General features: G+C 44.2%; 2 protein-coding genes across 6 annotated transcripts; one reads left to right on the forward strand and one right to left on the reverse strand.

Annotated features, from left to right (window-relative positions):
- The first annotated feature begins 20284 nt into the window (after positions 1-20284).
- Positions 20285-179100, forward strand: LOC141087758 (chloride anion exchanger-like). Of its 3 annotated transcripts, none has more exons than XM_073573550.1 (21): positions 20285-20398; positions 32703-32859; positions 83653-83792; positions 83955-84065; positions 86262-86398; positions 86490-86654; positions 88661-88813; positions 111534-111616; positions 112349-112496; positions 120066-120179; positions 132200-132277; positions 132374-132469; positions 156787-156893; positions 158992-159061; positions 160852-160944; positions 161030-161125; positions 161673-161906; positions 162105-162159; positions 163758-163903; positions 168572-168646; positions 178342-179100. In XM_073573550.1, the coding sequence occupies exons 2-21, from the start codon at positions 32729-32731 to the stop codon at positions 178357-178359; spliced, it is 2250 nt and encodes a 749-aa protein (XP_073429651.1). In that variant the 5' UTR covers positions 20285-20398; positions 32703-32728; the 3' UTR covers positions 178360-179100. The 3 variants fall into 3 exon arrangements, with proteins under 3 accessions (XP_073429651.1, XP_073429653.1, XP_073429652.1); XM_073573552.1 differs by having other exon boundaries at positions 20344-20398; positions 32706-32859; XM_073573551.1 differs by lacking the exon at positions 20285-20398 and adding an exon at positions 30571-30737.
- Positions 179101-220800: 41700 nt separating this feature from the next.
- On the reverse strand, positions 220801-249479 carry CBLL1 (Cbl proto-oncogene like 1). Of its 3 annotated transcripts, none has more exons than XM_073573555.1 (7): positions 249302-249479; positions 239799-239957; positions 233964-234061; positions 233382-233465; positions 231084-231157; positions 230715-230756; positions 220801-222271 (listed from the first exon to the last, which is right to left on the reverse strand). In XM_073573555.1, exons 1-7 carry the CDS (start codon positions 249402-249404, stop codon positions 221239-221241), a joined length of 1593 nt encoding a protein of 530 aa, XP_073429656.1. In that variant the 5' UTR covers positions 249405-249479; the 3' UTR covers positions 220801-221238. The 3 variants fall into 3 exon arrangements, with proteins under 3 accessions (XP_073429656.1, XP_073429655.1, XP_073429657.1); XM_073573554.1 differs by having other exon boundaries at positions 239790-239957; XM_073573556.1 differs by lacking the exon at positions 249302-249479 and adding an exon at positions 242834-243241 and having other exon boundaries at positions 239790-239957.
- Positions 249480-278740: the final 29261 nt, after the last annotated feature.

Genomic DNA, 278740 nt, shown 5'->3' on the forward strand with positions numbered 1-278740 from the left:
ATGCTACTCCTTTGGCTAAAAATAAACCTCAGTTTTGGACCCAGGTGGTCATGCGGGTCGCCCCAGACCATCAAGAAAATTGCACATTTTTGGTGTTGCATGGTCTGCATGATGCCGTTGTTCTGGGGTTTCCCTGGTTGCAAATTCATAATCCAGTTTTGGATTGGAAATCTGTGTCTGTGGTGAGTTGGGGTTGTCGGTGTGCCTTTAGTGAGGCTCCGGTTTTTTCCAACTCTCCTCAGTCGCATGATGTTCCTGACTATTTGGCGGACTTTTATGATGTATTTAGTGAGAATGAGTCTGCGTCCTTGCCTCCTCATAGGAGTTATGACTGTGCAATTGAACTAAGCCCGGGGTGTAAATTTCCCAAGGGTCGGCTCTTCAATTTATCTGTACCCGAGCACGAGGCTATGCGGTCCTATATTAAGGAGGCGTTGGAGAAGGATCTTATTAGACCATCCTCTTCACCCTTAGGTGCTGGGGTTTTTTTTGTGGCCAAAAAGGATGGTTCTTTAAGGCCTTGTATTGATTATCGTGCCCTCAATAAAATTACTATTAAATATCAGTATCCGTTACCCCTGATTTCGGATCTATTCTCTAGAGTTAGAGGTGCTTGCTGGTTTACCAAGCTTGACCTCAGGGGGGCGTATAATCTTATCCGCATTAAGCAGGGGGATGAATGGCGTTTAATACTCCGGAGGGACATTTTGAGTACCTGGTGATGCCTTTTGGGCTCACTAATGCCCCTTCTGTCTTCCAGTGCTTCATGAACGATATTTTCCGAGACTTTGTCGATAATTTTTTGATTATCTATCTGGATGATATTTTGATCTTCTCCAAGGATTGGGATTCTCATGTGGAACATATTCGGACTGTGTTCCGGATCTTGAGGGAGAATTCCCTGTATGTCAAAGGATCGAAATGCCTTTTTGGAGTACAGAGGATTTCATTTTTGGGATTTATTTTGTCTCCGTCAACTATTGAAATGGACCCGGCCAAGGTACAGGCCATTTATGATTGGGTTCAGCCCACTTCTTTGAAGGCCCTCCAGAAGTTTTTGGGTTTTGCTAATTTTTATCGGAAATTTATAGCAAAATTTTCTAGTATTGCCAAGCCATTGACTGATCTGACTAAGAAGGGTGCTGATGTGTTGAATTGGTCTCCGCAGGCTGTTGCTTCCTTTCAGGAGCTGAAGCGAAGATTTACCTCTGCCCTGGTTTTGCGGCAACCTGATGTCTCACTCCCATTCCAGGTAGAGGTGGATGCTTCTGAGATTGGTGCAGGAGCTGTTTTATCCCAAAAGGATCCTGTAACATCTAAAATGAATCCCTGTGCTTTCTTTTCCCGAAAATTCTCTCCATCTGAACGTAACTATGATGTGGGGAATCGGGAACTGTTGGCCATGAAATGGGCATTTGAGGAGTGGAGACATTGGTTGGAGGGAGCTAAACATCAAGTTGTGGTCCTCACTGACCACAAGAATTTGATTTACCTAGAGTCGGCTAAACGCTTGAACCCTAGACAGGCTAGGTGGGCCTTGTTTTTTACACGTTTTGCTTTTGTGGTCTCTTTTCTTCCTGGAACTAAGAATGTCAAGGCAGACGCCCTCTCTAGGAGTTTCTTTGCTGATTCTCCTGTGGTGACCAAGCCTGCTACCATCTTAGGCGAAGGGGTAGTTCTTTCTGCCATCTCGCCCGATTTGAGACTTGCTCTGCAAGAGTTCCAGGAGGACAAACCTGAGCGTTGTCCCAGTGGAAAGTTGTATGTTCCTGAAGAAGAGAGGAATGTCTGAAGTTCATTGCTCTGCATTGGCTGGTCATCCAGGTATTTTTGGTACTAGAGATCTGGTGAGTCGCTCTTTTTGGTGGCCCACCTTGTCTCATGATGTCAGGAATTTTGTGCAGTCCTGTGGGACTTGCTCCCGGTCTAAATCTTGTTCTCGCTCTAGTGGGTTGTTGATGCCTTTGCCGGTCCCCAGGAGGCCATGGACCCATATTTCAATGGATTTCATCTCTGATATGCCGGTCTCTCAAAGAATGACTGTTATTTGGGTGATTTGTGATAGGTTCTCTAAGATGGTTCATCTTGTACCACTCCCTAAGTTGCCATCTTCCTCTGAGTTGGTGCCCCTCTTTTTGCAACAGGTGGTTCGCTTACACGGGATTCCTGAGAACATTGTATCTGACAGAGGAGTTCAGTTTGTGTCTAGATTTTGGAGGACCTTCTGTTCCAAGCTGGGAATTCAGTTGTCCTTCTCCTCTGCTTTTCACCCTCAGACCAATGGGCAGACAGAGAGAACAAACCAGACCTTGGAGTCGTATTTGAGATGTTTTATTTCCGCTGATCAGGATGATTGGGTTTCATTTTTGCCCTTTGCCGAATTTGCTTTAAATAATAGAGCTAGTTCTGCCACTTTGATATCACCTTTTTTTGTAACTTTGGGTTTCATCCTCAATTTTCTTCAGGGCAGGTGGAGCCTTCTGCCTGCCCAGGTGTTGACACTGTGGTGGAGAGAATGCACCAGATCTGGGACCAAGTGGTGGATAAGTTATCTCTCTCCCAGGAAAAGGCCCAGCGGTTTTCCAATCGACATAGGACCATTGGTCCCCAGTTTAAGATTGGTGATATGGTGTGGTTACCATCAAAAAATATTGCTATGAAGGTGGCTTCTCCTAAGTTTAAGCCTAGATTTATTGGACCTTACAAGATTTTATTGGACCTTACAAGATTTTGGAGATTATTAATCCGGTCTCTTTTCGTTTGGCTCTTCCTGTCACATTTAAAATCCATAATGTGTTCCATAAGTCCTTGTTGAAGAGGTTTGTTGAACCAGTTGTTCCTGGGGTGGCACCTCCAGACCCTGTATTGGTTGAAGGTAACATGGAATATGAGGTAGAGAAAATACTGGATTCCCATCTGGCTAGACGGAGACTCCAGTATTTGGTTAAGTGGAAGGGTTATGGTCAGGAGGATAATTCCTGGGTCTCTGCCTCTGATATTCATGCCAAAAGATTGGTTCGTGCCTTTCATCGGGCTCACCCTGATCGCTCTGGTGGCATGGTTGAGGGTTCGGTGACCCCTCCTCAAGGGGGAGGTACTGTTGTGAGTTCATTTTCCCCTTCGTCACTGAGGTCTGGTGAACTCCCTATTCTGGTAAAGGAAGGTAATGAGCCTGATTATCAGGCACCTGAGCCTAATGAGGATGACTGGCTGAGTGGAGTCACGGACTGGATATAAGGCTGCCGACGCCCTTCTGCCCTGCGGGTGATTTCTCTGTGGACTTCTAGGACACCAGTCTGATTCCTGCTCCTCTAAAGCTAAGTTTTCTGCTTTGCCTGTTAGCATTTGTGTTTTGTTTTTGTTTTCCTTGCTTTTCTGGATTCTGCCATTCCCTGCTGGGATGAGCTGAATCTCCTTTTGCCGGTTGCTCTGTCTTCAGAATATTCCTGAGTACTGACATAGCTTTTTTGAAGCCTAGCGTCTTCAGGGCCTTTTTCACTGTCAGTCTGTTGGCTCTTATTTTCATAGGGTTTTTCACGGATTGCAGACAGCAGCCTTCCTGTCCTTTCCTATCTAGTTAGCTTGGGCCCCGTCTTTGCTCAGTCTATCTTTCTGTCTGTGTTAGTGTTTTCATCTTGCTTCACTGTCATTATATGTTGGGGGCTGCCTATTGCTTTGGGGTCTGCTCTGGGGCAGTTTAGATTTCCCCTTTCTTTCTTTAGGCCTATTTAATTCTCCGGCTGTGATCGAGGGGTCTAGGGCATCGTAGGAACCCCCCACGGCTACTGTTAGTTGTTGTGGATAGGATCAGGGGTCTGCAATCCGATAGCTGCCAACCTCTCTGGTTTTCTGGACTTAGCTAGCATTTCTGTTTTTGCCTCCTACGGTGACTCAATCATAACAGAATCACCCGCCATACCGCAGATCCTAGGGTACTCAATAGCAGGAAAGAATTGTGTTTAAAAAAAAAAAAAAAGTGTGTGTATATTCTTTCCTCTATATCTCTGAGGCTGTAGGGGGAATTTTTTTTTCTCTCAATGGAGATAAAGCAATTGTCTGATCATGTGGAGCAGCTCGCTACGGAAGTGCGGGGAATTTCCGCCTACCTTGCTCGTTCGCATGCTGTTGAACCAAAGATCCATACACCTGATGTATTTTTTGGGGATCGATCTACTGTAAATTTTTGAGTTTCAAAAATAATTGTAAATTATTTTTTGCCTTGAAGCCTAACTCATCAGGGAGCTCCGCGCAGCAGGTTAAAATTGTCATCTCTTTGCTGCGTGGCGATCCCCAGGATTGGGCGTTTTCTTTGAAACCAGATGATCCTATTCTGACTAATGTGAACGCATTCTTTCAAGCTTTGGGGTTGTTGTATGACGAACTTAATGCTATTGATCAGGCTGAAAAGACCCTGTTGGCAATGAACCAGGGTCGAGATTCTGCAGAGTTGTACTGTCAAAAGTTCCAAAAGTGGGCGGTCCTTACTACCTGGAATGATAATGCCTTGGCTGCTCTCTTTCGGAAGGGTTTGTCAGAAGCCGTAAAAGATACTATGGTGGGATTTCCTGTTCCCTCTGGTCTGGACGATTCTGTCATTAGCCATTCAGGTTGATCAGCGTTTACGTGAACGCAGGATTGCACGAGAGGTGTTGCCACCGGTTGAACAGACGTCTGAATCTATGCAATGTGATAGAGTTTTGTCTAAGGCGCAACGTCAGGAGTTCAGAAGGCGTAATAAGCTGTGTTTTTTCTGTGGAGATGCCTCGCATATTATTTCTGTTTGTCCTAAACGAGAGAAACGCTTTGCACACACGTTTTCTGTTGGTGGTGTTCAACCTAAGTTTCTTCTGGCAATTACTCTGATCTGCTCCCTGTCCACATTTTCCGCCAAGGCTTTTGTGGATTCGGGAGCAGCGCTAAACCTAATGGACTTGGATTTTGCTAAACGTTGTGGATTTCCGATGACACCTCTGCAGACGCCTATCCCTTTGAGGGGGATTGATGCTACTCCTTTGGCTAAAAATAAACCTCAGTTTTGGACCCAGGTGGTCATGCGGGTCGCCCCAGACCATCAAGAAAATTGCAGATTTTTGGTGTTGCATGGTCTGCATGATGCCGTTGTTCTGGGGTTTCCCTGGTTGCAAATTCATAATCCAGTTTTGGATTGGAAATCTGTGTCTGTGGTGAGTTGGGGTTGTCGGTGTGCCTTTAGTGAGGCTCCGGTTTTTTCCACCTCTCCTCAGTCGCATGATGTTCCTGACTATTTGGCGGACTTTTATGATGTATTTAGTGAGAATGAGTCTGCGTCCTTGCCTCCTCATAGGAGTTATGACTGTGCAATTGAACTAAGCCCGGGGTGTAAATTTCCCAAGGGTCGGCTCTTCAATTTATCTGTACCCGAGCACGAGGCTATGCGGTCCTATATTAAGGAGGCGTTGGAGAAGGATCTTATTAGACCATCCTCTTCACCCTTAGGTGCTGGGTTTTTTTTTGTGGCCAAAAAGGATGGTTCTTTAAGGCCTTGTATTGATTATCGTGCCCTCAATAAAATTACTATTAAATATCAGTATCCGTTACCCCTGATTTCGGATCTATTCTCTAGAGTTAGAGGTGCTTGCTGGTTTACCAAGCTTGACCTCAGGGGGGCGTATAATCTTATCCGCATTAAGCAGGGGGATGAATGGCGTTTAATACTCCGGAGGGACATTTTGAGTACCTGGTGATGCCTTTTGGGCTCACTAATGCCCCTTCTGTCTTCCAGTGCTTCATGAACGATATTTTCCGAGACTTTGTCGATAAATTTTTGATTATCTATCTGGATGATATTTTGATCTTCTCCAAGGATTGGGATTCTCATGTGGAACATATTCGGACTGTGTTCCGGATCTTGAGGGAGAATTCCCTGTATGTCAAAGGATCGAAATGCCTTTTTGGAGTACAGAGGATTTCATTTTTGGGATTTATTTTGTCTCCGTCAACTATTGAAATGGACCCGGCCAAGGTACAGGCCATTTATGATTGGGTTCAGCCCACTTCTTTGAAGGCCCTCCAGAAGTTTTTGGGTTTTGCTAATTTTTATCGGAAATTTATAGCAAAATTTTCTAGTATTGCCAAGCCATTGACTGATCTGACTAAGAAGGGTGCTGATGTGTTGAATTGGTCTCCGCAGGCTGTTGCTTCCTTTCAGGAGCTGAAGCGAAGATTTACCTCTGCCCTGGTTTTGCGGCAACCTGATGTCTCACTCCCATTCCAGGTAGAGGTGGATGCTTCTGAGATTGGTGCAGGAGCTGTTTTATCCCAAAAGGATCCTGTAACATCTAAAATGAATCCCTGTGCTTTCTTTTCCCGAAAGTTCTCTCCATCTGAACGTAACTATGATGTGGGGAATCGGGAACTGTTGGCCATGAAATGGGCATTTGAGGAGTGGAGACATTGGTTGGAGGGAGCTAAACATCAAGTTGTGGTCCTCACTGACCACAAGAATTTGATTTACCTAGAGTCGGCTAAACGCTTGAACCCTAGACAGGCTAGGTGGGCCTTGTTTTTTACACGTTTTGATTTTGTGGTCTCTTTTCTTCCTGGAACTAAGAATGTCAAGGCAGACGCCCTCTCTAGGAGTTTCTTTGCTGATTCTCCTGTGGTGACCAAGCCTGCTACCATCTTAGGCGAAGGGGTAGTTCTTTCTGCCATCTCGCCCGATTTGAGACTTGCTCTGCAAGAGTTCCAGGAGGACAAACCTGAGCGTTGTCCCAGTGGAAAGTTGTATGTTCCTGAAGAAGAGAGTAATGTCTGAAGTTCATTGCTCTGCATTGGCTGGTCATCCAGGTATTTTTGGTACTAGAGATCTGGTGAGTCGCTCTTTTTGGTGGCCCACCTTGTCTCATGATGTCAGGAATTTTGTGCAGTCCTGTGGGACTTGCTCCCGGTCTAAATCTTGTTCTCGCTCTAGTGGGTTGTTGATGCCTTTGCCGGTCCCCAGGAGGCCATGGACCCATATTTCAATGGATTTCATCTCTGATATGCCGGTCTCTCAAAGAATGACTGTTATTTGGGTGATTTGTGATAGGTTCTCTAAGATGGTTCATCTTGTACCACTCCCTAAGTTGCCATCTTCCTCTGAGTTGGTGCCCCTCTTTTTGCAACAGGTGGTTCGCTTACACGGGATTCCTGAGAACATTGTATCTGACAGAGGAGTTCAGTTTGTGTCTAGATTTTGGAGGACCTTCTGTTCCAAGCTGGGAATTCAGTTGTCCTTCTCCTCTGCTTTTCACCCTCAGACCAATGGGCAGACAGAGAGAACAAACCAGACCTTGGAGTCGTATTTGAGATGTTTTATTTCCGCTGATCAGGATGATTGGGTTTCATTTTTGCCCTTGGCCGAATTTGCTTTAAATAATAGAGCTAGTTCTGCCACTTTGATGTCACCTTTTTTTGTAACTTTGGGTTTCATCCTCAATTTTCTTCAGGGCAGGTGGAGCCTTCTGCCTGCCCAGGTGTTGACACTGTGGTGGAGAGAATGCACCAGATCTGGGACCAAGTGGTGGATAAGTTATCTCTCTCCCAGGAAAAGGCCCAGCGGTTTTCCAATCGACATAGGACCATTGGTCCCCAGTTTAAGATTGGTGATATGGTGTGGTTATCATCAAAAAATATTGCTATGAAGGTGGCTTCTCCTAAGTTTAAGCCTAGATTTATTGGACCTTACAAGATTTTGGAGATTATTAATCCGGTCTCTTTTCGTTTGGCTCTTCCTGTCACATTTAAAATCCATAATGTGTTCCATAAGTCCTTGTTGAAGAGGTTTGTTGAACCAGTTGTTCCTGGGGTGGCACCTCCAGACCCTGTATTGGTTGAAGGTAACATGGAATATGAGGTAGAGAAAATACTGGATTCCCGTCTGGCTAGACGGAGACTCCAGTATTTGGTTAAGTGGAAGGGTTATGGTCAGGAGGATAATTCCTGGGTCTCTGCCTCTGATATTCATGCCAAAAGATTGGTTCGTGCCTTTCATCGGGCTCACCCTGATCGCTCTGGTGGCGTGGTTGAGGGTTCGGTGACCCCTCCTCAAGGGGGAGGTACTGTTGTGAGTTCATTTTCCCCTTCGTCACTGAGGTCTGGTGAACTCCCTATTCTGGTAAAGGAAGGTAATGAGCCTGATTATCAGGCACCTGAGCCTAATGAGGATGACTGGCTGAGTGGAGTCACGGACTGGATATAAGGCTGCCGACGCCCTTCTGCCCTGCGGGTGATTTCTCTGTGGACTTCTAGGACACCAGTCTGATTCCTGCTCCTCTAAAGCTAAGTTTTCTGCTTTGCCTGTTAGCATTTGTGTTTTGTTTTTGTTTTCCTTGCTTTTCTGGATTCTGCCTTTCCCTGCTGGGGTGAGCTGAATCTCCTTTTGCCGGTTGCTCTGTCTTCAGAATATTCATGAGTACTGACATAGCTTTTTTGAAGCCTAGCGTCTTCAGGGCCTTTTTCACTGTCAGTATGTTGGCTCTTATTTTCATAGGGTTTTTCACGGATTGCAGACAGCAGCCTTCCTGTCCTTTCCTATCTAGTTAGCTTGGGCCCCGTCTTTGCTCAGTCTATCTTTCTGTCTGTGTTAGTGTTTTCATCTTGCTTCACCGTCATTATATGTTGGGGGCTGCCTATTGCTTTGGGGTCTGCTCTGGGGCAGTTTAGATTTCCCCTTTCTTTCTTTAGGCCTATTTAATTCTCCGGCTGTGATCGAGGGGTCTAGGGCATCGTAGGAACCCCCCACGGCTACTGTTAGTTGTTGTGGATAGGATCGGGGTCTGCAATCCGATAGCTGCCAACCTCTCTGGTTTTCTGGACTTAGCTAGCATTTCTGTTTTTGCCTCCTACGGTGACTCAATCATAACAGACCCCTCAAAGTGACTTCAAATGTGATGTGGTCTGTTATGAATGGGTCACTGAGGAGGAGAGCGCAATAGGCTATGCCACCAGAACACCAGAGAGGTTGGTCGCTCAGCGGATTGCAGACCCCTGATCTTAACAACACAACTAGTAGTAGCCGTGGAGCGTTCCTACGTTGCCCTAGGCGCCTCATCACAGCCGGAGGACTAACTAAGCCTAAAGACAGAAAGGTGAAATCTAAACTGCCCCGGAGCAGATCCCCAAAGGAATAGACAGCCCCCAAACATATATTGTTGGTGAGACAAGATGAAGCACAAACACAGACAGAAAATAGACTGAGCAAATGATGGGGTCCACACTGACTAGATAGGACAGGACAGAAAAGGCACTGTCTGCAATCATGCAAAAACCCTAATAATTCCAACACGACTGATGTACAAAAATACTGAGGTTTGAACCACCTCGCCCCCACTATATCAGCACTCGGGTGTGAACTTGGGGCTAGCAACAGGCTAATACAGCAGGGGACTGAGCAAACAAACACAAGATACAAAAATACAGGGCAGGAGCCAGCAGCCCCAAGGGGAGCAAGCTGACCCCTGACAGCAAGGCAAAAACAGATGCAAAGGGTTTAGCAAATAACACTTAGCTAAAAAATGCAGGATCAGGCAGCAGACAGAAATCCTCAGTAAGCAATGAAAGGAGTGTCACTGGCAGTCACTGAGAGAAGTCTGCTCGCTTACGTAGTCCCAATCAGTACCACCACTCCTCCAATTATCTTCTGCAGCTGTTGGGTTAACATCATGTTGACCAGCACCACTACCAGCAGTATCCACCAGAGGGAGCCTTGCCTCAAAAGTCGGATCAAGAGAGCTCACAATAGTGGTCCCTAAAAAATAAAATGGTTTTGTAAAAATGAGAAATTGCTGATTAACTTTTAACCCTTATAGCTTCATAACAAAAAAAAATTTTGGTTCCAAAATTGTATTAATGTAATGTAGACATGTGGGAAATGTTATTTATTAAGTATTTTGTGTGCCATACCCCTGTGATTTAAGGGCATGAAAATTCAAATTTGGAAAATTTCAAAATTTTCTACATTTTTGCCAAATTTCCATTTTTTTCACAAACGCAAGTAATATCAAATAAATTTTACCAGTATCATGAAGTACAATATGTCATGAGAAAACAATGTCAGAATCACTGGGATCCATGAAAGCGTTCCAGAGTTATTACCTCATAATGGGACAGTGGTCAGAATTGTAAAAATTGGCCTGGTCATTAACATGCAAAGCACCCTTGGGGTAAAGGGGTTAAAGAATGACACACCAAATAGAGTAAAAAATGCTATTAAAAACTCATGTTAAAAAAGCACATAAAAATGCAAGTAAACTAATCTAAGTAATAGGTGTAGAACTGGTGCAGAACTTCTGCAACTTTAAAAATGTACCAAAAGCTTATTGTGGGAACATAGTCTAAGATTGGATGGAGAGCATCTGTAAAAAGGAGGACAGTGAATCCTGTTTTCCCCCAGAAGACGTTGAGGCAAGATGCTAATGGTTATTGCTGTGTAAAATGTTTTCTTGTGGTAACAAGTGTTAATTTCATTGTGGGCTGCAGTACTAACCAACGGTCACAAGAAGATGTCACTGTCTTCATTTTCATTCTTGTATAGAACCAGGTGAAAGGTTAAGTATTGCCCAGCAACAGTGGAACAAAGACAGTTATGTGAGCGTTAGCGAAGTGTAAGGACAGCCCAATTGGGTGGGAGCTTTGGGAATCTCTGAGTAGTTAGAGATTTTGCAGTTCAGGGAGTCTGTGTAAAGCGAACCTGTCAGCAGGATTTTGCTAAGTAAGCTACAGAAACTGTAAGCTTGGCGCCGTTATAATGATTAAAATGATACCTTGGTTGATGAAATCCATTGTGTGTTTGTTTTTTTAATCCTTATTTGCAGTTTTCAGTTCATAAGATTCTTGTGCTCCAGGGCATGATTGTGGTTGGGTGTCTTTACGTGGTGCTCTGTTTTCATATTCATCCTTTGGAAATATGACAGGTCACTGATCTTTCAGTGACCTGCCTCCTGTTTTACATGTTGAATATATGTGTGGTGTCTTTGGGGAAAAAATGTAACTGTAACAACCCTGCCGGCATCACTGCATGGCCTCCCATCCCCCACTTGCCTTACACACCAACTAACTCACTACTCTGGGCCATGCGGTGAATTCTGTCTGCTGCCAGCTCCATGCTGTGTGCCTCTTGCCTCCTGCCTGCTCTCTGCATAGTTCCTGGCTGTGGGGGGCGGTGCCAGAACTCTCTGGCTCTTATTGAGTCAGTGTGCACCTGCCTAATGTGTCCTCGGCCAATTGTCAAGAGGTCTCCAGTACTTAAGGCATCCTTGAACATAGGAGGATGCCTGAGCAATGCTTTTACTCACTCAGTGTCTTGCTACTGCCAGGTCTTGTCTTGTATTTCACCTTCTCTGGAGGCTTAATTCCCAGACCTGTATCTGTACCTGTCTGTTCTGCCATCCAGAAGGCAGTATATCCTGGTCTCTGTGTCCTTGTTCCTAGCCTTGTCTCATACCTGTCCTCTCTGCCCTCCAGTAGGCAGTATATTCGGGTCTCTGTGGCTTTGTTCCTGTACCTTGTCTCGTACCTTTACCTTGTCTGAACTCAGTCCTACCTCTGTCTGTTAGTCTCCTTGTCTGTGGCTCCTTTCCCTGCTGTGTCTATCCTTATGTCCTCTCCATCTGCCTGTGCTCTGCACTCTTGCGTTTCTGCCTGTGCTCCGTACTCTTACAGTTCTGCCTGTGGTCTGCACTCTTGCAGTTCTGCCTGTGCTCCGCACTCTTGCGGTTCTGCCTGTGCTCCACACTCTTGCAGTTCTGCCTGTGCTCCGCACTCTTGCGGCTCTGCCTGTGCTCCGCACTCTTGCAGTTCTGCCTGTGCTCCGCACTCTTGCAGTTCTACCTGTGCTCCACACTCCTGCGGCTCTGCCTTTGCTCCACACTCCTGTGGCTCTGCCTGTGCTCCTCACTCCTGCTGCTGCAGAACCTCTCGCTGCAGCTCCTCTCTGCATACCTTGCCATTCCGCTTGTTCAACTCCTGCTGCTGCAAAACCCTGTCTATATTTCCATCCTTCCTGAACCAGTTCCTGCACCTGCGATGTGAACAGGTCTCTACCTATTCCATACAACACTCTTTCCTGTCCGTGTCCCTGTGTCTTCCCAGTCAGTTCCTGCCCCTTGTGTCTCAGCTGTGCCCGCCTGCCAGTGTCTCAGCCATGCCCGCCTGCCTGTGTCTCAGCCGTGCCCGCCTGCCTGTGTACCAGCCCCAGCCATGCCTGCCTACTCATCCGAGTATCAGCTGTGCTCACCTGCCTGTCTGTCTGTCGTGCCTGTTGCCCGCACCTGTCCTAGCGTTCTATCCCCCCAGTGGGATCAGTAGCCACAGCCAGACACCACCCTGGAGTGGCACCTGGCAGCTACCTGCCACACAAGCCTGATCTCACCATCAGAGGCTCCAGTGAACACCAAGGTATTGTAGCTGCTTAGTTATGTCCCTTCCAGGGTAGTCTGGTTTGTGACACAGTGGGCCCACAACCCCCTCACTGGCGCCAACTAGTCAGGGCATGAGCATGACAGTAACCTCAGCAAAATGGCGCTGGTGCAAGAGCAGTAGCATCTATTGCTTGCCAATAGATGCTATTGCGCATGCGGCGGTGACATTTTGCTGTAGCCAAATTTTTTCCCTCCAGCAAAATGTCATGCACAGTAGCGTCTATTGCTTGCCAATAGATGTTACTGTGCAAGTGCAGCCAACAGCATCATTTTGCTGCAGGAAAAAAAATTGGCTGCAGCGAAAGGCACCAGTGGCGGCGCTTGCACAGTAGCATCTATCGCCAAGCGATAGATGGTGTTGCGCATATGCTGCAGCCGGTGCCATTTTGCTGTACTTACATTTTTATTTCAAAGCCACCACTCATATGCAGGATGTAAAACAGGAGTCAGGTCACTGAAGGATCAGTGACCTGTGATAGGCCCAGGATGAATATGAAAACAGGGCAAAAAATAAAGATCCACCCACAAGCCCACAGCAAAGCACGAGAATCTCACTAAACGAAAACTGCAAATACAGATTAAACGACAACCACAAGACAGATTTCATCAACCAAGGTATCATTTTAATCAGTGTAATGGCGCCAACCTGACAGTGTCTGTAGTTTACTTAGCAAAATCCTTCTAACAGGTTCGTTTTAAGTTAAGAAGAGAGTCTGCAGCGGAACAGAGCGAGTGTGGAGCTGAGAGGCACAAGGCAACAAGAACTATTTCAGAACTTTAGAGGCGACTGAGGTCTAGTTCACCAGGCAAGTGAAAACCATTAGTTGGAGAATTAAAGGAAGAAATGAATCCAGTGTTGGCCAGACATGGGGGGCCCTGTGAAGGAAGGTGCTGCCCAGCTGAGGACAAAGAGGGAAGCGGCTCTAGGAGTGGCCCTCGTAAGGGATCACAGGCTGCTGTTTAGGTGCATGGTTCACAGCATAACATATCAACCCTTGTGTCCTTGAACCGGGAAGATGGAGATTTATCTCATTTGCGTTGCTAGTTTACCATACACATGTAAAATGCTGTTGTCAGAAAAACAATAAGAACGTACCTCTGTAAGACACAGAAGAAGTTGTAAAGTTTACTGCCTGCTGCCTTTTGTGCTTAAGTGTGTTGCCAAGCATAGAGTTGGGGATATATGTAATCATGCCGTATGTTATAATGCCATTCGCCTTTCCCCGGAGACTCCCCTGAAGAGTAAAACACGTTGGGGAAGGGAAACCACAGGGGAATTGAGTCCACTGACGATCTATGGGAGGGGACTGACCAAAACTCTCAGCAATCGGGTGAGACCGTTCCTTTGCTTCTTATAAAAAATGCCTCATTAATTTGCCAAACACATGATTGAATATAAAGGGTTTGTTTGGATAGAAAGAGTTTATGCACATAATTGCAATGTTGTAAACGCTGCCACAACTCTAATCATTTGCCATGTGCTACTTTATGATCAAGTGAATATGGGGCTATGATCCTCAACTTATGGGCAACCTGATCACTTCGTCTTATCTATGTGCAATATTCAATATGGCTTAAACACCACTAAATGCTAATATTACTTAAGGCTACTTTAGGCACCAATGCTTTTTACACTGCTAATGCATAACCATGAATTAACATTATCACAAGATTGGATGTGCAGTGGCCGTGGTTTTCTGTTTTTGCATTTGTGCTTATGTGGACAAATATTTAGAATTGAGAGTCCTCAGTGGTTGATACCTTTTAGTGACTAACTGAAAAGATGGTAAGATATTGCAAGCTTTCGAGACTACTCAGGTCTCTTCATCAGGCTAGACTAATACAACATCTGAAGAATCACATATTTATACACAAAACAGCACAGAAATAATGCAATGGATAAGACAAGTGATATGAAGAATTGTCATTATGGGAGAGGGATAAACAAAAATATTGGAACAGTTCATAGGAGTGTGAAAGTTATATTGTCCTCTGATTGGTGTCTAGTTCTGTGTTGTGTGATGCCCCCAGAAGGTCTGAAGAGCAATTTCCTTAATTGATGTAAAAAGACATAAATCCATGCGACACATTCATTCCTGCACTGAGTGTGTCAAAGGTCGTCATAAATTTATACTCCCAGACTCTTCTGTCTCTCTGAGACTTGAAGTTGCCTTTTAATACAAGTAATTTAAGGTCCATCATGCTATGACCGGGAATACGTCATTTCATCGTGTCAGTTGTGTACCGCCGGAGAGTCAGCGCATCGGAGACAGCAGCAGAAGCAGAAGGAGGGCACCTGGGAACGGGACCGAGGTGAGTATGTGGTTTTTTTTTTCATCAGTATGAACATGTGGTTTCTATGGGGGTGAACATGGGGATTCTGAGGGGGTGAACATGGAGATTCTGTGGGGGTGAACATGGAGATTCTGTGGGGGTGAACATGGAGATTCTGTGGGGGTGAACATGGAGATTCTATGGGGATGAACATGGAGATTCTATGGGGTGAACATGGGGATTCTATGGGGGTGATATGCAGCCCATGGGGATTCTATGGGAGTGACATGCAGCACATGGGGATTCTAAGGGAGTGACATGCAGCACATGGGGAGGCTATGGGGGTGACATGCAGCACATGGGGATTCTATGGGAATGACATGCAGCACATGGGGATTCTATGGGGGTGACATGCAGCACATGGGGATTCTATGGGGGTGTCATGCAGTATATGGGAAGGCTGTGTGGGGCTCATTCTGTACATGGGGAGGCTGCGTGGGGTTCATGCTGCACATAGGGAGGCTGTGTGGGGCTCAATCAGTATATGGGGAGGCTGTGGGGGCCTCATGCAGTATATGGGAGGCTGTGTGGGGCCTCATTCAGTTTGTGGAGAGACTGTAGGGCTCATGCTGTATATAAGAAGGCTGTGTGGGGCTCATGCAGTATATGGGGAGGCTGTGTGGGGCTTCATGCAGTATATGGGGAAACTGGGGTTCATGCAGTACATGGGGAGGCTGTGTGGGGCTCATGCTGTACATGCGGAGGCCGTGTGGGGCTCATGTTGTACATTGGGAGGCTGTGTGGGGCTCCTGCTGTACATTGGGAGGCTGTGTGGGGATCATGCTGTACATTGGGAGGCTGTGTAGGGCTCATGCTGTACATGGGGAGGCTGTGTTGGGCTCATTCTGTACATGGGGAGGCTGTGTGGGGCTCAATCAGTATATGGGGAGGCTGTGGGGCCTCAAGCAGTATATGGGAGGCTGTGTGGGGCCTCATTCAGTTTGTGGAGAGACTGTAGGGTTCATGCTGTATATAAGAAGGCTGTGGGGGGCTCATGCAGTATATGGGGAGGCTGTGTGGGACTTCATGCATTATATGGGAGGCTGATTGGGGCCTCATGCAGTATATGGGGAAACTGGGGTTCATGCTGTACATGGGGAGGCTGTGTGGGGCTCATGCTGTACATGGGGAGGCTGTGTGGGGCTCATGCTGTACATGGGGAGGCTGTGTGGGGCTCATGCTGTACATTGGGAGGCTGTGTGGGGCTCATGCTGTAGACAGGGAGGCTGTGTGGGGCTCATGCTGTACATGGGGATGCTGTCTGGGGCTCATGCTGTACATGGGGAGGCTGTGTGGGGCTCAATCAGTATATGGTGTGGCTGTTGGGGCCTCATGCAGTATATGGGAGGCTGTGTGGGGCCTCATTCAGCTTGTGGAGAGACTGTAGGGCTCATGCTGTATATAAGAAGGCTGTGTGGGGCTCATGCAGTATATGGGGAGGCTGTGTGGGACCTCATGCATTATATGGGGTGGCTGAGTGGGGCCTCATGCAGTATTTGGGGAAACTGGGGTTCATGCAGTATTTGGGGAAACTGGGGTTCATGCTGTATATGGGGAGGCTGTGTGGGACTCATGCTGTACATGGGGAGGCTGTGTGGGGGCTCATGCTGTACATGGGGAGGCTGTGTGGGGCTCATGCCATATATAGGGAGGCTGTGTGGGGCTCATACCGCATATTTAGTAGGCTGTGTAAGGCTCATGCTGTATGTAAGGGGCTGTGGGGGGTTCAAAGATATATAGGGGTGTCAGCATACTTAATTCTGCTCAATATTAAGTGATACAAATAATTTTAATAAATTAATATTGAGTAAAATTAATTTCACGCTATTAGTTCGGCCCTCCACAACAGTCATGGTCTCTCTTGTGGCCCCTCGGGAAAATTAATTGCCCACCCCTGCCCTAAAAGGTTTCTGGATGGCTACTTTTGAGTGATGTGTAGCACCACTGGTATCTATTTGTTTGTCTTTGTCTTTTATTGTCCTGTTTTTTTAAGTAATCTAAATAAAGTACATTAGTTTTATAGACACTCCAATACACTAGTTCCCAGCTTTTTTTTTCTGCAGTAAAAACTGCTGTGTTGCAATTTAGAGTACCAACAAAGGGAATGACTTCTTAGAAACCTCATGCACAAGTTTGTTTGTTTTTTCCTTTTCAGGCGCTTGGCATTTTTTAAAATCTGCAGCATGTCAATTCTTTTAGCATTTTTTCACCATTTTTCACCCATTCTCATGAAAAAACCATGAGCAAACATCCAACAAAAATGCTTAAAAATGCTGCAAAAATACATGTATTTTACAGTGTTTTTCCTGCCAACAGTATAGTTTTTGCTGTAGAAAAAATCACCCAAATTCCATGTACAGTATGAACTTACCCTTAGGCCGTCATTGCCAGACAATCATTCCTTATTAAAGAACTGCTTGATAATACTGTATGTAGCCTGATGTAATGTGTTAATCACATCCTGTATTCACTTACAATTAATTTTTACAATTATTATGGCTATGAAGCAATGGGTCAAGACCTCATAAAGCACAGCATGCATTTATTGCTCTTCGACACAGATACAACCTTTTGTTTTTAAATATGAAATGATGTCAGGAAAAAAGTAAGTACACCACTTTCATAAGAGAGAAATATTGCCTGATAGTGCTGAAAAGAAATTTCCATTGATAGTTCACTGAGGATAATTTGTTACTAAATGCATTGATACAAACTTTAATTGTGTTAAAGGAATATTATATGTACTCAAAACAATTTTTTCCATATTTTAATCCTCTGTAAACTATTTTTCCATTAACTTCCAGGAAGCAGAGATCTTGAAAATGGCAAGGATTCAAAGCAAGGCATGTTGGAAAGTTGCATAACTGTTGTTTTAGGAGCAACAATATAGTCTGCAGTTACCAGTTCAAGTATGATTCTATTTTAAGACAAAAATGCAATTGATGAGGAATGTGGTGGTTCAGAATCTACGCTGCCAAAGATCCAAAAGTACGATCACAGGCAAGGATGAAGCATGAATACGGTTTATTTTGTCAACGCATTTCAAAGTTTTCAAACCTCTTCATCAGGACAACACCACACTTCATTGTGTTTTTTTTCCTAATGAAGAGATTTGAAAACCTTGAAACATGAAGACAAAGTAAACGGCATTCATGCTTCATCCTTCTTTGTGCTCGTACTGTTGGACCTTTGGCAGCGCAGATTATGAACCACCACATTCCTCATCAATTGCATTACATCCATTAGGTGGTCCTGCTGCAGCCTTTACAAGCTTTATTTAGGAGTTGTAACTGTCACAACCCTACCATGTGAGGGCACCTTTAATTTTCTATACCCCTTGGTTATCCGATAAGACCCTACATTCTGCTCTTTGTCTCTCCAGTTATTCTATCTGATTTGTCTATTTTAAGATAGAAACAATGGAATCCAAAGATGAAGATTTTGATTCCAGTTGAACATCTTTCATCGGTGTTCATCTTTATACAGGACACAAAAGCATAGATTGATTCAAGTTTTTGGGCATCAAGACGTAACCCTTTCAATGGAGAGCTCAATGCAGAGAACGTTCCTAGTGTTAATGCAGCCTCACCAGTATTAATAATAATAATAATCTTTATTTTTATATAGCGCCAACATATTCCACAGTGCTTTACAGACATTATCATCGCTATCCGCCAATGGGGCTCATAATCTAAATGTAACGATCCATGATTGGATTTGTAGCAGCTCTGGTTCCTCTCAGTTTAAAACTTTTTCATTTCAGGCCATCGGGGGTTAATGTCAGTTTTTCCCCTGCTGGCCTGCTGGTGTAATTGCATTGCTGCTGGGTTTGCTGATGTTTGGTGACCACTCCCACATCCTTTAAAAGGTCACCTGATTCATCAGCTGACTGTTGGTGATACAGGTCCTTTCTGGAGACCAACCTAGCAGGAGCAGCACTCTGATGCCTGCCATGTTTGATGTTAAGAGTCCTGTTGCTGGTGATATCTGCAGTGTGGAGGTTTGCAGCGGTGCATGTAAGCTAAGTGCTGTATTTTTGTTACCTCATCCCTTCTGTGTTTGTTCCTCTCCCCCTCTGTTTCCTATAAGTAGTGGCTAGGATAGTGTCCTATGCCAGCCAGTGCCCAAGCTAGGGCAGTTTAAGGTGGCAGTTTAGGGACGAGGTATCCTGATGTCGGCAGGGAGAAGGACCTGCATAGGGTGTTAGTTGAGATGAGGGACAGACTCAAGTTTGCACTCAGGAGGTGACCATCCCTGATTCCCTATTGTCAGGCCCTCCCTCTCCCCTATTCCATCATGTTATTGTGTTGCTGTGTTGTTTGGTAACCGACCAATCGTTGGGTCGTGTCACACTGGGCCAGTCACTCCATGACATTAAATCTATCGGTATGTCTTTGAAATGTGGGAGGAAACCAGGGGAAACCCAAGCAAACACGGGGAGAACGTGCAAACTCCTTGCAAATCCTTGTCCTTGGTGGACACTGAGCCACCATGCTGTCCACAGTATTGACATAAAATTGAGCTAAGAAAATCTTTTTTAAAGAGAACCTGTCAGCAGGATTGTTCACAGTATCCTACAGACAGTGTCAGGTCGCTGACATTAAACTGATTAAAATGATACCTTGGTTGATGAAATCCAACTTGTGGTTGTTGTGTAAACTTTATTTTTATTTTTTAGTTAATGATATACTCCTGTCCTAAGGCTGTTCATAATGCAGACTGCTGACAAGTCACTGATCCCTCACTGACCCGCCCCCTAGTTTGCATAATGAATATCTGTACATACTTTAAAAAAAACTTCTGCAGGCCGTGGCACCTGCTCTGCAGCATAATTGCATGTTTCAATTGCCAATAATACATGTTCTTCATATTATTCAGCTAGAAAAAAAAATATATATATATATCAATTTGAAAATGCCGCTACTACGCATGCGCTGGCGGCGCCATCTTACTGGACAAGGCAAAAAATGCCTCCTCCAAGATGGCGCTTTCAGCTATCTTCGAATTGCTACAGTCCTCTGTCACACTCATTACAAGCAATGTTAGCTATTGACCGTGGCATGTAGAAAGTTTATTGAGTGCTGCAAATTCTGACAGCACTCAATTTCCTCAGCTACATCTTTGTTGGTAGGGGAAATTGAATGCAGTTTGGAAACAGTAGCCTTGGGGCCACGATCATGGGGTAAATAGTCACTGCTTTTTCCTGATGTAATGGAAAGTGGCACATTTATTTGAATGTAAAAAAACAGCAAGGAGACAGGATTTGGTTATTCAGTATCAGTTTGTTGAATATAAGGACTACATGTTGGAACATAATTTTATATTTTTCAGATAATAAAAAAGTATTACACTTCACAGCGCCAAGACACATATAATCTTAAGATACCTTCAAGACATTTCTCCACACCTTTAATTTCCTATCAATTCCACTATCAATGGTCAAGGCCATTTGGGATCTAAAAGATATTGTAAAAGTTAATACATGTTAATTATTACAAAGTGGTGATAAGACATTCTACTGAAGGATCTTCTGTAAATAAATGTCATAGATTTCAGTTTAAGCACTTAAAGACTAAGATACCACCAACACTTAGAGGGAAACTCCAAACAAATCATTTAATACATGGGTAAGTTTTCGAGTGATCAGTTGATACTTAGGAATGTATTATGTTGAAAGAATCTTTATAATATAGTTACTTAATAGCAGCAAAAGATTTACGACATGTAAAATAAGATGTATTTTATTACATTAATGTACGGTATGTGGTTTATCAGTGCACGTTACAGCAAAACACGAAATTAAAGCATTTACGTATGTGAATCTAACCGTCTATATTGTTTAATAGTAAAATCCAAGCTTACACCTGATCCCATAGCTATAAGAAATGTAATAAAGCTGCACATTATACTATTATGCTTACACTATAATTTCTAAATTGTACAAGACTAGTAAATTAGAAAATTTGAAGTGTAAGTTGTTTCAGCAATTTTGAGATGTTTATTTTATTTAAAGAAAATGATTTGTAAAGATTTCTCTTTTTTTCCTTCTCAATGTTTAATTCTCTACCTCTTTTAACCTCTTCCCATTGGAGTGAATTATTGTTTTCATATTTTTCTAACCTTCTTCCAAGGGCCATAACTTTTTTATTTTTCCATCAATATAGCCATATAAGGATTTGTTTTTTTTTTAAGGGACAAGTTGTAAGTTTCAATGATACAATTCATTTTACTTTTTAAAATGCTGAAAAAGGGGAACAAAATTCCACCATTGGTTTTTGAGTTTTTGAACTTCTTTTAAAGCATTCAATGTGTGATAAAATTGGCACCATGATTCTTAAGGACAGTATGATTGCAGCAGTATCAGTCTTGTATAGTTATTTTTGCTTTGTTCTTAAAGTGATAAAAATATTTTGGAACTTTGTAAAAAAAAAAAGTGTTTTGTGTTTTCTGAGGCATGTAACCTTTTTTTAAAAATTTTTCATCGATTATACAGTGCTAGAGTTTGCACGTTTTTATGCATGGCGGGCTGTAATTTTTATTGGTACCATTTTGCACTATATAAAATGTTTTGAGAGTTTTTTTATTACATTTTTGGAGGGAGCTGCAGGTACCAAGTAATGGCATTTTGATTTTTTTTCTTTGTGACGTTTAAACTTACAGGTTAAACAATTCAATATTTTAATATGGGGCAATAACATCTTTGTTTAGTTATTCACGTACTTTCTTATTAAAATAAAGAAGGTAAATTGATTCAATCTATCATGTTTATGCTTTTTTTAAACTGCAAATTTTTATCAAAGTTTTACAAAATTTTAACAAATGAACATAAATCAGGACAAACAGTTACATTCAAAGACATTTGAAATAAAAGAAAATACTTTGGCAAGGCAGTGTGGAGAACAATAAAGGGAGGAACTCCCTAGGGTAATAGAATGCTCAGATGTAAGATATAAAATGGGTCAATAAATACCTGTTATATCAAGCAAAGCAAAAACAAAGAATTCTCCAACCTTCCCTTGTTAGAAATATCTGGCAATAATCAAACAATGATAAAAAAAAAGAAGTTTGTCATGGACATAACCTCGTATAGACAAACAATGACAGAATACACACATCAAGGAAGGGAAGCAGAGGGGAGAATACAATTTCTGAGAAGAGGGGAGACCAAGAGTTTAAAGGTTGACCTAATTATTTCTTTGAGCCCAGAAGTAATCCCACGGGGCCCAAACGGTATCAAAATTTTCCACTCTCGCATTCAAAAGAGCCGTCATATATTCCATCCTCCGAATGTCATTGATTCTATATAATAAGTGATGTGAAGGATGAGAGGACCGCTTCCAGTTAAGGGTGATCAGACACCTAGCTGCTGTAAGAATGTGTAGTAACTTCTTAGCTGAATTTTTCCCCATCCTCTTGGGAGTAACATTTAACAGATATATAATCGGATCTAGCTCTACCTCAGCATAAAGAACCCTGGAGATCAGCAGTTTCACCTACTTCCAGACACCCATGATCCCAAGACAAGACCAAAAAACATGATACTGTGTGCCCACATCAGAGCCACAGCACCAACACACATTTAAAATTGAAGTGTTTAGTCTGTGAAGGAGGTCACAAGTGTTATACCAGAACATTAGTATTTTATACTGATTTTCCTTGTAAAGAGTGCAAATAGAGGACTTAGATGCTTTTTCCCAAATAATATGCCAGCATTGAGATGATAACTAGTGTTGAGCATTCCGATACTGCAAATATCGGGTATCGGCTGATATTCGCTTTATTGGAATTCCGATACCGAGTACCGATATTTTTACAATATCGGACACCGGAAGTTCCCATAATGCAATGAGCCAGTGTTTTGGCTGTGATTGGCTGCTGAAATTATGTCATCATAATGCACAGTCTGTGCGCATCATGATGCGCGGTCTGTGCGGGCTGCCGGGGGTCTGTGCGGGCCTGCCGGGGGTCTGTGTGGCCTGCCGGGGGTCTGTGTGGGCCTGCCGGGGGTCTGTACGGGCCTGCCGGGGGTCTGTGCGGGCCTGCCGGGGGTTGTGTGTGTGTGCAGGCATCGTCCGATGGGACTACAAGTCCCATCGGGCTATGCCTGCTACAATGACAGTGATTGACACATTAGCCATTGATGGGACAGTAGTAGTCCCATCATCCGGCTAATGTGTTGAATGTAAAAAAGAAAAAAAAATGCTAATTATGCAAATTGTCTCTTCAGAGAGGAAGAGGACTAGAACTCTAGTGCCACCTATTGGAGGTAGCAATCCTAAAGGTACTGTCACACTTAGCGATGTACCAGCGATCCCGACCAGCGATATGACGCGGTCAGGATTGCTGGTACATCGCTAAGTGGTCGCTAGTGAGCTGCCACACAGGCAGATCTCACTAGCGACATCGCTGGGGACGGGGGTCGCTACTTACCTGTCACACCAGGCGATCCTGCGTCCTCCCGCCCGGCTCCACCCGTGGCTCGTCTTCACAGCAGGAAGCGCCGCAGGAAACTGACAACGAGAAACAGTCCAGGACGTTCTCGCGCGATCATCGATAACCAGCGGGGGAGCGGGTCGTAGGTAAGTATCAGACACAGCGATATCGCTAGCAATATCGCTATAACGTCACTAGTTATAGCGATATTGCTAGCGATATCTCTTAGTGTGACATGCCCTTAAAAGTCAATGTTGACCCTTTAACGAGCCTAGTTACATGACTTAGGATAAAAGCCAAGCCAAAATGGAAGTGTTTAGTCTGTGAAGGAGGTCACAAGTGTGATACCAGAACATTAGTATTTTATACTGATTTTCCTTGTAAAGAGTGCAAATAGAGGACTTAGATGCTTTTTCCCAAATAATATGCCAGCATTGAGGTGATAACTAGTGTTGAGCATTCCGATACTGCAAATATCGGGTATCGGCTGATATTCGTTGTATTGGAATTCCGATACCGAGTACCGATATTTTTACAATATCGGATACCGGAAGTTCCCATAATGCAATGAGCCAGTGTTATGGCTGTGATTGTGGCTGTGATTGGCTGCTGAAATGATGTCATCATGATGCGCAGTCTGTGCGCATCATGATGTAACTAGGCTGGTTAAAGGGTCAACATTGACTTTTAGGATTGCTACCTTCAATAGGTGGCACTAGAGTTCTAGTCCTCTTCCTCTCTGAAGAGACAATTTGCATTATTAGCATATTTCCCAGAGGAGCATTGCGGCTTTAAGTCTCCTCACCTCGACATGCTTAGCATGTCATTCTCTGCAAGGAGAAATGATACTTCTTGGATATAAAAAAAAACATACATACTACATACGACATACATACTACATACATACTACATATATACAACATTCATTCAACATACATACATACCTACTACTTACATACTACATATATACTACATTCATACAACATACATACATACTACATACATGCATACATACTACATACATACTACATATATACTGCATTCATACAACATACATACATACAACATATATACTACATTCATACAACATACATACATACATACTGTACATACTGTACATACTACATATATAGTACATTCATACAACATACATACATACATACTACATATATACTACATTCATACAACATACATACATACATACATACTACATATATACTACACTCATACAACATACATACATACTACATATATACTACATTCATACAACATACATACATGCATACTACATATATACTACATTCATACAACATACATACTACATATATACTACATTCATACAACATACATACATAGTACATACTACATACATACTACATACATACAACATACATAAAACATGCTACAGACATACAACATACATACTACATACAATACATTCATACAATACATACATATAGACATACAGTACATATAACATAGAGTACATACTCACCATCACTTGTCACTTTGATCCCCGAAGCCAGTGTCATCTTTAAAAAATATTAAAATAACAAACAAGCGATATACTCCACAAGTGTCCCACGATGATCTCCTGCACTGCATCACTGAGAGGTTCCTATAGTTCACTGTTCTCACTTTATGGCAAAAGCTGCGTGGGAACTTTCTCACACAGCAATGCCAAAAGATCCTTAAACTGAGAAATAGATTCCTGTATGGCTAAGTTGGAACCATCACTAAAATTGCCCGTGCTATCCTGGAGCACTTCATTTATTTGAGCACGCCATGTATTGTCACGTGCGCGGAAGTCCATATTGACACTGAGAAAAACTGTGAAAGACACAGAAAACAGCATTAAGAACAAGACCAGTGTGCATGAGAATGCACGGGATGACATCACCACCTGGTGAGCCTCCCAGCAAGCTAATTCACCAACTCCAATAAATTATGCCAAAACAGAGAAACAGGAGTACGCGGTGACAACAAGAGAAATACTTTTGTTATATAAATATGAATGTCGGGGGTGGACATCTAGCCCTGGGGCTCCCTCTCTGGCTTCTCTGATCCCGGTAAGCTGCATCGTTAATTTGTTTACTTTGGCTGTTTAAGATATATTACGTTACTATTGCGATCCATGATGGGAACTCTCTGACCAGCCTTTCATATATATTTTTTCTTCTGGTCATTTGATCAGAGTACTTACTTACATGGGATTGTGTTGCCAAAGGGGTGGCCCTTGTGTTTTGCCCGTATGTTCCTTGGTGCACTACTATTATCTTATCATGCATTACTATCTATATATTTTGTATGTATAATAAACATTTATATTTATATAACAAAAGTATTTCTCTTGTTGTCACCGCGTACTCCTGTTTCTCTGTTTTGGCATAATTTATTGGAGTTGGTGAATTTGCTTGCTGGGAGGCTCACCAGGTGGTGATGTCATCCCGTGCATTCTCATGCACACTGGTCTTGTTCTTTATGTATGTAGTATGTATGTTTTTTTCTTTTACATTCAACACATTAGCCGGATGATGGGATTACTACTGTCCCATCATTGGCTAATGTGTCAATCACTGTCATTGTAGCAGGCATAGCCCGATGGGACTTGTAGTCCCATCGGACGATGCCTGCACACACACACAACCCCCGGCAGGTCCGCACAGACCCCTGGCAGCCCGCACAGACCCCTGGCAGGCCCATACAGACCCCCGGCAGGCCCGCACAGACCCCTGACAGCCCACACAGAACCCCGGCATCCCGCACAGACTCCCGGCAGGCCCGTACAGACCCCCGGCAGGCTTGCACAGACCCCCGGCAGCCCGCATAGACCCCCGGCAGCCCGCATAGACCCCCGGCAGGCCCACACAGACCCCCGACAGCATGCACAAACACCCGGCAGGCCCGCACAGACCCCCGGCAGGCCCGCACAGACCCTCGACAGGCCCGCACAGACCCCCGGCAGGCCTGCACAGACCCCCGACAGCCCGCATACCCCTGTCAGGCCCGCACAGACCCCCGACAGCATGCACAGACACCCGGCAGGCCCGCACAGACCCACGGCAGGCCCGCACAGACCCCTGACAGGCCCGCAAAGACCCCCGGCAGGCCCGCACAGACCCCCGAGAGGCCCGTACAGACCCCGCCCGCACACACAGACACGTACAGTGTCCACTCACGCACCGCCCACACTCTTCCCCCCTCCTGACCTGGATGTACAAGTAAAGAAAGGGGTTTTTTTAATTCCGATATTTCTGTCCCATTGATTTGAATGGGACTTCCAGTATCGGAATCGGCGATACCCGATACTTTTTGGGTATCGGCCGATCCAATCCAGTCCAATATTTCTCAATATCGGATGGTATCGCTCAACACTAGTGATAACCCCCTTCCTAAAATAGACTCCCATTTGCACATGTGTAGCAAAGAGAAAAAAAAAAGGAGCAACTAGGTGGATATAATAAAATAATGTCACTTTATTAAACAATTAAGTACCAAAACATACAATATATAGAATAACCATTAATAAACATCATGAGACAATAGCAGGATAGTCCAGATACCACAGGGAAGAAAACAGTGCCCTATCATGCATGTGAGCAGCATAAGAAAATATCATTGAATAAGGGTGCTAGTGCCTAGCTTGCTTCATGCATGTATGAGAGCTCCCAACAGAAGTCCATAGTAAATATAAAATGCAGACAGAGTTGTCCAGTAAAAGATATATACGACCAAATAGTGGGGAACTCACCAAGATGTAAGGGGACACTGCAAACAACCCCGGATCGGGTATAAAATGTCCCGACACACTTTTCGTGTGCTTAAATGCACCACTTGTCTTCTATGAGCGGGTGTTCTTTTTACCTGGCGTGGGACTGTTGGTATTTTACCAATTGGCGTTGTTAACGCCACTGGAGGTTTTTGTGTATCCCATTTGCACATGTAGGAATGTTTTAATTGTTGGCCTTCTTGGGGACAACTCAATATTTTATATTTTTCTGATATTAGTCCTTTAGTCGACAGTCCTCTCCTGCAGATCCTCTCAAAGTCAGTCCGTAGAGAGACTCCAGAAGAACCATAAAATGAAAAACGAAGTGTTTAGTTGGTAAATACTGGTTGAACTCTTTATTAATAATAGCAAACTTTGACTTGACAGCATCAAATGAGAGAAGCTCCAACGTGTCCCCGTCTACCAAATTTGCAAACCTAAACAAACCCGCAGAAGGCTAAGGATGGGCCATTGCATGTTCCATACTACTTGGCAGCAAGAAATATTCCGTCCGTTACACAAAAAAACAAATAAGGAGTGAGCAGAAAAGCACAACTTCAAAAGAATAAATAAAATAACATTTTATTAATATTAAAGTCAATAATTAAAAAAATAAGCAAAAAAAAGTAACCTCAGATGTGAGAGACACACACAGGCCCCTTTAAACACATCCAACATGTAAAAGGAGTGTAAACTCAAACTAAATTACAAGGAACAGTCTATTTGAAATTAATGAGGGATATTCTAAATCCAAGGCAATTAGACGAACTGAAAAATCAGGTGCACCTATATCACATATAAAAATATGGCCTGGTAAAACGATAGCTCAATGCAATATACATGCTAGTGCTGCTAATATTATGCTCTGTGAAACAAGTGCTGCAACAATAATTTAGACAAAAGATCTCATACATGTAAGAAGTGTTAACGAAACGCGCATTGGGGTGGAGGGACACGGCACATGCTCCACACATATTGTGAGTATAACCGCAAGGTTTTTTCAGGCTTATTATTTTAACAGCACTTGTTGTTTCAGTGCATAAATATTGGCAACACTAGCATATAGGATGCATTATAGATTGGGGATATTAATAAGCCATGTATGAGGTCTTTTGTGTAACATATTGCTGCAGCACTTGTTTCACAGTGCACAATATTAGTAGCCCTAGCATGTATATTGCATTGAGCTATGGTTTTACCAGGCTATATTTTATGTGATAAAGGTGCACCTGATTTTTCAGTTCAGCCTTGGATTTATAATATCCCTCATTCATTTCAAATAGACTGTTCCTTGCAATTTAGTTTGAGTTTAGGTTCCATTACATGTTGGATATGTTTAAAGGGGCCTGTAGCCTGTGTGTATCTCTCACATCTGAGGTTACTTTTTTGTTTATTTTTTGTATTTTTTTATTTATTGATTTTAATATTAATAAAATGTTATTTTGTTTATTATTTTTAAGTTGTGCTTTTCTGTTCACTCATTATTTGGATTTTTGGTGTAACGGACAGAATATTTATTGCTTATGTAGCACATCATTGATTTTGGATCATATGTTGATAATAATATTTGGCAGCAAGGTTTGCAATATGAATGAAATCAAAGGCGAATTAGGGGAGGCTAAACCAAACTTCCCCATACAAGAAAGCCATATCTCCCTCGTGAACTGAATAAGGCCCAATAGTCACTCCGGGGTTTCAGTGGTCCTATTTGACCATAATAGTGAATTTGGATGATTTGGTGCTAACCATAGTTTCTCTATTTCTGCCCACTTGTTACAGTATATGTCGAAAACGAAGCCCACGAGGGAATTCTATGTAAGTGAGTGGCTCAATTGTATTTAATAATGTCAGGGACCGACAGACCCCCTTGTGATTTATGAGAGATGAGGACACGCTTAGAGATCTGATGACGTTTATCGTTCCAAATGAACCTCATCATGGCTGCCTGAAGGGATTTAAGTTCACTCATTGGGAACCTGACCGATAAGGTCTCAAAAAAATAAAGTAACTTAGGAAGGAGGGACATCTTAAGAGAAGTATTACGGCCAATTAGTGAGAGCGAGAGCAGTTTCCATTTATCCATTGGTTTCTTTAGGTCACTTAAAAGTGGTGCTTTATAGGTTACAGTAAGAAGAAGACAGGTTAACCCCCAGATATTTAATTGCCTGAGATTTCCATCTGAATTTGGAATTTAGGCTTAAATGATCCAGAACATCAGGAGGGATGATTAGTGGGAGTGCTTGTGTTTTTTAAGTATTTAGTTTATTTTCTGACAATTCCTCATATTTTTTAAGATTATCCATCAGGTTAGGCAGTGTAATATGAAGGTTGGTTAGGGTTAGAAGGACATCATCCACAAATAAGGAAATTTTAAACACTTCGTCACGAACCTCAACTCCCGATATGTTTAGATTTTGCCTAATCATTTCCGCAAGAGGTTCTATGCATAAAACATATAATAGAGGCACCATTTGATATTTTGAATGAGGGAGAAGTGTTGAAGGGAAGCTTAATAGAGGCTGAAGGGGAACAATAGAGTGCTCCAATAGCTGTTAGGAATGGGCTCGCAATGCCAAAAACCTTCAATGTCTCAAACAGGAAGGACCAATTAAGGCAATCAAATGCCTTTTATGCATCTAGACTTAATATTAGAGACTGTAATTTTCTTTTATTAGCAACGTCTATTAGGTCTATTGCCCATCTAGTATTTTCTCCCCCCCTGATGATTAGGAACAAAACACACTTGATCCTTATTGATAAGTTGAGGTAGCCAGCAATTTAACCTATTAGCCAATACACGAGTGAATATTTATAAATCAGAATATAGCAATGCAAGTGGACGATAGATTGAGCAATCCAATGGATCCTTCCTCGATTTTGGCATAAGAATTAAATAAGAATGTGATAGTGTTTCCAGTATGGAGGAATCCTCAATAAATGAGTTAGATAATTTGACCATACGAGGAGAGAGCTCCACCGCAAATGTTTTGTAATATAGATACGTCAGCCCATCTGGACCCAGAGATTTACCCAAGGGGAGGTCCTTCAAGATGTCCACCACCTCCTCCTGTGTCACACGCTGATTGAGAGATGATAAGGCCTCGGAGGGGAGAAATGGGAGATTTAATTTTAATAAAAAATGATTCAATGCTTTAATTCTATCAGGCATAATTATGGGAGGAGTATCCTGTAAATTATACAATTTGCTCTAGAAATTATAAAATATTTCCGAGATTACAGTTGAGTTATAGTGGATCGTGCTGTCAACTCCTCTCAGAGCCTGGGGATGCTAAAGCTCAGGGTTCTATCCTTCAATAACCTAGCCAAAAGTGTGTGGGCTTTATTTCCTTTTTCATAATATTTTTGTTTAGTGTAGAGAAGAAGTTTTTCAACTTTACTCATTGAAAGGTCTTTAAATTTATTACTAATCGCCACAACCTTATTTTGGATCCTCACTGAAGTCGAGACCGCCAATCTATGCTTCTCTCTCTTCAGTTGAGAAGTTAATTTATCAAATTCACATTTAGCATTTCTTTTTAATCTGGAGTCCTCCTAAATGCAATACCCCCTCATGATGGCTTTGTGAGCATCCCACAGGAAAGAAGGGGAAGAAGCCAAGTCCTTATTCAAATGGAAGAAGTCAGTGAGATGGTTCAATAAGGTTTTCCGAATTATCGGGTCTTTAATTAGAAACTCATTCAACTGCCAGTCGCACACCCTGGAGAACGGTTGAGGGGATTTAAGATCTAACATGATCAGACCAGGTAATGTGTACCATTTCAGCCTTCGCCATCATCCTAAGGGTCGAAATATTTGAGAAAAAATAATCAATTCTATAGTGGGTGTGATGAGGGGGTGACTAAAAGGAGAAGGTCTTATCCCTATGATGATCTGTTCTACACAAATCAAATAAGGAGTTATACCTAATTAATTTTCTAAAGTCTCTCGCCATTCTAATCAGATTTTGTGATGGAGGTTTATTATTAATAGAGTGCCTATCAAATTGTTCTGAGAAAAGGATATTAAAAGCACCGCCCACCAGTAAAGCTGCCGGTAAAAGTTTTTGAATCAGGGAAAAGACCTTTCCCACAAATTTGACTTGACCTGAGTTTGAAGCATAAAAATAACATTGAATGATGCTCTTCAAAGAAGCTTCTAAAATGACATATCTACCCCCAGGATCATTGAGTGTTTTGTTCACTTGTAAGAGGCAACCTGATGATATTAAGATAGCTACTCCCCCTCTCTTATTATTGGAATTGAAGGCAAACCTAAAAGTATTATTGTCCAAGTCCTCTAGTGGAACTTGCAGGTCTCTGACCATTTTCTGCTGCATAGTAGATGTCTGATGCAATTCTGCAGTATGAGATCTGATTACATCATGCTCACCCTCCAAAGAGTCCATGCTGCCTGACAAAAGCTGCAAGTCCTGTCACACATAGGCAATTTGAGACTTTCATGCGTCTTTAACCTCCGCTATTAATGCTTTGAAATCCTCCTTTCATGGGAAACATGAGAAAAACTTCAGCCACTGAGGGGGAAGATGCTCATCCGGGTGCTCTCTCTCCTCATATGAGGACCCTTACTGAGCCCCTCCATATGGATCACTGTGTGGCTTTGCTGCAGTGCAGACTTTGCAACCTGTGCCTGACCAGAGGGGGGGATGACCTCCCTCCACTGCTTGCTGCAAACCGCCATTATCAGCAGCATGTTGGTCAGGGGAGAGCAGCATCTGCTTTAATCCAGAAGCAACTTTGCGACATTAGTTAGAAATATACAGTAAATCTGATGGCGGGACCCAAGAGCAGAAAAGTGTTAATAAACAGTGGTGTGGCAGATTAAATTCTGCCATGCGTTACATGAATGGCTATGCACTTCAATGGCCGGGATCTCATACTGCAGGATAAACTTCACTCGTATGCCTAGGGTGTGAGAAGGAAGTACAGTGGTGATATGTAATGTGGTTGTTTTCTGTTTAGACAAAGCCTCCAAAGATGACCTGTTATGTGTCCCAAAAATGAGTTTATTGCCTTGCCAAAATCCTGTGTGCTGCCCTGAATCTGCTGCTCCTTTTCATTTCAACTTTGTTCCTCCATTGTGGAGATATGCACCTTTTTCTTTTTTGAATGCATGTGGTCCAAGGTGGCATTCCAAATGTTTTTTTGTTTCTTGGAGCATATAGTCCTCCCAGTGTAAATTCTCAGGATCTCCCTGTTCTCAATGTGGCTTGCCTGTGACATGTGCTCAGGTTAGTCTTCTTACAGGGTGGTCTCACAAGAACATGGAGCTCTTGCAAAATTACGCTGTTCAACCTGTGTAAGATGCTGCCGAGTGGCAATTGGGCAGCATCATAGAAGGGGAGGACTACATGCCCCAAGAAAAAAAAACTTGCAGAACCCTCTTGGACACCAAGCATACTTGGTGCCAGAATTGCAAAAAAAAAAAAAAATGTCTCCACAATGGAGAGACAAAATAGAAAACGGAAAGCAGCAGCAAATTCAGGGCAGAAAACATATTTTGGCAAGGTAAAAAAGTCATTTTCGGGGACACATGACAGGTTCTCTGTAAGTGACTTAAATATACACAATTACAGTTTTTTTAATCTCTTAATTTACCTTTGTAAACATTCTATAATTAAGTAAAAATGTTATACTAACCGTTGTGGGCTTGTTCTTGTTTAATTCGTGTTTATTGCTTTGTATTTTTTATACTATTCACAAACTCCTTAGAAGCTCAAGATCAATAACTCAAAACAATGTATGAGCCAGTGGGAAACCAGTATGTGGTGTCTAGACCTATATACTCTGAAAACACCTTCCAGACTGAGAATGAAAAGTTGGATAGATACCATAAAACATTTCTGGATCATCTCCGTGTATTTTTTGGGTATGTACCCTTTACTTATTTTACTGTGCAACTGGATGTGTAGTATAATGCATATATGTGTATAGATACTGAGTTCTGATATAGTTGCTTTGAAATTAATTATTGTGCATTCACATGGGGGTTTGTGATTATATTGGAAACCACAAGGTAATGTTGGATCCTTCATATGGCGAACATAAGTGGCATTTATTGCACCCTATTGACTTATAACAGGGTTCATGGAGTCGGCTGAGATGTCTGCCATGTTACCGCATGCTGCATTATTCTTTTCATGAAAAGATTCTGCAATGGGGGCGCCTGATGAAATCTCAAGGCGTAGGGTAACGCCTATTTGTCAGTTTCTTCATACATTTCCAAAAGGCATAACAAAGGTACAGCACGACACAGACTTTAAATGGAAGCTGCCATGTAGAAAAATGCTATAAAACTGCAGATATGAGGTTAAACTGCAGGTTAGTATTGTGCTAAAGCTGTGTCGCCATCGCACTAAAAGCACAGCTACCAGGAGGAAATGAACTTTATTCCTCCCAGTAGTCTCCACTTTCAGCCATAGAGGCAAGTCCAGTATGGCTTAAAGTGAACCTGTAAGCAGGATTGTGCTCAGTAACCTACAGACAGTGTAAGGTCGGCACCGTTATACTGATTTACATGATACTTGGGTTGATGAAATCCGTCTTGTGGTTGTTGTTTAATCTTTATTTGCAGTTTCAGTTAATGATATGCTCGTGCTCCGGGGTGGCCTTTGGGGGGTCTTTATGTGATGCTCTGCTTACATATTCATCCTTATGGCTTATGACAGGTCACTCATTCTTCAGTGACATGCACCCTATTTTACATGCTGCGTATCTTATTGTTTGTGCTGCAACATAATACGATCCACAATATCTATATTTTCATTTGATTTTATTTTATAAATTTCTTGAGAAAAAAAATATCTTAATCAAAATAGCGCCGGCGATGGAGCTAAATTTTTTTCTCTAGAAAAATGGCATCGGCGTCGCCTGCGCAATAGCATCTATCGCCTTCCAAATGATGCTACTGCACAGGCGCAGCCTCCAGTGCCATTTTAATTAAGATAATTTAAAAAAAAGAAATTCTCAAGATATTTGTATAACATAATCAAATAAAAATATGGATATTATAGATCGTATCATGCTACAGCTCTGGCGCCGCTGCCGGAGCCTGCATGATGAATGTAGTTTTTTTTTCCAAACAATAAAATATGCAGTATGTAAAATATGTCTTAAGCCATAAGGATGCATATGCATGCGTAGCACCACAAAAAGATCCCCCCACAGGCCCGCCTCTAAGCACATGGATCTCATTAACTGAAAACTGCAAATAAAAATGAAAGGGATCCTGTCATCAGTTTTGTGAAATAGCAGCTAAAAATATCACCTTATTCAGCATCTGCTATGCATTCCCTAAATCCTTTGTGGTGTAGTGACCACTGTGTCTGCTAGGGGGCGCTGTGTAGGTGTCCCAGGAGAGAGGATGAGTGGCAGGATGCTGAATGATCGTTATGTATCCCAAAGTAGGTGGCCTTGGGATGGAAACTTGAATATGTGTGTTGATCAGCAGAGGTACTGCTGAGCTTTCGTTACACCGGGTTAGGGAGAGCTTTCCAGGTAGCTGGTGAGACGGGCATGACAAGCTACCTACAAATCCACCCAGGGGTGTGTGTTTAAAAACGCCTATAATAAAGACTATGTGAGTGTGTTTGTAGGACCTGTGATGAGGTCATAGCCATGTGATCCGGTGGGGGTGGCTACGGACCATATAAGGTGGCCAGGGTAGGTCACATGAGTGAATGCTTGGACCCGGTTGGTCCGTATGAAAGGTCTTGTCTGGGCTGACGTGAGACCGAATGAGGAAGATGTGGCTGCCTTCCTAACAGCATGTGTGGACGCTGTGTTTAATGGCTGCAAGTGCCTGAGAGTTCACAGGGGAGGGAATGGACATCTCCAGTGTGGTGAAGCAACCATGAGGTAACCCGGCCACGGGGTGAGGCTAGGGAGCCTGCGTATTGGACATTGCCTAAACTGTGTGACTACAGAGTTAACAGAGTGGTTCCAACAGCACATGTTGTAGTGCTGGCAACGCTCAGCCAGGAGGGCTGACGATCTTGAAAGCCGTGTGATATGCTGACTGGGGTCAGTGGAAAAGATTTATAGGACACCTCTGCGGTAGAGGGGTCCGAGAACCTGCATGGCCGGCAGGTGACGGTCGTGAAAACCGTGTAATGTGCTGACTGGGGTCAGAGAAAGAGACTGTGGATTGCTATAGGGTGCCTCTATGGATAAGAGGTACCCGAGAACCTGTGTGGCCGACACAGGTAATGGACAGGTGTCTGTGCTGTACTGACCGGGGTCAGTGAGAAAGACTGTGTACCTGGAGGGTTCAGTGTGCAAAGGTCCTGGGGGGGTCAGTGTTGGGAGGTTCTGTTAGAAGAATCGGATCCCTGGAGCACGTGCTGTGACCTTGCACCTGGTGAAGCGTAAGTGTTGGACAGTCTCAGGCAGAGGCAGATGTCCTGAATAGCACCCGCCGAGCCCCGGGACCTGGTGAGGCCAGTGTGTTGGGAATCCCTGAGAGGAGGGTCGGCTCCCTGAATAGCACCCGGTGCGCCCTGTGTGTTGGACGGTCTCAGGAGGAGACAGATGTCCTGAATAGCACACAGACAGGACACGTGAGTTTTGTGTTGTGTGTGTTTTTTTTCTTTTCCCTCTCAAGCCAGCTTGCGGTGGCTCAGTGGGGTCAAGAAGGTGACAAGCGGCTTGATGTAACTCGGCGGAGTTACGAAGGTGACAAGCGGCTTGCTGTAACTCGGCAGGGTTACGAAGGTGACAAGCGGCTTGCTGTAACTCGGCGGGGTTACGAAGGTGACAAGCGGGTTGCTGTAACTCGGCGGGGTTATGAAGGTGACACCAGCAGCTGTGTGTGAACGGCAGCCGGAGGTGTCAGAGATCAGTGACAGCGGGAACTGTGGTGGTGCCAACAAGAACTTGTGTGGTATCGTTAAAGACATAAACTGTTTTGGAGTGAACTGTGGTCTAAGGAGACCTGTAGAAAGGACATGGGGAAATCCCGAAAGGGGGCGGTGACCCAAATCGGGGTGGTAACCCAAAAAGGGGTGGAGTCTCAGAGGGAGGCGATGACCCAACTGGGGGTGGTAACCCAAAAAGGGGTGGAGTCCCAAAAGGGGATAGTCACCCAAAAGGAGGTGGGGTCCCGGGGAATGGGGGCGGAGCATCCCGATGTGATAAAGCTGGTACAGATTAACTGTTTCCAGGAGCAAATGTCCTATTTCTGTCCTATCTGCCTGGTGATCTACCCAGCTGGCACGATGCCAAGGGGGTGTGGCCTCCAGATAGATAATGAAGATATAGTTGGTCTGGTCGACCCTGGGAGCCCGGTGACTCTAGTGCAGGTTGCTCCTGAGATACCCGGCAGAAAGGTGGGAGTTACTTGCAACCATGGGTGCACTAAGAGTTGCCTGGTCACCAGGGTAGTCTTTGAGACAGGTTGGGACATCAAGGGACAGGATGTAGCGATAGTCCCGAATCTGTCCTTTCCAGTGGTTATAGGCCACGACTCTAGACTGTTCTCTGGCTTGTGGTAGAGGGGAGTTCCTCTACAGCAAGGGGTTGGAGACGTTTCAACTGTTGGGCTAGCAGTGACATGGTGACGCTTGCTAAGTGGACAAGTCAGTTGTAGGAGTGACCGGAAGAAGGGGTACATATGCCCAACTTACGGATCTGACATCTTGTGACATGATGGATGGTGGGCTGGGAGATGAGATGACTGTAGCGGACACATGGTCAGAGGGTAACTGGAGGGTTCACTCGGATGATCGGGGTGAAAGATTCTGGGGATGACTGTGGCTCTGAGTGAGAAAGGGAGCACAGACTAGAAGAGCTAGAGAAGGAAGTCTCTGAGTTCAAAGGTCACCTGGCAATGTGGCAAGGTCTGAATAAGTCCCTCAGAGAAGAAGTACGAGTACTAACAGAAACGGTAAGAGGTCTTCTGTGGGAGAAGAACTGGGACAAAGGCTTACAGAGGCCAGGCCCAAGTGGTGAACAGAGTAGATAAGAAGAAACTGAAAAGTATGGAAGCAGAGATGATCCATATGCAGGAGGAGCTTGCTGCTGCAGATCATGCTAAGAGGCAAGCACAGCAGGAAAGAGATGAACTGGCTGATGTGATTGCCAACAACAGTGGTAAAGGTGCTCTGGCTTTGGAAGAAAAGAGGCGGTTAGAGTCTCGCATTGTTCAGCTGGAAGAAGTGGAGGAAGAACAAGGCAACATTGAATTAGCCAATGACAGGCTGAGAAAGGCCACACTTCAGGTTGACCAGATGAATGCTGATCTAAAGGCGGAACGTAGTAATGCTCAGCAGAACGAGAATGCCCGTCAGCAGTTAGATCACCAGAATAAGGAGTTAAAAGCAAAGGTTGCACAACTGGAGGAACAGCTGGAGGCTGAAACTAAAGAGCGACTGTATATCATGCAGAGAAAGAACTGAAGGATGTACTAATGCAAATGAATGATGAAAGGCATAATTCTGAGCAGTACAAAGGCCAGGCGGAGAAAAATAATGTTCAGCTGAAACAGCTGAAGCGCCAGGTGGAAGAAGCGGAGAAAGAGGCTCAACGTGCCAATGCGTTGCACCGTAGATTAGAGCGTGAACTGGAGGATGCTACAGAAACAGCAGATGCAATGAACCATGAGGTTAATGCACTGAAAAGCGAACTTAGACGTAGTGATGTGCCATTTGTTACCAGACGCTTAGACAGAAAAGGAGGTGACGGAGCGCACTGGAGGAGTGTGATGACTAAACAGTGTCTGATGACGCACACAGACTGTGACTGGAGGGCCAAAGATCAAGGCCGATATTCTGACCGCTGGGGACGGGGAGAGGCCTAACGTAGAGATGAGGCCATTGACAGGCAAAACAGACGGAGATGGTTCTCTCGACCTGTTGGGCAAGGTGACATGGGTGCCCGGTCTCGAGATCCTGGGGTAATGTTGTGTGTTCAACCCCACAAGTTTGAAAAGAGGGGGGAGGTATGTGGTGTAGTGACCACTGTGTCCGCTAGGGGGCGCTGTGTGGGTGTCCCAGGAGAGAGGATGGGTGGCAGGATGCTGAATGATCGTTATTAGAGATGAACAACCTTGCCTTTTTTTCGTGTCGAGTCGGGTTTCATGAAACCCGACTTTCTCAAAAGTCGGGTCGAACAAAATTGGCCGATTATCGTGAAAAGTCGAAGGTCGACTGAAACACGAAACCCAATGCAAGTCACCAAGGTCGGCAGGGAGTGGAGGACAGGAAACACACCTACAGTGTCCATTTTAATGCCCAAAACATCAATTCTTATTACTTAAACTTGTCAACCTTAATTTACTTTATAATAATATTTAGGCATTGAAAACTGGGGGTTATTTGGCTAAAGTTGTGGGGGGGTAGGGCTGGCTTCAGATTTTAGTGGGCACTGGGCCAAAGAGTGTCACTGGGCTCTTTTAACATATGCCACAAGATGACACTTTTGCGTACTATGAGGGGCCCTGTGCCAGTGCCGTCACCCATGAGTATGCCCCCCCACCTGCTCAAGGAACCTGCACTTTCATCTGCACCTTCCTCTTTGTCACCGTGTAAGGTGGTATAGTATGCGGGAAGGGGAACCTGAGTTTCATCAGGGTCAGATTCTGGCTGTGTAGAGTGCGAGGGGAATGTAGTGGTCTGGGTCAATGTACCAGCAGAATTATCTAGCAGTGGCTGGGCATCAGTGCACTTGTGGTGCCCCCAGGAGTACGGTCGCCACAGTGGCATTACCTTCCTCCTAGGGAGTGTGATATCATGCTTGGGCGCAACGAAGGATCTCTCTAGCAGTTAAACCAACAAACAACACAGCTCCCACTCCAGGCCAGCAGGGAGACCTCTGAACCTGACTGCTGAGGAGCTGCTCTCTGTGGTCGGGAGGAGGTAACTTAGGGCAGTCTGTGAAGTGAAGGGGAAGTGTGTGGATGTGAGAAGGGGAGCTGGAGGATGAGCAGAGTTAAGGCTCACTGCTAGCTGGAGCGCATGGTCGGGATTCCGGTCTCTGAGTTTGTAGGGACACTGACGGTCCTGCAGCAGAAACCGGAGGAAGTAGCAGCTGTAAATGCTCTGTTCCCAACTAAGGCTTGGAGGCCCCAGCAGTGACGTGTGTGAGCCAGAAGGAAAAGGCTATGGCTGCCTGCTGTGCGAGAAAGTTCCAAAACAGAATCAACAGGGGGAACTTCAGTGAACTCAGTACTGCATTACCTCAGATAAGTGCTAGAACGAAGGCCACACTACCTATCTGGAGAGAGAGAATTCCAAATTTGCTTCCAGGCTGACCAACTCCTTCTCCATCTGTACTCTGGGTCCTGGACGGCACTTACCAATACCAAGTACAGTTAAAGGAACTGCACGACTGTGTCTGTCATCTTTCTCCTGCGCCTGGAGCACGGCTCTGCTACATCCTGCACTGCACACCATCATCTGCCCTGCGACTACGGCCCTACCTGTGCAGGGCTTCTACATCTTAGCTGCACCACAAAATCTGTCCCAGAGAAGCGACACTGCAGCGCGGGTCAATCTGATCAGAAACCACAGGTGGCATCACGTATCATTCAAGTGTCTGTATGTATTGTGTATGTCCGGGATTGGCATCCGCACCGTCGCAGCTACAGCCACAAAATTTGGCACAGTCACACGTCTGGACCCCGAGAGCATCCTAGGCTATGTTGTGAGGCGAAATTTAAACCCCGTGCGTTCCAATTCACCAAACAATTTAGCCCCTATCTACATAATGGGGAAAAAGTGTGTGTGTATCAAGCCCCGCCCCTCATTATGATGTCATAATGGTTGCCACGGCGACGCTGATGTCATCATAGGTTGCAAGCCCCGCCGCTCATTATGATGTCATAATGGTTGACTATGGGATGGACTATGTGTGATGGGTATATGGGCACTGGACTATGGGATGGTGGATATGTATGATGGGTATATGGGCACGGGACTATGGGATGGAGGACATGTATGAAGGGTATATGGGCATGGGACTATGAGATGAAGGATGTGTGATGGGTATATGGGCACTCGACTATGGGATGGCGAATATGTATGATGGGTATATGGGCATGGGACTATGGGATGGAGGATGTGTGATGGGTATATGGGCATGGAACTATGGGATGGAGGATGAGTGATGGGTATATGGGCACTCGACTATGGGATGGAGGATATGTATGATGGGTATATGGGCACGGGCCTATGGAATCATGGGAATCATGGATATGTATGATGGGTATATGGGCACGGTACTATGGGATGGAGGATAATTATAATTTGCTATAACTAACCACAGTTAGTTACTATGCCCGGGCAGCGCCAGGCTCTTCAGCTAGTTCACCTATAAACGTTATTCACCCCTTTGCATGGATGCCCAGGGCCACAGAACGGGTCATCATCACCACCAACGTAACACATCCCTCTGAGACACCGGCCCGGTACAGATTAACCCCACTGCCCTGGCTGGCCACCCACACTCCATGTCAGATTCATCTTGGACTGGGGAATTCACAATTTGACTTGATAAACCAGGCATGGTATGATGGAAAGAGCTACATGGACTAATGTGAAGTGTGGCCTGCTGCATCATTCACTTTTGGTGGTGGTGAAGGACACAAGGAAAGGGGTTCTTCCAGACCAGGAGCCAGCACTTGATGACTCAGTGCTTGCATTTTTTGAAACTTCAGAAGGGGAGAGCAAATTTGCTGGAGTCTGTTTCGGCAATGTAAGCCAAAACCAGTTCCTGATGCTCCGGCTTTAAAAGCGGTTAACCTACTCCCAGAAAAGGTAGCCTTCCAGGCGTTCCGGAGCCAGACCATGATGCAGGCTCAGCACCTCCTGCCTTAGCTGCTATTGTGCTTTTGCCACTACCAGCAGATGCACCACCACCATCAGCACCAGCTGGCCCCCCCACGCCCACGTCTGTGGCCTCTTCCACCAAACTTCAAAATGTTGCAGAAAATGAACCCAAAATAACATCAGATATATGGTACTGTAAGCGTATAGCTCTATACAGTCAATGGATGATTGTCAATCTCCCTATATATTCCATCAGTCACACAGAGACACTCACAGGCTCAGTATGGATTAGACAAGAATATAAAAAGTAGAAAAAGTGTACAGTATCATCAGATAGCAGGTATATATAGTATAGTTTAAACATTCTAAATCTCCGTATATATTTCAGGAGGCAGACACAGACGCTCTCAGGCTCAGTGTGGATTACAACACAATATAAAAAGCCGTAAAATGGTAATGGATCTGAAGAGTACAGCTGTACACAGTGTAGGGGTCATTGTTGTCAATCTCAGTATTTATTTTCACAGTCAGAAAATAACTCTCACTTGGTCAGTTTGGATTAGACCAGAATATAAAAAGCAGTAAATGGGTAATGTATCACAAGCGTAGAGCTGTATGCACTAGTGTTGGGATAATTTTTAAATGTACATCTAAATTGCAGGAGTAACCCACAGACTGTCACACACTCAGGATGGATCACACCACAATATAACAAAAAGATCCGCAAGAAATAATCACACATGTGGGACAATGTTCCAGGTGTCAATGATACACTTAGAGTGGTGGGTGGAGGAGGACTTCCTGGCAGAAAGGGTACAGTATCACCAGATACCAGGTATATATAGCATAGTTTAAACATTAAAAATGTTCGACTATATATTCAGGAGTAGTGTTGAGCCACCCCGCTAGTGTTCCAGTTCATTTTGGTTCGTCGAACACGAGGCAAGTTCGTCGAATGTTTGTCGAACGTTCGACGAACAACGTCGAACACCATTGAAAACAATGGCAGGCAAACACAAACACATAGAAAACAATTGCAAAATACCTTAAAAGGTGTCCCAAAGCAGACAAAATGCTCAGAATACAAAAGTAACATATGGAAAACGGCAACTACATATAGAAAATTGGTGGAGGAGTAAAAGGAGGAGGAGGAAACACAGATATAGGCAAGTCATGCCCTTATGAAGTCAAGAAAGGCTGGAATAAAAATGTAAAATACCAAAAAACAGTAAAAATCTGAAATCGAAGACGATCATATACCGTTGGACTTACCACCATAAATTAGGCCAACTGCCGATCGGGCGGCGTTATTCCCACGAACCCCCGAACAGCGTCCATGAAGGCAAAGTGTTTGGTTTCCGGGGGCAGTATGGTTGCAAAGCTGAACCTTAAAGGAATGTCCAGAAGGGCACCACCAGGAGTGGAGCCTGCGGCTTATTTCCACCCGGGAAACCTCAACCATGCCAGCTACAGAAAAGATTGACAGATTGCAAGCTTTGTCGATTCTGTGGGTGGTGGTGGATGTCCATTTTTAGTTGTGCTAGCGATTTGTCAGCTTAATACCGTTAACGAACGAAACTCCAGCATGCCCCCGCGGTACGCGTCAAGCTTACTAGAGAGACACGCGAGGCTCTGGCATGCGAGATCGATCAATAACAGGTCTGTCATGCCCTTACATGTCCGGGGCTGCATGCGCGCTACACTGAAAGGTCCAGCGTGTGTCGCTTACAGGTGCAGATAACCCGCTGAACCCCGTTAGTGATGGGGATCTGGGATTCCAATTCTTCCCCGCGAACGAGGATTTCCCAGTAAGTGCAGGTCAACCGGAATTACGGAATTAGGCCTTACCGGCATTCCAGAAAAAATGAAAAAATTAAGTGTCCAAACCATAGGTGCTGTAGCTTGCTTAACAGCTGGGCTCCTATGCTGAGTAGCACGCAGTTCTTACATAAACAGGCGGCATAGCTTGGTTCACGGGTGGGCAACTCTGCTGAGCAGTAGATACCGGTACTAGTCCCAAAGTATTCACTGGGCTAAATGGAGTTAAAAAATGGTTCTTGCATAAACAGGCGGCACAGCTTGGTTCACTGGTGGGCTCCTCTGCTGAGTAGCAGACAGTGCTACAAGGCCCAAAAGGATTTTCTGGACAAGATGTGGTAAAAAATAATTAGAAACACACACGGTGTAGCTCCTTGACAGGTGTACTACACCGCTTGCTACCACACACCGCTACTATGCCATGAAACAGTCTATTAACATTGAAAACCATTATTAATGTGAAAATGAAGTTACGCTTTTGGTGAACGAACCGTTTTCGAACGGAACCTCAAACAGCCGAATTTTAAGCAAAGTGTTCGAGTTCGACGAACGGCTCGAACACCGCCCAAAACAGCTGGAATTTTAACTTGGCGAACAGGTTTACTCGAACACCACTCATCTCTAATCAGGAGGCAGACTCAGACGTTCTCAGGCCCAGTATGGATTCGACAAGATTGTAGAAAGTTGAGAAAGGGTACAGTATCACCGGATAACAGTTACAGTTGTGGCCAAAAGTATTGACGCCCCTGCAATTTTGTCAGATAATACTCAGTTTCTTCCTGAAAATGATTGCAAACACAAACTATTTGGTATTATTATCTTCATTTAATTTGTCTTAAATGAAAAAACACAAAAGAGAATGAAGCAAAAAGCAAAACATTGATCATTTCACACAAAACTCCAAAAATGGGCCAGACAAAAGTATTGGCACCCTCAACTTAATACTTGGTTGCACAACCTTTAGCCAAAATAACTGCGACCAACCGCTTCCGGTAACCATCAATGAGTTTCTTACAATGCTCTGCTGGAATTTTAGACCATTCTTCTTTGGCAAACTGCTCCAGGTCCCTGATATTAGAAGGGTGCCTTCTCCAAACTGCCATTTTTAGATCTCTCCACAGGTGTTCTGTGGGATTCAGGTCTGGACTCATTGCTGGCCACTAGAGTTGAGCGACTTTTGTTTTTTTAGGGTCGCGTTTCGTTTCGTGAAACCCGACTTTTCCAAAAGTCGGGTCGAGCAAGATCGTCCGATTATAGGGAAAAGTCGGTGCCGTCCCGAAACACGAAACCCAATGTAAGTCAATGGGGAATAAAAGTCGGCAGTGAGAGGAGGACAGGAAACACACCTACAGTGCCCATTTGAATGCCAAAAGCATCAATTCTTCTTACTTAAGCTTGTCAACCTTAATTAACTTCATAATACAAGTTACGCACTGAAAAATGGGGGTTATTTGGCTAAATTTGTGGGGGGGGAGGGCTGGCTGCAGGTTTTCATGTGCCCTGGGTGAAAGAGCGCCCCTTTAACACATACCACAACTCATCATGCTCCGATACGGCAGAGAAATAGCGGTATAGTACAATGAAAAATACCTCACTTTTTACATCTCATGACGAGGCCCATCTATTTCTCCATACAAAATCATTGGTCCCATATAATGTTTGAAACAGTATATGATGAGCTCCACATAATGCTACAGTATATGTTGGTCCCCATGGATGAAGCTCCACTGTCTTATGGGCCCAAATAATGCTCCAAACATAATGGGCCCCATTTCTAATGCTCTAGTGTATAATGGGCCCTGTAAATGCTGCTCCAGTGTCTGATGTCCACCTTTGGAATGTTCCAGTGTATGGTGGGCCCCATCTATCATTCTCCAGAGTATAGTGCTCCCCAAAAATTGCTGTCCCAACATAGAAAACAATCAAATAAGTCTCCTCGCTAGGGAATCCCTGTACTTGTCTGGACAGATGCTGTAGCTTGCTTAACAGCTCGCCAGCCGTTCTCACGCCCAGTATGGATTGCACGTGATTGCACAAAGGTTAGAAAGGGTACCGTATCCCTGGATAACATGTATGGATAGCGTACACATTCAAAATATATGTCTATACAGCATGAGGCAGGCTCAGACGGTGTTAGGCCCAGTATGGATTGCACGTCATTGCACAAAGGTTAGAAGGGGTACCGTATCCCCGGATAACATGTATGGATAGCGTACACATTCAAAATATATGTCTATACAGCATGAGGCAGGCTCAGACGGTGTTAGGCCCAGTATGGATTGCACGTCATTGCACAAAGGTTAGAAAGGGTACCGTATCCCCGGATAACATGTATGGATAGCGTACACATTCAAAATATATGTCTATACAGCATGAGGCAGGCTCAGACGGTGTTAGGCCCAGTATGGATTGCACGTCATTGCACAAAGGTTAGAAGGGGTACCGTATCCCCGGATAACATGTATGGATAGCGTACACATTCAAAATATATGTCTATACAGCATGAGGCAGGCTCAGACGGTGTTAGGCCCAGTATGGATTGCACGTCATTGCACAAAGGTTAGAAGGGGTACCGTATCCCCGGATAACATGTATGGATAGCGTACACATTCAAAATATATGTCTATACAGCATGAGGCAGGCTCAGACGGTGTTAGGCCCAGTATGGATTGCACGTCATTGCACAAAGGTTAGAAGGGGTACCGTATCCCCGGATAACATGTATGGATAGCGTACACATTCAAAATATATGTCTATACAGCATGAGGCAGGCTCAGACGGTGTTAGGCCCAGTATGGATTGCACGTCATTGCACAAAGGTTAGAAAGGGTACCGTATCCCTGGATAACATGTATGGATAGCGTACACATTCAAAATATATGTCTCAGGAGGCAGGCTCAGACGGTGTCAGGCACAGTATGGATTTGACGGCCCAGATTACACAGCGGAGGAGCAGGGAGAGGTAAAGATTGCAAATGCTGGGGCCCTGGCCAAGCAAGGGGGGCCCACTCGTGGGCGTCGGTACTGGCACTGGGCCCCTCATAGTACAGCGGTGTGTCTGATGGCGGGTGTGCACCACCACCGTCAGAGACACTTGATTGCACTATGAGGGACCCTGTGCCAGTGCCCGCGTCCAAGAGTCGGCCTACCCACCTGTCCAGGGCAACGGCACTCGCACGGTGTCGTGCGCTAGGTGGTGACCCCGGCCATGGGGGGGGAGGCAGCACAGTTAGGGAGTTTTAGAAAGTGGCATATGTTGATGTTGGACATTCAACTGATGCAAAAGGCGAAATAGGTGAAGTACCAGGAAGAGGTGGACCAAAGCAAGCCATTTTTCTGTCACCCTATGTGTCATCAGGGGAAGGTGGGACAAAATCCTTGGAAACCCATGCGTGGTTCATTTTAATGAAGGTTAGATCATCCACATTTTGGGTTGACAGACGGGTCCTTTTTTCTGTCAGGATTGATCCAGCTGCACTGAAGACTCTTTCCGATAGCACACTTGCAGCTGGGCAAGCGAGCTCCTGCAAGGCATATTGTGCCAATTCAGGCCAGGTGTCCAGTTTAGCGGCCCAATAGTCAAAGGGGAATGACCTGTGTGGGAGAACATCGATATGGGAGGAAAAGTAGTTTGTAACCATAGTTGACAACTGCTGTCTCCTGTCACTTTCCATCGATGCAGTATTACCAGTTGTGTGAGCGGTATTTGAAAAATCAGTCCACAACATTGTCATGAAACCCCTGTCTCCAACGCCACTTCTGCTGTGTGCACCACGAACACCTCTGCCAAGCTGCCCCCGGCCCGTACGGCTCGTGTGAGAACCATCACCGCTGCTGTGTGCTGGGAATGCCTCAAGCAACCGATTTACCAGAGTTGCTTGTTTATTAGCCAATATTAGGTCAAGGTTCTCCTGTGGCATGATGTTTTGTAATTTGCCTTTATAGCGTGGATCCAGGATGCTGGCCAACCAGTAGTCGTCATCGTTCATCATTTTGGCAATGCGGGGGTCCCTTTTTAGGATCCGCAAGGCATAATCTGACATGTGGGCCAATGTTCCCGGTGTCAATGATGCACTGCGAGTGCTGGGTGGAGGAGCACTTTCTGGCAAATCCACATCCCTCCAGTCACGCACAAACCCTGTACCAGACCTTGCCACGCCAACATTTTCACTTGCCCCACGAGATGCATCCTCCTCCCCTAAGTAATCATCCCCATCATCCTCCTCCTCTTCTTCCTCCACCTCGTCCAGGAGAGGTCCCTGAGCAGACAATGGCTGAATGTCATCAAGGATTCCCTCCTCCTCTTCCTCCTCATCAACATTGGCTGCAGACGCCTGCTCCTTAAGGTGCGTCAAAGTTTGCATGAGCAGACGCATAAGTGGGATGCTCATGCTTAGGATGGCGTCGTCTGCGCTTACCAGCCGTGTGCATTCCTCAAAACACTGAAGGACTTTACAAAGGTCTTTCAGCTTCGACCACTGCACGCCTGTCAACTCCATGTCTGCTCTCAAAGTGCCTGGCCGTGTATCCTCCCACAAATGCATTATGGCCTGCCTCTGCTCGCACAGCCGCTCCACCATGTGCAGGGTGGAGTTCCACCTTGTTGCAATGTCGATAATGAGGCGGTGGTTGGGAAGGTGGAGCAATCACTGCAGCTTCTGCATACGAACGGAGTGTACAGGCGACCGGCGGATGTGCGCGCACAGTCTTCGCACCTTCTGGAGCAGGGCTGTTAACTCCGGATAATTTTTGAGGAAGCACTGCACCACCAGGTTCAAGGTATGAGCCAAGCAAGGTATGTGGCTGAGTTTTGAAAGGGCTATGGCTGCCACAAAATTACGGCCATTATCACTAACTACCTTGCCTGCCTCAAGATGTACACTGCCCAGCCATGACTCAGTTTGTCGCTTCAAGTACTCGGCCAGCACCTCGGCGGTGTGTCTGTCGCCCAAACACATCATCTGCAACACAGCCTGCTGACGCTTTCCACTAGCTGCTCGATAGGGGGACACATCGTGTGCAACAGTGGCAGCTGCAGATGGAGTGCTCGTACGACTGCGCTCTGTGGACGAGCTGTCGCTTCTGGAGGAGGAGGAGGAGGAGGAGGGTCGAACGCCTACAGCCAACTGTTTCCTATACCGTGGGCTAGGCAGCACTGTCCCACCACCGCTGTCCCCTGTGGACCCTGCATCCACTACATTAACCCAGTGCGCAGTGATGGACACGTAACGGCCCTGGCCATGCCGACTGGACCATGCATCAGTTGTGAGGTGCACCTTTCCGCTCACTGACTGCTTGAGTGCATGGACAATGCGGTCTTTCACATGATGGTGGAGGGCTGGGATGGCTTTGCGAGAGAAGAAGTGGCGACTGGGTAGGTCATAGCGTGGTACTGCATAGGCCATGAGCTCGCGGAAAGCTGTGCTTTCCACCAACCGAAAGGGCATCATCTCAAACGAGATTAGTTTGGCAATGTGGGCGTTCAAACCCAGTGTACGCGGATGAGAGACTGAGTACTTTCTTGACCTACTCATAGTGTCTGGGAGGGTGAGCTGGACTTGAGAGCTGCATATGGTGGAAGTAGCGGTGGACAGGGCGGACTGAGAGAGGGTTGATGATGGTGATGGAGTTGGTGTTCTTTCTGATGGCCTAGAATCAGTCTTTCGTTGATATAACAGTGGGATTCCCTGACTGCTGTGGCCTTGCAACGACACCTCAACATTTGCTGCTGTGCTAACCGGTGGGCTTACAGTGGGGGAAACAATGTAGCGTTGCTGACTACCTTCGTTGTGATCAGTTGCACATGTGGCACTTGAGGTTTGGTGTTGTGTCCACGCTTGCAAGTGCATGCTGGTTAAATGTCTAAGCATGCAACTGGTATTCAAATTTTTCAGATTTTTCCCTCAGCTAAAGGTCTTTGCGCACTTCTTACAGATAACCTTGGCCTGATCATGAGGATTTTGTTCAAAAAACTGCCACACTGCACTCTTCCTACTTTGGCAGACATTTTGCGGCCTAGCACGCTGTGATCTTTTGACCCTCTGGACAAGCTGTCCAGCAACTCTTTTGATGTTTGGAACCTGTCTTTGGAGTGCTCCGGGCCTGCCAGATAACAGCTGTTGCGATGTCGATGTCTGCTGTGGATGCTCCTCATCTGAGCTATTGGAAGCAGCACCCTCTTCCCCCAATGGATGCCAATCTGGGTCAACAACTGGGTCATCCATCACCTCCTCTTCTATGTCATGTGCACCTTTCTCTGTGTCACCGTGTATGGTGGTATAGTGTGCGGGAAGGGGCACCTGAGTCTCATCAGGGTCAAAATCTGGCTCTGTACACTGCGAGGACAATGTAGTGCTCTGAGTGAATGTACCAGCAGAATCATCCATCAGCGGCTGTGCATCAGTGCACTCCATGTCAGATTCATCTTGGCCTGGGTAATTCACCATTTGACTTGATAATCCAGGCATGGTATGTGAAAACAGCTCCATGGAGTAATCAGTAGTATGGCCTGCGTCATCCTTCAATCTTGGTTGGGGTGAAGGACACAAGGAAAGGTGTGGTTCATGAACATGAGCCTCCAATGACGACTCAGTGCTTTTACTTTTTACAACTGAAGAAGAGGAGGCGATAGAGCTGGAGGCTGAGTCAGCAATGTAAGACAAAACTTTTTCCTGATGCTCTGCCTTTAAAAGCGGTTTGCCAACTCCTAGAAAACTAAGCGTTCGAGTCCTTATGTAGCCAGACGATGACGCAGGGTCAGCACCTCCTGCATTCGGTCCTATTTTGCTCTTGCCACTACCATCAGATCCACCACCAACACCATCATTACCAGCTGCCAACCCCCGCCCAATTCCACGGCCTCTTCCACCAGCCTTCCTCATTTTTGGTAGAAATGTAGACAAAATCCAACAAACTATATAGTAATGTAAAACAAGGTACAAGGTGTCTATAGGACAGGGGAGTTTTAGAATTTCTGCACACACTTGTGGACAGTGGACACTTGTGGATTGTGTGCGGCCCACTGATATCTGAGCGCTATGTGACACGCTCGATGGCACAGCTGCCTGTGACCAAAGTGACGAGAGGATAATGGAGATTTTAAATCTCTGCGTACACTTGTGGACAGTGGACACTTGTGGATTGTGTGCGGCCCACTGATATCTGAGCGCTATGTGACACGCTCGATGGCACAGCTGCCTGTGACCAAAGTGACGAGAGGATAATGGAGATTTTGAATCTCTGCGTACACTTTTGGACACTGGACACTTGTGGATTGTGTGCGGCCCACTGATATCTGAGCGCTATGTGACACGCTCGATGGCACAGCTGCCTGTGACCAAAGTGACGAGAGGATAATGGAGATTTTGAATCTCTGCGTACACTTGTGGACAGTGGACACTTGTGGATTGTGTGCGGCCCACTGATATCTGAGCGCTATGTGACACGCTCGATGGCACAGCTGCCTGTGACCAAAGTGACGAGAGGATAATGGAGATTTTGAATCTCTGCGTACACTTTTGGACACTGGACACTTGTGGATTGTGTGCGGCCCACTGATATCTGAGCGCTATGTGACACGCTCAATGGCACAGCTGCCTGTGACCAAAGTGACGAGAGGATAATGGAGATTTTGAATCTCTGCGTACACTTTTGGACACTGGACACTTGTGGATTGTGTGCGGCCCACTGATATCTGAGCGCTATGTGACACGCTCGATGGCACAGCTGCCTGTGACCAAAGTGACGAGAGGATAATGGAGATTTTGAATCTCTGCGTACACTTTTGGACACTGGACACTTGTGGATTGTGTGCGGCCCACTGATATCTGAGCGCTATGTGACACGCTCGATGGCACAGCTGCCTGTGACCAAAGTGACGAGAGGATAATGGAGATTTTGAATCTCTGCGTACACTTTTGGACACTGGACACTTGTGGATTGTGTGCGGCCCACTGATATCTGAGCGCTATGTGACACGCTCGATGGCACAGCTGCCTGTGACCAAAGTGACGAGAGGATAATGGAGATTTTGAATCTCTGCGTACACTTTTGGACACTGGACACTTGTGGATTGTGTGCGGCCCACTGATATCTGAGCGCTATGTGACACGCTCGATGGCACAGCTGCCTGTGACCAAAGTGACAAGAGGATAATGGAGATTTTGAATCTCTGCGTACACTCTTGGACACTGGACACTTGTGGATTGTGTGCGGCCCACTGATATCTGAGCGCTATGTGACACGCTCGATGGCACAGCTGCCTGTGACCAAAGTGACGAGAGGATAATGGAGATTTTGAATCTCTGCGTACACTTTTGGACACTGGACACTTGTGGATTGTGTGCGGCCCACTGATATCTGAGCGCTATGTGACACGCTCGATGGCACAGCTGCCTGTGACCAAAGTGACGAGAGGATAAGGGAGATTGGATTGCATTTAAAAAAGCAGTTTGCGGAGCAGTGGGTAAACAGCAATGCCAGCGTGTCAGGAAGCCTTAAAAGGCAGCCCAACAACCAACACCACTGATACACCACAATATAGCCTCCCCTTGCACTGCACACACAGTGACTTGTGTGTTGTGCAGGCCAAATCGCTAGCAGCAGAAGCAGTTTTTTTGTCTTCTTCCCTGCCTAACGCTTTCCCTACAGAATCAGCAGCAACCTCTCCCTATACTAAGATCGGCAGAAGTAAGATGGCGGTCGGCGTGCACGCCCTTTTATACCCCCTGTGACGCCCACCAAAGCAAGCCAATCACTTGCATGCCCTTCTGAAAGATGGTGGTGACCCGTGCCTATGTCATCACGTTGCCCACAGTGTCCGTGGATCCTGATTGGCTGAAAAAGAGCGCAAAACAAACTTTTGAAACGCGACTTTGGCGCGTAAGTCGCCGACCTCGTGGCCGACCTCATCCTAGGGTCGGGTTTCGTTTCATGAAACCCGACTTTGCCAAAAGTCGGCGACTTTTGAATTTTTTCGACCCGTTTCGCTCAACTCTACTGGCCACCTTAGAAGTCTCCAGTGCTTTCTCTCAAACCATTTTCTAGTGCTTTTTGAAGTGTGTTTTGGGTCATTGTCCTGCTGGAAGACCCATGACCTCTGAGGGAGACCCAGCTTTCTCACACTGGGCCCTACATTATGCTGCTAAATTTGTTGGTAGACTTCAGACTTCATAATGCCATGCACACGGTCAAGCAGTCCAGTGCCAGAGGCAGCAAAGCAACCCCAGAACATCAGGGAACCTCCGCCATGTTTGACTGTAGGGACTGTGTTCTTTTCTTTGAATGCCTCTTTTTTTCTCCTGTAAACTCTATGTTGATGCCTTTGCCCAAAAAGCTCTACTTTTGTCTCATCTGACCAGAGAACATTCTTCCAAAATGTTTTAGGCTTTTTCAGGTATGTTTTGGCAAACTCCAGCCTGGCTTTTTTATGTCTCGGGGTAAGAAGTGGGGTCTTCCTGGGTCTCCTACCATACAGTCCCTTTTCATTCAGACGCCGACGGATAGTACGGGTTGACACTATTGTACCCTCGGACTGCAGGGCAGCTTGAACTTGTTTGGATGTTAGTCGAGGTTCTTTATCCAACATCCGCACAATCTTGCGTTGAAATCTCTTGTCAATTTTTCTTTTCCGTCCACATCTAGGGAGGTTAGCCACAGTGCCATGGGCTTTACACTTCTTGATGACACTGCGCACGGTAGACACAGGAACATTCAGGTCTTTGGAGATGGACTTGTAGCCTTGAGATTGCTCATGCTTCCTCACAAGTTGGTTTCTCAAGTCCTCAGACAGTTCTTTGGTCTTCTTTCTTTTCTCCATGCTCAATGTGGTACACACAAGGACACAGGACAGAGGGTGAGTCAACTTTAATCCATGTCAACTGGCTGTAAGTGTGATTTACTTATTGCCAACACCTGTTAGGTGCCACAGGTAAGTTACAGGTGCTGTTAATTACACAAATTAGAGAAGCATCACATGATTTTTCGAACAGTGCCAATACTTTTGTCCACCCTCTTTTTTATGTTTGGTGTGGAATTATACCTAATTTGGCTTTAGGACAATTCTTTTTGTGTTTTTTCATTTAAGACAAATTAAATGAAGATAATAATAACAAAGAATTTGTGTTTGCAATCATTTTCAGGAAGAAACTGAGTATTATCTGACAGGATTGCAGGGGTGTCGATAGTTTTGGCCAGAACTGTATATATGTGGCATAGTTTGCACATGAAAAACCTATGTCTATATATCAGGAAGCAGACTCAGAGGGTCTCAGGCCCAGTATGGATTTGACGTGACTGTACAAAGTTGAGAAAGGGTACAGTATCACCAGATAACAGGTATATATATAGCATAGTGTACTCATGAAAAACCTATGTCTATATATCCGGAGGCAGACTCAGAGGGTCTCAGGCCCAGTATGGATTTGACGTGATTGTACAAAGTTGAGAAAGGGTACAGTATCACCGGATAACAGCTATATATAGCATAGTTTAAACATTAAAAACCTATGTCTATATATCAGGAGGCAGACTCAGACGGTCTCAGGCCCAGTATGGATTCGACGTGATTGTAGAAAGTTGAGAAAGGGTACAGTATCACTGGATAGAAGGTATATATAGCATAGTTTAAACATTAAAAATCTGCGTGTATATTTCCAGAGTCTGACAAAGACACTCACAGCCTCATTATGGATTAGACAAGAATCGAAAAAGTAGAAAAAGGGTTATGTATTCAAAGCGTACACCAGTATACACTGTTGGGGTATTTTTCAATCTTCATATATATTTCAGTCTCAGTAAGACAGTCCAGACTCTCCGCAAGAGGAAACGAGAGGGATACAAGTACAGACGGAAAGTCGACTGTTTGCAGAAATTTTGGAATTACTAATCACGGTAAAAACTCCCGGGAGAATTCTCAGAGGCGATGCTGACCCTCAATTACTTTGTCTGTGGAGACAGCGAAAACAGTTCTTGTGAAGAAAGGTTTGCTGTATCGCAGTACTGTGGAACCCATCACCGTTACTCATCTCCATCAAATTGTGATCACAGGGACAGAGGTAGACATTGTCCTCACTGCCTATCATGATCTGTCAGGTAACTTTGGAGTGCAAAAGACACAAGCCACAGGCTGTAGGAGATTCTATTGGATTGGCATGAGAGGACACATTTAAAAATGTGGGCAGGAATGTCACACGTCTGTGAGTCGGAAAACCGTGAAAGCTGATGAGAAACCACCCTGCATCTCATTGTGAGTCGACGTCCATAACAAATGGAAGCCATTGATCATCTGAAGATAGACCCCAGCAGGACAGGGCATAGCGACGTCTTAACCATCATCTATCATTTCACCAAATTTGTATTGGCAGTCCCAGTGAAGTATTTAACAGGCCAGACTACACAGTGGTGGAGCAGGGAGAGGTAAGTATTGCAAGTGCTGGTGCCCTGAGCAAGCAGGGGGGGCCCACTCATGGGCGGAGGTACTGGCACAGGGCCCCTCATAGTACGCCGGTGTGTCTGACGGCTGGTGTGCACCCCCACCGTCAGAGACACTTGATTCTCCAATGAGGGACCTTGTGGCAGTGCCGTTGCCAAAGAGTGTGCCCACCCACCTGTCCAGGGCAACGGCACTCGCACGGGTGCGTGCGCCAGGTGGTGACCCCGGCCCTGTGGGGGGAGGCAGCCCAGTTTGGGAGGTGGAAAAAATGGCATATGTTGATGTTGTACATTCAGCAGCTGCAAATGGAGGAATTGGAGAAGTCCGCGGAAGAGGAGGACAAAAGCAAGCCCTTTTTCTGGCAACCTACGTGTCAGCAGGGGAGGGTGGGACAAAATCCTTTGAAACCCATGCATGGTTCATTTTAATGAAGGTTAGATCATCAACATTTTGGGTCGACAGACGGGTCCTTTTTTCTGTCAGGATTGATCCAGCAGCACTGAAGACTCATTCAGATAACACACTAGCAGCAGGGCAAGCGAGCTCCTGTAAGGCATAGTGTGCCAATTCAGGCCAGGTGTCAAGTTTACTGGCCCAATAGTCAAAGGGGTATGACAGGTGAGGGAGAACATCGATATGGGAGGAGAAGTAGTTTGTTACCATCGTTGACAACTGCTGTCTCCTGTCACTTTCGATCGATGCAGTATTACCAGTCGTGTGAGCGGTACTTGAAAAATCAGTCCACAACATGGTTGTGAAACCCCTGTCTCCAACGCCACTTCGGATGTGTGCACCACGAACACCTCTTCCATGTTGTCCCCTACGGCTCGATGAAAAAACATCACTGCCGCTGTGTGCTGGGAATGCCTCAAACAAACGGTTTACCAGAGTTGCTTGTTTGTTAGCCAATATTAGCTCTAGGTTCTCCTGTGGCATGATGTTTTGGAATTTGCCTTTATAGCGTGGATCCAGGATGCTGGCCAACCAGTAGTCGTCATCGTTCGTCGTTTTGGCAATGCGGGGGTCCCTTTTTAGGATCTGCAAGGCATAAATAGACATGTAGGCCAATGTTTCAGGTATCAATGATGCACTGCGAGTGCTGGGTGGAGGAGCACTTTATGGCAAATCAACATCCCTCCAGTCACGCATAAACCCTGTACCTGACCTTGCCACGCCAACATTTTCTCTTGCCCCCTGAGAAGCATCCTCCTCCCTAATATAATCATCCCCATCATCCTCCTCCTCCTCTTCCTTTTCTTTCTCCACCTCATCCACGAGACTTCCCTGAGCAGACAATGGCTGACTGTCATCAAGGCTTCCCTCCGCCTCTTCCTCCTCAGCTGCAGACGCCTGCTCCTTAATGTGCATCAAAGTTTGCATGAGCAGACGCATAAGTGGGATGCTCATGCTTATGATGGCGTCGTCTGTGCTTACCAGCCGTGTGCATTCCTCAAAACACTGAAGGACTTTACAGAGGTCTTTCAGCTTCGACCACTGCACACCAGACAACTTCATGTCTGCCTGCAAACTGCCTGCCCGTGTATCCTCCCACAAATGAATTACAGCCTGCCTCTGTTTGCACAGCCTCTGAAGCATGTGCAGGGTGGAGTTCCACCTTGTTGCAACATCGATAATTAGGCGGTGCTTGGGAAGGTGGAGCAATCTCTGCAGCTTCTGCATACGACTGGAGTGTACGGGCGACCGACAGATGTGCGAGCACAGTCTTCGCACCTTATGGAGCAGGGGTGTTAACTCCGGATAATTATTGAGGTAGCACTGCACCACCAGGTTAAAGGTGTGAGCCAGGCAAGGTATGTGTCTGAGTTTTGAAAGGGCTATGGCTGCCACAAAATTCCGGCCGTTATCAATAACTACCTTGCCTGCCTCAAGATGTAGACTGCCCAGCCATGACTCAGTTTGTCGCTGCAAGTAGTCGGCCAGTACCTCCGCGCTGTGTCTGTTGTCACCCAAACACATCTTCTTCAACAAAGCCTGCTGACGCTTACCACTAGCTGTTCGATAGTGGGACACCTCGTGTGCAACACTGGCAGTTGCGGATGGAGTGCTCGTGCAACTGCGCTCTGTGGACGAGCTTTCGCTTCTGGAGGAGGGTCGAACGCCTACAGCCAACTGTTTCCTATACCGTGGGCTAGGCAGCACTGTCCCACTGCCGCTGTCCCCTGTGGACCCTGCATCCACCACATTAACCCAGTGCGCAGTGATGGACACGTAACGGCCCTGGCCATGCCTACTGGACCATGCATCTGTTGTGACGTGCACCTTTCCACTCACTGATTGCTTGAGTGCATGGACAATGCGGTCTTTCACATGCACGTGGAGGGCTGGGATGGCTTTTCACGAAAAGAAGTGCCGACTGGGTAGGTCATAGCGTCGTACTGCGTAGGCCATGAGCTCGCGGAAAGTTTTGCTTTCAACCAACCGGTAGGGCATCATCTCTAACGAGATTAGTTTGGCAATGTGGGCGTTCAAAGCCAGTGTACACGGATGAGAGGATGAGTACTTTCTTGTCCTGCTCAGAGTCTCTGGTAGGGTGAGCTGGACTTGAGAGCTGCATATGGTGGAACTAGCGGTGGACATGGTGGACTGAGAGAGGGTTGGTGATGGTGATGGTGTTGGTGGTGTTGCTGATGGCCTAGATTCAGTCTTTCGTAGCAATAACATTGTGATTCCATGACTGCTTTGCCCTTGCAACGTCACCTCGACATTTGCTGCTGGTGGTGTGCTAACCGGTGGGCTTACAGTGGGGGAAGCAATGTAGCATTGCTGACTACCTTCATTCGGAGCAGGTGCACATGTGGTACGTGAGGTTTGGTAGTCCGTCCACGCTTGCAAGTGCATGGTGGTTAAATGTCTAAGCATGCAACTGGTATTCAAATTTCTCAGATTTTTCCCTCGGCTAAAGGTCTTTGCGCACTTCTTACAGATAACTTTTGCCTGATCATTAGGATTTTGTTCAAAAAAGTGCCACACTGCACTCCTCCTACTATGGAAGACATTTTGAGACCTTGCACGCTGTGCTAATTTGACCGTCTGGCCAAGCTGTCCTGCAACTCTTTTGGTTTTTGTAACACGTTTTGGACTGCTACGGTCCTGCCAGATAACAGCTGTTGCAATGTCGTTGCCTGCTGCGGATCCTCCTCCTCCTCTTCTGAGCTATTGGCAGCGGCACCCTCTTCCCCCAATGGATGCCAATCTGGATCAACAACTGGGTCATCCATCACCTCCTCTTCAATTTCATGCGCACCTTCCTCTGTGTCACCGTGTAAGGTGGTATAGTATGTGGGAAGGGGCACCTGAGTTTCATCAGGGTCAGATTCTGGCTCAGTACACTGCGAGGACAATGTAGTGCTCTGAGTAAATGTACCAGCAGAATCATCTATCAGTGGCTGTGCATCAGTGCACTCCATGTCAGATTCATCTTGGACTGGGGAATTCATGATTTGACTTGATAACTCAGGCATGGTATGTGAAAAGAGCTCCATGGAGTAATCGGTAGTGTGGCCTGCCACATCCTTCACTTTTGGTAGGGGCGAAGGACACAAGGAAAGGTGTTGTTCCTGATCAGGAGCCTCCACTGATGACTCAGTGCTTTTATTTTTTGAAACTTCAGAAAAGGAGGCGAGAGAGCTGGAGGCTGTGTCAGCAATGTAAGCCAAAACTTGTTCCTGATACTCCAGCTTTAAAAGTGGTTTACCTACTCCCAGAAAAGAGAGCCTTTGAGGCATTTTGGAGCCAGACGATGATGCAGGCTCAACACCTCCTGCCTTAAGTGCTATTGTGCTTTTGCCACTACCAACAGATGCAACACCACCACCACCATCGGGACCAGCTGGCAACCCTCACCCACTTCCATGGTGTCTTCCACCGTGCTTCCTCATTTTTGTGAAAATGTACCCAAAATACCACCAGCTATATGGTACTGTAAAACAAGGCAGAAGGTGTATCTACTATTGGTGAGATTTGAATCTCACTATAGATTTGAGGATGCTGAACTATTGTCTCAGGCCCAGTAGAGATTACACCTCAATGTAACAGGCTGAAATTGGATGGTGTATGACAAGGTGGAGGGTGTCTAAAGGATTGGTGAGAATTTGGATCTCACTAGAGATTTGAGGACGCTGAACTATTGTCTCAGGCACAGGAGAGATTACACCTCAATGTAAAAGGCTGAAATTGGATGGTGTATGACAAGGTGGAGGGTGTCTATAGGATTGGTGAGAATTTGGATCTCACTAGAGATTTGAGGACGCTGACAATGATGCTCTCAGTCCAAGTATGGACGCAGGCAGCCTAATAAGCAGGACTGCTGCACACACAAAAGGGTGGAAAAATGAACACTTGGTAACTGTACAGAAAAGAGGACGAAAAGTATTTTTGCTTTTAAAAAAGCAGTTTGCACAGCAGGTGCAAACAGCAATGCAGCTATCAGGGAGCCTTATAAGGCAGCCTAATAACCAACAGAGCTGATGCACAAAAATAGAGCCTCCCCTGTCACTGCACATGAAGTGTTGTGTTGCAAGTGGGTTTCGGGTTTCGTTTCATGAAACCCGACTTCAGCGAAAGTCGCTGACTTTTGAATATGACTGATCTGTTTTGCTTAACTCTAATCGCTATGTATCCCAAGGTAGGTGGCCTTGGGATGGAAGCTTAAATATGTGTGTTGATCAGCAGAGATACTGCTGAGCTTTCATTACACTGTGTCAGGGAGAGCTTTCCAGGTAGCTGGTGAGACGGGCGTGACAAGCTACCTACAAATCCACCCAGGGGTATTTGTTTAAAAACGCCTATAGTAAAGACTATGTGAGTGTGCTTGTAGGACCTGTGATGAGGTCATAGCCATGTGATCTGGTGGGCGTGGCTTCATATAAGGTGTCCAGGTAGGTCACATGAGTGAATGCTTGGACCCAGTTGGTCCATATGAAAGTTCTCGTCTGGGCTGACGTGAGACCGAATGAGGAAGATGTGGCTGCCTTCCTAACAGCATGTGTGGGCGCTGTGTTTAATGGCTACTAGTGCCTGAGAGTTCCCAGGGGAGGGAATGGACATCTGCAGTGTGGTGAAGCAACCATGAGGTAACCCGGCCATGGGGTGAGGCTAGGGACATTGGACATTGGACATTGCCTAAACTGTGTGACTACAGGGTTAACAGAGTGGAGCTCTGTAATGGACGCTATGCTATTGATATGAACTTTCTGTTGCTGATTCATGCTTTATGATGCTTAATAAACCTGGTTATTTGGCTGCCTATCGAGTGTCCCCTACCTTAATAACAAGCGCTACCTTGCATCTTATTTACCGTAATCCCCTGACTCACCTTGTATACTCCCGAAAACCTTTTTTAATTTCTCCATTTCTGTATGGTAATCATTTCAGTCCGGTCCGATTGGCATGATTTTGAGACACTGGATCCCTCCTCCTGGGTTCTGCTTGCTGTCCGCCTGACGTGGATAACAATCCACATCGCCATGCGACATATTGTGCCTGCCCAGATATATTGCGTTTTGCTCCTGTGCAGTATGCTTTGCCCAGCTGTGGGAAAAGCCGAAAAACAGAAGTGTGCATGTGCTGGGAAACATTATGGTACATGAGCTGAAAGTGCGTGTGTTGGCCCATGACACATCTGTTTTTTGGCTTTGCCCGCAGTTGGACAAAGCATACTGCGCAGGTGTGAAGCGCAATATTTCTGAGCAGGAGCGAGATGTCGTAAGGCGATGTGGATGACGCAAGAGGCGTCATCCATGAAGTAGGACAGCGAGCAACAGCCGATGAGAGTGATTAAGAAGTCCGAAACCACGCCCATTGTATCAGATTGAGACGATTACAATACAGCACGTGAGAAATTAAAAGGGTTTTTTGGGAGTGTGTAAGGAGGTACAGAGGACCTGTGCACATGCTCCTATGTCTCTGTCAGTGCTGGTGTATTTGATGTGTTGGTATGTGTTGGATGTGTTGGTATGTCCTACAATATATTCTGTATATACGTTTTACCTCATATGCCTGACAATGCTGCTATATATGTACATATGTTACTATGCAGGGTAAATGTTGGAATCAGATTAGTCACTCGAGGGGGCATGATAGATTTAGTTAGGAACTAGTTAGATAGGAGGGGCCAACTGGTATAAGTTAGAGAGAGCTTCCTGGGTTCAGGCAGTAGGGGCTAGGAGCCCAGCAAGGGCAATTGTGCCCCACAACATTAAAGAAGAAGAGCCCAGCTCATCCAGGGGCTAGAATCTAATGATCACTTGACAGGTGGAGGAATACAGGGCAGCATCAACATGGTGACACTAAATTACGTGGGATTAACCCCAAAGGTCCGGGGCAAAATGAACAGGGAACTCCTGAAGTGAATTAGGCTGACCAGCCAGAGGGCTGCGGTACGACCCTGCAATATTCCTAGAGGTGTAAGGGACAGCACAGGGAAAGGAAAGGTTATGTTGTGTAAAGAATCCTGTGTTGTATTGATGACTAATCTGGACGAGCTGAGAAAAGAACTGAGTGAAGTTGTTTGTTTAAAACTGGATCTGGACTTTGCCTGTCTTTGCATGGTACTTAAAGGAAGAAACCCTCAGCAGACCGGAGAAGAATCTGATGTGCAAGTAAGTGAACCACCAAGTGCACAACACAGGAGACAATTTATTTATGTGGCGGAGGGCCAGGGTGTGCCAGAACCACAAATGCCTGCCATGACTGCAGCCCTTGCCCCATTACACTTGGCGTAGTCGGCAGGATCTGGTAACCTTTCAATGTGAGGATTCCTTTAATGTGATAAAGAAGCGTGCCTTGAATGTGACAGATACCCAGAAATGTGAAGATGCCCAGAATGTGACAATTACCTTGAATGTGACAAAGCAATATGCCTTGACTGTAACAAAGATGGCGACTCTGAATATGGCAGAAAATGGTGCAGAGACTGAGGACAACTCCAATCCCACCCCTCGTGGGCATCCTGACCTGAAAATGGTGCGCAATTCCCTCTGGCAGAGTCAGCGGTCTAAGCAGGAGACCCATACCCCGGTGAGCAGTGCCCGCCCATGGTGGGCACGAAGGAGAAGAAAGCCTCACCCCTTGCAACAGATCCCAGAAGAACGGGCGGGGTACAATGCAGAATGGGTGGATCAGCCAGAAGGGTCTCCACCCTGGAATGGGTGGGGTCCAGAAGAAGACCCCGTGTGCAGCTGCGCAACGCCATTGTGAGGCACGGCACCGGCAGAGATGGACCACTCCTGCACATGTTGCTGCAGTGGGTAGACCGCATTGAATGGAAGTGGCGGCAGACAGAGTAGAAGACCTGGCCTGGAAGTTGGAGTGGAATGGCCGATGAATATTGACCCACCGGGTTCCCCATACCTGCAGAAGAGCAGTGCTGGCAGCTGCCAGAATCAGAGTGTCCTCATCGGGAGCTGGAGAGGGCTGGTGAACTGGAAGGAGAGTCGGCCTCGGAGGAGCCCATGCCGGAAGTGGATGAGTCTGAGCCGGAGGGTGCAGCCACTGTGCGGAAGGATCTGACAGTCGCAGACCGATCGCAGCCGGGATGCTGGAGCAGATGGCAGTGAGTGAGCTTCAGTCCCAGGCCCCAGAACCCAGATCGGTGCTCGGTGGCACCCCATCCCTTGGCCCGCCATGTTATCAGGAACCAGGAGGTCCCTTCCCATCCCAAGGGCAGGCCACATGGATCATGGGGGTAATTGAAAAGAAAAAGCAGCAAGAGAAGGAGCTGCGCCGACCAGGAGGGGGCGCTATGGCTGGACGGCATACCAGCGGGCAGCTGGTCTATACAGACTCATATCACGGATATGGTTTCATCCATGAGGTAGACACTAGCGCCAAAGTCTATGTTAACTCCAGTTCGGACAGATATGGAAGGCCCCTGAAGGAAGGAGATTGGGTCTCCTTTTTCAAAGAATATGGTCCTCGGGGGTATTTTGCCTTGGCCGTTAGCCTGTGCCAGGAGGTGATCTGAAGCTCTATGTGGGCCCGGAGCAGGCACAGTTGGCCCCCAGTTCCCTGGTCACTGAACGACCATGTCCTTCCCCTCTCCTGTCATTGCGGCAGGAGCACACGACACCTTCGGCTGCAGAGCTGTTGTCGGAGCCCGATATAGAATAGAGTGGCACGGGATATGTGTCACTGAAAAGTTGATGACCTTTAAAGGAGGAGTGATGCTCATTGCACTAGAGTGAAAAAGAGATCAGACTGTTCGGCATTCGTGTGGGCACAGGAGCACTATAGCACCAAAGTCGGGTGCAGTGTGGCCGGTACAAGCCACGGTGGAACGTTGTTGTTTTTCCCCATCCTAGTTCTTTTGCACATGTTGCGCTTCCCCTACTGGATTGCAGGACTTTTACCCTGCAGACTTGCGGGCCCCTGAGCTGAAAACGGACTGTGTGTGGCTGCTGCAAAGGACTGTATTTTAACGTTGATATGTGTAACAAATTCCTAGTAGAACGCAGCACACATTTGTTTAATGGGCCGTACTCTGTGCAAAGGAGGGAGGGGGAAGACCCCCAAAAGACTGAGGGCCTGATGAGCAGGTCAGAATGATCCGAGCTGATTAAACTATGTTTGAATGTTATAAACGGACTCTTATGTGGAGTCAAAAAAGACTTTCTCCGGGTGTAAAAAGTTTTACAGGAATTAAATGCGTACTTTACAGACTCTCTTGCGTTGAGCCGAAATACTTCCTACTACATTTAATTGTTTACCTCCCTGTGTGGAGTATTTTTATTGTAAAGATTAAAGTTGCATTCTACCAGCACTACATGGTTGGGGATGACCATATTTAAAGGAGAGAGGTGTGTAAGCGGGACAAAGTATTTATGTGGCGGAGGGCCAGGGTGTAACAGAACCACAAATACCTGCCACAACTACAGCCCTGGTCCCCGTTACAAGTACACAAGGGGAGTCAGGGGGTAATATGCTGTAAGTTTAGATTTAGGGAATGCAGCTCAGACGCTAAATACGGTGATATTTTTAGCTGCTATGTCACAAAACTGGTGACAGGTTCCCTTTAAACAAAAAAATCACAAAACGGATTTCATCAACCAAAGTAATGTTAGGAATCTGGGTTCTATGATGCCTATGCGAGAATGCAGATTCTCACATTTGTTTCCAGAGGCAAAGTCCTTTTTTACAGCTTCTGAGCATGCCCACGGGACGAGCTCCCATTGGAGTTCAGGAGTCAGGTGCTCAGGTCCTGCTCCTGATTCCATTGGTTTAGCTCAGGGCTCTGGAGATTTCCGGCAGGTCCCGTACGCTATAAAAAGTGCGCATGGCCGTTATGCCATGCGCTAGTATTTTCATACTGCTGCTGTGTGTATGACGACGGATGCTTGGACTGTGACTGACTCATTAAGAAACCTCTTCCCTCTGATAATACGACTGTGTGAGTGAGTGGTATTCAGTCAGTACGGGTGCTAGCGCCAGCGCGCACAAGCTCCACCTTTACCAGCAGCTTAGCGTCCTGCATCGCGCTTGCGATATTGCGGTTGCAGTCTTTCCAGGCGTGCGCAGTTGCGGCGCCGAGCACACGTTTGTTTACGGTAAGTCCGCTCAGTTGTAGTGCCGTTATTTAACTACTCCGTTTCCGGCTACCGCACGTGTGCCGCTGAGACCCTGTGCTGTTAACAGGCTCAGCGTTACTATTTTCCTTATTTACCTGTACAGCTCTGTGTCCCATTAACAGGGATTGCCTATTTTGCACCTGGGTGAGTTAGAACCCTGTGCACATTACTGCTTTAGTGCTCTGCCTCTCCCAGCTGCGGTTTTTCCAACCACCGCACGGTGGACCCCAAGTGGCGAAGGCACTTTATTTTTTTTTTTTTTTAGTGTCTTCTGCCACTCCTAACATAATACTAGCGCCAGGGTCTGGCTGGAGATGACAGATCAGCAGCAATTGTTGCGTGCGACAGCTCGAGGCTCGCTTGGCTACCCTTGAGAGATCCCTCGCAGCTTCGCAGGCCACGGATGCTGCTGCTCAGACACTTACTGATGCCATAGGGCGTATGTCCATGTCCGCCCTTGTGCCGACAGTTACCCACCTCCCGCTGCCCGAAAAATATTCTGGGGATGGCGCCTCCTGCAGGGGCTTTATCAGCCAGTGCTCGATCCACCTTGAGCTGCTGGCTGCGCAATTCCCTACAGAGCGGGCTAAGGTGGCCTTTATTATATCCCTACTGTCGGGCAAGGCACTGGAATGGGCTACGCCACTATGGGAACGTGGTGACCCGGATATCCAGACTGCAGCTAATCTACTAACAGCTATCAGGCAGGTGTTTCTCGGTCCACGGGTTACACACGACACCTCTCTCCAACTGCTCGCCTTGTCTCAGGGATCACTCTCGGTCAATCAATACGCCGTCCGTTTTCGGACATTGGCGTCTGAGTTGGAGTGGTCTGACAAGGCTCTGATTCCTGTGTTTTGGAAGGGATTAGCGGAGCATGTCAAGGATGCTCTCTCCACGAGAGAGATTCCTACCAACCTGGAGGAGTTAATATCAGTCTCCTTGCGGATTGACCTCCATTTTTCTGAGCGTGGTTTGGAGCGAGCCCACTCCAAACGGAGAGGTACTCCGGCTCCCAAATTTTTTGAATCTCTGGATCTCCCCAAGCCAGAGGTTCCACCCCCCCGAACCCATAGAGGTGTCTCGTGCCATTTCTGAGACATGTCTGGCTCAAGAGTCCATATGCGGTTTTTACCATCACCTCGCTGCTTCCCAGGAAGACAGCGCCCCGCAATGGTCTGACTGTGAGCCGGTAAGCGAGACTTTTGTCCCTCCTTGCCAGCTGCCTAAAATTCTTGCGTGGGCACACGCGCTCAATGCGGACGGCCATCGTGGCTATATGCAGACCACGAAGTCTTTGGCCGGATAGTACTGGTGGCCGCACAGGGCTCGGAACGTAAAAAAATTCATTCCGGCATGCACCCTATGTGCTCGGGAAAGCCGTCCCGAACGGAGTGTGGCTACGCCCGCCGATACATGGCGGCCCTCTCCTAAAACTCTCATTGTCTCCCGGGTGTCCCTCCTGAGACCTGGCGACCTGGTGTTAGGGTCGGCGGAACGCACCAGATATAAATAATGGAAGGCGCGTTCGCCGCCCGGGGTCCACCGTGCGGTAGATGACAAGACCACTGCTGGACAATGGCAGATACGCTAGAAGTGCGAAACAGCGCTCGGGTTAACGTCACCCGAGAGCCTGAGAGCGGACTCTGTTTAGTCACAGAGACGCCAAAGTATGAACTAGACGTAAAGGCTGAACCTGTTAGCTGCACAGGTCAGCCGGCGTGTGGCGTCGCAGCTGCGAACACCAAAAGCTGCTACTACTGCAGCGCGGCCGTAACTGAAGCCGCTAAGCGACGATGCCGGAGGAGCCGGGCACAGACGGACGCTAGTGTAGGTGAGGAAGGCTCAGTGGCGTGTAGCCTGCCACAATCTGGAGCTGACTAACCCAACATACTGTCACCATTCGTAATATCCGAGGGAAGGGGTTTCATAATAAGTCAGACACCAGTCCATGCATCCATCACCATACACACACAGCATAATATGCTACACTAGCGCATGGCCGAGCCGCCATGCAGGCTTTTTATAGCCATGCGCTTCCGGGACCTTCCAGTACTATAGGAAGGACCAATCAGATCCGACATAGGACCTTCACATGTGACCCCTGCTCTCCACTGAGAGGACAAGTTGCGGGCATGCCCAGTCGCACGGCGCGAGGACTTAGCCTCTAGAGCAGTTCCCTGCAAAGCAGGTTGCGTTATCATTGCTGCACCAGAGGTGGCAGCAACATCCAGGCTCACAGAATGAGTCTGCGGGGAATGCCTGGTTCGCCGAGATTGCTGAGCAGGAGTCCGAGCGGTCGGAGGAGAATGGGAGACCGCAGGATGTCCGGCTCTGGATTCCCGCTGTGCAGTGCCAGGAATCCGACGCCTAACACTACCCCCCCTCCTAGGACCCCCCCCTGCTGAGCCTCACTGCGCTCAAAGGCCGCGATCAGGAGCGGTGCGTGAATATTTTCCACCGGCTCCCAGGTCCGAGCCTCGGGCCCATGACCCTTCCAGTCCACCAAATAAAATTTTTTGCTACGGACAAACCTGCGCCCCACGATGGCGTTAACCTCAAACTCATCAGACGATAAGTCTGATGACCCGGCAGATGACTCAGAAAACCGGACCATGTGAACTGGTTTGAGGAGGGACACATGGAACACGTCCGAAATGGCCAAATGTGGAGGTAGAGCCAGGCGGTAGACCACCGAGCTAAGTCGCTCGAGGACCTTGAATGGTCCAATGTATCGCGGTGCGAACTTGGGAGACTCAACCCGCAGTTTAATGTTTCGGGTGGAGAGCCATACCATGTCGCCAGGGGAGAAGCTTGGCGCAGGCCGCCGATGCATGTCGGCGGACGCCCTCATCCTTTCTTTAGATGCCCGGATAGCATCCTGAGTGCGATCCCAAATGTCCCGGGCCTCCACTGCCCAGTCTGCCACCCTGGAGTCAGTGGAGGACACTGGCATCGGGACAGGGACACGTGGATGTTGGCCATAGTTTAGGAGAAAGGGCGTCTGACCAGTGGAATCAGCCACCGCATTGTTTAGGGCAAATTCTGCCCAAGGTAGCAAGGATGCCCAGTCATCCTGCCTGGCAGAGACAAAATGTCGTAAATAGGTGACCAAGGTCTGATTGGCTCTCTCGACCAAGCCATTCGTCTCGGGATGGTAAGCGGAGGATAGATTTAGCTCGATGCTGAGTAAACTGCAGAGCTCCCTCCAAAACCGAGACGCAAACTGGGGACCACGGTCACTCACGATTTTGTCCGGCATTCCATGTAGACGGAATACGTGTTTAATGAACAAGGTGGCCAGACCTCGAGCGGAAGGCAGGCGTGCGAGTGGCACCAGATGCACCATTTTGGAAAAATGGTCGGTGACCACCCAGATGACCGTACTGCCACCAGACTTGGGCAGGCCAACTATGAAGTCCATGCCAACCATCTCCCATGGTCTATCCGCCACTGGCAGGGGAAACAACAGCCCCGCCGGCCTCTGTCTAGAGGGTCTGTTCCGAGCACACGAAACACATGCCTGCACGTACTCCTTGATATCTCAAGCCATATGTGGCCACCAATATGACCTTGCCAGGAGTTCGGCGGTCCGTTTTTTACCAAAATGGCCACCCACTCTGGAGGCATGTGCCCAGGCGAGGACCTCCGGCCGTAGCTGAGGAGGCACCAAGGTCTTGCCCGGTGGTACCGACTCGAGCGCAACTGGAGCCACGGTCGTAAAACTCTCCGGCGGGAGAATTAACCGAGGCTCAGCTTCTCCTTCCTCCGCTGAGACCACTGAACGTGAGAGAGCATCCGCACGGACGTTCTTCTCTCCAGAGAGGTAGTGGAGGGTGAAGCGGAATCGTGAGAAGAAGAGCGACCACCTGGCCTGACGGGAATTCAGGCGTTGGGCCGTCTGTAGATAGACCAGGTTTTTATGGTCCGTATATACCAGAAAGGGAAACCGGGCTCCCTCCAGGAGATGTCTCCATTCAGAAAAAGCCAACTTCATGGCTAGCAGCTCCCTGTCGCTGATGCAGTAATTTTTCTCCGCCGGTGAGAAGGTCTTGGAATAGAAGAAGCAGGGGTGCTTCCGACCTTGAGCATCCTTTTGATAAAGGACTGCTCCTGCACCGACGGAAGAAGCGTCTACCTCAAGGATAAACGGCTTATCCACATCGGGACGATGTAATATGGGAGCGCCAGCAAAATGTGATTTTATAGCCGAGAAGGCCTTGGAGACATGTTCTGACCAAGCATTGGGGTTAGCTCCTTTCTTGGTGAGAGCAACCAAAGGAGCCACCAGTGTGGAAAAGTGTGGTATGAACTGGCGGTAGTAATTCACGAACCCCAAAAAGCGCTACACCGCTTTGAGGGAATGGGGTTCCTGCCAGTCCATAACCGCTTGTAGTTTGGCCGGATCCATGGCCAGCCCCTGGGCCGAGATGATATAGCCCAGGAACGGCAAGGACTCCTGCTCAAACTGGCACTTCTCCAGCTTGGCAAATAACGAGTTCGCCCGCAGACGGTCAAAGACCCTGCAGACGTCTCTCCGGTGGGTGGTCAAATCTGGCGAAAAGATGAGTATGTCATCCAGATAGACCACCACCGAGGTAGAGAGCATGTCGCGGAAGACGTCGTTGACAAAATCTTGGAAGACAGCTGGGGCATTACAAAGGCCAAAGGGCATAACCAGGTATTCGTAATGGCCATCCCTGGTATTAAAAGCTGTCTTCCATTCGTCTCCTTCGCGAATGCGGATCAGGTTGTATGCACCCCGCAGATCTAGTTTAGTAAAGATCCGGGCCCCCCGCAACCTGTCAAATAACTCCGAGATCAACGGTAGGGGGTATTTGTTTTTAACCGTGATAGCATTGAGACCTCGGTAGTCGATGCAGGGGCGTAGCTCTCCGTTCTTCTTCTGTACGAAGAAGAACCCGGCACCAGCCGGTGACACCGATTTTCTGATGAAACCCCTAGCCAGGTTCTCCCGGATATACTGGGACATAGCCTCCGTCTCAGGGAGTGATAAAGGGTAAACACAGCCTCGGGGAGGCTCTGTGCCTGGCAGGAGATCAATCGGGCAATCATAGGAACGGTGCGGTGGGAGCGTCTCCGCAGACTTCTTAGAGAAGACGTCCGCGTAATGGTGGTAGGGTTTGGGGAGCGAGGAGAGATCCGCAGGCACTTCTGTGGAAGCCACCTGAACGCTGCCCCTCAGGCACCTTCCCTCACAGTCCTTGCCCCAGCCCAGTATCCTCCCTGAAGCCCAGTCAATATGCGGGGAGTGGCAACGAAGCCAGGGAACTCCGAGGAGCACCTGATCGATGCCATTGGGCATAATTAGCAGGGACAGAGTCTCCCGATGTGAGGGTGAAATAGAGAGTCCGAGTGGGGCTGTCTGATGGGTCACCTGAGATGGTAACGGTGCCCCATTTACCACCCTGATGGTCAGAGGTTGGGGGAGTATCACCAGAGGGATAGCGTGTCTCTGGGCAAAAGTCGAGGACATAAAGTTCCCCTCGGCCCCGGAATCCAGGGTGACCTCTGCCTCCCAGGAGGAGGACCCACTATCTAATGTACCCCGGAACACCGGTTTGGGTGAAAAGGGTCCCACCTTGGATTGACCACCACCTACGGCCACTGAACGTGGTCGTCTTTTCGGCCGCTGAGGGCATGTGCCAGCCGAGTGGCCCAACTGTCGGCACTGATAACAGCGCACAGAGGTTCGCATCGGACGCAACTTAGTGCCGGTGCGAGACACCTCCATAGGCTCAGAGGAGAGGTGCTCCTGTGCGGGAAATTTCAGCGGCTCAGAAAAGGTGGGAGCCAAATTAACCCTACGTTTGGATTGCGCTCGTTCCAACCCGCGCTCCGTGTAGCGGAGATCAATGCGGGTGGAAACGGCGATCAACTCCTCCAAACTGGTGGGAATCTCCCTAGTAGCTAGAGCATCTTTTACGTGCTCAGCCAGGCCTCTCCAAAACACCGGGACCAACACTTTGTCCGGCCACTCTAACTCGGAAGCCAGTGTCCGAAACTGGACAGCATGATGGCTAACCGAAAGTGACCCTTGTGTTAAAGATAACAGTTGGAGAGCCGTATCGTGGGTGACCCGTGGTCCCAAGAAGACTTGCTTCAGAGCTGCGAGGAACTGAGCAGCCCCCTGTACCACGGGATCACCACGTTCCCACAATGGCGTGGCCCACTGTAATGCCCGGCCAGACAACAGAGAGACAATAAATCCCACCTTAGCACGCTCCGTAGGGAACCGTGCAGCCAGCATCTCCAGCTGGATGGAGCACTGACTAACGAATCCCCTACAGGAGGCACTATCACCCGAAAACTTATCGGGGAGCGGGAGGCGAGACATTGTCGGCAGGGGCAAAAGTGTGGGCGCACGTGAGACAGCCTCAGCGACTGTCTGAGCAGCAGCTAGCGCAGCATTCGCAGCTGAGTTGGTGCTCTCAATAGCCGCCAACCTGCTCTCCAGCTGCCGAATGTAGCGCTGCAGCTGCTGCACGTCTGCCATTGCCAGCCAGACCCTGGCGCTAGTGTAATGTTAGGGTCGGCGGAACGCACCAGATATAAATAATGGAAGGCGCGTTCGCCGCCCGGGGTCCACCGTGCGGTAGATGACAAGACCGCTGCTGGACAATGGCAGATACGCTAGAAGTGCGAAACAGCGCTCGGGTTAACGTCACCCAAGAGCCTGAGAGCGGACTCTGTTTAGTCACAGAGACGCCAAAGTATGAACTAGACGTAAAGGCTGAACCTGTTAGCTGCACAGGTCAGCCGGCGTGTGGCGTCGCAGCTGCGAACACCAAAAGCTGCTACTACTGCAGCGCGGCCGTAACTGAAGCCGCTAAGCGACGATGCCGGAGGAGCCGGGCACCGACGGACGCTAGTGTAGGTGAGGAAGGCTCAGTGGCGTGTAGCCTGCCACAATCTGGAGCTGACTAACCCAACATACTGTCACCATTCGTAATATCCGAGGGAAGGGGTTTCATAATAAGTCAGACACCAGTCCATGCATCCATCACCATACACACACAGCATAATATGCTACACTAGCGCATGGCCGAGCCGCCATGCAGGCTTTTTATAGCCATGCGCTTCCGGGACCGTCCAATACTATAGGAAGGACCAATCAGATCCGACATAGGACCTTCACATGTGACCCCTGCTCTCCACTGAGAGGACAAGTTGCGGGCATGCCCAGTCGCACGGCGCGAGGACTTAGCCTCTAGAGCAGTTCCCTGCAAAGCAGGTTGCGTTATCATTGCTGCACCAGAGGTAGCAGCAACATCCAGGCTCACAGAACGAGTCCGCGGGGAATGCCTGGTTCGCCGAGATTGCTGAGCAGGAGTCCGAGCGGTCGGAGGAGAATGGGAGACCGCAGGATGTCCGGCTCTAGATTCCCGCTGTGCAGTGCCAGGAATCCGACGCCTAACACCTGGTCTCCCCTGATACTGTCTGTGTGTCCCGGTTTTCGGTTTCACCTACTGGGACATCAGGCTCGCCATTTGACGAGTCTGAGACCTGTGCCGCTGTCGGGCACAGGCTGGTGGATTGGAAGGTTCATGGAGGAGGGGGCCCTAGGAGAAGGGGTAATGTTAGGAATCTGGGTTCTATGATGCCTATGCAAGAATCCAGATTCTCACATTTGTCTCCAGAGGCTAAGTCCTTTTTTCCAGCTTCTGAGCATGCCCACAGGACGAGCTCCCATTGGAGTTCAGGAGTCAGGTGCTCAGGTCCTGCTCCTGATTCCATTGGTTTAGCTCAGGGCTCTGGAGATTTCCGGCAGGTCCCGTACGCTATAAAAAGTGCGCATGGCCGTTATGCCATGCGCTAGTAATTTCATACTGCTGCTGTGTGTATGATGACGGATGCTTGGACTGTGACTGACTCATTAAGAAACCCCTTCCCTCTGATAATACGACTGTGTGAGGCTAATTTCACACTTGCTTTTTTTTGCAGCGCGTTTTTCCCGCAAAAAACACATTGAAAAAACGCATACAAAAGCATACAACTACTGCGTTTTTTTCAAGCATTTTTATGAGCATGCATGAAAAAAACGCAGCGTTTTTATGCGTTTGTATGCGTTTTTAGTGCGTTTTTACCGCGTTTGCGTTTTTTCCAAACATTAGGTGGCCCCTCACACTAACCCAAACCATGACTTTACTAACCCTAACCCTGACCCTAACCCTAACCCTAACCCTAACCCTGACCCTAACCCTTAACCAAACCATACTTAACCCTAACCCAAACCCTAAACCCTAACTAACCCTAACCCTGACCCTAACCCTAACCCTAACCCTAACCCTGACCCTAACCCTAACCCTGACCCTAACCCTAACCCTAACCCTGACCCTAACCCTAACCCTAACCCTGACCCTAACCCTTAACCAAACCATACTTAACCCTAACCCAAACCCTAAACCCTAACTAACCCTAACCCTAACCCTAACCCTAACCCTGACCCTAACCCTAACCCTGACCCTAACCCTTAACCAAACCATACTTAACCCTAACCCAAACCCTAAACCCTAACTAACCCTAACCCTGACCCTAACCCTAACCCTAACCCTGACCCTAACCCTAACCCTGACCCTAACCCTAACCCTGACCCTAACCCTTAACCAAACCATACTTAACCCTAACCCAAACCCTAAACCCTAACTAACCCTAACCCTGACCCTAACCCTAACCCTAACCCTGACCCTAACCCTAACCCTGACCCTAACCCTAACCCTGACCCTAACCCTTAACCAAACCATACTTAACCCTAACCCAAACCCTAAACCCTAACTAACCCTAACCCTGACCCTAAACCTAACCCTAACCCTAACCCTGACCCTAACCCTAACCGTGACCCTAACCCTTAACCAAACCATACTTAACCCTAACCCAAACCCTAAACCCTAACTAACCCTAACCCTGACCCTAACCCTAACCCTAACCCTGACCCTAACCCTAACCCTAACCCTGACCCTAACCCTAACTCTAACCCTAACCCTGACCCTAACCCTAACCCTAACCCTGACCCTAACCCTAACCTTAAACCCTGACCCTAACCCTTAACCAAACCATACTTAACCCTAACCCAAACCCTAAACCCTAACTGACCCTAACCCTAACCCTAACCCTGACCCTAACCCTGACCCTAACCCTTAACCAAACCATACTTAACCCTAACCCAAACCCTAAACCCTAACTAACCCTGACCCTGACCCTAACCCTAATCCTAACCCTGACCCTGACCCTAACCCTAACCCTAAACCCCCTTAACTAACCCTAACTCTAACCCAAACCCCTAAATTCCATGGTTAACAAAAAAAAGCATGTGCAAAAAAACGCATACATAAGCATGCCAATGCGCACATATGCGCACCCATAGACTTATAATGGGTGTCTTGCTGTAAAAAAAACGCATTGCGCGCGCATGCGTTTTTTTGAGGCAAGTCGGACGCCCAAAAAATGCAACAGGATGCATTTTGTGCGCCCGAGCGCATACCGCAAAAAAACGCATGCGCGGAAAAACGCGTACAAACGCATGTGTATGCGCACATAAGCGCATCCCATGCAAGGTATAGGGAAAAAAAACGCATGCGCTATTTAGCGCTAAAATACCGCGAAAAAAAACGCAAGTGTGAAACCAGCCTGAGTGAGTGGTATTCAGTCAGTACCTGTGCTAGCGCCAGCGCGCACAAGCTCCACCTTTACCAGCAGCTTTGCGTCCTGCATCGCGCTTGCGATATTGCGGTTGCAGTCTTTCCAGGCGTGCGCAGTTGCGGCGCCGAGCACACGTTTGTTTACGGTAAGTCCACTCGGTTGTAGTGCCATTATTTAACTACTCCGTTTCCGGCTACCGCATGTGTGCCGCTGAGACCCTGTGTTGTTAACAGGCTTAGCGTTACTATTTTCCTTATTTACCTGTGCAGCTCTGTGTCCCCTTAACAGAGATTGCCTATTTTGCACCTGGGTGAGTTAGAACCCTGTGCACATTACTGCTTTAGTGCTCTGCCTCTCCCAGCAGCGGTTTTTCCAACCACCGCACGGTGGACCCCGAGTGGCGAAGGCACTTTATTTATTTATTTTTTTTAGTGTCTTCCGCCACTCCTAACAAGTATCATCTTAATCAGTATAATAGCGCCAATCTGATATTGTCTGTAGATTACTCAGCGCAATCCTGCTGACAGGTTCACTTTAAGTTACCACTCAGTACACAGTACATTAAGGAATTGATCCAAACAAACTGATAATATCTGGTAAAGGGATACATAGTTCCCTAAAAAATTTATGCGTATGCAACACCTAATAAATACATGATAAATATGATGGAGTACATAAACTCTGAAGGAATGCAAGAAAGATATATGAAAAGTAAAATTTTTTATTGAGAACACAAAATATAAAACACATGCGTCGGGGCTGTGGACACATCATACTCTGCAGGAGCATTCTCTGACATGGGTGAGTAATGTTACTATTTTTATATTAGTCTTCTTCAGGTCCAATTATTAAGATTCATGCTAGTATGCTGTTTGTGAAACACAATCACACTTTGACAGATACATTTTACCTTATGGATCTACTTAGTAGTGTATAATACTATTGCCACCATTATACAAGTCTTGTCCGATCTGTATGTCTTTGTCTGCTTTTGAGTCATCATGAATGACAACTACCTACTATCTTTACATTTTTTTATATTTTGTATACTCAGTAAAAATTGTTGCTTTTTATATGTCTTTCTTGCATTTTTTCAAAATTCTTGTACTCCATCATATTTAGCATTTTTCCTATATTAAAGAAAGATTATGAAATTTTACAGCTTTTACTTTGATCGCTGAGCCTCATAATGGAATGACAATTTCTGCTCTGTATATGTCATTTTCCAGTACTCATCTCTTTATCATTACAATTTCAGATAACACCTATACATAACGCAAATGTCTCACTTTTCATGATAAGCATATTGTAAAGAATAATATGTAAATACATATATGTATATATACATATTTACATACCGTATATAAAAGTACTCTTTTCAATTGCTTTAAAGAGTTGATTACTACTGGACAACACATTTTTAATGTCCCTAATGTGCATAGTAAAATTAGTAAAACATACATTGCTTGCCTGCCTGACCAGCAAGGTTCCTCCACTCTGAGCACTGTGTCCCCTGGTGATCTTTTGACATTGTTTATGCCTTGTGAACACTGCAGCAAATCAGCAGCCACTGATTGCTTGTGTCACAGGAATCCTTCAGCTCATTAGTATCCACTGATAGGCTGTAGTACTCACAGTTCCATCAGATGGAACATTTCTGTCTGACAGAAGTGTGAAGTTGTAGCCCATGAGCGTCCAATGATGGGCAGCAGCACTCATGTGATAGCAAGATTGACAAGGGACACAGTGCTCAGTGTGGAGGAATGGTGTTAGTCTGGGAGATTAGTATGCTCTTTTTATTTTACTAGACACATTATTGATATTGAAAAGGGGCTGTCCATGTTTTACTTCAATTTTCCAACAAATTGGATACAGCCTTTTGTATTTAAGTGAAAGAAATATTACTCAGCTTACCCACCTATTGGCCAATAATCACAGGAAACACAGTGCATAGGAGCACTTGGGAGAGTCAATCTAGCACAAAAGGTTACAAGGCAGTAGAGGGGATCCAGCACACGTGAGTAGATAGATTCAATGTTTATTCCAAAATTGCTTTTAGCATCTTCAACAGTGTAAATTTAGTAATGACTAAGAACTAAGCATTCAAAGGTTTGAAACTCGTATGTCTAGTAGACCTTTTGCCTAATTTTGTTATGGAATCTACGCTGATGAAGATGTTTTAACTATTTTGGAATAAACACTTATACTATCTACTCATATTTGCAGGAACCCCTACTGCCTTTGCCTTCTGTGATAAAATGTACTGTCCTGGCAGGGTTTTCCTATTAGGCCCATAGAAGTAGTAAAATGGCACAGATGGGGACACGACTGCCATGACAACCCACTAATTGAGAAATAGAGGGACCAATGGGATAACAAAATGACTTCTCCTCTTCATCCACTTCACCCTCCAGCCATCTGACTTTTTAGATGTTGGTGTCACTATAGACCTTAACATATAAAGTGTTAAACTGCAGTGATCAGAGTTATCTCCAATCTTAGCATCTGTAGGCAGAACTCACGTGTATTCAACCATCTCAGCTGTGGAGCCCATTTCATACTCTCCCACCACCTATAAGGCTCCACTTGTGAAAAGAATAAATGTTCAGCGATGTCATGTACATTGTAATAATGATCGTATTCATTCTCATGAGAGTTTTGTCACTTGCTAGTACATATTATAAACTTTTGGAATATTCAATGTGACAGAGGAGTAAATAGTCAATATACCCAATTGTTGAACCTAAAAAATGTATGCAGCAAGCACAGCTATTGATCCATTGTTAAACATTATTAGCTTCCTAGAATCACACAAGAAAGCAATGTATTATAATGTGTTTGGTGCGGTCCATCTCCATCCTATGCCATCTGATGACCAGGATCTATGTCTACATAACACATTTATGTACATGAGACCTTGAAGAACTCAAAAATTGTTTCACAAGCGCTTCAAGCCAAAGCAAAAAGCCAAAGTGATTTTATCAAACTATAGCAATTATTTCTGCTTGTAGTGGCAGTGATTAATGACTATTTCAATTAGCAATGGTTATTGGTATCTCTAACTAGTTCATGGAACCTTGAACACTAGTTGTTCTACCTCATATAGACAGAAATAATTAGGGAATATACAACTCCAGGTCCAAAGATGTTGGGACACTGTGTAACATGTAATCGAAACAAGAATGTAATGATATGGAAATCTCCTAGGTCTCACTCACATGAGTAGTGACCTCAACTCACCAACATACCTAAAAGTAGGATCTGCCTTCAGTTTTGTATATGTCACTGCATCAGATAGTTGCCGTTGTGCTTCTGAAACGTACATTTCCCTAGGTAGTAAAACCATATTGCCTCCTTTGTCTGAGGGTCTCACTACGGTATCCGACCATTCTCTGATCTCTACCATAGCTTTCCTTTCTAACAAAGTAAGATTAGAAGGAACTGTCGGATAAATCACCAATTCAATATCTTTAATAACCTGCCTTTCAAATACATCTATGAGATTACCCAGAGAAACAGGATGCATGTACTGTGAAACTACCCCCTGTGAATGGTCTATCTATCTGCAAATCCCTGTCTATAACAACTTCTTAACCTATAATACTAAGTAACAAAGAAGCATCATTATGGACATCTGCCAACGCCCCTGTTCCCGCCATAAAACCTAAAGGACCCACTATGCACAGTTCTTCCCCTGATGGTTTAATATCCTCAGAGGATTTGGTTAAAAAATGCTTCTGCAGGTGAATTTTTCTTATAGATTGAAATAAATCAATTTTGAACTCTGTCATATCAAAAGCCTGCGGTAAGCAAAAATTAAGACCCTTTGCTAACAACGCCTGATGCGATTCATTAAGGACATGTCCAGTCAAATTGACTACTGAAAGCGGTGTGGTGTCCGATGATGCTTCGATCTCCACGAAACCTGTTTCCTTTTGCGGTCCTGGCCGGAATGTCCTCCTCCTTCCTCTTCTGACTCTCCGCCTAAAGGGACACCAAATCCTGCTGATGCTACTTCTTGCGCTAATTGCTGATCCATTGGGATGGAGCTATGAACTCCCTCCCCCACACTGGAATCAGAATCTGTGGTGAAATAATCTTTTTTTGCTGAAACCCGTTTCTGCTTATGATAAAAGCGTGTGTTTTTCCCTTTTCCAAATTGCCCAAAATTGGTATTGGAGTGAACCCGTTGCTTGTTCCAGTTGAAAATCTGACCACTAGCAAAGTCATTTTTATCCCTTAAAAATTTGTCACGTTTTCTAGATTTTATTTCTGCCTGTATCGGTGAAAGTTTACTGTCCATCTTTTTATTGAACACTATCCACTGGTTCTCCGTCAATCTTGATTTTAACTCTTCTTGTGATTTAGTCAAATCCTCTTTTACTGTATCATAATTGCGCAGATTAGTAGCCAAAACCAATTGTAGTAAATCCTGTGAACATTTTAATAAAATCTTCTCCCATTCCATACGGAAAGTAGTATCATCACTAAAATTGGAAATGTCTTTCCACACTCGCAATCCTCATGGTACTCGTCCACAATCACTGTAGGACTTCAATGAATTATTTGTCCAAAACAATTTTGTCTCTCTCTCAGCCAAATTCATAAGTTTAAATTCCAATGATTTTGTGCTTAGTGTGTGCACCTCATCACAAGTTTTGCACTCCTTAAAATAATTGTCCACATCCTTCCGACCTGCCTGGAGGCTTTTCCCAAACGTGGTCGATTCTGTCTCCATGCTCACTTACATGGTCATACAAAAACTAAATGCCGTGCAAACATCACTGCCAATTGGCAAATCAAGCGTGTTCTGTCCTGAAATAAGTCCAGCAATGATAAATCCCACAAGAGAAAGTGTGGAACAGCACCACTGTTACCTTGAAATCGCTGGTGATGTGCGGCAAACAGAAGACCAACAGCTGGGGATCCCGAGTGCCAGACTTCGTAGTAATCAATCCTTGAATCCAAGCAGAGGAATAGTCGCACTCATCGAGATAATTCAATCACCAATTTATTGACATATAAATAACATGTCAGGTCAGGGGAGTGACAAAAGGAGTGCACAAAGGTTGACAACGGCCGTTTCGCGCTATGCGAGCGCTTCAACTGGTCAAACACTGGAAGGAAGTGACAAGTTCAAATAGGAAACACTTCCCTCTACAGCTGCTGTCTAAGTGACTTAAGGGAAATAAAAACATGTGGAGATACACACAAACAAATAGAAAACATGAATTCAAACACACCGCCTAGGTGGTAAAAAACATTCAGTTACATCGAGAGATAATCGCATTATAAAACATATCAAAAAGAACCACCATCAAAATTGCACAGGAAGATTCTATTCTAAAAATTCTCTACAAAAAATTCCTTAGGGAAAAAAAACCTTTTCTTCATCATAACAGAAAAACCCTCTTTTTTAGAAGACTTCTTTCGGGACTGAAAAAGCAACTTTTTCATATACCCTCGGATAAATCACCGATTCAATATCTTTAATAACCTGCCTTTCAAATACATCTATGAGATTACCCGGAGAAACAGGAGGCATGTACTGTGAAACTACCCCCCCTGTGAATGGTCTATCTATGGACTGCAAATCTCTGTCTATAACAACTTCTGAACCTGTAATACAAAGTAACAAAGAAGCATCATTATGGACATCTGCCAATGCCCCTGTTCCCGCCATAAAACCTAAAGGACCCACTCTGCACGGCTCTTCCCCTGATGGTTTAATATCCTTAGAGGATTTGGTTAAAAAATGCTTCTGCAGGTGAATTTTTCTTATAGATTTAAATAAATCAATTTTGAACTCTGTCATATCAAAAGCCTGTGGTAAACAAAAATTAAGACCCTTAGCTATATATGATTTAGGAAAAAACGTCTTTATATGGGGATTATGCATACAATCCAGGTCCATGTGCACATGGTAGCGTTTTTTGCATGCAACTTTTGTATTATTAGCTTAGTCAAATGGTTGTTATATATCTTAGATATATTGGACGTTTTTTCTTAAATCATATAGGATAAAGGTTGAATTTGATATGCAATTTTTTCCTCATATTAGCTGGTTTTCCATTTGTAAGTTTTCTTGGGTATGATATAGTAGGGTGATATTGCACGGTTTTTAGCTATCCGTTGTAGTAAAATATAAAGGGTATATGAAGACGTTGCTTTTTCAGTCCCTAATGAAGTCTTCTAAAAAAGAGTGTTTTTCTGTTATGAGAGGAAGAAAATGTTTTTTTTCCCTAAGGAATTTTTTGTAGAGAATTTTTGGAATAGAATCTTCCTGTGCAATTTTGATGGTGGTTCTTTTTGATATGTTTTATAATGCGATTATCTCTCGATGTAACTGAATGTTTTTTACCACCTAGGCGGTGTGTTTGAATTCATGTTTTCTATTTGTTTGTGTGTATCTCCACATGTTTTTAATTTCCCTTAAGTCACTTAGACAGCAGCTGTAGAGGGAAGTGTTTTCTATTTGAATTCGTCACTTCCTTCCAGTGTTTGACCCGTTGAAGCGCTCGCAATGGCCGTTGTCAGCCTTTGTGCACTCCTTTTGTCACTCCCCCGACCTGACATATTATTTATATGTCAATAAATTGGTGATTGAATTATCTCGATGAGTGTGACTATTCTCTGCTTGGATTCAAGGATTGATTACTACAAAGTCTGGCACCCGGGATCCCCAGCTGTTGGTCTTCTGTTTGCCGCACATCACCAGCGATTTCAAGGTAACAGCGGTGCCGTCCGCACTTTCTCTTGTGGGATTTATCAGATACATAACAGAGATCACTGGAGCATGATGCCAAAGAAGGGTGGCCCTGCACAGAAGGTGAATAGATCAATCACCGACCTTTTTGCTGGAAGCAGCGTTCCCAAGATAGCCGTCGCTACTGCTGTAGCGCCTCCTGCCCTGTCTGCTGCCCCCATGTCAGTAAACAATACAGATAGCCCAGATATTCTCTCCCCCCAGGGGGACACTACAATCCACACAGCAGAGCTGATAAAGGCTCTGCAAGACACTTTAAAGGCAGAGCTCGCCTCAGCTATGCAGAAGGTCTCTGTGTAGGATAGGTGAGGGAGGTGCTGATCCAACAGGAATGGGGAATGACCCACTTCTTGCCGTCGACAGACACGAGACTGAGACAGGGGTTATATTCAACAGGTCCGTTTTTATTGGCCGCTTTTCTGATGACCACCGCAATTCATCACAGGAATTTCACAGTCCTTTTTACTCACAGACCCAGGTACCTTCACTTCTTATTTTCACCGTCATGGCATCCTTTGTGGCTCTTCCCACTGTGGCTGCCCTAGGCACATCCACCACAGCTCTTCACCATTCAAAGTACACTGTCCACTTGGTACCCCCAGACCGTCTCCGTCTGCGGCTACTGTCCTCGGGGTCACCCCCCGTGACCGTCTCAACTGTCAGTTTCTCTCTGAAGGCTTTTTACCGTCTTTCTCTCTACGGCAGATCCTCCTATCTAGTGAGCTCCCCTGGCTGACTGGACCTTCCAGAACCTTCCCTCAGCCTTTATACTCCCAGTCCTGGTAGCTCCGCCCACTATCACCTGACAGTTACCTTGACCAATGGCAGTTACACAGTCACTCTCCTACACTCCCCACTGCCCTCTAAAGTCAAACTGCAACACGTCACCCCTTTCTCTTCATCTCAGCCCCCCTGTACCTACACTGCGCTGTCCCTCTGCCTCTTACCACAGGCAGACCTGTCCAACTGTTCAACCTCCCCGCATCTGCACAATTACAGGACATTGCACAAAGAACATCATCAGCACTAGAAGAAAAAATGGATGCTGTGGCTGATTCATTAGAAGAGGACCAGGGAGAGCTTAGGCAGCATATGGACCGTATAACTGACCTTGAATTAAAGTGTGAGGACATAGAAAACAGATCCCGCAGGGGTAATTTATGTATCAGGGGACTACCTGAGGAGATTTCAGCACTCAAAGACACGGCAGCTACACTTTTTGCTGCACTACTCCCACAAACAGACCTGACTCTGCTTCATATTACTAGAATACACAGAGCCCTGGGAAAGCCCTGCTCAGATAAGAACCCTAGAGACATTATTCTTAAACTATTACATGAGGAGACCCAGGACCTAATACTCTCAGCGACGAGAGGACTGTCTACACTGCCTGGCCTCCCGGATACAGTCCATATTTTTGCAGATGTAGCCCCAGCCACCCTCATATTAAGGAGAAACTTGAGACCAGTGACTGCCGCACTACAAGCAGCACAAATCAAATATAGATGGGGTTTCCCTTTTGCTCTACTTTTTTCAACAATCAACAAATCCTATATGTGCAAGACTTTAGAAGAAGGCCAGTTAGCCTTAAACCAAGCTGGCATACCAGAGCTAGAAATCCTCCAGCCATTACCACCTCGAAAATCGAGACCCACGAGAGAATGGACAGAAGTCCGAAGATCGAGCCGACAACAACCAAAAGTTACCTGAATTGTGACATTTGATACTGGCTTTACATTGAAGTGTAATTTTTGATTTTCCCCCTCCCTTGTGTGCCTGAGAGTCCTTTATAGGACCCTACTTGGGTTACAGCAAATGAGGAGGTCTGGGGAAGACTTTTGATCAGAGACTGTACCCGGTTGATCTTTTACATCCGATAGCTTTTGCTGTTCCGTTTTGAAGACAGCTTTATCTTCCAGGCTGTCTAGGAGTTTGCTAAGTCCATTTGGGTTAGATTAAATCGACATGGAAATTTAATATAAGCAGGAGCGTTGCTTGCAGGAATGATTCATGTTGCCTATTTTTAGTGATTGTTGGTTTGCTCCAACTATTCAGACCAATTATTTATATGCTTGTGTGACCCCAGCCTTATGGCCATATTTTATCTACAACAGAACATAGAGTACATATCAGAAGTTGAAAGTTAGACAATAGACATGTTTCTATTTCATTTGAAAAAAATAATTAATTTAGAAATTAATTACAATAACACATCTCAAAAAAGATGGGACAAAATGAACAAAAGGCTGCAAAAGTAAGTGATGCTAATGAAAAAAACTGGTGGGTCAATTTTCATCTAAGTCACAAGACTGCAAAACGGCATTGTTAGAGAGGCAAAGTCTCTAAGATGCAAAGTCGGTTAGAGGTTCACCAATCTGTGAACAACTGCGTCTAAAAAATGTGGCACAATTTTAGAAACATTTTCCAGGATGTAAAATTGCAAAGACTTTGAATATCTTACTTTCTACAGTATATGATATTATCAAAGGATTTAGAAATTCTAGAGAAATCCATGTACACAATGAAGAAGGGCAGAGATCAATATTGGATGCTTGTGATCTTTGAGCCCTCAGGCAGCATTGCTTTAAAAATAGGCATAATTCGGTTGTGCAAATCACTGCGAGGGCTATGGGACTACTTCCAGAAATCATTATTTGTTAACACAGTTTACTGTACAATCCACAAGTGCAAGTTAAAGCTCTAGCAGGAAAAGAAGAATCCATATATCAATACAATCCAGAAAAGCTCCTGTCTTCTCTGGGCCAAAGTTAATTTAAAATGGCCTGATGCAAATTAAAAACTGTTCTGTGGTCAGATTAATAAAAATTTGAAATTCTTTATGGAATAGATGCTGTATCATAGAAGAGAGGGACCATCCAGCTTATTTTCAGCTCATAGTTCAAATATCTCCATCTCTGATGATATGGCTTTGGATTAGTGCCTATGGCATCGACAGCTTAGACCTTTTGAAAGGCACTATCAATGCTGAGCATTATATACAGGTTATAGAACAGCATATGCTCTCATCTAGACAATTTCTATTTCAGAGAAGCCCTTGCATATTTCAGTAAAAGAATGCGAACCCACATACTACATCCATCACAACAGAATGGCTTTGCAGGAGAAGAATTCGGGTGATGTGTTGGCCACCTGCAGTACAGATTTTTGCCAATAGAAAACATTTGACATATTATAAAATGAAAAATCCAGCAAAGAAGACCCAGGACTGTTGACCAGCTAGAATCATACATCAGACAAGAACGAGACCACATTACTCTCCCAAAACTCCAGCAATTGATCTCCTCACTTGCCAGACTTTAACAGACTGTCGTAAAAAGAAGAGGTGATATTACACAATGTTGGCCTTGTCCCAAGTTTTTTGAGATTTGCTGCTGCCATCAATTTCTAAATAGTTTAATTTTTCCAAATGAAATTGAAACAAATATTAACTTTCAACTTCTGATTCTATTCTGTTCTATGTTCGGTTGTAAATAAAATAATGCTATAAGAGAGTTTCATGTCATTGCATTCTTGTTTTCTTTTCCGGTTTACACAACATCCCAACTTTTTTGCAATAGGGGTTGTATGTTTGGGAGCTGTTCTAATTTAAAATAAAAATGCTGTTTTCATCAATTTCTAGGTGCTCAAAAGAGAAGGCTAAAAGAATAGCATTTACATTTTTTCCAATTGCTTCATGGCTTCCCATGTACCAATTCAAGGAATGGATTCTCGGTGATATCGTGTCAGGAGTAAGCACTGGCCTGATAGCAGTCCTGCAAGGTAAATTAATCTAGTCAATCAGTATCATGGAATTGGAACACTTCTGGTGTAATTGTTTCCGATAGTTTATTCTACTGGTGCTATTATTCAGTTTTCACAAATACATAGCCAAGTTAAATTGATCTTTCTCATAAATTATAACTTTACCATATATCATTTCAGGTCTTGCATTTGCATTGCTCGTAAATGTTACACCAGATTATGGACTGTATGCAGCATTTTTTCCAGTCATCGTCTACTTTTTTTTTGGCACATCTAAACACATATCAGTTGGTGAGTTATTTCACTTATATAATTAGGAAGGAAATAACCAGTTTATTATTGGTGTGGCCAGTGTTACACTGGGGTGCCAAGGACCCGCGAGTGACATTGACTCTGGGACCCCACTGTTCAGATATATGCAAATATTACATTACACACATGCACAAATGTATCTATGCTTCATATTCATAATAATGATAATAAAACTAATTAGGTTGTTTAAGGAATACTGAGATTTAGCTTTTGTCTGCACCTAGTGACAACGGGACTGTGGGACAGTCTCAGCCTGGCGGTGGCTTTTCTAAAAACAAGGTTTTTTTGTGGTTCTCGCATTCATGCAAGTCTTCATCTTATTCTTTGATGACATTTTTTCCACACTCTTGTCATTCAACAATTTTTTTCATTGATTTACCACAAGTTTGCCTTTGAAACTCCCACTTCCCCTCTAATCAATAAGCCTCTATTGTGGACTTCCCTCATGTTTAGGGTCTTTCACCTTGAGTTCTTTGATACTCCTTTCCATTAAGGTCGAGTGTACAGTAAAATTCTTGGGTAAGTAGGTATCTTTTTAATCTTTAAGGCATAACTGGGTCTTCTCACCCAGTGTATATGACTACACAACTTTTTTGTGGTAGCGGGTAATTGCTTTGAGAAAGTTCATGTCATGACTCTGGCCGGGTTTTGAGTCCTGTTTCCCTCTTTCCCGGTCTCATCATGTCAGGGGTTAACTTTTCTCTGCCTCATTCTGGTGTCAGGTCGGCTATTTCTCTCCACGCTTTTGCCTCTTGCTTCTGGTATTTCTGCTTCTGACCGGTACTGACCCTTTCGGCGCTCCTCTGACTGTGTTTTGATATTTCCCTTGGTACTGCGATACTCACTTGTATCAACCCAGCTTGTTTGACTATTCTGCTGCCACCTGCTGCAGTGCTGCTGTACTGCTCTGAACAGTACTTCAGTCTTCCCTCCACTCTGCTGCCATCTTGTGGAGTTTGCATTTCCCTGCAGAGCTGCGGCGTGACATTTCATCAATGCTTTTCCTCTTCTGACCTTCTCTCCTTAATGTACTAGGAGAGAAATCCTCAATTCCTTCTTCAGATTTTTTTAGCAATCTTTAAATAAAGCATTGGATGTCAAGCTACTTGCCTGATTTTGACCCCATATATGCTTTTACATCATTTGAATGTATCTGCCAATCATGTCCACACTCTAGAGGTCTAATTTCCTTTGTCTATTCAGTATTGAATAGCTTTTCCCTCCACATTATACACAGTTGTGTATGCAAATGGGAGACAAACTTGGTGGCTATACAAGACAGGACTTCCTGGAATAATGCACGAGCAGTATTTTATTCCTGGTCCATAAACATCAGTGCAATGGAATCAGCATACAAAGTCCTCATGTGCAAGAGCGTATAGCACCGATTGTCCCTGGTTTTCATGAGAGTTGTTTTCAGTGGTGTGCCTCCAAAGGTGATACGTTGCATGAGTGGTAGCCTAACTCACGTGTTTATAACATGGTGTGTGTTTTGTTTCATATCTCCCTCCTTGGAAACTTTATTACATTACAAGACTTTCACTCTCACTTTGCCTCAACACGGATTCCTAACTTTTTTATTTTTAACAGCAAAGCAAACAGTAGCTCAAGCTTGGAAAAAAAAAGTACATACTATTCCTGGAAATTCCCAGAGACCAATGTAAATATCTTTATGTCCAACAAGTAATTTACAAGTGTCTTGAATGACACAGGTTCCATTTTCTTAACATCTGGAACTCATGGATAGCATATGCCCATCCACAGTTGGCAAGTGCTCATCTGGCCTTTGGATCATACTTGTATGTTGCTTTGACCTCCCTTACCTACCCCCCTTCCAACCACCTTTTTTGTTCATTTTTTTGTGTTTACTTGTTTTGTTTTCCCAATCTTTATTCTGGGATTTTGATGTTATATGTCTTTCTTTTATGTTCACTATAGCAAGGTACTGAAGTTGCATATCTAAATTGACTTTTGGTTATGTTCATAAAACAATACAATATTGGGAAGAGAATATTATCTTTGTTCTATCTATTCCTTATAAGATCATAAATATTGTTAGAGATGAATAACAAGTAGTCACAACAAATATTTTACAATTTCATGTAGAAGAGATTCAATGAACCTGCTAATATTGTAAGTTCTCCTAGACCTTCTAGTAAAACTGTTCTATTACAGGTCCCTTTCCTGTACTCAGTTTAATGGTTGGCACTGCTGTGCTACGCCTGTACCCTGATGATCACCCCGAACCAAACTTGAATGAGAACAGAGTTGTTGTAGCCGCATCAGTGACAGTCCTAGCCGGGATCTTCCAGGTCAGTGCTAGGGAGACAACTCACTATTCTCCTATTCCAACTGTATACTAAATTCTAATAAAGGCCAATGTGTTATTTTCTTGTTTTCCAGTTGGCTCTAGGGTTGCTGCAAATTGGATTTATAGTCATCTACCTGTCGGACTCATTGATTAGTGGTTTTACAACCGCTGCTGCTATTCATGTTTTAGTCTCTCAGTTAAAATTTATATTTGGCTTAACAGTTAAACCATTTAGTGGACCTTTGTCCTTGTTTTATGTAAGTACTTTTATACATGTATAATATTTTTTTACATGTTGTCTTCTCAACGACCTACTGTTCTAAATATAGTTATATTATTATTACTTAATTACTCTCTTACCCGTATGATTTTAGTATCACCTTCCTCGAGCAATAACTGCTGATTCCTGGAAATTACAGATCACTGACCTGTGGTGATTGGCGAATTATTGGCTATAAAACAAAATTGTGCAACACCTTATGAATACTTGTGCCAGTCATACAATACAGAACATTTTCTTCCTTGACTTCACATAGGCATCTTCATGAAAAAAGGACTTTCAGAAATACAGTAAATAATTATGTTTATTGAAAATGAAATGGAAACTCCAGTTTCATCCCACTCTAAAATTGATTGGACATTTAGAATATCTATAAATGCACAAGCTTATTGCTATTCCTAAATTCACAACAACACATGACTAAGCAAGCACTCATTTTCAATGGTCCTTAGGTCCTAACCACTATTGTGGAATAGCTAATGCCTAGCTTGTATTTGCTTTCTTTAACTTCGTAACACTGTTATCATGGTATTTGGTGAATCTAAAGGGGGTTTTACACATAGCGATATCGCTAGCAATATCGCTAAAGCGTCCCCGTTTTTGTGACGCAGCAGCGATATCGCTATGTGTGATACTTACCTCCGACCGGCTCCCCCACTGTCTGTCGCTGATCGCGCAAGATCAGCCGGGTCCATTTCTCATCGGGCGCTTCCTACTGGCGCCGACGAGCGACATGTGGACGCGGGCGGGAGGACGTCAGCATCGCTGCGTGTGAAAGGTAAGTAACAACCGCTGCTGCATCGCTAGTGAGATCTGCCTGTTTGGCAGCTCACTAGCGACCATTTAGCGATGCATCAGCGATCCTGACCGGGTCGTATCGTGGTCGGATCGCTGGTGCATCGCTAAATGTAAAGGGGCCTTTAGAGTCAATGTATCGAGGTTATCAAAGAGTAGAGGCAATTTTCCATCTATCTAAGGCTTCTTTCAGATGTCTGTGTTGCACGTACATATTCTATCGTTTTTTTTCAAGGCTACAACACGTACGCATTATAGTCTATGCTATTTCACATGTCTGTGCTTTTTCACAGTCCATATGTCCGTGCAAAATTCACAGTGACTTTTTTGTGGTATCATGGATGTAAAGTCACAATACAAGTCTATGGGTCCATAAAAAACATGAACAGCACATAGATGGCATCAAACGGGATTGCCAATTATAGGAGAAACTTTGTAATTCATTTATTTCTTCATCCAGCCACAAAAAAACACTGATAACACACTGATGGTAAAAACGGACACACAGATGACACACGGATGGTAAAAGCAGATACACGGATCATACACTGATGTCATACTGATCCAAAACAATGATAACACCAGTACCATCTTGTCAGAAGGCATACGACAGTTCTCTGGGGTCAAAAAGTCGCAAGGGGTATTGTCACAAATATTTGGTAACGTCTTCCCCTTTTGCAGTGGCCTTGTCAATTTTTAAAAGTTGATGAACTGAGAAAAAATGTTGCACAACAAATTTACTATGATATCCACCATGCGTAGTAGCTGAAATCGGCGCCATGTATTTTCAACTCAAGTTTCATTTTCTGCTACACTAGCAGCTAAAAAAGCTCCAAATTAATGAAATTTGCACCTCTCAATAAATTTGGTGCTCCTTTAGTAGAGTGGTGTCTGGTATTTGGTTGCTGCAGTACCAGTTATAGCCCATTAACTAAAGTATAATCAATTGTAAAGAAAAATAGACCTTTTTTCTAACCTCAAACAGCCCCTTTAATTTTTTAATGTAGGGATTGAGATGACCAAGCAATAGTAGTGTGCACCTAAAATCTAATCTTTACTACCTGCAATAAATAACAAAGGATATTTTCTAAAGGGAACATGACTGTGAAAACCTGTCAAACATGCTGATTTAAAAGATACACATAGAAAAATCCATTTGGTGTAAATAACGGTGTTTTTTTCTCACAGACTTTAGAAGGTATATTTATGAATATTACAAAGACAAATATTGCAGATCTTGTGACGTCCATCATTATAATGGTTGTAGTATTTGCAGTAAAGGAAATCAATGATCGATATAAATCCAAGATTCCTGTACCAATCCCTATTGAAGTTATAATGGTAAGGAACCCCTTCTTTAAAATACTATAATAAAATTCTTACATTTAAAGATTTTGTTAATGTTTATACAAAAAAGATATATTTCTTTGTGTTAGCCAGTAGATATAAGAATATTTAGATTTGAGAGTCCTCAACCTCCTTGGTTGATACCTTTTAATGGCTAACTGAAAAGATGGTAACAAATAGCAAACTTTCGCGACTACTCAGGTCTCTTCATCAGGCATAGAATAATACAAAATCTGAAGTCACATATTTATACACAACAGTGCACAGAATTAATGCAATACATAAGACAAGCTTGGCTGTCTTTCTAAAGACTGCATGGACCAGGGCTCATCCCACTGAACACCCACTCTCCTTCTCTGTGGGCATAGTACCAATCAGACAACACAGGGTGAAGATAACACAGTGTGGCAATACTTTATTGAACCACCCTTCCGCTGGCTTGCCTGGAATTAGAACACCTGTGACTTTAGGGCTTTCAGGGCCGTCTACTCCAACCAGTGGCACCCCGCTTTTGGCAGCACCCACACAGAGGAGGTTGCGGCAAGCTTAGGAAGCTGACTATCCATTGAGGTTTCTGGCCAGGTGATGTGATCATCCCAACCTGGGTTCTCCAAACGTTTCCATAGGTTCAGGGATGGACAGTGCATAAAATCTATATTCCTCCATTTGGAGCCATGGTTCCCTGGCTGCTGTTCTGTAGATTCTCTCTGGAAAAAGAGTCAGATCCTCTTTTATAGTTCACAGCTCTTATTCAGGCATTTTTCCACAGGACTGGGGGAAGGTGGGAGGAGGTCATAGCTCATTGCTCAAGTATTCAATTATCCTGCATATTTTGTTCTGTAATGTATGCAAAACAACAAGCTGCATGGACGGATACAATGGGTAATTAACATATTAACAAACATCGATTATTCAATTAGCTTGAATCTTTGTCCCTCAAGGATAGCAGAACCATTAGCTGTAGTGATTGATACAATGGATAATCAGCAGTCATTCAACAAATCAGCAAACATCAATTCAGCATACAATAAGAGTCAACATGTGGACTAATATGAACAGTATATCATGCTCCTAGGCCTACTGTTAATATGTCTGGCATAATTAAGAATAAATGCATTGTCGTCACATTCCTCCTCCTCTTAATTAGCCAGACATGATAGGCTTCCGATCATCCTTCTCCACTTGTCAGGGACAGTCCATTAGTATGTCTTTTAGCACAGACACGAATGTCAGAGGTTTCAAATTTATGAGAATGAAACTTTGTATCAGCCAGTTTCCTCAAAGCATATTCCATGTCTTCCTTGTGAATAAACTTCACAATCCCCATTCCATCCTTGTGTACATCAGCATAGCAGACATCTCCAGCTTCTCTCATATGATCTTTCAGATCCTGCTACCTCGCTCATGGAGAAAGCCCTGACACAAAGACTCTGTATTCAGTTCACTGGGAAGGAACTCCATTCATCCTGCTGTGTCCTCCATATCCTCCCCTTGGTCTCTGGCTTGACCAGGGAAACTCCACACTTAATCGACGAGAACTGAACTCGCTTCCACAAACGGCATCCTCTGTATCCCATGGATCCTGGAAGCTAATGAAGGTGAATAGTGTGCACCACCTCCCCTGCAATTCTTCATCTCAATGGTATGGATCCGCCCATCCTGATGGAACAACTCCTCAAGCTCCTACTCCTGCTTGAGGCTCTGGTCCCAATGTGACCAACAACTCATGGATTTTGGCTGCTTTGGACTGGTTATTTTATTCCAGACTGCCACTGCATCCTTGATAAGGCAGGCAGTTCAATTCCTCTTGGTCAAACACATCATCCTCCACAACATTCTGGGCATCCCAAAGGATCCTGGATTCTGTGACTTTGGGGCTTCCAGAGCTGACCTCCCCAACTAGTGCACCCCGCTTTTGGTGGGCACCCACAGAGAGGAGGTAGCAGCAAGCTTAGGAAGCTAACAGTCCATTGAGGTATGTTGCCAGGTGACCTGATTGTCCCAACCTGGGTTTTCCTAAACGTCTTCATGGGTACAGTGATGGACAGTCAATAGAATCTGTATTACTCCGGTTGCAGCCATGGTTCCCTGGCTGCTGTTCTGTAGACTCTCTATGGAAATAGCGCTAGAATCCCTTTTTATATTTCTCAGCTCTTATTCACCATTTTTCCATAAGATCGAGGAAGGTGGGAAGAGGTTATCTCTCATTGTTCAAATGTTCAATTAATCTGCATATTTTGTTCTGTAATGTTTGCAGAACAACATGTTGCGTGGACTCTGCACAACTCATAAGAATTTTACAAGAAGTTTATTGGGAAGAATCATTCATGTTTCTTACTTTAGATGTGTCAGAGCTTTACACTAACATCAAACACAGTATTGGCCTACAGTGTACCAACCAACTTCTAGAAAAAGACCAGAAAATTATTGAATAACATAAAGCCTTCATCCTTAAAATCCTTGAGTTCATTTTATGCCAGTATTTTTTATTTCAAGATCAAGTCTATTACAAAAAATATGGCACTGTGATGGGGACAAGGGTATGCCCAAGCTATCAAGCTATGCCAACATATTTATGGGAGTATTTGAAGACCTTCACATCTACCAATCCAAATATTTTTACAAATATTTTAGTTTATCAAAGATATATCGGTGAACTTTTTTTATTTAGAAAGTTAACTCTAATAAAATTTCCCACTTTATAGAGGGATTAAATTCAAACAATTGGGGCATTTCATTCACCGATTATTGGCAAAAATTCCATTAATTCTTTAGATTTAAACATCTCCCATAAGGAGAACTCCATGATTATCAAAACTAATTTTAAGGAAGTAGATATGAATGGTTACATCCATTTCTCTAGTAGTTGCTACAATAAATAGCTAACAAGCATTTCTTACAACCAATATCGGTGGATTAGGTGTAATTGCAGTAATTTTGCTCAAAAAGCTGATACTCTTAGGGAGCGATTTACTATTCAATGCTATCCTAAAAGCTTAACAAAGCATGTGTATCAATGGACAAGGGGGCTTACACAGCTACAATGTTTGGAATCCAGAACCCAGGACAATAAAAAGGAGATAAATAAGTTTGCAAGTAACTTTATTACTACTTTCAAATCAGCTAATTTCCCTATAAGTAAAGTGCTACAAAAGCATTGGCACGTTTTACTAAAAGATCATATACTTGGCCTCCTCATCCCTGACCAATCGCAAGTTACTTTGAGGAGGACACCAACTTTGAGAATCTTACTAGCTCCAAGTTGCCTGAAAAGGAAAAATTGATTTGACAGTTCCTTTATTGTACAAAGCATCCAGTTCAACACACTTGAACGTTTTCGGTCATACAATAGACCTTCATCAAAAAAGGAATTTCACAGTTGGCTTAACTGAAAGGAGCTGCATTGGAAAATTCCATATATTATTAAAGAGACAGCTAACATGTGTGGCACTATTCAGTACTGAGTGTATTGATATACAAAAGTGGGTAAACGGCGTCTGATAAGCAGCAGATAAAGGGGATGAGGACCTTATGAAGCGGAGAAACATTTGATTGCAGGAATAGGACCACAAGGTATCCTGGTAAATTAGTATACATGTCCACAAATCGAGCTGAGATTTATTTAGGAGATATGCCACGAGTTGTGCATAGAAAGCCTGAGTCCCCAATGAGGAAATGGTACTTTTATGCTGAAGGGTTAAGTCCTGTCCAGGTAAGTATGCCCCAGGAGGAGAGGACGCGCTGGTAAGAAAGGCACAATAAGTGCAAGGGAATAGCGCTGCTCCTGTGTCCGGGAGTGTGTGCAGCTGCTAAGAGAGACGCGTCATTCTAAAAACTGAACCCCTCAAGGTACTCAAAACCAGATTCAAGAAGTTTATTAACCCTTCAGGTGCTTCACAGGAATTTTTTGAATGTTTAAAAAAAATGAACATTTAACGTTTTCTCACAAAGGGTAACAGGAGAAATTAGACTGCAAAGGTTATTGTGCAAATTGTCCTGAGTACGCTGATACGTGATATGTGGCGGGGAACCACTGTTTCTTCGCACGGCAGAGCTTAGAAGGGAAGGAGCGCCATTTGACTTTTTCACTGTAAAATTGGCTGGAATTCAGATCGGATGCCATGTCACGTTTGTAGAGCTCCTGATGTGCCTAAACAGTGGAAATCCCCCCCAAGTGACCCAATTTTGGAAACTAGACCCCCCCCTAGGAGCTTATCTAGATATGTGTTGAGCACTTTGAACACCCAAGGGCTTCACAGAAGTTTATAACATACAGCCGTACAATTAAAAAATCATATTTTTTCCACAAAAATTATCTTTTCACCCCCAATTTTTATTTTCCCAAGGGTAACAGGACCCCAAAAGTTATTTTGCAATTTGTCCTGAGTACGGTGATACCCCACATGTGGAGGTAAACCACTATTTGCGCACATGGCAGAGCTCGGAAGGGAAGCAGCGCCATTTGACTTTTTTGGCTGGAATTGAGATCGGATGCCATGTCGCGTTTGGAAAGCCCCTTATGTGCCAAAACAGTGGAAACCCCCCAATTCTAACTCCAACCCTAACCCCAACACACCTAACCCTAATCTCGGCCCTAACCCTAGCCCTAATGGGAAAACGGAAATAAATACCTTTTTTTTATTTTATTATTTTTCCATAACTAAGGGGGTGATAAAGGTGGGTTTGATTTACTATTTATGGCAGGTTTTTATGCTTGGCAGCTGTCGCACGCTAAAAGACGCTTTTTATTGTAAAAATAGTTTTTGCATTTCCTCATTTTGAGAGCTATAATTTTTCCATATTTTGACCCACCGAGTCTTGTGATGTCTTATTTTTTGCAGGACGAGTTGACGTTTCTATTGGTACCATTTTTGGGCACGTGACTTTTTTGATCGCTTTTTATTCCAATTTTTGGGATGCAGAATGAACAAAAACCAGCATTTGGTAAAATTGATAAGGCAGTTTTATTCTTTGGGTCAGTATGGTTACATCGATCCCCCATTTATGTTTTTTTATGTTTTGGTTTGGCGCTTTTATGCAATGAAAACAATTTTATATAAAAAATAATTATTTTTGCATCGCTTTATTCTGCAAGCTATAACTTTTTTATTTTTTCGCTGATGATGCTGTGTTGTGGCTCGTTTTTTGCGGGACAAGATGATGTATTCAGCGGTACCATGGTTATTCATATCTGTATTTTTGATCACGCTTTATTGCACTTTTTGTTCGGCGGCATGATGATAAAGCATTATTTTTTGCTTTGTTTTTTATTTTTATTTTTTAAGGGGTTCAATAAAGGGGTTAACTAGTGGGACAATGTTATAGGGCGGGTCGTTACGGCGCGGCGATACCAAATATGCAAATATGTGTACTTTTATAGTTTTAATAGGGAATTTTTTTTATTATTATTTATTTAGCGATTTTTTATTAATTATTTTTACACTTTTTTTTTACTTTATTAGATTGTCCCAGGGGGACATGATTGTAATATGTCAGATCGCTGATATGACACCTTGCAAAGCAGTGTGTCAAATTGGCGATCTGCAGGCACTGCTGGAGGCTTTCTCATGCCTGCGCTCTGCAAGCAGTGAGAAATACCCTCCCTGCAGGCCCCCAAAGGTCCCCGCCGCCATATTTGATCCGGGGACCTGCAGGGAAGGAGGCCCCCGCAGCAGCGCTGCACATCACGCTTCTCCGGGGGTCTCAGAGAAGCACGATGCTTCCCTGATCCTCCGGTACACTGCAATCATGTTTGATCGCAGTGTGCAGGGGGTTAATTTGCCGGGGCGGTCCTTGACCGCCCCTGACACATAGTGCCGGGTGTCAGCTGTGATAATCGGCTGACACCCAGCCGTGATCAGCGGCGCTCCCCACGGGGGGCACCGCTGATCGCTATGACATACAGTTGTGGCCAAAAGTATTGACACCCCTGCAATTCTGTCAGATAATACTCAGTTTCTTCCTGAAAATGATTGCAAACACAAATTCTTTGGTATTATTATCTTCATTTAATTTGTCTTAAATGAAAAAACACAAAAGGGAAAACATTGATCATTTCACACAAAACTCCAAAAATGGGCCAGACAAAAGTATTGGCACCATCAGCCTAATACTTGGTTGCACAACCTTTAGCCAAAATAACTGCGACCAACCGCTTCCAGTAACCATCAATGAGTTTCTTACAATGCTCTGCTGGAATTTTAGACCATTCTTCTTTGGCAAACTGCTCCAGGTCCCTGATATTTGAAGGGTGCCTTCTCCAAACTGCCATTTTTAGATCTCTCCACAGGTGTTCTATGGGATTCAGGTCTGGACTCATTGCTGGCCACCTTAGAAGTCTCCAGTGCTTTCTCTCAAACCATTTTCTAGTGCTTTTTGAAGTGTGTTTTGGATCATTGTCCTGCTGGAAGACCCATGACCTCTGAGGGAGACCCAGCTTTCTCACACTGGGCCCTACATTATGCTGCAAAATTTGTTGGTAGTCTTCAGACTTCATAATGCCATGCACATGGTCAAGCAGTCCAGTGCCAGAGGCAGCAAAACAACCCCAAAACATCAGGGAACCTCCGCCATGTTTGACTGTAGGGACCGTGTTTTTTTCTTTGAATGCCTCTTTTTTCTCCTGTAAACTCTATGTTGATGCCTTTGCCCAAAAAGCTCTACTTTTGTCTCATCTGACCAGAGAACATTCTTCCAAAACACTTTAGGTTTTTTTCAGGTAAGTTTTGGCAAACTCCAGCCTGGCTTTTTTATGTCTCGGGGTAAGAAGTGGGGTCTTCCTGGGTCTCCTACCATACAATCCCTTTTCATTCAGACGCCGACGGATAGTACGGGTTGACACTGTTGTACCCTCGGACTGCAGGGCAACTTGAACTTGTTTGGATGTTAGTCAAGGTTCTTTATCCAACATCCGCACAATCTTGCATTGAAATCTCTTGTCAATTTTTCTTTTCCATCTACATCTAGGGAGGTTAGCCACAGTGCCATGGGCTTTAAACTTCTTGATGACACTGCGCACGGTAGACACAGGAACATTCAGGTCTTTGGAGATGGACTTGTAGCCTTGAGATTGCTCATGCTTCCTCACAATTTGGTTTCTCAAGTCCTCAGACAGTTCTTTGGTCTTTCTTTTCTCCATGCTCAATGTGGTACACACAAGGACACAGGACAGCGGTTGAGTCAACTTTAATCCATGTCAACTGGCTGCAAGTGTGATTTAGCTATTGCCAACACCTGTTAGGTGCCACAGGTAAGTTACAGGTGCTGTTAATTACACAAATTAGAGAAGCATCACATGATTTTTCGAACAGTGCCAATACTTTTGTCCACCCTCTTTTTTATGTTTGATGTGGAATTATATCCAATTTGGCTTTAGGACAATTCTTTTTGTGTTTTTTTCATTTAAGACAAATTAAATGAAGATAATAATACCAAAGAATTTGTGTTTGCAATCATTTTCAGGAAGAAACTGAGTATTATCTGACAGAATTGCAGGGGTGTCAATACTTTTGGCCACAACTGTACTATTCTGTCCTTGGGACTTAGGTCACAGGTCACATGGATAGAATAGTACGTCTAATGTAGGAAAGGGGTTAATGCAACCCATGATCCTGTTTGCCTTGGCAGCCGCTGCCTGGCACTGGCTGCTCCAGGTAAGTTTATCATTATCTAGGATCCCCAAGTCCTTCTCCATGTCAGATTTACCCAGTGGTTTCCCATTCAGTGTCTAATGGTGATATTGATTACTTCTTCCCATGTGTATAACATTACGTTTATCATTGTTAAACCGCATCTGCCACCTTTCGGCCCAAGTTTCCAGCTTATCCAGATCCATCTGTAGCAGAATACCATCATCTCCTGTACTGACTGCTTTACATAGTTTTGCGTCATCTGCAAATATCGATATTTTACTGTGTAAACCTTCTACCAGATCGCTAATAAATATGTTGAAAATAGGTCCCAATACCGACCCCTGCGGTGCCCCACTAGTCACAGCGACACAGAGAATATACCATTTTTAACAACCCTCTGCTTTCTATCAGTAAGCCAGTTACTTACCCATTTACACACATTTTCCCCAGACCCAGCATTCTCATTTTGTGTACCAACCTCTTGTGTGGCACGGTATCAAATGCTTTGGAAAAAAGATATACCACGTCCCGTCCAATGATTCACCTTGGTCCAGTCTATAGCTTACCTCTTCATAAAAACTGATTAAATTGGTTTCACAGGAGCGATTCCTCATAAACCCATGCTGTTATGAAGTTAAATAGTTATTCTCATTGAGATGATCCAGAATAACATCCCTTAGAAAACTTTCAAATATTTTACCAACAATAGAGGTTAGACTTACTGGCCTATAATTTCCAGGTTCACTTTTAGAGCCCTTTTTGAATGTTTGTACCACATTTGCTATGCGCCAGGCCTGTGGGACAGACCTTGTTGCTATAGAGTACCTAAATATAAGAAATAATGGTTTGTGTATTACATTACTTAGCTCTCTTAGTACTCATGGGTGTATGCCATCCGGACCGGGAGATTTATCTATTTTTATCTTATTTAGCTGGTTTCGCACCTCTACTTGGATTAGATTGGTGACCCTTAATATAGGGTTTTCTTTCTCTCTCGGCATTTCAGCTAGCATTTCATTTTCCACCGTGAATACCATGGAGAAGAAGGTGTTTAAAATATTAGCTTTTTCCTCGTCATCTACAACCATTCTTTCTCACAATTTTTTTAAAGGGCCTACACTTTCACTTTTGATTCTTTTACTATTGATATAGATGAAGAATAGTTTAGGATTATTTTTACTCTCCTTAGCAATGTGCTTCTCTATTTCCTTTTTGGCAGCTTTAGTTAGTTTTTTAGATAAAGTATTTTTCTCCCTATAGTTATTTAGAGCCATCCTGCTTTAGTAGTTTAAATGCTTTCTTTTTTACTGTTAATTGCCCCTTTTACTCCTTTGTTTAGCCACATTGGGTTTTTCCTATTTCTTGTCCTTTTATTCCCACAAGGTATAAACCGCTTACAATGCCTATTTAGGATCTTCTTAAACATTTCCCATTTATTAACTGTATTCTTATTTCTGAGGACATTGTCCCAGCCAACCTGATTAAGGGCATGTCTAAGGCTAGTTTCACACTTGCTTTTTTTTGCAGCGCGTTTTTCCCGCAAAAAAACGCATTGAAAAAACGCATACATAAGCATACAACTGCTGCGTTTTTTTCAAGCATTTTTATGAGCATGCATGAAAAAAACGCAGCGTTTTTATGCGTTTGTATGCGTTTTTAGTGCGTTTTTACCGCGTTTGCGTTTTTTTCCAACATTTTTAGGTGGCTCCTCACACTACCCAAACCATGACTTTACTAACCCTAACCCTGACCCTAACCCTAACCCTAACCCTGACCCTAACCCTAACCCTAACCCTGACCCTAACCCTTAACCAAATCATACTTAACCCTAACCCAAACCCTAAACCCTAACTAACCCTAACCCTAACCCTAACCCTGACCCTAACCCTAACCCTAACCCTGACCCTAACCCTTAACAAAACCATACTTAACCCTAACCCTGACCCTAACCCTAACCCTAACCCTGACCCTAACCCTTAACCAAACCATACTTAACCCTAATCCTGACCCTAACCCTGACCCTAACCCTAACCCTGACCCTAACCCTTAACAAAACCATATTTAACCCTAATCCTGACCCTAACCCTGACCCTAATCCTTAACAAAACCATACTTAACCCTAACCCTGACCCTAACCCTAACCCTGACCCTAACCCTAACCCTAACCCTGACCCTAACCCTAACCCTAACCCTAACCCTGACCCTAACCCTTAACAAAACCATACTTAACCCTAATCCTGACCCTAACCCTGACCCTAACCCTTAACAAAACCATACTTAACCCTAACCCTGACCCTAACCCTAACCCTGACCCCAACCCTAACCCTAACCCTGACCCTAACCCTAACCCTAACCCTAACCCTGACCCTAACCCTTAACAAAACCATACTTAACCCTAATCCTGACCCTAACCCTGACCCTAACCCTTAACCAAACCATACTTAACCCTAACCCTGACCCAAACCCCAACCATAACCCTGACCCTGACCATAACCCTAACCCTAAACCCCTTAACTAACCCTAACTCTAACCCAAACCCCTAAATTCCATGGTTAAAAAAAAAAACGCATATGCAAAAAAACGCATACATGAGCATGCCAGTGCGCACATATGCGCATTCATAGGCTATAATGGCCATTTTTAGCGCAAAACGTGCGCATATGTGCGCATGCGCTTTTTTGCAGGGCCAAAAAATGCAACATGCTGCGTCTGGAAAATACCAACGCACACCCCAAAAAAACGCAGCGCATGAAAATCGCATACATGCGCTTACCAGCGTGCAGGTATGCGCACCCATGTTAAATATAGGGGAAAAAACGCATGCGCAGGTATGCGTTTTTTTCCAGCGCTAAAAAACGCAAATGTGAAACCAGCCTAAGCTGGTCAAACTTTGCCTTCCTAAAGTTCAGTGTTTTTGTGACTCTCTGACAAGTCCCCCAAGTGAAAGACAAGTGAAACTGTACAATATAGTGGTCGCTGTTTCCTAGATGCCCAACAACCTGCAGATTTGTTATTCTGTCAGGTCTATTAGATAGTATTAGGTTTAAAAGTGCTGCTCCTCTGGTTGGATTCTGCACCAATTGTGAAAGATAATTTTTCTTGGTTATTAGCATAAACCTTTGGCCTTTATGGGTTTCGCAGGTCTCTGTTTCCGAGTTAATACCTGGGTAGCTAAAGTCCCCCATAACAACGACCTCATTATGGGTTTCAACTTCCTCTATCTGCCTTAGTAGTAGACTTTCCATGATTTCTGTTATATTTGGGGGTTTGTAACAGACCCCAATGAGAATTTTGTTACTATTTTTCCCTCCATGTATTTAGACCCATATGGACTCGACATACTCATTCCCTTCGCTAATATCCTCCCTTAAAGTGGACTTTAGATATGACTTTACATAAAGACAAACCCCTCCTCCTCTCTGATTTTTACAATCCTTTCTAAACAGACTGTAACCCTGTAAGTTAACTGCCCAGTCATAGCTTTCATCTAACCATGTCTTGGTTATTCCCACTATGTCATAGTTACCTGTAGATATTTCTGCTTCTAGTTCTTCCATCTTGTTTGTCAGGATTCTGGCGTTTGCGAGCATGCAGTTTAGAGGATTTTATTTTGTTCCAATGTCCTCCCTGTGAATTGTTTTAGAAATGTTCTTACCTCCCTTCCGAGTATGTTGTCTTGGGTCTTCTTTGTTGCACCTCATGTCCTTCATCAGTATGTTTTCTGGCTTCATGTTCGAGTCTAATGTTTTTTGCCCCGTCCCCTCTTCTTCTAGTTTAACGCCCTCCTAATGAGTGTAGCGAGTCGTCTGGCAAATGTGTGTTTTCCAGGTTTGTTGAGGTATAGTCCATCTCTGGACTCGTGGTCCCGGAATCTGAATCATTGTTGTCTGCACCATCATCTTAGCCAGTTGTTCACATCAAGGATCCTGTTCCATCTCCTGATGCCATGCCAGTCTACTGGAAGGATGGAAGAAAAAAACTACCTGTGCATCCAGTTCCTTTACTTTCTTCCCCAACTCTTCAAAGTCCTTAGATTGTCGATAGGTCCTTCCTTGCCGTGTCATTAATGCCAACATGTATCAGAAGAAATGGGTGGAAGTCTTTGGAACTGATGAGCTTTGGTATCCTTTCGGTCACATCCTTGATCTTCGCACCTGGGAGGCAGCATACTTCTCTGGCAGTTATGTCCGGTCTGCAGATGGCTGCTTCTGTGCCTCTCAGTGAGTCTCCCACCACCACCACTTTTCTTTGCTTCTTGGCTGTAATTTTTGTTGTCACTTCTGGGTGTTGCTGTGTGCCTTTTTCTTCTTTGCTTGCTGGTAGTGCCTCATCCTTAGGTGTGCCATCTTTGTCTTCCACAAGGCTTTGGTGTCGGTTTCTCAGTTGTGTGGTTGGTGATGTCTCCATGGTCTTCCTGCTTCTTTTGGTCACATGCTTCCACTCGGCTGCCTTTGGAGGTTCTCTGACACTTTCTTCACCTTCTGTGACCAGTAGAGATGCTTCTGTTCTGTCTAGGAAGTCTTCATTTTCTTTAATGAGTTTCAAAGTTGCAATTCTTTCTTCTAGACCCCGCACCTTTTCTTCTAAAAGGGCCAACAGTCTACACTTCTGGTAGGTGAAGTTGGATTCTTCTTCTGGTTGATCTGTGAACATGTAGCACATGTTGCAGCTCACCATGTAGGTTGTCACATCAGCCATGTTGCTCCTATATCCTGCTGACTTGCTGTGTCTTCTTTCTTGTGTAATCTACTGTGTGCAACCTTCTTGTGTAATCCACTGTGTGTTTTCCTTCTTGTGTAATCGACTCAATCAGCCAAGCTTTCTTGCAAAAATTCTCGCGCCGTAATGAGCATGGTTTGGCGATGCTTTCCAAGCAGCTGGTCCCGGCTGTACCCAATGATCTTCTTGCTGATGGAGACTCTTCGCTTTTCCCAGAAGGCACCTGAAATATGCAAATTGTCCTCTTCAAGCTTCAATCCCTGGTATGGCGATGCTTTCCAAGCAGCTGGTCCCGGCTGTACTCAACGATCTTCTTGCTGAGGAAGATTTTTCACTTCCCAGAAGGCACCTGGAATATGCTTAAATTCCTGGTATGGTGATGCTTTCCAAGCAGCTGGTCCCGGCTGTACCGAACGATCTTCTTGCTGAGGGAGACTTTTCACTTTTCCCAGAAGGCACCTGGAATATGCAAATTGTCCTCTTCAAGCTTCAATCCCTGGTTTGACAATGTTTTCCAAACAGCTGGTCCCAGCTGTACCCAATGATCTTCTTGCTGAGGAAGACTTTTCACTTTTCCCAGAAGGCACCTGGAATATGCTTAAATTCCTGCTATGGCGATGCTTTCCAAGCAGCTGGTCCCGGCTGTACCCAACGATCTTCTTGCTGAGGAAGACTCCTCGCTTTTCCCAGAAGGCACCTGGAATATGCAAATTGTCCTCTTCAAGCTTAAATTCCTGGTTTGGCAACGTTTTCCAAGCAGCTGGTCCCAGCTGTACCCAACGATCTTCTTGCTGAGGGAGACTCTTCGATTTTCCCAGAAGGCACCTGGAATATGCAAATTATCCTCTTCAAGCTTAAATTCCTGGTTTGGCGATGATTTCCAAGCAGCTGGTCCCAGCTGTACCCAACTATCTTCTTGCTGAGGGAGACTTCGCTTTTCCCAGAAGGCAGCTGGAATATGAAAATTGTCCTCTTCAAGCTTCAATCCCTAGTTTAAATATATGTCCCCCTGTGATCCCTGTGTCCCCCAACTATGATCCCCTGTGATCTCTGTTCCCCCTGCGATCTCTCTGCACTCCAAGCTATATGCCCCCCTGTGATTTCTGTGCCCTCCAGCTATATGCCCCCTGTGATCTCAGTGCCCCCCAGCTATGTGCAGCCCTGTAAACCCTGTGCCCCCTGCTATGTACCCCCTGTGATATTTGTGCTCCCATGTGATCTCTGTGCCCCTTGTGATCTCTGTCCCCTCCAGCTATGTGCCCCTTGATGATCTCTGTGCCCCCCAGCTATGTGCCCTCCTATGATCTTTGTGTCCCTCTATGATTTCTGTGCCCACCTAGATCTTTGTGCCACTCCCGATGATCTCTGTGTCCCCCAGTTATGTGGCCCCTGTGATCTTTGTGACTCCCCTGTGATCTCTGTGCCCCCTGTGATCTTTGTGCCACCCCGGCGATGCCTGTCCCCCATTACTGTATATCCCCCCTCTCCAGTGCTGTATATCCAACTCCCCCAGTGCTGTGTATACCCCCCAGGGCTGTATATGCCCCCAAATGATATGTATATTACCCAGTGCTACATTTACCCCAGAAGTGCTGTATATCCCCTGTGGTGTAGTTACCACTATGTCAGCTAGGGGGCGCTGTGTGGGTGTCCCAGGACGGGTGTACAGGCACATTCAGTGTGGTAACAGGAGCAGGGTCCTAAATGACCATTATGGGTCTCAAGGTGGGTGGCCTTGGGATGCAGGCTCCAGGGTGTATTGATCAGCAGAGGTACTGCTGATCTTTCTGTTACACTGTGTCAGGGAAGCCTGTGTGTGTCTATACAACCTTTAGTGATGTCATAGCCATGTGATCACCTGTGGGTGTGGTTACAGGGCTATGTAATTGAGGTGTTTGGCACATGTGAGAGAGTGTGGAGGGAGTCTGTCTGAGCGTGGACAGACTTCCATGTGTCCAGGTGGGACACTGCAGAGAGTGTATATGGGGAGGACTACAGCTCCCAGCATGTGCTGAGACTCTCAGTCCGAGTCTGAAGCCACGGACATTTCTGTTCCTTTGCCTGAAGTGAAGGTTACATTTCAGTGTTATGCTGTCTATGGTTTATGGAGTAATAAACCTGGTGAAATTTTAAAGGAACGTGCCTCATGTTTGTCTCCCGCTGCACCTAAGCGAGTCGAATCCCTACACCCCCCAGTGCTGTATATCTCCCCACATGTGATGTATATAGCCCCCATGGACATATATACCCCCAGTGCTGTCTGTGTTTTTCCTAGTGATGTATATAGCCCCTCAGTGATGTCTATTACTCCCAGCCTCATGGTAATGAATATGTCCCAGCATTTCCTGTGATGTCTATACCCCCCAGCCCCTCCTGTAATTTATATGACCCCAGAGTCTCCTGTGATGCATATATAGCAGTCTCAATGTTTCCTAAGTTATGTATGTACAGCAGTTCCAGCATCTCCTGTGTGATGTATATATAGTAGTCCGCGGGTCTCCTGTGTGATATATATAAAGCAGTCCCCGTGTCTCCTATGTGATGTATATACAGTAGTCAAAGTATCTCCTATGTGATGCTTATACAGCAGTTCCATCATCTCCTATGTGGTGTATATACAGCTGTCTCAGCATCTCCTATGTGATGTATATGATTTACACAACTTATTATGACAAAAAGTTGACTGCTCTCCTGGCCTACACAAACTTGGAAAAGTAGCTGCACCAAAGAAAAGCAGCTCCAGCCATCACATTAAGGGTGAGTTACCATAATTAATTGTTTGACTAAATATACTGGGGTAATTTTCAAGGTGATCATTTTTGTGTGGCCCCCAAATGATGGTAGAAATTTCCAATTGGTTCCCGGCTGGAAAAAGGTTCCCCACCACTGCCTTAAAGCCTCATGGACTTAATGAGATCACAAAAGTATTTATATGAGTTTGGCAAGTCTATAGATTATTTTTACTAAAGCTTTTTTATGTATTTTAATCTTTTTACACATAATATTCTAATTTTATTATGGTATGTTTTATACTCTAATTATTATTTTCATTTATGCATACCAGTGCAATTTTTCTTTTGTTTTATGAGGGTACAAAACCCATCACAGAAATATTAAGTGGCCTTATTTTTATATATCTTATATTGTTATTTTATACGATACTTCTGTATGCCTTTTTGCTATTGAGCTACTTTGTCACAATTTTTACTATATATATCTTCTTGCACTTTTACTTTGTCTTTACATTTTGTATTACCTTCACCATATTTGTACTAATTTTATCTTTGCTCACAGTTTCCACTATTTATAACCCCATTCTGAAACTCTGGAGCAATTCCTCTGAACGCAAACCAAGTTTATATTTTTTTTTACCTTGTTCTGTTTACTTTTTTGGCTTCACTCCACTATTTGTAGACTATGTAAGGTCTTCTTCACACGTCCGTTTTTTGTTTCCGTGTGAAGTTTGCTTTTTAAGGGTCGCAAATACAGACACACGCACAACAATTGTATTCAATAGTGGTGTGCAGATGTCAGGTTTTTCACTTGGCCGTGTGTCCGTGTGAAAAACTCACAGACATGTCGTTTTTTGCGCAGTACAGACAAAATGCGTACTGCACGCATGCACACTTATGTCACACGGATGAGATCCGGGTGTCATCAGCGAGACATGTACCGACACATGGGAGGGAGCAGTACAGTTTGAGGTGAAGGCTCACCTGGTTGATCCTGCCAGTAGCATATGCTTGTCTCAAAGATTAAGCCATGCACGTGTAAGTACACACGGATGGTACAGTGAAACTGCGAATGGCTCATTAAATCAGTTTCAGTCAATCATCATTGACTCCTGCTTGCGCTGAGATCAGCTCGACCAGGAAACAATGATAGGAGATGTCATTAGAATGACATCTCTGCGATATCTGGTTTTCAACATGAACAGTGCCATGATGCAACTGTCCATGACGAAAAGCAGTATACAATGAGTTTGAATTTATAGGGGGGCCCTACATCATTTTTTTACTCTCGGGTCCACCCCAAATTCACCAGGAAAGGCTAAAAAAATTTCTCTCTCTCTCTTTTTTTAGTTATCCTTCTCCCACTTTTTTTTTTTTTTTAACCTTTTTAACCTCAATCTTGATACATCCTCTACTGTTTGTATCTTTCTATCACATTTCTCAATATCTTACATATCAATCTGCTCTATCAAGTCTTAACTTTCTTTCCTGCTCCCCTCTCCTTCCCCTACTTTACTATATTATTAACCACTCCAACCTCACTGTATCGACTCAACACTTTTTTTTTCTTCCTTTACTTCCTTCCTTGCGCCTTTAGGGATGTTTCTTGTGCTTTTTAGAGCCATTTTCTCCTATTTAAAAGCCTCCAGTTGTTTTACCCTACTTAATTGGTTTTCATACCTTGAGAAAGGTGCCAGTCTAGCACAGAAACACATTGGTATTAATAAAAAATGTTTTGGAGTCCCAAGGTTCCTCAGTCCTGCTGCGCAGTCTGCCTAAATGAGCCAGCTAACATTTTTGCCATCTATAAATTGAGTCAGCTCTCGCCGGTACAGAAATTTCAAACATGTTGATGCTAACTCCAATTTAGAAACACTGTGGGGCTCAGAAGGGTGTTGGCTTTTGTATTTAAAAGCCCAGAATTCGCTGGATTTCTTTTGACAAGAGCCATGTTGGCTTTTTTTGCGCTATCAGTAACATGGAAACCACCTATATTTCCATTGACAGATGATGTACCTGAGTTGAAGCTTGTTTTTTGTGGGATGAGTTCAAGTTTGTATTAGTACCATTTTGGGGTGCACAATACTTTGGATTGATCTAACAATATTTTCACATTGAGTACTCGCATAAGGGTTTCATTTTAAATCTCAAAAATACTTCATTCAGACAAAACCACCTGACAGAATAATTTACTGTAAAGAGGCAGTCTGTCTGGTCTCTGTTCTGTTTTTCTAGAAGTGCACAAAAGCTTGTTTTTTGTGGATGCCGAAAAGATGGGTCACTGCCTGTCACTGCCTGGAAAGAAGCCAGATAGAGTCTAAAGTGACTCCATCTGCCTAATTATAGTAAATATTTCTGTCTGAATCTTGTTCTTTGGAGATTTAGATGGAAACCTTGATTTAAGTGCGCAGAGTATGGAAGAGCATAAATGTGAATCTAGTCTTGTTGTGATTACTGGGAGGCAGAATAGTCAAATCAACAGCAGTTCAAGAATTGATTTTATTTATTTTTTACAGCTAGCCTTTGGGTCAATATGATTTCAGCAATACTATATAGGTGGTTTTTATATTTTGTTACTTTTACACACTTAAGATACAGTACATGCCCACTATGTATTTTTCAGACGGATTTCAACACGAAAACTGCCTGAGAAATCTATCCTAACTATATGTGTACACAGCAAATTCAGGGAACTTGCTGAGATTTTTGAGCAATGGGCTCTTCAGGAAGCGATGCATTTCTAAATTCCCTTTTGTGTCGCTTCCAAAGTGTTTTTCCAAATACTTTGTCCACGAGTGGTTTTCCCATGTGTCATGATCCAGACCGGGTTTTGGTCTTGTCTCTCCTTTCCCTGTCAGTGGTTAACTTTCTCTGACTCATTCCTGTTTCAAGGTCTGCTATATCTATGCGCTGCATCCTGCAGGCAGTGCCAGTTATATTTCCGGCCTACGGCGAGTGTAGCTGGCTCTAGTGAACCCCTGATTTGTCCTGCTGCATTTAGCTGACCTTGCCTGTGTCTGTGTACCTTCTCCTTCCTGTCCCAATTCTGTGTGTCCCTGTGTGTTTTGATTTCCCGGTACTCGACTCGGCTTTGGCTCTGACCTGATTCTGTCTCTTCCTTCTGATACCTCTGCTACTGACCCGCACTGACCTTTTGGCGCTCCTCTGACTCTGTGTTTGGAATTCCCATTTGTACTATGCAACTCTCTGTTATCGACCCGGCTTTCTGACTATTCTGCTGCCACCTGGTGGTAGCCCTGCTGCAGTTCTGCTGGTCTGCTCTGAGCAGTATTTCAGCTCATTCTCCACTCTGCTGGTATCTACTGGAGTTTGCGGTAGTCTGCATCTACCTGCAGTGCTGCAGCGTGACACCATGCTTCTTGTGACGTCTTTTTTACTGTAATTCATGAACCTGAATCTATGTAGCACTATGCACTTTATATATTATATTATGGCTCATGAATTAATATACATTTAACTTTGCCTATTGTATGGTTGTCCACTTGGATGCCTCTCTAGATTTGAATATTAGTGTTAGGAAAACATTGTGTACTTTATCAGTGCTTTTTTTGTGCGTATACCAGTTATGTGTCCTGTTCAGATTGCATGGAGCACTCTCTGCCATGTTCTGAATATTTTATATTGAAATTTTAGATTGTATCTAATAAAGAATTTTATAGTAACATTATTTGGTCTTGAGCTTCCCCTTTTTGGATTCTTATAGTACTGTTGGAGGTTGATCCTAGTATTGGTCGTGTTTCTCTTTGGGTTTCTGTTGAAAACATAAGTTGTTTTGTGCTGGACAATTTTCCTGCGGGGGTTGGTTTTGGGAATGCCTTGGTTACAGCATCATAACCCTGTTATTAACTGGGTTACTGGGGAAATTGTACAACGGAGGTCTAACTGTGTTAACCAATGTTGTAAATCTGTGTCCTTATCTAAGTCCTTGAAGTCTGTATCTGTGTCATCTGTCATTCTGGAAGGTATTCCGGAGTACCTGAAGGACTTCGAAGACGTGTTCTCTGAAAGCGAGGCTGAGGTTCTACCGCTACATCAATCTTTTGATTGTGCCATTGATTTAATTCCTGGGGCTAAATTACCCAAGGCCCATTTGTTTAATCTGTCTGGTCCTGAGCGGCTGGCCATGAAGGAGCATATTGCCGAGAGTCTCTGTAAGGGGTATATCCGTCCTTCTGTTTCTCCTGTGGCAGCTGGCTTTTTCTTTGTAAAGAAAAAAAGATGGTGGTTTGCTTCCTTGCCTCGACTTTTGGGAACCCAACAAAATCACTGTGAGAAACACGTACCCATTCCCTCTCATTCCTGACTTGTGTAACCAATTGTCTGGAGATAATGGTTTTCAAAGTTGGATTTGTGAAGAGCCTATAATTTGATAAGGGTTCAAGTGGGAGACAAGTGGAAGACAACGTTTCTCACGTCAGAAGGTCCTGTGGGCTGAGGTTCGTCGTAACATCTCCAAGGCTCAGGGGAGGTACAAGTTTTTTGCTGACAAGAAAAGGGTGTCGGGTCCTACGTTCCAGGTTGGAGAGAAGGTGTGGTTGTCCACTTGTAATATAAGGCTCAAAGTTCCCTCTGCCAAGTTGGGTCCAAAATTCATTGGTCCGTATGAGGTTAACCCGGTGGCCTGTAGGTTGCATCTCCCAGCTTTGTTAAAAATTTCCAACGTGTTCCACAAGTCCCTGTTAAATCCCTTAGGAACTGTTGAGGAGTTCTTTGTCTACTGTTCCCCGGTATTGGTGGAGGGTCACATGGAGTATGAGGAGGGACACATTGTAGATTCCTGGTGGTTGCGCCATACTTTGCAGTATTTGGTACACTGGAGGGGATATGGTCCGGAGGATTGGTCATGGGTCCAGGCCCATTCTGTATATGCTGACCGTCTGGTCCGGGCGTTTCATGCAAGGCATCCTGAGAAGCCTGGAGGTCCAGTGCCCCCCCCCGTTGAGAGGGGGGTACTGTCATGGTTTGCTCGGGATTTCTTTGGCAGTACTTCAAGGGTTAATGTTATGTGGCCTCTCTTTGAGTTGGGGAGGGCTATATTTACCCACCCCTGTGCTGTGCCCGTTGTCAGTTATACATCCGATCTCAGCTGAGCAGCTGACCCCGTGAATACCTGTGTGTATTGCTTATTACTCTTTGCATGCTCGTGTATGACCCAGTCTGTTCCCCATTTTTACATTTGCTCCTGATTCAATACTTCTCATGATACTCCTGGTTTTGATCTCTGCTCTGCTCCCCGACTTCCTGCTCGTTAGTCCTCCTGGTACTTCGTGTCTCTCTCTGACTTCTGACCCTGGCTTATCTCTTACCACGCTATTTGTCTCTCCCCTTGGCTACCACACTGTCTTTTGGTTTGGCCTCGGCTCGCCTGGCACTTCTCTCGGCTTCCCCGGCTCCTGCCATCATCAATAGGAGTTTAGGACCTAGCCCCGTCTCCAACCACTCCCACGGTGGTCACATGCTGCAGGTCCTGTTAACCTGCAGGCGTGCTCACAACAGCATCTCACATCACAGCAGGAGTTCCCGGCTTTCCCAGCACATCCCCGGACACTCCTACAGTCTCAGCGGGTAAGTCTGTTACGACATCCATCGCAAAAACGACTTGCTGCACATAGGTTCTTTTTAGATTCTTTTAACTGCTTCAGATTTCGAAAGTCATGAAACAGCTAAAAGAATAAACTTGACCATTCAAATGGCTTCTGATTGGAATGCACATTCTTCAACCTGACCATTCTTCAGATTCAATATTTTATGCATAAAAATGAAAACAAAAGATGCTGGTGATGAAAATCTTCACAAAAATGACAACCAAGACAGCAGACAAGACACTGTCGTTGTTTTCCTGAAGTGTGTTATGCTTCAGAAACCCAACGGGTACACAGACATCTATAAGGCTACGTCCCCATGGTCAGTAATCAGGAACACTTTGGATGCAGCTCATATCTGCTCCGTCCAAAGCACTGCTGGCTTTTGCACACAGGTGTTTCCGCATTTGTTTATTGAACCGTGCAGAATCACCACGTCCAATACATTGGACGGGTGAAATTTATCTTGCGGAGACTCGCGTTTCCGCAAGATAAATTGACATGCTGAGGTCTTGAAAGACGTGCCTCATGTCCGTCTCTGCAGGGAAGCCACGGGTGTCGGAGCATGCATATTGGACATGGGATTTCTTGAAATCCCATCCACTATGCTGTAACATCTGGCCACTGAGGGTTGGACGCTGCGGATGTGCGCAGCGTCCAACCCACAGCATTTACTGACCAGGGGGAACATACACTAAGATGCCTTTTCTGCAAGCATTCTTGGATGTCATGGGTGCATAGGTTCAGGAAGCAAAGGCTTAAATTCAAAGAAGACAAAACAAAAAAGTAATGAATAATTAGATGGCAACTGTAATGAATGCTACATTAACAATATGTTTCTCATACTGCTTTCTTCATAAAAATGGGTTGATATATGTCTTTTGGACAACACCAAAAGGCTCCTGTGCTCATGCCTGGCCTGGGGCAGTATGCTCCTGAAGTTTGACAGTTTGGACCAGCGGTAAGGTCATGCCACTAGTCCAAATTGTGCTCTCTCACAGGCTGCTAGCAGAAGTTTTTCCTCTGTAGCATGGCAGAACAGAAGGGGAACTGAAGCTGGTTGGACCTAGCGATTTGGCCAGCTTCAGAGTTGCATGAGCAGGCTGTGAAGCATAGAGCCTATTTATGTAGTGTACTTCTTAACAGCTAGGCTGGGATTACAAGGTGTCTGGTAATTTAGGCAACAAGCGGTACTTTATAGAACTTAAAATCCATCGGTTATTGAGAATTTTCGAGGAGGATGTTTTTTAGAGGATTTTCAATAAGGGGCAAATTAAAACGTTGCTAGTTTTTACGAACACAATTTTACCCATATATAAACTCGAAGCAACCAGTTAAAACTGCTAAACTTTTGCGCTTTTTACTGGTTTCCCACCACCTTTCTCCTGCAACCTTCACTCCTTCTTTGGAATCTAGTAATGCTAAAGTTGAAGTTAAAGGATCCCAATGCAAAATGGGTAATGGGCCCCATCACACTCCAGATCTTGTGAGCAGCTGCTAATTCTGAATCCATATAGTTATACCCTTGGTGCCTTGGTTTAAGTCTTTTCAACTGATCATAAGTGTTGTTTGCAATAACTGTTTACTTTGGAGTTATTCTATTAATGCACATATAGCAGATCTTTGTGTAAGTAGGCAAATAATAGAGTCAATTATAATTTTTATGGAGCAAAAATAAAGAATTTGTGACATCAATATTCCTGTGTATTCATTCTTACATGTATATAAACAATGAACACCCTGTCACCTACAGTAAATCCATAAAGAGAACATCACCTTAACATTGCATGTATTGTATTTATAGAGCAAAAAGAAAAAGTTTATTGTGCAGCTGAAATCAATGGTCAAAATACAACCTTTTATTGAAGATTTACAAATAGATTACAGAGCAAGCGATTTACACCATGATTAAGAATGCATATTGCGCTCCAAACACGTTGGTATAAATTTCTAACACTGTGCCTTATTTTTAGTTCATATTTAAATTCATTTTCTCAGTTTGTATTTATTTGATTATTTTGTTTTGCAGACAGTGATTGCAACTGGTGTATCATATGCATTCAATTTCAATGTAAAATATAACGTTGACATTGTTGGAAAATTGCAGAAAGGGTATGAACATTAAGATTATATTTTTGTAAAAAAACAAGTCAAACTAGTTGTTTTACCATAAACTATGTTTCAAAAAGACATAAATTGTATATACATTTCAATTTCACACTGTACTTTTACCAAAAGTTGTAACAGGGGTTGTGCACCCAACAACTTTTAGGCATGTTTGTTAACCCGTTTCCGATGTTGGGTGAAATAATGCATCCACGTTGGACTCCCCCTGTTTGATGTGGGCTCTGTAGCTGAACCCGTATGTTTCCAGGCACATGTCAGCTGATCTATACAGCTGACCTGTGCCTGCAACAGCCATGGGTGGAATCGTGATCCACCCGTGGCTGTTAACTCGCGCTTAACGGAAGCGCGTCCTTTATCCTGCCCATCGTGACCATGTCACATGATCGCGGGTCACCGATGGGTCGGCATGACAACCAGAGGTCTCTAACAGACCTCTCTATGGTTGTCATAGCCAGATTGCTATGAGCACCGCCCAATGGTTGAAGTGCCATGTGCAAAGGGATTTACAGTTATACAGTTATAGATTTACAGTTATGTTATTAATATTTGATCATTATTTTTACATTTTGGAATTTGAGTGATCACATACCGCCATAAAAACTACGTTCAACAGTAAAAGTCCTATTCATATAAAATTATTAGGGTTTATTGTCCGTAGTAAATTACATAAAAGTTATTATAATTCTATATTCAAATGTCATACTTATCCTTATACAGCTTTCAGGCTCCACAGGCACCAAGCATTAAAGTATTTCAAGAATGCGTAGCTGACGGCTTTTCCATTGGAATAGTTGGATTTGCTATAGGTTTTTCTGTGGCAAAAGTCTACTCAATAAAACATGACTATGTAATAAATGGTAATCAGGTATGTTACATAAATCTTTTAACCATTTCAGAAATGAATTTTTATACTTATGCATAAAATATAAACATGTTATAGCCATATTGTCACGGGGTTACCGCAAAGGAGTGGAGTCAGAAGACCGCAGCATCTTGTTGCTCCTACTATGCTGAGAAGAAGCACTTCTCTAGTGTATTAAACGTGTTTATTTCTTCCAGCAGAACAGGTGTTAATTGGCCATATTGGAAATTCCTACATTCAGCAGTGCTCAGTTAGCCACTCCTTTCTCTATAAAATCTGGGCTCAATTACCAAGTCCTTGTCAGAGTTAGCACTTGCTACATGACTATAGGAGGGAGAGAAGTTGGTTTAAGAAGGATTGCTGGAGTAGTTTAAAGGGAATCTGTCACCCCATTTTCAGCCTATAAGCTGCAGCCACCGTCATCAGGGGCTTATCTACAGCATTACAGAATGCTGTAGATAAGCCTGAAAGATAAGAAAAACATGTTAGATTATACTCGGCGGAGGTGGGTGCGGTGGGTGTCGCAGTCCGGTCCGGCGCCTACCATCTTCATACGATGATGTCCTCCTCCTTGCTTCTCCCTTGGCTCCTGCACACACATACTTTATCTGCCCTATTGAGGGCAGAGTAAAGTGCTGCAGTGCGCAGGCGCCGGGAAAGGTCAGAGAGATCCGGCGCCTGCGCACTGCAGTACTCTCCTCTGCCCTCAACAGGCAGATAAAGCACGCATGTGCAGGAGCCGAGGGAGAAGCAAGGAGGAGGACATCATCGTATGAAGATGAGAGGCGCCGGATGGGACGGTGACACCCATCGGATCGGACCGAACGCCGGGGTAAGTATAATCTAACTCATTTTTGTTATCTTTCAGGTTACATTGGGGACTTATCTACAGCATTACAGAATGCTGTAGATAAGCCCCTGATGGTGGTGCCGGCAGCTGACAGTCAAAAAATGGAGTGACAGATCCCCTTTAATAGTGAGTGTTGTCTGGTTTGTACGCTTGGAAATTCCTTATCCTTCCCTGTTTTGCTTTCTTCTCCCTGCCTACACACCCTGGTGAATACCTCTGTTATATGTGAGTGTATATATTGTGTGTGTGGAGTTTTCAGTTTACCCTTGCCTTTGTTACTCTGTCTTGTCGGGTTGGTGTACTGCGGTGCACAGTAGCGCCTCTCTTCCCTGGGTGGGGGAAGGGGACAAATGAAGGGCTGTTCTAGGAGATAAGGCAAAGTCGGAGGCCCCGGCATCTTTATTATCTGAAGTATCCTGGGGAAACAGGAGAGCTAGGGCACCCCCTAGTGTTAGGGCCAGGAAAGATGCCCCTGGTCCCAGGTCACTCGCCAGTCGAATCGTGACACATGTGTCCTAGATTTTAAAAATCTCTATATGCCTTCATATAAAATCAGAGGTACATGGGGGTAAACCAAGATTTCTTAACAGGGAATAGAACATAATCGTGTTTGCTTATCATTTAATGCTTTACACTACCAGCAATTAGATCAACAGAATCATTAGGTTCAACAAATCCAACTAATATCATATGTAGTTAGATGTCTGGAATTTGTTTGCTATACCATATTCAGACAACTTTGATGATCAGTGGCACGATCCATTTTTGGATCCGTGGCAGAGTATGGATTCTTATAGAAACCTTTTTCCTTTTGCCCCCGGTGGCCGCTGGGGTTACTACAACTGTAGTTGCTTTGGTGCTGGTTTTTCCCGGTGGCCGCTGGTGTTACTTCATGCTTAATTAGCCAGCAAGTGATGACCAACCCCCTCCTTCCTATAAAAGGAGGTCAGGTGCTTAGCTCCTTGTTGGTAATATTGTTCATTTGCTAACCAACCTTGGTGAAGACTGGACCTACCTGGTGGAGAGGGGGTTCAGCTTATCTGGAGTAGTGGAGTTGCTGCTGGATGCTGATCGGATCCTTACTCTGTTGCTTGGAGCATTTGCAGTAGAGCAAAGCTAAGTTTTGGGTTTTAGTTGCTTTAACCCTGTGGTGTCTGTTTTATTTTCCCTTGTGTGTTATTGGATGCAGTTCACTTTATTCCCTGTCTCACCTCCTCAGGAGGGGGTTGGTGGTTTAGCTCAGGGCTAAACAGGAGATAGGTACAGGTCGGGGACTTGGGCCTCACAACCTTCAAGTGTACCCCCAAGTTAAGGAGAGTCTAGGCACCCCCTTAGCCTGAGGAGCAGTTCAGGGGCCCAGGTTCCATGTCTCCTGCTTTTTCCCTACTGCCCCGTGACATTATTACCAACCGCCCATTTTTTCTGGTGAAGCCATGGCCCTAATGCAGACCTGTCTTCAATTGCTGCAGACCCTCACTGAGGAGCGTGGGGTGCTGTGTGGTGTGGTGGAGCAGCAGCTGCAGCAGTTGGAGGGGTACGGGGCCTCAACTCAGATGCAGGCTCAACCAGAACCCAAGTTATCTCTCCCAGACAGGTTTTCTGGAGGGAGAGAGAATTTTTTGTTTTTTAGGAGGCCTGCAAGCTACACTTCAGGCTCAGCCCTCGTTCATTAGGGAGTGAGGTACAGCGTGTGTGATTCATTAAAACCCTCCTTGAAGGTGATCTCCTATCCTGGGCCTTCTCCCTGCCGGCCGATTCACCATCTCTACAGTCGGTGGACGAGTTTTTTGCGGCTTTGGCGAATATGTCCCTTGTGGTCCTTGCTAGGGAGGACACACAGGTGCAGGTGGACGAGCCCAGGCAGGTGGGAGGAGTTGGTTCCCCAGCGGTGTTGCCTGCAGTTCATCGTGATGTGGGGGCATGTTTTAGCTGTTGGCAGACTGGTCATGTTTTCAGGGTCTGCCCAGCGTGCGCCAAATCTTCTGTACTATTTAAGAAGCCGCTTCCCCCTGGTCGTGTGGAGGGAGGCAACCAGGGAGTGTATATTTCCTCCATTGTGCCCGCTCAGTGTACTATGTCAGCAGAAGTCGTGGTTGACGGGGTACCTGAGGGCATACCGGTGTTTGTGGACAGTGGAGCGGGAGTTAATCTGGTGGACGCTCATTTTGTCCAGACTCATGGCCTGAAGTGTAGGGTGTAGGACGCTGGCCAAACCTCTAAGCGTCCAGGCCATTGACTCTGTCTCACTGAGCCAGGGAAGGTTGACCCAAGTCGTAGAAAATATACATCTGCGCATAGGGACTCAGCATGAAGAGTCCGTGTCATGCTACGTCTTGGGTGGAATGCCATCACCTATCGTTTTAGGCCTCCCTTGGTTAGAAAAAAACAACCCGGTCATAGATTGGGGAGCTAGGGAAGTAGTCAGCTGGGGTCAATCATGTGAGGACTGCTGCCCGGGGGCTACTGTCTCCGCCGTTTTTCTACAACCGTCCCCTTCTTCTCCAGTGGGGGCAGCAGAGGTGCTGCCAGGGAGTAGGGACAAGTCTCTACCCTGACCACATGCTAACCCTGGGTGTTGGAGTCCTCGTAGGAGGAGGGGTCGGAGGAGGGTAGTGACTCCTTCTGAGCATTGTGGGGGTGTGAGTGTGATGACACAGGGGGACGCCTCTGCTGTCAGTGCTGTGAAGAGTTCACCATCTTGTGGCAAACGTGTGCGTGGCAATAAAGTTTCAGGTCCGGACCTGTGTGTGAATGAGTACGTATGGGTGTCCACCAAAAACATTCGGTGCAAGTGTGCTGCAGGGGTCTGGAGTTCTCGGGTGGTCGGGCCATGTTGGGTGTCGGCCATCCTCGGACCAGGGACTTGCCGGCTGGAGCTGCCCCCGATATTGCCCATACACAACTCATTCCCCATGTCGGCGCTCTGGAGATTTGTGGTGCCGCCGGAGCATACGTTGCCACTTCATTCTGCCAATGTTTGCCATAAACCTGCGAGTCAGGTGGTCGCTGAGGTGAACTCTGGTGGACCTAGGCGTCCGCACCGTAGGTGTTTTTCTGGTGAGGTGCAGTGTTGAGGGTCCAGAGGCCCCTCATTGATTGAGGGGTACTTTCACGATCCATTTTTGGATCTGTGGCAGAGTCTGGATTCTTATAGAAACCTTTTTCCTTTTGCCCCCAGTGGCCGATGGGGTTACTACAACTGTAGTTGCTTTGGTGCTGGTTTTCCCCCGGTGGCCACTGGTGTTGCTTCATGCTTAATTAGCCAGCAAATCATGACCAACCCCCTCCTTCCTATAAAAGGAGGTCATGTGCTTATCTCCTTGTTGGTAATATTGTTCATTTGCTAACCAACCTTGGTGAAGACTGGACCTACCTGGTGGAGAGGGGGTTCAGTTTATCTGGAGCAGTGGAGTTGCTGCTGGATACTGATCGAATTCTTGCTCTGTTGCTTGGAGCATTTGCAGCAGAGCAAAGCTAAGTTTTGAGTTTTAGTTGCTTTAACCCCGTTGTGTCTGTTTTATTTTCCCTTGTGTGTTATTGGGTGCAGTTCACTTTATTCCTTGTCTCACCTCCTGGGGAGGGGGTTGGTGGTTTAGTTCAGGGCTAAACAGGAGATAGGGACAGGTCGGGAACTTGGGCCTCACTACCTTCAAGTGTACCCCCAAGTTAAGGAGAGTCAGGGCACCCCCTTAGCCCGAGGGGCAGTTCAGGGGCCCAGGTTCCACGTCTCCCTCTTTTTCCCTACTGCCCCGTGACAATCAGACAATAAACAAACAACACAAGCAATCATTTGTATTGCACTTCTCTCACAACGAACTCAGAGTGCAGTTGAGATAGTAAATTAATCAGTTTGAAATGTCCAATGTGAATTTGTTATTTGCCTTCAAACACCAAACTGAAATGATGCATTTTGAGCCTGGATTTAAATCTCTCTGATTGATGGTGGTAATGAGTACCAGAGCATGGAGGCTGTGTAACCAAAGATGCCCCCAAATGTATATTGGATCTTGGCTATGGATAGTTCTTTCATATGTACAAGATGTGAGAAATTGTTAAAACAATAAAAAAAATTAAAACAGACATTCTCCTCATTTTGTTGCGTCTCTAGTCATGTAGGTACTATTTAGTACCTACATGACTAGAGACGCAACAAAATGAGGAGAATGTCATGGATGATTAGTTTTTCATCTAGCTGCGGTGTTTTGAACTAACTAAAGGTGATGTATTATTATGTTTAGGAGGCCTACATATGAGGCATTACACTACTCCAGGTAGGAGGTTATAAGGTGCTTAATTTGAGATGAGATGTTTAACTTTTCTGTTTTCCTCAGATGGAAAAATGATTACTTATTGAAGGCAGATTTTGTTTTTTGAATGTCAGTTCCCAATCAATAACCACATCAAACTGCATACCTGATCTGAGCTTTGAAGGGTTGTATTTTCCAAGGAAAAAGATGTTTGCGTAAGAGGTTGCTATTTTGCTGTTAGATGCTGTTCTTTGCCAAAATTACCTCCATTTTGTCTCTTCTGTTCAGCCGGCATTCATCTTTTCTTGCAGTTCGTTTAGGCATGGGTCATTGGCCAGTCTTGAATTTTAGGTATAATTGGGTATCACTGTCAGTGGTATGCCAATCTATGGTTCTAGATTATTTTACCCATGGATAGCATGTAAATGGAATTTCCATAGACGCGAACCTTGTCTATATGTCCTAGAGAATGAGGAGCCAAGAGACACTCTTTGTGACCATTTATGTAGCTAGGAAGGAACTTAACCATTGAAGAACTCTGCCATCAATTCTTCAGAATTCCTTAAGTCTTTGTATTAAAATATCATAATGACTTGTATGAAATGCTGCAGAAATCTCTAAGAGTATTAGAATTAGCACTCACCAATGTCTCTTGCCATGAGCAGATTGCTTAATACTCGTGTAAGTACTAATTCGGTGCTGTGTTTTCTTGCAGAAGTCAGACTGGAAAGGGTCATAGATGCAATCACCTGCCAGTCTGGCATCTTGTTGGATAGCATATCCTTTTCTTTAAATTCTCATTGAAGGGCAATCTAGAAAGAGGTCTTTAGCTATTCATAGCATCTGGGTTCTTTTTAAAAGATGCTTGATGACTTCTTCTCTCAGTAGATCAGAGAAGATTCTAGATTCCATAGAACAAGTATCTATATTCTTCATTGCCAGAACAAGCATCAGGACACTCCAGTAGGAGTGATGCTGACCATGTCACAGAGACGCCGAAGGATTGTTGTCATCTCTGGTTCACCTAGTAGATCAAATATCTACTATCGAGTTGAAGTTTTAATATTGCTATTGATGTCATTGATGTTTTTTGGATGCCAGACAAACTAGTGGAAACTTTATACATGACGTAGTGGGCAATTTTGTCAGAGAGTTGTCATAATGATGTAGGTTTTAGGCAGTGTGGATTGCAATTTTTTTTTACTATGCAGAACAGTTGTGCTGGCCTGTTGCTTGCATTTGCTATCTCTTGAGGCTGAAAGGTGAATTTTTTCTTGTTTATGGCTGATTAGTATTTCCTAAGGTGGAATGCCAATTTATGTTTGACCTCCAGGGACTGCTATTATTTGCCATTGACGTTCAAGCTTCTTCTTTTTTAAAGCTTTTTTTCATGGAGTAGACTAACCAGGTGTTTTAGGGTGAAAATTTTAGTGCGTCAGGAAGCAATGACATCAAATGCAAAGGACACAGATTTGTACTGCTGCATTAGATAGTCAAGGTCTGAAGAAGTGTCCATCTAACCCTTAAAACTGAGGTTGTTCCTAATATCTTGGGGCAATATACCTTTAAGATGGATTATTTTTGAAAATTAAGGTTATATTCTAAGGGGTAAGGTTTCTCCTTGTGGAGAGTGACATGCCAGCTCTGGCTTGTCAAGGTAAGGAGGCTTATTCGCCGTGCAATGCTCCTCTGGTAAAATAATATGCAAATTGCCTCTTCAGAGTAAAAGAGGACTTGAACTCTATAGCGCCACCTGTTTGGTAGTAGTGATCCTACAAGTCAAAATCAACCCTTTAACGAGTCTTGTAATATGACTTGGGATAAAAGCCAAATCAGAATCTCAATTTGCAGACACGGTGTTTCGAGCTATTGGCTCTCGTCAGGGCAAAGTATGAGAACTGAGATTTGGCTAGGTGAGAGGCTTATATTCTGAGGTTTCAAGGATTGAGTTACATGATGAAGTTATTCCTGTACGGTCGGTGCAACTTGGGAGCCTATTGGATAGTTCAATTCCTTCTGTTTTTTGTACTGAATGGGCTTGTGATGAAGAGTTCAGTAAAGTACGGAATATGTTCCAGAGCTAAATTGAATCCAGTATGGTTGTCATCCAGTTATTTTGAAAGCATGAAGGTGTAGAGGTCAAAGTTGAGATATTGTATTGGATCCTTTTATAGTTATTTTTTTTTCTTAATAGTGTGGATCTCTAGAATATCATACTGCTATGTGGAGAGTCGTAAATCTAAATTCCATATCAGTATGTCTTTGGAGTTTAGTATCAACCGAAGAAAATGGAGAAAACCCACCAAACACAGAGGAAACACAAAATATTGCCAATGTTGTTCTTGGTGGGGACAACTTTCTAAATATAAATCATCCTCGGAGGTGTTATGTTAACTGGTTAAAACAGGAACAAATCTTTTTTTCTTGGGTATCTTTATGATTGTGACTTGTTTAATAGTTATATTACATTTTCAGGAGCTGGTAGCCTTTGGATTAAGCAACATATTTGGTGGCTGTTTTAAAGGTTTTGCTGCAAGTACTTCATTGTCAAGATCTGCAGTCCAAGAAAGCACAGGAGGGAAAACGCAGGTAAATATCCCTCAAATTATTTTGCCTATTACGTAAATATATCAACGAAAAGCAACTGTATTTGTAAGGTGCCCGGGGCTTTAGCCCTCTTCACATTTCCTTCATCCTGCTATACCTTTTTTCCCCCTCTCCCTGTTGAGACACAGCTTATGTGCAGGTAAAGAAAAATAGTAGTTGGCCTCATTAATCAATAAGAATTAGGCGAGGTTAGGAAAGAAACTTCTTTCTTATTTTTCAAAGTTGGGAGGTATAGGTAGAGCTGTTAAACCATATGTTCTGTAGATCCACCCATGAACACTGCCTATTTATTGCCCTATTACAAATTATGTAAATACAAAATCAAAGGTGTATTCTGAAATTGTTTCTTGAGCAACCTCGCAGCTCAGCACTGTGATTCTTCCATATTATTAGGGGGTAGCAGGCACTCTTCTTTAAGTGACAGTTGTGGTTAGATTCCTTCTGCTACTGTTTCTGTTCCGGTGCCTACACTGTTATAACTGTATTTGCATATAGAAATGACAGGACATTGGAAAAAGCACATCGCTTGGGAAAGTGATAACTGTGATTAGGAGAACTGCTCTGGAAACTGCTGATGCTGAGGGCTGTGAATTGTGATTATGCAGGACTTATAAGAGCACCTCAGTCCGGAGCTAACTGCTATATTGAAAACAATGGGCTGGAGAGCGCTGACTGTGATTTCATGAGTTAACTCCTTGGCCTGGAATGTAACATTCACAACCAGACTCTGTTGGTCGCTCTCCTAGGCGATAAGCTACTGTATATACTATGTAATAATAATAATCTTTATTTATATAGCGCCAACATATTCCGCAGCGCTTTAGAGTTTAACAGTTTCAAAACACAAGTCATAAGTAACAACATTAACAATACAATGATTAAAGTAAAACAAGACGACCCTGCTCGTGAGAGCTTACAATCTGTGTAAGCAGCAAATAAAGTAAAATAAAAGCTCTCATAGCTGGAAAAATGAAACCACATAGAAAAAAACACATAAATCGCAAACTTTCCGTATTTTTATGCTATACAGCTAACTAAAGCAATTTAATGAGATGAGAATATGCCTTTACTAGCGTATTGATTTTTGAGCCATTGAACAAAATATAGAGAGATCCATGTTAACTAGTAACAAGAAGAATGTACTTTTGTTTAAACCGTTTTGGCTTTTCTTGGCTAGGCCATCAAATCAACTCAAATCTGTGGAGGTCTGGTAACTTGCACCCCCCACCAATCAGTTGTTTAACCCAGTCACGACTGGGCAATTTTCTGTTTTTACACTTTCCCTTTTTCCCTTTATGTCTTTTATGTCTTTTACCATACAACTTTATTAATTTTTAATTTTGATAGATTCGATTTATAAAGTTGTGGCAATACCAAATGTGTTTTCTTTTTATTTTTTTTAATCTCTTGATATTTAAATGGGGGAAAAGACGAATGATTCAAATTTGGGGTCTTGGGTACTTGAATCTTGATCATCTTATAACTAGCTCTATATACTGTACTGCAACAGTAGTGCTGTATATAGCTAAAATATTGGTAAGAGCAGGAGTAATGACATGGCAGGCACAAGGGCCTTCAAGAGGCCCCCGGCTGCCAATGGCAAATCATCTGAATCCCGTGGGGATGGGAGGAAAGTGGATGCATAGACCTGCACGCTCCACAGAGAGTACATCTAAAATGCAGCTGTCAGAAATGAACAGTAGAATTTAAAGGGTTAACAGTTGCTATTACAGACAGTTGCTATCTGTGTAACACAGTCGGCATGTGCCTAGTAGGGAGAAGGCTCAGTTCCTGAGCTCCTTATGCATAAACAGGCAGCTGATCTTGGTAGAAATTATAGGGGAAAAGGCACAGCAAAGTCAAAGTTTCCTACATTTTCCCATATTTTGAAATGGCTGTTATTAACTTGCTGATAGCTATAATATCAGTGTCATGACCCAACAGGGGGTCGGTCCAGCGGACGGTACAACACACACAACGGGATGGAAAATGGGGGCGGAAAGCCCTAACAATAGGGAACGATGGATGGGGCACCTCCTAAACATGGCCTGTGCCTATCCCTAAACTCCCCTAATGTCCTATGCAGGTCCTTCCCCCTCGCCGCCACCATGCCTAGTCCCTAGCTGTCACCTCACTATACGCCTGCACTAGCCTCCCCACTGCAGATGGTATAAACACAGGGGGTAGTGACAAGCATGAGACATACAAGGAAAGGTACAACAAAAAAGTTAACTCAAGCTTCTGCTGCAAGCTCCACACAACAGAGGATACAGAACCAGGACCTCAAGCAGCTGATTCACAGATGACACCAGAGAGCTCCCAACTCCTCGGCTGGTCTCCAGAGAAAAACTCTATCAGCGACAGTCAGCTGATGCATCAGGTGACCGTTTAAAGGATGGTGGGAGTGATCACTACCCACATCAGCTGACCAGCAACACAGCAGCTGCCAGCAAGAAAACTGACATTAACCTTTGCTGGCCAAAAGTAAAAACCACATTTAAATTAAAGCAGAACCAGAGCTGTCATGACTCCAAAAATGAGTTGTGACAGTACTCCCCTTTCAATGAGGGGCCTCTGGACCCTAAACCCCAGACTACACCGGAAATGACGTATGGTGAAGACGCCTCAACCCACTAGGATTCACCCCTCAGTCACATGATCCTCAGGTTTACGGGAAACGTAGCCTGATGGTGATGGAATTAATGTAGGCTCTGGAGTCGCAGCAGATCTTCAGAGCGACGACCTGTGGAATACGATATGTATCTGCATTAGTGGGGGTAACTCCAACAGCAAGGTTCTAGGGCTGAGAATGGCCGACACCCGATACGGCCGATCACCCTAGATCTCCAGGACCCAGACGCGTACTTCCACTTGATGCTCTTAGTGGACACCCACACGTATTCATTCACACACAGGTCCAGACCTGAATGTTTATTTCCATGCATGCGTTTACCAACAGATGGTAATCTCCCTGTGGAACAGACAACAGAGGCGTCTCCCCGTGTCACCAAACTCATACCCTCACTATATTTAGGGAAAAGCACCACCCTCCCCTTATCCCTCCTCCTGAGAGGACCCTGAAACTCAGTGTTTACTTGTGGTGAGGGTTGAATCTTGCCCCTATTCCCTGGTAGCACCTTAGCTGCCTCCACCAGAGAAGAATGGGTAGATTTGAGTAGGACAACAGAGACCATAGCTCCCAGGCAACAGTCTTTACAAGACTGGTCCCAACTAACTACTTCCCTGGACCACCAATCTATGACCGGATTGTGTCTCTCAAGCCAGGGAAAACCTAACACAATGGGAGTTGGCATACCCTCCAAGACGTAGCACGACAGGGACTCTTCATGAAGAGATCCCATACACAGGTTAATATTGTCTACAACTTGGGTCAGACTCCTCTGGCTGAGAGGGACAGAGTCAATGGCATGAATGGAAATGGGTCTTGCCAGCGTCCTACCAATCAGACCATGAGTCTGAACAAAGAGAGAATCCACCAGATTGACCCCAGCTCCATTATCCACAAGAACCAGTACCGGCTCAGTCTCCCCACCAACCCCTACTTCAGGAGAAATGGAAAACTGAGACACAAACGTGGAGGAAATGTACACACCCTGGTTGCCTCCCTCCATATGACCAGGGAAATGCGGCTTCCGTGATGAAGTACCAATTTGACGCGAGATGGCCAGACATTAATGTACTGATCCTTAAGACCACAGTAGAAACATGCCCCTGTCCCACGGTGAACCGCAGGCAACCCAGTTTGAGAAGAGACTCCTCCCACTGGCATAGGTTCGTCCATCTGCACCGGTGTCCTGCTCCCTAGAAAGAACAACAAAGGGTAGATTCAGTGTATGTCTCACCCTGAGGCATCTATCCACCCTGATTGCAAGGGCCATGGTGGCCTCCAAGACCCAGGAGTAGCATACTGCACCAGAGTATCCTGAAGCCTAGCTGACAGACCCTGACAAAAATTGCTCCTAAGAGCAGGGTCATTCCATTGAGTGTCAGGAGCCCATCTCCGAAACTCTGAGCAGTATTCCTCAGCCAACCGCCCCCCTGCTTAATCTTACGGAGTCAAAACTCAGCCAGGGAGACACCATCAGGATCCCCAACACCAGCGCCAATGCTGGTCCACCGACCGCAAAGATGGTGAATCGGTCAGCAGGGAAAAGGCACAGGATTGGGATCACCTTTGAGAAGGGAGACTATAATCCCCACATGCTGTTCCTAAATCCTTGAAGAACAAGGGCGAAACATGAAATATAATTTACAGACTTCTTTAAAAACAATAAATTTATCGCTCCCTACAGGAAACCTGTCAGGGAGTGATATTTTGGTTCTGGTTGAACCTGGACATGAACCGAGACTAAGAACCCAGACACCTGCTGAAGCTGCTGCACCACCTGAGACTGCAGCTCTGCTACCTCATCCGTGAAGGTCTGGATCAGGCGAGCAAAAGCCTCCGCTTGCGCCATACCTGAAGAATAGTATGGTTGGTGATAATATCATGACCCAAAAGTGGTCGGTCCAGCGTACAGCACAACACACAACTAGATGGAAGAAGGGGTAGGAAGGCCCTAACAATAGGGAGTGAGGGATGGGGCACCTCCTAACACAGCCTGTGCCTATCACTAAACTTCCCTAATGCCCTATGCGGACCCTTTCCCCCGCCGCTGCCACGTGCTTAGTCCCTAGCTGTCACCTCACTATACCCTGGCTAGTGCACTAGCCGGCAAGGACGCTAGCATCACCACTGCAGATGGTATAAACACAGGGGGTAGTGACAAGCACGAGACAGACAAGGAAAGAGACAATGTAAAACTTAGTTCAAGCTTCTGCTGCAAGCTCCACACAGCAGAGGATACGGAACTAGGACCTCAAGCAGCTGATACACAGATGGCACCAGAGAGCTCCCAACTCCTCGGCTGGCCTTCAGAGAAAAACTCTATCACCAACAGTCAGCGGATGCGTCATATGACTATTTGAAGGATGGTGGGAGTGGTCACCACCCACATCAGCTAACCAACAACACAGCAGCTGCCAGCAAGGAAACTGACATTACGCCTTCATGGCCAAAAGTAAAAAGAACCAGACCTGTCAGGACTCCATGCCTAGCAAACAATGACTGGGATAGGGTGCTTGCCGGAGCATCATGACCTATCCAATCAGCAATCAGTCTGACCTCTAGCACCCCCACTGAATTAACATTGTTGCCCTACCCAAAAAAGACCATCAATATCCACACCTCCAAAAAACCTTTAAGATATATTTGCATTTTAATTTGGTTTACATAAAGTCATTTTTCCAGCTAAATATTTTATAACATAAGAATAAGACAATACATCAAATTGATGTAAGTTTTTGGTGTGACCTCTACTCCGCCAATGTCCCAGCAAACTGTGAAGAGCAGGACACAAGAGAACAGAATGGAGTTATGAGAAAGAACAACTGAGATCTATTACCATGAGTTAAAGGAATACTTTCCACTGGTTTGCAGGATGGAAGCCAGATTTTGAGATTGCTGGGGTCTCAGTAGTCAGCATAATAAGATGCTTTTGTGGGAGAAAAAAAAACTTTTAAATTTTGTACATATCTATACATTTTTCATTTTGGACATAAATGAATATTTAGTGGATCTATAAGGTAAATAATATAAAGACAAGAGGTAACTGAGATGACACCCAATAGTAGAACATTAGAACTTGACTAGTTTGAGTATAAAGATGGTAATTTGACATGCACTTCATGAAAATTTTGCAAAAATGGATACAGTAGGTTAATGTACTTATTTAGTTGTATTTTTTACCTTTGTCTTTTTGTAAATTACTGCATATTATTAAAATATTGAAGAATAAAGTCAAGCCCATTAATGATGTGTTGAGTGAAAGCAGTATTAATCTGGAAAAGCTTCTAATAAAATCAGCTACTAGTGAGATTTCATAATATCATGAATAATAAATCATATAAATTTAAGTTTTGCTACACAGCTGTTAATCACTGAATTTAGGTTTTTCATTCAGTCTCATTGTCACAGGTGTATAAAATCCAGCCCCCAACCATGCACTTTGCCTTTTACTAACACTATTAAAAGAATGGGTCATTCTAAGATGATCACTGAATTAGTGCATAGTAGTTTACTAGGATGTCAGTGTTATAATGAGTCAGTTAGGCTGCGTTCACACATCATTTTTTTTTGCGTTTTCGAGGCGTTTTTTTACAGCTCGATTTTGCCACGAAAACGCGAAAAAACAGCATCCCATGCAAACTTATGGGATTCCGCAATGCTGTGCTAATGCTGTGGATTTTCCCGCAGAAAAATCCGCAGCATGCTAATTAAATTGCGGAATCGCGGCGCTTCCGCCCACATAGGAATGCATTGTTCTGCTTACATTCCACATGTGGCTGTGCCCACCATGCGAAAAGTAAGCAGAACATTTGCGGATGGTACCCACGGTCCGGAGGAGAGGAGACTGTCCTCCGGGCTGTGGGTACCATATCCCTGTAAAAAAATAGAATTAAAATAAAAAAAATCGGGTTATATTCACCTTCCGGCGTCCCGCGCAGCGTCCCCAGGCTTCAGCGATACATGCGGCAGCTCCCGTTCACAGTGATGCATTGCGATGACCTTTGCTGACGTCGCGTCTCGCGATCATGTAGCAATCTCGCGAGACCGCAACGTCAAAGGTCATTGCTGCAATGCATCACTGGGAACGGGACCTGTCGGAGCATCGCGGAGGCCTGGGGACGCTGCGTGGGACGCCGGAAGGTGAATATAACCCGAATTTTTATTTTTTTTAATTATTTTTAACATTAGATCTTTTACTATTGATGCCGCATTGGCAGCCTCAATAGTAAAAAGTTGGTCACACTCGTCAAATACTATGTTTGACGAGTGTGACCAACCTGTCAATCAGTTCTCCAAGTGATGCTACAGATCGATTGGAAAACGCTAGCATTCTGCAAGCTAATTACGCTTGCAAAACACTAGTTTTTCCGCAGGAAAATCGTGGGAATTTAAAATGCGATTTTCCCGCGGAATGGAATTCTGGAATTCCGCAGGAGTTCCGCAACGCTTGCACATAGCCTTAGTGAAATTTCTTCCCTTCTACATATTTAATAATCAGTTGTGAGTAGTGTGGTAGTAGCAGGTACGCAGGATGCAGTGACGAGTTGCGAGACGATTTGGTGTTTTTATAATAACGTTTATGGGCCTAGAGGTGACTTTCCTCAGGCTCAGCCTGACCGGCAAAAAGGGGGAACATGGGTTGCCCTCACAGGGGCTCAATACAAATAAACACAAACGAGAGAACACGACTACTTCCGGCAATAGCCGGTCACTATAGGGCCGCGGTATGGCCGACTATGGGTCCTTAATCATAAAGTCAACTTAGCCGTTCAGATGTCCCTCGCCGTTCGGGTTGATGGTCTTTCGGCGTAGTAGTTGCTGGGACCAGTTGCTGAGACGATGGCGAAGTCTTCGCGTGCTCCGGCGCACTGATGACACTGGAGCCTCACAGGCTCCGGCGGGGTCCTTGGACGATTGGGCTGCAGCCCCCGGCTTGGGGCAAGCGGCAGCGATGGGTGGTGGCGGGTGACAGGCCACCTGCGCAGCTAACGGCTGCGACGGGGAGTCCGCGGTCAGCAGAGGCCCGGCCCTTGCCGCGGACTGGAGCGGGACAGTGATGGCCACCGGCGGTGCTGTACTTGCCGCGGCCACTCTTGAGGACAGGGCGGCTGCAGGCGGCGGGGAGCAGGCCGCAGCCGCGGGTTGGACTGGGGCTGCAGTGGCCGCGGGCTGGAGCGGGGCAGCAAGTCCCAGATAGTCGCCTCGGTACCATCCCTCTGGAGTCCTCGGTGAGCGTCCTCCCTGGCACTGGTGAGTCGCTCTCCCTTGCAGCAGCTTCCACTGTCTCCTGCTCTCTCTGTGTCTGTCTGCTGACTCATCGCCCCGGGAATTCCCCACCTTCTTTATATTGGTCCCTCCCCCAGCCCATCTGTCTGTCACAGTAGTCCGTCCCTGAATCCTGTCCCCCGGGGACAGTTTCCCCCGGAACCCAGATGATGGCTCCCATGGTTCCGGCCCGGGCACTCGACAGGGGCCATTCCTCCCACACTAGTATAAGTTGAAGCATTTAGGAAGCATTTAGGAACTACAGCAACTTAGCAAAGACAGAGTGCTGAGACACATGTAGCTTAAAAGTTTCTGATGCTCTGCTGACTCAACTGCAGAGTTCTAAACCTCCTCTGACATTAACATTGGCATAAAAAGCATTCATCAAAAGGTTCATGGCATGGGTTTCCATGCCTAATTAGCTGAATACAGGCATTACATCACCAAACACAATACCAGGTGTCAGATAAAGTGGTGTAAAGCATGTGGAGAGGTGGGAATGTGTTTCATGGAGTGACCAATCATGCATCTCTATCTGGTGATAATAACAACACCAGGTAATGTGGCGCCCCCAGGAGTATGGTCGCCACACTGGCTTTGCCCTCCTCCAGGGGAGGGTAATGCGAGGCTTGGAAGCAGTGATGGTTCTCTCCAGCAGTTAACCTAATGCATGCAACACAGTTCCACTCCGGGCCACCAGGGGGAACTCTGAACCAGGATTGAGGAGCAGAGTACTCTCTGAGGATCAGGAGAAAGGAGTAGTCAGATAGTGTGAGGAGGTCCACGTGTGCAGACGTGTGGAGCGGGGTGGAGGTTGAGCTCCGGGAGGAGAGCTCCCTCACCGCTAGAGCGCAAAGACTGGAGCCTGGTCTCCACGGTGGTACGGATACTAACGGTCCTGCCACAGATACCAGAGGAGTAGGAGGCTGTAAATGCCCTGCTCTCACCAAAGACTTGGGACACAACAGCAACTGAATAGAGAGCCAGGACTCAGGAGAGGAGTCCCCGAGAGAGGCTACAGCTGTCTGTCATACAAGTAAAGTTCAAGGAACATCTGAAGAGAGGCATTTCAGAGTAACTATGTACTGGAGTGCTTCACACTACAAAGCTCTAGGAAGGAGACTGCACAGCCCTTCTGCTGAGAAAGAATCCTGATCTGCTTCCAGGCTAACCTGCTCCAATACCATCTGTAATCAGGACTCTGGACTGCATATAATCAGTAAAGGTACAGAAACTACAACCGCTGTGTCTTGTCTGTTCCCTACGCTTTCGGCACTGCTACAACCCCGTGCCAGCTACATCTACACTGCCCTGGGACTACAGCTCCACCTGTGGGGAGCTTTACCATCTAAGCTGCACATACCATCAGTCCCAGCGGATCTGTATGCAGCGTTGGCCTAACGCCATATTTGCCAAACACCACAGGTGGCGTCACGAACTATTCCAATAAACTTTATCACCATTAACATCACCGCCATTGATATTGGGCGCCCAGGGCCACGGACCGGGTCACTGCTGCTGTGACACATCTCCCTGACACCGGCCCGGTACCGAGTACCCCGCTGCCCTGGGTGTGGGGGCGACCCAGTAGCATGATATACTCAGAGGCAAAAAGTGCACAATTAGCACAAAAAATCCAGAAACTGTAAAAAAACTCAAGCTCCAAAATGAATATGGAAAGAGGAGAACAAAGGAGCATGTACAGTATATATAAAATGGCAAAGTTTATTAATGTCCTATACCTGCTCTCAATAGGTGAGCATCGCTCCATTCAACTTATACACCCATTATGGGATTTACTTAATTTATTGTGGGCATCTCTCCGTTAGGACTATTAATTGCTGCCGGTATAGCATATCCGTTTTAGGGGGTCCTTTTTGGGTTTGCACCCAGTTCCCTGTGCCTGTTATTGTATATGGGTTTCCATTGCCCCTAATTTTTGACTTGCACACTTGTCCTATTTTTAAGGGACACAAGCACTTTACCTCGGGGGCTAATGTGTACCTTATCAGCGCAATGTGCTGACACTGGGTTCTGGGACGTTTTTCCCTCAACTTTTCCTTCCATTCGTGTATCATGTACTGTGTATTTTTGTACTATATTATTACCGTTTTGAACTCTTCAGATATGACCTTAATAAACTTTTCTATTTTATATATACATGCTCCTTTGTTCTCCTCTTTCCATCTCTATCTGGTGGTCTGATGGATGAATCTGTGTTTGGCAAATGCCAGAAAATTGTTACTGGCCTCCACTGTGTTTTATCAACTGTAAAGTTTGGTTGTGGAGGGATAACGCTGTGGGGTTGTTTTTAAGGGTTGACCTAGGACCCTTAGTTTCAGTGAAGAAAAATCTGAATGCTTCAGCATGCCAACACATTTTGGATGATTATATGCATCCAATTTTGTGGGATCTGCTTGGAGAAGACACTTTTCTGCTCCTGCTTGACTGTGGTTGCAGTGCACAAAGCAAGGTCTATAAAGGTTTGGTGGGTGAATTTGGTATATATGAACTTGAGTGATCTGCACAGAGCCCTGACCTCAACTCCACAGAATTTTGGTGTCAACTAGAACAGAGATTGCAAAGCAGACAATCTCCTCCAACATCACTGTTTGAACTCACAAATGCTGTTCTGAATGAATGGACAAGAAAATTCTCACGGACACATTTCAAAACCTAATAGAAAGTTTTTCCAGAAGAGTGCAAGCTGTTTTGTCTGCAATGCAGGGGCCAACTCAATATGAATGCCTATTGATATAGAATGAGATGTCATAAAAGCTCCTGTATGTGTAATGTGTAGGTTATCCAATACTTTTGCCAATATAGTACGTATGCATCCTTAGATTAACTTATGCACTTTACCCTGCATGTGATAAGGATATCTTTACAATGACAGAAATACATTTAATTCTTGACCCTGCGAGAGTTGACTTCTGGTTGACTCCTGCCACTATCTGGCTTGGTAGATACACATGCCTCGCACTTGATGTGGAATCTTCCCCAACAGTCCATAGATTATTTTTATTTATATGAAGAGAAGTCACACAGTGGTGCAGATATAAAGTTGTAAATGTGGACCTGATCTGTGCAAATACAGAACAGAAGTACTTGACATCTTAGTAGTCTGACTTTACAAGGTACAATCTTGCAATGCTGTGATCTTGTTATTAGAATGATTGGATGAAGTATAAATGAACAGAGCAATGTATTCATCGGATGCTTAGGATATGGTCATTTCTTTTTTTTAAGAATCCTAATTTTATTAAGGCCGGGTTCACTGATGGCATCCGTTACAAAAGCTACTATGCGTTAGCCCATACGTTAGCGCTAGGTCACATAAGATGTCAAAAATGACATCTGCGTTAGCACATCCGTTTAACAAATGCGATAAACGGATGCCCCTAATGCAATGTGAACCTAGCCTATGGATTCACCTATTCAAGCTGTAGTTAGTGCTCCAGAGCTAATCTTTTTTATCGTAGCCGGGGACAAGAAGTTATCAGTCATTTTTGAGATAAGGAGTTGGTTGTTTAGACATATACAATTGTGCACAGATTTTTCCATGCTGTCGCCCTTCTCTTCTCTGACTGCGGAAACCTGTGTGTCGACAGGTGAGCTGGCCGATGAGTGGTTATGAACCTTTACCCTCCTCCACATCTTCCGCTGTGACTTAGTATTGTTAACCAGGGTTATTTATTTATATATATATATATATATTCTTTTAATTGGGCATCCCAATTAGTACATCACCTGGGGAGTGGTGAGAGGAGGTAATTGGGAACTGAGCTGTATTTTTTTTTCTAACTTTAGTTATATGGGCTCACAGTCAGAGGCACGTTCCTTATCCAGCACCGTGCCTACTATTTTCGCTACGCTACATGTTCACAATTCTATTGATAATAACCATGGAATAGTATACAAGAGCCACTAATACAATGTATAGACACCACACACCTAAACTAGAAGCAATAAACACTCTCACACTTAATTTCAATAGAAGTAATGATGTAGAATACAAATAACTTTTATGAAACTATGCTATTTTATATGCTTGCATGTATATGTTGATATATATAAATATATAATAAACCAATGTATGTACCAACAGGTAGCAGGACTTTTATCAGCTATAATAGTAATGATTGTCACTTTGGCTATTGGATTTCTCCTTGAACCACTGCAAAAGGTATACTGATATCAAAGCATTACTTGATATAAAATAGTCTCTATTTGCCAAGGTATATGTAATTAACCACAAAATGTGCTTCTTCTTCTTTTGTAGTCCGTACTTTCAGCCCTAGTCATCATCAATCTGAAAGGCATGCTGATGCAGTTCAATGAAATCCCTAATTTGCTCCGGAAAGATAAATATGATTGTGTAAGTAGTGCTTCTTCACATAAATTAATCTTGTCCTAAAATTGTTTAAAAAAAAAAGTGGTAGATTATCTAGATTTTAAATGAGATTTTATTCAGACTTCCATTTTTTCATAACAAGAAACACAGAGTGTACATCCTAAATATAAAAATACAAAACTTTATTTGTGAAATACAATATAATATCACATGATGTCATAAATACATATGATAAAGTTCATGAATAGAGGGGAGAGACAGACAAATAAGTATGTTACACCGGGCCTGGCATTATAAATATATAGAAGTGGGAGAGTAGCAGCTAATACAAATCAATCATAGTAATCATCAAACAGTGCAAAAAAATATATATAGATGCGCTCAGTTGACAAAAAAGTAATAAAGTGCAAGATGAAATCACAATCAATTAGACACCCAGGTCAAAAAGAAAAAGACCAGTGCTAGATAATAAAAATATCCTAATGGCTATATAAAGTCGCTGAGAGCAAAAAATATCCAAAAAAAGTGCACAGTAGTGTCAAAAATACTGACAAAGCCACTCTTACCCATAGTCCCCATCCCAGGGTCCCGGAACACGCAGCCCCAACGCGTGTTTCGCATTTGCTTCCTCGGGGGAATTCTTAAAATGCTGCCTCTGAGAGTGTTGAGAGCAGAAAAAAGTGAGCAGCATATGCTCCAGATACTGTTTGTCCATTTGAAACCGCTTTTAAGGGTACATTTGTGTTATTGGGGGATTGTCTGGTTACAGGGTCCCTTACTGTTTACTTTGCTTTTTTTTAGTATGATACTATTATTATTGTATGCTTTAAGTTTACTGAGGTTACAGGTAAACCACTTTATTGCCAGAGAAGAGAGGCAAATTTTAAATAAGAACCAAATGTGTGGGAGACTTTACAGTAGTTTAGACGAACAGATGACGTTTCATTGGTGAGTGATTTTTGAGCGATCGTCGTAATGGGTCCAAGCATAGCATATCTGATATAGCGAGGAAGCCAATGCGAAACGCGCATTGGGGCTGCGTGTTCCGGGACCCTGGGAAGGGGGACTATGGGTGAGAGTGGCTTTGTCAGTATTTTTGACACTACTGTGCAGTTTTTTGGATATTTTTTGCTCTCAGCGGCTTTATATAGCCATTAGGATATTTTTATTATCTAGCACTGGTCTTTTTCTTTTTGACCTGGGTGTCTAATTGAATGTGATTTTATCTTGCACTTTATTACTTTTTTGTCAACTGAGCGCATTTATATATATTTTTTTGCACTGTTTGATGATTACTATGATTGATTTGTATTAGCTGCTACTCTCCCACTTCTATATATTTATAATGCCTGGCCCGGTGTAACATACTTATTTGTCTGTCTCTCCCCTCTATTCATGAACTTTATCATCATGTATTTATGACATCATGTGATATTATATTGTATTTCACAAATAAAGTTTTGTATTTTTATATTTAGGATGTACACTCTGTGTTTCTTGTTATCATAGTATCTAATGAGTGTTCCTATTGAAAGACACGTTTTTCCTGGTCCCAGTGTAATTGAACTCTGAGGATCTTATATGATGCAGACATAATGTATCTCGTTCTAATTTGTCTCTGTTCCATTTTTTCATGTATGCGTTCTAGCTGTGGTTTCTGTGGATAAATTCGTACCATTAGACTTTATGGAGCTGATCACACGTCCATATTTTTCTGTGGACTGTAAGGCCACAAAAAAAATCAAAGACATGTCCTTTTATTATCGGCATCTCAGATCAAAATGGGTAACCTTTAGAGATGAGCAAACCCGAACTTAAAAGTTTAAGATTTGTACCAGACAGCTAGTGTCTGGTGCTAAATACTGAACCTGGACTTCTCCCAGAAGTCCATTGCAATGTTTGGAATTACGGGGAAAGTCCAGAGAAAGAGATTATTTTCTAGATCAAAAGTTTGTGTCCCCATTGTTTTCAATAGAGTTCTGGTTCAAGTTCCAGTACAGTTCAGATTCCCAAACCAAACTTTAGAATAAAGTTTGGGTTGGGTACCAGATCCCGAACTTCCATGGATCCACTCATCCCTAGTAAGAACCCAATACCAATGAGTATGGTGGAAGATGATACTGACAGAGTGCCAAGTGGAAATAATATATACAGCAACACGTGAAGATAAATAAAAACACCTTTATTGATATATAAATGGGTGTACACTTAAATAAAATAAAAATAATAAAAAGGCATCCCAAATAAATGCGTAATAATGGATTATAATATCCTACAACATAGGGTAAAATATATACCCATGAGGCACAGGCTCAAAAGGAATATGAAAAAAGAAAATTAAAATAAGTATTAATGGAACCTTAATAAAGCCCCCAAAAGGAATTGTGTATACAGTGCACCATATAATGATGAATATCCAAAAATTGTGTAAACACAGTATACAAAGAGTAATAAAGAATAATAATAACAACAACAACAGTGCAGACAATATGTAAAATAAAAGGTGCAATGGAAAAAATTGGTGCAGTGAACAAAAAAGAGACACTACAGGAGTGTCACACAATGTGAGAGGGGAAAGAAGTAATGGGAGCTGGAGATAAAATAATACCTAAAGAGGCGGAGGATGATGCCTGGGGATGCCTGAGAACGCGCCCCGATGTGCGTTTCGGAATAAAACTTCCTTCCCTAATGCAATGTGAACCTAGCCTATTGGATTCCCCTGACGAAGGAAGTTTTATTCCGAAACGCGCGTCGGGGCGCATTCTCAGGCATCCCCAGGCATCATCCTCCGGCTCTTTAGGTATTATTTTATCTCCAGCTCCCATTACTTCTTTCCCCTCTCACATTATGTGACACTCCTGTAGTGTCTCTTTTTTGTTCACTACACCAATTTTTTCCATTGCACCTTTTATTTTACATATTGTCTGCACTGTTGTTGTTGTTATTATTATTCTTTATTACTCTTTGTATACTGTGTTTACACAATTTTTGGATATTCATCATTATATGGTGCACTGTATACACAATTCCTTTTGGGGGCTTTATTAAGGTTCCATTAATACTTATTTTAATTTTCTTTTTTCATATTCCTTTTGAGCCTGTGCCTCATGGGTATATATATTACCCTATGTTGTAGGATATTATAATCCATTATTACGCATTTATTTGGGATGCCTTTTTATTATTTTTATTTTATTTAAGTGTACACCCATTTATATATCAATAAAGGTGTTTTTATTTATCTTCACGTGTTGCTGTATATATTATTTCCACTTGGCACTCTGTCAGTATCATCTTCTACCATACTCATTGGTATTGGGTTCTTTCACCGGATGGTCTGCCATCCATATTTCTAGAGGGGTTGTGGATTTTCATTTTATTATTTTTAATTAGTACATTACCCTCATTGTTCTAAGTCATCCCTAGTAACCATACAAGTCTATGGGTTTGTGAAAATCATGGACAGCACATGGGTGACATTTCTGTACCATCTGTTTGTTATCTGTAATTAACCTATTCACAATATTTGACGCATATTTATTTAATCAGCCATCATGTGCCTTTAACAGCTGCGGGTGGAGCTGTGCTCCTCCGTTGGCTGTTAACGAGTTAAATTCCACTGTCAATCGATGACAGCGGAATCTGTAAGAGCAACATTCATCATTCCCATCAGCGCCCCATTATCACGTGACAGGGTATTGTCATGTGCCGATGGGTGGTCATGACAGCCAGGGGTCTGTTGATGACCCCCATGCCTGTCATTATGATTCAGCTGTGAACGCATAGGAGAGCGTGACTTCTTCAGCTTCAAGAACACAGAAAAAAGTGAAATAAAAGTTTTTAAAAATATGAAAAAATAAAAAAACACAGAAGTTTAAATCATCCCCCTTTTGCCCCACTAAAAATAAAACAGAAAAATACACATATTGGTATCGCTGTGTTTGTAAAAGTTCAATCTGTCAAAATACAAAATAAATTAATCTGACTGGTAAACAGTAGAGATGAGCGACTTTGCCTTTTTTCGGGTCGAGTCGGGCTTCATGAAACCCGACTTTCGCAAAAGTCGGGTCGAACGCAATCGGCCGATTATCGTGATACGTCAAAGGCCGACTGAAACACGAAAACCAATGCAAGTCAATGGGGAAGAAAAGTCGGCAGTGAGTGGAGGACAGGAAACACACCTACAGTGCCCATTTTAATGCAAAAAACATCAATTCTTATTACTTAAGCTTGTCTACCTTAATTTACATTATGATAATAGTTAGGCATTGAAAACTGGGGGTTATTTGGCTAAAGTTGTGGGGGGGGTAGGGCTGGCTCCAGATTTTCGTGGGCCCAGGGCCAAATAGTGTCACTGGGCTCCTTTAACACATGCCACAATTCATGATCCTCTGATACTTCAGAGAAATAGCGGTATAGTACAATGAAAAATACTTCACTTCTTACATCACACGACTGATATCCATTTTAAATTCTCCAATAGCTCCAAAAACAGACAGTATATTACTCCATACAGTATTATGGCCACCGCATAGCGCGACATACAGAGTAATGAGGCCCATATATTTCTCCATACAGAATCATTGGTCCCATATAATGTTCGATACAGTATATGATGAGCTCCACATAATGCTACAGTATATGTTGGTCCCCATGGATGAAGCTCCACTGTCTTATGGGCCCAAATAATGCTTCATATATAATGGGCCCCATTTCTAATGCTCCAGTGTATAATGGGCCCTGTAAATGCTACTCCAGTGTCTGATGTCCCCCATTCGGAAAGCTCCAGCATATGATGGGCCTCACGGATGATGCTCTAGTGTACGATTGGTCCAAATAATGCTCCATATAGAATCTGCCCCATTTACAATGCTCCAGTATATGATGGGCCCCATGGATGATGCTCCAGTGTCTTATGGGCCCAAATAATGCTCCATATATAATGGGCCCCATTTCTAATGCACCAGTGTATAATGGGCCCTGTAAATGCTGCTCCAGTGTCTCATGTCCACCTTTGGAATGCTCAGTATATGGTGGGCCCCATATCTCATTCTCCAGAGTATAGCGCTCCCCAAAAATTGCTCCCAACCTTTAAAACAATTAAATAAGTCTCCTCACTAGGGAATTCCTGAACTCTGGACTGCTCGTCATCCCCATCTTCCATGTCTCTGCACTCTGACTGTTTAGGCAGAGGGCGTACAGACGTGATGTCATCGCGCTCTCTGACCAGAATGTCACTGTCAGGAAACGCAGAAGACGTCATGGCGGTGGAGCAGGGAGAGGTAAGTATTTCAACTTTGCAAGTGCTGTGATCCTGAGCAAGTAGGGGGGCCCACTCGTTGGCGATGGCACTGGCACAGGGCCCCTCATAGTATGGCGGTGTGTCTGACGGCGGGTGGGTGGGCCCTCCGGTGGGCCCTCCCGGTGGGCCCTCCCTTCCCACCGGCAGAGACACTTTTGCGTATTATGAGGGGCCATGTGCCAGTGCCGTCGCCCATGAGTATGCCCCCCCACCTGCTCAATGAACCTGCACTTTCATCTGCACCTTCCTCTTTGTCACCGCGTAAGGTGGTATAGTATGCAGGAAGGGGAACCTGAATTTCATCAGGGTCTGATTCTGGCTGTGTAGAGTGCGAGGGGAATGTAGTGGTCTGGGTCAATGTACCAGCAGAATCATCTAGCAGTGGCTGGGCATCAGTGCACTTGTGGCGCCCCCAGGAGAACGGTCGCCACAGTGGCATTACCTTCCTCCTAGGGAGTGTGATGTCATGCTTGGGCGCAATGAAGGATCTCTCTAGCAGTTAAACCAACACACTACACAGTTCCCAATCCAGGCCAGCAGGGAGAGCTCTGAACCTGACTGCTGAGGAGCTGCTCTCTGTGGTCGGAAGGAGTGAAGTTAGGGCAGTCTGTGAAGGGAAGGGGAAGTGTGTGGACATGAGAAGGGGAGCTGGAGGATGAGCAGAGTTAAGGCTCACTCCTAGCTGGAGTGCATGGTCCAGATTCCGGTCTCCGAGTTTGTAGGGACACTGACGGTCCTGCAGCAGAAACCGGAGGAAGTAGCAGCTGTAGGCCCAAAGTATCAACTGGGCTAAATGCAGTCAAAAACTGGTTCTTTCATAAGCAGGCGGCATAGCTAGGTTCATGGGTGGGCTCCTCTGCTGAGTAGCAGACAGTGCTACAAGGCCCAAAAGGATTTTCTGGATAAGATGCAGTAAAAAATTATTAGAAACACACACGGTGTAGCTCCTTGACAGGTGTACTACACCGCTGGCTACCAGACACCGCTACTATGCCATGAAACTGTCTATTAACATTGAAAACCATTATTAATGTGAAAATAAAGTTACGATTTTGGTGAACGAACCGTTCTCAAACGGAACCTCGAACAGCCGAATTTTAAGCAAAGTGTTAGGGTTTGACGAACGGCTCGAACACCGCCCAAAACAGCTCAAATTTGAACTTGGCAAACAGTTCAACTCGAAGAGCGCTCATCTCTAATCAGGAGGCAGACTCAGATGGTCTCTGGCCCAGTATGGATTCGACAAGATTGTAGAAAGTTGAGAAAGGGTACAGTATCACCGGACAACAGGTATATATAGCATAGTCTAAACATTAAAAATCTCCGTGTATATTTCTGGAGTCGGACAAAGACACTCGCAGCCTCAGTATGGATTAGACAAGAATCTAAAAAGTAGAAAAACGGTAATGTATTTGAAGCGTACACCAGTATACACTGTTGAGGTATTTTTAAATCTTCATATATATTTCAGTCTCAGTAAGACAGTCCAGACTCTCCGCAAGAGGAAACGAGATGGATACAAGTACAGACGGAAAGTCGAGTGATTGCAGAAATTTTGGAATTACTAATCATGGGAAAAACTCCCGGGAGAATTCTCAGAGGCGATGCTGATCCTCAATTACTTTGTCTTTGGAGACAGCGAAAACAGTTCTTTGTGAAGAAAGGGTTGCTGTATCGCAGTACCGTGAATCCCATCACCGTTACTCATCTCCATCAAATTGTGATCACAGGGAGAGATGTAGACATGGTCTTCACTGCCTATCATGATCTGTCAGGTAACTTTGGAGTTCAAAAGACAGAAGCCACAGGCCGTAGGCAATTCTATTGGATTGGCATGAGAGGACACATTTAAAAATGTGGGCAGGAATGTCACACGTCTGTGAGTAGGAAAACTGTGAAAGCTGATGATAAACCACCACTGCATCTCATTGTGAGTCGACGTCCATAACAAATGGAAACCATTGATCATCTGAAGATAGAGCCCAGCAGGACAGGGCATAGCTACGTCTTAACCGTCATCTATCAGTTCACCAAGTTTGTAGTCACAGTCCCAGTGAAGGATTTAACAGCCCAGACTGCACAGCGGTGGAGCAGGGAGAGGTAAGTATTGCAAGTGCTGGGGCCCTGAGCAAGCAGGGGGCCTACTCGTAGGCGGCGGTACTGGCACAGGGCCCCTCATAGTACGCCGGTGTGTCTGGCGGCGGGTGTTTTCCCCCCTACCATCAGATATACTTGATTGTACTATGAGGGACCCTGTGCCAGTGCCGTCGCCCAATAGTGGGCCCACCCACCTGTCCAGGGCAACGGCACTCACACGGGTGCGTGCGCCAGGTGGTGACCCCGGCCCGGGGGGGAGGCAGCCCAATTAGGGAGGTTGAAAAAAAGACATATGTTGATGTTGGACATTCAGCAGCTGCAAATGGAGTAATTGGAGAAGTCCGAGGAAGAGGAGGACAAAAGCGAGCCATTTTTCTGGCAACCTATGTGTTGTCAGGGGAAGGTGGGATAAAATCCTTTGAAACCCATGCATGGTTCATTTTAATGAAGGTTAGATCTTCAACATTTTGGGTCAACAGACGGGTCCTTTTTTCTGTCAGGATTGATCCAGCAGCACTGAAGACTTTTTCAGATAGCACACTAGCAGCATGGCAAGCGAGCTCCTGTAAGGCATATTGTGCCAATTCAGGCCAGGTGTCCAGTTTACAGGCCCAATTGTCAAAGGGGAATGACCTGTGAGGAAGAACATCGATATGGGAGAAGTAGTTAGTAACCATAGTTGACAACTGCTGTCTCCTGTCACTTTCAATCGATGCAGTATTACCAGTCATGTGAGCGGTACTTGAAAAATCAGTCCACAGCATGGTCATGAAACCCCTGTCTCCAACGCCACTTCGAATGTGTCCACCATGAACACCTCTTCCATGTTGCCCCCTACGGCTCGTGGGAGAACCATCACCGCTGCTGTGTGCTGGGAATGCCTCAAACAAACGGTTTTCCAGAGTTGCTTGTTTGTTAGCCAATATTAGCTCTAGGTTCTCCTGTGGCATGATGTTTTGGAATTTGCCTTTATAGTGTGGATCCAGGATGCTGGCCAACCAGTAGTCGTCATCGTTCATCATTTTGGCAATGCGGGAGTCCCTTTTTAGGATCTGCAAGGCATAATCACACATGTGGGCCAATGTTCCAGGTGTCAATGATGCACTGCGAGTGCTGGATGGAGGAGCACTTTCTGGCAAATCCACATTCCTCCAGTCACGTACAAACCCTGTACCTGACCTTGCCACGCCAACATTTTCTCTTGCCCCCTGAGAAGCATCCTCCTCCCCTAAATAATCATCACCATCATCCTCCTCCTCCTCTTCCTCTTCTTCCTCCACCTCGTCCAGGAGAGTTCCCTGAGCAGACAATGGCTGACTGTCATCAAGGCTTCCCTCCTCCTCGGCTGCAGACGCCTGCTCCTTAATGTGCATCAAAGTTTGCATAAGCAGATGCATAAGTGGGATGCTCATGCTTAGGATGGCGTCATCTGCGCTTACCAGCCGTGTGCATTCCTCAAAACACTAAAGGACTTTACAGAGGTCTTTCAGCTTCGACCACTGCACACCTGTCAACTCCATGTCTGCTCTCAAAGTGCCTGTCCGTGTATCCTCCCACAAATGCATTATGGCCTGCCTCTGCTCGCACAGCCGCTCATCCATGTGCAGGGTGGAGTTCCACCTTGTTGCAATGTCGATAATGAGGCGGTGGTTGGGAAGGTGGAGCAATCGCTGCAGCTTCTGCATACGAATGGAGTGTACAGGCGACCGGCGGATGTGCGCGCACAGTCTTCGCACCTTCTGGAGCAGGGCTGTTAACTCCGGATAATTATTGAGGAAGCACTGCACCACCAGGTTCAAGGTGTGAGCCAAGCAAGGTATGTGGCTGAGTTTTGAAAGGGCTATGGCTGCCACAAAATTACGGCCGTTATCACTAACTACCTTGCCTGCCTCTAGATGTACACTGCCCAGCCATGACTGTTTGTCGCTGAAAGTACTCGGCCAGCACCTCAGCAGTGTGTCTGTCGCCCAAACACATCATCTGCAACACAGCCTGCTGACGCTTTCCACTAGCTGCTCGATAGGGGGACACCTCGTGTGCAACAGTGGCAGCTGCAGATGGAGTGCTCGTACGACTGCGCTCTGTGGACGAGCTTTCGCTTCTGGAGGAGGAGGAGGAGGGTCGAACGCCTACAGCCAACTGTTTCCTATACCGTGGGCTAGGCAGCACTGTCCCACCACCGCTGTCCCCTGTGGACCCTGCATCCACCACATTAACCCAGTGCGCAGTGATGGACACGTAACGGCCCTGGCCATGCCGACTGGACCATGCATCAGTTGTGAGGTGCACCTTTCCACTCACTGACTGCTTGAGTGCATGGACAATGCGGTCTTTCACATGATGGTGGAGGGCTGGGATGGCTTTGCGAGAGAAAAAGTGGCGACTGGGTAGGTCATAGCATGGTACTGCATAGGCCATGAGTTCGCGGAAAGCTGCGCTTTCCACCAACCGATAGGGCATCATCTCTGACGAGATTAGTTTGGCAATGTGGGCGTTCAAACCCAGTGTACACGGATGAGAGACTGAGTACTTTCTTGACCTACTCATAGTGTCTGGGAGGGTGAGCTGGACTTGAGAGCTGCATATGGTGGAAGTAGCAGTGGACAGGGCGGACTGAGAGAGGGTTGATGATGGTGATGGAGTTGGTGTTCTTTCTGATGGCCTAGATTCAGTCTTTCGTTGATATAACAGTGGGATTCCCTGACTGCTGTGGCCTTGCAACGACAACTCAACATTTGCTGCTGAGCTAACCGGTGGGCTTACAGTGGGGGAAACAATGTAGTGTTGCTGACTACCTTCTTTGTGATCAGTTGCACATGTGGTACTTGAGGTTTGGTGTTTTGTCCACGCTTGCAAGTGCATGCTGGTTAAATGTCTAAGCATGCAACTGGTATTCAAATTTTTCTGATTTTTCCCTCGGCTAAAGGTCTTTGCGCACTTCTTACAGATAACCTTGGCCTGATCATGAGGATTTTGCTCAAAAAAGTGCCACACTGCACTCTTCCTACTTTGGCAGACATTTTGCGGCCTAGCACGCTGTGATATTTTGACCCTCTGGACAAGCTGTCCAGCAACTCTTTTGATTTTTGGAACCTGTCTTTGGAGTGCTCCGGGCCTGCCAGATAACAGCTGTTGCGATGTCGATGTCTGCTGGATGCTCCTCCTCCTCATCTGAGCTATTGGAAGCAGCACCCTCTTCCCCCAATGGATGCCAATCTGGGTCAACAACTGGGTCATCCATCACCTCCTCTTCAATGTCATGTGCACCTTCCTCTGTGTATGGTGGTATAGTGTGCGGGAAGGGGCACCTGAGTCTCATCAGGGTCAGAATCTGGCTCTGTACACTGCGAGGACAATGTAGTGCTCTGAGTGAATGTACCAGCAGAATCAACTATCAGTGGCTGTGCATCAGTGCACTCCATGTCAGATTCATCTTGGCCTGGGTAATTCACCATTTCACTTGATAATCCAGGCATGGTATGTGAAAACTCCATGGAGTAATCATTAGTATGGCCTGCCCCATCCAGCCGTACGGGCCGGGGGCAGCTTGGCAGAGGTGTTCGTGGTGCACACAGCAGAAGTGGCGTTGGAGACAGGGGTTTCATGACAATGCTGATTTTTCACGGACCGCTCACACAACTGGTAATACTGCATCGATGGAAAGTGACAGGAGACAGCAGTTGTCAACTATGGTTAACAACTACTTTTCCTCCCATATCGATGTTCTCCCACACAGGTCATTCCCCTTTGACTATTGGGCCGCTAAACTGGACACCTGGCCTGAATTCGCACAATATGCCTTACAGGAGCTCGCTTTCCCAGCTGCAAGTGTGCTATCGGAAATAGTCTTCAGTGCAGCTGGATCAATCCTGACAGAAAAAAGGACCCGTCTATCAACCCAAAATGTGGATGATCTAACCTTCATTAAAATGAACCATGCATGGGTTTCCAAGGATTTTGCCCCACCTTCCCTTGATGACACATAGGTTGCCAGAAAAATGGCTTGCTTTGGTCCTCCTCCTATTCCGCGAACTTGACCTATTTCGCCTTTTGCAGCAGCTGAATGACCCACATCTACATATGCCACTTTGTAAACCTCCCTAAGTGGGCGGCCCCCCTCCATGGCCGGGGTCACCACCTAGCGCACAAAACCGTGCGAGTGCCGTTGCCCTGGACAGGTGGGTGGGCCGACTCTTGGGCTCGGGCACTGGCACAGGGTCCCTCATAGTGCAATCAAGTGTCTCTGACGGTTGGGGTGCACACCCGCCGTCAGACACACCGCCGTACTATGAGGGGCCCAGTGCCAGTACCGACGCCCACGAGTGTGCCCCCCTTGCTTGGGCAGGGCCCCAGCATTTGCAATGTTTACCTCTCCCTGCTCCTCCACTGTGTAGTCTGGGCTGTCAAATCCTTCACTAGGACTGCCACTACAAATTGATTGAACTGAAAGATAATGGTTAAGATGTAGCTATGCCCTGTCCTGCTGGCCGGGCTCTAGCTCCAGATGATCAGTGGCTTCCATTTCTTATGGACGTCGACTCACAATTACATGCAGTGGTGGTTTATCATCAGCTTTCACAGTTTTCCTACTCACAAACGTGTGACATTCCGGCGCACATTTCAAAATGTGCCCTCTCATGCCAATCAAATAGAATCGCCTACGGCTTGTGGCTTCTGTCTTTTGCACTCCAAAGTTACGTGACAGATCATGATAGCCAGTGAGCACCATGTTTACATCGCTCCCTGTGATAAAAATTGGATTGAGATGAGTAACAGTGATGGAATCAACGGAAGTGCGATACAGCAAGACTTTATTCACAAAAAAATGTTTTCACTGTCTCAACACACAAATTAATTGAGGGTCAGCATCGCCTATGAGAATTGTGACGGAAGTTTTTCCCGTGAATAATAATTCCTAGATTTCTGCAATCAATAGCATTTATGTCACTAATTGTATGCATCTCATTTCCTATTGCGGAGAGGCTGGACTGTATTACTGAGACAGAAATATATATGAAGATTTAAAAATAACACCAAAAGTATATAGTTGTGTACGCCTCAAATGCATTTCCTTTTTTCCACTTTTTAGATTGCTGTGTAATCCATACTGAGAACACGGAGATTTTACATGTTTAAACTATGCTATATATACCTGCTATCCAGTGATAAAGTACCCTTTCTCAACTTTGTACAATCTGGTCAAATCCATACTGGGCCTGAGAACATCTGAGTCTGCCTCCTGATCTATAGACATATATTTTTAATGTGTAAACTAGGCTACATATATACGTGTTATCCGGTGAAACTGTACCCTTTATCAACTTTCTACAATGTTGTTGAATCCATACTGGGCCTGAGAACGGCTGCCGAGCTGTTAAGCAAGCTACAGCACCTGTGGTTTGGACACGTAATTTTTTCAGGAATGATGGTTAGGCCTAACTCCGGAGTTGCGGTTGACCTGAACTTACTGGGAAATCATCGTTCGCGGGGAATAATCTGAATCTCAGATCCCCATCACTAACGGAGTTCATCAGGTTATCTGCACCTGTAAGCGACAAAAGCTGGTCCTTTCAGTGTAGCGTGCATGCAGCCCCGGACATGTACTGGAATGCTAGACCTGTTATTGCTCGATCTCACGTGCCACAGCCTCGCGTATCCCTCTAGTAAGCTTGACGCGTACCGCGGGGCCATGCCGGAGTCTCGGTCGTTAACGGAATAAAGCTGAGAAATCGCTAGCACAACTACAAACGGACATACCACACCACACACAGAATCGACAAGGCTTGCAATCTGTCCATCTTTTCTGTAGCTTGTATGGTAGTGGTTTCCCGGGTGCAGTCCAATTAATCCACAGGCTCCACTCCTGGTGGTGCCCTTTTGGACATTCCTTTAAGGTTCAGCTTTGCAATCATACTGCCCCCGGAAACCAAAAACTTTGCCTTCAAGGACGCTGTTTGGAGGTACGTGGGAATAACGCCGCCCGATCAGCAGTCGGCATATGGGTCGCCCTCCCAGGGCTGTGGGGTACTCGGTACCGGGCCGGTGTCAGTGGGATGTGTCACAGCAGCAGTGACCCGGACGGTGGCCCTGGGCGCCCATGTAAATGGCGTGGTATAATGGTAAAGAGTTTATATAGATAGTTTGACGCCACCTGTGGTGTTCGGCAACATAGATGTTAGGCCGGCGCTGCATGCAGGTCCTCTGGGACTGATGGTGTTGTGCAGCAAAGATGGTGAAGCTCCCCACAGGTGGAGCTGGAGTCCCAGGGAAGTGTAGATGTAGTGATGGGGGAAAGGCACAGGCGGTGTAGGTGCTGGTACCCAGATGTAGCGGTGCTGGAATAACTGTAGGACACCAGAGCGTGCAGTTCCAAAGCTTTACTCACAATCTGCAGGTTACACAGATGCCTGCCTCTGTGCTGTGTCCTCCGGGTCAGGACCTCTGTCAACCTCCGGGACCAGAATGGAAAGCTCCCTTCCAACATTCCGCCAACATAGACCTTCCTGAACGTCTCCTTTCTAGCGCTTGTAGGGGAAGCACTCACAGGACCGTGGTTCACTGAAACGCCTCCTGTCTAACAGATGTTCCTCAGACTTTACTTGTATGGCAGACAGCTGTAGCCTTTTCCTTCTGCCTCGCACACGTCGATGCTGGGGCCTCCGAGCCTTAGTTGGGTACAGAGCATTTATAGCTGCTACTTCCCCCGGTTTCTGCTGCAGGAACGTCAGTGTCCCTACAAACTCGGAGACCGGAATCCGGACCATGCACTCCAGCTAGGAGTGAGCCTTAACTCTGCTCATCCTCCAGCTCCCCTTCTCATGTCCACACACTTCCCCTTCCCTGCACAGAGTGCCCTAACTTACCTCCTCCCGACCACAGAGAGCAGCTCCTCAGCAGTCAGGTTCAGAGGTCTCCCTGCTGGCCTGGAGTGGGAAATGTGTTGTGTGTTGGTTTCACTGCTAGAGAGATCCTTCGTGGCTCCCAAGCTTGACAACACACTCCCTAGGAGGAAGGCAATGCCACAGTGGCGACCGTACTCTTGGGGATGCCACAAGTGCACTGAGGCCCAGCCACTGCTGGATGATGCTGCTGGTACATTGACCCAGACCACTACATTCCCCTCGCACTCTACACAGCCAGAATCTGACCCAGAGGAAACTCAGGTTCCCCTTCCCGCATACTATACCACCTTACACGGTGACAAAGAGGAAGGTGCAGATGAAAGTGCAGGTTCCTTGAGCAGGTGGGGGGGCATACTCATGGGCGATGGCACTGGCACAGGGCACCGCATAGTACGCAAAAGTGTCTCTGCCGGTGGGAGGGCCTAAACAGCCAAGTGCAGTGAGATGGAAGATGGGGACGACAAGGAGTTCAGAGTAGTGCAGGGATTCCCTCGCAAGGAGACTTATGTAATTGTTTTCAATGTTGGGACAGCAATTTTTGGGGAGCACTATACTCTGGTGAATGATATATGGGGCCCACCATACACTGGAGCATTCCAAAGGTGGACATCAGACACTGGAGCAGCATTTACAGGGCATTACAGGGCATTATTACAGGGCATTACAGGGCATTATACACTAGAGCAGTAGAAATGGGGCCCATTATATATGGAGCATTATTTGGGCCCATAAGACAGTGGAGCTTCATACATTGGGACCAACATATACTGTAGCATTATGTGGAACTCATCATATACGGTTTGAAACATTATATGGGAATAATGATTCCGTATGGAGAAATATATGGGCCTCATTACTCTGTATAGCGCACTAAGCGCTGGCCATAATACTGTATGGAGTTATATACTGTCCGTTTTTGGAGGTATTGGAGAATTTAAAATGGATATCAGTCATGAGATGTAAGAAGTGAAGTATTTTTCATTGTACTATACTGCTATTTCTCTGCTGTATCGGAGCATCATGAGTTGTGGTATGTGTTAAAGGGGCGCTCTTTGGCCCTGGGCCCACGAAAACCTGGAGCCAGCCCTCCCTCCCCCACAACTGTAGCCAAATAACCCCCATTTTTCAGTGCGTAACTAGTATTATGAAGTTAATTAAGGTTGACAAGCTTCAGTAACAAGAATTTATGCTTTTGGCATTCAAATGGGCACTGTTGGTGTGTTTCCTGTCCTCCTCTCACTGTCGACTTTAATTCTCCATTGACTTACATTGGGTTTCGTGTTTCGCGACGACCCCAACTTTTCCCTATAGTCGGCCGATTTTGCTCGACCCGACTTTTGGAAAAGTCGGGTTTCATGAAACGAAACTCGACCCTAAAAAACCAAAAGTCGCTCAACACTAGGCCCTAGCCATGCCTACTGGACCATGCATCTGTTGTGAGGTGCACCTTTCCACTCTCTGATTGCTTGAGTGCATGGACAATGCGGTCTTTCACATGCAGGTGGAGGGCTGGGATGGCTTTTCGAGAAAAGAAGTGCCAACTGGGTAGGTCATAGCATGGTACTGCGTAGGCCATGAGTGTTAGGAGTCGGATTTCTGTGTTTACTCAGCAGGGATCCAGATCCCCACATTCTGCACTCTCCTCCTATTTTTCCACTGCAGAGGAGATTGCAGAGGAGATTGCCTTGCAGCAAATCTCTCCTGAGGGTAAGTCCTTCTGTCCTCTTACTGGGCATGCTCATGGGACGATCTCCCATTGGAGATCGGGAGTCCTGTGCTCAGGTCCCGCTCCGGTTCTCATTGGTCCATCTCAGAGATCTGGAAGCGTGCAGAAGGTCCCGACTACTATAAAAGGCGCGCATGGCTGTTCCGCCATGCGCTAGTATAGACTATACTTGCTATGTGTGAATGGTGACGGATGTATGATTCTGGTGACTGACTCATTTGAAACCCCTTCCCTCTGATATTACGCATGGTGATAGGGAATTAGTTCAGTAGTCTGCGCCAGTCAGTGGCAAGCCTTTAGCCACTGTGCTCACCGCACCGCTACGCTAAAGTCCGACATCGCGCTTGCTATCTGGCTTTGTCGTCGAGTGGCAGTGTCCAATGCCGCGCTGCAGCTGCAGCCCTTCTTGGCATCCGCAGCAGTATGTCTAGAGGGACGCAGCTCCTCTGTCTTGGGTCCTGCTCCTGTGGCCAGATACCGTGTGTGCATTTATCTGAAGCCTGTGTCACTAACAGGTTCAGTGCTTTGTTTGTTTTTGTTGCGGCACCTCTGTGTGAGAGCAGAGCCCGCTCTGCGCACTCCAGGTGAAGTTGAACCCGTGTGCATCAAACCGCCGTATTGCTCCTCGGTCATCACTCAGCAGCGGTGGTTACACCTACTGCACGGTGGACCCCGAGTGGCAAACGCACTTTATTATTTATTTTTATTTAGTGCGTTCCGCTGTTCCTAGCATTATACTAGCTCCAGGGTTTGGCTAGTGATGGCAGAACAGCAGCAACTCTTACAGTGTATTCGGCAGCTTGAGGGTTGGCTGGCCACTCTTGAGAGGGCTCTCTCAGCTGCACAATCCACCGAAGCTGCTGTAAAGGCAATCACAGACGTGGTTTCCCGTATGTCCACGTCCTCCCCCGCGCCAACAGTTACCCGCCTCCCGTTGCCCGATAAATTTTCTGGCGATGGCGCCTCCTGTAGGGGTTTCATCAGCCAGTGCTCCATTCATCTGGAGTTACAGGCTGCGCAATTCCCTACGGAACGGGCCAAGGTGGGGTTTATTGTTTCCCTGCTGTCGGGCAAAGTGTTGGAGTGGGCTACGCCACTATGGGAGCGTGGTGACCCAGAGGTCCGGACCGCTGCTCCCTTTCTTACAGCTATTAAGCAGGTCTTCCTCGGTCCACGGGTCACGCACAATACCTCTCTTCAGCTTCTTGCTTTGACTCAGGGTGCTCTCTCGGTTAGTCAGTATGCCGTGCGTTTTCGGACATTGGCTTCCGAGTTGGAGTGGTCCAATAAAGCCCTCATCCCTGTGTTTTGGAGAGGTTTGGCGGAGCACGTTAAAGATGCTCTCTCCACTAGAGAGGTTCCTGCCAGTTTGGAAGAGCTGATTGCCATTTCCACCCGCATTGACCTCCGTTTTTCGGAGCGCGGTATGAAGCGTGCTCAATCCAAACGGAAGGTTACTCCGGCTCCCAATTTTTTGAGCCTCTGAAACTACCCGAGCCAGAGGTTCCACCCCCAGAGCCCATGGAGGTGTTTCGTGTTGTTCTCCAGGCGTGTCTGGCACAAGACTCCAGTCGCAATTTTATTTGTCAACACGCGGTGTCTCAGAACAACAGTGCCCCACAACGGACAAATTCTGTACCACTGGGTAAGACCCTTGTTCCTCCCCACCTTCGGCCGAAGGTTCTTGCCTGGGCACTTACGTCCAGGAGGGGTGGTCACTGTGGCTATATGCAGACCACAAAACTCCTGGCAGGGTCTTACTGGTGGCTGCACAGGGCTCGGGATGTTAAAAAATATATTCGGGCCTGCGCCTTTTGTGCTCGGAATAGCCTCCTTAAGCGAAGAGCGGAGATGCCTGCCGACACACGGTGGCGTTCCACTTTAACTTCCGCTCCAGCTGTCTCCCACGGGTCCCTTCTCAGACCTGGCGATCTTGCCACCCCTGAGGCCTTCAACGTGTCCCGGGTCTCTCTGTCATCTACCAGGACATCAGACTTGGCTGCGGACGAGTCTGAGGCCTATACCTCTTACGGGCATAAGTTGGTGGATCTTTAGGCTCAGGGAGGGGGGGCCCTAGGAGGGGGGGTAATGTTAGGAGTCGGATTTCTGCGTTTACTCAGCAGGGATCCAGATCCTCACATTCTGCACTCTCCTCCTATTTTTCCACTACAGAGGAGATTGCCTTGCAGCAAATCTCTCCTGAGGCTAAATCCTTCTGTCTTCTTACTGGGCATGCTCATGGGACGATCTCCCATTGGAGATCGGGAGTCATGTGCTCAGGTCCCGCTCCAGTTCTCATTGGTCCATCTCAGAGATCTGGAAGCGTGCAGAAGATCCCGGCTACTATAAAAGGCGCGCATGGCTGTTCCGCCATGCGCTAGTGTAGACTATACTTGCTATGTGTGAATGGTGACGGATATATGATTCTGGTGACTGACTCATTTGAAACCTCTTCCATCTGATATTACGCATGGTGATAGGGAATTAGTTCAGTAGTCTGCGCCAGTCAGTGGCAAGCCTTTAGCCACTGTGCTCACCGCACCGCTACGCTAGCGTCCGACATCGCGCTTGCTATCTGGCTTTGTCATCAAGCGGCAGTGTCCTATGCCACACTGCAGTTGCAGCCCTTCTTGGCGTTCGTAGCAGCGACGCCGCACACACGGTAGGTCTAGAGGGACGCAGCTCCTCAGTCTTGGGTCCTGCTCCTGTGACCAGATACCATGTGTGCATTTATCTGAAGCCTGTGTCACTAACAGGTTCAGTGCTATGTTTGTTTTTGTTGCGGCACCTCTGTGTGTGAACCGAGCCCGCACTGCGCACTCCGGATGAAGTTGAACCCATTTGCATCATACCGCAATATTGCTCCTCGGTCATCACTCAGCAGCAGTTGTTACACCTACTGCACTGTGGACCCCGAGCGGCGAACGCACTTTATTATTTATTTTTATTTAGTGCGTTCCGCCGTTCCTAACAATGAGCTCACTGAAAGCTTTGCTTTCAACCAACTAGTAGGGCATCATCTCTAACGAGATTAGTTTGGAAATGTGGGCATTCAAACACAGTGTACGTGGATGAGAGGATGAGTACTTTCTTGTCCTACTCAGAGTCTCTGGTAGGGTGAGCTGGACTTGAGAGCTGCATATGGTGGAACTAGTGGTGGACATGGCGGACCGAGAGAGGGTTGGTGATGGTGATGGTGTTGGTGGTCTTGCTGACGGCCTAGATTCAGTCTTTCGTAGCAATAACATTGTGATTCCCTGACTGCTTTGGCCTTGTTTCGACACCTCAACATTTGCTGCTGGTGGTGTGCTAACCGGTGGGCTTACAGTGGGGGAAGCAATGTAGCGTTGCTGACTTCCTTCATTCAGAGCAGGTGCACATGTGGTACGTGAGGTTTGGTAGTCCATCCACGATTGCAAGTGCATGGTGGTTAAATGTCTAAGCATGCAACTGGTATTCAAATTTCTCAGAATTTTCCCTCGGCTAAAGATCTTTGCGCATTTCTTACAGATAACCTTTGCCTGATCATTAGGATTATGTTCAAAAAGTGCCACACTGCACTCTTCCTACTATGGAAGACATTTTGAGGCCTTGCACGCTGTGCTAATTTGACCGTCTGGCCAAGCTGTCCTGCAACTCTTTTGGTTTTTGTAATCCATTTTTGGACTGCTACGGGCCTGCCAGATAGCTGTTGCGATGTCGATGCCTGCTGCGGATCCTCCTCCTCCTCTTCTGAGCTATTTGCAGCGGCACCCTCTTCCCCCAATGGATGCCAATCTGGGTCAACAACTGCGTCATCCATCACCTCCTCTTCAATTTCATGTGCACCTTCCTCTGTGTCACCGTGTAAGGTGGTATAGTATGTGGGAAGGGGCACCTGAGTTTCATCAGGGTCAGATTCTGGCTCAGTACACTGCAAGGACAATGTAGTGCTCTGAGTGAATGTACCAGCAGAAAAATCTAGCAGTGGCTGTGCATCAGTGCACTCCATGTCAGATTCATCTTGGACTGGGGAATTCACAATTTGACTTGATAACCCCGGGATGGTATGTGAAAAGAGCTCCATGGAGTAATCTGTAGTGTGGCCTGCCACATCCTTCACTTTTGGTAGGGGTGAAGGACACAAGGAAAGGTGTTGTTCCTGACCAGGAGCCTCCACTGACGACTCAGTGCTTTTATTTTTTGAAACTTCAGAAGAGGAGGTGATAGAGCTGGAGGCTGTGTCAGCAATGTAAGCCAAAACTTGTTCCTGAAGCTCCGGCTTTAAAAGCGGTTTACCTACTCCCAGAAAAGGGAGCCTTCGAGGCCTTGTGGAGTCAGACGATGACGCAGGCTCAACACCTCCTGCCTTAGGTGCTATTGTGCTTTTGCCACTACCAGCAGATGCACCACCACCACCATCAGTACCAGCTGCCAACCCCCGCCCACTTCCACGGCCTCTTCCACCATACTTCATCAGTTTTGGGAAAATTTACCCAAAATACCACCAGCTATATGGTACTGTAAAACAAGGTACAAGGTGTATATAGTATTGGGGAGAATTTGAATCTCCCTAGAGATTTTAGGAGGCTGAACTATTATCTCAGGCCCACTATAGATTACACCTCAATGTAACAGGCTGAAATAGGCTGGTGTATGACAAGGTACAAGGTGTATATAGTATTGGGGATAATTTGAATCTCCCTAGAGATTTTAGTAGGCTGAACTATTATCTCAGGCCCACTATAGATTACACCTTAATTGAACATGCTGAAATTGGCTGGTGTATGACAAGGTACAAGGTGTATATAGTATTGGGGAGAATTTGAATCTCCCTAGAGATTTTAGGAGGCTGAACTATTATCTCAGGCCTATAGATTACACCTCAATTTAACAGGCTGAAATAGGCTGGTGTATGAGAAGGTACAAGGTGTATATAGTATTGGGGAGAATTTGAATCTCCCTAGAGATTTTAGGAGGCTGAACTATTATCTCAGGCCCACTATAGATTACACCTCAATTTAACTGGCTGAAATTGGCTGGTGTATGACAAGGTACAAGGTGTATATAGTATCAGGGAGAATTTGAATCTCCCTAGAGATTTTCGGAGGCTGAACTATTATCTCAGGCCCACTATAGATTACACCTCAATTTAACAGGCTGAAATTGACTGGTGTATGACAAGGTACAAGGTGTATATAGTATTGGGGAGAATTTGAATCTCCCTAGAGATTTTAGGAGGCTGAACTATTATCTCAGGCCCACTATAGATTACACCTCAGTTTAACAGGCTGAAATTGGCTGGTGTATGACAAGGTACAAGGTGTATATAGTATTGGGGAGAATTTGAATCTCCCTAGAGATTTTAGGAGGCTGACAATGATGCTCTCAGTCCAAGTATGGCAGCAGGCAGCCTAATAAGCAGGACTGCTGCACACAAAAGTGTGGAAAAATGAACGCTTGGTAACTGTGCAGAAAAGAGGAAGAAAAGTATTTTTGCTTTTAAAAAAGCAGTTTGCACAGCAGTGTGCAAACAGCAATGCAGCTATCAGAGAGCCTTATAAGGCAGCCTAATAACCAACAGAGCTGATGCACAAAAAATATATCCTCCCCTGTCACTGCACACAAACTGTTGTGTTGTACAGTGAAAATCGCTACCAGCAGAAGCAATTTTTTTTTCTTCTTCCCTGCCTAATGCTCTCCCTTATTCAGAATCAGCAGCAGCAACCTATCCCTATGCTAAGATCGGCAGAAGTAAGATGGTGGTCGGTGTGCACGCCCTTTTATAGCCCCTGTGACGCCACACAAAGCAAGCCAATCACTTGCATGCCCTTCTCAAAGATGGTGGTGACCGCTGCCCATGTCATCGTGTTGCCCACAGTGTGCGTCCTCCATCATTGGCTGAAAAAGGGCACTTGAAGCATCATTTGAAACGCAACTTTGGCGCTCTGGTCGCCGACCTCATAGCCGACCTCACGCTATGGTCGGGTTTCGTTTCATGAAACCCGACTTTAGCGAAAGTCGGCGACTTATGAATTTGACCGACCCATTTCGCTCAACTCTAGTAAACAGCATAAAGACGAAAAAAATCAAAATGCCAGAATTACATTTTTTGGCAGCCACAACAATTCTCAATAAAGTGCAATAAGAGGCGATCAAAACATTCTATCTACCCCAAAATGGTATCAATAAAAACATCAGCTCAGGGCACAAAAAAACCCTCATACAGCCCATTATCCCAAAAAATAAATATGTTACAGGTCTTGCAAAATGGCGACATAAGCGGAAAAAATTTTCTTACAAATTTCTGAATTTATTTCACCACTTAAATAAAAAAACTATACATGTTTGGTGTCTGCGTTGTAGTACTGACCTGCACAAACATGATGGCAGGTCAGTTTTACCATGTAGTATACATGGTAAACAGAAAAAAAAATTTTGTAGAATTTGCAATTTCAAAGTAAAAGTAAAAAGTTATCTCTCTGGGAATAAAGGGAGGAAAAAAAACAAATGCACAAAAATGGAAAATCGCATGGTTATGAAGGTATTAAAAGTGCAATAAAAAGGAGAAGCTTTGCAATTTTTTTTAATACGTGAAAATCACTGATAGTAAAAACTGAAGAAAACCATATGAAAAACACATGAAATGAAATGTGCACCATTTCTGATGACTGTTCTGTCCTCTGTTATGTACATTAAATATGGAAAATTAGTAGATATATCAATGACCAGATCTTTGAAGGATGTAAAAAATTTCCTAATTATAGCAAGATCAGTTATAGTAAGGAACTGGTTACCCATAAAAGTTTACTTTCAGACTCTTTTTATACTTGTAAGTAGAGATGAGCGAATTTATTCGGATTTTAGACCCAAATCTGATTTTGACATATTCGTGCCATATTCGAAAACTATTCTTGCCGAATGTATGTCTTATGTTCGGTTCCGAACATATTCAGTAATTTTTACTCCCATTGACTCTAATGACGTTCGGCTGTGTTCGACGAATGTTGCAAAAACAATATTCTATTCCAATCGTATTCGGAACCGAATCCGAACAAATTCACTCATCACTACTTGTAAGGAATATCTATGATAGCGGCCAGTTAAAAATAGTGCAATGTCCAAGGGCCAGAGCCAATAATTAATGAAAGCTGATAGACTATTACTTCAGAACCCTTTAAAGAGCTGCCAAAAAGGAAAGAGGGTTTTAAACAATGACAAGACGCAGGTTGTTTTCTTAATACGATTGCTTCTTTAGGTCCAAAGTGTTACTATGAGTATAGTAATAAAACGGGAGTCCATAGAGTTTTCAACTCTGTAAATTGCCTTCTCCAAGTAATTTAGATAACGGTATCTAAAACATTTAAAGAAGCATAACCACGGAGACACTCATATTTGTTTTGCACAATACTGCTCGGGTTGCAATTCCAGTTTACGTATTATGGAGATTATGTTTTTCCAAGCATATAATGTAGATTACAGCGAGTTCAAATAAAAAAATGTGTTTACATCTACAGGTAGAGAGTAGGCCAGCAATATGTCCACTAAATAGGTGTCATAATACATTTGGAATTTACAGACAAAAGACTATAATCATTTTATATTGCACAAATATATTCCGCAAGGCTTATGTATCTGAAAAAGTATTAAACAAGTAAAATGACAAGTATTGTTGAGTTATACAAAGAGGATGACACCCACGTCCATGTCCTTACAGCCTAAATCTGAAGGTGCCCTTTTAGCCATGGGATCAGTTGCTTACATTGGTAGTGTAAAGACATGACTTTAAAGGTTGCTGTAATACTAAATACATTTATACCTTTGATGAAGAAATAATTTGTTGTTCTGTAATCAGCATTTGATTCCCGGCCCCTCTGCCTGCCTCCGGTGTTTGAATGACAGTTCAATGATGAGAGATCAAACAGAGGAGACAAGTAAACAAAAGGCTGGAGGCAGACAGAGGGGCCAGTAATTACAGACAGGGAGAAGACCCCGTGTACAGTCCGGACTCTGTGCACCGAAATCTAATTAACATAAAACTTCAAATGATTAAAGAAGAACCACAAAGCCGATTTCTTCACCATATGTATGAATGTAATCGGTATTACAGCCATGGCTTTACTTTATATTGTAAAATTGTGCTGACAAGTTCTCTTGAAGATGATATATTCTTTGATTCATAACCGTTTTCATAGATGTTTCTATTCCTGTTGAGCACAGTAATGAGATTTATAAAAATAATCTCTATTAGTGAACTACTTTTGTTAGCCTGATTCTTCATACATGAGTGACCAAGTGTAAATGGGTTATCATTGTTCTTTTATCTCCTTTGCAGTTGGTATGGGTGGTGACCTTTCTTGCTGCCGTCTTACTTGGCCTTGATCTCGGCCTGGCAGCGGGAGTAGGATTCGAACTGCTGACAGTGGTATTCCGTGCCCAATTGTAAGTGCACTATGCTATAATTTCCTAAATATTCCTATAATATTGCCTAATAAAAGAAGTAGACCATACTGTACATAGAGCAATTCCAAGCGCTGCTGCTAAATGGCAGATTGGGGATTTATAACAGCTGGAAGCTTTCCACATCACAAATGGCATTGTGGGTCATTGATAAATAAGTGACAAAGAATTTGTAATTGGTGGAGAAAGGTTGAACTTGATGGGCCTAGGTCATTCTTCAACCTATGTAACTACAGTTGTGGACAAAAGTATTGACACCCCTGCAGTTCTGTCAGATAATACTCAGTTTCTTCCTGAAAATGATTGCAAACACAAATTCTTTGGTATTAGTATCTTCATTAAATTTGTCTTAAATGAAAAAACACAAAAAGAATTGTCCTAAATCCAAATTGGATATAACTCCACACCAAACATAAAAAAAGGGTGGACAAAAGTATTGGCACTGTTCGAAAAATCATGTGATGCTTCTCTAATTTGTGTAATTAACAGCACCTGTAACTTACCTGTGGCACCTAACAGGTGTTGGCAATAACTAAATCACACTTGCAGCCAGTTGACATGGATTAAAGATGACTCAACCTCTGTCCTGTGTCCTTGTGTGTACCACATTGAGCATGGAGAAAAGAAAGAAGACCAAAGAACTGTCTGAGGACTTGAGAAACCAAATTGTGAGGAAGCATGAGCAATCTCAAGGCTACAAGTCCATCTCCAAAGACCTGAATGTTCCTGTGTCTACCGTGCGCAGTGTTATCAAGAAGTTTAAAGCCCATGGCACTGTGGCTAACCTCCCTAGATGTGGACGGAAAAGAAAAATTGACAAGAGACTTCAACGCAAGATTGTGCGGATGTTGGATAAAGAACCTCAACTAACATCCAAACAAGTTCAAGCTGCCTTGCAGTCCGAGGGTACAACAGTGTCAACCTGTACTATCCATTGGCGTCTGAATGAAAAGGGACTGTATGGTAGGAGACCCAGGAAGACCCCACTTCTTACCCCGAGATATAAAAAAGCCAGGCTGGAGTTTGCCAAAACTTACCTGAAAAAGCCTAAAACGTTTTGGAAGAATGTTCTCTGGTCAGATGAGACAAAAGTAGAGCTTTTTGGGCAAAGTCATCAACATAGAGTTTACAGGAGAAAAAAAGAGGCATTCAAAGAAAAGAACACCGTCCCTACAGTCAAACATGGCGGAGGTTCCCTGATGTTTTGGGGTTGCTTTGCTGCCTCTGGCACAGGACTGCTTGACCGTGTGCATGGCATTATGAAGTCTGAAGACTACCAACAAATTTTGCAGCATAATGTAGGGCCCAGTGTGAGAAAGCTGGGTCTCCCTCAGAGGTCATGGGTCTTCCAGCAGGACAATGACCCAAAACACACTTCAAAAAGCACTAGAAAATGGTTTGAGAGAAAGCACTGGAGACTTCTAAGGTGGCCAGCAATGAGTCCAGACCTGAATCCCATAGAACACCTGTGGAGAGATCTAAAAATGGCAGTTTGGAGAAGGCACCCTTCAAATATCAGGGACCTGGAGCAGTTTGCCAAAGAAGAATGGTCTAAAATTCCAGTAGAGCATTGTAAGAAACTCATTGATGGTTACCGGAAGAGGTTGGTCGCAGTTATTTTGGCTAAAGGTTGTGCAATCAAGTATTAGGCTGAGGGTGCCAATACTTTTGTCTGGCCCATTTTTGGAGTTTTGTGTGAAATGATCAATGTTTTGCTTTTTGCTTCATTCTCTTTTGTGTTTTTTCATTTAAGACAAATTAAATGAAGATAATAATACCAAAGAATTTGTGTTTGCAATCATTTTCAGGAAGAAACTGAGTAATATCTGACAGAATTGCAGAGGTGTCAATACTTTTGGTCACATCTGTATGTATGCAACTAGGTGCAAGCTTTGCCTCAATCTTTACAAGCTTTGGAGCATGATGTTGCATGGAAGGAGAATCTTGGTGGCAACAGGCTAATATACCGTAGTTTGGAATGTTCAAAATTATTTTTACGTATATAAATGTTTTAGGGTTATATAAAAGTAATCTAAATACAACAAAACTCATTTAATTTAGTTGTGAATTTTTTTTTCAGCCCAAAATGTTCTCAAGTGGCAAATATTGGAGGAACGGACATTTACAGGAACAGAAAAGACTATAAAAATGTAAGCTTCAAACACATTTAAAGCTGAATTAACACTCTGAGTTTAACAAGAAACTTGTTTGGGATGATATTTTCCACTTGTATTTTGTGACCTATTATCAGGGCCTTAAAGAGATTGTCTCACAATCCTAGCTTATCTCCTATCCACAGGATAGGAAATGATAGGAAGCTGATCGAGTCACACCTCAGGGATTGCTACTGATCTCAAAACCACAGCTAAGCTATCTCTGACAGTCCCATTGACAATGCGTGGAAAAGCAAAGTGCATGTACATACACATCTACCTTGTAACAGGGTACACAGGATTCCCATCTTCCTCATAAGGAAGGATCCCAGAGGTGTAACCCCAGTGATCAGACACATGACCTATCATGTAGATGCTAATTTGTGATTGTGAGACAAATCCATGTCTCAGGGTGCAAGTACAGACCATGATGCACATGCTGGCAGCGGGTCTCTTGATCTGAACTTAACAGCATCATATATGCCTATGAAACTGTCAAATTCGGCATGGTGGCTCAGTGGTTAGCACTGCAGCCTTGCAGCACTCGGGTCCTGGGTTCAAATCCCATCAAGGACAACATCTGCAAGGAGTTTGTATGTTCTCCCTGTGTTTGCGTGGGTTTCCTCCGGGTTCTCCGGTTTCCTCCCACATTCCAAAGACATAGTGATATTGAATTTAGATTGTGAGACCGATCGGGGACAATGCCAATAATGTCTGTAAAGCGCTGTGGAATTAATAGCGCTATATAAATGAGTAAAAATAATAAAAAATAGTAATTTGGGCCAGGAAACCTGATGTACAAAGATGTACAGTGTGGAAAAAAGTATTTAGTCAGCCACCAATTGTGTAAGCTCTCCCACTTAAAAAGATGAGAGAGGCATGTAATTGACATCATAGGTAGACCACAACTATGAGAGTCAAAATTGAGAAAACAAATCCAGAAAATCACCTTGTCTGATTTGGCAAGATTTATTTTGAAAATTATGGTGAAAAATAAGTATTTGGTCACCTAAAAACATGCAAGATTTCTGGCTCTCACAGACTTGTAACTTCTTCTTTAATAGGCTCCTCTGTCCTCCACTCATTACCTGTAGTAATGGCACCTGTTTGAACTTGTATATCTTCCATTTTATTATTATTGCTCCCACAGTTGATTTCATCACATCAAGCTGCTTGCCTATTGCAGATTCAGTCTTCCCAGCCTGGTGCAGGGCTACAATTTTGTTTCTGGTGTCCTTCAACAGCTCTTTGGTCTTCACCATAGTGGAGTTTGTAGTGTGACAGCCTGAGGTTGTGGACAGGTGTCTTTTATACTGATAACAAGTTCAAACAGGTGCCATTACTACAGGTAATGAGTGGAGGACAGAGGAGCCTCTTAAAGAGGAAGTTACAGGTCTGTGAGAGAAAGAAATCTTGCATATTTTTATGTGACCAAATACTTATTTTCCACCAAAATTTGAAAAATAAATCTTGCCAAATCAGACAAGGTGATTTTCTGAATTTGTTTTCTCATTTTGACTCTCATAGTTGTGGTCTACCTATGATGTCAATTACAGGCCTCTCTCATCTTTTTAAGTGGGAGAACTTGCACAATTGGTGGCTGACTAATTACTTTTTTCCCCCACTGTATGTGAATGTGGCATAAGGCCCTTTTTGTCCCATGGGCACCACTACAAAGAGCCCATTAGAACTGTGGGCAGCTTTACCCATGAGTTTATCATTTCTTTCCGACAAATGAATATGTCAATCTCGTGTTATCACACACCTCTCATGTTTGTCTTTTACAGATCTACGAGCATCATGGTATCAAAATTTTCAGATGCCCGTCACCAATATTTTTTGCCAATATTGATTTTTTTAAAGATAAACTTATTACAGCTGTAAGTCCAGAATTAAATACCATACATGTATGGTTTCAATGTCATTGTAAGAAAACAGTAACTGCAAAATGTCTATCCATTACAGGCAGGTTTTAACCCAATGAGAGTGCTGCGCAAACGCAACAAAGCTCTAAGAAAAATAAAGAAGTTGATAAGTAAAGGGGAAATCCAGATCATGACAGTAAGTCTTATGGAGCAATTCCATATACAGTACATATTATTTATTTAGCATCACTAACAGCATTTTAGTATAAATCAAGACAAAAAAGCCTGCAAGACAATGCATTGCCAACTGTTTGATGAAGACAGGGCCAGAGGGGCCTACATCAAAGCATTTTTTTAATCTAACTTTTGGCATAGAGAGAACAGTATAGGTCCTTCTGCTAATGGTTGTAGGCACATAATGCTGTAGATTTTCATTGAATAATATAACATTTATATTCCTCTATGGTAAAATCAAGAGGTCCATCACAAAGAAACCTTTTTTTCGCCAACACAAAAGTACCTATAATCTTGAAAAGTATCCTATAAGGGTATACTTATTTTTATACGTTTGTTGCAAATGACCGAAAGCTCTCATTAGAAGGGTGATCAGCATACTTTGGGTATGTTAAAACACAGTTACATAAGTACAAATATCATCATATTGGGAAGAAATAAATTTTGTAGCTTTGATTACTTCACCACTTTTTGTATTTTAGTTAATTCAATTTCACTTTGTATTGTAGAAAAGTATCATTTCAACATCAGGAAACCAGTATGAGTCTGAAGAGGAACTAGACAATAACAGGATTGAAGACCTGGACCAGCCAATTAACACCTCAGACCTTCCATTTGTTATGGACTGGAATTCTGATCTTCCAGAATATTTGAGGGTTCCCAAAATTGATGTTCATAGTTTCATCATTGACTTTGGAGCAGTGTCATTTCTTGATATGTCCGGAATGAAGGGTCTAAAATCGGTATGTTATACAAATTTGCTTGTTACCCTGATGACTTATTTATGTTCCAATCTCGGGCTTGTAGTGTTGTATAGATGTATACAGTCTATGCAAAGACTATTAGCAAAGATGAGCAGGCATAAATACTCCTGTTATTTACCATGGGATACAGAATACCATATTTATATTTTGGAAAAAAATAAACTTTTTTCTTTTTAGATAATAAAAGACTTTCTTAAGGTTGATGTGGTTGTGTATATTGCTGGAATAGACAGTAAGTGACATTTTTTGAATACTTCATGATTAATGGACAAAAAAGGAATAGGAAAACTATATAATATGTTTAGCAGGATACCAATTGTTGTGTTTTTAAATCTGGCTTTAAAATTAGAGATGAATCAATCGATCCACAAAAAGTTGAGTTTGAGTCGAATTTCCTGAAAGTTGCAGTTCCATGTAGATTTGAACACTTTGTAATTCAATTCATGCTTTCCAAAAAATAAAACTTGCCTGGCACCACTTCCTATACTGAAGAAGCATTTTGGAGCTGGCTAATGTCACTTTGAGCAGCCAAGCAGGCTTGCCAACTATGCCCAACATCTATGACTTCACATACTAGTTTTTAAAGAATATTGTCATACCTTGTAAAGTGATGGCCAGTATACAACTGGATCATCATTTAATTTATAGGGCCTAAATCATTAAGACCAGTGTTATACCCACAAGTCTTACTGAAGAAGAATTTTAAAGTAGTATGTGCCAAATTCATTAAGAGGCACAAGCCACCTAAAGAATTTGGTACATCTTCTCAGTTGAGTGTGCTTTGCTAGAATTGTAACTCCAGTCAGCGTATAACAGGGACTGGAGTAACATTTCTGGCAAGAATTACACCACTAAAGTGTGTCCCACCCATGCTCTGCATTTTGGCAGTGCTTGTCAGTAGAGTTAAGCAAATATGATCGGGTCCCTGCTTATTCAACAAGCTATAGCGCTTACCGAATAAGCTACAATGGGAACCCGGATACATGGAGCGTTCCCCCTAATCAGCTGATCGGCGCCACAGCTGCATGTGCTGCAGCTGTGTCACAGTCAGAGCACATGCATGGAGAGCCTGTGTGTTGTGCTCTCCATACATATTCTGTGACTATGACACAGCCGCAACACATGCAGCTGCAGCGCCGATCAGCTGATTAGGCGGCACGCTCCATGTATCCGGGTTCCCGCTGTAGCTTATTCGGTAAGTGCTATAGCTTGCCAAAAAAGCCGGGACCCGATCATATTCGCTCAACTCAACTTGTCAGGACAAGCATTAAAATGTTAAAAGGCAAAAATGTTTGCTCAACTTCACGTAATTCATGTTGCACCATATTAATACATTATTCTCGTGTAGAAACAACGATAGAGCAAACAGTGATTTTTTTCCTGCTTGATTCATACTGATTAGGGCAGGTAAAAAGAGTGCTGTATATTTCTATATGAAATTTGAGGTATATGGGGGTACAATCAAAGTCATGTAGATACTTTATAGAAGACAATTGGTGGCATATTACAGCTCCGTCCAGTCAGCAGCTTTAACTGGCTGAATATAATTTTTAAAAACTTAACATTCCACAGATAACCCTGGACCTTATAATTAATAGATTTTATGATGAAATAGTTTTATGATAATGACACGCCTAGGAATGTTTTAAAGCCTAAAATTGAAAGTCCAACCTGTAGAATGGCCCCTAACACCGAAGAACTGACCCAAACTGGCCAGTTTTGAGCACATGTTGTTGTCTTTTTGGCTTGGAATTGTACCTGCAAAATTGACTGTTGCACATAAAAATATTTGATATCTGATAAATGTTCTTACAATATTTTAATTTCCAGGTAATTTATTGGAAAAACTTATAAAATGTGGCTTTTTTGATGATGATATTACAACCTCAATAATTTTCCTGACTGTCCATGACGCAGTCTTACATGTGCTAGAAATAAAGAGTCTGAAAAGCTTGGATAAATTTAAAGAGGCTCAGGTAATTACTCTTTTTGTGCAGTTTCATAATGTCAGTTACTGAAAATCTATGTGATCTAAGTTGTTAAATATACCATTTATTTTATTAGAATAATCTGAAAACCCTAAGGGTAAGTGCACACGTTGCGGATTTTCTGCACGGAATCGCTGCAGATCCGCAAGTGTTTGACCATACAATATTAACCAATGGAAAAATAAAATTGCTGTGCACATGCTGCAGAAAATTCCGCACAGAATTCGCAGCGGTTTATTTTCCGCAGCATGTCAATTCTTTGTGCGGATTCCACTGCGTTTCTACACCCATTTCATTATAGAAAACCACAGGCCAAAAAAAGCATGAAAATCCGCTTAAAATCTGCATTGAGGCTATGTGCCCACGTAGCATTTTTTAAACGCTCAGGAAACGGGTTCTCCTTCCCAGGAAACACGCATTTTTTTCCGATTTTTGCGCTTTTTTGTGCAAAAAAACATGCGTTTTTGATGCGTTTTTTTCCGCACGTCTTTTGGACTATTGGAAATAGCCAAAAATGCGGACCTAAGCGGAAATTAATGAACATGCTGAGTTTTTAACCGCTAAGCGTTTCCTTAGCGGTAAAAAACGCATCCATTGGCACAAAAAGGCAAAAAAGCATTTAAATGAATTGGATGCTTCTTTTAAGCGTTTTTTATGCGGTTTGACCCCGAAAAACGCATCAAAAATGCTTAAAAAACGCTACGTGGGCACACAACCTAAGACTGATTTCACAAGAGCGTGTGTTGTGCATGTCTTTGTGTGGTTTTACAATGCGTTTACTGGCCCTGTATCTTTTACAGGTGAGAAATAATTTTTTCAACATATTTTACCTCAAAACTGTGGTAAAATGCAAAATGCCTACAGCTTAAAGAGTACTTACAGTGGCTTGCGAAAATATTCACCATCACTGGGAATTTTTGTATTTTACTACCTCACAACCTGGAATTTCATTTTTTTTAGGGTTTACATCAGTTTGTGTAAAGATCATGACTACAACTGTGAACATTTGGTTTTCTTTTAATTGTAAAACAAACAAATAGGACAAAATAACAGTAATCTTCAGTGTGTAAAATTATTCAACCCCTAAAATCAGTAATTTGTAGAGCCTCCTTTTGCAGGAATTACAGCTGCAAGTTGTTTTAGATAAGTCTCTATGAGCTTTCCACATCTTGTCACTGGTATTTTTGCTCATTCCTCAAGGAAAAACTGTTCCAGCCCCTTCAAGTTAGATGTTTCCTCTAATGAACAGCAATCTTCAAGTTCTCAGCTGGATTAAGGTCTGGGCTTTGACTAGGGCACTCAAAAACATTTACATGTTTCCCCTCAAACCACTCAAGTGTTGATTTAGCAGTATGCTTTCGGTCATTGTCTTGTTGGCAGTGGTAGAGTCACACTAAAGTTGTGTGATCATCTTAAATGTCAGCTGGCAAATTATATATCAAACAGATATACGTGTACACGGAGATATACTTGTGCACTTCCGTCTCAAATCACTGACAAACTGAAAAAGGTTTTGCTGAAGAATATGCTGTATTTCGCACTATCCATATTACCCTCAACTCGGACCATTTTCCCTGTCCCTGATGACAAAAAATCATCCCCACACCATGATACTGCCACCATCATGTTTCAATGTGGGGATGGTTTTCTTGGGGTGATAAGCTGTGATGGTTTGGTGCCAGATAGAGCGCTTACCTTGGTGTCCAAAAACTTTAATTTTGGACTCATATGACCACAGGATCTTCCACCATACATTTGTAGAGTCTCCCACATGTCTTTTGACAAACTCAAAATGAGCCTTACAATTTTTGTGTGTAACTAAAGGCTTTTTTCTACCCACTCTTCCATAGAGGCCATCTCTATGGAGTATACGGCTATTTGTGCTGTATGGACATATACTCCAGTCTCTGCTTGGGAACTCTGCAGCTCATTCAGGGTTAACTTTAGTCTCTGTGCTGCCTCTCTGATTAATGCCCTCCTTGCCTGGGCTGAGAATTTTGGTGGACATCCCTCTCTTGGCTGGTTTTTTGTGGTGCCATGTTCTTTCCATTTGATGGTAATGGATTTGATGACCTCTGGGGGATCATCTAAGATTGGGATTTTTTTTTTTATAACCCAATTCTGACGTACTTCTCAACAACTTTGTCCCTGACTTGTTGGAGATCTCCTTGGTCTCCATGGTGTTTGGTTAGTGGTTTGGAGATCTCCTTGGTCTCCATAGTGTTTGGTTAGTGGTGTTGCATCCTCTATTGCCTTTCAGAAAAGGTATATATACTGACAGACCATGTGACATTTAGATTGCACACAGGTGGACTTCCTTTCACTAAGCATGTGACTTTTGAAAGTGATTGTTTGCACCAGAAATTTTTAGGGGCATCATAGCAAAAGTGGTTAATACATATGCACATGCCAATTTTTAGTTATTTGATTCCATTAATTTATGCATATTTTTTCTCATTTCACTTCACCAACTAAGACTATTTAGTGCTGATGTATCACACACCAATTGGATGACAAAAATATTTAAACACAGGTTGTAATGTAACAAAATGGGCAAAAAGCCAAGGAAGTGAATACTTTTGCAAGCCACTTTACCACCACCCTGGAGCTGTTCTCATTATATTATAGAGCTGTCTCTAACTGGTGATTTTTCTAAATATTATTTACTAACAAAAGTAGCCAGAAGTGTCCCTAATGCCCTTCTAAAGGACCCGACTTTCGAACAAAAGTTGAATATGGACTTCCAGGTTTTTAGATCCAATGCACTACTAGCTATGAAAGCGTGAGATGTGCGTGAGATCCCGCTTGTTTTTGTTAGATTGTGAGAGAGAGAGAGAATTTTTTTTTTATTCTTCTCTGGCCGCCAGAAATGATTTCAGGGTTAAATTTCCTCCTGACTTCATTCCTCCGGGCATGCGCTGTATAAAAATGCGGATCCTTCCCTACAAAAAACGTTACATGGTCCGTCCAGGCATCTCGGCAGACGCAAAAAAATTGACGGATCCGCAAAAAAACGGGTCCAACGGATGGCCATCCGTCAAGATCTGCCAGTAATGCAAGTCAATGGGGAAAAATGGAAGTGTGAAACAGGCTTAACCCAGCACAGCTATCTTCTTTATAAGTAGCTACTAAATGGTACCCACTGTAATAATGTTACAATTTGGTAACTGGTAAGTAATGGATGTGGCAGTGTTGGGTTAGTGCAAAGAGTGAGATTTAGCAATAACAAGTAGAAACTTGCATTATCTTAGCAAGGAGGGTCCCAGAGTGTTGTGAGTTCCCACTCTCCATGTCAAGATCCCACAACCCTGTAAGTTCAGAAAGTTGGCTTTTTAATGGGGGGGGGCACATTAGCAACACCTCTGACCACTTTTGTGCTTCATTCAGATGTCAATGATTATTCATCAATGCTGTATGCCAAAAGCAGGAGGTGAATATACAGAAAAACACAATAAATAAGATTGACATCTGTTCTGTGCTTTAGAGACAATTTTGGTTTTGGCATACAAACACTGATAATAATCATTGACATTTGAAAGAGCCTTTAGGCTAGGTTCACATTACGTTAAAGCAGTCAAAATTCCATAAAATACAAATTTTATTAGAAGATATTAAAAAATTATATAAGGACATACAGTGCATGGTTAGGGGAAAGACAGAAAATGTAACGTCATCATGGTCCAAAAAGGAATAACCACACTGCACGCATCACACCAGGAGATGGAGTAGTATTGGATGTACGTAAATTACCAATAATTGGTACGGCGACTCTCATTGGCGTCTGCCTGTGCACCCCCCGGACGGTCACTCTTGGTGAAGGCATTTCACGTGTGTTTCACATGAATTAAGTATATAAGTATTCCAAATGGCAGCTTGGGTGGACCATTTTTCTATGCAGGTAATATCTTGAAAAAGGCCTAATAGCCGAAACGTTGATGTTTTGTCTGCATAACACTGGTCTCATAATATCATATTATGCCCTCTTTGGATGAATAAATAATAGATTCATATTATACTGTATGCTATAACCGCTAGCGCAGATGAATCATCTGTGCTAACACAGATGATTCATCTGTGCTGGCGGTGATGAAGCCGCTAGCACAGTGTTAGTGGCGCTATGTAATGGATGCCGTCAGCGCATTGCCATTAGCGCAATGTGAACCCAGTTGTTTTTAAGATTGGAACATTGGTTCTGCCCAGCAGTTCATTTAGATTTTGGTCTATTTGTTTCTGAAGATGGTTACAAATAATTGAACCATGATTACCAAGAAAATGCAGATTTTGCACCAAATCGGGCATCTACTGTATGTCACCTGATCTTAGTATAGAGTGGGCATTTGTTGTGATTGGCAGTAGTTTATAAAAAGGACTCGAAGCCTGACTGTGAATCCAAGTAAGCGCAGAATAAATGAGTTACACTCTGCATGAAATATATTAGCAATTTTGGAAATGTTGCCAATTTTGGTGATGGTCCTGCAATATGCAATTACTAGGGTTGGCATGAGCTTGTAAAGTGAATTTCAAGTCACTCTTTTTTTCCATAATATTAATTACATGCAATTTTCATGCATCAGTCAATGCACGAACTGACTTTTTACGCTTTTTGCTGCTCATCATTATGTCACATGATTTGTAAAATAATATTTTTTTTGTTAGGAGGATATTAAAGAGACAAGATTCGATGCAAAAGAAAATTTAAGTATACCAGTAATATTGAATAATGACTATAATGTGAGTATATTTCTTTAAAGTATTTTTTATATGTTAATTTACTGTAAGGGCAGATCCAGATTGGCCTAACATCTTAACACTGTCCAATCAGGGTTATCAGTATAAGAATGGTTAGGAATAACAACCAGCTGTCAATTTATATATAAATTTCTCAGAGTAAAAATGAGTTAATACTCACACTAAAACCCACAGTTAAGAGCCAATGAGCAAATGTCTTCAAAAGCTATATCATAACATCAGGGCCGGCATTAGGGGTAAGCAGACCAGGCAGCTGCCTAGGGTCCCCACTCCTCCAGGAGCCCCCAACTGAGCCAGCGGTGTGCCGCTAATACCAGCAGACCACGCAGCCGCTATGGGCCTGTCGCCGCCCCCAATCGCTGATTCAACTTATCGGCATCATAGACGCTGATACAGTTGAATGAAGTGATGGAGGAGAGAGCGTCATGTGACACTCCCTCTCCCATCACTCCTCCTCTGCTTGTGACTAAGCAGTCACTTCATCGTGCGCCATGCTGTGCCAGCAGTGGAGCCAATGAGACCAGAGCAGACCCTGCAGCAGCACGGGGAACAAGGAGGAGAGGTGAGTATTGTGTGTGTGCACTGTACTGTGTGTGGGGGGAGCTGCACTGTACTGTGTGTTCGGGGGGAGCTGCACTGTACTGCAGCACATGTGAAAAAGATTTGGGTATACTAATAGATCACAGACTGAATATGAGTCAACAGTGTGATGCAGCAGCAAAAAAGGCAAATGCAATTCTAGGATGTATTAACAGAAGCATACAGTCTAGATCACGTGAAGTCATTATTTCCCTCTACTCCTCTTTGGTCAGACCTCATCTAGAATATTGTGTCCAGTTTTGGGCACCACATTTTAAAAAAGACATCAACAAACTGGAGCAAGTTCAGAAAAGAGCGACCAGAATGGTGACCGGTCTGCAAACCCTGTCTTATGAGGAAAGGTTGCAGGATTTGGGATTGTTTAGTTTGCAAAAGAGAAGACTGAGAGGAGACTTAATAGCTGTCTACAAATATCTAAAGAGCTGTCACATTGTAGAAGGATCAACTTTATTCTCATTTGCACAAGGAAAGACTAGAAGCAATGGGATGAAACTGAATGGGAGGAGACACAGATTAGATATTAGAAAAAACTTTTTGACAGTTAGAGTGATCAATGAGTGGAACAAGCTGCCACGAGAAGTGGTGAGTTCTCCTTCAATGGAAGTCTTCAAACAGAGGCTGGACAGACATCTGACTGGGATGATTTAGCGAATCCTGCTTTGAGCAGGGGGTTGGACCAGATGGCCCAGGAGGTCCCTTCCAACTCTACGATTCTATGATTCTATGATTCTGTGTCTTTGGGGAAGCTGCATTGTACTGTGTGTTTGGGGGAAGCTGCACTGTACTGTGTGTTTGGGGGAGAGCTGCACTGTACTGTGTGTGTGGGGGGAGCTGCACTATACTGTGTGTGGAGGGGAGCTGCACTACAATGTGTGTGGAGGGGAGCTGCACTATTATATGTGTGAAGGTGGGCTGCATTGTACTGGGTGTGGGGGGAGCTGCACTAAAATGTGTGTGGAAGGGAGCTGCACTATAAAGTGTGTGGAGGAGGTTGTATTATACTGGGTGTGGGTGGAGCTTCTCTGTACTGTATGTGGAGGGGAGCTGCACTATAACACTATAATGTGTGTGGAGGGAGCTGAATTATACTGTGTGTGGAGGGAGCTACACTATACTGTGTGTGGAGGGAGTTGCATTATATTGTGTGTGTGTGTGTGTGTGTGTGTGTGTGTAGCTGCAGTATACTCTATCAATGACCATGGGGAGTGCATTATACTGTATGTACTATATGGGACCTGGACTATACTGTATTACTGTATTGAAGACTGTCTGTACAAATTATTCTTCCCCTCAGCCGGTGTAAAGAAACTTGTGAACAAGCGTCGAACAACTTCAATGTCGTCGATCACGCATGTTTAACGACCTGAACTCTGCACCTGTAAATACAGCCAAAATGTTTGTGTGATGTGGAATATGTGAGCATTTGGGGCCCCACTTTAAACTTTTGCCCAGGGCCCCACTTTCTCTAAAACCGGCTCTGCATAATAAAAAGGAACCTTATTAACAAAGCCAATGGAAGGGTCACCTTTAAGGGGTTATTTGCATCTTATAAACTGAAAGCATACCACTAGAAGATAATATCACTCCGGCATTGGTTTATTCTTGCAAAGAGGTTATACGGGACATTGTTTTTTTTTTTTTCTATGAGATAATGAACTTACACTCAGGCAGTTGCTAACTGCTGTATCTGCCTGTTCTGCCCTGCAACAATCTCTCCCGCTCAGGCGGCAATTCTCCTTTTTCCTTTGACCCGACGTCAACAGAGCAGTTCTTTCTTTTCCAGTCTACTCTGTCATTGGGGCATCACTGCTGACTTCCTGTTATTCAACTTGACATTTGCAATGATGCCTGAACCACAGTGCAGAAAGGAAGAGAAGGATCTGCTCTTTCAGGATGACTTCATAGAAAGCAGGAGAATTGCCGGCAGGAGCAGTCCTTGACTGCTGTAAGTCGGAAGAGATTGTCGCTGGGCAAAACAGTCAGTTAGCTAGCAACTACCTGCTGAAAAATTCTTAACCCCATAGGAAAAAAATGCCTAAGTCCCAGACAGTGGTCTGATGGGCCCCAGTGAAAGATATAGACTGGGACCCCCCCATCCTGATATCCAACCTCCTGATCGTCAGGAGATTGGATATATTGATGCTACATCAATATATCCAACGTCCTGATGATCCACTATTGTGAAACGCTTAGAGGTTTCTGAAAGCATGTAAACCATAAGCACCTCTTATGCCTGCTGTTATCATGATGATAATTATATTTTATGTGCCTTTGAACATTTATCTGTTCTTGGTTTAACATTATATGTGGCTTGTCTATACTGTATTGTTTGTTGTGAGGCTATCCCGTGGGCTAGTTTAGTTATCATAAGGGATTCCCAGGCTCGTTGAGCAGGGGCGCCATATCCACTGATTATTAGGGTGCCAACCTCCGCTGACAGGCCGAACTTATATCAGCAGCGAACAGCATAGCAGGGTACTATACATACTTTTATGCACGTCACTTTATCAGTGTGATATTGTTTACCTTTTCTAGCACATATCTTCATTTGCCGCCTGCTTTTGTTACCAGTCCTAATACAGCACTCACTATTTTCTCCTTTCTCCTATGTATAAGCAGGGCCGGTTTTAGGCAAAGTGGGGCCCTAGGCAAAGTTTAAAATGGGACCCCAAATGCTAACATATTGCACATCACAGAAGCATTTTGGTTGTATTTAATGCACTGAGTTCAGGCCGCTAAATGAGTGTGATCGACAATATTGAAGTCGTTCAACACTTGTTTCCCGGCCTCTTTCCACCGTCTGCCTGCCCCTAACACCGACCCTGTGTATAACTAGGTGGTTGAATGAATCACCAGCTTAGGGGTATATAGGAATTTCAGTGACAGCCGCTGAGGAACGGGGGCGCCATCACTCGTTCGTATGTTTAGGGTGAAAACCTCCGCTGGTAGGCAGGCATTGCGTTCAGGATATTTTGTGTAGGGTGAACAGTGCCAGCACAGTTGCTTGCATGGTGATTATTGTTTGTCTTTCTTTTTTAAGATTATTTATTAAAAGTTATATTTTATCTTACATATCTCTAAGTGATACAGGGTTAATATTTTTTGGCAGTTCTTTAAGTTCTTAAAGCTGCAGTGTACCCGTGTCTACCTCCGTGTGCAGCTGATTGAGCCGATCTACCACAATATATTATATATATATATATATATATAAAATATATATATATATATATATATTCACTGCTCAAAAAAATAAGGGGAACACTAAGATGCCACATCATAGATATCACTGAATGAAATAACGCAGCTGCAAACATTTATTCATTACATAGTGGCATGCGTTGAGAACAAGAAAACATAAAAATGGTCACTGTAAGGCTGCGTTCACACGTCGCTTTTTTTGCGTTTTCACGGCGTTTAATACTCGATTTTGGCGCGAAAACGCAAAAAAACAGCATCTCATGCAATCCTATGGGATTCTGCAATGCTGTGCTAATGCTGCTGATTTTCCTGCGGCGGAATCGCAACGCGGAAAAATCCGCAGCATGCTCATTATTTTGTGGAATCGCAGCGATCCCACACCCATAGGATTGCATTGTTCCGCTTACTTACCGCATGTGGCTATGCCCACCATGTGAAAAGTAAGCAGAACATTTGCGGATGGTACCCACGGTCCGGAGGAGAGGAGACTGTCCTCCGGGCTGTGGGTACCATATCCCTGTAAAAAATAGAATAAAAAATAAAAAATGGTGTTATATTCACCTTCCGGCGTCCCGCGCAGCCTTCCCGGGCCTCAGCGATGCTTCCGTTCCCAGTAATGCTTTGTGAGACCTTCGATGACGTCGCGGTCTCGCGATAATGTAGCGGTCCCTATTCCTCGCGAGACCGATACATTATCGCGAGACCGCAATGTCATCAAACGTCTCGCAAGACATTACTGGGAACGAAGCATCACTGAGGCCTGGGAAGGCTGCGCGGGACGCCGGAAGGTGAATATAACACCATTTTTTTTTTAATTATTTTTAACATTATATCTTTTACTATTGATGCCACATAGGCGGCCTCAATAGTAAAAAGCTGGTCACACTAGTCAAACACTATGTTTGACGAGTGTGACCAACCTGTCAATCAGTTCTCCAAGCGATGCTATAGATCGCTTGGAGACCGCTAGCATTCTGCAAGCTAATTACACTTGCAAAACGCTAGTATTTCCATGGGAAAATTGCGGGAATTTAAAATGCGTTTTTCCCGCAGAATGCAATTCCGGAATTCTCGCTGTAACTTCCGCGAGAGTTTCGCTACGTGTGCACTTAGCCTTAGTCAAAATTAATACCCCATGGAGGTCTGGATTTGGAAGGATACTCAAAATCATAGTGGAAAATCAAATTACAGGCTGATCCAACTTCAGTGAAAATGCCTCAAGACAAGGAAATGATGTTCAGTAGTGTGTGGCCTCCACGTGCCTGTTTGACCTCCCTATGACACCTGGGCATGCTCCTGATGAGTCAGCAGATGTTGTCCTGAGGGATCTCCTCCCAGACCTGGAATAAAGCATCCGCCAACTCCTGGACAGTCTGTGGTACAATGTGACGTTGGTGAATGGAGCGAGACACGATGTCCCAGATTTGCTCAATCGGATTCAGGTCTGGGGAATGGGCGGGCCAGTACATAGCTTCAATGTCTTCATCTTGCAGGAACTGCTGACACACTCCAGCTACATGAGGTCTGGCATTGTCCTGCATTAGGAGGAACCCAGGGCCAACCACACCAGCATATGGTCTCCCAAGGGGTCTGAGGATCTCATCTAGGTACCTAATGGCAGTCAGGCTACCTCTGGCGAGCACATGGAGGGCTGTGTGACCCTCCAAAGAAATGTCACCCTACACCATTACTGACCCACTGTCAAACCGGTCATGCTGAAGGATGTTGTAGGCAGCAGATCACTCTCCACGGCGTCTCCAGTCTCTGTCACGTCTGTCACATGTGCTCAGTGTGAATCTGCTTTCATCTTTGAAGAGCACAGGGCGTCAGTGGCGAATTTGCCAATCCTGATGTTCTGTGGCAAATGCCAAGCATCCTGCATGGTGTTGGACTGTGAGCACAACCCCCATCTGTGGACGTCGGGCACTCGGACCATCCTCATGGAGTCTGTTTCTAAACGTTTGTGCAGACACATGCACATTTGTGGCATCCTGGAGGTCATTTTGCAGGGCTCTGGAAGTGCTCCTCCTGTTCCTCCTTGCACAAAGGCTGAGGTAGCGGTCCTGCTGCTGGGTTGTTGCCCTCCTACGGCCCCCTCCACATTTCCTGGTGTACTGGCCTGTCTCCTGGTAGCGCCTCCAGCCTCTGGACACTACGCTGACAGACACAGCAACCCTTCTTGCCACAGTTTGCATTGATGTGCCATCCTGGATGAGCTGCACTACCTGAGCCACTTGTGTGGGTTGTAGAGTCCGTCTCATGCTACCACGAGTGTGAAAGCACAACCAACATTCAAAAGTGACCAAAACATCAGCCAGAAAGCTTTGGTACTGAGATGTGGTCTGTGGTCCCCACCTGCAGAACCATTCCTTTATTGAGTATGTCATAATAATTGCCAATAATTTCCATCTGTTGTCTATTCCATTTGCACAACAGCATGTGAAATTGATTGTCAATCAGTGTTGCTTCCTAAGTGGACAGTTTGATTTCACAGAAGTTTGATTTACTTGGAGTTACTGTGCCTTGCGAAAGTATTCGGCTCCCTGGAACTTTTCAACCTTTTCCCACATATCATGCTTCAAACATAAAGATACCAAATGTGAATTTTTGGTGAAGAATCTCCAACAAGTGGGACACAGTTGAGAAGTTGAACAAAATGGGGAAAAAGTGTATGTATGTATTGGCATCTGAACCGTCGTCGCTACAGTCACAAAATTTTACACAATCACACGTCTGGACCCCAAGAGCATCATAGGCTATGTTGTGAGGCGAAATTTTAACCCCGCACTTTCCAATTCACCAAACAATTTTGCTCCTATCTACATAATGATGAAAAAGTGAAAGGAAAAGTGTTGGAGGCAAATTGACAGCTGTCAGATGTGAACAAGGGGGACTTAAAGAATGAGAGCGATGGCGCCAAACAATATATACCGTACAGTTGCTAAGGTGGGGCCCTGACATGGGATACTCACCACACACGGGGATATGAACACACACACAAAATGCGCCACACACTAGCTTCAACACATATACCACCCTTAGCACACATTTCACCACACATACACCAACCTCGCCACATAAAAGTCAATACACAAAAGTCGCCACTCAAAACTTGCCACGCTGTCCCAGAGCTGTTTAAAAGATTAAAAATGAGCTGTGATTGGTTGCTATTAGCAACTGTTTTCTTTAATAGACAGTTGTGGTAACTGAGGCCTATTATTCTTATCATTTCTATGGTGTTATTGCCCTTCTGTAAAGCTGGAAATAACACAATTTATTACCGTGCCAACACAGACCACCCTCTGACACAGACTGCAGGGGGAGCCCAGTATCACACAGGATAGGATAAGATACACTGCTCAGCAGTCAGTATCACACAGGATAGGATTAGATACACGGCTCAGCAGTCAGTATCACACAGGACAGGTTTAGATGCACGGTTTTTATGTGCAATATAATCATTATAATTTGTTATAACTAACCACAGTTGGTTACTATGCCCAGGCAACACTGGGCTCTTCAGCTAGTATATATATATATACTAGCTGAAGAGCCCAGTGCTGCCCGGGCATAGTAACTAACTACGGTTAGTTATAACAAATTATAATGATTCTAAATATATATATATATATATACTGTATATATATATATATAGAGAGAGAGAGCTGAGTGTATAGCCCTGCCCACTCCACGTAGCCACATTCACTATAATATCCCACATCATCCCGTCAGCCAGAGCTACCGGACTACTACCCCTAATATCCCACATCATCCCGTCAGTCAGAGCCACCGGACTACAAATATCCCACATCATCCCGTCAAAGCCACCGGACTACTACCCCTAATATCCCACATCATTCCGTCAGCCATAGTCACCGGACAACTACCACGAATATCACACATCATCCCGTCACAGCCGCCGGACTACTATCCCTAATATCCCACATTATCCCGTCAGCTAGAGCCACCGGACTACTCCCCCAAATATCCCACATCATCCCTTCAGCCAGAGCCACCGGACTACTACCCCTAATATTCCACATCATCTCGTCAGCCTGGGGTCAGAACCAGAACGCTGAGTGGAATTGCCCAAGCTTCCATACCAGGGATCCCTTTAAGAGAGGTCTGGGGTTAGAACCAAAGAGCTGGATGGATTTGCCCTGACTTCCATACCAAGGATCCCTTTAAAAGAAGCCTGGGGTCAGAATCAGAGCGCTGAGGGATTTGCCCTAACTTCCATACTGGAGATGCCTTTAAGAGAGGCCTGGGGTCAGTACCAAAGTGCAGAGTGGATTTGCCCTCACTTCCGTACCAGAGATCCCTTTAAGAGGGGACTGGGGTCAGAACCAGAGCGCTTAGTGGAATTGCCCTAACTTCCATACCAATGATCCCTTTAAGAGACCCTGGGGTCAGAACCACAGAGCTGAGTGGGATGGTCCTAACTTCCATACCGGGGATCCCTTTAAGAGAGGCCTGGGGTCAGAACCAGAGCGCTTAGTGGAATTGCCCTAACTTCCATACCAATGATCCCTTTAAGAGACCCTGATGTCAAAACCAAAGCACTGGATGAATTTGCCCTGATTTCCATACCAATGATCCCTTTAAGAGGGAAGATGCGCCTATGGGATGGAGGATGTGTGATGGGTATATGGGCATGGGAGAGGGGGATTCATTTCTGTCATGTGCTCTCTGCTCAGGTACGGACTGGGGCTTAAATTCAGCACTGGCATTTGAAATCACACAGGCCCATGCTGTCCCCATCCCCAAGCATTAGAGGGGATATATTACTAATATTACCCTGGATTGAAGAAAGCAAGATTTACTACCAGACCAATATTTCTAATGACACCCGTAACCTGCTGGGGTAAGTGACTTTGTGCTCCATCACAACTCTTAACAATATAGGTGCAGACAAGGCGGCCCACGACCAGACAGGCCCATTCTGGCCCTGTCTCTCTTTCTGGGGGGCAGACAATGGCTGGGAGCTTATTTTCCCAGGGATGCTAGATTTCTCCCACCCGGTCGCTGTCTGCTGAGGTGTTTTCTGGAGAGGGAAAACTGTTGCTCATAGCAACCAATCACAGCTCAGCTTCTTTTAAACAGCTCTGGTGAAATGAATGATGCTTCATGATTGGTTGGTGATACACACATACATACATTCAATTTTATATATATAGATATATATATATAAATTAATACCTCCGCTGGCGCACTGCTTCCTCTGCTGAAACCGGCAGCTGACTTCAGCATGCAAGCAATGCGGACACATGACATCACTGCTGTGCACCCCAGTCAAGTGTACGCCGACGTCAGCTGCTTGCCTCTGATTTACTGATCGCTTGTATTGCCGCCCACAGACACTTCAGCTGAAGTATTTGCTTGCGTTGGCGGGCCCCTCACACGCTGGGCCCGGTCGCAGTGGCGACTGCGGTAGTTACGCCTCTGGTCCCAGATAACCCCTTGAAGTGCTTATATAAAAGAATATAATAGTGCTGCCGTATCCAGCATATGATAGCGCTGCTGTATCCTGCATATGATAGCGCTGCCGTATCCTGCATATGATAGCACTGCCATTGAAACCCAATTGATCACAAAGTGATGTCTTATCTTAGCCATAAATGGTCTCTGTAATAGATAGTAATAACATTTTAGGGTTCTATTCACCCCACATTTAGGCAGGGCATCCAGGTGACGTGTAAATTTTATTTTGATCCCTACAAAAAAAAACTGTGCACAACTGTATGTGAATTTCACACAAAATTATTATTATTACGTCTGCCATTGACCTTCATTGTGAAACAGATAATTGATGTTGCTACTTGATAGAAACTCATGCCTATACACTAGACATTTGATGTTTTTAATGTTCTTCTTTCTAGATTGGTGTGCATCTGTGATCACATGAAGTCATACAGCACATCACCTGTAAATGTTCTTACAGGGGTCATCACTGGAATGATTTATGGATATAATAATTATGTGAAGCAAACAGAGATCTTCAAATATCACAACCAAAGATGCAGCTTTGCTTTTATTTTAATAAGATTTTATTTAAAGTAAAGTGTTCATGCTATTGTATATATTTTTACATGTTACACCAACCATGATTTCTGATTTTCCAACCTGAGCTGAAATCATAAGACTGTTTTCTGGAACTTTCTGCTTCATGAAAAGAATACCGATGCCAATGTGTACTGATGCAAGAACTCAGTAAGGAAAAAATAGAGAAACGAATGCAACTTTACAATGCGGATTTAAATGCTTTTCAAGATCTATGGAAATCTGAGCTATAAACCCTACAAGCAATGTAATAGCTGCTTTCTATCACCCATTTAGGATGTCAACATAGTCCCAAAAAGACTGAAAGTTAAATAAGAGGACAGATTAAAACTGCACTTCTTATACATATTTACTATCCCGAGAACTCGTAGTAATTGATCGACCATGTTACAGTGTGTATACTAGCCAAAGATAGATCTGTATAGCATGAGGCTATGCAGAACGTGGACATGCAATTGTACATACAAGGAAAGGTATTGTGTTAATGTACCCATAGAATAATGATACGAAAAGCAATTACCATGTATATTATGTAAGTAAATACGATCAGAAATAAAATAACATTCATTAATATACCACTCAGAAAGGTGGACCAATGATGGATAACGTACTGAAAATTAACCTTAGCATAATGGTGATTTATAGTGTTGTGAATATGTACTTACAGGGCTGGCAGCAGAGCACAATGTTGTAGTCTTGTAAATGTTACCTACTAATGGCTCATACTCATGGCAAGGCATCGTAAGCGGCCCCCCCATACTAAATTGTGGTACAAACTCTGGGTTATTTTCACACTGGATTTTCTGGCTGTCAAAAATATTCACTTTTCAAGCACAAAGCACTTTAGTAATCACTCTTTTTCTTTGGAGCATAAGGGAGAACATATTTCCTTGTGGAGAGCGACAAGCTGGCATAACAAGACTTATAGGCCATGAAATGAATCTCTTTGAATTTAAATATGCAAATAGTTTATTGAGAGTGGAAGAAGACTACAACTCCAGTGCCAACTATTGGAGATAGCAACTCTATAAGTAAGTTCCAATTTTTTAAAAAGGATCTTTCATCTCATTTTTCATGTTGAACTGGACACAAAGTAATAATGGTAGCAGAGCAGAATGAAACGTTAACACAGTAAAAGATTAATTTTTTTTAATTTCGCAGTGAGTTAGCTTTTGTTAAGTCCAAATGGGTGTTATCAGATAGTTTCATGTATTGTTCTCTGTATGATATTCATCAATCATAAGCAGGAAGACACACACTGGAGAAAGAAGAACATACTCACCCTCCCCTTCCCCACAATAGCATAGAGCAAGGTCATAAGGCTACATTCCCACAACGAATTTTTGGTAATTTTTTTATGTTGCAGATTTTCAGAAAGTGCAAATAACAGATTTTACTTAATAGGTACAGAAAATGTGCAGCACTTAGGCTGGTTTCACACTTGTGTTGTTTTGTGTAAAAAAAAACACATGCGTTTTTTTTCCTATACTTTAAATACTTTAAATGGGTGCGCATACACATGCCTTTGTATGCGTTTGTATGCGTATGCGTTTTTTTGTAGTGTGCGCTCGGGCGCACAAAATGCATCCTTTTGCATTTTTTGTGCGTCCGACTTGTCCCAAAAAAAGCATGTGCACGTAATGCGCACAAAATTCACCCACACACCCATTATAGTCTATGGGTGCGCTGACCATGCGCACGGGATCGCAAAAAAATGCATGCGTTTTTTTAAAAAAACATGCCCAAAACCGCAAAAAAACGCAAACAAACGCATGATGCGTTTTTTATGTGCGTTTGCACTGCGCACGGTGTGCAGCGCAAAAAAACGCAAGTGTGAAAGTAGCCTTAGATGTATATTGTCAGATAACCTTATCTCCTGGTCTAACCTCCTACATCATTAGAACAACCCCTGAGGAAGTATACATGAAACGTGCGTTGGGGCAGAGGGAAGCACAGACAGACCCCACTGCAATTCACTGGATATACACAATTCTATGCATCAATAGGGAAATGTCTCATATTAGGATATATATGTGAATTAAGTTACATGCATACAAATCCAACAGTGGCCACTTGGCTTATATTTAAAGAGCTACACACAACCTCTTTTTCTTATGCACTTTGTCTTTGTGATATATTTTGTCTTGCCTATTTTAGAAAATGTGCTAAATAGAATCTATAGTTTTATACATGACATTGTTGAAGTGGTTATCTATGCAGGCCTTTTCCCTTCCTTATGGGTTAAAATAGAGGCAACATTTTGATGTTTGTTTTTGTATGTAGAACCACAGTACTTGGACACCCCTTATGATTTCATATGATTAGAAAGTAATGGCGGTAGAGCACAGATGACTAACACCTTTAAGATAAGATCACAGCAGTTATTGTGGTGGGAGGGGCAGCACGACAGAGTTTGGCTGTGCCACATTACAAATGCTACTTTATTTTTTTTTCTATTAGAATCACTGCACACATACACTTAAGGAGTATTTTCTTATTAGTGAAATTTATTGAAAGCAAGTGCTCTTATAGTGATTGCGACAGAATGACGTTTCGGTCATTCAAGACCTTGATCACATAAGTCGCCGTAGTAGTTCTGAACTAAGGGCTGTCCTGAATTAGGTAATGGTCACTTATGCCTTTAGGTTAGCCAGGGTCAGAGCGGTTGCTCTATGTGGGGTGGTGGCGAGACGGTGGAGTGTGTTAACACTCAGTTTTTTTCACAGCACTATCATTGCTGCTGTACCCTCCCTCCTCTCCCATTACCCGCCCAGAGATTAGCTGGTCATTAGGTGTCCGCATTACACTTATGCCTACTTTACTCACTGCTACTTCTGCTCACTCTACTACAATGAGAGCAGAGCAGGCTACTCCTGTATGAGACGTATAATGACAGCCTGCTTTGCTCATATAATGCTATTGAAAAGTGTTTGTCGTCTGTGCTCACTCCCAGCACTTTCTAATCATGGAGGAGGTTAGATCAGGACATTAGGTTGTCTGACATTATACTTCACACACAGAGAAACTTGCTCTAAGCTACGGTGGGAGCGTGTTCTTCTTTCTCCAATGTGTTGCTGCCTGCAGCCACTATTATACTGCGTGTCCAGTTCAGTATGAAAAATTTGGTGAAATGTCCTCTTTAACAAGCTTTGTTACATGACTTAAAATGAAGTGGATATTTGTACATCTGAAGCATCTTCTTGGAGATTGTTTTTTACTGACATTTTCTGGATGTTTTTTTTTAAATCCATTAAAAAATGAAGAAAACACAGCATTTTTTAAACAAAAACCTAGACAAAATGCTTAAAAAGAAGCATGTCCTGCATGTTCTTGGTATCTTTTTTTGATTTCCTTTTAACTTATGTTGTAAAGTAAGTAAAGTGTCTTCCTAGTTGAAAATGCCAGAATAATATATATTTTACTTCTTTTAAAACCCTGGCATCTTTGAAAGCCTGAAACATTTGAAAGAGGACCAAAAGTTTGAGCATATACAAAGTATACAAGATTTCGTTTTTCTTTTTTAATAACTTTGCAAAAATTTCTACATTTCTGATTTTTTTCAGTCAAGATGGGGTGCAGAGTGTACATTAATGAGAAAAAATGTACTTTTTTGAATTTACCAAATGGCTGCAATGAAACAAAGAGTGAAAAATTTGAAGGGGTCTGAATACTTTCCATACCCACTGTAAATAGGAAGTCATTTTCCCATACAAATTAATCCTTTTGATTGCTTTGTTAGCACTTTTTCGAATCATTTAGTAAACTTGCTAAAAAAATGATGAAAAAGATTCCGCATGAACATACCTTAAATTTAGAATCACAAATGCGGCTTTTTTGCAAGTTTTTGATTATGAGTTTTCCTCCAAACTGAGGGATGGATAAAAAAAGAATGAAAATTGATACTTTTTTTTATTCTCAACTGTTTGGCTGAGAAAACTGTATCAAAAACTGCATGTGTGATTCCAGCCTAAATGAAAATTACTTTACACTATCATGTATGAGATCAGAACAACGACTGAGAATTGACTAATCAGGACAAATAACAATTGGCACTATTGCTGTGGAGCTCTCTCTTTCCCTCTTTATTTCTGGAGGGATCCTGTTTTACATGCCCTTGGCTGATATTGCAGTATCAAGTGAGGAGGAGAACAGCAAACAGAAAGTAACTTCAGCAGTGCAAATATGAAGTTAATTGAGGATTGGATAGCCAGGCAACCAAAAGTACTGACATTTTAAATAACAAAAACACTACTCATCTACACTCGTGACCCCCAGAACACTGCTTGAATCTGCATTGTGAAAACTCTGCAAAGCATGCATAATATAGTGACATCTCACCTGCAGTGTGTTGAGTCTCCGGCGCACAGGCTTACCTCACCGGCTACCTCATCCACCATTTTGTTCAATGATATCCTCATAATGAGGTTGAAAATAATGCTGAAATTATGATAACAGGTGGGGGGCCCACAAACAAAAAACCTAAAGAGATGGAATGAGGTATAAGTTTCTTTTCAGCTAGATATTACATTCATGTGGTTCCTCATGGCTGTGTGTCCACTAGCCGGATTTCAGTCCTTCTCAGTCCTTATCCACATTGACAAATGATAAGGTTTTAATATTAGAGGCTATGACCATCCAGAATAGGGTCACCGTGACATGGCGGGATGGCTTTTACATTTATTTCATCAAAATTCTGCTTTCATCTTGGGTTTTTTTCTGCTTAGTGACCAGTGTGAACAAGCGTTTACACACTGCATGCACACCAACTTATATCCCAGTTCATCTCTTTAAGGTTTTTATTTCGGTTTTTCTGCACCCTGTGCAGATAAAGGTGTGTACTTTCCTTTGAGCTGGACATTATATTCATGTAGTTCCCCATGGCTGCATGTCCATTTGTAGGGTCCTAGCAGGTTCGCAGGATGCAGTGACGAGACACGAGACTGAGTGTGGTTTGTGGAAAAAACTTTTATAAAACTGTAGCCGCGGGGCTATATTGAGCTAACATCAAATGTAAACAACGATCAGTCCACGCAGGGACTCAACAACCCTAACAACACTTTTCTTATGGTGCATGCGACTAACCTGCTTTGCCCGGTTGCTATAGGCCACGTATGACCAAACTGGGGGTCCTTATCTCATATAGTACACTTATCTTTCCAGGGGTCTGTCTGGATCACAGGCGTGGCCGCGTAGAGATCGCTGATGCAGCTGCCTTGACGCATCGATATTCCAGGGTGAAACTGGGCTCGACAGACCCTTGAAAAAGCGATGCCGGTGGGGCGCAACAGGCCCTGAAGAAACGATGATGGTGGGGCGCAACAGGCACTGAAGAAAATGAAGACGTTGCGGTGCAACGGGCCCTGAAGAAAACGATGACGGTGGGGCACAGCAGGCCCTGAAGAAATGATGACGGTGGGGCGCAACAGGCCCTGAAGAAAACGATGATGGTGGGGCGCAACAGACCCTGAAGAAAACGATGACGGTGGGGCGCAACAGGCCCTGAAGAAAACGATGACGGTGGGACACAACAGGCCCTGAAGAAACTGTGCCGATGGGTGCAACAGGCATCCCCTTGCGACTCTCTTCTCACAGCAGAGTCATGACACAGTCTCTAAATATAACCGTTCACCAACCTCTGCTCAGGGTCCCTTAGCAATCCAGACGGGGGCCCCTACTGCCGCCTGTAGTGAGGTGGCGCCCCCTGGGGCCGGTGATGACAGGGCCGCAGCTGTGGGAGAAGGCAGGGGGGCAGTGTCCTGACCGCTGTAAAGGAATGGTCTCTAGACCGTCCTAAATCGTGTCCACCGTGATGTGGTTAGATGGCTTTTACAGTAACCTATATTATTTTCATGCACTACTGCTGTTTATTTTCTTATTGTAGGGTATTTGCTTATTATCTTTTTTATCTTGGGTTTTGTGCTTACACTTGTTGCCAACTTCTTAGTGATAGATGTGGTAACTTCAGTAAATATACACAGACCACATCAAGAGTATATACTGTATGGACAAAAGGATAAGTAAACCTGCACACTACACATACAGGAGCTTTCAGTCCATTCTAAATCCATAGGCTTTAATATGAGGTAATCCTCCAGTGACAGCTTGAACAGCTTCTACTCTTGGGAATCTTTCTACTACAATCTTCACAATCTCTGTGGAAACTCTTGCCCATTTACACAGAAGAGTATTTGTGAGATCAAACACTGATGTTTGATGAAAAGGCCTGACTCCCAATCTATGTTCTAATTCATCCTAAAGATGGCATGTGAAGTTAAGTTCAGCTAGTCAATCAAATTCTTTCATGTCAAACTCACCCAACCATGCCTTTATCGACCTTGTTTTGTGCACTGGAACACAGTTATTCTGGAAGGTAAAAGGACCTTTCCCAAACTACTCCTGCAAAGTTTGACACATGCAATTGTCCAAAATGTCTTGGTTTGCTGAAGCATTTGGAATTACCATGATTTGAACTAGGGAGCATAGGCCAAGCCCTGAAAAATAGCCCCTCAGATAAACTTCCTCATCCAAAAGTAACAGTTGGCACAATGCAATTAGCCAAATTAGGCACTCATTGCATTCACCAAATCAAGACTAATCTATCAAACTATCAGATAGAATAGCGTGATTCATCACTCCACAGAATATTTAAAGTGCTCTAGAGCAGGGATCTCAAGCATGTGGCCCGAGGGCCACAAGCGGACCCTGAGGCTGTTTCATGCTGCCCGCAGGCATGGCCGATGCCTTGATGGCCGTGGCCCAGTCCAGGAGGCCACTAATGGCAGTGCATTATGTCAATTGAAAGTTCATCTCTGCACAGCAATAGAAATGCCAGATGCTGACATCAGTCTGCCAGTGTCACGGGTGTGTCAGGGATGACTGATAGTGGTTCTGGATAAGCTCAAGTACCTTCTAGAATTTTGTATCTCTGTTGTGGAGCAACACATCTCTCTCCCTTTAAAACCTAACAGTTCCCTTCACCTTCTGCTGCTGATTAGACAGCCTGGTGAGAGTTTAAATTCAATCAGTATCTGCGGTATGCTGCTGCTGGTTTTAGCCCTACTTACCTCAGCCTTGTTGGAAGCTCTATCAGTCGGCTAGTGGCTTCCCTGAGGACACTTGGAAGAGTGCTGGTGTGATACAGTGTGTCCGTAAAGTCATGGTGCTTTTTTGACCAGTCACAGGAAAGCATACAAGTATACCATGATTCCCGAATCCGATGCCCTTAGACTTTTACTTTTGGGGTTATGTTAAGCAACATGTGTACATTGAACGTATCAATGACATTAATCACTTAAAACAGAGAATCACAGACGTTATTCACTCTGTTACACCAGATGTCCTTATCGTGTGTGGCAAGAATTTCACTATCGTTTGGATGTGTGTAGGGCCACAATTGGAGCTCACATCAAACTGCACTGAATAGGTATGAAACTGGGAGAGTTTTTCTTTTATTTGGAGCAAATTTCACATTTCTATCAATTTTTTTTGCTTTCCAGTGACTGGTCAAAAGTGCACCATGACTTTACGGACACACTGTATAGCGATGGCCTTCTCAAGCTAAGTGTTCCTTCGTTCGTCTACCCCTTTTTTTCTTTAGTTTACAGTGGGGATTGACCAGTGCTCTCCCTATCTAGGGCCTAACTCTAGGGAGATACAGGGCTTAGGTTCCTGCTGAGCTATAGGTGCCGAACCTATATAGGGACGTTGGGGTAGACATGGTGATTTTAGATCTGTCTAGAGGTCTCCTCTTCCCCTCCCCTAGTGCTTGGGCTCTTCCTTCCCTCTCTCCATTGCACCTGTTTATCCCTCACCCAGCATGACAGCCGATGCATGGCAGTAATGTCATTAGCCACCATGCTGGCACCCCAACTGCTGGCCTCTGATATGCTAGCAGCTGGTATTGGCATTGCTGCGCAGAGGATGCACATTCAATTGAAATAAAGCACTGCCGTCGGCGGCCTCTTGGAGTGGGCCGTGATCGCCAATGGTTCTGCAGTGAGGACCGGGAAGGGAGATTTTTTTTTAAAAATCAGCAGCACCAGAAGCGGCAACCACCACCATCTCACCATCAGTCATCCCAGCCAGAGGAGCAGAGTATTTCAGGACTCCTCGTTGTTCAGATAGGATGCATTACGTATCCCAGAATAGCCTCCGAATCCAGTACCCTTAAAACGACAGCGGGCGGTGAGTGACCTTCGTGAATGTCACCATTTTATTAGGCCCCTTGTTTGTTTAAATCACTCGGATAGACCTGTAATTTGCAATTAATTTGTAGTTTGTATTGTAGGTACACTTCCACTTTGAGAGACATAACCTTAATAAAAAGAGAGGAACAAGGAGTGTGCGTTGTCAAAGAACCCACTAGCAATGGACTGGCAGAAAAATCTCTGCTCAACTGCATCCACAAAACAATCAGTGAGGAAACTCCAGACTTTGCAGCAAGCTTTAGATCCATCATTATGGCTGAGGTGGAAGACTCCCTAAAAACCCTGTTAAAAAAGGGAAGAAAAGACCTAGGGAAGTATCCACTGATTCTGGCTCTTCTCCGTTATCAGTGGAGCAATACCACAGTGAGTCTTCATCCTCATCCTCCTTGAATAGTGATATGGGGGGCAGATAATATTTTTCGGTGGAGGATACAGATAGGCTGGTTAAGGCCGTTAGGTCAACAATGGGCTGAAAGTAGGAGAAGACAGCTAAGTTAATGGAAGACATAATGTTCGGAGGGATGGAGCAGAAAAAGAAGAGTAGCTTTCCGGTTAACAGTAAAATGCAGGCCACTCATTAACAAGGAGTGGAGAAAACCGGTGCCTTGTCCTCATCTGAAAAAAGAAGATATCCTTTTGAGGAGAAGGACTCAGAATTATGGGATAAAGTTCCTAGAATGGATGTGGCCGTATCAAAATCCTAGAAGAGGTTAATTTTACCCTTTGAGGTTTCTGGAGTGCTTAGAGATCCGTTAGAAAAAAAAACGGATGGATATCTGTAGCACACATGGGAAGCGGCAGCAGGGGTATGAAGTCTGTGATCGCCAGAACTCGTACTGCTGGTTCCCTTATGATCCGGCTGCAACAAATGGAGGAACAACTCAAGGACAAAACCGCAAGAGATAAAATTTTGGCCGACCTATCTTTGTTACATAGAGCCGCAGCATTTCTAGCAGACATATCTGCAGACTCTGTCAGGATGGCCGCTAGGTCTGCTGGATTATCATATGCAGCTAGATGGGCCTTGTAGCTTAAAGGCTGTCCGGGGGATGTGCAGTCAAAATATAAGCTATGCTCTATACCACATGATGGCCAATATTTGTTTGGGATAAATCTGGTTGACATCTTAGAAAAGGTTGGTGACAAAAAGAAGGGCTTTCCAGGGTTCATAAGTGATACAAGGAAGACTTCCTTCCGGAGGAAAAAAATTAAAAGGGGATTGTCCTCTAGGGGAGAGGAGAAAGCGGTAGTTTAAAAATAGGAAAGAGGCCGGATTCATTTTAGGACGTCTCTCTTCAGCTTCCAAAAAATCTTCACAATGACACCAGGTGTTAGGTGTCGGATTCCGACCTCTGTACAGGAGGAATCCCCAGCCTTGCCTTCTGTGGTCTCCCATTCAGTTCCGACTGCAGAGCAGGCTGCTCAGCAAAGGCATCGTTCCTGGCGTCTTGCTCAAGCTAGTGCGGTCAGGTTGGTTGCTGCTGCCACCTCTGGTCCAGCTTTAGTAATCTGCACTAGTCAGCAGCGAGCAGCTCCAGAGGCTAAGTCCTTTTTGCAGCCTACTGAGCATGCCCGTAGGACGACCTCTCATTGGAGGTCGGAGGTCACATGCTCAGGTCCTCAAACAGCTCGGATTGGACCATCAGGAAGGTCCCGGAAGGACGCTGCTATAAAAGGTTTGCATGGCCGCTCGGCCATGTGCTAATATAGACCCTGATGGTTAGTTGTGTGTGTGATGACGGATGTATGAGACTGGTGAATGACTCATTATGAAACCACTACCCTCAGTTGTGTATGAGTTAGGGTTTAAGCAGATACAGTCAGCGCCAGTAGTGGCATAATCTATGTGCCACAGAGCATCCCGCTCTCCACACGAGTGTTAGCACCAGATAGCATCAGTCAGCACAAGACACCACTAGATCGAATGTGCAGCAGCGTTCTTCACAGCAGCGCCGTGCACAAGTCAAGCGCTTACCTCCCCGCTCTAGGTGGTTAGTGGCGTCCGCTGAACCGATGCAGTGCGCACGTGGTGCGACTATATTATTTAGTTTAGGCATCATAGTTGTGGTGTCAAACACTAGTGGGACTAGAGGGACTTTAACCCTGCGTCCTTAGGGCACAGTCCTGTGTCTCTTAACTAGTGTTCACCTTGCCGATCCCTGTGAGGTTAACAGGCTCCGGCACTTGGGTTCTGTAGCTCTGTGCAGTAACAGAGTTCACTCCTGTACACACCGGGTCAGCGGTTACCCCGCCGGTGTTCAGTCAGTGTTCATCATTATCGAGAAGCAGTATACCATCTTCGCACGGTGGACTCTGGGTGGCAAACGCACCTTACTATTATATTTTATTTGGTGCGTTCAGCCAACCCTAACAACAGGCTAGTAGTAGTAGTAGGTGGTAGGCTTTCCCTCTTTATCCAGATCTGGTAGAATATCTCCTATAGCACCTTGGTTCTGGATATAGTAAGGGAAGGCCTGAAAGTAGAGTTTTACCATTTGTCGTGTCAAACCTTTGTAATGACACCCATTAGAAAGTTAGAAAAATAACAGCTAGCCCTAGAGACCGGGATTTTGGGTCTGGTAGAGAAGCAGGTTCTGTGCGAGATCCCGAAGGGGATTTTAATCCCCCCCTCTTTTTGATAAAAAAAACAGATGATATATTTAGCACCATCATCAATCTGAAGAATCTCAATCTGTGGATAAAAATTTGCACCTTCAAGATGGAATTCATGAGTACGGTCATAAAACTGCTTTATCACAATTGTTTCATGATGGTCATCGATTTAAAGCATACTTATTACCACATCCTGATTCATCCAAACCATCAAAGATACCTAACAGTAGCACTGTAAATACAGGGAGAGGTCAAGCATTACCAATTCAGGGCGCATCAATTTGGATTGTCGGTAGCTCCGAGGATCTTCACCAAGATAATAGCTGAAATGACGGCCTTTCTTCACATCCGAAATACAGTTATTGTCCCTTAGCTAGATTGCTTCTTCATAGTAGGGAGATGTGAAGACCATTGCGCAACACAGTTGAAAGAGGTGAGAGGTGTCTTAGAAGATCTGGGATGGATGATGAACACTAAAATCAAGACTACAACCGGTAAGAATACAGACTTACCTGGGTCTTGTTCTAAATTGAGAGCTTCAGGCTTGTCTCTTAACGAGGAACAAAGTAAGATAGTAAACCTATTCTCAGCAATGGTAGACCTTCCAAAAATGACCCTAAGGAAGGCAATGTCTCTATAAAGAACCCCAATATCTTGCATCCCAGCGGTCAGATGGACCCAGCTCCACACAAGGCATTTTCAGAGGGAAACCCTGTCTGCTCGAAGATTGCTAAAAGGGCCTTTAGAAGGGAAGGTGGAACTTTATTTGGCAGTCAGAAACTCCCTCATGGTGGGCAGACAGGGCAAACTTAACGTCAGGGGTCCTATGGGTGAGGCTGGTGAACAACATACAACCAATCCGAGCAACTCAGAATAAGTGGGTATCGAGATTTATAAAATCATGTGATAGGTCCAGGCCAGTCCCAATCCCAAGGATTCCCCCATGGGAATTAAACCTAGTACTAGAAGTATTGACCAAAGTTCCATTGAAACTCTTACAGAAATTGTAGGCTAAGTATCTTATTCTTAAGACTACAAGTAGCACTGACATCGGCCCGCAGGGTGAGCAATATACAGGCCCTTTCTATAAGCCCTCCAGCTTACCTTCTTAAAGTAGTCCAAATGTTTCATAGAACTCAAGAAGTTATCCTGCCCTATTTTTGTAACAACCCCAGGAATCCAAGAGAGGAAAAATTTCATAGCTTAAATGTTAGAACACTCACAGTATGTCTATGACCAGTCAGTGAAGGAAAGCCCAGTTACTGTTTGTAGCTTTTCAGGGTAGCAGGACGGGATACAGGGTATCCAAAAGTACCATTGCAAGGTGGATCAGGGAGGCCATTAGTTTAGCCTACTCTGCTAGTAGGGCTCTAGTTCCTGAGAGCATTAAGGCTCACTCCACCAGAACTGTGGCAACTTCCTGGGCAGAGAAAGTGGAGGTATTGATTGATCAGATTTGTAAGGCCGCTACCTGGTCTTTACCGTCTACTTTCTTTAGGCACAATCAACAATCTATCCTCATCTGCTGTCTTAACTTTTGATAGAAGGGTTTTGCAAGGGGTGGTAACTCCCTAAGGTGTTTCAATTCTCCAGAAATCTCTCAGGAATGCTGTCATGGGTGAAGGGAAAACACCAAAGTTATTTACTGGTAGCTGTTTTTTTCCAGAACCCATGACAGCACCTGTATACTCCCCCCTTTTCTCACTATATAGGTGTGCACTATAGATTGGGTGATTTTGATGTGGTGTCGTATATATATATATATATATATATATATATATAATCTGTTTGGAGGTCCTCTCATGCTTTATAACCCAATTGATGCAGTGGAGAGGTGCCACCCTTTTATTTCAGTAGGTTTCAAGTCCTTGATGGGTGGATCCCTCTCCCAGGTGTGCTATCATGGGTTCTGCAAAAAAATGGCTAATGGTATGAAACCTTGGCGTTTCCACCACATATTGGGTATTGGCGTACTCAGGACAAAATATGGTCCATTTTCTCCTGCTATCCTTATGGAATTGAAAAATGTTTATTTTTTTATTTTCACAGTTAAAAAATTCTGTGAAACACCTGTGGGGGGTTCAAGATGCTCACTACACCTCTAGATAAGTTCCTTGAGCGGTCTAGTATCCAAAATGGGGTCAGCTATCGAGGTTTACCACTGTTTAGGCACATAAGACTCTTCAAACTTGACATGACTTCCACCATCTATTCCAGCCATTTCTGTGCTCCAAATGGCGCACTTTCCGTTCCAAGCCCTGCTCTGCACCCAAACAGTAGTTTTCCACCACATATGGGGTATGGACATACTCAGGAGAAATTGCATAACAAGTTGTGTGGTTCATTTTCTCCTGTTACCCTTGTGAATATGAAAAATTTGGGGCTAAAACATTTTTGTGGGAAAAATGTAATCTTTCATTGCTTAATGTTATAAAATTCTGTGAAGCACTTGGGGCTTCAAGGTACTCTCCTTACCTCATGATTAATTCTTTTATGAATTCAATTTTCAAAACAGGGTCATTTGTGGGGAGTTTCCATGGCTTAGGCACATCAGGGGCTCTGCAAACAAGACATGGCATCCAACAGCTTTAAGATTAAAAAAATGTCAAATGGTGCTCTATACCTTCCGAGCCCTGTTGTGCACCTAAACAGTAATTTTTTTCCCCACATATGGGGTATCCGCATACTCAGGAGAAATTTCACAAAAAATCCTTTGGTCCATTTTCTACTGTTACCCTTGTGAAAATAAAAAAATTGGGGCTAAAAGAACATTTTTGTGGGAAAAATGTGATTCTTATATTTTTTAATGGCTCAACATTCTATAATTCAGTGAAGCACCTGAGGGTCACCACATATCTAAATTCCTTGAGAGGGTCTAATTTCCAAAATGTGATCACTTGTGGGGGGGTTTCTACTGTTTAGGAAAATTAGAGGCTCTACAAACGCTACATAGCGTACGTTCTCGAGTCCAGTCAATTTTGCGTGCAAAAAGGCAAATAATAATGATCTTTCTTTTCCTAGCCTTGCGCCCAACAGTAGCATTTCCCCACATACGAGTATCAACATATTCAAGAGAAATTTCACAACAAACGTTGAGGTCCATTTTCTTCTGTTACCCTTGTGAAAATAAAAAATTTGGGACTAAGGTAACCTTTTTTGAAACAAAAGTAAAATTCCTTTAACCCCTTACCTACAAATGACGTAATATTCCGTCCATGTGACCATGGACCTAATTACCATGGACGGAATATTACGTCATCGCGATCAGCAGCGCCCACGTGGTGAGCGCCGCTGATCGCGGCCGAGTGTCAGCTAATTATCATAGCTGACACCCGGCACAATGTGTCAGGGGCGGTCACGGACCGCCCCCGACACGTTAACCCCTTGCACACCGCGATCAAACACGATCGCGGTGTACCGGGGGTTAAAGGGAAGCATCGGCAGGGAGGGGGCTCCCTCCTTGCTTTCCTGAGCCCCCCCACGGCAGCGCAATGTGCAGCGCTGCTGCGGGGGACTCCTTTCCTGCAGGTCCCCGGATCCAATATGGCGACGGGGACCTCCGGGGGCCTGCAGGAAGCTGGCTTCCTCAGTGCCTGCAAAGCGCAGGCATGAGGAAGCCTGTGCAGTGCCTGTGACAGATCGCTGATCTGTCACAGTGATCTGTGATGTGACAGATCAGCGATCTGTCACAGGACAGTGATGTCCCGCCTGGGACATTGTAATAAAGAAAAAAAAAAGAAAAAAAAAGTGTAAAAATAATTTTTAAAAAATCGCCAAATAAATTAAAAAAAAAAAAAAAATATTCCCCAATAAATTCATTTTTTGGAAATAAAAAAAAAAAACAATAAAAGTACACATATTTGGTATCGCTGCGTCCGTAACGACCCGCCCTATAAAACTGTCCCAATAGTTAACCCCTTAAGCGAACCCCTTAAAAAATAAAAATAAAAAACGAAGCAAAAAATAATGATTTATTATCATACCGCCGAACAAAAAGTGCAATAACGCGCAATCAAAAAGACGCATATAAATATCCATGGTACCGCTGAAAACGTCATCTTGTCCCGCAAAAAACGAGCCACCATACAGCATCATCAGCGAAAAAATAAAAGAGTTATAGCTCGCAGAATAAAGTGATGCAAAAATAATTATTTTTTATATAAAATAGTTTTCATTGCATAAAAGCGCCAAAACATAAAAAAACGACCTAAATGAGGTATCGCTGTAACCGTACTGACCCAAAGAATAAAACCGCCTTATAAATTTTACCGCACCCGGAACGGCGTAAACGCACCACCCAAAAGAAATTCATGAAACGCTGGTTTTTGTAAATTCTGTGTCCCAAAAAATGAAATAAAAAGCGATCAAAAAATGTCACATGCCCGAACATGATACCAATAAAAGCGTCAACTCGTCCCGCAAAAAATAAGACCTCACATGACTCGGTGGGTCAAAATCTGGAAAAATTATAGCTCTCAATATGTGGTGATGCAAAAACTATTTTTACAATAAAAAGCGTCTTTTAGCGTGCGACAGCTGTCAAACATAAAAACTGCCATAAATAGTAAATCAAACCCCCCGTTATCACCCCCTTAGTTAGGGAAAAATAATAAAATTAAAAAAATGTATTTATTTCCATTTTCCCATTAGGGTTAGGGCTAGGGCTAGGGTTAGGGTTAGGGCTAGGGTTAGGGTTAGAATTGGGGGTTTCCACTATTTGCGCACATCAGGTGCTCTCCAAACGCAACATGGCATCTGATCTCAATTCCAGCCAATTCTGCGTTGAAAAAGTCAAATGGTGCTCCTTCCCTTCCAAGCTCTGCCATGCACCCAAACAGTGTTTTACCCCCTCATATGGGGTATCAGCCTACTCAGGACAATTTGCAAAACAACTTTTGGGGTCCTATTTCTCCTGTTGCCCTTAGGAAAATAAAAATTTTGGGGCAAAAATATCATTTTTGTGGAAAAAAAAATTTTTGTTATTTTCATGCCCGGGCATTATAAACTTCTGTGAAGCACTTGGGGGTTAAAAGTTCTCACCACACATCTAGATAAGTTCCTTGGGGGGTCTAGTTTCCAAAATGGGGTCATTTGTGGGGGGTTTCCACTGTTTTGGTACATCAGGGGCTTTCCAAACGCGACATGGTGTCTGATCTCAATTCCAGCCAAAAAAGTCAAATGGCGCTGCTTGCCTTCCGAGCTCTGCCATGTGCCCAAATAGTCATTTACACCCACATATGGGGTATCAGCGTACTCAGGACAAATTGCACAATAACTTTTAGGGTCCTGTTACCCTTGGGAAAATAAAAATTGGGGGTGAAAAGATCATTTTGTGGAAAAAATATGATTTTTTAATTGTACAGCTGTACGTTATAAACTTCTGTGAAGCCCTTGTGGTTTCAAAGTTCTCACCACATATCTAGATAAGTTCCTTAGGGGGTCTAGTTTCAAAAATGGGGTCACTTGTGGGGGGTTTCCACTGTTTAGGTAGAATCATAGAATCATAGAATCGTAGAGTTGGAAGGGACCTCCTGGGCCATCTGGTCCAACCCCCTGCTCAAAGCAGGATTCGCTAAATCATCCCAGTCAGATGTCTGTCCAGCCTCTGTTTGAAGACTTCCATTGAAGGAGAACTCACCACTTCTCGTGGCAGCCTGTTCCACTCATTGATCACTCTAACTGTCAAAAAGTTTTTTCTAATATCTAATCTGTGTCTCCTCCCATTCAGTTTCATCCCATTGCTTCTAGTCTTTCCTTGTGCAAATGAGAATAAAGTTGATCCTTCTACAATGTGACAGCCCTTTAGATATTTGTAGACAGCAATTAAGTCTCCTCTCAGTCTTCTCTTTTGCAAACTAAACATTCCCAAATCCTGCAACCTTTCCTCATAAGACAGGGTTTGCAGACCGGTCACCATTCTGGTCGCTCTTTTCTGAACTTGCTCCAGTTTGTTGATGTCTTTTTTAAAATGTGGTGCCCAAAACTGGACACAATATTCCAGATGAGGTCTGACCAAAGAGGAGTAGAGGGAAATAATGACTTCACGTGATCTAGACTGTATGCTTCTGTTAATACATCCTAGAACTGCATTTGCCTTTTTTGCTGCTGCATCACACTGTTGACTCATATTCAGTCTGTGATCTATTAGTATACCCAAGTCTTTTTCACATGTGCTGTCACTTAGCCCTATTCCTCCCATTCTATATATGCTTTTTTCATTTTTATTGCCCAGATGTAGTACTTTGCATTTCTCCCTGTTAAAAACCATTCTGTTAGTTACTGCCCACTTCTCCAGTTTATTTAAATCTTTTTGAATCCTCTCTCTCTCTTCTCTAGTATTAGCTATCCCTCCTAGCTTTGTGTCATCAGCAAATTTAATCAGTTTACCCTCAATTCCTTCATCTAAATCGTTGATAAAGATGTTGAACAATACAGGGCCCAGGACAGAGCCCTGTGGTACCCCACTTGAGACATTCTTCCAACTGGATGTGCAGCCATTTACGACCACTCTTTGGGTCCGATCACTAAGCCAGCTATGAATCCACCTAACAGTTGCCTTGTCCATTCCATACTTAGTCATTTTTTCAATAAGGATTGTATGAGAGACTTTGTCAAATGCTTTGCTGAAGTCAAGATATACTATATCTACAGCATTTCCTTGATCCACCCAATCAGTGATACCGTCATAGAAGGAAATTAAGTTAGTCTGACATGACTTATTAGTTACAAACCCATGCTGACTCTGTTTGATCACTTCATTCTTATCCAGGTATTGACTTAAATGTTGTTTAATAATTTGTTCAAAGATCTTTCCTGGTATAGAAGTCAGACTCACCGGCCTATAGTTGCCTGGGTCCACCTTCTTCCCCTTTTTGAAGATAGGAACAACATTTGCTCTTCTCCAGTCTTCTGGCACTTCTCCTGTTCTCCAAGAATTTTCAAAGATTATGGAGAGTGGTTCAGAAATTTCTTCTGCTATCTCCTTCAGTACTCTGGGGTGTAATTCATCTGGACCTGGAGACTTGAATTCATTTAGGTTAGCTAAGTGTTTCCTCACTATCTTTCTGTTTATAGATATCCTGGATTCTTCTATTCCCTTAATAGGACAGTGAATAACAGTTGGTGTTACATTTCCTTTCTGAGAGAAAACAGATGCAAAATAGGAATTTAAAAGTTCAGCCTTCTCAACATCCTGTCTTACCATTTCATCATTTTCATCCTGTAAAAATCCTATAGCATCTTTGACTTTTCTTTTACTTTTGACATATCCCCAAAATCCTTTATTATTGCTTTTGACATCTCTTGCAAGCCTCAATTCATTTTCAGCTTTAGCTAATCTGATTTGTGCCCTGCAGATTCTGCAGACAGCATTATATTCTTCTTTAGATATGCCTCCCTCTTTCCATTTTATAAACATTTTTTTCTTCCTTTTTAGCATGTGCTTAAGTTCTGTGTTCACCCATCCTGGTTTCCTTAAATGCTTCCTATTCTTCCCTCTTTTCGGAATTGTTAACAACTGTGCTTTGAGAATTTCATTTTTCAAGATTTCCCATCCTTCCTGGACATTTTTGTCTTTAAGGATATCCAGCCATTGGATCCCTCCAATTCTCTTTCTGAATCCCTTAAAATCTGCCTTTCTGAAATCTAACCTTGACGTCTGAGTCTTCACAGGTCTTCCGCCTCTAGTTATCCAAAATTCTAAAATAGCATGGTCGCTACCTCCTAGGGTTCCAGCCACTTTTACCTCCTCAACCATTTCCTCCCTGTTTATAAGGATTAGATCCAAGGTAGCAGTTCCCCTTGTTTTCTCCCCTACCTTTTGGGAGATAAAGTTGTCAGCAAGAGAGGATAAGAATTTCCTTGACCTGTTAGTTTTGCCTGAGAGAGATTCCCAACAAATGTCTGGATAGTTGAAATCTCCCATGACAACTATGTCATATTTTTTGGAGAACTTGGCCATTTGATGCATAAAGAGTTCATCCATATCTTCAGCTTGCACAGGCGGCCTGCAGTAAATGCCTACAATGGTGTCCTTTCCATTGTTCTGTCCTTGTATTCTTACCCAAACAGTTTCCACAGAACTCCCAGTCTCTGAAGCTTCAATCTCTGTGCAGATATACGCGTTTCTAACATACAATGCAACACCCCCTCCTCGTTTATCAAGTCTGTTTCTTGCAAATAAGTTGTATCCTTCTAGTCTTGTATTCCAATCATGTGTATCGTCCCACCAAGTTTCAGTGATTCCAATGACATCATATTTCTTTTCCTGTGTTAGTAGTTCCAATTCTCCTTGTTTGTTGCCCATGCTTTGTGCATTAATATAGAAACATTTTAGTTTGTGATTGGTTTCTCTTTCTCCAATATTTTTATTAATTAGATTCTTTCGTCTTTGTTCTTCCTTTCCACTTCTATTAGCAGAGTTCTCAATAGCATTTGTCAGGTGTATGGCTTTTTCTGGTCTTTTGCTTCCCTTCCCATGTTGTTCTAGTTTAAAGCTCTCCTTACAAGTGTAGCAAGGCGACTTCCAAATACATGCTTTCCAGTCTTCGTAAGGTGCACCCCATCTCTAGCAAGTAGTCCATCGTATAAGTAGTTCACTCCGTGATCCAGAAATCCAAATCGTTGCTGACGGCACCATCGACGTAGCCAGTTGTTCACCTGCAGAATCTTATTCCACCTCCTTGGTCCATGGCCATCCACTGGGAGGATGGAAGAGAAGACCACCTGCGCTCCCAGTTCTTTCACTTTCTTGCCTAAGTCTTCAAAGTCTCTGCAGATGGTTTCCAGGTCGTTTCTTGCGGTGTCATTTGTCCCCACATGTAGTAGCAGGAATGGGTAGTCATCTGTAGGTCTGAAGAGTCCTGATATCCTGTCAGACACATCTTTAATTTTTGCACCTGGAAGACAGCACATTTCTCTTGAAGTTATATCCGGTCTGCAGATAGCAGCCTCTGTTCCTCTCAACAGGGAATCCCCCATGACCACCACTCTCCGTTTCTTCTTCACAACATTTTTCTTTCTCCATCCAGGAGGACTCTGAAGGCGTACAAGGTTGCTGTTTGTTGGCAAAGTCTTATCCTGATGTATTTCTTCATCATTTTCCTGCGTGAGAGCCTGGTACTGGTTTCTGAGCAGTATGGGTGCTGACTGCCTCCTGATCCTCCTGCTTCTCTGGGTCCCATGTCTCCATTCCTCTGTTTCTTCAGGTGCACTTCGAATTTCTTCTCTTTCTGTAACATGAAGAGATAATTCTGCTCTGTCCAAGAACTCTTCACCTTCCTTAATGATCTTCAACGTAGCCAACCTCTCTTCGAGATTTTGCAACTTTTCCTCCAACAGGGACACAAGCTTGCATTTGTGGCATGTGAAGTTTGGCTTTTCCACTGGTAAGTCTGTGGTACATCAAGTCTGTGGTACATCAGGGGCTCTCCAAACGCGACATGGCGTCCGATCAGAATTCCAGCCAATTTTGCATTGAAAAAGTCAAACGGCGCTCCTTCCCTTCTGAGCTCTGCCATGCGCCGAAACAGTGGTTCCCCCCCACATATCAGGTATCAGCGTGCTCAGGACAAATTGCACAATAATTTTTGCAGTCCAATTTCTCCTGTTACACTTGGTAAAATAAAAAAAATTGAACCTGAAGTAATTTTTTTTGTGAAAAAAGTTAAATGTTAATTTTTTTTAAATATTCAAAAAATTCCTGTGACGCACCTGAAGGGTTAATAAACTCCTTGAATGTGGTTTTAAGCACCTTAAGGGGTGCAGTTTTTAGAATGGTGTCACTTTTGGGTATTTTCTATCATATAGACCCCTCAAAGTGGCTTCAAATGTGATGTGGTCCGTAAAAATAAAATGGTGTTGCAAAAATGAGAGATCGCTGGTCAACTTTTAACCCTTATATCTTACTAACAAATAAAAATTTTGTTTCCAAAATTGTGCTGATGTAAAGTAAACATGTGGCAAATGTTACTTATTAACTTTTTTGTGTGCCATATCTCTGTGATTTAAGGGCATAAAAATTCAAAGTTGGAAAATTGAAATCAGAAGCCCTTTGATCATTATGTGGCGTATGGAGGAGAGAAAGAGCTGACCTCCAACGCCAGAAAAATGCAAACTCAAGCAATGAAATGAATACCAGGAGAAGACACAGAGCATGCAATATAAAAGTTATTTTCAATTTTATTCAAGTAAAGTACTACAAAAAACATGTATATATAGTAATGTGCAATTATGGACAAAAGCAGATAGTATCCACCTACAGTACCCCAAACCTCCATATTGGTGGAAAAAATTCCCAGACCATGTCCCCAGGGAAGTGCAAAATTCCCACAATATAATACAAAAATTGTTGTAGCCCCCAAGCACAGTGGCCTATATATATATGTTGGAATAAACATTAATGAGGGGCGTCAATATAATAGAACAAACCGCAACAACAAGCGGCAAAAAAATGTGGGGAAGCAGAACCCCAGAGGCACTTACCAGGAGTGGAGGAGAGGGGAAGGAAGGCTGTACCACCCCCGACGCGCGTTTCGCCGTGTCTCAGGCCGCTTTCTCAAGAGGGATATGGTAGAAGGTCCAGTTAGGACCTTAATATAGCCCCTGACCTCGGTCATGTGACCAAAACTGGCCAATAGAAAAGGCGCAACCAGCGCATGCGCCTGCAATGATACAAGGTCCAAATAGGACCTTAGGATAGCCCCTGACCTCAATCATGTGATCTCAGCAGGCCAATAGTAAAGGCACTGTCGGCGCATGCGCCCCAGTCACCGCAAGTCCCGCAGAGCACCACAGGCATCATGCGTCAGCGCACACAAAACCGGAGGCAAACCCCCCGGGTGTGTGTACCGCACATGAAGATGCCGAGCGCAGAGCGGGGCCGCGGAGCACTAGAAGCGATGCGCACGGCCAAATACCATAAGGCCAGTGCACGGATGGAGAAATTCAGTGGGGCAAAACAATATAGGAGCTAACATGCAAAAGATATATATATACATGCATGAGTCTTATTATTCCAACCGCTAGATATAAATAACTTATTGTAAGATCTGTTTCTAACGGTACATACATTGCAATGCAGAACACCGCAATAAATATGTATATCAAAATACAGCCAAAAACATGTACACGTATGAAGTACGACATGCATACAATAAAAAATACATGATATATTATATAGAGATACAAAATCATGTCACAAGTAAGAATAAATATACATTAGTCATTATCAAAAAGAGGCATCCAATATTGAAGTGTAGACACTGCAGGCACTTGAAGATGAAAATCCAGTTGTATAAACGGTCACGTCATAGATCCACGGACAGGGGAAGTACTGTATGCTGAAAAATAAATCTATGTGAAAGAAAAAAATAAATTAAAAACAGGATATTAAAAACAAAATTAAAACAAGAAAAAACAGCCACAAAAACCATGGGAGGATATGGAATACGTAAACAAACAAAAAAGGAGGGAAGAAGAGATCTTCCACAATAATTGAACGAGACAAATGCCAATGCAATATGGACAGACAGGGGAGGAGGACAGCAAGAGAAATTTGTGTATTACAAATGCTTATAAGAAAGGGGCAAAACTAAGATGTTCATTAAGTCCCTTTGGGGTCATGGTATCTAGTTCCACAATCCACCTCGCTTCCATTTGTGCAAGTATTCTCTTGTTGTCACCGCCCCTGATGCCCATATGCAGTACATCAATCCCCCTCACCTTCAACATACCAGCATCGCTGTTATGATGTAATCGAAAGTGTCGGGGGATCGTTTTTAAATCAGCCAGATCAGATCTCAGATTAGCCGCGCCAATGTCCCGCACATGCTCCCGGACCCGTATCCTCAATTCCCTAGTGGTCAGACCAACGTAGATTTTTGGACACGGACATGTGGCATAATATATCACATTGGATGTGCCACATGAGATCCGATTTTTGATTTTAAACTGTCTAGTACCACTAGAGGAGGAAAAGGTAGAGCAGCGCAGGACATTGGCGCAGGAAATGCAATGTCCACAGGAAAATGATCCAGTGGTCGGGCCACTTGAGCCAAAAAAATTCTTAAGGGTGGGGACATAATGGCTCCGCACCAGAATATCATTAAGATTTTTTGATCGGCGAGGTGTCATAGAAGGAAAATTCCCCAGAGCAGCCCCCAAGGAAGGATCTGTCTCTAAAATGGACCAATGTTTGCGCAGAATATTGCGCATATTTTGCCACTCATGGTTATATGTTGAGATGAATCTAACAGGTCCATCACCAACATTACCTCCACCCCTCTGGACTGAATGTAAAAGACTACTGCGTGGGGTGTACCTAGCCCTATTATAGCCGGCTTTAATACATCTCCGGCTATACCCTCTATTGAGAAAACGATTCGTCAGATCGTGGGCTTGTCTCTCAAATCGGTCATCGGTGGAACAGATGCGTCGCATACGGAGAAACTGTCTGACCGGGATGGCCCTCACCGTGGCATAATCATGGGCTGACGTAGCATGCAATAAAGAATTCACCGATGTGGGCTTCCTGAATACGTCCGTCTGGATGCGCCAGCCAGCATCGACCTCCAGACGGACGTCCAGGAAGTCCAAGCATGCCTCATCAAATGAATATGTTAGACGAATATTTTTGGTATTACCATTTAATGTCCTCATAAAGTCCCCGAGCTGATCGACCGTCCCATCCCACAAAAACAGTACATCATCTATATAGCGGTACCAGCACAGCACATGGGACGCGCCATGTGGGCCCCGGTCACCAAAAACCTCCCTCTCCCAGGTGCCAAGGAAGAGATTGGCGTACGAAGGCGCACAAGCCGCGCCCATGGCTGTGCCCCGCTTCTGCAAATAAAACTGGTCTTTGAAGACGAAAAAATTGTGGGTAAGGACAAAGTCGGCCAGCTCGAGGATTAGCCCACACAGAGGGCCATCCAGGTCGGAGGTCCCCAAAAACCAGCGAACCGCATCTAATCCCACAGTATGGTCGATACAAGTATAGAGGCTCTCCACGTCAGCAGTCACTAGAAGGGTGGATGGTTCCACAAGGATGCCGTCAACCCGTGCCAGGACGTCCGTCGTGTCTCGGATATAGGAAGGCAGTGATTCAACAAGTGGTTTCAAATAAAAGTCAATAAATTGACATATAGGTTCACACATGCCACCAATACCCGACACGATAGGGCGCCCTGGGGGGTCGAGGGCGTCCTTGTGGACCTTAGGTAAAAGGTAAAATGTGGGGTTCCTGGGAGACCTGACAGTCAGACCATCAACAACCTGCTTAGTTATAATGCCACTCCTAAATGCCCGATCGAGGATGATCTGAAGTTCATGTGAAAAGGTGGCCCTAGGGTCGAACGAGAGTTTCAAATAAGTGTCCACATCTCTAAGCTGTCGGAAAGCCTCCCGTTCGTATTTCTGATTGGGCCAAACCACGATATTCGCCCCCTTGTCAGCCGGTTTAAAGACTACATCCCCCAAAGATTGTAGTTGGGAAATTGCCTGACGTTGCTTGTAAGTGAGATTATCAAATTTCCGTCTAGATGATAACTTCTTAAAATCATCACTAACCAGCTTAGTAAAAATCTCGACCTATGTCAATTTATTGACTTTTATTTGAAACCACTTGTTGAATCACTGCCTTCCTATATCCGAGACACGACGGACGTCCTGGCACGGGTTGACGGCGTCCTTGTGGAACCATCCACCCTTCTAGTGACTGCTGACGTGGAGAGCCTCTATACTTGTATCGACCATACTGTGGGATTAGATGCGGTTCGCTGGTTTTTGGGGACCTCAGATCTAGATGGCCCTCTGTGTGGGCTAATCCTCGAGCTGGCCGACTTTGTCCTTACCCACAATTTTTTCATCTTCAAAGACCAGTTTTATTTGCAGAAGCGGGGCACAGCCATGGGCGCGGCTTGTGCGCCTTCGTACGCCAATCTCTTCCTTGGCGCCTGGGAGAGGGAGGTTTTTGGTGACCGGGGCCCACATGGCGCGTCCCATGTGCTGTGCTGGTACCGCTATATAGATGATGTACTGTTTTTGTGGGATGGGACGGTCGATCAGCTCGGGGACTTTATGAGGACATTAAATGGTAATACCAAAAATATTCGTCTAACATATTCATTTGATGAGGCATGCTTGGACTTCCTGGACGTCCGTCTGGAGGTCGATGCTGGCCGGCGCATCCAGACGGACGTATTCAGGAAGCCCACATCGGTGAATTCTTTATTGCATGCTACGTCAGCCCATGATTATGCCACGGTGAGGGCCATCCCAGTCAGACAGTTTCTCCGTATGTGACGCATCTGTTCCACCGATGACCGATTTGAGAGACAAGCCCACGATCTGACGAATCGTTTTCTCAATAGAGGGTATAGCCGGAGATGTATTAAAGCCGGCTATAATAGGGCTAGGTACACCCCACGCAGTAGTCTTTTACATTCAGTCCAGAGGGGTGGAGGTAATGTTGGTGATGGACCTGTTAGATTCATCTCAACATATAACCATGAGTGGCAAAATATGCGCAATATTCTGCGCAAACATTGGTCCATTTTAGAGACAGATCCTTCCTTGGGGGCTGCTCTGGGGAATTTTCCTTCTATGACACCTCGCCGATCAAAAAATCTTAATGATATTCCGGTGCGGAGCCATTATGTTCCCACCCTTAAGAATTTTTTTGGCTCAAGTGGCCCGACCACTGGATCATTTTCCTGTGGACATTGCATTTCCTGCGCCAATGTCCTGCGCTGCTCTACCTTTTCCTCCTCTAGTGGTACTAGACAGTTTAAAATCAAAAATCGGATCTCATGTGGCACATCCAATGTGATATATTATGCCACATGTCCGTGTCCAAAAATCTACGTTGGTCTGACCACTAGGGAATTGAGGATACGGGTCCGGGAGCATGTGCGGGACATTGCGCGGCTAATCTGGCATCTGATCTGGCTGATTTAAAAACGATCCCCCGACACTTTCGATTACATCATAACAGCGATGCTGGTATGTTGAAGGTGAGGGGGATTGACGTACTGCATATGGGCATCAGGGGCGGTGACAACAAGAGAATACTTGCACAAATGGAAGCGAGGTGGATTGTGGAACTAGATACCATGACCCCAAAGGGACTTAATGAACATCTTAGTTTTGCCCCTTTCTTATAAGCATTTGTAATACACAAATTTCTCTTGCTGTCCTCCTCCCCTGTCTGTCCATATTGCATTGGCATTTGTCTCGTTCAATTATTGTGGAAGATCTCTTCTTCCCTCCTTTTTTGTTTGTTTACGTATTCCATATCATCCCATGGTTTTTGTGGCTGTTTTTTTTTGTTTTAATTTTGTTTTTAATATCCTGTTTTTAATTTATTTTTTTCTTTCACATAGATTTATTTTTCAGCATACAGTACTTCCCCTGTCCGTGGATCTATGACGTGACCGTTTATACAACTGGATTTTCATCTTCAAGTGCCTGCAGTGTCTACACTTCAATATTGGATGCCTCTTTTTGATAATGACTAATGTATATTTATTCTTACTTGTGACATGATTTTGTATCTCTATATACTATATCATGTATTTTTTATTGTATGCATGTCATACTTCATACCGTGTACATGTTTTTGGCTGTATTTTGATATACATATTTATTGCGGTGTTCTGCATTGCAATGTATGTACCGTTAGAAACAGATCTTACAATAAGTTATTTATATCTAGCGGTTGGAATAATAAGACTCATGCATGTATATATATATCTTTTGCATGTTAGCTCCTATATTGTTTTGCCCCACTGAATTTCTCCATCCGTGCACCGGCCTTATGGTATTTGGCCGTGCGCATCGCTTCTAGTGCTCCGCGGCCCCGCTCTGCGCTCGGCATCTTCATGTGCGGTACACAAACCCGGGGGGTTTGCCTCCGGTTTTGTGTGCGCTGACGCATGATGCCTGTGGTGCTCTGCGGGACTTGCGGTGACTGGGGCGCATGCGCCGACAGTGCCTTTACTATTGGCCTGCTGAGATCACATGATTGAGGTCAGGGGCTATCCTAAGGTCCTATTTGGACCTTGTATCATTGCGGGCGCATGCGCTGGTTGCGCCTTTTCTATTGGCCAGTTTTGGTCACATGACCGAGGTCAGGGGCTATATTAAGGTCCTAACTGGACCTTCTACCATATCCCTCTTGAGAAAGCGGCCTGAGACGCTGCGAAACGCGCGTCGGGGGTGGTACAGCCTTCCTTCCCCTCTCCTCCACTCCTGGTAAGTGCCTCTGGGGTTCTGCTTCCCCACATTTTTTTGCCGCTTGTTGTTGCGGTTTGTTCTATTATATTGACGCCCCTCATTAATGTTTATTCCAACATATATATAGGCCACTGTGCTTGGGGGCTACAACAATTTTTGTATTATATTGTGGGAATTTTGCACTTCCCTGGGGACATGGTCTGGGAATTTTTTCCACCAATATGGAGGTTTGGGGTACTGTAGGTGGATACTATCTGCTTTTGTCCATAATTGCACATTACTATATATACATGTTTTTTGTAGTACTTTACTTGAATAAAATTGAAAATAACTTTTATATTGCATGCTCTGTGTCTTCTCCTGGTATTCAAAGTTGGAAAATTGCGGAATTTTCAAAGTTTTCGCCAAATTTCCGTTTTTCTCATAAATAAACGCAAGTTATATGAATGAAATTTTACCACTAACATGAAGTACAATATGTCACGAGAAAACAATGTCAGAATCACCGGGATCCACGGAAGCGTTTCAAAGTTATGACCTCATAAAGGGACAGTGGTCAGAATTGTAAAAATTGGCCCGGTAGTTAACGTGCAAACCACCCTTGGTAGTGAAGGGGTTAATTCCTGTAAGTACTTGAAGGGTTAATAAACTTTTGGTATGTTGTTTCGAACCCGCTAGGGGTGTGCAGTTCTTAAAATGATGTCACTTTCAGGTATTTTCTGTCATATCGGCCCCTCATTGTCACTTCAAATGTGATGTGGTCCCTAAAAAAATGGTTTTGCAAATTTTGTTGGAAAAATGAGGAATTGCTGATGATCTTTTAACCCTTCTAACTTCCTAACAAAAAAATATATATTTAAAAAATGATGCAGATGTAAACTAGAAATATGTGAAATGTTATTTATTAACTACTGCATTTTGTTTGATATACGGTAACTATCTGATTTAAGGGCATGACTATTTAAAGTTTGAAAATGTAGACATTTTCCATTTTTTGTGTCAAATTTTTGATATTTTCATAAGTAAATGCAAAACATATCAACCAAAATGTACCACTAAGGAGAAGTACAATACGGAAATATGACGTCAGAATCACTGGGATAAGTTAATGCGTTCTAGAGTTATTACCGCATAAAGTGACACTGGTCAGAATTGGAAAATGAGACTCGGTCATTAATCCTGAGAAAACAAAAAGGAAAGCAGTCATGGACATTTACTGTACTACTCAGTTTACCTGTTGACAGTATTTTCTCCAAAGCAGTTGGACTAACAAAGAAGAAAAGCTACAAAAAAAAAAAATTAAAAGTACAAAAAATTTGTAATCCACAAAAAATCTACTAAAATAACATTTAAAATGATACATTGTAAAGATTTTTTTAACTTGATATCACATTTTCAAATAAACCATGACCCACATTTCCACCTAGGTCATGTATGAGCTAGTAACACCCAGATTAAACATTTCTACATCAGAAAAGCAAGAGAATCGATTAACTTGACAGACTACTTGGTAGAACAATAGATTATTCTTTTTCTAATGAATCCTGGAACAAAAAGTGTTTTTTTTACTTAAATTGACTTGTTCCTGAACAATAATATTTTCCAAAATATTGATTGCAGTTAAGCAGATAATTAACTGTAATGCACACAAGAAATCACGGAAAAGTAAAGTAGCCAAGTTCCTCATCTCTGGTCAGTGGGTTAGAAGGCCGCACATTGCAAGTGCTGCAATTTGCACATATTTGTTTAGGATTATATATTTAGCGAAGCTTGTTGTAAGTAAATATGGTTGCTGTTAAAAAGGTTTTCCAGGACTGATAGACTAAATTTCCACGATGACTGTGACACTGCAGAATTTCTGCACCTATTATTTAAATTAGTATACAATAACTATTTGCGCTAGCAAGATAAACCGGGAAAAAGGCCTGAACATAAAAGTACGTATATATAGTGAATACACCCTCCCCTTCTTCCAGAAAAAATGATGCCATCCAACAAGTAGTTAGAAACAGTAGCGATAAAGTTAATCTCAAAGCACACAGAGCGGTACCTTCGTTCCAGCAGAGTATAAGGTAATGAGGAAATCCTAGCTCCAAAAGGTCCCAGTATAGAGGCAACAATTCAGACGACAGACCCGATAAGAATACCAGATTCCAAGTCCTTAGAGCACAGGTTGATACCGTGAATATTGGACGCTGTCCCGGCCGGTGACAGACGTCCACCTAACCGCGTGGCAGCCGCTAGTGGACGGCGGTGAAGGCGATGCGTGTAGGCTAAAAGCCAGCAAGGTGCAACTATATATTGCCTCTATACTGGGACCTTTTGGAGCTAGGATTACCTTATACTCTGCTGAAACGAAGGTACCGCTCTGTGTGCTTTGAGATTAACTTTATCGCTACTGTTTCTAACTACTTGTTGGATGGCATCATTTTTTCTGTAAGAAGGGGAGGGTGTATTCACTATATATACGTACTTTTATGTTCAGACCTTTTCCCCGGTTTATCTTGCTAGCGCAAATAGTTATTGTATGCTAATTGACTTTTATTATAGGACAAATTAGGTGGTTTTGTCCATATTTGCTGTTGCAGGTACCGGTATTTAGCGCTTTGCGCCTCTGTAAAATTGTTTTTATTATTTAAATTAGGTTACTTGCGCTTTTTTATTGCGTTTTTGTATGCTTTTTTAACATGTATTTTAAGCAGGGTTTTGACTTTGGGTTTTTTGTCTCTTTTTGGTGTCATTTGACACCAAATTTTGGTGTCATTTGACACCAAGATTTTCCACATCTAATGCATGTCTACAGGAAAAATCAGCACAGAAAACTCAGCGTACCTGCAAGAGAAATTGACATGCTGCAGATGTGGCGCCCCCAGGAGTACGATTGCCACAGTGACCTTACCTCCTTCTAAGGGAGAGTGAGGTCATGCCTGGAAGCAGTGAAAAGGTCTCTTTATCAGGTAGTTCCAGCACACAACTCAGTTCCTACTCCAGGCCAGCAGATGGTGCTCTGAACCTAACTGCAGAGGAGCTGCTCTCTGTGGTCAGGAATAGGAAGTTAGTTTAGTTGAAGTATGGACAGGGAAGAGTGAGGACGTGGGAGACCAGCTGGAATTGGAGCTATAGCAGAGCTCATCTCCAAGCTGAAGCGCAGAGACCGGACGCCGGAGTCCGAGGTTGTGTGGATACTAAAGGTCCCACAGCAGGAACCGGAGGAATAGAGGCTGTAAATGCTCTGTTCCCAACTGAGACTCAAAGACACAGTAGCAACGTGTGAGCCGGAGAAAGCGGCTACAGCTGGCTGTCATGCGAGTGAAGTTCTAAGTATCAGACAGGAGGAATTTGAGTGGAATTCAGAACCGCAAGTACTTTAGAATAGCGCTAGAAAAGGAGACCTCACAACTCACCTGCATAAAGAGATTTCCAAATTGCTTCCAGGCTGATCAACTCCTGTACCATCTGTAATCTGAGTCCTAGACTGTACCTACAAAGGACAGTAAAAGGTAAAAGATACTGCACTCTGTTGTGTCCTTTGAATTCATTCTGCATCACCTTCCCAGCACTGGTACATCTCTTGCTACCTACTACATCCCCAGATATTCCTCACCATCTACTCTAACTGCCCTGGGACAAAGCTCTGCCTGTGGAGAGCTATTCCACCTCTGCTGCATCACGCCATCAGTCCCAGAGGATCTGCACTGCAGCGCTGGTTGCCTCTGACCGGATACCACAGGTGGCGTCATGAACTCATTACAAAACCTCTTTATTTTTCCATTCCCTTGTAAATATCTCCCTTTTATTGGACACCCAGGGCCACGGTCCGAATCACCACCGCTGTGACACTGCCCCTTTAAGAAAGCGGCCCGGTACCGAGTAACCCAATGCTCTGGCGGGCGCTCCACAGGTTTGAATCGCGCACCGCAGGATAGTTTACGCTGCGATAAAAAGAAGCACAGTGTGCATGAGATTTCTATGAATTCTTTCCACGTTCCTCGAACTGTCAGATGCTGCGTCTTTGACAGCAAAAATACTCAGCATCAAAAATGCACCAAAAGCTCATTGTGGGATTGTGGCAAGCTGTTTATTTTCTGCTCTGCTCTGTTGCTGCATAACTGCATGAAACAGTCTGTCAATCAGCATGACATCGGCAGTAAAAACTGTTGATAAAGCAGCCAGTAGGTTGAAGAGGTGCCCTGTTTACTTGAAGCAGCAGAATCGATGGCAGGAGAGGGCTGTTATCACTTTGAGCTGGTGCAGAGCAGAACAGGAAGGAGGTTAGCAGCTACCTACCTCTGTTCTTAGCCCCATGAATAATAAAAAACTTGTATAACCCCTTTCTGACATTAGATGTAATAATCCATCCATGTGCCCTGGGTCTATTTGACCAGAAACAGATTATTACGTCATTGCGATCGCTCGTGCTCACGGGGGGTGGGCGATCGCTGCCAGGTGTCAGCTGATTCTGACAGCTGACACCCGGCAATAAGTGCCAGAAGTAGTCACACACTGCTCCCGGTACTTTATCTCCCAAATTGAGGCGATCCAATGCGATCGCTGCATTCCGGGAACAGGCGCAGGGCTGACAGCCCCTCCACCTTTGGATCGGAGACCCCGCGGTGACGTGGGGTCCCAATCGTTGCCATGATGACCCAATGTCGTCATGACGACATCCGGGTCACCAGAGCTAGGAAACTTGCTGATCATGAGCAGTGCATGATCAGTAAGTTTCTCTGTTAGTGCAGAGCTGACAATTTGTACAGCATGGGGATGCTGCTGTCAAAAATAAAAAAAAATAAAGATATTGTATCTATAAATATTCGTATGAAAAAATATATATAAACAGTAAAAGAACACATATTTGGTATCACCACGTCTGCAACGATCCTTCCTATAAAACTGTCCCATTAGTTAACCCCTTGAATGAACACCATAAAAAAATAAATAAAAAACAAAGCAAAAAGTGGAATAAAGCACGATCAAAAACACGGATATAAACATGGTACCACTGAAAACGTCATCTTGTCCGGCAAACAAGCTGCCATACAGCTCCATCAGTGGAAAAATAAAAAAATGTTATAGCTCTCAGAATAAAGTGATGAAAAAAATATTTTTTTCTATAAAAGTTTTTGTGTAAAAGCGCCAAAATATTAAAAAAATAAGGTATCGCTGTAATCGTACTGACCCGAAGAATAAAACTGCCTTATCAAATTTACCACACACGGAATGGAATTAACTCCCCTCCCCCCCCAAAAAAAAATCCTGAATTGATAAATTGATGGTTTTTGTTCATTCTGCCTCCCAAAAATCGGAATATAAAGCAATCAAAAATGTCATGTCATGACTCTGTGGGCCAAAACATTGAAAAATTATAGCTTTCAAAGTGTGGTGATGCAAAAACTATTTTTTGCAATAAAAAGCGTCTTTTTAGGCCAATTTGTGCATCACGGTCTGTACACAAAGATGTACAATGGGGAAAAAAGTATTTACTCAGCCACCAATTGTGTAAGCTCCCCCACTTAAAAAGATGAGATAGGACTGTAATTGACATCACAGGTAGACCACAATTATGAGAAAATGAGAAAACAAATCCAGAAAATTACATTGTCCGATTTGGCAAGATTTATTTTTCAAATTATGGAGGAAAATAAGTATTTGGTCATTAACAAACGTTCATCTCAATATTTTGTTATATAGTGTGTCCGTAAAGTCATGGTGCACTTTTGACCAGTCACTGGAAAGCAACAAAAGATGGTAGAAATGTGAAATCTGCTCCAAATAAAAAAAAAAACTCTCCCAGTTTCATACCTATTCAGTGCAGTTCGATGTGCGCTCCATTTGTTGCCCTACACATCCAAACGATAGTGAAGTTCTTGCCACACATGGGTAAGGACGTCTGGTGTAACAGAGTGAATAACGTCCGTAATTCTGTTTTAAGTGATTAATGTCATTGATACATTAAATGTACAGTTTGCTTCACATAACACCAAAAGTAAAAGTCTAAGGGCGTCAGAGCTGGGGATCGTGGTGGCTATGGCTTGACAGAACCCATGCCTATCCACTGCCAGGGGAATGTTCTATCCAGAAACTTACAAACAATGGTGGCGTAGTGTAGAGGAGCGCCGTCCTGTTGAAAGATAACACATTCTGGAAATTGTTCCCGCCCTTTCTGACTTTTATGGACTTTGTTATTGTATACTGTATACTTTACTGTGACTGGTGAAAAGTGCACCATGACTTTACAGACACACTGTATATCCTTTGTTGGCAATTACAGAGGTCAAACGTTTTCTGTAAGTCTTCACGAGGTTGGTACACATTGTTGGTGGTATGTTGGCCCATTCCTCCATGCAGATCTCCTCTAGAGCAGTGATGTTTTGGGTCTGTCACTGGGCAACACGGATTTTCATATCCCTCCAAAGGATTTCTATGGGGTTGAGAGCTAGGCCACTCCAGAACCTTCACATGCTTCTTATGAAGCCACTCATTCATTGCCCTGGCTGTGTTTGGGATCATTATCATGCTGAAAGACCCATCCACGTTTCATCTTCAATGCCCCTGCTGATGGAAGGTTTGCACTCAAAATCTCACAATACATGGTCCCATTCATTCTTTCATGTACACGGATCAGTCATCCTGGTCCCTTTGCAGAGAAACAGCCCCAAAGGATGATGTTGCCACCCCCATGCTTCACAGTAGGTATGGCGCTCTTTAGATGCAACTCAGCATTGTCTCCTCCAAACACGAGTTTTGTTTCTACCAAACAGTTCTAATTTGGTTCCATCAGATCATATGACATTCTCCCAATACTCTTCAGGATAATCCAAATGCTCTTTAGCAAACTTCAGACAGGCCCGGACATGTACTGGCTTAAGCAGGGGGACACGTCTGGAAATGCAGGATCTGAATCTCTGGCGGTGTAGTGTTACTGATGGTAGCCTTTGTTACGGTGGTCCCAGCTCTATGTAGGTCATTTACTAGGTCCTCCCATGTGGTTCTGGGATTTTTGCTCACCGTTCTTGTGATAATTTTGACCCCATAGGGGGAGATCTTGTGTGGAGCCCCTAATCAAGGGAGATTATCAGTGGTCTTGTATGTCTTCCATTTTCTTATTATTGCTCCCACAGCTGATTTCATCACACAAAGCTGCTTGCCTATTGCAGATTCAGTCTTCCCAGTCTGGTGCAGGGCTACAATGTCCTTCGACAGTTCTTTGATCTTCACCATAGTGGAGTTTGGAGTGTGACTGTTTGAGGTTATGGACAGGAGTCTTTTATAATAAGTTCAAACAGGTTCTATTAGTACAGATAATGAGTGTAGGACAGAGGAGCCTCTTAAAGAAGAAGTTACAGGTCTGTGAGAGCCAGAAATCTTACATGTTTTTATGTGACCAAATACTTATTTAAATCTTGCTAAATCAGACAAGGTGATTTCTGGATGTTTTCTCATTTTGACTCTCATAGTTGTGGTCTACCTATGATGTCAATTACAGGCCTCTCCCATATTTTAAGTGGGAGAACTTACACAATTGGTGGCTGACTAAATACTTTTTTCCCCACTGTAAAACCAATTCTTTACCTGCTGTTTTGTTTATTCTGCCTCCCAAAGATTGCAGTAAGGATCGGCTCACATTTATCAAAAGGGTTGCCGTGTAAATCTCTGAAATACATTATTCAGAAGTAACTCCCATTGGAAGAGTCCCTATAATGAGGCAGATGGAGGAAATGTGGACGCCATAGGACCTGTGATCTGGCGGTGTCCTTTTTAGGATTGCATAAAAGTGCCGGTGGCCACAGTTTTGTGCACTTCTGAAAAGAAGCACAACACTGAACAGAGGCCAGACGGAGTACAGAGTAAAGGTACTGTCACACTAAGCGATATCGATAGCAATATCGCTATAACTTGTGACGTTATAGCGATATTGCTAGCGATATCACTGTGTGTGATACTTAGCTACAACCCGCTCCCCCGCTGGTTATCGCTGATCGCGCGAGAACGTCCTGGACTGTTTCTCGTCAGCTTCCTGTGGAGAGACGAGCGACGAGCGTGGAGCCGGGCGGGAGGACGCAGGATCGCCTAGTGTGACAGGTAAGTAGCAACCCCCGTCCCCTGCGATGTCGCTGGTGAGATCTGCCTGTGTGGCAGCTCACTAGCGACGTACCAGCGATTCTGACCGCGTCATATCGCTGGTACATCGCTAAGTGTGACAGTACCTTTACTCTGCTGCCTCATTATAATGAATGGATTCCCTAGAGGTTTTCATCTGAATCACGTCACTCAGATTTAGATGGAAACCCCAAAGTAAGTGCTCAGCGTAGAATGCCAAATAAATGAGGACCTAAGTGTTTTGTAAAATGTTCCCAACAAAAGCATCAATCGATCCACAAAAAAAGCAAGTCCTCACTCAGGTCTGTCATCTGTTAACGCAAATAGAGGGGGCTTCACATTACTTGTAATACAAAGACTCTGGAAAAGCGAAATGGCTCCTCACCTCTCAAAAGAAATTCCGCCAATTCTACGCTCCCAAATCCAAATGCCTTTCTCCCTTCTGAGCCCCACAGTATACCTAAATCACAGTTATCATGCAGCTGCAATGCAGGTAGAAGTTAGCTCCGCTAGGTGGCAATAGAGTGGAGAGATGTCATGCACACAGACGAAGCAGACCTGCTGTGCAGCAGCGAAGCTACCACCAGGTGGCAGCAGAGAAGTCAAAACAAGCTGGGTCAAATCCTAGACTGTAGCACAGTACCAAAGGAATAAGCAAACTCTGGGTCAGAGACAAGCCAGGGGATCAGTAGCGGTCACAAGTGGGTACGTCAAAGACAAAAGCAGGTCAGGGTCCAAGCTGAGTTTAAGTACAAAGAAGTCCAGACACTAAGTTGAAACAGAGTTGGGACAGGGAGCAGGGAATAACACAGACACGGGTCAAGTCAGGAATAACAGCAGGACAAATCAGGGTGTAACAGTCAGCTACTCACGCCGTAGGCAGAACTATAACGGACGTCACCTGCAGGAAGAAGCGTGGATAAATAGCAAAACTGAAACCAGACTGAGGCTGAGAGAAGTTAATCCCTGACATGACCAGACCGGGGACATAGGACAGGACTCAAAACCTGGTCTGGATCATGACGTTTGGCATTTCTGAAGCTTGGAGAGCCCGCCTAACTTACAGGTGCATGTCTCCAGAAGCACGCGTTGAGCATAAGGAACTAGTGACTGCAACATACTGGTCACTACAAAGGCAGTTTGCAATTTTCACTCGGCAACATTCATTACTAATTGTTTCTGTTAAACACCCTGGAGTCAAAATCATCAGTACACCTGTAAATTCCCAAAGTGGTATAATTTCCAAAATGGGGTCACTTGATGGGGGATTCTGCTCTTTTAGCAATTTGGGGATCTGTAAATGAATTGCGCAAACTTTCTAGGAAAATCTGCGCTCCAGGAGGCAAATAGCACTTCGTCCATCCCGAGTCTCTCCGTATGACTAAGCAATACTGTACAGCCACATATGGGGTATTGCTACATTCAGTAGAAATTGTGGGACAAATTATGGTGCCATTTTTACCCTCCTATTGTGTGAAAATGTAGTATCTGGGACTAAAAAAAAAAAAAATTTTGGTGGTAAAAATGTGTTTTTTTCTTCACTGCCCAATGGTATAAATTTCTGACACACACATGGTGTTAAAACGACCACTGCACCCCTAGATGAATTCATTGGGAGGTGTACTTTGTAAAATGGGGTCACTTATGGGGAGTTCTGCTGCTCTGGCAATTCAGCGACTCTCCCAGTGGGTCATGGCACCCGCAAACCATAGGATAAAATCTGCACTATTGTATGGCGCTCCTTCCCTTCTGAGATTTGCGCTGTGCCTGAAAAATACTTCCTGATTGCAAGTAGGGTATTGGCGCACTCAGAAAAAAATGGACCTCAATTTCATGTAAAAATTTCCTATTGTCCCTTAGAAAAATTAAAAACTTGAGGCTAAAACAACATTTACATGCAATTTATTCTTTCTTCACTGCTCATTGTTATAAACGTCTGTGAAACACCTGGGGGTTCAAGGTGCATCACACATCTAGATAAGTTCCCTGGGGGGACCAAGTATCCAAAATGGTGTCACTCGTGGGCGATTTCCACTGGGTAGGTACATCATGGGCTCTCCAAACGTGACATGGTGTCCGTTAATTGTTCGGGTAAATTTTACATTCAAAAAGTGAAATGGCGCTCCTTCCCTTCCGACTTCTGTGTGGCTTCTATTATACGGTATTCGGTTTTTAAGAGGCGCACAAAACTGAGGTCTATCACACTTTCATGCACACCTCAAACAACACATAAGGCTAGTTTCACACTTGCTTTTTTTTGCAGCGCGTTTTTCCCGCAAAAAAACGCATTGAAAAAACGCATACAAAAGCATACAACTGCTGCGTTTTTTTCAAGCATTTTTATGAGCATGCATGAAAAAAACGCAGCGTTTTTAAGCGTTTGTATGCGTTTTTAGTGCGTTTTTACCGCGTTTGCGTTTTTTTCCAACATTAGGTGGCCCCTCACACTAACCCAAACCATGACTTTACTAACCCTAACCCTGACCCTAACCCTTAACCCTAACCCTGACCCTAACCCTTAACCAAACCATACTTAACCCTAACCCAAACCCTAACTAACCCTAACCCTGACCTTAACCCTGACCCTAACCCTTAATCAAACCATACTTAACCCTAACCCAAACCCTAACTAACCCTAACCCTGACCCTAACCCTTAACCAAACCATACTTAACCCTAACCCTGACCCTAACCCTGACCCTTAACCAAACCATACTTAACCCTAACCCTGACCCTAACCCTTAATCAAACCATACTTAACCCTAACCCAAACCCTGACCCTTAACCAAACCATACTTAACCCTAACCCTGACCCTAACCCTTAACCAAACCATACTTAACCCTAACCCTGACCCTAACCCTTAACCAAACCATACTTAACCCTAACCCTGACCCTAACCCTTAACCAAACCATACTTAACCCTAACCCTGACCCTAACCCTTAACCAAACCATACTTAACCCTAACCCTGACCCTAACCCTTAACCAAACCATACTTAACCCTAACCCTGACCCTAACCCTTAACCAAACCATACTTAACCCTAACCCTGACCCTAACCCTTAACCAAACCATACTTAACCCTAACCCTGACCCTGACCCTAACCCTAAACCCCCTTAACTAACCCTAACTTTACCCAAACCCCTAAATTCCATTGTCTAAACTAATGGTAAAAAAAAAAACGCATGTGCAAAAAAACGCATACATGAGCATGCCAGTGCGCACATATGCGCATCCATAGGCTATAATGGCCAATTTTAGCGCAAAACGTGCGCATGCGCTTTTTTGCAGGGCCAAAAAATGCAACATGCTGCGTCTGGAAAATACAAACGCACACCCCAAAAAAACGCAGCGCATGAAAATCGCATACGTGCGCTTACCAGCGCGCAGGTATAACCCATGTTAAATATAGGGGAAAAAACGCATGCGCAGGTATGCGTTTTTTTCCAGCGCTAAAAAACGCAAATGTGAAACCAGCCTAAGACTGGTACAGCCACATCATAGGTCAAACAGAGTTCAAAGTGGACTCATCTACCTCATTATAGGGAACCTTCCATTGAGATTTCCATCTGAATCACAAATTTCAGATATTTACATGGAAACCCCGATGTAACTGCTCAGCGTAGGGCGCAGGATAAATGTGAGCAATCTTATTGCGATATTTGTGAGGCAGAATGAACAAATCAACAGCAGGTGAATTGGTTTTATCTTTTTACACCATTTGTCATGCAGTATAAGTGGTTAGACAGCTTTACTCTTTGTGTCGGTGCAATTACAGTAATACCAAATTTTTATCGGTTTTTATGTTTGGCTACCATCACACACTGAATTTTTTTTTGTAAAAATAAAAAAGTTTTTGCACCACCAGATTGTGAGAGCTATAATTTTTATATATTTCTGATGACAGACAAGCGAGGATTTGTTTTTGTGGGATTTTTGGGAGGCAGAATAAACAAGAATCAGCAATTCAGAAATAGATTTTTTTTGAGGGAGGGAAGGAGGGGAGGAATCATGTTATTCACTATAAGGGTAAAGAGTGTGACAATTTTATAGATAGGGACGTTCTGGATGCGGCGATATCAAATGTGTACTTTATTAGTTTTCTTTTTTTTACATATATATGTATTTATTGTTGTAAAAAAAAATTGTTTCTTATTTTGTGGGGTTTTTTCAATTTTTTTTGCTGTTTTCTTTATTTTACTTGATCCCTCTATGAGACTTTAACATTCTTTTTTTTGTCTAATCACTGGTCTCATGTATTGCAATACAGATGTACAACAATGCAAAAGACATGTCAGATTACACTGGCACAATGACTGCTAGACACTGCTAATGGCTGGGTCCATCAGGCCATCATACCCGACAAACCAGAAGGTAATTGCTTGCCTTCCGGGTGCCATGACAACTTGCAGCTTCCTGTGAGTTCGTTGCGGGAGGAGCAGATGAGGATGAAAGAGAGAGTGCCCACCCTCTCACAACCATCTATATGCTGCGCTCACCATCACTCACAGCATCTGGCGGGTAAATAAGCCAAAAGTGGTGCCGATTCACCTAAACCAAGCTCTAAATTGTGATCGTGCAGGGAAGTGCTGATGTTTTAGCACCTCCTGCCTGGTTATTCAGATTGACCAATTGATCACAGTGATCAGAGCAGCAATGTCGCATCTTTAGCCATGGCAGTCCGCTGTCAGTAACTGCTACTGGCACAGAGCGGTCACTGTTTTCAGTTTAAACCTACTGTATGTCTGGTATAGTTGTCATGACGCGGGAACTGTCACCTTCTCATGATGTGCTCTAACCAGTATTTCGTCATGTTCCTTTGGAATCACTTCAGATTTTATGGGGTTCATAATTCAATGTTCTGTTAATGGATTAAAGCATTTTACAAGCATGATTAATCCAATAGTCCAACTTCTTCAGTCTATTTTCAATACAAGAGGTCTGTATTCAGACTGAATTATTACATACGGTATCTTGAATTTCTCAAGGACCAGATAAGAATTATTGTGAAACCACATAAATGTTAAAGAAGCAATCTTGTAATTTTTTTCCACCCCTACACTCCCAACGTTACTCACTTACAATCTGCACTTTTCATATGTAGCATACTTTCCTGAGGTTTACCCTAATCTTTTCTTCCATCCCATACTTCACCACAAACTTTTTTTCCCTCTATCCCATGATGCATCACACATGCAGTTTGATCCAGTAACATCTCTGCCTGTTGAGGATGCCATGATTACATTTCTGTATACTCAGTTTAAAAGGCATAAGTCACCAAGATTCACAATATAGACTGCATATATTAATAAACAGATCACTTAGACACGATGAGAACAGTGCTCTTACATTAAACATCCATATCAGAATGGCGTTATAAACTTATGAACGTTTCTCTACAAAATATAATAATGCATATTTTCTAACTGTACCTCTAAGCTCATAGGCATAAAAAGATCATCTTAAAATAGACATTATACAGCCAGACATGGATTTTCAATGTAAGTACATCAGCATCACAGGGTCTAAAATCAAATTAATAATGCAGGCAGAGATAAGAGTTTGTCCTCCTGATACAGAGAACATCAATGGTACAATCCATGCAGCTTCATCATGAAGGCAGATTTGGTTACGGATTTGGTGACCCACTTCAAAGAATAAAAAAGTAGGCAATTTCTGGAAGTCATCATGAGATCGTATGACCGAACCTAAGAGACGTATACCATCAATATTCAGACAATTAAACAACTAAATATAGTAAAACCACCCGCCATTTTTAATTTTTTTTATAACTCAAATTATGATTAGTGAAACACCTAAAGTGGAAGCTTCCAGAAGATTGAACATGCGACTTATTTCAACTCTTCTGCTGTTAAACTATGAAGTGGTTAAAAGAAGTACCGTAACTTAAGACTAAACACGTATTTACATTGCGGTGCATTATGATTTTTTTTTTGCTGCATTTTTTCAGGTGGATTACAGGCAGAATCTGACTGAAAAAAAAAAAAAAAAAAATTGTGGACACATTCCCTTCCAGGTATGGAAAAAAAAAACCCTGTCCCTCTACTACAGTGTTTTTTTTTTTAAAAAAAAACCCGTTCTACTCCCCCTTCTCAGGTCCACCGAGTCTCTGCTTCTGGTGTATAAATTGTCTGCAGCCCTGATAGAAAATGGGCAGCACTGCAACCAATAATGGAGATTAGTGGCTCTGCCAAAGTACATGGCACGAACTGCAGAGCTCACCGATTGGCTGCAACGTTATCTAGCTATCAGGTGCTGATGAGAATAACATTCCAAGAAGTAAAGATAACCCGGCACTGAAGGCGAGTATAGTAGGAAATTATTTTAATTCAGTAGTCCACTATACCGTGCAGATACAAACGTGCCATTTTGGTCGTTATTGACCTGTATCAAACAAACACAATCAAGTATGACCATGGAGCTTGGAGAAATAGAGAGGGGCTGTGCTAAAAGATGTGTGACCAGTCGCTTATGGAGAGGGGGCTCTTTTCATAAGCAATGGTGGTGGTCACGCATCTCTTAACATAGACCCTTTTTTCTCTAAGCTCTGTGGTCATACGTGATTGGGTTTGTTTGAAAAAAAGTTAAAGACAGAAACGGCTCTTCTGTATATACGCAGTATAGTGGACTACTGAATTAAAATAATTTCTTACCATATTCATCTTGAGTGCAAGAGTCTCTTAACTATTTGATTTTGACTGATTGGGATACTATCTGAGCACTTTCATCCACTAAGGAGTGCCATATTCTACTACTCTTCAATAACATACCAGGAGCAGCAGCGGAGACTCAGCGCCGGACCCAGAGAGGGTGCGTAAACAATGTACTGCTGAAGGACAGAAAATTCCAAAAATTGAAAACCCCTATCTATAGCATCAATCCTTACACATCCTTACCAATAAAGCAGCCTCCACCCAAAGAACATGAGGGTAATATTTAAATATCTGTTCTGCTTACCTTTAAAGTCTTTTTTTTTTTTTTACACTAGTTGCCATTACTAGAATATGAATTGTACGCAATACACAACTCTTCTCAAATAAAGTAAGATCTCTAGTTCAGCTCTTTGTTACATACACAAAATAACATGAATGTTTCTATCTAGTAGTTCTAACAAAGTAGATTTATTTAACCACTGGTAAAAATACCAGACTACAGCACAGCAGTTGTTACTGCATTATTATTCACACCATTTAAAAGGGCAAGGGATACATCTGTACATCTAAATATACATTAGTTTTAAACATTTGCATTTACCATCACAACTGTTTGCTAACGATGTGCCGCAACAGAAGAAGAAATTCAGGAGCAAAGTGGTAAGAGACTTTAAACTGTCAGTGTGCTATGCGGTGAAAAAAAAACAAGTGACACAATCTGGTGTGGACAGTGTTACATAATTAAGAATGATGCTGTTAAAGGATATCGATATAGGGGTAAAACAGTATGTACACATCAGAGCCCAAAATAGTACACCGTCTATAAACAGTAATGCAAAGTCAATGTAATCAAGCACATAAATAAAAATCTAGGACTTCAAAAGAACTCATTGGTAATATGGCCTGTATCTATTCTGATCAGGATGATGTGGCCCAGGAATAGGGGCTTGGTTTGGAGGACCTTGCATCCGAGGAGGTGGTGGAGGTCCTCTTGGTGCAGGCCACATGCCTGGACTTATACCCCCAGGCTGTGTAAAAGGTGGGCTAAGAGTTCCTTGCTCTTCATTAAATTGTGGTAAAGAGTTAGGATTATAATGATGTGGTGGAGGGGCATTTACAGGTGGTCCACCATGTTGTGGTGGTGGAGGTCCTGGAGGAGGGTGATTCATGTACGGTGGCAACTGGGCAATGATATGTCCAGGCGGAGGTGTAATTGGTGGTGGAGCAGTTGTCAAAGGTGGTGGGGGTCCTTGGCTGTAAACCATGTGGGGTGTGCCCGCTCCTTGAGGTGGGTGTTGCATAGGATGACTTATTGGGGGTGGGGGGGGAGGGGGAGGAGCATAATGTTGCTGTGGAGGCATAATATGATGAGGATGAGTTACTACTGGTTGGCCAGGATACTCAGGGTGGTGAAGAGATGGACCAGGAACTTGAGGAGCGTCCCTAGGCCCAGATCCAGAATCATCCTGTATAGGTACTGTTATTAAATTGCTGTGTTTTCTAGTATTAATTCTGAAAGCATCTTGAGGAACGGCACGAGGAGGAGGTGGAGCCATGGCCATTTCAGCAGGCGAAGCACGCATATCTTCATGTTGCTGATTAAAATGCTCATGAGGCACATGTTGGATAGGGGGCGGGGGCATCAGTATGTGCTGCTTTGGTGGCATGTGACTCAAAAGGTGCTTGTCTGGGGGCATTATAAAGCGATCAGCCAAATCAGTTGGTGGTGGAACCATAGGAGGATGGATTGGTTCAGGCTGAGGACGAGTTGCAGGCTTCGGCGCTCTCATATGTCGATGATTGATATGAGCTTGCAGGTCTCTCTGGGACAGATATGTTCTCTTGCATCCTTGCACGATACTACACATAAAGAGTGTTCCACGGGCACACTGCTCAATTCTCTGAACTGGATCATTACAGCTGAAAGAGACAACATCTTATGTTAGAATTCAGTTGGCAGATGGGCATTTTCCTAATTCTGTCTTTATTGTAACTACAATTCCAAGAAGGAACATTGGAAGGATTGGCAAGTGGATATCAATTATTACAAGGTCTCATTCCAACATTTAGCTAGTCTTGGCTGGACACCAGAAATCACACCAATCACTGGTAGTGGAGGGTCACCACTGCAGCCAATGATTGGCAGAGCTGTCTATTTTTGCCATGTCAAGACAAGACTAAGAGGAAGGGACTAGGTAACCAGTCTGAACCCATTTAAAGATGTTTAGTGGTTGGACAACCACCATAACTGTAAAAGAGTGTACAGTTGTGGCCAAAAGTATTGACACCCCTGCAATTCTGTCAGATAATGCTCAGTTTCTTCCTGAAAATGATTGCAAACACAAATTCTTTGGTATTATTATCATCTTCATTTAATTTGTCTTAAATGAAAAAACACAAAAGAGAATGGAGCAAAAAGTAAAACATTGATAATTGCACACAAAACTCCAAAAATGGGCTAGACAAAAGTATTGGCACCCTCAGCCTAATACTTGGTTGCACAACCTTTAGCCAAAATAACTGCAACCAACTGCTTCCGGTAACCATCAATGAGTTTCTTACAATGCTCTGCTGGAATTTTAGACCATTCTTCTTTGGCAAACTGCTCCAGGTCCCTGATATTTGAAGGGTGCCTTCTCCAAACTGCCATTTTTAGATCTCTCTACAGGTGTTCTATGGAATTCAGGTCTGGACTCATTGCTGACCACCTTAGAAGTCTCCAGTGCTTTCTCTCAAACCATTTTCTAGTGCTTTTTGAAGTGTGTTTTGGGTCATTGTCCTGCTGGAAGACCCATGACCTCTGAGGGAGACCCAGCTTTCTCACACTGGGCCCTACGTTATGCTGCAAAATTTGTTGGTAGTCTTCAGACTTCATAATGTCATGCACACAGTCAAGCAGTCCAGTGCCAGAGGCAGCAAGGCAACCCCAAAACATCAAGGAACCTCCGCCATGTTTGACTGTAGGGACAGTGTTCTTTTCTTTGAATGCCTCTTTTTTTCTCCTGTAAACTCTATGTTGATGCCCTTGCCCAAAAAGCTCTACTTTTGTCTCATCTGACCAGAGAACATTCTTCCAAAATGTTTTAGGCTTTTTCAGGTAAGTTTTGACAAACTCCAGCCTGGCTTTTTTAAGTCTCGGGGTAAGAAGTGGGGTCTTCCTGGGTCTCCTACCATACAGTCCCTTCAGATGCTGACGGATAGTACGGGTTGACACTGTTGTACCCTCGGACTGCAGGGCAGCTTGAACTTGTTTGGATGTTAGTCGAGATTCTTTATCCAACATCCGCACAATCTTGCGTTGAAATCTCTTGTCAATTTTTCTTTTCATCCACATCTAGGGAGGTTAGCCACAGTGCCATGGGCTTTAAACTTTTTGATGACACTGCGCATGGTAGACACAGGAACATTCAGGTCTTTGGAGATGGACTTGTAGCCTTGAGATTGCTCATGCTTCCTCACAATTTGGTTTCTCAAATCCTCAGACAGTTCTTTGGTCTTCTTTCTTTTCTCCATGCTCAATGTGGTACACACAAAGGACACAGGACAGAGGTTGAGTCAACTTTAATCCATGTCAACTGGCTGCAAGTGTGATTTAGTTATTGCCAACACCTGTTACTGTAGGTGCCACAGGTAAGTTACAGGTGCTGTTAATTACACAAATTAGAGAAGCATCACATGATTTTTCGAACAGTGCCAATACTTTTGTCCACCCTCTTTTTTATGTTTGGCGTGGAATTATATCCAATTTAGCTTTAGGACAATTCTTTTTGTGTTTTTTCATTTAAGGCAAATTAAATGAAGATAATAATACCAAAGAATTTGTGTTTGCAATCATTTTCAGGAAGAAACTGAGTATTATCTGACAGAATTGCAGGGGTGTCAATACTTTTGGCCACAACTGTATATGAATTGTTCTAAAAAGAAGCTAGAAAAGAGTGTCTCACAGACTGACACTTTAATTTGGGAAAGTATCTCCATAGTGAAAATCTCAAAATGGCAGCTGATGGAGGAGCATGTGACCAGACCTGTCCCCAAGCCTCTGCTAATTGAAAAACAGCTTTTCTGTGTGAATGCTTATTCAACTAGAGGAGGCGAATGGACACGTCTGGTAACATGCTCTATCAGCAGTTATTCTGACAACTGGAGGTCTGTGCAATTTGGGAGGAAGGTTGACCAAGTGCAGACGGAGAACATGTAATACCAACACATCAGTATGCAAATAGCCTCTTCGGAGAAGAGAACTTAAACTCTAGTGCCACCTTTCGGCTGTAGAAATCCTAAAATTCAATATAGATTTTATCTGTCTGCAATGTAACACTTAATTCACCCAATGCAGCAGTTGTGAAACAATCTTTTTTAGATGTAGCATGAAAAAGCTCAGAAAGCGTCCCCACCCAAAACACAGCTTTTGTGAACACTGTCTATTGACAGTGAGCTACTTATCACAAGAGGGGGTGTGGCAAGTCAAGCAGTCACTGAGCTCTAGTACAGTCACTGATATTAATCAGCTGGTGATAAAACCCTCATTGTAAGGGTACGGTCACACTTAGCGATGTACCAGCGATCCCGACCAGCGATATGACGCGGTCAGGATCGCTGGTGCATCGCTAAGTGGTCGCTAGTGAGCTGCCACACAGGCAGATCTCACTAGCGACATCGCTGGGGACAGGGGTCGCTACTTACCTGTCACACCAGGCGATCCTGCGTCCTCCCGCCCGGCTCCACGCGTCGCTAGTCTCCACAGCAGGAAGCTGACGACGAGAAACAGTCCTGGACGTTCTCGCGCGATCAGTGATAACCAGAGGGGGAGCCGGTCGTAGGTAAGTATCAGACACAGTGATATCGCTAGCAATATCGCTATAATGTCACTAGTTATAGCGATATCTCTTAGTGTGACATGCCCTTAAGGGTCCAGTCACACATAGCGACCCACCAGCGATCCCGACAACGATATGAACTTGTCAGGATCGCTGGTGTGTCGCTACATGATCGCTGGTGAGCTGCCAAACAGGCAGCTTAACCAACGATGACGAGCGCGCGCGTCGCTGTGTACTTTAGATACCAGTGCGCTGGTGTAGGGAGCTGGTAACCAAGGTAAACAGCAGGTTTCTAAGCGCGCTTAGAAACGAGCCGTTTACCTTGGTTACAAGCTCCAGCTCGCTGATCTCCCGCCTGCCACACGCAGCGATGCGTGCTGGCCAGCGGGAGACCAACGATCAAAAAAATGTCCAGGGCTTTCCACAACGATCAGCGATACCCGGCAGGGGGGCCGGTCGCTGATAGGTGTCACACACAGCGATCTCGCTGGTGAGATCGCTGTTGCGTCACAAAACTTGTGACTCAGCAGCGATCTCGCTAGCGAGATCGCTGTGTGTGACAGGGGCTTAAGTAAACAGAAGAAAGTGACACATAGCTGAAATCTGTGTATCAGCCTTCATCTCCTGTCTTCAAGTTACATAGCAAAAACCTGCTGACAGATTCCCTTTAACAAGCCTATACTTTAGTAAGAAGCCACCACACCAAACATATTGGTTAAAATAAAGATAAGACGAACAACCCCTTTAGAATAGAACTTTTCATCAAATTTCTCATGTCAAACTGGACACCACATATAACAGTAGCTGCAAAGTTTAAATTTATTTATTTATTTTTTTCATTCCGCCTCTCCATTGCCGAAATATTAGAACTCAAAGTATTTAGCACCTAATAAGCTAAAAAATAAATGGGTGTTATCAGAATTTTCACTGTGAATGTGTACTTCTTCCCCCTGTATTACACCAAAGAAATGGAAATATGGATCTTTGCTGCGCTGCCAGAGGCAACAGTGAATTCCTCAGTATGTAGGATGAAGGTATCCAGAAGACAAAATATTGCTTGAGGATTTTATTAGTCATTTGTTGGGGAAACACAACCTGACCAGGTGGGCAACTTCCTGCTGACTTTACTTCCATTTACTATATAAGACCCTGTATTGTGCTATTCTTTTCCCAGAGTTCCCCTCTGCTGAATATGCTGAACAATCATGAGCAGGCAGCAACACTCGTGGAAAGGAACAGAACCCCCCCCCCAAAAAAAAAGAAAAAAAATATAGCTTTAGGCTATGTGCCCACGTTGCGTGTTAAAACGCACACTAACAACCGGACTCCTTCCCAGAAATCGCGCGTTTTTTCCGCGCGATTTCACCGCGATTCTGTTCGCGATTTTCTCAAGCACTTTCCAAGCATCGCTTGGAAAGTGATTGACAGGTTGGTCACACTCGTCAAACATAGTGTTTGACAAGTGTGACCAGCTTTTTACTATTGAGGCCGCCTATGCGGCTTCAATAGTAAAAGATAAAATGTTAAAAAAATAAAAAAAAAAATCGGGGTATATTTACTTTCCGACGTCCCGCGCTGCCATCCCGGGCCACAGCGTTCCCAGTAATGCCTTGCGAGACCTGTGATGACGTTGGTCTCGCGTTACTATAGCGATCTCGCGAGACCGCTAGAGTCACGCGAGACTACGTAATCACAGGACCTTGCCGCAAGGCATTACTGGGAACGCTTAGGCCGGGAATGCAGCGCGGGACGTCGGAAGGTAAATATACCCCGATTTATTTTTTATTCTTTTTTTTACAGGGGTATGGTACCCAGGGCCTGGAGGACAGTCTCCTCTCCTCCACACCGTGGGTACCAACCGCACATGAGACGCTTAACTTCCCGCATGGTGGGCATAGCCACATGCGGGAAGTAAGCGATTCTCATGCATTCCTATGGGTGCGGAATCGTGGCAATTCTTTGCGATTCAGCACAAAAGAATGATCATGCTGCGATTTTTTCCGCGATGCAATTCCGTCGCGGAAAAAAGCGCAGCATTAGCACAGTGTGCCCACGATGCGATTTTTAAGCGATTTTCGGTGCGAAAACGTTTAAAAATCCTGTACAGAACGCCCCCCCATGCATTCCTATGGCATTCCGCACATGCTGTGCTTTTTTCCGCGGCACAATCGCATCACAGCATGATCATTCTTTTGTGCTGAATCGCAAAGAATTGCCGCGATTCCGCACCCATAGGAATGCATGAGAATCGCTTACTTCCCGCATGTGGCTATGCCCACCATGCGGGAAGTTAAGCGTCTCATGTGCGGTTGGTACCCACGGTGTGGAGGAGAGAAGACTGTCCTCCAGGCCCTGGGTACCATACCCCTGTAAAAAAAAAGAATAAAAAAAAAAAAAAAAAAATCGGGGTATATTTACCTTCCGACGTCCCGCGCTGCCATCCCGGGCCTCAGCGTTCCCAGCGATGCCTTGCGAGACCTGTGATGACGTGGTCTCGCGAAATCGCTATAGTAACGCGAGACCAACGTCATCACAGGTCTCGCAAGGCATTACTGGGAACACTGAGGCCCGGGAATGCAGCGCGGGACGTCGGAAGGTAAATATACCCCGATTTTTTATTTTTTTTTAATCATTTTTAACATTTTATCTTTTACTATTGATGCCGCATAGGCAGCCTCAATAGTAAAAAGCTGGTCACACTTGTCAAACACTATGTTTGAAGAGTGTGACCAACCTGTCAATCACTTTCCAAGCGATGCTTCAAATCGCTTGGAAAGTGCTTGAGAAAATCGCGGCAAAATCGCGAACAGAATCGCGGTGAAATCGCGCGGAAAAAGACGTGCGATTTCTGTGAAGGAGTACAGTTTTCATTGTGCGTTTTAAAACGCTACGTGGGCCCATAGCCTAAGGCAGATTTCTCAAATGATCTAACCTCCTGCATAAGTCAGTGTAGAGAGAGAGGCAATACAGATGAGATTAGCTGCGTCACATTACAAATCCTTCCATCTGTCCAGCTCTACTCTGCTAGCATGGTCACCAACGTCCCTCCACCAAACTGCCTGTCCAGAGAGGTTTCAGTAATTGCACTTAGTACAAGTTGATCACAACATACAGTTGTGGCCAAAAGTATTGACACCCCCTGCAATTCTGTCAGATAATACTCAGTTTCTTCCTGAAAATGATTGCAAACACAAATTCTTTGGTATTATCTTCATTTAATTTGTCTTAAATGAAAAAACACAGAAGAGAATGAAGCAAAAAGCAAAACATTGATCATTTCACACAAAACTCCAAAAATGGGCCAGACAAAAGTATTGGCATCCTCAGCCTAATACTTGGTTGCACAACATTTAGCCAAAATAACTGCGACCAACCGCTTCCGGTAACCATCAATGTGTTTCTTACAATGCTCTGCTGGAATTTTAGACCATTCTTCTTTGGCAAACTGCTCCAGGTCCCTGATATTTGAAGGGTGCCTTCTCCAAACTGCCATTTTTAGATCTCTCCACAGGTGTTCTATAGGATTCAGGTCTGGACTCATTGCTGGCCACCTTAGAAGTCTCCAGTGCTTTCTCTCAAACCATTTTCTAGTGCTTTTTGAAGTGTGTTTTGGGTCATTATCCTGCTGGAAGACCCATGACCTCTGAAGGAGACCCAGCTTTCTCACACTGGGCCCTACATTATGCTGCAAAATTTGTTGGTAGTCTTCAGACTTCATAATGCCATGCACACAGTCAAGCAGTCCAGTGCCAGAGGCAGCAAAGCAACCCCAAAACATCAGGGAACCTCCGCCATGTTTGACTATAGGGACCGTGTTCTTTTCTTTGAATGCCTATTTTTTCTCCTGTAAACACTATGTTGATGCCTTTGCCCAAAAAGCTCTACTTTTGCCTCATCTGACCAGAGAACTTTTTTCCAAAACGTTTAGGCTTTTTCAGGTAAGTTTTGGCAAACTCCAGCCTGGCTTTTTTATGTCTCGGGGTAAGAAGTGGAGTCTTCCTGGGTCTCCTACCATACAGTCCCTTTTCATTCAGACGCCGACGGATAGTACGGGTTGACACTGTTGTACCCTCGGACTGCAGGGCAGCTTGAACTTGTTTGAATGTTAGTCGAGGTTCTTTATCCAACATCCGCACAATCTTGCGTTGAAATCTCTTGTCAATTTTTCTTTTCCGTCCACATCTAGGGAGGTTAGCCATAGTGCCATGGACTTTAAACGTCTTGATGACACTGCGCACGGTAGACACAGGAACATTCTGGTCTTTGGAGATGGACTTGTAGCCTTGAGATTGCTCATGCTTCCTCACAATTTGGTTTATCAAGTCCTCAGACAGTTCTTTGGTCTTCTTTCTTTTCTCCATGCTCAATGTGGTACACAAAAGGACACAGGACAGAGGTTGAGTCAACTTTAATCCATGTCAACTGGCTGCAAGTGTGATTTAGTTATTGCCAACACCTGTTAGGTGCAACAGGTAAGTTACAGGTGCTGTTAATTACACAAATTAGAGAAGTATCACATGATTTTTCGAACACTGCCAATACTTTTGTCCACCCTCTTTTTTATGTTTGGTGTGGAATTATATCCAATTTGGCTTTAGGACAATTCTTTTTGTGTTTTTTCATTTAAGACAAATTAAATGAAGATAATAATACCAAAGAATTTGTGTTTGCAATCATTTTCAGGAAGAAACGGAGTATTATCTGACAGAATTGCAGGGGTGTCAATACTTTTGGCCACAACTGTACATAACTCTGCAGTGAGATCATTGCAGGTTCTCATTACATCCCATAGTCCAGAACAGACCGCACTTGTGCGAGATGCAATGATAGTCCTGCACTCACGGCAAGTTGCATGAAGTGTGAGTATGTCTTGCAAACAGCAAAAACCTGCTCTATGCTATGGTGAGGTGTGTTCTTTGAACTTTTCTGCCTGCTTATGATTTGTCAGCATCATACAGGGAGAAGTACATTCCCCCAGCAGTGAAAACTGTCTGATAACACCAACCTGGACTCGACAAAAATAAATACATTAGGGTGCAAACACTTTGAATGCTAATATGTCAACGACAGAGGCAATTAAAAAATATAGATATACATTTTATTCTGTTTTGCATCCACTATTACACTGTGTGTTTAGTTCAACATGAAAAACATGCTAAAATCTTTTTAAAGAGCACTATCATTTGCTACAGAGCAGGCAAGAACATCATATTAAGATGCATAAGAAAGGTATATGTATGACATAGGTAGTCACAGATTACAAAGTTAAGGTGTTTCTTCACCAATGATGGCAACACTACTTATAAGAATATATTATTGCACTGCTCAATTGTAAAGTGCTGCGAAATGTGTTGGCACTAGACAGATAATAAATTTATTACTGTCCAACTGCACTAACACTTTTAGGAAGGTTACACCTTCATATTTTCAGACTAAATAACTTACATTTATCTACTCAGAATACACTTTTTTTTGCCATTAAACCATGTTTTCCCACCAACCCTGTGCAGTGGTCTTTGAAAAAAAGATAATCTTGTAGAACCTACCTCACACGTTTATAGGTGTCATTGCTTTCTTCAACAAGGGTTCTTTTGGGAAGGTGAAAGAAAGATTGTTAGACAATAGAAAATTATGATGTGTACATTTTTAGACTCTACAAAAACCCAACATGATCACTAGTCTATAAATGGGGGGGGGGGGGGGGGGTCACACCTTTTGGTAATTCTACAAAGAGAAGTGTGTTTCAAGGCTATTATTACAGTAATAAAATCAATAAATGACACTGCATAGCGTTTTGTTTCAATAAGATATCTAAAAATTGTCCTCATTAATAAGACGGAGAGATGGGCTTAGTACATTATACTCAACATAAAATAAAGACCTATTGTGTAAAAAAAGCTCTTAGGTAAACTCACCCTGGACAAAGCTTATCAGCCTTTTTTTCATGTAACAGAGCACAGTCATAACAGAAAACATGCTTGCAAGGTATCTGAAAAAAAAAAAAACATCAAAAGGATAAATGCAGGAGATTAGCATCATGAAACATTTACAATAAAATTCACCAGACAACACAACTTCAAAGGGCTGACCCTTCATAAAATTGCCTGTATACTAGAAAAGTGATAAATGCTTGATCCCTGTGTATTGACCCGGTCCAGACTTGGTTTGCCCCTTTAAGTAACCATGGACCGCGAGTAGCTTTTGTACACTTCAACTCACCCCTAAGTTATTCTTTTACTGTTATATGGTTTAAATGAATCCATTACTCATTAATCTCATATTCATGATTTATATATTAATCTCACAATGTGAAGTCTGACACAAAAATTGAGAGTTATCCTATTGGTCGGTGACCCTGTCACCAAGGCTCAATGGGAGGAGCTACCTCCAGTCTCTGTGGAGACAAGACAGGGTTCTGGAAGGTTCCTGGAGTCTGGTTCAAGATGTGATCCAGAGCAGACCTCATGTGAGGGGTCTCTTGACCCCCTCCAGGCTCGAAGCCTGGAGGTTCATCCTTCTCTTCAAGTCAAGACTTAAGGGCCTGTCACACTAAGCGATATCGCTAGCAATATTGCTATAACTTGTAACGTTATAGCGATATTGCTAGCGACATCACTGTGTCTGATACTTACCTACAACCCGCTCCCCCGCTGGTTATCGCTGATTGCGCGAGAACGTCCAGGACTGTTTCTCGTCATCCGCTTCCTGTGGAGAGACGAGTGTGGAGCCAGGCGGGAGGACGTCAGGATCGCCTAGTGTGACAGGTAAGTAGCGACCCCCGACCCCAGCGATGTCGCTGGTGAGATCTGCCTGTGTGGCAGCTCACTAGCGACCACTTAGCGATGTACCAGCGATCCTGACCGCGCCATATCGCTGGTCGGGATCGCTGGTACATCGCTAAGTGTGACAGTACCTTTACAGCCAGGTCTAATGCATTGGATCTTCCTCTCACTTCTACAGCCAAGATGGCTGAAGACTTTTAACCCTGGATCCCTGCTGTCCGGTTTAAGGCGTGTTTCTACAGCATTAATATTGTGAGGAAAGAGGGAGACACAAGCGCAATATAGGGTCATATCCCACAAATAAAGTAAGCGGTTTGACAAAAAACTGCTCACCTGGTAGTAGGTATTCAAAGCATGTATAGATAAGGGCTGCTGCAGATCCACAAGTCGGTCACCGACTATCTGAAACAGAGCTCTGCAAAGGAATACGTGGATTTCGTCCGCGCTGCCCAAATGATGAAATTCCAGAAGGATAATAAGGTTTGACAGTGGTTTATTCTACGCGTTTCAAGGTTTTTTGCAACCTCTTCTTCAGGAAATACCACCCTATTTCCTGAAGAAGACGTGGCAAAAATCCTTGAAACGCGTAGAATAAACCACTGTCAAACCTTATTAACCGTCTGGAATTTCATCATTTGGGCAGCGCGGACGAAATCCACGTACTCCTTTGCAGAGCTCTACAGCATTAAGTCACACTAAATGAAATGTGTACAGAAGAACCTATTACTCCGCGTGTTGAGGAAATTGAGGGTCCCCCACCTCACCGCAAATTATCCGTTATTTACTTCAAGTATATTTCTGCATTTAACGTGACCAGCTGAGAAAACAAATACAGGATTTCAGGTCTGTACATATTGCCATATATTCCCTCTTCTGCCTTTATGCCACCAAGAGACTTTGAGTTTCTTATAATTAACTGCAAGTACTGCTTCTAACTAATACAGGTTCTTAAAGCTCCAGAACCTCAATTCTGTGTCAGAATCCAATCCTGAACTGCATTGGCTGTGGATTCCCCACATGAACAGTTACCATTACTCCATGTTATTTCTCCCCGTTCTGCTGAAGTAAAAGCAGCTGTTATCCCCGAGACCTGTTGTCTGTGGTTATTCAATCGGCTGTGGACACTGTGTGGGGGTGGATAACAGTGAACGGAATGGCCCTGTACCAGGGCTGTTGCACCTGAGGCCCCCAAGCCCTTCTTTCATCCACACTGCATGACTGTTGGGAGACGTTTGACTGGAAGAGAGGTCATACATAATCCCTGACAGTAAAGTCATTGATTGTTAATGGGCCAGCAGCAACAGCCGTGCTCTGTACTTCTCAATTAGCTCCATAGACTATGCATGATCACCACTAAATCCTAACTTGCGCAGTCTTCAGTCATACTGTGGGAAGAAAAGATAAAGGAACTCTACCTCTGTTACCACTTACCATACGGCCATATATTTTAATTGGCAGGCCACATTTGTCGCAGAAATGAACAGGTGTATCATCTATTTCTCCTATAAGATTAAGCTGTGAAGGCAAACAAGACATATTAATGGACGAACAATTTGGTGTAATACTCTTAAAACAATAAAAAGTATACTGCATAAGACATTAAATGAGTTTGTATCAGAATACATAAAGTTTACGAAGCAACTTATTACTGGAAACTTAATTCAGATGTAAGTATATATTGTATCTACGCACTCTCACGTTTCACCTAAAAGGCTCGCTCTGCATGTCTGGATCCTGTAAAATCATAAATCTGTGGCATCCCACTGTATTCTCAAATAAAAAGGGCAGCCTGATGATAGCCACTCTTCAATGGTTTTCTTTATTGAAAATAATTAATCATTATTTTTATATTAGCTTTATCTATTAATGGCCACAATGTGAAAGTGCACCTACACACTGCACTTATACCAGCTGGTGTGCTGGCCCATTTCTTCAGTATTGAACTTAATAGCAGTTTATCAAATAATACTCATTAATAAATACAACATGAAAGACTAAAGATTGAAGCTGTACCTTAAAGTCCCAAAAAGTGTGAGTGGGAAATCTTCTTTGATTACCAAACATATCACTTCCTTTGTTGTCATACCGTTCATCTTCGTTATAATCAAAGCCTTCGTAAAAGAAACACAACCGCTAGAGTTTATATGTAAAAACAATGTAGAAGACACACACAAAAAATTTACAGTGTGTTGTCACCCAAAAAGGACAACCCATATTATTTAGGGGCAGATCTCTTGTAGTAGCAAAAATTGTTGAGGATTAGCAGCACATTTTATATACAGCAAAAATTGACAGGCTATAGGATTTTAAATAAGCTGCGCTGGATTATCTATGCAGCTTGTGAAATCTCATTCACAAATATTCTACTGTAACATATAGCTAACATTACGTTAGCAAGTCCTCTCAGAAAACCAGCTGCACAAATGCTGTGGAACACATACTAGCATCTCTGGGTAGCATCTCTGGATTGCACTAATGTTAAACACAGAGGGACAGATTTACTAATGTTTTGATCTTAGATTTGGCAAAAAAAATATATATATATCTATGTTTTAGTATGAATTTAGTATGTTGCACATTTTCATTAGAAAATTAGAGAAGTTGCAAACTATTGTGCAACAAATGGCAACGCAATAATTGTACAACTTTTGGAGTTCAATGTTTTGAAAAGTAGGGGGTGCTTAGCATGGCCCAACAGAGTCATAATTTATGCCACAAAAGTGTCTTAAATTGTAGCTGAAATGCACCTCAAATACATGACTGGAGTACATTTTCTAATGCTGGCGCATGGGCATACATGATTTATGAGTACTGATGGGGGAACATGCTCTGATAGCGTCTTATCCATACATGCTCGGGTGCCATCAGAGTATTTGGGCGTGCTTATACCTTCCCTGACAGAAGTTATGTCACTTTTCCATGTTATGTAAATAAAAGCTTATAACCTGACATTAAATTCATCCATTGGTAGTATAAAATATTCTTTTGAAAGCTGAAACCCTCCGAAATGTGGTTTAGGTTAAAAAAATAAATTGGCATCAATACAGAAATATTGATCATTTAATGGACACAGAATGGTCAGATTTTGGCAAGACAAAAGTTTTGTCGCCTGGTCATATAATGCACCCAATCCTAGTTTACATCCTCACCTGTGCTCAGTAAATGATCGGTTAATAAGGCTATGTGCACACGTTGCGGATTCCGCTGCGGGTTTTTCCGCGCGGAAACGCAGGTAAAACCGCAGTTAAATTGACCTGCGGTTTGGTCTGCGGTTTCACACCTCTACTATGGTAAAGGTATGAAACCGCTGCAGAATCCGCACAAACAATTGACATGCTGCGGTTTGTAAACCGCAGCAAAACTGCGCGGAAAAATCCGCACCGTCGGCACAGCGTTTTTGAAACCCCATAAGGTTTCATTGTACTGTACCATGTCAGCGGAACTGCTGCATTTCCGCAGGGCCAAAACCGCTGCGGAAACGCAGCAGAATCCGCAACGTGTGCACACAGCCTTAGTGGGTGTGTATAAAATGAAACCCAGCACCCCAGACCTTCACTTGAGCTGCAACTTGAGCTCTGACAACATGCCAAAAATCTACCCTGCGACTAAAGCCTGGATTATCAAGAGGCTGAAGACCGGATCCACTGCAGAGGTGGCTGGCACCTTTAATGTGTCTCAGTGTCAAGTACAAAGAATTAAAAAAGATTCAAAGAGACTGGAGATGTGTTTGACAAGCCCAGGTCCGGCAGACCCCGCAAGACAACTGCTCAGGAGGAATGTTTGTTGGTTAGAAAGTCCAAAGCAAGCCCCTCTTCCACTGCAGCAGAGCTCCAACAGGCCTGGTCACCTCAAGTCCCTGTGTCAACTAGAACAGTTTGTAGGATTCTGTCTCGAAATGGCCTCCATGGCCGAATCAGTGCCCGGAAGCCAGCACTAAACAAAATGCAAATAAAAAAAAGTGTGGCATTTGCAAAGTCCCACAGCCTGCTAAACAGATGGACACTGGAAAAGTGGCAGAAGGTGGATTTCTCTGATGAATCTTCAGTAGAATTAAACCACAGCCGCTGTAAATACTGCAGGAGACCTACTGGAGCCAGTATGGATCCAAAATACACACAGAAAACAGTTACATTTGGTGGTGGAAAAATCATGGTCTGGGGTTACATTCAGTATGGGGGTGTGCGAAACATTTGCAAGATGGAAGGCAATATCAATAGCCTAAAATATCAAGAAGTATTAGCTACCTCTTACATTCCAAATCATAAAAGGGGTCAAATTCTGCAGCAGGATGGTGCTCTATCTCATACATCCATCTCTACAACAAAGTTCCTCCAGGCAAAAAAGATCAAGGTGCTCAAGGACTGGCCAGCCCAGTCACCAGACATGAACAGCATTGAGCATGTTTGGGTGGAGGATGAAAGAGGAAGCTTGGAAGACAAAACCAAAGAATCTAGATGAACTCTGGGAGGTATGTAAGACCGCATTCTTTGCCATTCCTGATGACTTCATTAATAAATTGTATGAATCATTGTTGAACCGCATGATGCAGTCCTTCAAGCTCATGGAAGTCACACAAAATTTTAAATATGACTCTACTAGCACCACAACTTCAATCACCAATGTTATGCAAAATATATTTGTATTTTAAGTTAATTATTTGTTTGAATATCACATTATTTTCTGTGGCCGACAAAATTTTAGTCTAGCCAAAATCTGACCATACTGTGTCCATTAAATGATCAATATTTCTCCATTGATGCCAATTTATATTCTTAACCTAAACCTCATTTCAGAGGGTTTCAGCTTTCAAAAGAATAATTTATACAACCAATGGATGAATTTAACGTCAGGTTATAAGCTTTTATTTACATAACATGGATAGACGACATAACTTCTGTCAGGGAGTGTACACTGTGTGCAGAATTATTAGGCAAATGAGTATTTTGATCACATCATCCTTTTTATACATGTTGTCCTACTCCAAGCTGTATAGGCTTGAAAGCCAACTGCCAATTACGTAAATCAGGTGATTTGCATCTCTAATGAGGAGGGGTGTGGTCTAATGACATCAAAACCCTATATAAGGTGTGCTTAATTATTAGACAACTTCCTTTCCTTTGGCAAAATGGGTCAGAAGAGAGATTTGATGGACTCTGAAAAGTCAAAAATTGTGAGATGTCTTGCAAAGGGATGCAGCAGTCTTGAAATTGCCAAACTTTTGAAGTGTGATCACCGAACAATCAAGCGTTTCATGGCAAATATCCAACAGGGTCGCAAGAAGCGTGCTGATAATAAAAGGCGCAAAATAACTGCCCATGAATTGAGGAAAATCAAGCGTCAAGCTGCCAAGATGCCATTTGCCACCAGTTTTGCCATATTTTCAGAACTGCAACATTACTGGAGTATCAAAAAGCACAAGGTGTGCCATATTCAGGGACATGGCCAAGGTAAGGAAGGCTGAAAAACGACCACCTTTCAACAAGAAACATAATATAAAACGTCAAGACTGGGTCAAGAAATATCTTAAGACTGATTTTTCTAAGGTTTTATGGACTGATGAAATGAGAGCGACTCTTGATGGGCCAGATGGATGGGCCCGAGGCTGGATCAGTAAAGAGCAGAGAGCTTCACTCCGACTCAGACGCCAGCAAGGTGGAGGTGGGGTACTGGTATGGGCTGGTATCATCAAAGATGAATTTGTGGGACATTTTCGGGTTGAGGATGGAGTGAAGCTCAACTCCCAGACCTACTGCCAGTTTCTGGAAGACACCTTCAAGCAGTGGTACAGTAAGAAGTCGGTATCGTTCAAGAAAAACATGATTTTCATGCAGGACAATGCTCCATCACATGCATCCAAATACTCCACAGCGTGGCAACCCAGTAAAGGTCTAAAAGAAGAAAAAATAATGACATGGCCCCCTTGTTCACCTGATCTGAACCCCATAGAGAACCTGTGGTCCCTCATAAAATGTGAGATCTACAGGGAGGGAAAACAGTACACCTCTATGAACAGTGTCTGGGAGGCTGTGGTGGCTGCTGCATGCAATGTTGATCGTAAACAGATCAAGCAACTGACAGAATCTATGGATGGAAGGCTTTTGAGTGTCATCGTAAAGGTGGCTATATTGGTTACTGATTTTTTTTGTTTTGTTTTTGAATGTCAGAAATGTTTATTTCTACATTTTGTGTTGTTATATTGGTTTACCTGGTGAAAATAAGCAAGTGAGATGGGTATATATTTGGTTTTTATTAAGTTGCCTAATAATTATGCACAGTAATAGTTACCTGCACATACAGATATCCTCCTAAGATAGCTAAATCTAAAAAAAAAAAAAAAAAAAACACACTCCAACTTCCAAAAAATATTAAGCTTTGATATTTATGACTCTTTTGGGTTGATTGAGAGCATAATTGTTATTCAATAAAAAGAATCCTCTCAAATACAACTTGACTATTAATTCTGCACACGGTGTATATTATGCTCGAGTTCCCGTGGCTGCATGATTCCCGGCTGTTAGACAGCTTGAACACATGTCCTGACCTGAGCTTGACAGCTGATCATCGCACGAGTTATACGGCCATCTGTCTGCGCCTTTAAGACACTGTGCAGGTATAATTACACTGATTACAAAGCTCATCATTATCAGATTGGTGAGGGCCTTACATCCCTAATAAACAGCCATATGTAAATTGTGAATAATTTGATTTGCATAGCTGCATTCAACGTTAGTAGATGTTGTCGAGAACGGCAGCTAAGGTCCCATTGCAAAGAATAGGAGCTGAGCTGCAATTCACGTAGCACATTAACCCGGACAAATCCTTTAAAGAGTTTGTCCAACAAACAGTACATTTTAATTTTTTCATTCTAAAATCTAAGTTTCAAATTTGGATGTTTTAACACAAATGATCCTGTTCTGAGATAATCTTATAAATGTGCCCCTGGTGTGTGCTGTGTAATGGCCGTGTCTGACCATACAGGAACATGGTCTGATCATACCACAGCTCCTGGACAGGTAAGCACAGTACACAGACATTACAGCACAGGATCGCGGTTGAATTTTTCTGTGAGGAAAAACATTTAATAGGGCAGCAAATGTTTTACCTCTCACAAAGAATAATCAGTGATCCTGTGCTGTCCTGTCTGTATACTCTTACTCCCCTGCCCAGCAGCTGTGTTATGATCAGACCAGCAGGGTCAGACACGGCTATTACAGAGCACACACCAGGGGCACATTTATAAGATTATCTCAGCACAGGAACATTTTTTTAAACATATCTAACTGTGGAACATATGTTTACCCAAGACCTACTGATTAAACTTAACTTTATATGTGGGGAAAATCCCCTTGTCTAAATATTAGACAGAATTAGTTTATTGCACTGTGCTATGCATTTGCAAAATTTAATTTTCTTCTGCACCCTAGGGCCAGATAACAGGGGTTCCTAAACAAAGTGGTAGACCATAACCTCCTGGTCACTGCCCAAATACTTCCAACAAGGATAAAACGTTGCATGAGGATAGTGTATATAGCCATTATTGCCGTTCGTGTTCCCTTTTATTAAGTTTCCTCAAAAACAATTGAGTCAGAGCGCAAATTTATTGTTTATCAGAACATAAAACACAAATATGGTTGTAAAATTCAGGACTTCTCATGAGGAGGGTCTTAATACCATGTCAAGCACAAGCTGACGGCATATCTAAAGAAAGCACCAGGCCGAACTATCGCTATCAGGGGACAACTTTTCTTTGACATTACCGTTATTTAATATTATGAACGTAGAGCACGCAAGAGTGGAATAAAATGACCAAATATATTACTACTTAACAGTACACTATACCTTCTTCACCTTGCTGTGGCTTTGAAGGGATCCTGTTCATATTCCTCATTGGTCGAGCCAAGATTTTATTTTTGTTTGGCTGCTTAGAAATCAGTTTTATCGGAATCCGCCGTCTGACATCCAATCCACTCAGTGATCCCATACTGTTCGTACCTTGTAAATCATTGTCTGAAGTAAAAAAAAAGCAAAGCCCTGACGTGTTACCAAAGATTGTCGATATATTCATCACTAAGGTTGAATTCACATGGTACGGATGTCTTTTGGAAATTTCCGAAGGATGGAATCAATCTTTAGTTGAAATTTTGGCAATAAAAATTGGCAGCATATGAATTCAACATACGGTAGAGTTAAACAAAGAAATTTTGTAGGCTCTGGTCTGACACCCCTAGCCGGTGGACAAGGACATAGCAAATTTTCTTCATTCTGCACTTGAATGTCAGCATCTCGGACGTCTCTTATGATTTCTATTGATATGGAACAAAAAATCCACAGGTTTGGTGCGAGCTGCCAAGGATGGTAAAGCTAGAAATTTTATTAAGACTACGTGTTTTGGAATCGATCAGACTCCTTTACTAGGTAAGTGTCACAACTCACATGGCTATTACATTATCTAGTTGATCTGCCCTAGGAGCGCCTTTCCTCTTCCATATCCTATAATTACTAGGCACAATGTCATGTGGCCCTACTAATCATAAGAGTACTGAAAGAGGAAGTTTGCACTGTCATGGTTTGGCTGCCACGGTGTACTAATGTGGATGTTGGACTGGGGTCCTCCAAATATTTTTTTGCTCCTGTACAGCCAAATGCTTAAATCACGCACGAAGAAGTTTTTTTTAAGTCAAAGGTGGGAGAGAAAAGCGAATCAAAGAAACCATGTGATGCTTCTCTTTAGTATCCACTCATTTCTGCATCAAATACTGCTCCTGTAACGCCAAATTAAGGGGGTTTTATACTACTACGATATTGATGACTCATTAGGATAAATCATCAAGATCAGCGAGGGTCTGATGCTGCACCCTCAAAGGTCAGGTATTACTAGCCGAACGTAAACAAAGTACAGAGCAGAACACCATCTACACCATTTGATTAAAGGGAACCTGTCAGCAGGATTGTGCACAGTAACCTACAGACAGTGTCAGGTCGGCAAAGTGATCGGTGATAGCTGATACTGTGCAGGCGGTGCCATCTTGCTAGAGGAAAAAATTTTCTCCTCCAAGATGGAGCCACCGACATCTGCGCAGTAGCTATCGGATCTCGATACTGCTACTGTGCAGGAGCAGCCTCCACCCTTTTCTATATATATATATATATATATATATATATATATATATATATATATATATATACACATATACACACACGTGCTTCTCACAAAATTAGAATATCAAAAAGTTAATGTATTTCAATTCATCAATACAAAAAAGTGAAACTCATTATATAGAGTCAATACAGAGTGATCTATTTCAAGTGTTTTATTTCTGTTTAGATTGATGATTATGGCTTACAGCCAATGAAAACCCAAAAGTCATTATCTCAGTAAATTAAATTAACAAAAAACAATTGCAAAGGCTTCCTAAGCATTTAGGTCCCTTAAGGCCCCGTCTCACTAAGCGATCTTGTGACGTAACAGCGATCTCACCAGCGAGATTGCTGTGTGTGACAGCGATCAGCGAGCGGCCCCCTGCCGGTATCGCTGATCGCTGGAAGAAACCTCTGGACATTTCTTTGGTCGCTGGTCTCCCGCTGGCCAGCACGCATCGCTGCGTGTGACAGGCGGGAGACCAGCGATCAGGTGTAAAAAATAATTAAAAAAATATAGTTAGGCTGGTTTCACATTTGCGTTAAAACAACGCTGTGCCCTGCGTCGTTAAGCCCTGCCCCGAGCCGGCTCCCTGCCCGCCCCATCCGGGATCACCGCCTACTTTCGCATTTGCACGCATGCGATCGGCGCACCCTATCTTTAGCATAGGGTGCGCAGATCATGCGCTGCCAGTGTGAAAGTAGCGTGCTGCGCACTTTTGACGGTGCGCTGTGCGCGCCGAAATGCAGCATGTTGCATTTCGGCGCGCACAGCGCACCGTCAAAAGTGCGCAGCACGCTACTTTCACACTGGCAGCGCATGATCTGCGCACCCTATGCTAAAGATAGGGTGCGCCGATCGCATGCGTGCAAATGCGAAAGTAGGCGGTGATCCCGGATGGGGCGGGCAGGGAGCCGGCTCGGGGCGGGGCTTAACGACGCAGGGCGCAGCGTTGTTTTAACGCAAATGTGAAACCAGCCTCATTCTCACCTTCCGACGTCGCGTTCAGCCATCCTGCCTCTCTCCACGCTCCGGTCCCAGTGATCCTTTGCACGAATGACCGCGAGACTTTGTTATCCCGCGAGACTGTGATATCTCGCGGTCATTCTCGCAAAGGATCACTGGGACCGGAGCGTGGAGAGAGGCGGGATGGCTGAACGTGACATCGGAAGGTGAGAATAACTATATTTTTTATTTTGATTCTATTTTTTACAGGATGGCCAGCGATGCCGGGCGCTCGGCATCGCTGTGCTGATCGCTGGTGAAGCTGTCTGTGTGACAGCTCACCAGCGATCACATAGCGATTTACCAGCGATCCTGATACCTTCATATCGGTGTCGGGATCGCTGGTAAGTCGCTTAGTGTGACGGGGCCTTTAGTCTGTTTCAGTAGGCTCCACAATCATGGGGAAGACTGCTGACTTGACAGATATCCAGAAGGCAGTCAATCCACAAGGAAAGTAAGCCACAAAAGGTCATTGCTAAAGAAGCTGGCTGTTCACAGAGTGCAGGAAAAAGCTTGGTAGAAAAAGGTGCACAAGCAACCAGGATAACTGCAGCCTTGAAAGGATTCTTAAGAAAAGGCCATTCAAAAATTTGGAGGAGATTCACAAGGAGTGGACTGCTCCTGGAGTCATTGCTTCAAGAGCCACCACACACAGATGTAGCGCATGTCTTGGATACAAGTGTTGCATTCCTTGTATCAAGCCACTCATGACCAATAGACAACGCCACAAGCGTCTTACCTGCGCCAAGGAGAAAAAGATCTGGACTGTTGCTCTGTGGTCCAAGGTGTTGTTTTCAGATGAAAGTAAATTTTGCATTTCATTTGGAAATCAAGGTCCCAGAGTCTGGAGGAAGAGTGGAGAGGCCACAATCCAAGCTGCTTGAGGTCTAGTGTGAAGTTTCCACTATCAGTGATGGTTTGGGGAGCCATGTCATCTGCTGATGTAGGTCCACTGTGTTTTATTAAGACCAAAGTCAGTGCAGCCGACTACCAGGAAATTTTAGAGCACTTCATGCTTCTCTCTGTCGACAAGCTTTTTGGAGATGGAAATTTCATTCTCCAGCAGGACTTGGCACCTGTCCACGCTACCAAAGCACCAATACCTGGTTTAAAAACAGTATCACTGTGCTTGATTGGCCAGCAAACTCACCTGACCTTAACCCCATAGAAATTCTATGGGGTATTGTCACGAGGATGAGTGACACCACACCCAACAATGCAGACAAGCTGAAGGCTGCTATCAAAGCAACCTGGGCTTCCATAACACCTCAGCAGTGCCACAGGCTGATTGCCTCCATGCCACGCCGCATTGATGCAGTAATTGATGCAAAAGGAGCCCCGACCAAGTATTGAGTGCATTTACTGAACATACTCCCACTTATTAAACCTGACATGGCACAACTGTGACGTGAAAAACATTTCCGGCGACTACCTCTTGAAGCTCATCAAGAGAATGCCAAGAGTGTGCAAAGCAGTAATCAAAGCAAAAGGTGGCTAACTTTGAAGAACCTAGAATATAAGACATTTTCAGTTGTTTCACACTTGTTAATTATATAATTCCACATGTGTTAATTCATAGTTTTGATGCCTTCAGAGTGAATCTACAATTTTCATAGTCATGAAAATAAAGAAAACTCTTTGAATGAGGTGTGTCCAAACTTTTGGTCTGTACTGTATAATATTAATCATGTAAACTAGGGGGTAGAACACTGAGGGATCAGTGACTTATCAGAAGCCATACTGGTGTATACCTAATCAGAGCACCGCATGAAGACCCCATCCCACAGGATACCCCGGAGTACAAGAATCCCATTAACTCAAAGTTGAAAATAAAGATTAAACAACCACAAGACAGATTTAATCAACCCAGGTATCATTTTAACCAATGTAACGGGGCTAACAATTAAACAGGTTCCCTTTAACAGCTGCTCTGCAGTACCCTGAAGCAGCTGCTAGACAGTGACGGAGCTGGGGTGTTCCGCTTTTTACGTTGTTTATAAGTTGGTGAGTGGACTGCTAAGTATGTCCTACGAGGAACGGATAAAGGATCTGGGAATGTTTTGCTGGCAAAAAACGCTAAGATGAGACTTAATAGCTGTCTACAAAAACTTAAGGTATGTCACAGTGTAGAGGGATCATCCTTATTCTCATTTGCACATGGAAACACGAGAAGCAATGGAATGAAACTGAAAGGGAGAAGATACAAATTAGAAATTATTAGAAAAAACCTTTTGACAGTGAGGGTGATCAAAGAGGAACAGGCTGCCATGAGAGGTGGTGAGTTCTCCTTCAATGGAAGTCTTCAGGCAGAGGCTGGACAGAGTCTGGGATGATTTAGTGAATCTTGCTTTGAGCAGGGGGGTTGGAACAGATGACCCTGGAGGTCACTTCCCACTCTAACATTTTTATTTTTAAGTCAATGGAGCGTTGTGATTGCTTATTTTTTACAGGACGACGGTTTTATTGATACCATTTTGGAACAAATCTGAAGGTTTGATCGCTTGTTACAGTTTATTTATGGCATTTCAGCTACCAAAAAAAATTATATTTTGGCATTGTTAATTTATTTTTGTTTATGGTGTTTACCGATCAGGTTAATTTTTTTACATTTTGAACGGACTTTTCGGAACCTTAGGATACCACGTGTATTTTTTTATATTTATTTTTAATGGTGAAAGGGGGGGGGTGATTTGACTGTTTTTTTAATTTTTTTTACTTTTCACTGTTCATGTTAGTCCCCTTTGGGGATTTGAAGCTGTCACTGCCTGATCGCTTGTGCTATATACAGTGCTGCCACAGTATTTGCTGCATGTAGTAAAAATCAGTCTCCTTTGAATGCCAGTCACAGGCATAGTTAGAAAGGAGTTCCAGAACGAGAAGCACAGGGGTCCATAGAAGACCCCCGGCTATCATAGCAACCCATCGACAGTCCGCAATCACATCCCAGGGGAGCTGATTGTTGCATGGCATGACGCACTACCAGGCAACCGTGTGTTAAATGCAGTCATACACGGCTAACAAAAGTGTGTTTTATTTGAAATGCTACAAAGTTTCAGAGTGAAACTTGCCTGACTCAAAACATACAGACAGTGCCTGATATATGTTGCCCATGGAATGGGCAGAGTGTGTCAGCTGTCATGTTTTCTTTATGGAAAATGGACAAAAGGCATGTCTCTTACACAGGAACATAACATCACCTCCATTTACTGGACAACAGCACAAGACCACATGAAAGCTGACAGTATGACACCATAGGGCACAGGATCACATGGAGGCTGACAGACACCATGGGGCACAGCGCAGGATCACATGCAGGTTGACAGACACCATGGGGCACAGCGCAGGATCACATGCAGGCTGACAGACACCATGGGGCACAGCGCAGGATCACATGCAGGCTGACAGACACCATGGGGCACAGCGCAGGATCACATGCAGGCTGACAGACACCATGGGGCACAGCGCAGGATCACATGCAGGCTGACAGACACCATGGGGCACAGCGCAGGATCACATGCAGACTGACAGACACCATGGGGCACAGCGCAGGATCACATGCAGACTGACAGTATGACACCATGGGGCACAGCGCAGGATCACATGCAGACTGACAGTATGACACCATGGGGCACAGCGCAGGATCACATGCAGACTGACAGTATGACACCATGGGGCACAGCGCAGGATCACATGCAGGCTGACAGACACCATGGGGCACAGCACAGGATCACATGGAGGCTGACAGACACCATGGGGCACAGTGCAGGATCACATGCAGACTGACAGACACCATGGGGCACAGCGCAGGATCACACGCAGACTGACAGACACCATGGGGCACAGCACAGGATCACATGCAGACTGACAGACAGCATGGGGCACAGCGAAGGATCACATGCAGACTGACAGACACCATGGGGCACAGCACAGGATCACATGCAGGCTGACAGTATGACACCATGGGGCACATTATCTCATGCACACTGACAGACACCATGGGGCACAGCGCAGGATCACATGCAGGCTGACAGTATGACACCATGGGGCACAGCGCAGGATCACATGCAGGCTGACAGACACCATGGGGCACAGCGCAGGATCACATGCAGACTGACAGACACCATGGGGCACACCACAGGATCACATACAGACTGACAGACACCATGGGGCACAGTGCAGGATCACATGCAGACTGACAGACACCATGGGGCACACCGCAGGCTCACATACAGACTGACAGACACCATGGGGCACAGCGCAGGATCACATGCAGGCTGACAGACACCATGGGGCACAGCGCAGGATCACATACAGGCTGACAGACACCATGGGGCACAGCGCAGGATCACATGCAGGCTGACAGACACCATGGGGCACAGCACAGGATCACATGCAGGCTGACAGACACCATGGGGCACAGTGCAGGATCACATGCAGACTGACAAGACACCATGGGGCACAGCACAGGATCACATGCAGACTGACAGACACCATGGGGCACAGCGCAGGATCACATGCAGACTGACAGACACCATGGGGCACAGTGCAGGATCACATGCAGACTGACAAGACACCATGGGGCACAGCACAGGATCACATGCAGACTGACAGACACCATGGGGCACAGCGCAGGATCACATGCAGACTGACAGACACCATGGGGCACAGTGCAGGATCACATGCAGACTGACAGACACCATGGGGCACAGCACAGGATCACATGCAGACTGACAGACACCATGGGGCACAGCACAGGATCACATGCAGACTGACAGACACCATGGGGCACAGCGCAGGATCACATGCAGACTGACAGACACCATGGGGCACAGTGCAGGATCACATGCAGACTGACAGACACCATGGGGCACAGCACAGGATCACATGCAGACTGACAGACACCATGGGGCACTGCGCAGGATCACATGCAGACTGACAGACGCCATGGGGCACTGCGCAGGATCACATGCAGGCTGACAGACACCATGGGGCACAGCGCAGGATCACATGCAGGCTGACAGACACCATGGGGCACAGTGCAGGATCACATGCAGGCTGACAGACACCATGGGGCACAGTGCAGGATCACATGCAGGCTGACAGACACCATGGGGCACAGCGCAGGATCACATGCAGACTGACAGACACCATGGGGCACAGCACAGGATCACATGCAGGCTGACAGTATGACACCATGGGGCACAGGATCTCATGCACACTGACAGACACCATGGGGCACAGCGCAGGATCACATGCAGGCTGACAGTATGACACCATGGGGCACAGCGCAGGATCACATGCAGGCTGACAGACACCATGGGGCACAGCACAGGATCACATGGAGGCTGACAGACACCATGGGGCACAGCACAGGATCACATGGAGGCTGACAGACACCATGGGGCACAGCGCAGGATCACATGCAGACTGACAGACACCATGGGGCACACCACAGGATCACATACAGACTGACAGACACCATGGGGCACAGTGCAGGATCACATGCAGACTGACAGACACCATGGGGCACACCACAGGATCACATACAGACTGACAGACACCATGGGGAACAGCGCAGGATCACATGCAGACTGACAGACACCATGGGGCACAGCACAGGATCACATGGAGGCTGACAGACACCATGGGGCACAGCACAGGATCACATGCAGGCTGACAGACACCATGGGGCACAGCGCAGGATCACATGCAGACTGACAGACACCATGGGGCACAGCGCAGGATCACATGCAGACTGACAGACACCATGGGGCACAGCGCAGGATCACATGCAGACTGACAGACACCATGGGGCACAGCGCAGGATCACATGCAGACTGACAGACACCATGGGGCACTGCGCAGGATCACATGCAGACTGACAGACACCATGGGGCACAGCGCAGGATCACATGCAGGCTGACAGACACCATGGGGCACAGCGCAGGATCACATGCAGGCTGACAGACACCATGGGGCACAGCGCAGGATCACATGCAGGCTGACAGACACCATGGGGCACAGCGCAGGATCACATGCAGGCTGACAGACACCATGGGGCACAGCGCAGGATCACATGCAGGCTGACAGACACCATGGGGCACAGCGCAGGATCACATGCAGGCTGACAGACACCATGGGGCACAGCGCAGGATCACATGCAGACTGACAGACACCATGGGGCACAGCGCAGGATCACAGGCAGACTGACAGACACCATGGGGCACTGCGCAGGATCACATGCAGACTGACAGACACCATGGGGCATAGCGCAGGATCACATGCAGACTGACAGACACCATGGGGCACAGCGCAGGATCACATGCAGGCTGACAGACACCATGGGGCACAGCGCAGGATCACATGCAGACTGACAGACACCATGGGGCACAGCGCAGGATCACATGCAGACTGACAGACACCATGGGGCACAGCGCAGGATCACATGCAGGCTGACAGACACCATGGGGCACAGCGCAGGATCACATGCAGACTGACAGACACCATGGGGCACAGCGCAGGATCACATGCAGACTGACAGACACCATGGGGCACAGCGCAGGATCACATGCAGACTGACAAGACACCATGGGGCACAGCGCAGGATCACATGCAGACTGACAGACACCATGGGGCACAGCGCAGGATCACATGCAGACTGACAGACACCATGGGGCACAGCGCAGGATCACATGCAGACTGACAGACACCATGGGGCACAGCGCAGAATCACATGCAGACTGACAGACACCATGGGGCACAGCGCAGAATCACATGCAGACTGACAGACACCATGGGGCACAGGCATGTCAGGCTGACACTGAGCCCAGCACTTAGCCTCATCGATAGTGTCGTCCATTACTTCGTGTCCCATGTGTACACTGGTACGCGCCCGGACAGCAGCACTGGAGGCCTGAGCCCACACTGGGAGCCTCTACCAGGAGTACATGAGCCAGATGAGTGGCCACCAGTAGGCAGGAGCCCGCCAGTCTGCGGTGACAGTAGGAGGCTCCCATACTGCCCTGTGCTCCACAGGAAGAAGTGGCGTAACAAGGCCTCAGCTCAGCGCCAGACTACCAGCACCCCGGACTCATCCCAAGTGACTAACTCCGACTACCGCCATTACACCGAGGCTGCAGGGCCGGGGAGTGGAGTGCGGACAGCACCGGGGTGACTGTTATCTGCTCGTCTTCCCCGCTCTACTCACCACTATGGTCCATGATGCGGCGCGGGGCACTCCGGGAGCGGAAGTCACAGAGCGCTCCGAGGAAGAGGAGGAAGGAACGCAGACGACACGCTGGAATGCGCATGCGCCGAAGCCTATGCTTGTTGCGCCCGGTTCTAGAAGGAGGGCGGCTGGGAGTGGGAGGTTGAGCGCAACAGAAGGGCGAGTAATGAGGCGGGAAGTGTCAGGGCCGCCCTGAAGGACACGGCGTCGTCTGCTTAGGCCAGACGGTCAGTTACTGAACTGTGAGCATGGCCATGTCAGTAGTGAATGTTCGAATTGTAGAAAGCAGGGCATGAGGCCGTACTAAAAAGAATGAAGAAAAGGAAAATAAAGTAAATAAAAGAATGAACGTAGTCACTTCTAGGTTCAAAGATTATAGAGAGGTTTTAGAGATTTTTTATGCATCTTGGATATGAAATGACCATGAAATATATGTAGATATTAGAATGAACATATATCCCATATATACAGGTGTATATTAAATTCCCTGACCTTTATATGTAGTGAATGAACATGATATATACAGTTGTGGCCAGAAGTATTGACACCCCTGCAATTCTGTCAGATAATACTCAGTTTCTTCCTGAAAATGATTGCAAACACATTCTTTGGTATTATCTTCATTTAATTTGTCTTAAATGAAAAAACACAAAAGAGAATGAAGCAAAATGTAAAACATTGATCATTTCACACAAAACTCCAAAAATGGGCCAGACAAAAGTATTGGCACCCTCAGCCTAATACTTGGTTGTACAACCTTTAGCCAAAATAACTGCAACCAACCGCTTCCGGTAACCATCAATGAGTTTCTTACAATGCTCTGCTGGAATTTTACACCATTCTTCTTTGGCAAACTGCTCCAGGTCCCTGATATTTGAAGGGTGCCTTCTCCAAAGTGCCATTTTTAGATCTCTCCACAGGTGTTCTATGGGATTCTGGTCTGGACTCATTGCTGGCCACCTAAGGGTGGTTTCACATTAGCGCTTTTTAAGCGCACGCACGGCCGGGGGTAGCTCCTCCCCCGAGCCGGCTCTCTGCCCGGCGTGCCAGCCCCTTGCTTGTAGCGCCGCCTCCTAGCGGACAGCGGCGCCTGCGATCGGCGCACCCTATCTTTAGCATAGGGTGCGCAGATCGTGCGCAGGCCGTGCGCTAGTTGCGCTTTGACCTGCGCTGCGCACTTTTGACGGTGCGCCGTGCGCGCCAAAATCAAACTTTTCGGATTTTGGCGCGCACGGCGCACCGTCAAAAGTGCGCAGCGCAGGTCAAAGCGCAACTAGCGCACGATCTGCGCACCCTATGCTAAAGATAGGGTGCGCCGATCGCAGGCGCCGCTGTCCGCTAGTAGGCGGCGCTACAAGCAAGGGGCGGGCACGCCGGGCAGAGAGCCGGCTCGGGGGCGGAGCTACCCCCGGCCGTGCGTGCGCTTAAAAAGCGCTAATGTGAAACCGGCCTTAGAAGTCTCCAGTGCTTTCTCTCAAACCATTTTCTAGTGCTTTTTGAAGTGTGTTTTGGGTCATTGTCCTGCTGGAAGACCCATGACCTCTGAGGGAGACCCAGCTTTCTCACACTGGGCCCTACATTATGCTGCAAGATTTGTTGGTAGTCTTCTGACTTCATAATGCCATGCACACGGTCAAGCAGTCCAGTGCCAGAGGCAGCAAAGCAACCCCAAAACATCAGGGAACCTCCGCCATGTTTGACTGTAGGGACCGTGTTCTTTTCTTTGAATGCCTCTTTTTTTTCTCCTGTGAACTCTATGTTGATGCCTTTGCCCAAAAAGCTCTACTTTTGTCTCATCTGACCAGAGAACATTCTTCCAAAACATTTTAGGCTTTTTCAGGTAAGTTTTGGCAAACTCCAGCCTGGCTTTTTTATGTCTCGGGGTAAGAAGTGGGGTCTTCCTGGGTCTCCTACCATACAGTCCCTTTTCATTCAGACGCCGACGGATAGTACGGGTTGACACTGTTGTACTCTCGGACTGCAGGGCAGCTTGAACTTGTTTGGATGTTAGTCGAGGTTTTTTATCCAACATCCACACAATCTTGCGTTGAAATCTCTTGTCAATTTTTATTTTCCGTCCACATCTAGGGAGGTTAGCCACAGTGCCATGGGCTTTAACCCCTTCACCCCCAAGGGTGGTTTGCACGTTCATGACCGGGCCAATTTTTACAATTCTGACCACTGTACCTTTATGAGGTCATAACTCTTGAACGCTTCCATGGATCCCGGTGATTCTGACATTGTTTTCTCGTGACATATTGTACTTCATGATAGTGGTAAAATTTCATTCAAATAACTTGCGTTTATTTGTGAGAAAAACGGAAATTTGGCAAAAAGTTTGAAAATTTCGCAATTTTCCAACTTTGAATTTTTATGCCCTTAAATCACAGAGATACGGCACACAAAAAACTTGATAACTAACATTTCCCACATGTTTACTTTACATCAGCACAATTTTGGAACCAAAATTTTTTTTTGTTAGGAAGTTATAAGGGTTAAAAGTTGACCAGCGATTTCTCATTTTTACAACACCATTTTATTTTTAGGAACACATCACATTTGAAGCCACTTAGAGGGGTCTATATGATAGAAAATACCCCAAAGTGACCCCATTCTAAAAACTGCACCCCTTAAGGTGCTCAAAACCACATTCAAGAAGTTTATTAACCCTTTAGGTGCGTCACAGGAATTTTTTTGAATATTTAAAAAAAAATGAACATCTAACTTTTTTCACAAAAAAAAAACTTCAGGTTCAATTTTTTTTATTTTACCAAGGGTAACAGGAGAAATTGGACTGCAAAAGTTATTGTGCAATTTGTCCTGAGTATGCTGATACCTGATATGTAGGGGACAACGACTGTTTCGGCGCATGGCAAAGCTCAGAATGGAAGGAGCGCCGTTTGACTTTTTCAATGCAAAATTGGCTGGAATTCAGATCGGACGCCATGTCACGTTTGGAGAGTCCCTGATGTACCTAAACAGTGGAAACCCCCTACAAGTGACCCCATTTTGGAAACTAGACCCCCCAAGGAACTTATCTAGATATGTGGTGAGAACTTTGAACCCACAAGGGCTTTACAGAAGTTTATAACGTACAGCGGTACAATTAAAAAATCATATTTTTTCCACAAAAATGATCTTTTCACCCCAATTTTTATTTTCCCAAGGGTAACAGGACCCTAAAAGTTATTGTGCAATTTGTCCTGAGTACGCTGATACCCCACAAGTGGGGGTAAACCACTATTTGGGTGCATGGCAAAGCTCGGAAGGGAAGCAGCGCCATTTGACGTTTTTGGCTGGAATTGAGATCGGACACCATGTGTCGCGATTGGAAAACCCCTGATGTACCTAAACAGTGGAAACCCCCCACAAATGACACCATTTTGTAAACTAGACCCCCCAAGGAACTTATCTAGATGTGTGGTGAGCACTTTGAACCCCCCAGTGCTTCACAGAAGTTTATAACGCCCGGGCGTGAAAATAAAAAATGCGTATTTTTTTCCACAAACATGATCTTTTAGTCACCATTTTTTTTATTTTCCCAAGGGTACCAGGAGAAATTGGACCCCAAAAGTTGTTGTCCAATTTGTCCTGAATATGCTGATACCCCATATGTGGGAGAAAACTACTGTATGGACACACGTCGGGGCTCGGAAGGGAAGTAGTGACGTTTTGGAATGCAGACTTTGAGGGAATGTTCTGCGGGTGTCATGTTGCCTTTGGAGAGCCCCTAATGTACCTAAACAGTGGAAACCCCCCACAAATGACCCCATTTTGGAAACGAGACCCCCTAAGGAACTTATCTAGATGTGTGGTGAGCACTTTGAACCCCCAAGGGCTTCACAGAAGTTTATAATGCCCGGGCATGAAAATAAAAAAATCTTATTTTTTCCACAAACATGATCAATTAGTCCCCAATTTTTTCATTTTCCCAAGGAAAACAGGAGAAATTGGACCCCAAAAGTTGTTGTCCAATTTGTCATGAGTACGCTGACACCCCATATGTGGGAGAAAACTACTGTTTGGACACACGTCGGGGCTCGGAAGGGAAGCAGTGACGTTTTGGAATGCAGACTTTGATGGAATGGTCTGCGGGTGTCATGTGCGTTTGGAGAGCCCCTGATGTACCTAAACTATTGAAACTCCCCACAAGTGACCCCATTTTGGACACTAGACCCCCCACGGAACTTATCTAGATGTGTGGTGAGCACTTTGAACCCCCAAGTGCTTCACAGAAGTTTATAACGCTCGGACGTGAAAATAAAAAAATCATTTTTTTCCACAAAAATGATATTTTTGCCCCCAATTTTTTATTTTCCTAAGGGTAACAGGAGAAATTGGACCCCAAAAATTGTTTTGCAATTTGACCTGAGTAGACTGATACCCTACATGTGGGGGTAAAACACTGTTTGGGTGCATGGCAGAGCTTGGAAGGGAAGGAGCACCATTTGACTTTTTCAACTCAGAATTGGCTGGAATTGAGATCAGACGCCATGATGCATTTGGAGAGCCCCTGATGTGCCCCAACAGTGGAAACCCCCAATTCTAACTCCAACCCGAACCCCAACACACCCCTAACCCTAATTCAGCCCTAACCCTATCCCTAACCCTAGCCCTAACCCTAATGGAAAAATGGAAATAAATACATTTTTTTTATTTTATTATTTTTCCCTAACTAAGGGGGTGATAACGGGGGGTTTGATTTACTATTTATGGCGGTTTTTATATTTGGCAGCTGTCGCACGCTAAAAGACGCTTTTTATTGTAAAAATAGTTTTTGCATCACCACATATTGAGAGATATAATTTTTCCGTATTTTGACCCACCGAGTCATGTGAGGTCTTATTTTTTGCGGGATGAGTTGACGTTTTTATTGGTACCATTTTCGGGCACGTGACATTTTTTGATCGCTTTTTATTCCGATTTTTGGGACGCAGAATGAACAAAAACCAGCGTTTCATGAATTTCTTTTGGGGGAGTGCGTTTACACCGTTCCGCGTGCGGTAAAATTGATAAAGCACTTTTATTCTTCGGGTCAGTACGGTTACAGCGATACCTCATTTAGGTTGTTTTTTTATGTTTTGTTGGTTTTATGCAATGAAAACTATTTTATATAAAAAATAATTATTTTTGCATCGCTTTATTCTGCGAACTATAACTTTTTTATTTTTTCGCTGCTGATGCTGTGTGGCAGCTCGTTTTTTGCGGGACAAGATGACGTTTTCAGCGGTACCATGGATATTTATATGCGTCTTTTTGATCGCGCGTTATTACACTTTTTGTTTGGCGGTATGATAATAAATCATTATTTTTTGCTTCGTTTTTTATTTTTATTTTTTAAGGGGTTCGCTAAAGGGGTTAACTAATGGGATAGTTTTATAGGGCAGGTCGTTACGGACGCGGCGATACCTAATATGTGTACTTTTATTTTGTTTTTTTATTTCCAAAAAAAGGATTTATTTGTGGGAATATTTTTTTTTTTTTTCTAATTTATTTGGCGATTTTTTTTAATTTATTTTAACACTTTTTTTAATTTTTTTTAACTTTATTAAATAGTCCCAGAAGGGACATCACTGTCCTGTGACAGATCGCTGATCTGTCACATCACAGATCACTGTGACAGATCAGCGATCTGTCACAGGCAGTGCAGAAGGCTTCCTCATCCCTGCGCTTTGCAGGCACTGAGGAAGCCAGCTTCCTGCAGGCCCCCGTCGCCATCTTGGATTCGGGGGCCTGCAGGAAAGGAGCCCCCCGCAGCAGCGCTGCACATTGCGCTGCCGTGGGGGGGCTCAGGGAAGCACGTGTTTGATTGCGGTGTGCAAGGGGTTAACGTGTCGGGGGCGGTCCGTGACCGCCCCTGACACATTGTGCCGGGTGTCAGCTGTGATAATCAGCTGACACCCGGCCGCGATCAGCGGCGCTCACCACGTGGGCGCCGCTGATCGCGGTAGACGTACTATCCCGTCCATGGGCATAGGGGCCCGGGTCCCATGGACAGGATAGTACGTCGGATGTCAGGAAGGGGTTAAACTTCTTGATGACACTGCGCACGGTAGACACAGGAACATTCAGGTCTTTGGAGATGGACTTGTAGCCTTGAGATTGCTCATGCTTCCTCACAATTTGGTTTCTCAAGTCCTCAGACAGTTCTTTGGTCTTCTTTCTTTTCTCCATGCTCAATGTGGTACACACAAGGACACAGGACAGAGGTTGAGTCAACTTTAATCCATGTCAACTGGCTGCAAGTGTGATTTAGTTATTGCCAACACCTGTTAGGTGCCACAGGTAAGTTACAGGTGCTGTTAATTACACAAATTAGAGAAGCATCACATGATTTTTCGAACAGTGCCAATACTTTTGTCCACCCTCTTTTTTATGTTTGGTGTGGAATTATATCCAATTTGGCTTTAGGACAATTCTTTTTGTGTTTTTTCATTTAAGACAAATTAAATGGAGATAATAATACTAATGAATTTGTGTTTGCAATCATTTTCGGAAGAAACTGAGTATTATCTGACAGAATTGCAGGGGTGTCAATACTTTTGGCCACAACTGTATGTAGATAATAGGGTAATGAAAACATCTCCCATATAAACAGGTGTATATTTTATTCCCTGTGCTTTATAGGTGGGGAATGAACATGAAATATATGTAGATAATAGAGGAATTAACCCATATCCCATTTAAACAGGTGTATATTATATTCCCTGACCTTTATATGTAGTGAATGAACACGATATATATGTAGATAATAGGCGAATGAACACATATCTCATATAAACAGATGTATATTATATTCCCTGTGCTTGATAGGTGGGGAATGAACAAGAAATGTATGCATAAGAAATCTGTAATACCTCTCCATGTCTTTGGACCTATAAGTTACTATGTTCATTCTTTTTATTTATTCCTTTTCTTCATTCTTTTTAGTACGTCCCTGCCTTCAGAGACACTGCGGAGTTTCAGAGACAAACATGTTGTTAAAGCTATGTGCCTACACTCAGGATATAGCAGCGTTTTAGAAGCAGGGTATTTGAGCTGCCTCCAAAACGCTGTGCTCTAATCATGCAGTTAAAGCAGTATGTGTTCAGTGAACCGTACAGATTTACCACATGTAATAAATGGCTATGGGTGAGACTACACAGCGGAGACTAGCGTCTCTTGCAGATAATTGACATGTAGCAACTCGTATTGACTTATCATATAGGCGGACCCCGGGAAATTCTCCTTACTCGCTGACAGTAACTATCAAGGAAAATTTTGCCTACAAGTATACCTATGGGCAGAGGCTCCTCAGTCAAAGTCAATGGGTGGGGGGAGAAGCTACCAGGGACCTGCCTGTACGACTAGTCACCCTTGCGGCTCAGTACGTGTTTTTCTTTGAGACGCCTCAGCATTTCAGACAAATGGCTGTACAAACAGCCAGTGGCTGAGATGCTGTGCACAGTTTAAGCAGCATGTATCAGCTGTCAGGTTCCCTTTAATTATAGCCTTTAGTGCCCTCTAATCAGCAAAATTTAAACTCAAGCAAACCTGGCAAGTTTGTCAAGCAGAACACTCTAAAGGAAACCTTTCTTTTTTCCTTGAAGGTTTTTCTTGTGTCATTTTTCCATTCGCTTTCTGAGCGTTTTTCTGATAGTTTTGGCAGCCAGCATTTTACAGGGTTTTTACTTAAGCCGCCGATGTATCCTGAAAGATACGAAAAAAGAATTAGAGTATACTCACCGTGGGGGGGAGTGGTCTAGTCCGATGGGTGTCCCGGTCCGGCGCCTCCCATCTTCATACGATGCCGTCCTCTTCTTTCCTTCCTGTCATGGCTCCAGCGCAGGTGCACTGCTCTGCCCTGAGGGCAGAGCAGAGTCCTGCAGTGTGCAGGCGCTGGGAGAGGTCCGGCGCCTGCGGACTGCAGTATTCTGATCTGCCCTCAACAGGGAAGAGCAGTGCGCCTGCTCCAGAGCCACGACAGGAAGGAAAGAAGAGGACGGCATCGTATGAAGATGTGAGGCGCCTGACCGGACCGTGACACCCATCGGACCAGACCGCCCCCCCATCCCCCAGTGAGCATAACCTAACTCTTTTTTCGTATCGTTCAGGATACATCGGCGGCTTACCTACAGCATTACAGAGTGCTGTAGATAAGCCCCTGATGTCGGTGCGGGCAGCTCATATTCGAAAAAAGGGGTGACAGATTCCCTTTAAGCAGAAACGATTGCAAGACTCCAGAAGGTGTCCAGGCATCTTTAGAGCTTTCCTTTGACTTGTAAAGTACAGAGCCTTTTTTGAGCGTAAAACACCTAATGAATTATCAGGTCAGTTCCTTTAACCGCTTGGTGTTTTTAGAACCTGACGTGTTTAACAGATGACCAAAAGCCTGAACATATACAAAAGTTGTTTTTAAATTTAATTGCATATGTTCATTCTTTTGATCGTTTTCTCATTGGTTTTCAGACAGTTTCCACTTCAGAATGTACCTGAAGAAGATGACACGTGTCCATAAGCTTACAATGCTCTATTGTCTCATATAGTAATAAGGCCATTATGCCCCTAATCCTTACCGACTGTAAATTTGCGCACAAGGCCCTCAATCCTACTTTAACTGACTTGCTCTGTATGCATTAGACCGGAATATAAACAGCAGTAAATGGGTAATGTATCACAAGCTTACAGCTGTATAAAGTGTTGTGTTAATCGTAAATCTACAAATATATTTACGGAGTAATAGACAATCACCGGCTGAGTATGGATTACAACAGAATGTTAATTGCAAAAAAGGGTACTGTATCAAAAGCGTACAGCTGCATACAGTGTATGGCTAAATGTAAATCTCTGTATATATTTCCGGAGTCACCCTCAGACGCTCACTCAGTCTGGATTTAACCATAATACAAATTGTTTAACCCCTTCACCCCCAAGGGTGGTTTGCACGTTCATGACCGGGCCAATTATTACAATTCTGACCACTGTACCTTTATGAGGTCATAACTCTGGAACGCTTCCATGGATCCCGGTGATTCTGACATTGTTTTCTCGTGACATATTGTACTTCATGTTAGTGGTAAAATTTCATTCAAATAACTTGCGTTTATTTGTGAAAAAAGCGGAAATTTGGCAAAAATTTTGAAAATTTCGCAATTTTCCAACTTTTAATTTTTATGCCCTTAAATCACAGAGATACGGCACACAAAAAACTTGATAACTAACATTTCCCACATGTTTACTTTACATCAGCACAATTTTGGACCAAAATTTTTTTTTGTTAGGAAGTTATAAGGGTTAAAAGTTGACCAGCGATTTCTCATTTTTACAACACCATTTTATTTTTAGGACCACATCACATTTGAAGCCACTTTGAGGGGTCTATAGGATAGAAAATACCCAAAAGTGACCCCATTCTAAAAACTGCACCCCTTAAGGTGCTCAAAACCACATTCAAGAAGTTTATTAACCCTTTAGGTGCGTCACAGGAATTTTTTTGAATATTTAAAAAAGAATGAACATCTAACTTTTTTTCACAAAAAAAATACTTCAGGTTCAATTTTTTTTATTTTACCAAGGGTAACAGGAGAAATTGGACTGCAAAAGTTATTGTGCAATTTGTCCTGAGTACGCTGATACCTGATTTGTGGGGGGGAACGACTGTTTCGGCGCATGGCAGAGCTCAGAATGGAAGGAGCGCCGTTTGACTTTTTCAATGCAAAATTGGCTGGAATTCAGATCGGACGCCATGTCACGTTTGGAGAGTCCCTGATGTACCTAAACAGTGGAAACCCCCTACAAGTGACCCCATTTTGGAAACTAGACCCCCCAAGGAACTTATCTAGATATGTGGTGAGAACTTTGAACCCACAAGGGCTTTACAGAAGTTTATAACGTACAGCGGTACAATTAAAAAATCATATTTTTTCCACAAAAATGATCTTTTCACCCCAATTTTTATTTTCCCAAGGGTAACAGGACCCTAAAAGTTATTGTGCAATTTGTCCTGAGTACGCTGATACCCCACATGTGGGGGTAAACCACTATTTGGGCGCATGGCAGAGCTCGGAAGGGAAGCAGCGCCATTTGACGTTTTTGGCTGGAATTGAGATTAGACATCATGTCGCGATTGGAAAACCCCTGATGTACGAAAACAGTGGAAACCCCCCACAAATGACACCATTTTGGAAACTAGACCCCCTAAGGAACTTATCTAGATGTGTGGTGAGAACTTTGAACCCCCCAGTGCTTCACAGAAGTTTATAACGCCCGGGCGTGAAAATAAAAAATTCGTATTTTTTCCACAAACATGATCTTTTAGTCACCATTTTTTTTTATTTTCCCAAGGGTAACAGGAGAAATTAGACCCCAAAAGTTGTTGTCCAATTTGTCCTGAGTATGCTGATACCCCATATGTGGGAGAAAACTACTGTATGGGCACACGTCGGGGCTTGGAAGGGAAGTAGTGACGTTTTGGAATGCAGACATTGATGGAATGGTCTGCGGGTGTCATGTTGCCTTTGGAGAGCCCCTAATGTACCTAAACAGTGGAAACCCCCCACAAATGACCCCATTTTGAAAACTAGACCCCCTAAGGAACTTATCTAGATGTGAGGTTAGCACTTTGAACCCCCAAGGGCTTCACAGAAGTTTATAATGCCCGGGCATGAAAATAAAGAAATCGTATTTTTTCCACAAACATGATCAATTAGTCCCCAATTTTTTCATTTTCCCAAGGGTAACAGGAGAAATTGGACCCCAAAAGTTGTTGTCCAATTTGTCATGAGTACGCTGACACCCCATATGTGGGAGAAAACTACTGTATGGACACACGTCGGGGCTCAGAAGGGAAGCAGTGCCATTTTGGAATGCAGACTTTGATGGAATGGTCTGCGGGTGTCATGTGCGTTTGGAGAGCCCCTGATGTACCTAAACTATTGAAACTCCCCACAAGTGACCCCATTTTGGACACTAGACCCCCCACGGAACTTATCTAGATGTGTGGTGAGCACTTTGAACCCCCAAGTGCTTCACAGAAGTTTATAACGCTCGGACGTGAAAATAAAAAAATCATTTTTTTCCACAAAAATGATATTTTTGCCCCCAATTTTTTATTTTCCTAAGGGTAACAGGAGAAATTGGACCCCAAAAATTGTTTTGCAATTTGTCCTGTGTAGGCTGATACCCTACATGGGGGGTAAAACACTGTTTGGGCGCATGGCAGAGCTTGGAAGGGAAGGAGCACCATATGACTTTTTCAACTCAGAATTGGCTGGAATTGAGATCAGACGCAATGTTGCATTTGGAGAGCCCCTGATGTGCCCAAACAGTGGAAACCCCCAATTCTAACTCCAACCCGAACCCCAACACACCCCTAACCCTAATCTCAGCCCTAACCCTAGCCCTAACCCTAACCCTAATGGAAAATGGAAATAAATACATTTTTTTAATTTTATTATTTTTCCCTAACTAAGGGGGTGATAACGGGGGGTTTGATTTACTATTTATGGCGGTTTTTATTTTTGGCAGCTGTCGCACGCTGAAAGACGCTTTTTATTGTAAAAATAGTTTTTGCATCACCACATATTGAGAGCTATAATTTTTCCGTATTTTGACCCACCGAGTCATGTGAGGTCTTATTTTTTGCGGGACGAGTTGACGTTTTTATTGGTCGCTTTTTATTCCGATTTTTGGGACGCAGAATGAACAAAAACCAGCGTTTCATGAATTTCTTTTGGGGGGGTGCATTTACACCGTTCCGCGTGCGGTAAAATTGATAAAGCGGTTTTATTCTTCGGGTCAGTACGGTTACAGCGATACCTCATTTAGATCTTTTTTTTTATGTTTTGTCGGTTTTATGCAATGAAAACTATTTTATATAAAAAATAATTATTTTTGCATCGCTTTATTCTGCGAGCTATAACTTTTTTATTTTTTCGCTGATGATGCTGTGTGGCGGCTCGGTTTTTGCAGAACAAGATGACGTTTTCAGCGGTACCATGGATATTTATATGCGTCTTTTTGATCGCGCGTTATTACACTTTTTGTTTGGCGGTATAATAAATCATTATTTTTTGCTTCATTTTTTATTTTTTAAGGGGTTCGCTAAAGGGGTTAACTAATGGGACAGTTTTATAGGGCGGGTCGTTACGGACGCGGCGATACCTAATATGTGTACTTTTATTTAGTTTTTTTTTTTATTTTCAAAAAATGAATTTATTGGGGAATATTTTTTTTTTTTACTAATTTATTTGGCGATTTTCTTTTAATTATTTTTACACTTTTTTTTTATTTTTTTTTTACTTTATTACATAGTCCCAGGTGGGACATCACTGTCCTGTGACAGATCAGCGATCTGTCACATCACAGATCACTGTGACAGATCAGCAATCTGTCACAGGCATTGAAGAAGACTTCCTCTTGCCTGCGCTTTGCAGGCACTGAGGAAGCCAGCTTCCTGCAGGCCCCCGAAGGCCCCCGTCGCCATCTTAGATTCGGGGGCCTGGAGGAAAGGAGCCCCCCGCAGCAGCGCTGCACATTGCGCTGCCGTGGGGGGATCAGGGAAGCACGGAGGGAGCCCCCTCCCTGCCGATGCTTCCCTTTAACTCCCGGTACACCGCGATCGTGTTTGATCGCGGTGTGCAAGGGGTTAACGTGTCGGGGGCGGTCCGTGACCGCCCCTGACACATTGTGCCGGGTGTCAGCTGTGATAATCAGCTGACACCCGGCCGCGATCAGCGGCGCTCACCATGTGGGCGCCGCTGATCGCGGTAGACGTACTATCCCGTCCATGGGCATAGGGGCCCGGGTCCCATGGACGGGATAGTACGTCTCATGTCAGGAAGGGGTTAAAAAAGGTACTGGATAACAAGATAGCAAGTATATGTATTGTAGGGTACAATTTAAATCTCCGAATATATTTCTGTAGTCACCCTCAGACAGTCACCCAGTATGTATTTGACCGTATTACAAAATGTCAAACAAAGGTACTGTATCACAAGATAGGAGGTGTATAGAGTATAGGGTAAAATGTTTTTCTCCGTATATATTGAATGAGTAAACCACACACGCTCACTCAGTATGTATTATACCGTAAGCAAAAATTAAGAACAAGGGTACTGTATCATCAAATACCAGGTGTATATAGTGTAATAGAAAATGTTAATCTCCCTATATATTTCTGTAGTCTCATAAAGATAGCATGTATTTATACGTGATACCATCCGGTACACGGTAGTGTGTGAGGAGCGTACAGCTCTATATGGTGTGTGAAATAATGAACGTTCGTTCACTGCAGGAAAACAGACTAAAATTAGGAGTGCTGTGTAAAAAGCAGTCTGCACAGCAGTGTCCACACAGCAATACTGCAATAAGGCAGGCTAATAATCAGCGCTGCTGCACACAAGAAAATGGTCCCTGTCACCGGCAGGCAGCCTAATGACTAGCGCTGCTGCACACCAGAAATCTTCCCCGTCACTGCACACTAACAGAACACAACAATTGCGTTCAGCGCAAGCACATAACTTCTGTTTACAGGCCCAAGTGTCTCCCAAATCATAAACAGCGTCAGCAACCTCTCCCTACTGTAAAGATGGGCAGAAGAAAAATAGCGGTCAGTGGTGAGGGCTTTTATACACACTCCGTATATACAGGGATTGGACCAAATAATGCAACCAAACACCTAACGTGTTGTCATCTTAATCTTCAAACATGTTATGAACATGCAAACCGTGCCATATGTTAATGTTTTGTAGTTGATTATTTGTGTTATGTGATATGTGTATGTAAATTAAATGTTTGTTTTGCATAATTCTAAGAACATTGAGGAAAAACTTATACCAATTGCAGACCTCTCTGATTTTCAAAGAGCCCAAATTGCGGATGCTGGTATGGCAGGCGCTAGTGTAACAGAAAGTCACCGTATGCTTGGCGTGTCAAGCGGTACTGTCTCCAAATTAATGTCTGCGTTTGAAAGAGAAGAAAAAACGTCCATAGCAAAGCACAGGTCCGACCAAAAGTCGAAGTTGACTGAGAGAGTTACTGTCGGACTGTAAAGCAAATTTGGATAGAGGATCGCAAGACCACTGCTCGGAAAAACAATGCAGAGCTCAATGAACACCTACAGAACACAGTTTCCACGAAAAAAGTTTGTCGCGAGCTGTAGAAATCTGGATTCCACGGAATCGCTGCAATTGTAAAAACGCTTCTCTCAATGACAAATGTTTCCATGCGTTTAGAGTGGTGTAGAAACCTACAGAAAACGACCCTTGAGCTGTGAAAACATTTTGTATTCTCAGATGAATCATCGTTTACCCTATTTACGACCTCCGGCCGAGTGTACGTTTGTAGATAGCCTAAAGAAACATTCAATCCAGACTGCCTTCTCGCAACCGTAAAACATGGCGGATGTTCTGTGATGATCTGGGGTCATATTTCATGGACATACGCCTGGCCAATGATATCCCTTAATTGAAGAATTAACAGCCGCGATTATTTAAGCATTTTGGGCAACCAAGTGCATCCTGTGGATCAAGCACTGTTCCTGGAGGGGAACGCCATCTTTCAGGATGATAATGCACCAATTCATACAGCTCGAACCGTTAAAGCATGGCATGAGTAACACTGTAATGAAGTTGAGCATCTCATATGTCCCCCACAATCCCCAGACCTCCACATTATTGATCATTTATGGCAGATTTTTTAGATTCAAGCTATACGTCGATTTCCGCCACCATTGTCGCTCAAAGAACTGTTTGGTGTTTTAACTGAAGAATGGGCTACAATTCCTTTGGAAACAATTCACACCTTGTATGAATCCATACCTCGGATAATCGAGGCTGTAATCGACATAAAAGGTGGACCTACACCATATTAACCTAAGTTTGGTAGATGTTTCCATGTGTTTCCATTATTTTTTTCCAACCACCGGATATCATGAGTCAACCACACCCGCTCACTCAGTCAGTATGGATTTAAACGTACTCAAACAAGCTGAAAAAAGGTACTGTATCAGCAGATACAAGGTGCATCCTGTCCAGGGGTAATTGGAAATATCCGTCTATATTTCCCGAGTCAGAAAAATACACTCCCAGGCTCAGTATGGATTAGACAAGACTATAAAATGTCCAAAAAGGGTAATATATTACAAGCGTACAGCTGCATACAGTGTTGCTGTCATTTTAAATCTCCTTATAGTTTTGCAGAGTCTGACACAAACTGTCACAGGCTCAGTACGGATTACACCAGAATCTAAAAATTAGAAAAAGGGAAATGTATTCGAAGCGTACAACAGTATACAGAGTTGTGGTACTTTTAAATATTTGTATATATTTCAGTGTCAGTCAGCCAGTCCAGACTCTCCGCTACAGGAAACTAGATGGATAAAAGTCCAGAAGCAAAGTCGAGTGATTGCTGAAATTTTGGAAATTACTAATCATGGGAAAACCTCCCGGGAGAATTCGCAGAGGCGATGCTGACCCTCAATGAATTTGTCGGTGGAGACTGCAAAAACGGTTCTTTGTGAAGAAAGGTTTGCTGTATCGCAGTAGCGTGGATCCCATCACCGTAACTCATCTCCATCAAATTGTGATGACAGTGAGAGATATACACATGTTCCTCACTGCCTATCATGATCTGTCTGTTCACTTTGGAGTGCAAAAGACAGAAGCCACAGGCTGTAGGCGATTCTATTGGATTGCCATGAGAGGAGACATTGAAAAATGGTGGCAGGAATGTTACACGTCTGTGACTAGGAAAACTGTGAAAGCTGATCATAAAGCACCCCTGCATCCGATTGTGAGTCGACATCCATTACAAATGGTAGCCATTGATCATCTGAAGGTAGAGGCCAGCAGGACTGGCCATAGATACGTTTTAACCATCATCGATCAATTCAGCAAAGTTGTAGTGCCCGTCCCTGTGAAGGATTTAACTGGCCAGACTACACAGCGGTGGAGCAGGGAGAGGTAAGTCTTGCAAGTGCTTGGGCCCTGAGCAAGCAGGGGGGGTACACTCGTGGGCGGCGGTACTGGCACATGGCCTCTCATAGTACGCCAGTGTGTCTGACGGCGAGTGGACCCCCCACCATCAGAGACACTTTATTGCACTACGAGAGGGCCTGTGCCAGTGCCGTCGCCCAAGAGTGGGCCCACCCACCTGTTCATGGCAACGGTACTTGCCCGGGTGCGCCAGGGGGTGACCCTGGCCATGGGGGGAGGCAACCCAGTTAGGGTGGTTGAAAAAATGGCATATGTTGATGTGTAGGCTGTGCATTCAGTCGCTGCAAATGGAGGAAGTGGAGAAGTACGAGGAAGAGGAGGACAAAAGCGAGACATTTTTATTGCCACCTATGTGTCATCAGGGGAAGGTGGGACAAAATCCTTTGACACCCATGCATGGTTCATTTTAATGAAGGTTAGATCAACATTTTGGGTCGACAGACGGGTCCTTTTTTCTGTGAGGATTGATTCAGCAGCACTAAAGACTTTCAGATGACACACTAGCAGCTGGGCAAGCGAGCTCCTGTAAGGCATATTGTGCCAATTCAGGCCAGGTGTCCAGTTTACAGGCCCAATAGTTAAAGGGGAATGACCTGTGAGGGAGAACATCGATATGGGAGGAGCAGTAGTTTGTAACCATAGTTGACAACTGCTGTCTCCTGTCACTTGCAATCGATTCTGTATTAGCAGTCGTCTGAGCGGTATTTGAAAAATCAGTCCACAACTTGGTCATGAAACCTCTGTCTCCAATGCAACTTCGGCTGTGTGCACCACGAACACCTCTTCCATTTTGACCTCTACGGCTCGTGGGAGAACCAGCACCACTGCTGTGTGCTGGGAATGCCTCCAACAAACGGTTTACCAGATTTGCTTGTTTGTTAGCTAATATTATCTCTAGGTTCTCCTGTGGCATGATGTTCTGTAATTTGCCTTTATAGCGTGGGTCCAGGATGCTGGCCAACCAGTAGTCATCCTTCATCATTTTGGCAATGCAGTGGTCCCTTTTTAGGATCCGCAAGGCATAATCACACATGTGGGCCAATGTTCCAGGTGTCAATGATGCACTGCCAGTGGTGGGTGGAGGAGCGCTTTCTTGGAAATCCACATCCCTCCAGTCACGCACAAACCCTGGACCTGACCTTGGCACGCCAACATTATCTCTTGCCCCCTGAGAAGCATCCTTCCCAAAAAAATTATCCCCCTCATCCTCCTCCTACTGCTCCTCTTCCTCCACCTCGTCCAGAACAGTTGCCCTCGCTGACAATGGGTGACTGTCATCAAGGCTTCCTTCCTCCTCTTCCTCCTCCTCTGCTGCAGACGCAAGATCCTTAATGCGTGTCAAAGTTTGCATGAGCGGACGCATAAGTGGTATGCTCATGCTTATGATGGCGTCGTCTGCGCTTACCAGCCGTGTGCATTCCTCAAAACACTGAAGGACTTTACAGAGGTCTTTCAGCTTTGACCACTGCACACCCGACAATTCCATGTCTTCCCTCAAACTGCCTGCCCATGTATCCTCCCACAAATGCATTACAGCCTGCCTCTGTTCACACAGCCTCACAACCATGTGCATGGTGGAGTTCCACCTTGTTGCAACGTCTATGATTAGGCGGTGCTTGGGGAGGTGGAGCGATCGCTGCAGCTTCTGCATACGACTGGAGTGTACAGGCGAGCGACAGATGTGCGAGCACAGTCTTCGCACCTTATTGAGCAGGGCTGTTAGCTCCGGATAATTATTTAGGAAGCACTGCACCACCAGGTTCAAGGTGTGAACCAGGCAAGGTATGTGTCTGAGTTTTGCAAGGGCTATGGCTGCCACAAAATTCCTGCCATTATCACTGACTACCTTGCCTGGCTCAAGATGTAGAGTGCCCAGCCATGACTCAGTTTGTCAATGCAAGTAGTCGGCCAGTACCTCCGCAGTGTGTCTTTTCTCGCCCAAAGACATCATCTTTAAGACAGCCTGCTGCCGCTTACCACTAACTGTTCGATAGTGGGACACCTCGTGTGCAACACTGGCAGCTGCGGATGGAGTGCTCGTGCGACTGCGCTCTGTCGAGCTTTCGCTTCTGGAGGAGGAGGAGGGTCGAATGCCTACAGCCAAATGTTTCCCATACCATGAGCTAGGCAGCACTGTTCCACCGCCGCTGTCCCCTGTGGAGCCTGCATCCACCACATTAACCCAGTGCGCAGTGATGGACATGTAACGGCCCTGGCCATGCCTACTGGCCCATGCATCTGTTGTGAGGTGCACCTTTCCACTCACTGATTGTTTGAGTGCATGGACAATGCGCTCTTTCACATGCAGGTGGAGGGCAGGGATGGCTTTTCGAGAAAAGAAGTGCCGACTGGGTAGGTCATAGCGTGGGACAGCGTAGGCCATGAGCTCTCGGAAAGCTTCGCTTTCAACCAAACGGAAGGGCATCATCTCTAATGAGATCAGTTTGGCTATGTAGCCGTTCAAAGCCAGTGTACGCGGATGAGAGGATGAGTACTTTCTTGTCCTACTCAGAGTGTCTGGTAGGGTGAGCTGGACTTGAGAGCTGCATAGGGGGGAACTAGCGGTGGACATTAAGGACTGAGAGGGGGTTGCTGATGGCGGTGTCGGTGATGGCCTAGATTCAGTGTTTTTTTGCAAAAACATTGTGATTCCCTGACTGCTTTGGCCTTGCGATGACACCTCAACATTTCTTGCTGGTGGGGTGCTTAGCGGTGGCCTTTCAGTGGGGGAAGCAATGGAGCGTGGCTGGCTACCTTCAGTTGGAGCAGGTGCACATGTGCTACCTGAGGTTTTGTAGTCCGTCCACGCTTGCAAGTGCATGGTGGTTAAATGTCTAAGCATGCAACTGGTGTTTAAATTTCGGAGATTTTTACCTCGGCTGAAGGTCCTTCCAGACTTCTTACAGATAACCTTTTCCTCATCAATAGGATTTTGGTCAAAAAAGTGCCACACTGCACTCTTCCTACTATGGTATAAATTCTCAGGGCTTGCACGGTGTACAAACTTGACCATCTGGCCAAGCTGTCCTGCAACTCTTTTTGTTTTTTTTAACTAGTTTTGGTACAGCTACGGCCCTGCCAGATAACCGCTGCTGCGATGTCGATGCCTGCTGCGGATCCTTCTCCTCTTCTGAGCTATTGCCAGTGGCACCCTCTTCCCCCAATGGATGCCAAACTGGGTCATCCATCACCTCCTCTTCAATTTCATCTGCACTTTCCTCTGTGTCACCGTGTAAGGTGGTATAGTATGCGGGAAGGGGCACCTGAGTTTCATCAGAGTCAGATTCTGGCTCTGTAGAGTACGAGGGGAATGTAGTGCTGTGGGTGAATGTACCAGCAGAATCATCTAGCAGTGGCTGTGCATCAGGATTTGACTTGATAACCCTGGCATGGTATGTGAAAAGAGCTCCATGGAGTAATCTGAAGTGTGTGCTGTGGCATCCTTCACTTTTGGTGTGGGTGAAAGACACAAGGAAAGGTGTTGTCCCTGACCAGAAGCCTGCACTGATGACTCTGTGCTTGCAGTATTTGTAAGTTCAGAAGAGGAGGCAATAGAGCTGAAGGCTGTTTAGGCAATGTAAGCCAAAACCTGTTCCTGATGCTCCGGCTTTAAAAGCGGTTTACCTATTCCCAGAAAAGGGAACCTTAGAGGCCTTCTTGTGCCAGACGATGACACTGGCTCAACACCTCCTGCCTTAGCTGCTATTGTGCTTTTGCCATAACCAGCAGATGCAACACTACCACGATCAGGACCAGCTGCGCCCCCACACCCACGTACGCGGCCTCTTCCATCATACCTCCTCATGTTTGGGAAAATGTACCAAAAATAGCAACAAAGATATGGTACTGTATGAGGAGCATACAGCTGTGTAAGGTGTATGGAAAAATTTAAATCTCCGTATATATTTCATTACACACAGACACTCTATCAGTATGTATTTGACCGTAATCCAACCAGCAGATATATGGTACTCTATCAGAAGTGTACAGCTGTATACGTTTTTGGTGAAACTGTCAATCTCCGTATATTTGTTTCAGGAGTCACACACAGACGCTTTGGCAGTATGTATTTGACCGTAATACAACCAGCAGATATACGGTACTGTATGAGAAGCGGACAGCTCTATACGGTGTATTGAAAAATTGAAATATCCGTATATGTATTTCTGGAGTCTCACACACACGCGCTGTGTCGGTATAGATGTGACCGTAATGCAAACAGCAGATATACGATACTGTTTGAGAAGCGGACAGCTCAATAAGGTGTATGGAGAAATGGAAATGTCCGTATATGTATTTACGGAGTCTCACACACACACGATGACTCTGTATAGATGTGACCGTAAAGCGAACAGCAGATATACGATACTGTTAGAGAAGCGGACAGCTTTATACGATGTATGCAAAAATGGAAATGTCCGTCTATGTTTTTACGGACTCACACACACACGCTGTCTCTGTATAGATTGGACCGTAATCCAAACAGCAGATATACGATACTGTTTGAGAAGCGGACAGCTGTATATGGTGTATGTATGGACAATTTTAAATCTCTGTCTATTTTTTTACGGAGTCAAACACAGATAGCATGTATTTGTCCGTGATACCAGCCGGTACACGGTAGTGTGTGAGGAGCATACAGCTCTATATGGTGTAGGTATGGAAAAATGAAAATCTACGTCTATTTTTTTCCGTAGTCACACAGATGCTGTCTCTGTATAGATTTGACCGTAATCAAACAGCAGATATAGAATACAGTTTGACAAGCGGACAGCTCGATACGGTGTATGTATGGAAAATTTTAATTCTCCGTCTAATTTTTAATGGAGTCACACACACGCTGTCTCTGTATAGATTTGACCGTAATCAAACAGCAGATATAGTTTACTGTTTGACAAGCGGACAGCTCTATATGGTGTATGTAAAAATTGAAATTTCCGTATATGTATTTATGGAGTCACACACACACGCTGTCTCTGTACACGGTAGTGTGTGAGGAGCGTACAGCTCTATACGGTGTATGTATGGAAAATTTTAAATCTCTGTCTATTTTTTTATGGACTCACACACGCTGTCTCTGTATAGATTTGACCGTAATCAAGCAGCAGATATCGGATACTGTTTGACAAGTGGACAGCTCGATACGGTGTATGTATGGAAAAATGTTAAATCTCCGTCTAGTTTTTAACGAAGTCACACACACACGCTGTCTCTGTATAGATTTGACTGTGATCAAACAGCAGATATAGTATACTGTTTGACAAGCAGACAGCTCTATACAGTGTATGTAAAACTTTAAATTTCCGTATATGTATTTACGGAGTCACACACACACGCTGTCTCTATAGATTTGACCGCAATACAAACAGCAGATATACAATACTGTTTGATAAGCGGATAGCTGTATACGGTGTATGTATGGAAAAATGAAAATCTCCGTCTATCTTTTTACAGAGTCACACACAGATAGCATGTATTTGTCCATGATACCAGCCAGTACACGGTAGTGTGTGAGGAGCGTACACCTCTGTACGGTGTGTGAAAAAATGAACACTCACTAGCTGTGCAGACAAAAGGAATACAAGTTTTTTTGCTTTGAAAAAAGCAGTCTGCACAGCAGTGTGCACACAGCAGTGCAGCTATCAGGTAGCCTTATAAGGCAGCCTAATAACCACAGTGCTGCTGCACACAAAAGTGTGAAAAAAATGAACGCTCGGTAATTGTGCAGACAAAAGGAATAAAATTATTTTTGCTTTGAAAAAAACAGTCTGCACAGCAGTGTGCAAACAGAAATGCAGCTATCAGGGTAGCCTTATAAGGAATCCTACTAACCACCAGAGCTGCTGCACACAAAAATATCCTCCCCTGTCACTGCACACTAAGTGTTGTGTTGTACAGTGAAAATCGCTATCAGCAGAAGCACAGTTTCTTTTTCCTGCCTAAACACTCTCCCTATTGAGAACGAGCAGCAACAACCTCTCCCTATGCTAAGATCGGCAGAGGTAAGATGGCGGTCGGCGTTCAAGGCTTTTATAGCCACTGTGACGCCACACAAAGCCAGCCAATCACTGCAATGCCCTTCTCTAAGATGGTGGTGGCTGCTCCCCATGTCATCGCGTTGCCCACAGTGTGCGTCCTTGATTATTGGCTGAGAAAAGGTGCTGGAAGCATTATGGGAAACGCGACTTTGGCACTCGAGTCGGCGACCTCATGGCCGACCTCTCGCTATGGTCAGGTTTCGATCAGTGAATTTGACCGACCTGTTTCGCTCAACTCTACTGTTTAGTAATGGATATGGAATTGGTGTGCTCAGAGATGATACCAAAAGCCGTCTGGCATGGCGCAAGAGGTAAAAAAAAAAGCCATAGAGCGCGCAAGGAAAAAATTAAACACGCGAATGGAAAAATTTGTGAGGGAAAAATGCAGTATTGTGGTTCGTCACCACCAGCTGGAAGGAGAAAACACAGCATTATTAAGACCAGACTGAATTCACCTTACGGACATTGGCCTCGATATATTTTTGTCCGGCTTGCAGGACGGAGTCGAACGGGCCCTAATGTTGATGGGTGGGGATCGGAGTCCTGTGTAGGTCATACACAGGATCGTCGGTGGTGGAAGAAATGGAGGAGAGCAAAGGTTCTTAACCGCTCATTGGCCAACTCGCCTGTCAATCGTGGACAGGACCTCGGCATTGAGGCGCCCATTGTGAAATGTAATTGCCATTCTCTGCTTATGTAATTAATAAACTGTGACCGACCTGTTTTAGCCCATATAGGCCTGGCTGTGTTGTCATTATGGGATTGGTGGGAGGGGGGAAGGCACTGTTTAGACACATGGGTCTCCACAGTCTGGCAGGCACGGTACTGCGGAGTCCATATGACTAAAGCTAATAAAATACTGATCAGTGCCCAATTCCCTCCTCGGACCACTCCCCTGGGTGATGCATGAATTGGGATACCCAGCTGTCCAATGGTTGTTAAAGGGAATGGGACCTACAGCCACACCTACAGGGGTTAAATCTAGGTGCCCGGGTCAGTAACTTCCTTTTTCCTCCGGCGGACACCTGGAAGCTTTTTGTCCCACCCTCTCTCCCTTATCGATGTCAACGGGGTTTAAATTGCCATACTAATTGGCGGATATAAATATGTGTGTATATATAAAAAAATATATAAAAATGACAAAAATCTTGGCACTCAATGTGTGAAATATTCAGATACTTTTTATTTCGTGCATCGACAGAAAGGGTTAAATTTTTTCAGTCCACCATAGGACCTTCATCAAAACAATCTTGCTTACTGAAATATACATACAAAAGGAGAACAAAAACAAAATGTTAATTGCTGTCTGCATCATCACAGAAATGCATACTAACAAAAGACATGACAAAATATATGTTCCAACTTCCTCAACAAACTTCCAAGAAGAAAGTGATGGCTAGTGGAGGTCCTATCCAAGGGTGCTTTACTGAGCCTGGCTGTGTTGTCATTACGGGATTGGTGAGAGGGGGGGAAGGCACTGTTTAAGACACACGGGTCTCCGCAGTCTTCTCTTCTGAGCTTTCCACTGTGCCTAAAAAGTAGTTACTCATTAAATGTAGGGAATTGGCACACTCAGGAGAAATTGGACAGCAAACTGCTGTCCATTTTTTCCTATTAGCCCTTTAAAATTTAAAAACTCAGGGCTAAAAAACATTTTGGTGGTAAAAATGTAATTCTTCACTGCTCAATGCTATAAAATTATGTGACACACCAATGGTGTTAATATGCTCACTGCACCCCTAGATTAATTAATTGAGGGGTGTAGTTTGTAAAATGGGTTCACTTGTGGCTTGTACTGTTTAGGCACATCAGGATCTCCGGAAAATTAACATAATGTCCACTATCCCAGCTAACTTTTGCACTCCAAAACTCAAATGGTGCTCTTTTGCTCTTTCTAAGCCATGCTGAGAAATTGCATAACAAATTGAATAGTTTATTTTCTCCTGTTACCCTTGCAAATGTGAAATTTTTTTTGACTAAAGCAACATTTTTGTGGGAAAAATGTGATTTCTTCATGGCTCAATGTTATAAAATTCTCTTAGGCACCTTTGGGATCAAGGTGCTCACCACACCTCTAGATAAGTTCCTTGACGGGTGTAGTTTCCAAAATGGGGTAATTGTGGAGGATGTCCACTGTTTAGGCACATCAGGGATCCTGCAAATGCAGCAAGGCATCTGTTATTGATTCTAGCTAATTTTGCACTCAAAGTCGAATGGTTCTTTGATATATGGATATGTCATAGGTCATGTCCTGGCATTTGATGTAGGCTACGGCGCTGAGCCCACATCCTCCCCGGCATATGACAGCTGATTTGATCAGCTGTCATGTGCCCCTAACAGCAGTGGGTGAAATCACGATCCACCCACAGCTGTTAGGATGTTAAATGCCGCTGTCAATCTGTTACCAAAAGTGTGTCACAAACCCCGCCTATTGGCGCCTCTGTCACATGCGATCAATCGCAGCTTCAAGTCTCCTAAAGAGACTATTGAAGCAAGTAAAAAGTAAAAAAAAAAAAGTTTAAAAAAATAAACATAAAAGTTCAAATCACCTTTTTTTGCCCCATTCAAAATAAAACAGTTAAAAAACCTCAAAAATACACATATTTGGTATTGCTGTGTTCAGAAACAACTGATCTGTCAAAATATAAAGTAAATTTTAGGCATGGAGTGCATATTCATTACCTTAATGAGCAGAGCCACGTGATCGCAGGAAGAGCTGCTGGCGCCGGAACCAACAAGAGCCAGCGAGGGTGCGCAGGCAGGATAGGCACCGGGGGAGCCATGCATATCAGGACAGGTACTGTGGGAGCCATGCATAAAATGACAGGGACTGGGGGGAGCCATGCATTCAATGACAGGGATGGAGGAGCCATGCATACAATGACAAGGACGGGGGAGCCATGCATAAAATGACAGGGACAGGGATAGAGGAGCCATGCATACAATGACAGGGATGGGGGAGTCATGCATACCAGGACAGGGATGAAGGGACAATGCATACCCGGCTTATACTCGAGTCAATAAGCGTATCCAGCTTTCAGTGGCAAAATTAGGTGCCTCAGCTTATACTCGGGTCGGCTTATAATCGAGTATATACAGTATTTTGAATTGACCATGCAGAATGTCTGGGAATCTTCCAAGTTGAAAACGGAGATATTGGCAAGCACAGGGGTCTCTATGTCTGTCAGAACCCAAAGGGTTCATCACTGGGCGTATCGTGTTGACAAACCCCCCCTGCTCAAAAATGTTTGCATTTGGTCCAGAAAAGGTTGCAGCAGGAGTCCTCCACTCGAGCCCAGATGGTCGAGCGGGTCGTCATGGACAGATTTGTTCACTCCCTCCCCAGGCCGGTGCAGACCTGGGTTGCCTAAGGAGACTCCCGGAATGCGGATGACCTGGTAGGCATCGTAGAAAGGAACCAGGTGGTCAAGAGGTCCCTGAGGAAGCCAAGAGTGGTACATTTCCATACTGGGATACTCAGCGGGAGCCCGAGTTCCAAAAGAGAGGTAACAGCCACTACTGGGGGAGTCCAAGGAGCCACTGAGAAGCCACCAATGGCTGCTGCTAAAGACCTGATCTGCTGGCGGTATTATGGTCCAGGACACATAGCGGCCTGTTGTCCTATGTCTTCCGAGCAGATGGATTGCAGCCTAGGCGGGTGCCATGGACCTGGTAGGGCCTTTAGTTAAGTCTGCACGAGGGCACCAATATATTCTAGTGGTCATGGACTATGTGACTCGGTACCCTGAAGCAGTACCCCTAAGGAACTCTTTGGCTAAGAGTATTGCCCGGGAGCTTGTCCATATTTTTGCTAGGACAGGCCTGCTGAAGGAGATTTTGACAGACCAGAGAACCCACTTCATGAGCAAGGTAATGAATGAACTGTGTAGGGTCCTCCAGATTGCCCAGCTGCGAACCTCAGTGTGCCATCGACAGACCGACGGCCTATTAGAACGCTTCAATAAAACCTTGAAAGCCATGCTCAAAAAGATCAATGAGAAGGACATTCGAGACTGGGACTACCTGCTTCTGTTTTTGCTCTTTTCCTTCAGGGAAGCGCCTCAGGCCTCTACTGGCTTCTCGTCATTCAAGCTCCTGTATGGTTCACATCCGCGAGGGGTCCTGGACATCGCCATGGTAACATGGGAAGCGGAGGTCACACCACACCAGCGTCATAGAGCATGTTGCCCAGCTGTGGGAGAGAATGGCAAAAGTGATGCTTATCGTGAAAGAGCATCTTCTCCAGGCACAGGTGAGATATTATAACCGATCAGCGAGGCTGAGGAGGTTCCAGCCCGGGGACTGCGTGCTAGTGCATATCCTAGTGCTTATAGTGGAAAAACTGAGCAAAGTTAATTACAAAGTACACCAGCCGGGACGAAGGAAGCCACACCAGGTCTATCACGTGAACTTGCTAAAGCCCTGGCGAGACCGAGAACCGCTGGACACCCCTTGCCGGGGAGCCAGTGCCAAAGCCACCATGGATGATGTGACCATTGCAGAGACCCTGACGCTGGCCCAGAGGCAACAGTGTCGGGAGCTGTTGCAGTAGAACCGTAACCTATTCTCAGAGTTGCCAGGGAAAACGCAGGTGGTCGAACATGACGTGTTGACGGAACCGCATGTAAGGGTGAACCTCAAACTCTATAGAATTCCAGAAGCATGGAGAGAGGTGATATCCAATGAGGTGAAGAGGATGTTAGACCTCTGCGTGATAGAGAAGTCGAAAAGTGGATGGTCAAGTCCCAATGTCCTAGTTCCGAAGTCTGACGGTGAGTGACGGGTTTGCAATGACTACCGCAAGCTGAATGAAGTCTCTAGTTTTGACGCTTATCCGATGCTTCATGTGGATGAATTCATTGAGAGACTTGGACCCACGAAATACATTATAACCCTAGACCTGATGAAGGGCTATTGGCAGATCCCCATGTCCCAGAGTGCCAAGGAGAAGACAGCCTTCTCAACACCTGATGGGTGCTTTCAATACACCAGGATGCCCTACGGTCTGCAGGGCGCCCCTGCCACCTTCCAGAGGGCGATGGATCAGATCCTGGCTCCGCATAAGAAGTATGCCACTGGTACCTTCATGACATACTGGTCTTTAGCCCTGACTGGGCTAATCATCTGCCAAAGGTACAGTTGGTTCTGGATGCTTTAAGAAGTGTGGGGTTCACAATAAACCCAAAGAAGTGTGCCATAGGGAAGGAAGAGACCAAGTACCTGGGCTATGTCGTCGGAAGGGGCAAAACTGCAGATAAATAAGATCGAGGCGATTCAGAAGTGGCCGCAACCTCTTACAAAGAAGCAAGTAAGGGCGTTTCTTTGAATTGTGGGCTATTACCGACGGTTCATCCCAAGTTTTGCTATAATTGACGCACCATTGATGGATCTTCTTAAAGGTACCAAGTCGACCATAGTGAAATGGATTATTGACATAGAGATGGCATTCCAGGAGCTGAAGCAGACTTTGTGTAAACATCCGGTGCTGGTCACACCAGATTTCAGTAAGGAGTTTGTGATCTAGACAGATGCCTCAGAAGTTGGATTAGGAGCCGTGCTCTCTCAGCAGATAAATGGGGAAGAGCATCCCATCCTGTATCTGAGCTGGAAGCTCGCGACATGCAAGAAAAATTACTCCATTGTGGAGAAGTAATGTTTTGCTATGAAACGGGCAGTGGATACATTGAGGTGTTATCTACTAGGCCGGAGGTTCAAACTTGTGTCCAATCATGCCCCTCTGAGATGGTTAAGGAGAAACAGGGTAAGAATGCCCAGGTGACGAGATGGTTCTTAGGCCTCCTGGCTTTTAGGTTCCACTTAGAACATTTGCCCGGGAAGCTACACGTGGTCAGAGAGCAGCGGTTCCCATGCTGTCAAAAAACAGTGAAAGAGCTCAGCCATGATCGGAGGTATAAAGCTTACCACCGGTCACTGGTGTTAGCTGATGGAACTACTGATCCCATGATCTGACACCTGCTGCCGCTAATTACAGTGAGAGCAGGAGCACGGCATATAGGAGTATTTATTAGCCGCTCCTGCGCTGTAAATAAATAATTTTTTAAAAAACGGCATGGGTTCCCCTGTATTTTCGCTAACCAGCCAGATAAAACTCACAGCTTGGGGCTGCAACCCAAGCAAGGCTAGTTATCAAGAATAGAGGGGTCCTCACACTGTTTTTTTAATTATTTAAAAAAACGGTGTGGGGTCCCCCTATTTTTGACAGTTGGGGACTGGTATTCTCAGGCTGGTAAGGGGCCATGGATATTGGCCCCTCAGCCTAAAAATAGCAGCCCGCAGCTGCCCAGAAAAGGCACATCTATTAGATGCGCCAATTCTGACACTTTGCCCGGCTCTTCCCACTTGTCCTGTAGCGGTGGCAAGTGGGGTTCATATTTGTGGGTTGATGTCACCTTAGTATTGTCAGGTGACATCAAGCCCACGGCTTAGTAATGGAGAGGAGTCTATAAGACACCTATCCATTACTAATCCTATAGTTGTATGGTAAATAAAGACAGCAAGAATAAAGACCTTTATTTGAAATAAGACTAAACACTGTTTTCCATTTTTATTTAAACGCCTAATTCCAGCGAAGCCCCCAATCTCCTGTAATAAAACTAAAGTAAAAAAAACATCAATATACCAAACCTCCAAACAAGCGGTGCAATAACCACCATAATACCAGAATATCCAAAAATATTAAACAAGTCTTTAATGTAATAGTATCAAAATATAAAATTCACATAGATGAATAGTACAGCATGTAACACGAAGCAAATAGTTGTTAACACATGAGCCGGGAAAAAACGGATAAAAAAGCAATCCTGCATCCAGACATGGACATAAATGGGCTAAGAAACAAGATATTTGATATTTATGATCCTTTTTTTGCTAGTCATTGCACTGGCAATTTTTCTGTGTCAGTCCACACTGCTTGAATTCTATTCTCATTGTGTGTTTTAAGTCATATGGTATATTATGTATTTTTCTCGTGGAGTCACATGACTTTATCTACATAGAAACCTGTTGCTGAGAATATTCCATTTATACCAGTGATATTATATGTTTATTATTTCTTTGTCAGGATTCAGTGGCGTCCTCTTTACAAGACATTCCGCTGTTCTAATTATGGTTTTATGTATTTTTTCTAATAAAGATATACTGATTTTTATTTAATGGATCTCTTCATTACTAGGGTTGCATACCTTGAGCCAGAGCAGGTTTTGTGTCAAGTGATGTATTGTCACGAGGTAGTAAGGTGGCATGGACACCTGTAAGGTTTAGGCTTACAGTTATGTTGGCGCCATATAGGTCACAGTGTAGAATGACGGCCACATGACTATCAAAAACCTCATTACAGCAGTAATATACACTGCACACTGATGAATTATCGTGGAGATGATGGCAAT

This window comes from Dendrobates tinctorius, unplaced genomic scaffold (assembly GCF_039654945.1).
Source record: "Dendrobates tinctorius isolate UK_male_01 unplaced genomic scaffold, ASM3965494v1 ptg000035l, whole genome shotgun sequence".
Classification (NCBI taxonomy): domain Eukaryota; kingdom Metazoa; phylum Chordata; class Amphibia; order Anura; family Dendrobatidae; genus Dendrobates; species Dendrobates tinctorius.

Bases quoted from the DNA above. Each gene is read 5' to 3' on its own strand.
- LOC141087758 (XM_073573550.1), top strand. From the start codon at position 32,729: ATGTATGAGCCAGTGGGAAACCAGTATGTGGTGTCTAGACCTATATAC. The intron at 111,617-112,348 runs GTATGAACATTA...ATCCTTATACAG, and splicing joins GTTGGAAAATTGCAGAAAGG to CTTTCAGGCTCCACAGGCAC. The intron at 161,907-162,104 runs GTATGTTATACA...TTTTCTTTTTAG, and splicing joins GAATGAAGGGTCTAAAATCG to ATAATAAAAGACTTTCTTAA.
- CBLL1 (XM_073573554.1), bottom strand. From the start codon at position 249,404: ATGCGCATTCCAGCGTGTCGTCTGCGTTCCTTCCTCCTCTTCCTCGGA. The intron at 239,958-249,301 runs GTGAGTAGAGCG...TTTTTACTTCAG, and splicing joins CCGCATCATGGACCATAGTG to ACAATGATTTACAAGGTACG. The intron at 233,466-233,963 runs GTACAGCTTCAA...TTGCCTTCACAG, and splicing joins ACACTTTTTGGGACTTTAAG to CTTAATCTTATAGGAGAAAT.